The 262,666-nt window shown below is 41.4% G+C and overlaps 1 protein-coding gene and 1 pseudogene across 2 annotated transcripts; one reads left to right on the top strand and one right to left on the bottom strand.

The window, feature by feature from the left end:
- Positions 1–54,590: 54,590 nt before the first annotated feature.
- Positions 54,591–215,698, top strand: LOC104564663 (3',5'-cyclic-AMP phosphodiesterase 4D-like). 2 transcript variants are annotated; one of them, XM_088529873.1, is made up of 15 exons: positions 54,591–54,655; positions 73,999–74,190; positions 93,113–93,149; positions 95,878–95,951; positions 97,535–97,584; positions 163,938–164,050; positions 204,735–204,828; positions 207,607–207,779; positions 208,765–208,863; positions 208,952–209,116; positions 210,886–210,985; positions 213,171–213,325; positions 213,793–213,915; positions 214,417–214,599; positions 215,245–215,698. In XM_088529873.1, exons 1-15 carry the CDS (start codon positions 54,591–54,593, stop codon positions 215,653–215,655), a joined length of 2,034 nt encoding a protein of 677 aa, XP_088385999.1. In that variant the 3' UTR covers positions 215,656–215,698. The 2 variants fall into 2 exon arrangements, with proteins under 2 accessions (XP_088385999.1, XP_010209602.2); XM_010211300.2 differs by lacking the exons at positions 54,591–54,655; positions 73,999–74,190; positions 93,113–93,149; ... (1 more) ...; positions 97,535–97,584; positions 163,938–164,050 and adding an exon at positions 197,380–197,471.
- Positions 75,639–76,874, bottom strand: LOC148593690 (uncharacterized; annotated as a pseudogene).
- Positions 215,699–262,666: the final 46,968 nt, after the last annotated feature.

Below are 262,666 nucleotides of genomic sequence, written 5' to 3'. Positions count from 1 at the left end.
CCCAAATTTGGCTCAGGAAATCTTCAAACATGAAAACATTTATTCAAACTATATGGCATATTTTTTTGAATGTCCAATGTATTTGCAATGAAAGGAATATCAGTTCAAACCATTATTTTCAAACCAAAATGGTTAGAATTCATTTAATTCTTACACTGCCAAACACTATTCAATGAATTCTAATTTTACGATAAAAAATATTTTAGAATATTATGACATCATTAATCAATAACACACTATTTAACCTTTTAATTTAAAATCTCTATAAAAAAGAAAAATAATAAAGCAAGAGTCAGTGATGGAAACATGTCTTTTTCCTATATAGCTAGACTTCCTTCAGCAATGCAATAATTAGCCAGTTTGCTTTCATTTTAATCTCACTTTCTCACACAGAACATTGCTGATAATGACCTTCCTGTTTGTTGGGCTCTATGAAAAATGCTTGGTGGAGAAGAAGATGAAAATCTGTCACAGAAACTGCTAGACTGAGCTCTTGTTGTTATGTTTTTCAGAAAGGGCTAGAGGAATGCAAAAACGGAAGCTAAAATATGAGATTGGTGGGCAATGCTGAGCATATTGAGTAAGAGCAGCTATCACTCAGTTTGAAGCTGTATGTTGTGTTTATTGTCTGATGAGAGAGCTGTTGTGCAAACTGTGTGAACTCTGGATGTGTTTTAGACATATTATTTTGGAATGGAAAACAAAAAACAACTGCATTGCATGATTTTATACAGTTGGCAAATCTAGTGGCTTTTTTTTTCTTTTACAGCTAGCACTTGCTTTTCTATTTTTTGTTAGTGTTAAGAATCTGCCCCTTTCAGTACCATTTCATTGAATAGTCAAGAAATTCCTAGTTTTCTTATTAACATGCATGTCTCAGCAGTACCAAAAAAACACATTATTTAAATGAATGAATGTTAGCATATTGCTCAAGTAGATGCTTTAATGTGATAGATTTGTTTCAGAACTTTCTAGACTTAACACTGTGGTGATGAGAATCAGATTATCTGACTCTCCAGCATGAATTACTGCATTTCACAAAAGTCTTGGCTAAAAGATAACTTTTTTTTTCCAGTAAATGCAAACATTTACATAGGTAAAACTTCTATTGACTAATGATTCTTTTAAGGAAATAGTAGAGAGGCATTAAGTTACTTAAATATTCTTAAAGAAATTCCAAAAGGAAGTTAATGTGTTCTTCTAGTAGTTTGTATGCATGTGCCTGATTGCATATATTCAGGAGTTTGGCCAGAATATGTTTGTATTTCCAGGCCAGAGATTTGGCCAAAGCCAGTGTTCGTGCTTTCAAAACTGATAAGGAGCTGAGTATTACACTTACGTTTGTCCCTACAAAAAACAGATGAGATTTTCTACCTGATACAATAGTCAATTGTGTGTCTACAACACAACTCAACAAGACAAACAAGACAGACAAGACAACTCAACAAGAAAAAGGTCCATGTATGATAGGTTCCTACTTTTGTTTGTTTTTGTTTTCAGTAATTTTAGTAATCTTGCAACTCATTTGGTAAATATCTTTCATAACATTATTCTCAAAGTATGGTTATATAATTTTACTGAAATCAGTGGTAAGAAATAAAGATTTCAATATGCCTCTCCACCAGGATCTTAAATTGTGTTGATAAATTTTAAGATATATGGATTGTGTAAGCATACAGAACAATTTATATTTTCCTTAAATTCTTATTAATTTTCAATAAGAGTAAAATCAGTGGCTATTAAAAACGCTTACTGGATTTTAACTAGGAAATGTCTTGAAAAAAGTAAATAATAATAAGCAGCCAAAAGCAACAGCTGTTGGTAGATAGATAAGCACAGCAACTGCATCATTATTACTTATGTTATTTAGTAACGGAAACGTACACTTAAATAGCTTTATGACTGGGACAAATCAACAAAAGCCAGGAAATTTGAAGCAGATGCTTACATTCTGGGGCACATTCACTATTTGATAAGCGTGAATATCACCCATTAGCATTGCAGGGGTTGAATACATGCAAAACGGAAGATTGGGAGGTATACCCATTTGTGTTTAACATATGCTCCTCTGAGTTTGCAGAGCCATATGCACTTGGCATCTTAAGTAGGAATATTAAGACAATGTGTTTTTTACTTTCACTTTTAATGTTTCAGGAAAATTAGTAATTTTAGGCTCAGATGCCTAGACATGAATGTTTTATGGTACTAACTAATATCTACTACTAATAGTACTGTTCTACCAATCTTACTTCAGTAGTTGCCTCTGCTATTTTACAGCTCTATTTTCAGAGAATGATAATGATGCCATACAACCACTTTCAGCCTTACTTGCTCATTCTGTCATAATTTCCTCTATTGATAGAGTAACTACATTAAGTTACTTTCTCCTTTAGCATTCTAAAATATGCCTTTTAAAAAACTTTATTTTAGATTTCAGAAATTTGTGTCTAATTCTTGTTTGGGATTCTTCTTTGCAATGTGCTTCATATTGCTTTGACCACCTAAAATAACCCTAAATAAAAGTCAGTCTTCTTTGTAGCTCATTACAGCCAAAATTTTCCAAAGAAAATGACAAGTTAAAAAACAAAACAAAACAAACAAAACCCAAACCAACCAACCAAGCAAGCAAACAAACAAAAAAAAAAGGGGGGGGGGAATTTCCCCTATTTTCAAATTTTTCAAGGGTAATTTTCAATTCTATCATTTTAAATTATTAAATATTATGATTACTTGCAATTACAACATCTTCTGATATGTCTGCTCCCTTTTACTAGTATATTTTGCAATCTCAGATGGATAAACTACTGCATTTTTTTTATTTTAGTGATACAGTATTCTCAAGAAACAAAAGAGTAGCTATGTGTGTTTTACTGAATCACTAATATTTACAATTCAGAGTTTGTCCAGGATTTACAACTTTATGTAACATGTAATAAATATAGTCCTCAAAATCTACTCAGATGCATCTTGCATTTGCATCTGCTCAAATGCTATAATGATTAAGCCCTATAATGATTTCTAAATGGAATATAGCACAATGATTTGGTGCTCATTTCATACTGTATTTTTTAATTCCTAATTTTCTCTTTTCACCTAAGCATCTTTTAGATACATGGACCTGATTCTTATTAGCAGTGGTTCCTAAAATGTTGCATAGAGCAGTTCATTAATGTATTTTCATGGGCTGAATAAGCAATTTTATAACTGTGTTGTATGCCCATAGGATATTGCAGAAACAGATAATTTGAGAAGATCAGGTTTGTGATTGTGTTGCCAAGAGCAACATCTGAGTATGCTGAAAAAGTTTCAAACACAGGAGCAACATGTCCTCCATGAAATGGAGATTGGCTGCCTTTCCTTCCAGTATGTGTCGTTCCTCCTGTAAAGAGAGTCTATTTTGAGGTTTAAACTGTTTTGTGTGTGGGATTCAGACTCCAGGGAACTCTTAATGATAAATAGGAAAGGTTGGGTTCCCATAATGAAGATTCAAGTCTCATTTAGGAGTGAAAAAAAGTTATATCATCAAAGGTGGCACATGCTCAGTAATTATTGCTGTTTTAAATGCTTATCTGAAATATGGATTGTTGCCAATACATATGTAATTTTTTAAAGAGTGAAATAGCTTTTTAACTGAACTTAACATTACAGGAAAATTAGTTTGGTAGTTTCAAGGTTATTAGTTTGAAGTTCATTTGACATTTTTCTTTCAGTCTTAGATTCAGAATAATCTAAAAATAGCATAAAATATAGCCCTCAAAAATTAATTAACTCATCGCTTTTAAATATTGAACATTTTAATTCAGTTTTGACTTGCTTGATATTTCCCTTGGGAATTAAAAACTGAGATGAAAATTAGACTACATTGGTTTCAAAAGAAACAAAAAGCATCCGGGATGTCTCTTGCTTGTGGGAGGAGGTGGGGGGAGTTGCTGACATGGCAAACAGCAGATTCTCAAAATAGAAGAACTTGAGAATTGAGCTAACCATGAATTTTAATAGGCAGAAATGCAGAGTTCTTGGGCAGAATAACCATAGTCTTCATAATTTTTTCAAACCATAGGGTTTGAGAGTAACCCTACTGAAAAGGCCCTAGGGATTTTGGTCGATACCAGGTTGAATAGGAGCCAATAGGGCACTCTAATCATGAACAAGTCAAACTGCATGCTGAGCTATATTTAGGGTGACTGTGCCTAACAGATCAATGGAAGTAGTTGTTTTCCTTACTTGCCACAACTAAAACACTGGGTTTGGCTTTGGAATCCCTAGTTAAATAGGGATTTGGAGTAGCCAGCAGAGATCCAGTGGAGGGCTACCAAGATGAGATAAGGTTGAAGGAGATGGGCTTGTTTAGTCTAGTAAAGATAAGACTAAGGAGCAATCTAATAATCACCTATAGCTGCTAACATATCTAAGCTCTTCTCCATAGCGGAAAATGATGTACAAAGCCACAAATTGTGGCCTTGGTGTATGTGTGTGTTTTTGTTTGATAAAATTTTCATTTTTTCCACTAGGATGGTAGCGCTATTCTTGAATATGTTGCCTGAGGCAGTTATATCATCTTCATCTGTGGAAGTTTACTAAGCTAAACAAACCTCACAGCTCAACTGTACTATGCTGGTAATAGTCCTAATTTCAGGGGAAGATTGGGCTAGGTGACCTCCAGAGGTCCCTTCCAACCAATATTTTTGCACTTCTGTGATTCATCGCTGGAATAGCTGTGTGCTTTACAACAGTGGTTATTAACCTCCACAATAATACTTGATTGAGAAGGGACTACCATTATACTCATTTTGAAATTAGGTATTAAAAATGTAAGGTAAAGTTTCACTCTTAGTTTTATGTACTTAGTTGAATGCCCCAAAGATAAAAAATCATTATATTTTCAGAAGCAACTTCCTTTCATTTCATCTAAGCTTATAAACACAGTACAGCAAAGCAAGCTCAAATAGAATGTGTATGAGGAAATATAATGCTTTTTTTTTTTCTATGGCTTTCTTCAGTTCTGCATTCAGCTTCCTTAATCATAAGATTACCCTTTCTTTTTCTATAATCTCCTATCTACAAACTGAGATTTTCAGATTTTTTCCAATCTGTGTTTTCCTTCTGTGTGTTTTTTTTTTTATTATTTTTTTTAATGTCCAAAGGAGAAAACTATCCAATGGTCACCAATGTCTGGGTCATGGTAAACTGCAGTGAGCCAGGCAGCTGGCTTCTGTTTTTGCAGTAACATTTTCTGACTGATGTCAGATAGGCTGGATAATCCAGTGCATGTCCAAAGTATTGACAATACTGAAAGTATGTTAGGTGTGAAGTTTCTTCCAGAATAGTCATTGAATGTACACTCTAGACATAGAAAATGTGTCTAAATTTCAGATAGGCAGATGTTTGGACAAAAACAGAATGCTATTTTATGAAAATGACACTTTGTTCAGTTATGCCTGTTATAGCAGATGTTTTTCAAGATAATTCTTGAAGCAAATCCGTCAGAAGAGTATATGGTTAAAATACTTCAGATATTAAAAGAAAAACAAACAAACAAACCAAAAAACTAGGCTTGTCATTAGAAAAAGATAAGGAAAAAGATACCAAAATACAAGAAGAGCCATCTACCTGAACCTAGCAAAGCCTTTTACTATAAAGTAAATGTAATTATAAAATGATAGAAAATGACATATTCAGCTAAGGTCTGTTCAAAAAGGTTAAGAAGTCTTGCAGCTTTCTTAACAGCATAATAATCATGAAATCAATGTACTATACAGATGCATTTCCTGATTTCAGCCATGATTGACTGATGATTCAGCTTCATCTGTTGCAACCAACTGTCAATTTACAGAAATATCATTGAAGCAATTTCCAAAATATCTTTATTCATTCAGCTAAATATTGACTGTTGTCCAGAATTGTGATGTTGATAAAAATGATTTAGTATATTGGCAACTAATGTTGCAAATCAGCATAATGGTCAAAGATTTTATTCAAATACAATAGACACCGTGCAATGCAATAGACAACCACAACTTAACTGCTACATAATTTAACAATATCTAAGAACAAAAGTGCTTACACTTTGCAGATAGGACAGAAAAATTCTGTTGTGAAACAGAAGTTGAAGATCACTACTGGACATTTTCAGATTTCTGTTTTTCCTTTTATATGTGTTTCAAAAAACATTAGTCATTTTGTTCTGTGATTTTATTTGAGACATCTTTCTGTATGAATTTAAGGATTTCCTTTACTACTTAATGCAGACCTAAAAGTCTATTAAAAATGACCAAAATGTTGGACTTCGCACTTGCTTTAAAAGACACGTAAAATAATCCAGGCAAATCTAGAGGATTAGCTCAGATTTTCTTCCAGGTTTTCACTGAAGACTGTCTGTTTTATGAGAATTTTTTTTTTTTTTTTTAGCAGAAAACATTGGGAATATAGAACATACTGAATCTCTCACCAAAATATCTTTATGTTAATGAAGCAGATTTTCCTCTCTTTTGGAGAAAGAAAAAAAAGTAAATATATATATATATAATTGACTAGAAGCCACCCCCTCTCCTTGTCCCAGACAGTTTAGCCTAGAGAGTCTGATTTCCTATATCATCTCTGTGCTGCTTTTACCATTACTCCCTTCTTCCTTGTTCAGTACTGCTACCTGTTTCATTTTCTGCAGTTTTCTGATAGATTTCTTTCCTTTTCTTCTGAAAGTTCTAATTATCTCTGTGGAGCCTTTTTCTCCTCAATTCCCTTATTTTTCCCTACAGCTTTTGAAAGCTAAAAAGTTCACCTAGATCTACCTGCTTCTTGGGTTGTTGTGTTGGTATTCACTGAGGCCTCAACTTTGTGTAAATGATCATTGCTGTTGTTATGAAGAGAACTCTAAACACACAGGCTCTATTTATCTAGTTCAATTGATATATTCTATATAATTCACTTGTGAATTACTGAATAACAAATATGTTTAGTGCAAAGTCATATTTTGCCATTCCAATGAATAAAAGGCAGCACAATGCAAGACATTAACATCTATTTTTATAATCTGAAATACAACGCTAAAAAACACACTGTTTAGTTCTTCTAAAATAGCTTCCTTACAAAGGTTATTCAGTAGATCATCTATATTTGTCTGTTCAAGAAAGATAGACTACCCACCCCTTCCACATGTATTCTTATTCATGCTCTCTCATATTTTCTTTTGGAAAGAAAAGAGAAAAAAAATCCAGGTGGATATTTCTCCTACTTCTACTCTCCATTTTTTGGGGGCGGAAATGTGGTTCATATGAAACTGTGGTTCATAGGTTCATGTGAATCTCACTCTTGGATACCCATTTGGATCTGACTATACTCAACTTATGTCTTGCAATCTCATGACATGGCAAACAGCGGTAGGTACTGGAGGTTTTGTTCTTGTTCCTATTTATGGTTGTCATAAGATCTATGCTGAAAAATTGTTGAAAATATGAAGAGCAGCACAAAGATATTTTCCTTCAATTCTGTCATGTGACAAAAATATTTTCACTGACTCCATTTCAGAACCTCTTTAGGGCAGCTGACTTTTGTTCAAAAATTATCTTTCCTTCCTCAATTTATGCTCATTTTTAATAGCAGACCCACTGGAAGGGTACTGTTTTTAATGGACAGCAGCCATTTCTACACTGCTTGACATTTCTCTCTGGAAAAATTTAGTGGTGAGCAGTGAGGTCCTTTTTAGTTATGGTAAGTGAAATTCTCAGTCATTTATTTGAAATGTATTTAAAGAGTCAGGCCTCTTTGGTCAAATAAGTTGAATCCTCAGTGGAGCTTTGAGGTAGCATTTAGTCATCCTTTGCTGCCGAGAAGGGGATGCCATATATACAGAGACATGTAGTGAGCAAGGTCAAATAAAATGCTGCTCTTTAGAAGACACAGAGCCAAACTGTGTGCCATGAGATAACTATTGGAAATATTAATTTTGGCTTTTAATGCACCCAGGATTCTACTCTTTCTAAAGAATAGGCACTATGCTTTTTTAATGCATAGAGGCAGTTAAGTGGGGACTGATTGCTAAGCTACTGAATTCCTTTCTAAATTCTGACTCATGCTAAGGACATATGTCAGTGGCTGGTATGTGGATTGTGTATTGGAGGTGGACCCACCAAAAGTATCCTTCTTCACACTTTAGAGTACCGAAGAAGTGTTTGTATGTGAAGTTCAAGTGGTCCCTTGTCGCAGTCGTGGCGGCCAAAAACACAAACAACTGGGGTAGATGCAACGCAAACTACGCTTTATTGTTTTTTAGGTACATTATTTATACCGAGCTCTCCTCGTCGTGGCTGCTGCTTATTGGTGAGGACTACAAAGGACAGTAGCTAGTAACAGATTTATGATTGGATGATTCTTAGCTTGGCCAGTTTCTGCTCCGTGGCCAAACCTCCTTAAACTTGTTAATAACTGTCTGCTGTCTCCGTGTGAACTCCCTATCTCATAGATACACTCTAATCTTTTCAAGGTTAACATTCTCTGCTAAGGGAGCCAGGGATTTCACAGACCAGCTGCAATCCCTGACAATTCCCCCTTTTTGTATTTGTGCTACAAAAATGGCACTAACGGTTTACTGCAGGGCCCTTTGCAGTAGACCGATCAAACAAGGTACCATTAATAACACAATTACAATAATTACCAAAATCAGCAAACCTGTTTTCACTAGAGATGGTAACCACCCAGACAAACCCCAGTTGCCAAACAACTTATTTAACTACTTCCATCCATCATCCACTTTCAACTTGCGTACTCCGTCAGTTAGAGCAACTGTAGTCTTTACCCTCGCCCTGAGTCTGGATCTCTGGTCTCATTGATCCATTGTCAGCATATTAGGCAGCAGTTGAAGCCCTTGTATTCGGCTCGTGCAGATACCCGCCACCAATCGGCTTCTCTGTTGGAACTCCCACCAGACACGTAGAAAAGGGATTTCGAGGATCGCTGGTAGCCAGGCATATGGTGCTTTGATTGATTGATGGTGTTGGCTAAGGTTACCCAGATGTTGCTGCCAGTTGTTCAGGGAGGGGCTGGATGCCAATCTCCTCCTCTATAACCTCTACCTCTGAGGATGAGGAGGGCAGCGACTGCAACGCAGGTCGCACACACCGTGCTGGAACCCATCGCGGTCCACTTTCTGTGGAGACACAAGCATATCCCCTTCCCCAGGTTATGAGTTCATGTGGCCCAGACCATTGGCCAGTAACCAGATCACGAACTTGCACCGGTACCCGCTGTGGTACCTTTTCTGTTGTAGTCAAAGAGGAAAAATGCGAAAAAAATGGGTGATAGAGTAGAGTTGTTAGGGAAGGAAAGAAAGTTAAGCACATATACAGCTTTATCTAGTCTTGCCTGTGGGGACTCCCCCTGCATTCCCCCTTTCTGTTTTTGCACGAGGCGCTTCAGAGTGCCATGTAAACGTTCAACAATGGCTTGGCCTGTAGGGGAATGGGGAATCCCAGTCATGTGGTGAACACCCCATTGATTTAGAAAACTCTGCACCTGCTGGCTCAGAATGGTTTATAGGTAATACAGTAAAAGCAATTTTTTCCCTATCCTCAGGTGCTAATGGAATGGTAAAGAAACAGTCCTTCATGTCTATTACCACAATATCCCAGTCCATAGGGATCATTGAGGGTGCAGGAAGGCCGGGCTGTAAAGCTCCCATGGTGGCCATGGCAGCATTTACCTGTCGTAGATCATGTAAAAGTCGCCATTTGCCAGATTTCTTCTTAATTACAAATACAGGGGTATTCCAAGGACTGTGAGAGGGTTCAATGTGCCCAGTCACAAGCTATTCTGACATCAATTCTTGCAGGGCTTGCAACTTTTCCTCTGCTAGGGGCCACTGATCCACCCACACAGGCCTGTCAGTTAACCAGGTTAAAGCAAGTGTGGGTCGACGAACACCCTGCAACATAGTGGCCCCTGTCAAAAATCCGTTGTAATCCTAACCCCCCATTGTCCTAAACAATCTCTTCCCCACAAGTTCAGGGGTGCAGAGGTTATGTATGGTTTGATCGTTGCTATTTGCCCTTCAGGATTGGTGATCAGCACAGGTACAAGAGACATGCCCTCTTGAGTGGATCCCCCCAGCCCTACTACACCCATCCCAGTGTTCACAATGGGCCAAGACGACGGCCAGGAATGTTGAGAGATAATAGTTACATCAGCCCCAGTGTCCAACAAACCCGTAATCTTCAACGCTGATGGTGAATAGCCTTTGTTGGAGACGGTACACGTCATTTGTGGCCTCTGCGCTGATACAGTTTGTGCTGCCTTTCGGTTTCAATTGCCTCGTCGTTACCTCGAGCGAGCACGGGCGCCACCACCCGGGAACCCGGGCCAAATGAGCACAGACACCAATATGGTGGATGCAGCAAATGGCGTTTATTGCAGGTACATCCGAACTTATATAGGGTGCCTGTGTGCGGAAGCGCGCTCCGTCCGCATAGCACGAGATCTTCCGACCGCCGTACCCTACATCTCCCCCTCCCCTAGACATCCTATGTCAACGTAAACGTCCCATGTTAACCCAAACATCCCATGTTAACCTAAACATCACTACTTTGAACGAACTGCCACAAAACCTGCAACAATAGGATAACACACAAGTGCGGTGGCCTTTTCTCATCGCGTCTACGAGGGTTTCGCTCCTCCGGCTTCCTCGTCTCCTCCAGATGGGCGTACGGGTTGCGAGGACATCCCCCAATTCGGTCCTGTAAGAGAAGACTTGCAGCCGCTATTAGTCTTAAGGTCCGTCCTCACCCATCTTGCCGGCACCCATTTGATTATTCCCTGCCGTCGCACAGCTGCATAACCCCTTCCCTGGGTTACCAGGTCCCAGCCGGGTTCCCAAACCCCCTGTTCCGGGAATCTGACCAGAACTGGAGGTCCATCCTCCACAGCTGCGACCGCCCAATGTTTATCTATTGACGTCTTGTTCTCGTCACCCCGGACAAAGTGGTTTAGCGAGTATAACGCTCGCATTAAAATTTCTGGTTGCTTCACCACGGGGATTCCTTGGGGATGTCCTTCCCCCTCCCCAAGAACCCTAATCTTCTCTTTGAGTGTTTGGTTCGCTCTCTCAACTATAGCCTGCCCCTGACTGTTGTATGGGATTCCATGTACCAGCTTGATGGTGTGTGGAACACCTAGCCAGGCAATGACAGTCCCACTGTGCGTATCCACCGTGACGGCCAGCCATAGTTGCGGCTTCAAGAGAGGGCAGAGGGTCTCCCCAAAGGCTTGACCGCTGGCAGTACGGGCAAGCTGCCACCACGTCTCTAGCCGCCGCTAGTGGGATCCCGCAATGCTTTGCTAACGCTTTGGCTCCTATATGTAGGTACTCGTGCACCTCTCGGGCACGTGCAGCAGTCCAAACCCCTTTTGCAGCCTCATCAGCTTTCTGATTGCCTTCTTGGTAGTATCCCGCTAGGGAGTCATGGCTTCTTACATGCACAATGGAGGCCGTGGCCGTTCTATACTGTAACGCTTCCTCCAGCATGACTGCTATTGGGGTTCCTGTCCATCCGGGGGTAACTATGTTCACACGCTGTCCCGGCCAGATTCTCAAAGCATGAGCGACTGCAGTAGCTTCCAGATATTGTACAGTACTGCCCGGTACGGTAATCCTGACCCTTTCCCAGGTAATATCACGCCATACTACAACAGCTGAGTCAGTCGTGGAGGAGGCATCGGTGAAGACCGTAAGGCCCTCCCTCGGCTCGCTCAACACTCGTGGGGTGCACCGTAGTGCAACGAGTGGCAGGTGCCGGTATAGTTCCAAGGCGGGGCCGTATTTCACCTCCCCAGGGTACCCTTCTATGGCCACAAGCAGACTGCTCTGCTCTTGCATCGCTTCATCCCATAATTCCTTTTTAATTGGCACCCACACCGCAGTCGGTTCAACGCCAAAATGTCTGATGCATGCGGCCCTGCCTTTAATGATTAGCTTAGCCATCGCCGTTAAATAGGACATGTAGGCTGTTGTCAGTTGTTTGGACAAGATCCACCATAGGGCATGTGGTCTCTCGGGGTTCCCTTGTCCTAACAGCCCCACGGCTCCCCTTCTTGTTACATTTAGGTATAGCTCAACAGGGCGCACCGGGTCCCACCTGCAAAGGTGGCTTTCAGAGGCTAGGCTTTCGATCTTTTTTAGGGCCTCGATAGCTGCGGGCGTCAGTTCCCGCTTCTCCCATGGGTGCTGGCCCTTCAGCAGTTCGAACAACGGTGTCATGAGGTCGGTAGGTATGCCAACCAAGGCGCGCAACCACTGAATCGCCCCAACCAACTTCTGAACATCATGCAAGGTTCTCACCTCCAGGTCAAGTTTGATCGGCTGTGGACGGACGGTTTCAGGAAGGATTTGTGTCCCTAAGTAAGACACCGAACTACCTCTCTGCGTCTTTGCCTCCTGAATATACAGCCCTTCCTGCTGTAGATGATCAACCACCTCCTTTTCCAGTTTGTCAGTAGCCTGCTGCATGGCTGTAGCCAGCAGCAAATCGTCCATGTAATGGATGATCACCGCCCCGGGGTGGCGGTCACGAACAGGTTGCAATGCTTGAGCCACTAACCTCTGGCAAATAGTTGGGGAGTTTTTCATCCCCTGAGGGAGCACCTTCCACTGATATCTCTGCGCTGGCTCTCTCAGGTTCGCAGCTGGGACTGTAAAGGCAAATTTCTCACAGTCCTGAGGGGCCAGTGGGATCGAGAAGAAACAGTCTTTGATGTCCATTACCACGACCGGCCATCCTCGAGGGATCGCCGCGGGTAGTGGAAGCCCCGGCTGAAGAGCCCCCATGTCCTTCATTCTCTTATTTACCTCTCTTAAGTCGTGTAGCAATCTAAACTTACTTTTATCCTTCTTTAGAATGACAAAGATAGGCGTATTCCATGGGCTCAGGCTCGGCTCTAAATGTCCTTGATCCAATTCGCGTTGTATAATGGCCCGTGCGGCTGCCAGCTTCTCTTGAGTTAAAGGCCACTGCTCTACCCACACCGGCTCCTCTGTTTTCCATTTCAAGGGAATGGCCTTGTTAGGGCTCAGCAGGTAAGCAGTGGCCCCTACGCTAAATTTGTCAGGCGAATGCCGAGTTGAGCCAATACGTCACGCCCGATTAGGGATTCCTGTATTGTCACTATGAATGGGCGGACAATCGCTTGCATGGGGGGCCTTCCCGGGTCCTCTAATTCACACGCCAGAGGCACAGCACTGCATCGCGCGTCCGTTGTTCCCCCCACCCCATCTAGCAAGCCCGCTGGGGATGCCGGCCAGGTGGCCGGCCAGTTGCTTTCTGGTATGCACGTTACATCTGCCCCTGTATCCTTGGGGTCACCAGCGGGGGGCCGTGAAGGCGCACCTTAACACGGGGTCTCTGCTGGCAGCCTAGGACCAGGGCCACCTGGCTTCGTTCTCCTCTTGTTGTCCTTATCCTCCCTCCCCAGGGTGCCCCGTCGGATACGCCCTGGGGCTCTGCTTCCACCCTCCTTGGGGGGGGGCGCGCACTCGCGGAGAAGGGCGGCCCCCCCCTTGCCCCTCCCCGCCCGGAGTTTCCCTGCGACCTCCGGCAGTCTCGGGCCCGATGCCCTTGATCCCCACAGGCCCAACACGGTCCGGGAGGAGAGCCTGCCAGCGAGCATTCCATTGGACACTGCGCCCTGATATGGCCTGTCCGACCACATCTGATCCAGCAGTGCCTGTGTCATGTTTTATCCCATGGTCTTCTATGCTCTTTGCCAGCTGCTGGATAACCTTGGTCTCTAGGGGTACCCATTCCATGCCACCCCCTGGGGCCACCCGCACCGGCAGGACCTGTGGCATTTGGAATTTAAGCCCGCCCAGCGCGCATTCGGTAGCCACAAGCTTCCAATTCGTGAGCGGCAGCTCATCTGGTGTAGTCGAACTCTTACGTTGCAACTCTTGCAAACCTTTCCGCTGTATGCCTACCTCCCTCTCGATCCTAGAGAGGAGTTGGAAGAGTTCTGCCATCGTGCCTCCAAGTCCTTCCTTATTCTGAGCTATCTTTTCCTCCCTTCCTCTTTTCTCCACCCTGGAGACAGCCCCCTCCTCCGGCCTCCACCCCAAACGCTGAAACTTGACCGTCAGCTCCCCCACGGAGTCCCCCCCCCCCGGAGGAGGAGTCGTCTGACCCTTCCCCCGCCTCCTCTTTCAACATCGACAAAGGCGCTGGCCGTCTCCCGGCGGCGCCATCAACCCTCTGGGGGGCCCTCCGAGGCGGTTCATCCTCTTCTGGAGGGTATTGAGGTCGCAGGAGCATCCCTGGAACCCAATCTCTGGGGTCGTCCACTACTATCGGTATCGGTGGGGCTGTCGGGACTAGACGTTCCCCTTGATTTACGTGGCTGCCACCTCCCGGATCGTCCTCAGCAGGGGACTGGTCTAACCGCCGCCCCGCGGCCTGCAGTTCCTCCCAAGGGTACGCAGGGGGCCTCCCCTCCCCATCCCTGGCTGCCGGATAGACTTGTGGCGCTTCTTCCGCCCCCCCCATTCTCGGCTCCCCGGCCCCGGACTCCCTTCCACCGGCCTCTTCCCCTTCCTTGACCACGTTTCTCGGAGCCCCCGCAGTATCGGTCACGCCCTCTGCCTCCCACGCTGTTTCCCAGGACTCGCTCTCTTCCCGAGTTCTTTGTAAAAGTTGCCTGATAGTTCCCGAAGTCTTCAATTCTTTTGCCGATTTACTACTCATACTGTACTCCGCTAGTGCAGTAGTACAGTCTGCCCAATGCTGGGGAAACACAACATCCCCGGCATTGTGAATCGCCCCCTCTTTCAGGAGCCGCTCGATGCAGCACTTAACTGCGCTAGGTTTCACAGAAACATCCCATTCCCGAGCACACGCTAACACGACCTTCACAGTCGCCTCCATGGAGTCCTCGCCGCTTCCCGGCCGCCCCGTCTTTCAGGAGCCGCCCACCGAATCCCGTCGGGGTCACCACTTGCTGCCTTTCGGTTTCAATTGCCTCGTCGTTACCTCGAGCGAGCACGGGCGCCACCACCCGGGAACCCGGGCCAAATGAGCACAGACACCAATATGGTGGATGCAGCAAATGGCGTTTATTGCAGGTACATCCGAACTTATATAGGGTGCCTGTGTGCGGAAGCGCGCTCCGTCCGCATAGCACGAGATCTTCCGACCGCCGTACCCTACAAGTTTGCGACCAGAAAGCTTGAGGCGGACCTGTAGAACCAAAGCCTCCTTCTCGTCGTTCCTTAAGTTCTGTGTGAGGAACACAACTCAAAAAAGGCACAAGTTGAGCAACGCGGGTACCTTTGGGAATGGTTACTGGGGGATAGGGAGTAGACATCATAGCACAAATTTGCCCAGTATAATCCGAATCAATAACACCTACATGAACAATTAATCCACTTAAAATACTGCTAGACCATCCAATTAATAATGCACTGAGTCCTTGACCTATAGGCCCCTTTGCATCCAGGGGCACTTTAACAATATCCGTAGTTGACAGAGTTACTGTGTCGGCGGTGGATACATCCATGCCTGCTGATCCACGGGTTTTCCCTGTGAGATGGTCGCAGAGGGATAAGCCATCGGAGGTGCTCTCATGCATGGAATCGCTGTATGAGGTACTTGTGTCCCCGCGCGCCTCCTCGCGCTTGCTTCCTCGTTTCCCGTCAAAGAATAGCCATTAATATGGAATTTAGATCGACATTGTCTGGCAAAATGCCCTATCCTTCCACATCAATTACAAGTATTGTCCACAGGCCTGGCAAAATGCCCTGCCGCTTTGCCTTTTCGCTTAGCAGCTGCACTCTGAAACGGGCAAGCAACCTTGATATGCCCCTCCTGACCGCACCCAAAGCACTTGGGATTGGGACGAAGAGCTGCAGCTAGAACAGTCATTTTATGTGTTATTGTTCCCACACTTGAGCAAGCTGTTACCATATCAGGAATAGCTGGGTTCCCTGGCATTGCTTCAATTATTTTCTGACAATCTTCGTTAGCATTATCTTTAGCTAGCTGAGTGCACAGTCTCTAATCTGAGCAAGATGGGTTATATCATACGGGGCTAAAAGATCCGTATTAATAATTCGGATCAGCCGCATTACCTCTGAAGAGTTAATACCATATTTTGATGTACATGTCTGCAGGTCTTGCACTACTTTCCAGGCAATCGTGCTATGTTCATCCCTTCTTCCCGAGTTGGGGGCCGCCTTAAACACAGGAAAAGCTTCCAAACCACAGCCGACAACTTGAGTGGAGGCCTCTGAGGGGTAACCGATCTTATCTAACAAATCCCATTGCCCCATTTCGGCTGCCTTTTTTCTAACTTGATCCCAGAATTTGCCAGGCTGCCGCGGCAACACAGTCACCGTGACGGGGGGGAGAGTCCAGGGTTCAGCTGCTAATCTCAAGGTCCGACATTGAGAACTCCCTATAGTCTCTTTCACAGAAGGACGAACAGCAGAAACCGCCTCCTCCTCCTCCTCATCCAAGGAGTCATGGGGGAGGGGGGGTGGGAAACGTTTTTTACTGCGGATTTCTTCATCATTTTCTTTCTCCCCCTCTTCAGGAGGAGCAGAGGGAAGCACAGGTTTAATTAAAGCCTTCCACTCGGCCAACTGTTGCGCAGGTGTCTTATAGAGGGGGGGCAAAAACTCACTGGGAGACTTCCCCCGTCGCCGCATCTTAAACAGCTCATCAGGCGAGGGGTACTTACGACTCAAGTTGGTTTCATGTTTCAACGACCCAGAGGCGCCCGTGGAGCACTGCAAAGCGTCCATTTGCTCCGTAACAGACTCTATAGGAGAAGGATGCTTCTCCTGGTCCTCTCTGTCTTCCCCCAATAGAGGGGTACTTTCCGGCATCACAGGAATGCTCTCCTGGTTGTGCTCCGCTGCCCAATCCTCCAAAGTGTCCTGCAGCAGTCGCCAAGTAGTAGGTAAACCCTCTACCTCTTTAGAGCCTCTAGAAAGGGCATCCCACAGCTTATCACCGACCTTCTGCCAAGCGCTCACACTAAATGCAACAGCTGAAGTGGCTTCAAACCCCTGTCCTTGGCACCAGAGCAACAGGCGGCGTAACTCATAGTCAGTAACTTTAATACCTCTCTGAGCAAGTAAGGTCTTCCATGTAGATAAAACTAGGGCTTCCTGCTTTGTCAGGTTTTGCCCCATATCTGTGTATTTCCGCTCTCTGCAGCGCACCTTCGAGAGGTGACAGTCCCGCTTGCACCTTCAAGAGGTGACAGTCCCACTCGCACCTTCAAGAGGTGTCAATCCCGCTCGTACCTTCAAGAGGTGTCAATCCCGTTCCCAGCGGCTCACCTTCACAAGGAGTCAAATCACAGGTCCGGACCACGCAGCTTCCCTGCTGCTCTCAAGTTCCGCCGGGCTCCACCACCACCGCCAGTCGCCAGGCGGTCCACTTCTTATTATCACGTCGGGGTCACCAGTTGTCGCAGTCGTGGCGGCCAAAAACACAAACAACTGGGGTAGATGCAACGCAAACTACGCTTTATTGTTTTTTAGGTACATTATTTATACCGAGCTCTCCTCGTCGTGGCTGCTGCTTATTGGTGAGGACTACAAAGGACAGTAGCTAGTAACAGATTTATGATTGGATGATTCTTAGCTTGGCCAGTTTCTGCTCCGTGGCCAAACCTCCTTAAACTTGTTAATAACTGTCTGCTGTCTCCGTGTGAACTCCCTATCTCATAGATACACTCTAATCTTTTCAAGGTTAACATTCTCTGCTAAGGGAGCCAGGGATTTCACAGACCAGCTGCAATCCCTGACAGTCCCTATTTAAAAATAGTCATATGCCAACCCCAGTTAAGACTGTTGATTTGGGAATACGGGGCTGAGTCAGTTCAGCTCAGTAAAGGTGGGTTTACCTCTGTTTTGAATCTGTACATTTGTCACAGTTCCTGCCTTGTGACCACATAGTTTTGAGATTGAATGCTGGGTTAAGCATTTTCAACTGTGTGCAGCACATGTTCTTAAAAATATCTGGGCTTCTAGCTCCCTTTAAAAGTGTCCCATTTTCTGAAGGATTTAAGCCCTTAAGAGTCCCAGGACAGGACTTCCTCTAGGTTAAGAAAACTATCTCTAAGCAGGTTGTATACACATGTATGATGCCAAAATATTGTATTTGTACCTTTTCTAGGCAGTATATATATATGTATTTAAGTGAAAGACTGGTTATTCAGATTGGTACATTTTTGACTCTGTCTCTTGCTCTGACATTTATACTTTAATCTCTAGTCAAGAATTTCACACTTTATCTTACATTTAGCTCCTCCATGTGGTTTGTTTCCAACACAGGCACATTCATTTTATTTTCTGAAGAAGTTGCATGAATTTAGCAGCAATGATTGGAGTATCAAGCTTTCTCCAACTTTAAATTTGTCAGCAATAATTTCCACAAAAGAGATCTGAGAGGTCAAAAATAGTTAATAACTATTAGAACAATCATTTCTTAAATTAATATCAAGTGGGATGATTTTATAATCTTTAATTTAGCACTGAGAAAAATTACAATACCATAAAATTATTGTGAGAACAAAATTCAGGTGCATTTTTTTTTAATTTTGCACTTTTTATCTTGCTTTTGAGCGGAATGCTCAAGTTTCTGTATTCATCAATAAGGGGGTTTCTCCACAGTTTGGCTGAAGAGCAGGACAAAGGGAGGGGAGACTGAGTGGAGCCATGAGGGAGTGGGACAAAAAGAGCCATCTGCAAGGAGGCGGGGGCCTTTACAAAGGAGGGAAATAGGGCAATTCCCCCACATTCTTCAGCAAGGGGGACAAAGGAGTTGGTGAGCTCAGGTGAGAACAGATGGCAGGAGGCCGGAGTTCGGTGTAGGCAGGCCGGGAAGGCTGTAACTTCTGAGTACCTTGGCCAAGGGGGAAAAGGAGAGGGCGTCCCTCGGTCGGGAAATTAGGATAAAAGGGGGGCTGCGTCCCCCAGCAATTTGAGAGGCCCCATAGGGATATGCCTGTTGGACTCTCCCTTTATTCGAATAAAGTTTTAGGACTCCTCTGTCTCCTTTTGGACATTCAGTTCTTGACAGCGAGATTTTCCGCACACTCTTATATGCAAAACTAGACTTATCTAGCTATTTTATTCTCAAAACACTGCCTTCTTAATAACTTCATGTTACATCATTTTTTCTTCGAGTGCTTTTAGAGATACTTTGTTTTCAGTTTTTCTGAGCAAGGACAAAAATCAGGAAGAGCTTGCCACTTTTCTGAACAAATTGAAGGAAAACATTAGAGTTATTTGCTCCTTCACTTCCTTGAATTTCTGTAAACACTGCAATTTGTCATGATGCTGTGATGACACTGTATGTCATTATATAGTGGCAATAAGTGTCTTTGATATCAAGGTACAAATTTAGTTTGCAGTAATCCTGTAGTAAGAAAGAGGCTTATTTCTATGACCTCATTGTGGTTGGCTGCATTAGCAGGTTTAGTACAATAGTGAAGGAAGGGCAGGAGAAGAAAAAATAGTTAATAATAATCGCGATTGGTTCTGTTTTATTATGCATCGGTTTGTTGTACAAGATCCTGTTTAGGAACAGAATGAGAAAGGTATACCTGGCAGTATTATGTTATTTGGTATGTAATTACAAAGATGAAGGCTGTCACTTGTTTTGTTTCCCACAAGAGAAGTATTGATTTTGGCAGTGTTCATATCCAATATTATTATTCACTTATGTTTAGAGTGATCTATTAATCTCTGAAAACTTTAATGATACCATGACTGTGAGGATGAGTAATAGCTTATGATATTCAGAAAGCTGTTTAGTAACCTCTATTGTTGGAGTTAGCAAAATTCTGTTTCTGTGGAAATTATAGGCTGTATTGCTATAATTGAATTATAATGGATATTCTTTAAACGAACAATTTAAACGAACATTATAATTCAATTATATATTGTGACTTTTTATATTTGACAATTATATGTTGTGATTGAAGAATAATGTGACTTTTATTCTGGAAACAGTAATTTCCCCTGTGAATCCCATATATGCAAGGCTCACTTCACGGTGTGAAGAGTTTTACTGTCAGTTGATCCTGTAGTGTATTTTTCAGTGTAACATAGATCATGATAGCTGAGCAAAAGAGCAAAATAAACATGGTAAGACTATATTTATATTTTTATGAACAATGTAGTTTCTCATAGTACCCTTTACCTTGAAAGAGTGCATTTCATAAGATGAGCAGTTGGTCCTTGTAATCAATCCCTGGAAATTTATCTTCCTAATTCTCCAGCCTTTGGCAGTAGAGCCTTCAGTATTCCCAAATTTTCATTTTCAACCTTTTTCTGTGTAAATACTCAATGCTTTCTCCCTCATTCTTGTTCTGGGTAAGAATGTCTGCCTTAGATTTATTTGAATGTTGATCGGAATTTGAGCAAGAAGTTTCTTCTGGGAAATCCAAGCCACATTCAGAGCTGGCTGAGGAAGTTCTCATGAGCTTGCTGGGGTTGACTCAGGGGCAGAACTGAATTGGATGTTGTTGTCCACGTTCACCCACTAAAATGATGTTTCAATGGATTGAAACAATTGTGTGTGATCCTTGAGGCCTGAATTAAAAACAAAAGAAATCAAGCAACAAAAAGAGGAGACAGAATCAGACAATAACAGCTCTTTAGAACTGAGAATGACCCTAGTAGCTAGCAGTAAAGTGAGTTTACTTGTCAAAGTCATTGACTGTAATTCAGTAGGAGAAATGATGTTGTCTTTGAGGAAAGCTGCCAAGGGGCCTGAAAATTATCTACCAGCCTGTGGCTTATTTTCTTAGAGTGGCTGATCTCTCACAGATGATTAAGCTCTTTCAGAAAAGCTTCTTAATGACATAAATTGAAGGAAGGAAGACACTTGGAATAGAGTTAAGATTTTAACAATGCCGCAATTGAGGGATTTGAGGACATGTTTTCAATATCAGTTTCACTCCCTGGTTGCTACCTCCGACAGGACGGGGGGGTTGGTGTGAGGATTTGGGCTGTGGTCTCTGCCTGATGCCAGCCTAAACAGATTGTTCAAATATAATCCACAGAAAAAATACTGTCAACAGATTGTTAGAGTTTCAAGGCCTTGGTTGGACAAGCAGTGAAAAACTGAAGCAGGAGCATCAGCTATTTCTGGTCTGCCTTACTTGTGCTTGTACTTGTACACGTGCTCTTTAACGGCTGCTGTAGTTACACAAGATTTGCCATAGCAGGCCTCTCTTGAATAATGAGATTAGAGCTCTGAATATAGGAAACATTCATGCAAAGGGCAAGTCTCATGCAGCAGGAAATCCAAGTTATTCCTTCTAGTCTGTGCTCTGAGCCAGCCGCCTCTCTGCCAAAGCATACCATAGGAAAAGGACATTCCCTTACAGTTACAAGTGCTTCACGAGTAGTGCAGGGCACCTCCAGCACAGTTGCCCTGCTTCCTCTCTGAGAAACACAGTTTTTGGTCAATTTTAGCATTAACTTTGCCAATGGCCTTTCTGTGGGATCCTTTTGGAGTCTATATCCCTCGTCCATCTCCAAGAAATAAGATGAGATTTTGCTTTTTGAAGTCCTACAGGTATCTCTTGTAATGGATTATGGTGTGTTAGACATTAGTAATATATTGCAGCTGTGGTTCTTTATAATTTTTCTATAGGATTACTATATATAAAAGTATGGAAATGTCATGTTAATTGTGATTCCCATAGTTTCACTGAGCTCATAAAGACTTGGTGGATGTATTTTAGGAAAATAATAAATGTTTCTGTGAGGTTATGAAGTTTATGACATATAACATGTAAGTGACTACAGCAGTTTTTGAAACTGAACTTTTGAAAAAAAAAATCTGAATCTTTTCATACCCATAGCCTGAGGAAAAAGTGGATTAATATTTACATTAGTGTACTTACAAAAGTAATTATTAGAAGTTAACCTAAGTACTTATAAATGTGATACTGATACATCATACTATGTCTGAATTAATTTTTAAGCTTGAGGGGCTTCAGCTAATTTGCAAAACTAGAAAATCATGTTTTTAGGTATTTTTCTGCTCAGTGTGTAAAAATCACAAGAAAAATATGCAGGTTCTGTTTTTTAATTAACTGTAACCAGTATTTTTTGTACTGCTTTCTGCAATGGAAACATAGTTTTTTTTTTTCCAAATTCCTTGCTTTTATCGCTAATGCATGCAATATAGATTTTCAAGTATAAGATTCTCTATATAAGATGATCAATATACTGTCTATATATATATATTCAAAATATTAGATAGATGCAATTCGAATTCTCTCAGTATTTTCTTTTGCAAAAGCTGGGTGGTTTATACACAGGGAGCTATTTTTATCACAGTAAAATAATAAAAATTAATAAACATTCAAATACAGAGTATATAAGTTAAAACTGAATCACATAATTCAGTTAACAGTCTCAAGATCACAAAACATTCTATCATAGATTTTTTAAATATCTAAAAATATATATTTTTAATGTTTTAAAGCATCCAATCAAATTTATTTTATGACCTATCTATATTGGAGATATAAAAAAAGTTTCAAAAAACATTTTAATGATCTAATTTTTTTTGAAGGTTAAGCAGTGTAAATATAGCATGTTGTCTATTTTTTCAGTCAGACAAACTCAAAACATACTTAAAAGCTGTTAATAAAATGTAATAAAAAATCTAAGCTTTTCAAGAGCCATGACTAAATTATGCTTTACCATAGAGAAAGTATGAATTTTTCAAGACCTTCAAAGAATTATCATGAGATAGTGAATTGAAGATTAGTTTATAAAAACTGGAGCATAATTGTATTATTGAATGTCAGCCACTTGTGGTGTTATTATTTAATATAACCATCAGATTTGACTGAAAAGATTATTAAAAATCCTTAATATATGTACTGCTGTGTCACTGCCATAGCTCCATTCACACTGTAGGTTATATTTTAGAAATCTACTACAAAATTTTACAGTGCGCAGTCCCTATATAATTTAATAACCCAGTTCCCTATGTAATATAGCAACCCAGTTTATGTCAACTGTCAGTCCTGCTCACGTCACTGAACTATCTGATGTCAAGGAGCTTTGATTTCTAAACCTAAATACCTGATAGTAATGTCCACGCTTTCCATGATGAACATTGCATAGCAAACCCTGATGTTCTACTTCATAATCTTAATTTAAATTTAAATTTAACTTGACCTGTTAAATTTTGGGCAAACCATAGAATTTCAGTGGTGAGATCCCCAGAACACAGTGTAATGTCTCTTTTGGGAGGAGATGCTGTTATATAGTGGTGTGTTCTGGCCGAATAGTGGTTCACGTTTCCCTTTGATGATGAGCAAGTGCAGGGACATGCACTCTATGTCGGTGGTGGGAAAACCAGGCAAACATAACTTTCCTCAGGCACTCAGGAGAAGTATAGCTTGAGACAATGACACTTTTTCTGCGAAAATGCAGTCAGTCAAAGGTCCTCTTCCTCTTCACTTCCCATGAAATACACTATAGCTTAAAGCCTCAACAATTGTACTGAGCAGCAGCAGCAAACAACAGGAAAGCAGACAAAGAAAATATAGAGGATTCAGGTATGATTCATGGTATCCTGGAAATGCAACTATTCACAGCACTAGATGTAGCACTTAGGCAAGGATCAGGTATTTTACAGATAAAAAACACAGGGGACCAAAAAAACATTTCATGATTTCAGAATATTTTTACAAGGTGGAGAAAGAGGACGATTGCTTATTTTTTTTGATCTTGAGTCTCTCAACTGAAGCACACCTCATTTCCTGAGATACAGACAAGAATCCTTTTCCTGCTCAGGAAAATGCCAGCAGATGTGATTGTAACAAGTGGGTCCTTACTATGACACAGTTACAAGTTGGAGCCTGCCCAGGCTTATGCAATACCATGAAGAGTGGATGTAGAGAAAAGCCATCTTCATGATGTGTAAATCCTATTACACCTGATGAAATAGAGCTGAAACACCTATCAACATTTTGTACATGTAGCCAAGATATAGGAATACGAACATGTTATACGATACTCTAGGCTGATAGAGGCTAAATGCCCTCACCTCCCCCTGACTTAATGACAGGTCCCCAGGGCCACTTTGAAGACTCTCCACAGGCTGCAGGATCTACCTTGATGATCCAGCCAGTCATTAAAGTTTTTTTCATAATGAAGGATTTGTGAATACATGAGTGAGAGCCTGCTAAGTAAAAACCATTTGTGTTTTTGCATATGACAATTCCTTAGCTCCAAAGAAACAGTGTATTACAGAGATATGATGTTGACAATAGTATGCATAAAATTTAATAATTGAGGAAATAATAAATTAGCTAATTAATGCTGCGTCAGTACTGCGTCTTCTTTTGATTAGCTCTAAGGGACACTTCTGAGACTCAGGCATCACAGAGCTTATTTCTTCGTATGGAAAATAGAGAAGGCATCCATGTAGTTTTATGTGCGCAGCTTTTGTTGCTCCCGCCGCATTCTGTTTTTCCTCCTTGGCTGCCATCTGGTGTGTTTTCCTGGCCTGGAGGAGGGTCATGTGGCCAGAGCCGCTGCCAGCGGCAGGTCTGCAGGCAGCGGCACGTGGGCTCCCGTGCAAGTGGGCGTGTTCCCCGTGCTCGCTCCTGGTCATGCGCAGCAGCAGGGATTGCAAGGGGAAACAGCAATTTCTAGGAACTCCTGCTCTGAGGTGTCTCAATGGTGTCTAAGCTTTTTCAGGGAGCAGAGTGTGATATTCTAACTTCTTGGTGCTTTAAGCCTTGTAATGCAATGGAAATAGAAACCAGACTAATGTTACTATTCTATATTTTGTTTATTAGGGATTAGAGTCCCTAATGTTAGGTATGCTGGGACTGGTTTGGTTCTTTCTGACTTGTCAGTAAGAATTGTCTGGGATATAAAATGTTCGAATGCTCAAGTGTGGGCTCTTTCTAGCCGGCGGGAGTCACGCAGTTGATTCATATTTATTACAGAAGTTCTATAATTCAGAGTAGTCCTTATCACTATTAAAACAATGTTTTGAGTCTCTCAGATTTCCCTCAGACAAATCTGCATGCCAAAATGTCATCACGTCCAAATCAGTCATTAATGTTAATTTGAAATCTTAGGAGAAGTGGAAATGTAGCAAGATGTCTTGCTGCTCAGGTCGAGTAGCTGCAGGGAGGTAAGTAAATCACACACCACTCCTAGGCCCTGCTAGAGACTAGCCTCAGAAACATTAACCTCAGAAAGTCACTAACTCAGAAACCTCACTAACCTCAAAAAGTCCTGTCCCTGCTGTCCCACTGATCCCAAGCAGCAGGAAAAAAGCTTTAGCTTTTATTTTGCTATTCGTAGCTGAAACAGTCCCAGTATGAAGCTGGTGTTCCAGATTAAGCTGGGAGTAGATGCTTCAGGACTTCGGGATACAGAAAAAGATTACACCAGACAAAAACATCAGGAAAAATTCAATTTGATTTGCAAATTTTAGATGTCAATGGATATTTATGTTGACATCAAGGCTATCTATTTGACTTGTGTTTCCCTGATGTATAACAAATGCTAGAAGGACTATAAATAGATCTAGCATCCAATCTGATACTCAATACACCAGGAACAAGCTGATGCTAGTTCGGCACATACCATGTCAAAATGTTGCAACTGATTTCTAAATATTGCATTAAACAAAACTGGTTTACCTATGGTTGCTTACCTTATGCCACTATAGAATATTATGTCCATTGTGGATCTGAATAGATCATTTTATTGCAATTTGAGAAACTTTAAAAAGTGGATTTTTTTTTTGAAGATCATATAGATATGTCAACTATAGCTAGTAAATACAATTTGTACCTGAGGACCAGGAACCACTAATACCTGCAGTTCATTTAGTGTTTCAGCTATCTCTATCAAAGCAGTATGTGAGTGTTAAAAGAAAACATTCTGCAGTATGCCAAAAGGTAATATAAGGCTCCAATGTTCCTTTCTTTAGGAAGCAAAAAAGAAATAAGGTAATGAGGAGAAAAATAGGAGAGACCCACGTAGAAGGGTCTGGCACACACACTGGTTTGGCGTCCTTTACAATAGGGACTTTGTCGTAGCTCATCACCAGGCTGGTCCCATTCTTGGTCTCTGGCAGCAGCAAATGTTTGAGAAAGGAGTAAGGAACTTGATGGCTATATATAATCTTCCCCGAGGAAAAATTTGCTCCTGATCCTCAGTGATTCCCCAAAGAATAAATATTACAGAACTTTCCTTCTTGTGTGTATTGCTTTCTCTGATAAAATTACATTCTTTATTTATTCATATTAAGTTTTTAATTTTTTGATGTAAAATTTTTGTCTTCAGCAATATCTTTTGACACTCACTTCCACATGCTAACTCTATGTTATGAAGTTAGTAAAATAGCCTTAAATAAACTGTTCCTAGGAAGACTGTTAGATATGTGTTGAAACCACCAAGGTACCAGGGTACAGCACCTACAGCTCACTGGGCAGCTGTTAAAAGAGGCAGTAAAAGGGCTCCCTTAGGCTGGCAGACTGCAGTTCACATTCATACTGAGATTAACAAAAGGGCCAGGGAAATAAAATATATATATGTAATGAGGGCATTCCTTTTCAATGAAAAATTATTTTAAAGTCCAATGATCAGGCTTTGATGACAGCACTCTATCTTCTGTGGTATTATGCCCATGTCCCATTGTAGATTAGAAGCAAGAGTTTATTTGATCATTTTTGCATGGTTTTCACTGTAACTTACTTAGGCAGCCTTTCTTTTTATTTAGTGCATATGTATACGTGCATGTGTAAATATGGATGTAAGTGCACAGGTGAAATAAGCGGTTTACTAATGATAAAAAAAAGCTTTTAAAGAATTATTAACAAAAATGAAAAGTCTTCAGGAACTGTGACAAAAAATGATGGTGTTGTAGAAACGTTGGCCAAGGGAAACAGCAGTACTATGGAGAAGCAGAAGTAAAAAGTCTTAAAGCAGAGGCATCGGTGCTTAGTGCTTCTGTTATACATATGCACTGTATGTTAGCAGATCTTCATTAAGAATGTTTTAGCCCCTTCTTGCTCCATGAAGATAAACTGCAACTTTTCTGCTTGTTTATATTGCAGTCAGCTTGATTATATTATAATACTGTGAACCTAAACTATGTATCAGAGTTTAAAAGCTCTTTGCGTTTATTGTATTGGTTAAATTGTAAGAGTTTCCGAAAACCAGAAAAGCTAGGGTCTTTCTTAAAATGCAGGTTGATATTTTCATATAATAGCCGTACTCGAGAAGCTTTAAGGAAAAATACCTTAAGGAAGACTTTATTTGGTGGGCCTGGAAATAACCTTTCAGAAGCTGGTAGGGCTGGGTAATGCAGCACGGACAGTCACACCCTGGAAACATTTATCCAGAATTCTACTTCATTTCATGCCAAGGCCCACCCCGCGAGACGGAATGAACAACACTTCAATGTGAAGCAGGTTCGATTCGCTTTACTATTGTTTGCAATGTAGCTTTATACAATTCCAACATCCGTACACGCTAAGCGCTAAGCAACAGCACTCCCATTGGTTGGACTATAGTGTCTTAGCAAGAGGGGCACACGTCTCTGCAAAAAGGCTGGCCAACCTGGTTAGGAGGGCTTTAAACTAGGCAAGAAGGGGGAAGGGGAGTGGCACACTGACATGGCAAGCAGTACCGCACAGCCCAGGTCAGATGGCGTCCAGTGGGAGTATGGTAGTGGGGAAGTGAGGATAGGAAATGATCCCGGAGTGTCCTCTTTCACCCCTCCTGGGAAACCTGTGGCCTCTGTTGCTTCCCTGAAATGCCTGTATACCAATGCGCGAAGCATGGGGAATAAGCAGGATGAACTGGAGATCTGTGTGCGGTCCCAGCGTCATGATCTCATCGGAATCACAGAGACGTGGTGGGATAGCTCGCACGACTGGAGCGCTGCCATGGAAGGCTATGTGCTCTTTAGGAAGGACAGGCTGGGAAGGCGAGGTGGTGGAGTTGCTCTTTATGTGAGAGAGCAACTGGAATGCATGGAACTCAACCTGGGAGTCGAGGATGAGCGAGTTGAGAGCTTGTGGGTAAGGATTAGAGGGCAGGCTAATGTGGGAGACACTGTGGTGGGTGTCTGCTACAGGCCACCTGACCAAGACGAGGAGGTTGATGAGGCCTTCTATAGGCAGCTGGATGTTGCCTCACGGTCACAGGCCCTGGTTCTCATGGGGGACTTCAACTACCCCGACATCAACTGGGAGGACAACACAGCCAGGCATAAGCAGTCCTGGAGGTTCCTGCAGAGCGTCGACGATAACTTTTTGACGCAGGTTGTGGAGGAGCCGACGAGGAGAGGTGGGCTACTGGACCTCGTGCTATCAAATAGGGAGGGCCTAGTAGGAGATGTGAAGGTGGGGGGTACCCTCGGCTGCAGTGACCATGAGTTGGTGGAGTTCAGGATTCAACGAGGAGGAGGCAGGGCTGTAAGTAGCCTTGCGACGATGGACTTCAGGAGGGCCAACTTTAGCCTCTTCAGAGACCTCCTCGGTAGAATCCCATGGGCTAGTGCTCTAGAAGGAAGGGGGGCCCAAGAGAGCTGGTTAGTTTTCAAGCGGCACTTCCTCCACGTCCAGCAACAGTGCATCCCTGTGTGTAGGAAGGGAGGCAGAGGGGGCAGGCGACCTGCGTGGATGAGCCGGGAGCTTGTGGCAATGCTCAAGCGGAAGGCAGCGGTATACAGAATGTGGAAAAAAGGACAGGTCCCCTGGGAGAAATACAGGAACGTAGTCAGGGAGTGCAGAGATGCAACAAGGAAAGCTAAGGCACGTCTGGAAGGCAAGCTGGCAAGGGACGTTAAAAATAACAAAAAAATTTTCTTCAAATACATTAACAGCAAAAGGAAGATCAGGGAAAACGTGGGTCCGCTGGAGGACGGGATGGGCACCTTGGTTACAAATAACACAGAAAAAGCAGAGTTGCTCAATGCCTTCTTTGCTTCGGTGTTTACCAAGGGCAGCCCTTTAGAGCCCCAGGCCCTAGAGACAAGAGAAGAAGCTGGTGGAGAGGAAGACTTGCCCTGGGTAGAGGAAGATTGGGTCAGAGAGCACCTAAGGAACCTCGATACCCACAAATCCATGGGCCCTGATGGGATGCACCCCAGAGTGCTGCGGGAGCTGGCAGATGCCATAGCTAAGCCGCTCTCCATCATCTTTGAAAGATCCTGGAGAACGGGGGAGGTGCCGGAAGACTGGAAGAAGGCCAATGTCACGCCAGTCTTCAAAAAAGGCAAGAAGGAGGACCCAGGCAACTACAGGCCAGTCAGCCTCACCTCCGTCCCCGGAAAAGTGATGGAACGGCTCATACTGGCCGTTGTCTCCAGGCACATGGAGGACAAGAAGGTGCTCAAGAGTAGTCAGCATGGATTCACCAAGGGGAAATCTTGCCTGACTAACCTGATACCCTTCTATGATGAAATGACCGGCTGGATAGACGAGGGGAGAGCGGTGGATGTCGTCTATCTCGACTTCACCAAGGCTTTTGACACCGTCCCTCACAACATCCTCCTGGGCAAGCTCCGGAAGTGTGGGATAGATGAGTGGACAGTGAGATGGATTAGGAACTGGCTGGATGGCAGGGCCCAGAGAGTGGTGATCAGCGGTGCAGAGTCTAGTTGGAGGCCTGTGGCTAGTGGGGTCCCCCAGGGGTCAGTCCTTGGTCCAGTCCTGTTCAATTTATTCATCAATGACCTGGATGAAGGCACAGAGTGCTCCCTCAGCAAGTTTGCTGATGACACGAAACTGGGAGGAGTAGCCGATACCCCAGAGGGCTGTGCTGCCATCCAGAGGGACCTGGACAGACTGGACAACTGGGCGGTGAAAAACCTCATGCAATTCAACAAGGCCAAGTGCAAGGTCCTGCACCTGGGGAGGAATAACCCCAGACACCAGTACAGGCTGGGGACTGACCTTCTGGAGAGCAGCTCTGCGGAGAAAGACCTGGGTGTCATGGTGGATGATAAGTTGACCATGAGGCAGCAGTGTGCCCTCGTGGCCAAGAAGGCCAATGGAATCCTGGGCTGCATTAAGAAGAGCATCTCCAGCAGGTCGAGGGAGGTGATCCTGCCCCTCTACTCAGCCCTGGTGAGGCTGCATCTGGAATATTGTGTCCAGTTCTGGGCTCCACAGTACAAGAGGGATGTGGAGCTGCTGGAGAGAGTCCAGCGCAGGGCTACGAGGATGATCAGGGGCCTGGACCATCTGCCCTATGAGGAGAGGCTGAGGGAGCTGGGCCTGTTCAGCCTGGAGAAGAGAAGGCTGAGAGGGGATCTAATCAGTGTATATAAATACCTCAAGGGAGGGAGTGCAGAGGACGGGGATGGTCTCTTTTCAGTGGTGGCCACTGATAGGACTAGAGGAAATGGCCGGAAACTGAAACATCAAAAATTCCATAGGAACTTAAGGAAAAATTTCTTAACAGTGAGGGTGACAGAGCACTGGAACAGGCTGCCCAGAGAGGTTGTAGAGTCTCCTTCTCTGGAGATCTTCAAAACCCGCTTGGATGCAGTCCTGTGCCACGTGCTCTAGGTGTCCCTGCGTATGCAGGGGGGTTGGACTAGATGATCTCTAGAGGTTCCTTCCAACCCTAAGCATTCTATGATTCTATGATTCTATGATTCTATGTCCATGCATAGCTAGCTTGCAGCTGACTGGTGTCCTTCTCGATGCTCTGTTGCTGGGCCTCCCGGACGCTTATCTGGCTATGGCTGGCTTAATTCATTAAAAGTTGCTAACAGGCGTTATCTTCTCCTCTGGGTGACCTTGGTTCCCATCACTTCAGTTCCTTGGTTCCCATCACTTCAGCTCCTCATATTCTTGCAAAATCGCCAAGGCCCCAACAATTTCAGTAAGGGTTTTGTCCCAGCACGGACGGTGTAAGTGAGGTCTGGACTGGTCCTCCTGACGTGCAGAACTCCACCTGTTTTGAAGTATTTGTTTCTTTTAGAGATGGAAGTGGGAGTTATGGTGTGTTAGTATTAAGACAGGCAACAGACTGCTATGGCACACAAAACTCACCCGCTCTTCTGCCCCGCTCTTCTCTCTGCACATGCGTTTCCCCGATATAGAACAGGTCACCTTTAAGATGTGTAGAGAGACGCAGACAGTCCTGGAAAAGGTATGTGCTGTTTTTTCCACTGAGAAAGACATTTGCCAAGTTTATATTCTCTTCACTCTTTCAAAGGAGCAGCTGATTTTCAGCCAAGAAAAGATTTCATAGTTTGACCCATTCATTTGGAATTAATTTGTTGTCTTTAATTATAGTTTATAATAGCTAATGTAAGTTTAAACTAAGGAGGATTAAAAAAACAGTCACAGAAAATCAGTTATAACAGTGCTGAACTATCTGATGTTGTTGCAGTTCGCCAGCTTCTTAATTTTCAGGAGAAATAAATGGATGTTATTAGCATCTTATTTTCAATAGAATCTCAGAAAATACTTCTAAACATTTCTGTTTTTGGTACGGTATATTATTTTAATCCTGGAATATTTAATTCATTGTTAAATGTCATATGTTCTGTTACTATAAAAGGATATAAGTAAAACTGCTTTCAAGCACAGACTGCTTGAATAGGATATGTGTCTGGTCATGTCAACTCTCTGGTTTTACACACACACAGTCATTCACTTTGAACTGCTGCTTTTGGCATTTATGGTAATAAAGTAGTTTGCGTTAAAAATGTAAAGCATTATTAGGCATCTGCATCTGAAGTCATACATTTATCCTAATTTTGCTGCAAGATTTTTATTTTTGCATTAACACTAGATAGCTTAAGAAAGTATAAAGATACTGTTGGAAAGACATTTTCTCACTTTGCATACTCAAAAGGTTTTGTTGAAAGGGATTTTTTTGTTGTTACACATCTTCATACTTATTATTTTATGCACAGCCTAAGTAATTGTCTCTCATTAAATTTATCATCCATTCTTTAATTGAGGTAATTCCAGAATTTTTGACATGTTTATAGAATTTATTTCTGGCTACTAAATTGACTGCTTTAGTTACCTTTTTTTCTGTTTGTTGTGTCTCTAAGTATACATAATAGCATTGCAATTTTATTTAGTTAGTAGAGTAACATTTTGTTCATAGCACTTCCATGGAAAAATGTTTATTTTCATACTTGGCAGAAAAATACAGAAAATACTGAAGTTATTTTGTGTATTTCTAATAATCTAATGGTTTTCCTAGGCCAGATTAAATATAGTCTGATAATCTTTTTCATCTTCAAAAGTTTGGCTGTACAGGAACATCTTGCTACTTGTGGACTAAGATCTGCAAATTAAGAAATAAATAATTGCAGAAGATTAGGAGCAGGAGCTATAGATTTAATATTTGCAACTTTAGCATCCATCTTTGCTTTGGCCATATTATAGAAGAGTATAGGGCAAAGAGAGTGGAAAGGAGAGATGAAAGAGCAGAAAAGGGGAGAAGAGCTTGCAGATGAAAGGTGTTTATATTCCAGTGATTTATAACCACTGTCTAAGCAATCATTACAAAAGCTTCTGCATCTTACTGCTAGAGGTGTTTGTATCTGAGCAGGCATGGCTGAGTTCCAGTGGAGCTGGAAGAGTCATGCACAGTGCTCCTCCTATTTGTTATCCTTGAAAAAATCCTCAATTATAATGATCTATATAAATGTTAGAAATCTTAGTCTGTCCTCCATATTCTGGTTCAAAATAGTTTGACTCTTGATCTCTTTTTGGAGAATAGAATGGGGAGAGAATAAATTGTCCTACATGCTTCTCTACCGGTAAAAATTGATTCCTAACATAGTGCAAATACAAATGCTCAGTTAAGGAAATAAAAGCTAAATCTTAGTTCAGTTATGATAGTCTTGAACTTCATTGTGAAGGTTATTGTTGCACCTTGCGAAAGAACGGACTCAGTCTGGGATGCAGAGTGAGACAACTTTATTCTCAAACCAACTTCTTTTATACCCTTTTAACACAAGTGTTGCAAAGATTACAACCAATCAGCATCTTGCCAGCCGTGCAGTTGTGGTTATCTTCTTCTCCTTGCTTTGTTCCTCATCTGCTGACAAGACATTCCACATGCGGCTGTAGTCCTCCTCCTTTTCCTGCTTTGTTCTTTGCTGATAAGACATTAGTCCTTACGGGTCAGCCCATCAACCGTGCACTACTAAGGCATTCTTGTGATTAACTATCTACTAACAAGGCATCTATTATCTACTGACAAGGTACTATGCCTCCACAGGTTATTAGTAACATTTTTCTTTTACACTGTACTTCTTGTACAGTTTAAGCCCAGTAATAATTCTGTCAGTTGTCAAGTAAATTATGCAGGTAGATTGTCTTGGTCCCATCATATCAACCCGCACCTGTGTTTCAGGTATCAACTTGTCCCTTAGGAATGGGAGTTAAATGCCTAAGGGTGTTGCAGGATCTGTGGGACTTTGATGCTAAAGGCTTTTCCATACCTGTCTCTCTCCATAAGAGCCTCTCTCTTTGTGGATCCCTGCTGTGAAGCTTGCATCTCAGTTCTTTTCTTAACCCCTTTTTGCAGGGCTGAAATCATTTCCTAGGTGTCAAGAACCTTTTTGTTCTGTAATGCCTTTATTTGTTAAAACAAGATTTGCGGCTTTTTGGGAACAGCCTATAGGGTCCCTGGAGCTGGTTCTTTGCCCCACAGTGTATGCATTCCCCTCCTCTGAATATAAATTACTCCATTAGAATTGATTGCATAATAACTAACCATAATTTGTGTAATGGCAAGACATAGGTTATGGGCACACCAATTGCCAGTAACAGACAATGTCTTGATAGAGATTTGGATTGGAATCATATAATACCTTTATTACAGTTTTCAAGCCAAAATTTTGTGCAAGATCTTTTGCTTTTTCATAAGGAGCATGACAGGCCATACAGGTAGTGCCATGTGGAAATTTCCTCTTACAGTCCTCAGACAGAGCATTCATAACATTTTTACATAGTTATTTATCAGCTCTGTCTCTCTCACAGTCTCTTGAATAGCATAAGCATTTATTTTTATTTCATCTCTTTTCAAGGGAACATTACTGTGGTGAATTTAGTATCAAGACAAATGATCTTGCTGACAGATCTTGTTACATTTGACAGATGTTGTTACATTTTCAGAATGTAAAAAAAATCTTGTTAGTTTCTCCTTCAATTGATTTTAATCAAAAATATGGCAAAAATATAAAGGCTTTCTAAGATTTTTTTTTTAATCAAAGAAATATCATATAATTAATGCCACCAGGCATTTAATTTACAAACTTAGCTGCTCTTTAGTCCAAGGTCACCAATATGACCAGCAGGTGTTGACATTCCCTGGAATACCAACTCACAGGGGCAGAAAACGGGATTCATCTCCTACTCATGCCCCATCAGTCTGCATGCATCAAAGCAGCAAGTGAAGAGCCTGTTGAGATCCTTCCATCTCTGAACCATTGCAAAGTGATCTAATTAACAAAACGTTATTAAAATTTAGATCATGTGAACATATTACCACCAAAACATGCATTTAGATCCTTCTGAGGTGATTTGCAGCATTAGTTTTTGCTGGTGATGAAATCAAGGGTGTTGAATGAAAAACACTTTTCATTCTCAGTTCAGATTCAAAAACTTCTGCCTACTTTTTCCTTTTCCAAAAGGGAAAAATTCTGGAGGCCTAGTTAAATTGAGTAATAGCTGTCCCAGATGAGGATCCCTTAATTTTTTTTTTATTATTATTTTTATTTTTTTTATAAAAGTGATGTAACAGCTCATAAGTTGAATGGAATTTTTCATTGAGATTTCAGTTAGTGATATGAGGTGATAAGAAAAAAAAGAATAAACTAGAATGGAGAGTTTGGAGATGTCTGAGGAAGAAGTAACAAATGAAAGGATAGAATACACTGAATGGATTTCTATAGTTACTCTGTACTTCACTGGACGTATAGGGTAGTATATACAGCAATATAGTGTGAAAAATGTGACTTTGTAAATAGTGAGATAAAAGTTGAATGTGCTTTGAATAAATATATTAGAATTTTTAATATGCCACATAAAAGTGAGGGCAAGAGGCTCTTTTTTCAAGTGTTTTTCAATGAGGCTGCAAATTCATTGGGAAACGTTGATCACTTACCCGTTAAAGAATAGATGAAAAGAATGAGCTTTGAATAGAATAATTTCTATTAATGGTTACTTTTTCTTAAAATAGTGTTGCCTCTTGTAGTTTAAGATATTTTAAAATAGACCTCCTAAAAGGCAGAATTTTCTGCCTTTTGCTTTTGTATCTCTTTGAATACCTCCACAGAGCATAGAGAGAAAATCAGGTGGTGTAATGATGTTTGAACCTAGCAACTGTAAAGAAAAAATGGGTGAACCATCCAAGCATAAACCTACTATAGTACAAAAAGAGAACCCCCCAAACTGCACCTTTAGTTCTAATATAAAAACTAGATTGAATTTGGTTATTTTTTTTTTCTCACAACCTCCCTGGACTCTTCAAGAATATCATTTTGCAGATAAACCCCAAATTCATTATCAGAAACAAATTTGTTGTCCCAGCAACAGCCAGTATCAGAACTGGTCATATCAAACACAAAGTCAGTCAGTGTATCTGAAAAGTCCCTTAAATAAATAACTTTCACAATAGAATTATCAAAATCCATAGATTCTATATCTGTTCATCAACAGTGTAATGCACTTCATCCCGTGCACTGGATGTTGTCATGGAGATTACATCTGTGAAAATAAGCAACTTCTGTAATCTGGAATGATCTTTCTGAAGGGGCAGAGGAAGGTTAGAAAGAGCAGCAGCCTTGTTGCTTCTGATCCCTTAGTCTGATGCACAAAGGGCAGCTAACAATATCTTCAACAGAGAAGTCTAGGTATTAAAAGTCATTGTTTTACTGGACACTAAAATTAATATAATCAGAGGGATTTTTTTTCAATGTTCCCTTTATTTCTCCATCTTACCACTGGCCACCTTCTGTTTTATGGAGGCTCTTTCTCATTTCAATGGACTTGCCATTTGTTCCCTTACTAACAGGTCTAATCAATAACAGAATTATATTAAATTTAGAACATTTGGTTCTAATTTATGTAGTCTGTTGTCTATTAATTTTAATCAGATCTAGATGAAAAGATTCTGTATCTAAACTTTGTCTCCTTTTTCTAAAGCTGTCAACTTATCTTTCAAGAAATGTTATCTTAAATACTACTTCTCTAGAAATGCCTTGCCTTGTTTGTGAACTTGTAAACTTACCACACTTAAACTGGTTTTGTGGCAGTACAAATATATCTAAATTATTGAAAAAGTGATTTCAGACCCTAGAAGATTAGTCTCAGATCTTGTTCTTTATAAAAAGCTAAATGTACTAGGAGGATTTCAAAATTAAAGAACTTACTTAAAGAAATGACATCTTGATTGCCCCTGCAGCCACTCTCTGAAATGCTTCCCTCTCTTTAAAGTCGGAGGTTAGTTCACTTAAAAGGTTGTTGTGCTATTAAAACACAATTCAAACCTGCATAAGGACTTTCCCTCCCCCTTTTCCCTTTTTTAATGCATTTTTTTTCTGGCATATCCATCTATCTACCTATCTATCTATAATCTACTAGAGAAAGTTTCTTTTTAATGACTGTTTGTGACATACTTTTTTGTACGTCTCCTGGGGGGTCCTATTTTCCATTTTTCTATAAACTACCATCTTCCATGTTCATTTTAGCAGAGAAATTGTTAGCAAACATACAGTCATTGCACATTGTCATGCTGATTATTTGTCTGCTCAGTAATTACAGTATAAAATACAATAATTAATGAGCATTCTTGGATATTGAGGTTCTATATATTCATCAATTTTGGCCTAAATCACCAATAAAAAAAAAGGAATATTTTGCTATATTATGTTATGAAAGTCATTCTTTTATGTCATTAACTAGGAATTTGAGGAATGGAAGTTATTTGTATAAGAAAGTATCTTGCCAAAAGAAAGTTTTATCTTCAAAGCAAAATAATCTTTCTCCAATCTCTTCACTCTATTAGATGTTAGGAGCAGGCAGGCCTTCGAAGTCAAGAGCTGCTGGCCCACATTTCAGAAATACTTGGGCAGCCCTAGCAGCGCTGTGAAGGAGCAGAGCTGAAGGTGCTTTGAGTGTTCCTTAGAGCACAGCGTCCTTCTTGTGCGCTCAGCCTGCAGCTGTGTGACACGTGAGACCCATCTGTGGCAAGCTGGGATGTTGCAGATCTTACTGCTCTCTGAACTGTGTATTCAGGAGGTTTTTATATTTAAATATATATATATATTGCAACAGGAAGCTATGAATCCTTCTCAAGTTGCAAAACTGAAGACTGTAATCATAGTTTTAGAAGCTGTAGGCTTTTACATGTATTTCAGAGTAGTCCTTACTTTTATTGTGTAAGAATCACATTTTTCTGTTTCTAGGTTACTCTCTCTAGGCAGATGAAGGAAGATTCTTCAGCCTTTATTTTCCTTGTGCATTTTTCTGGGAGAGGATATTGGCAGAATAAATGCTTGTTATACTTGCTTTTTGGATGAATCCTTATAAAGCAAAGATCTCTGCCCAGAGCTTTCTCTAAAACGTTCTCTTATTGAACCATCTGGCTGTGGTAGTACAGCAAGAAATCAGTAGAGAGCTTGAGTAAGGAGACTATGATGCTAGAGGAAAAAACAGTGCAGATCCAAACTTACAACCCAGTATTTGGAGGACATGTTTTGAACATATAAGATTGGAATAACTAAGCTTCAAATGTTCATAGAATTACTAACTCCAGTAACTGTTAAATATAATTTAAAATAAACATTTAAGAAATATTAATTATAATTTTTCAGTGGCTGATTACATAATATGCATTGAAAACTTTTCAGATAAAATGTCTAAGTAGCTTTAGCTTTGTTTGCAAGAGTGGCATCCTAACTGAGAAATGTTCTATATTCCAAGACCTTTTTTTTGTTCAGTTGTAAAAGGCAAAAGTGAATCATATATTTTGATTCTTACCCAAATTAATTGAGCACCATGGAGAGAAACAAGAGGGAAAAATATCTTAGCTAGTTCTTCCCTTTTAAAAAGTTATATTATCTGGCCTTTGACCAGCTAGGCATAAACATGACTTTGCAGGACTGAGTTTATATACAAATATAGAAGTAGCTTAAACAGCAAAAATAAATTTCCATATTTTAAAAATTTACATTCCTCAAGCAGAGATGTTGTTCTTGGTGTGATTTGTGAATCTGCCAGTGTATTTTGGATGCTAGTATAAGTTAGTTAATAGTTAACATGCTTCTGAGCACAGAAAATGATAAACACATTTTGATACACATTTCTAAAACTGCACATTATAAATCTCCACTGGCACAATCGTTATTTACATGGAGTCAACTGACAAACACAATTTGATACATATATACTTTAATTTGACACTGGTTTATATATCCGTGATGAGATTCAGCACAGACTTAAAATATTTTAAATTAATTTAGTCCTTGAATAACTGTTCCTTGATTGCTTGAACATTCTGAAGTTTGAGGCACCTCCGGAATAGATTCCAGATATGGCATTGACATATTCTCCCAAAGGTTTCACAACGTTTGGGAGAAACCTGATGCAAGAGTAAACAAGCAGACAACTTTGACAACTGTGTTTGGAGAGGAAATAGTGGCAATGTAGACAATGTTCCTTTAGATCTACTGAAGTTAGTGTCAAAATTTCCATGCCCTCAGAGGCGCTAGGAGATCAAGTGTTTACAAAACAGACACCTAACTTATAATTGTCTACTATTGTTAATACATAGTACTAATCTGACCATGCTAGGCATGTTTTCAGAAGTAATTTAAAAGAGGGGATTTGACAGGTTATTTTCCCATGCACAGAGGCGCTGCATGAAAAACAAAGGAAGTTTGAGAAAGAGGCAAAAAATTGGTTACTGAAGAAGTCTTTATTAACAGATTGAAGTTGACTTTGACAAAGTAGTAGATGTGGTAGATATACAAGTGTCTAAAATGAAAGAGAATAGGCTTATACTTTATATAAGAAAGGGAGGGAGATAGCCCTGAATAGGAATAAGTTTGAGTTCTATCCACATGACAGAAAAAAAAAAAAAAAGATAATGCTCATTTAAAGCTCAGTTTTGACATTTTGCTTGCAAGGGAACATCAGAAAGTAGTTTGAAAAGCAAGACTAGGTAATATGAGATAGAACTTTAATACAGAAAGCAACAGACAGTGTCTTCTCAGCATAAAGCTGTTATCTAAAACTATTTATGGGTAAAAAGAAAATGTCAGAAACAGGATTAAGGAATTAGCTGTGAAGATGCAGGGCAAAACTGAGAGAAGAAAAAGAATATGATTTCAGTCAGACAGAAGAACTGAAACAGGAGAGGATGCTGAGTGTGGAAGTCAGAATTTTTAGAAGAGAACAGATTCTGGCCTCAAAATCTGTCAGAGTTCCAGCAGAATGAAAATAATTGATAAAAGAACAAACTAACTACTGAAAAATTGTGAGGTTCTGACCAACCCTCAATATAGCTATTTAGAAGACAAAACTCATAGCTGATATTTTTAAGTAGTGACCTCTTGTTTAGAACAATGTGTGAATCTAATCTTTCTAAAAATATCATTATTGGAAAAAGCATGTTCTTCTGAAGGAAAATTTCTTTGGGGGAAAGAATTATTCTCAATGAATTGCTTGATTTGTAAGAGTGATGAGAAAAAAATCATATTTTTTTTTCAAGTAAGTGACAATTTAACATTTAGTTTTTATTCATTTTGAGGAATTAAAACTTAAAAAAATTATCAAGTTAAATGATACTTACTCCCCTATGTTCCTTTAGAAGTACTCTGTGGAAATGAGTGAATTGAGTCCAGTCCCTTTAACAACTGAATGGAACTCTCACTTCATTGAGAGTTATCTTTAAGTATAGCAGTAATGGACTTGCAGACATATGGATCATAGAAAGGAAATGCACAGGTAAGACTTCCTATTGCAATAGACAAAGTGTGGTGAAGGTTTCCTGTAGGGGGGACGTTGTACAGGGGGGTGCCTTTGACCGTCCTTAACCCGGAATGTAAAGGCTGACGTGCAGAATCACTGAATTTCGGTAAACAACTTTTAAGGAAGTACCTCCTGTACTTGAGGAAGTTCCTAGGGCTGAGATACTGTTTTTAAATCTTGCGGTTAGGCGCTTGGATACGGCTTAGCAACCTATGATATGTTAGCACGTTAATGCTTGTAACCAATTACTGATGCTCTGCCGAGATGTTGCTATGCTAATTGCTATATATTGTGATACGTAATGCGAAATGAACGAAGTCAGTTCCAGCTTCTATGAAGTTGATGTCTGGCATTCCTGACCCGCTCCAAGCTGCAACAAGTGGCGCCCGAACAGGGACCGGTACAGGGACTTGGCACAATGGTGCGGGATTCCGGAAGACGACGTACGGGTGCGGCCGAGTGATCCGACCAAGAAGGTGGACCGGAGCGGGTAAGCCGGCCGTGATTGTGCACACGGAAAAGATGGCGTTGGGGGACAAGAAGCCAGGGCCCGGGACGGAAAGACGGCGTCAGGGGAGGGCTAGAAGCAGAAACCCCAGTGTACGTATGCATGGAGCGAGAAGCTGCCGTACAACTGCTGCTGGACTTATTAGCAAAAAGGGAGGCAGCAGTGAGCATGAAGAAGCTGTATGAGCTGTATAAATGGGCTAGAGACAAGGGACACTTGCAAAGCCCCAAGCTGAAGCGAGGGGGTTCTGAGCCCCACCATCGCCCAAAGGACATCACAGGGCCACCACCGGATCGTGAGCCTCCCGAAGCTGCGAGCAGTGTACCTGTAAAGGCCTTTGCAAGCACTTCAGGACCGGGACCGCCACGCCACCGAAAACCGCTGGTGTCTGGAGATCCATTGCCAACCCCCCCGCCCGCGTCCTCATCTGTGCCTGTGGCGCCTGCACCGTCTGTGCCCCCACTCCCGGACTGCCCCATCGTGCCTGAAGAACGGCCCGGCTGGGTCCAGGACTTGTTAGATTGCCTTGAAAAAGGGAGAAGGGGGGCCAGGAAAGAGAAGGCGAATGAGATCAAGGAAACTTATGTTGCTGGGGACTTGACAACAGCCAGGGGGGAGGTGCAGGGGGATTTGATCTGTCTTGTAAAGTGGGGGTTGAAGAATTGTAATGCTTTAAGTGAGGACAGAAACCGTTATTAGGGCTATCATTTCTATTTGCTATGTTCATCTCTATTATGTGTTGTATCCTTTGTATATTGATGCTGACACGAGGTATGGTTGAAAGGTGGAAATTTGTATGATCCGTAGAGTCATAAAATTATTGTACGAAATAGAATCCAGACCTTGAGAAAGAAGATGTTTGCCTGCCCAGGCTGAGCGATAAGGAGCACGGAGGCGGCTGCTCAGCCAGGCTCACAGCTGACCTCCTCCGAAAGCAGTTGAAGGTGGCTGCTCGACCAGGCTTGTAGCCAACTTAACTGCAAACATCCCCTAAACTAATTTGAAGGTCAAAACACCCGAGAGGGAGGAAGATGAGAAAGGCAGGACCCTCAGACTGACGGCTGGGACAATTTACTGGGATGCGCACCTGCGCAGGCAGGAGGGAAGGTTATGTGACTGAAGGCGGAGTTTGTCCGCCCCCCTAGTCTGCCTGCTGGCACGTACTGGCCCTACGTGGCAGGATGCACCGGGCATAAACAGACAGTGCAGAGAGAAAAGGGGCGGGTGAGACTCCTAACACGGAGGCCCACGTTGTCTCTGCGGGGACGCCCGCTGAGTTAGGAGCCTGTGAGCAACCCTCTAATCTGCCAACTCATGAGAATGTTCAGTCTCAGTGTCCTGCCCACAAGTATTACCTCACGAGTAATTAGGCATACTTTGCTTCTTTAACATGCTTTCACCTGAATAGCCGTAGCCACTTTGTTCTGTGTGATTATTGCCGAATCCCAAACCCATTCGCAACCTAATTGGCAACGAGGATGGGACTTGGCAATTGAGACAGTGGAACTCACTAGTGGAGTGCGCAGCTACATGAGGTCGTGCCACTGGACAGAAATTGTGTTTGTGCTGTTTGTGTGCGTGGTCTTTAGATCTTTATTGTGTAATATATATATCAGCAGAGAGGGCTGAATAAGCACAACAGGAAAGTGCAGAATTCGAAAGCGGGAAAGCCAGGAATAACTCAGACTATGGCGTCCCCCCCCCCAACCAGTGGAGGACTGGGAGCCGTACTCTGACTTGTATCCTTGGAAAGAGACTAGGGAAATACTTCAGCATGGGAAACAAGAATGAAGCGACGGCCAAGCTCCAGTGCAACTGGCACGGAAGGACCTGCAACAGTCCTTACAAATTGTAAAAGCCTCAGTTGTTACTGGAGCGGAGGCCTCCTTAATATATGGAAATCCCAAGCAATTTCTGGGGAGGAAACCAAATTGAAGCTATGCAAACACAAATAGAAATGGAAATCGAGAACCTTTCAAAATGATTGGGACATCTTAATAATCGATTTAAAAGATTGTTTTTTCACCATACTATTGCATCCTGAGGACCATGACATAGTGGAACGTATGAACCAAACGCTGAAATGCCAGCTACAAAAAAACAACAAGGAGGAGAATTGGGAATTATGCCTGCAGAAAAATTGGCAAGAGCCAATATGTTTTAAACTTTTTGAGATTACCCCAGGATAGCCTAGTCCCTCTGATGGTCAAATACAGGGCTGGGCTAAAGGGAGCCCTGACAGAAGTAGTCGGGTCCGTGTAAGATGATGCTGAGAGACTGGGACATGGGAAAATGGACGAGACCTTTGGACTTGATAACCTGGGGAAAAGGGTATGCTTGTGTCATTACAGATGCTGGAACCAGATGGGTGCCAGAAAAAATGGGTGAGACCTTGGCTGGAAGCAAACTTGCATGCATCAGACGTAGCAGGCAAGCAGCCGGTACTCTAGCTGTGGAAAGTGTGAGCCTGCAGAAGAACAACATGGGAGGAAGAAGTGTTACTGTTATTATTAGCTGTATATTGTGGCTTTTAGGAGGTAATGTTGCTTTTAACGCTATTATAGAAGCTGATGCTACTTTTAACACTAATGGATATGTTATGCTTCTTAGGCGTATTGTTAATTATACCCAAATTAAGAGTTGTTGGCTTTGTGGGACAGCAGATCAATTTGATGCAGTGGTGTTAGGTATTCCTCTAAGCAACTGGACAGACCTGAATCCATATAGTCTACTCAGTACATCATATCAGTGTAAAAAAGGGGGAATAGTAGGAGCATATCTAAGTAACGGAGGCTTCCCGATAGAAGATGGATACAATGAGCCGGACTAAGACCAAGGCAAAAAGATCGTGGGAAAGTCACCACCAGAAGTAGAAAAGGAAGAACCTGTGAACAAGCTTATCAGTGCAGGATAGAGGACTGTGTGTGGGCCAATCATGTCAAAATATATGGGTAACATTAGCCAGAGAGCTAAATACTACACAATTTTGTGCTAGCTTGGCGACACCCAGCACACCTTTTGTGACCTGTCTGGTAGGGGTCCCACTTGATGACAGTGAAGCTGCGGTTTTTGCGGCTCGCTATGATGACAATTGTAAGAACGCAAGTAGCAACTGGTGTGACTATAAGAACATGTCTGTCGTGATGTCGCAGTTCGAGTGGTGGGTTAACGGCCAGCTGGATATGGATAACTCGCCACAGGAGTTAGAGTTGCTAGATTCTCTTAATGCTACTGCTTGCGCTTTCTTGGATACCAGCGCCGAGGCAGTGCCACTGCCTTGGCCAATGCGTTTATCTAATAATACCACCCCCGTAGATCCGATTGGCAACAGTTTAAGTTGGGAAAACTGGTGTGCTGAGTCAGTCCCTGAGGTTAAAGGTAATGCCCTGCCTCGTAAACTTCCTCCCGGATATTTTCTTATATGTGGAAATCGAGCCTGGGCTGGCATTCCAGCCGAGCCTATGGGAGGACCTTGCACAATCGGTCGCCTTAGTATGATATGGCCATGGGCCACATGGGCCTCCTGGGAGCCGGAAAATAGCAGTTAGGCAACGAAGAAGTACAAAGGTTACTGTAAGTAGTGATTGCATTGATGATGTTGATTTATGGAGTGATTGGGAGGTGATAGTGATGTCTTTCTTCGGTCCTGGGGTGTCAGCCGCCCGAGCTCACAGGAATATTGAACGTCTTGCATGCTGGGCAGTTAAGCAGGCAAACGCAACCAGTATTGTGCTTAGTGAGTTGTCAGATGATTTAACCCAGGTACAACACGCTCTACTGCAAAACCATGCCACTATTGATTTCCTGCTTCTTGCTCACGGACACGGGTGTCAGGACTTCGATGGAATGTGCTGCTTGGACCTGCAAGATCACTCAGCAGCTATACATCGACAACTCCACGACTTGATCAAACATACGGAGAAAGTAACAAAAGATATTGGGTTTTTCAGACTTGATGGGTTAACTGACTTGTTTGGAATCGGGGGATGGATAAAATCGCTGGTGAAATCGCTATTAATGTTGTTACTATGGGGACTGTTGCTTGTAGTTGGTTTAATGATCGCTTGGATCTGTTTGCGTGCCTTAATATCATGTTTGTTAACTGCCTTTTCATGTAATCCGAATCTGACACCTCAAGGTTGGCTTGCTTCTCGGGGACATTTGATCTAAAGAAAAAGGGGGAGATGTAGGGGGGACATTGTACAGGGGGGTGCCTTTGACCATCCTTAACCTGGACTGAAAAGGCTGACGTGCAGAATCACTGAATTTCGGTAAACAACTTTTAAGGAAGTACCTCCTGTACTTGAGGAAGTTCCTAGGGCTGAGATACTGTTTTTAAATCTTGCGGTTAGGCGCTTGGATACGGCTTAGCAACCTATGATATGTTAGCACGTTAATGCTTGTAACCAATTACTGATGCTCTGCCGAGATGTTGCTATGCTAATTGCTATATATTGTGATACGTAATGCGAAATGAATGAAGTCAGTTCCAGCTTCTATGAAGTTGCTGTCTGGCATTCCTGACCCGCTCCAAGCTGCAACAATTTCCTTTAGTATATATGATGTTGTGAGGTTGATGAAGAAAGCCCTTTTATTAAAAGAGAGAGAGGGAGAAAGAGTTGGTGCCTTTCCTCTTTTTTAAACAAAGATTTTTTCTTCTGCATTTAACACAGCAGCAAATGGCTACAAGGAAGTTAGCTGGATCAGATTCAGTGGTTAAAAATAGAGATAGCTTGGCTAATCAACTAACAAATGACATCAGCAACAGAGAAAAGACTGATTTGCTATAATAGGGGTCTATCATGATATGTGAAAAGGAAGTCACTAGTTAAGTAAAACTTTCTTCTAGTTTCAGAATTGCTGTTCTACCTGAAATACCCTTCTATGTAAACCTGTATAATATACCGAGCTATGACACATTCTCAGGAATTTGATCATGTATACGGTATCTGTTTTCCTCACAGAGCGGGGAAAAGGAAAGAAGCACATCACTAACCATGTTCAATGTGGCACCTCATTGGCAGTGCTGAAATGCTTCCTGAAACCTTGCTAGTATTAGCTGCTGTGAATAGATGAGACTCACCTTGCTTTTCTTTTACAGTTTTGGCGCACACATTGTAGCACAGATTCTCTGCTGTCTCATAGGAGAGCCCAGCTTGCAGCTTCTGCTTTCTGGACATACAGATAAGACCTGGAGGAAAAGAAAGATTTCAAGGATGAAAAAGGAAATAATGAGGTTTACTGCAAACTCACGTGTGTGCAGTGGGAGTGCTGGTGGACCAGGTGAGAAAAGCCCCCAGGCTGGGCTCTCCTTACTCTTCACGCAGCTTGGTCTCAGTGTGCCACCTCGCAAGAAGAGGTTATGTGCAAGAATGTTTAGGGAACATGAGGACAAGGACACTGGATGCCATGGGGAAGGTCAAGCTAAGTGTCGAAGTACAGAAAATAGGCTTCACTTACTGTGCTCTGCAGGCAACAACTGTGGTTTTTTGAGTTTTGTTTTTGAATTTAATCTATTGCATTTTCAGAAGGATAGTGCTGTGTTCCAGAGGACCCTATGTCTGTTTTAAATACTGTGAAGGTTGCACAAAATACTCCAATATTTATATAATAGGTGGGAGCATAAGATGTGATAGGGTTACCCATATGTGAGCGTTGGCACGGAGGAAGGTGAGGATTCTTCTTTTCTTCCAAGCCTTCCCCTGAGAAAGATGAACACAGTAGTAGTCAATTCTATTTTGTTCTTCATTACTCCTGGACAAGTAAAAATTCTCATCAGAGTATTTGCTTCTCATACTGTTGCTTAGCGTATTGTAGAAAAGTATTTCCCACAATTTAGTAACAATCTAACTTCTTTATAGATACAGAAATGTTCCCAATAAACCCTCCTTTCATTTTTCTCCTTGTGACTTTCCAAACAGAAACTTTTTAGGGGGTTTATTTCTAGTAGTCGAGGGATTGGACTTAATTTGTTTTATTAGGGAAGTGTATTTTAATTTGCTGTAAATGACTAGACTGTTTATTACTGTCAAAAATGATGTTATTTATGAACATTATATACGCTGCTCTCTACCACAGGCATACAAATGTAAACATGTTTGTGAGTGAGGTATATTGCAGTTACATCCATAATAACCAAAAGTCTCTGGCTATAGTCACCTCTGTTATGGTATTTTACAGTCAGGGAAGCAGTCAGTTTTTTTAGATTTCTTCTGCAAAATGTTTTTCTTGATTCCAGATAATCGGTATATTAGTTATGCACTGAGGAGGTGATATCTTGACATTGTTTCAGCTCTCACTTGTGCCAAGTATGATGTGATGTCAAGCACAAAAATATTTTTTCAAATTTGCATTTTTGCAAATTTTGCAATCCCATCTTCATTTGGTTCAACTGCTAGAAGTGAAAGAGGGAAGAGGAAAAACAGCCATGCTACAGGCTGTTCACAGCCTTTGGACTTGTAACGTAGGATTTATCAAGTATTGCTTTAAATACCCTAAATCTAGGTTTCTGGTGTAAAATAGGCAGACATCCCCTAAAGTCTACAGAGATAGGCAACTATGATTCTTTTTGTTTTAACCATAGTTAATCCAATATCTGTGAATGTTAAGATTTTAGTGAAGAACACAGGGAAATTCACTGCCTGTTTCATAAAGCACCGTGCTGTTACACAGATGTAAATATCCCAGCTAAAATCTGTTTTCTGTTAGTAAAAGTTTTTTTTTTTTTTTTACTGTTTCCAAAAAGAACAAAAACGTTACTGAAACACATTCATTTTAGAGTATCAGTGGCTGGAGAATACAGCTCTGCTTTTAATGGTAGATTTTTCTTCAACTAAAGATAAGATACAAAAATGTGTTTTAATACGTAAGATTTTGTAACCTATTTGAAATTTAACTGTGTGTGCAATTTTCCAGGTTGTATATATACTTTTTTTTATCTGCAGTCTTCTTGAAATGGTGATATTCCAAATTATCTCACGGATGTCTCTTTATTCTCCCACTTTTGTGTTTGAGTGGTATTCAGAAGAACTTCTGAACCGTAATGAGTGAGTATATATGCTACAAGCTTTGCCCAAAGTATTACTTGAGCATTATTCTGAAAATAGGAAGCCTCACACTTAACAGTAACTTTCTGTGGGATGCATCTTTATTATGAAGTCTTTGTGAATGGAATAAAGTTCTCATTCACTTTTCCTTCAGGCCACTGTTTCACTAAGAAAGGCAAGAAAAATGTTAGCCTTTACTATTTTTAGCCTAAAATACTGACTCTCTGCACTCGAAAAGCATTGCTTAACTCTGTACTGACTTTTTATTTTTATACAGTATTTAGCTAAGACATTTTAGTCCAAGTCTCTGCAGAGCAAATAGATGCTAATGAGCTATGAACCCATGGAAAACATTGGATATGATGGAAACATCAATAGATTTTCCCTCTAAAAGCATAATTGCAGCTGTAATTATTGCCGAATGTCAATTCAGAGCCGAGAACAAGAAGAAAGCGTGTTTCATGTGGACAGAGACATGTTTAAATATCCTGTTTTTTCATGGCTTATTAAAAACAGAAAAAAAAAAGTCTGACACACTAGGCAGCCTTCACTCAGCTGAAGTCTAAAAGTCTCCCATTTGTCCAGTATCTAATTTTAGGCTTCTCACTGTTTTCCAGTGATTTAAATAAAGGTAGTAGGTACCTTTTGTCCCAGCCTTGGCCCTAGACCAACAGTCTGTCAGCTCGAGCTCACAATTATTTTCCTAAAATGTAATGTTTGTCAGGAAAAACTATTCACTTTTTCCTAAAAATATTTCCTGTACATACCTGGCTATATCACTGATCCTCCAAATTTGAGAAAAAAAGGTAGGAATCTATCCTCTCCCCCCACATATTTTTCCCTGATCTTTAGCAAATGAAGCTTTACATGGGTGCTAGATGTATTGTGATAAAGAGCAGAGAGGATTGTCCAGCCCTGGAGTTGTGCAAAACCTGACTGAACACAGTCCCAGACAACCTGATGTAGATTACCCTGCTTGAGCAGGGAGTTGGACCAGATAATCTCCAGAGGTCCCTGCCAGCCCCAGCTATTCTGTGGTTCAGTGAAAGCTCTATTTTTGCAACCAAGGCTATTTGGACTGATATTGGTCAGTTAGTATTGATCTTCCCAATTTCAGATTCTGTCTGGCCAGAATAAAGGCAGAGGGACACATTTTGACTCCAGCATATATCTAAGAAAAGGGTTTTGCTCTGTTAGGGAGTGAGGGGCTGTAACACCTCGCTCTGAGATGCGTTCTGCGTATGGCTCAGTCCAGCTCAGGAAGTAGCACCTGGCAGTGTCTACGAGTCCCACGGCCGAGTGTCCTTGGGTCAAGTACCATGGCTGAGCAGTGTGTCCTCTCGTAACGCTCTCTTTGCAGTGCTACCTTTCAGGACTTTTGCACACTTGAGTCTGTGTAAAGCATCTATAGAATATGTAGTAACTTTATTTACACCTAACCACTGAGCAAATAAAGCATATTTATTCATAATTCACATAGTTTGTTGAGTTGGAATGAGTACAGGAAGAAAATAGATTCATGAATTAGACTATATTTCTTCTGTGCCCTTTGGTTTGCCTTTTTCTATTTTTAAGAATTGTGAGAGTTATAACAATAATGATTATTATTTAGTCATTTTACTTATGGAGTTATATATGCACCTTGTTCTTCTTTGATAAAGCAGTTTTAGCTGAAAGGGAGTTTGCTTTTATGTAGAAATGAAAGGCAGAGTTTAATTCTGCATTCCTTCAACACCCTACAAAAGTGTATCTTTGAAATCAATTGTAACTGATCTTCTGAAGCGACAGAAATTATGGCAAGAGTTACTTTCAGTAACTCTCAGACTAATGCTTGCTATAGATGTCTCTTCTAAACCAACTGTTGCATTACTAGTTCTCAAACACAAAATGAGAACATCTTGATAATCCTTCAGTCATGTACTGCGCTTCAGGATATAAGAGGATGAACTAAACATATACTCTCACGGGGATGGGATACATCTGTTTGATAACCATTCTTAACACTAAAAAATGCTAGTTCTTTCACTCCACCCTAATTTCTTTGTTTCATTACAAATATTATCCTAGTTACTATGTTACATCTAGATCTACAAAAATAAAAGGCTGCTAATCATTCATTAATTTAAGTTAAAAAGTGTAAACCCCAGATGGACTCTTATACCTGGATTTAAACCCCCACGCAAGATCTTCCTAATATCTACTGCTTTTGTAGAAGAATGACTGGGAGGATCCATATGCCTTGGGACCCCACTGTCTTCTATAAATTCTGTTTAGATTCAAACCTTTCTTTCAGAGATCTGAAATTCACAGATATCTTGTTTAATCAACCTCACAGGCAGTAGCATTACTCCCAAAGAATGATTAAATACACCTGCTTTACATTAGCATTCCTGTTCTTGTGGGGTGTAGTTAGGCAGAACTAACTCTGCGAGTTGCAGCTGCACAAAGCTGGATGTGGATACGGAGCTTAGCTTTGAGAGGTGGTTTCCCTTGTGTGGAGTAGGTGCCCCAAGAGAAAGGATGGTTGGGTTCAGATCTCAGTGCACACTTCTATATTGAAAACTGCACTTCGTATAAGCATGTAAGATGGCAAACATATATGAACAAAAAGAAAGGAAGGGTACAAAGTGTTCAGAAAACCAGGGTATCAAAGCAATGCTGGGGATAGTCCTGAGCAAATTAACCCAGTTTCAGGTTTTTAAAGAAGCTATGGTAATCCTATTAGAAGTAAATTTATGATGAAGCTGAGTTTGCATTTCAAGAAATAGAGGTGTGTAATATACCTTACATTTGCTAATGTGCATTCCAAACAACATACTTAAGAGCTTGTTCATCCTTTGCATGCTAAGACTTGATTTTATGCTTCCAGGTTTCTATATTTTCCTTGATACATTGGCAGTGTCCCTCATGCTCCTAAATTAAAACATATTTGCTGGAAAGTCCTGACTTTTTTACTCCAGTAAACACAAAAAATGGTATCAGCTATTGCGGGTGTAGCTCACAATCTTAAACTCAATTCTTGTCAAATTAGAGGCTTTTCTCTTTTCTTTAAAGGAAGACTGTGACTCTATTTCTTCAACTTGTATATAACAATAACAATAATAATAACCTGGCACGTGCTGTGTGGTTTTATTCCTTTGATGTCCCAATGCTATTTGAAGCAGTATGACAGGCATTATCCCAGTTTTACAAATGAGGAAGCCAAAGCTCAGCATGTTTAAGCAAATTTTCTAAACTCTCAATACTAAGGTGTTCGCAAGTGTGGAACAGAACAAGCAGTCCTGCACCTTGTACCCTAAGCTATGCTTTTCCATTTCATGGTATTTTTGTGCAATGTAACAGTGGTTTGCATTCAATTCTTACTAGTTTGAGGCTAACTAACTAAGATGGAAGCACCCTTAAAGTGGGTTGAATTTTGCACACTTTTGTTATGGGTGTTTTAATTACTTCCATATCCTTTCTTCCTTACAGAGCTTGACTATGCAGTCAAAATATCAGCTTTTTGACACAAGCAGATAAAATATATTGTTTTTCTTGTTGCTTTTATTATCAGAGTAGCAGTACTGAAGTGCTCCATCTCTTAGTAGACTCTTTATCTCATAATCTTTTTTCTTATTTTCATTATGCAATCAACACTTACCTTAGTTGTGGTGGCCTAACAAGTGCTTAGTTCAACAGTCTTTTGTTCTTTTCTTTGTCACTCCTACTCAACACAAAGGACTGCAAAAAAGGAAAAGAAATGCAGTGCTCTTAAGTTACAGAATAAAGTATACAAATCAGAAGTTACAAAAGGCTATTACATTTGTCTCAAATAAGTGCTTGCTTTCACATGCAAAAAGTAAATGCACCTCTGTAAAACACTGTACATCTGCACAATAATAAATTATTGTATTTCTCTTTTTTATACTACTTTATGTATTTATCTGTATATAAATTACATTTTGGTGTTTTGGGCTTAGGACCCAGAGCATACAATAGCTCTTAATCATAAAAAGTCATTTTGGGAAAAATAATGCCTCCAATGAACATAAATACATTTTCCATCTCTTTATATTAAAGGCTCAGCTCTTATTATTCAGTTGGACTCGATAGTGCAATTTCTTATGTCTTTGAGAAGTTTCATTTGCTATTCCTCGTACATATGGTACACATCCCTCCCCCACCCGTTCCCAGGACTTGGGTCCTAAAACAAATCATCTATCATCTCGCATCAGCAGAGTACACAGGTCTGCTCCTGTCTTTATTCAAATCAATGAAAAAAATGGCCATTGTATTAATGGTAACAGAACAGGTTTTATATATGAATTAAAAGCTCCTGCTAATTGGTCAACATGCTCAAAAAGTTTTCTTAGAAGCATATCTAGAAAAGGTTGATCTTTCTCATACCAAGTTTTGAATACCTGGGTTATGTGCAAAAATCTATTTCCATTAACAGAGCTGAGAAGACACAGACACTTTGCAGTTGTCCTTACTTCCACAAGGCTTGGAAGGTACGAATCCAGATTGGAAAGAAAAACAATAAAGGATTTTTTTGGTAACTTATTTTGCCACATGTTACTGCATGTTATTCCTTAGTTTCTCAAACTCTACTTTTTTCCCTTTTTTGTTTTGTTTTTGTTTGTTTTTTAGCTTGATTAATTTTTGAATCTCACATAAAATTAACGTTCCTTGGAGGATTTTGACCTCTCCCTTCTATTGATACCTTCTTTGCTGCAGGAAATGTATGCTTCAGATTGGCATCTGTGAGGCAGGCTCTGATTTGACTGCTTGGGATATGTATGGTTGCAGTATAGCAGTCCTCTTGTAGTGAATTAATATACATTTCCTAATAGATTCCACTTGGCCTGAGATTTATTTCTAAGGAGCTGATGAAGGAGACCAAAAAGGAAAGTTTAATTAGTAACTGCCTTCACTGATTATCTGTACCTTTATCAGATATTTTGGGGAATCTTTGTCCTGAAAAATAGCATTTTAACTGCAAGCACCTTACATAGAGACAGCATCTTGAGTGATATAGCTTGGAGAACAAAGCCTTCTGAGCTATGATGTAGTGTGACACAGCAGATGAATATAATATCCTTGAATATTTCATTCCAGAGTGGAATGTAAGACCATACTGTGAGAGCATATAGTCAAAAGCTCTATTTATTAGTTTGTTTCATATACCAGTATGGGAATAATTTTGATTTACCAACTTAGAAAAAGCTTAAAAAAATTAGCTCTTCTGTAATAGTCCAGCATTTCTGCTTCTTACCTATTTTTTCTTCAGGGCCTATCCCTTTTCTTTCAGAAGTCAAGAAGATTTCACAAAAGCTGCCAGATTTATGTCCGCTACTATAGACATGTGACCTGTACAGAGACAGACCCAACTGTTATTAAAGGTCTCATGACTGTATGGCCCTTCAAGCTAAATTTATTGCAGACGTTTTTTCCACTGTTAGAGACAGACTTTCATGATTCCAAAGGACACTTCTCTGTTAACCACCAGATGCTAATTCAAAGATACAGCCCAGCAAATATGAAGAACAGAATGTTTAGCATTAAATGTTATTAATGTTCTTTCTGCTTTTTTGAAACAGTTTATATGCAGATAGCTGGCAAAAGCCTTGAGGGCAGTTAGCTCTTTCCTGTCAAAATATAATGTAGTCCGTAATGCGTTTTGTGGTACTGTTATAAAATTAAGTGCAAAGGTTCAATAGAGTTTTACAAACTGTCAGCCAGAAATGGATGAATTTCAATTTTGAGTGAACTTTTTGAATTATTCTTATTTGATGAATGTTTTGATACTTTATGCATAAACTATTTGCCATATTTTTTCTATTTACCAAGTCTCTACACATTATCTAAGTACAATTTTTTGTGTTTTCTTTCATTATTAACCAAGCTGCACTGCCAGTAATAGGCTACAACAGTTGTAAACGCTGTACAAAGGAATAGCTATTCTGCATGTAACCACTTGTTGAGCAATAACTCTCTCAGTTTCAAAACAATTCCAACACAGTTCAGAGCAAATTCAAAATATATAATGTAAACTGCATGTTTATAATCCGGTTCTGTGAGTTTCCTTTCTTCTCCTTCTAACAGTGAAATTGCCAGATGAGCTTACATTAATATTTCCTAAAATGAATTAATTCTCAAAGTTTTTGTGATAAATTTTTGGCTGGAGATTACAAATGCAAGTTTTGCTGTTTGTACTGCAGAAGCTATCATCAGAGTCATTGTTACAACAGGATAAGGTCTCCTTTTGCAGTATAGTAGAGAAGACGTCATATTAGAGGTCTTTTACCAAGGTATTTTGTCCTTCACTGATTTATAACAATAGCTGTCTATATGTGTGTTTGACTTGAACAGACAAAAAGGAGTTTTGTTTTTATTTAACTTCCCCATGGAGTTTTAAATTTCTTTCAGATAGGGAATACTTTCTGTTTTTTGAAGTTAAACAATAGTACTTATTCACAGTATCTAATAAAGGCAGTGGTTAGGAGAAAGGGAAGAATTATATTTCTAGGTAAGATTTTAGTTTCCTTGGAATAAAAATCTTTGTTCCTTTCTTTACTCTACAGAGATTCATTTATCTAGCAAGTCTCTAAAGGGAAATTCCCTGCCTGACTATGCCTTACATTCATCTTTTCCTTTCATTTACTGTCCATCGGTAGTGTTCTTTTTTTCAGTGTAATTAACCTTTAAACCTTATAATAGTTATAATACTGCAAGAGAGATAGAGACACTTTTTAGCTGCCTTGGGTCCCATGTGACCTGCAGGGAGAATAGATTCAAAATGGACTACTTCCTCCCAGGGCAATACAAGACAAAAGAGAAAAGCATTGTCATTGCCGAACAGCACAGTGCTAGAGTAACTTCAGTGTGAAAAAAGGAGGAGTTGCAGCATGTTAGATTTCTTCCTTCAGAGCCTGCATTATCACAGGAGAAGGATTTCGGAGGATTTTAAAAACACAGTTTGAAATGGAATACTTGGAGAATGAGCTTTATAAAGCCAACTGATGTCTGAGGACTTTTTCAGAATGAGCATTGTTATGAAACCAAGATCCCGATCTACCAGCTCCTTAAGGACTGCCGATGCAATGTGGTAACGTGCTTGTTTTTTTTTTTTCTTTTGAGCTTCCCATCCCACACAGACATGTCTCAAGAAAGTGACAGGATTTAATTGTGGTTCCATAGGTTCTGCATGCTTATTGAAGATGTTCAGCTGCTAAGTTTCACAGTTAATAGTAAGAAACAAAATTATTTACCTCTTTTTCTTGTGCAACACTCTGTATCTAATATTTTTATAATGAGACCCATTTCGTAAGATTTTCACATTTTGGTTACTCCCTGAACTTTGGAATAGTTTCTGATTTTTTCAGTAGATTTGTTTCAACAATAAACTTAAAATATAAAACTTTCCATTTTGGAGGCTGAAGGGTAAAATGAAGTTAACGTTTACATGCGCTATTTTAGGATACGTGCAAGTAGTTTTGCTGCATAAACAAACTGACTAGCAGAGGTGAGTGTCCTGGAAGGGGAGAGATTTTACAGTGGCAGATGAGAGACTGTGCAGTGTTGTGCTTCATGCCTTTCCTTCCAGGCAGGGCTCAGAGGAGTAGAAGCAGATTGTATTAGCAGTCTGCCTGCATGATTTTCTTGTTAATTTTCCAATTAGCAATTGTGAAAATTCTGTCTTTGGATTAATTCTTTTTCTTGTGAGAACTTTTTGCATCATATAGCTTCATAGGCACAGAAAGGACAATTTTGTATTAGGATGATTAGATTCCCACTTTTTTTTTTAATCTCTCAATATTTTTCTTACAACCGCCATCATTCTTATATCCACACAGTAGACTAATGGTTCAGGATTATATTTAGCTGGGAAACCTGAGTCACTGCCATAAAAACTATATTTTAAAATATAATCTTCATTTAGAATTAAATGGGTGATGCCTGAGTGCAAGACAGAGTAGTAACAAAATATATTTCTTTGTGACCAAATATATCTAGCTAATATAATTGAACTTTAGCCTATTAAAAGGCTAATGTTTTAAACAGTCTTGATTCTGAAATAAATCATTTCATTCCAGGTTATTTCACTACTACTATTAAAGCAGTTACAATTTTTTTCCAAATTATCTTTTGCTAAAGCCATCTTGTAGTAGAAAATTAAATCAGTACCCTACTCAGACTGCTGTGTAAGTAATCACAGCTGTTCTCATATGCCGCTGAGGATGAATTTTGCTGAAATAGCAGTAAGATTTTATTATTATTATTATTATTATTAAAATTCAACAAAATAATACAAAATTAGTAAACTTTATATTGAAAAAAGTGATATTTTATTGATATTGCACTGTCTAAGGTAGTAAAACAATAATGTCTTGAAATGTTGCATAATAAACAGAGTATCTCCAAGTCAGTGAGTTCATACATATAAGCCCTAATTACTATATACAAATATGCAAAAAAATCAGTAACTTTCTGATTAATTTTTCTGTCCTTCAAAGATATATATATATAGAGAGAGAGAGAGAACTCATTCTTGAAGAAAATATATATATATATATGTTCTCTCAAGCAGATAAATCCTCTGTGCTGAGATGTGCAGACTGATATGGCTGCTGGGGAGCTCAGCAAAAAAATAAAGTATTTGTGAAGGACTCAGCAGGTACACTGACTTCAATGAGACATACACTTTTTCTATAGGACAGAGGACAGTATATAAATGCAACTGGGAGTCCCATTAACAGCATGCACACTGCCAGGCTGTTGATGAAATCAGGCTTTTATATCTCTGGACAGGATGAATCTCTTCCTCTCCAGTCATCTGTGAGAGATGGGAGTCTGTTGCCACCATGTCCCTTGCTACCTGCCCCTTGCTGTCACAGCTTATGACACACTCTTGAACAAAACGGATTTGGGAACTCTCATAGTTTTTGGTGACATGTTTAGTAGCTGAAGGGGTAGAAGCAAGCTGCATAGTGTCTAGACATATGGGGACTTGAATTACCAAATACCATATGCAGAACTGGGGAGTTTCTGAATGCTGAACAAAGACTGCAAGCTAGAGATGACCTTTACTAGATGAAGTCTTGGTGGAATTCATAGCTGACTTCAATTAGCCACATAGCCTTCATAAGCAGTATGGGCCTGAAATAAAGGCCAGGGAAATTTGAGGTGGTATATATTCTGCCAGTGTCAGTCTAATGAGGAAACCTGTATAGTCAGTGTTATTTTCCACAATGTAGTATGTTAAACACTGATATTTTTGCCAAATGAAATAGGGACACAAATGTTATTTTCTCTGCTAACTGTGGCATTTGAATTAATCAGGTGTCAGGCTTTTTCTAACAATGTAAGAAATGTCCTACTAGGCCTGACTAGTGGACTACCTAGCTTCGTATTCTGTCTTCATTAGTGGCAACAGGAGAATGGAGAAAAACTGTCCAATTTCTGTAGTCCCTTCTTATCATATTGCCCAGCACCCACAAATGTTATATTAAGGATATGAATGAGTTCTTCCTAGTCTGTGCCCTTTAAAGTCCATTTATTTACCCGCTGTCTATTTGTCTCATCTGTTTTTAGAATTCGCTGACACTGTCTTCCTTCACAACTTTATGATAGCCTTACTTGCTTCACAAACATGACCTTCTTTACTGAACTTTGAACTTGTTCCCTACCAGTTTCAACAAGTGACCTTTAGTTCTGTCATTGCAGGATTTGGTGAAACACTTTGTATTCATTTTATCCACCAACTTCATGATTTTGTAAACCTCAGTAATAACCTTCTCAGCCTTGTTCTGCTGAGCCATCTTAGACTTTCCTACTAAAGCAGCTGCTCTATCCCTTGGCCATTTTAGCTTCCCTTCTCTGTATCACCTGTGTGTCCTTGAACTTTACAGAGATCAAATTGCATCCATTATTCAAGAAATGGGCACATCAAGGTTTTATATAGGAGCAAAATTACGCCTGCTTTTTTCTTGATACTACCCTGACTGATACTAACCAACATATTGCTAGCTTTTTTTGGCTGTCACTGCAGATTGAGTCAGTGATTTCAGAGAATTCTTTTGCTGAGTTTTCGTGCCAATAAAATCTTTTGGCATGGTCACAAGTCTGCATTTTTTTTTTCATAGCAGAAGTATCAGACTTGCCAACACAAAATTCAAGTATTTTAACATGAATGTGAAAAGAGACGCTATCTACAAACAATAAACATTTTTAAACAAACAATAATATTGCAAAACATGCCAAATAAAACTTCAAATTGTAAAGTTTGTCTCCAGCAAATAAAGGGCACTTCCTCAGAGACATGCTCTTTCAAGCAACATTAATCTGTCCAGTAAAACATAGAGTATTCTTTCCTCACTGCTTGCAAGTACATGTAGTTCTCTGCCACTCTGTTTAGTGTACAAACAATCCCTTCTCAATTTGCCTGAAGATCCAAACTCATCTTTACAGCCCTGTTCGTTCTCATACCTTCTCCCATTGTGGATATGTGCATAGAATTGGGTCATGGACAAAGCTCCACTACAATTTAGCTGGGCCATTAGGTCAGTGTGATTGAAACACTTTAATTTCTATCCTCAGCATCAAATGAGGAGTGTTGTGGCTGGCTTTATGGGCAGCTGACTTGACAGCCCAGCTCCTACCACCAGAAGTTCATTTACAGCTGGATCAACTGATGGTAGGAGGTAGCCCAAATGCCCACTTCTGAAGTAATACTGAACAGCTGAGGGAAGTACCCTCCCTTTTATTCATTCCCATTCCATCATGACTATTCAATTTGTTGCACTTTTTTAGAAGATTATTGGCACCTTCCCTCTAACATGGTTTTCTGGGAAGCACAATTGCAGTGTAAGACATAACAAATGGGCTTCACCTCACCTACATAGATGTTGCAGAGACTTGCAAGTTGATGCTAGCATTTTCCCCTTTGGACCTGAAGGGACGATGCTGTACAGAGGCTAATTAGACCTCCTCCGCACTGATGAGGCTCCACTGCTTTCTGAACCCAAAAGTTCATCTCCGCATGGTGCTGTACTGCATCTCAGCTGCTGCCACCACCCACCCCCATGGACATTAAGGCAGATTCCAAAAAGTACTTTTAGGAGATTCTCTCCTAGAGGTATAGATGTAGAAAAAACAGTCAATTACTGCCATAGCTTCTTGGCAGCAGTGCTGAAGCATCCCATTCATAAGACCAAATAATCTTCATTCCTAGAACTCTATATTCATAATTGCTTTTATTGCCCTGAGAAATTTCTGTATTTAATGATTCGAAGCTTGCGTGCAGTAGTCATTTGTCATGTGATGTTTCCTTGATTTAACCAACTGCTATTTTCCTTTTATCATACATTTTCACATTTGCTTTATTATATGGGGTCCGTCTCCATAGCTGGAAGCTAGTTTTACTTCCTACCCAGTTTTCTTTTGCATTTCTTTTATCCTCATTTGCACTTTAATCTTACTTTCTATCTGAGTTTGAAATGACCCTCCTAATTAGCATGCGTTATGAAAACCAGTTTTTTTGATGCTGCAGCAAAACAATTATTTTGAAAAATTTCTCTTCATTACATAAAAAAAAAAGTCTTGGTTTCCTTTTTTTTTTTCTTTTGTCTTTCAAAACCTCTAGCTATAAAATAGGTATTTATATGCCTAAAACTGAGCAATCACATAATTGTGTTATTGCAGCTTTCATCCTTCCTTGCTGAACCTCTTCCACACTGTCATCTTTATTACTGTATCACAAATCTAGTTATGTTGTAAATGCTTTGTTTGTGAGCTATGTCTTCCAGTTTCTTTAAAAAGCATCAACAACACTCTGAGATGCTATAAAATAATAAATACTGTGTGACAAAAGAGTAGTAAAGCCTACCAGTGGTGCTAGTCAAAGGATCAAGAAAAAGATCTAAATTATTGGAGCTGGTTATCTAATAGAAAATAAGTTATTTGGTGCTCTTTCTAACAGAGAATCTTATGGAATATCCATAATAAAAATTTTACTTAAAATAGTTTTATTAACATATAAAAATAGGTACTTATAACGATGGTTATAAAGACATTGCATTACACATTGAGAAACTATCTTTAACTATTATTTTAATAATATCTTAATCCTTTTTGTTTATGGCATATTTAGGCATATGATGCCTGCAGGCTTGAACAAGTGTACATTTGTGGATGTATAATACAACTTGGAGGTTTTTTTGTTTTTATCCCTGTATTTTTTCAGTTGTGCTAAAAATTTGCGATCTAATGCTCACAAGTTGTGTTTCTCCATTTTTGGAGTGAGAAGCCAAATCAAGTGTTATACTGACTATACTGCTTGTAATGTGTATGACCAAGGGAAGGCCTTTACATTGCCTTTGTTTTAGCAGATTGTAGCCCTATGGATATCACCTCAGAGCAACTATTCTATAGTGTGACTGAACTAAATGATATGTCTAAATAATATTTTATTTTTTCTCATTTTATCATGTATTTTGGTTAAGACTTTTTCATTTATAAAATGAACTGTACTAGTCTCAGAGTGAGGGATAACGCTACCTTCTGGGAGCAGCCCAGTACCTAGGGCTGAACAGACAGGTAGATTTCTCCCATCCTCCCATTGCCAGGGCCAAAATTGTTCTGTCCTCGAGCTCCGACAGCCCCCTTGCTAGATATAAAATGTACCCACAACGTGAGAGATATACTGCTTGAGAGAGACAAATTTTCACCCATATTTCTATAGGCAGTAGAGAAAATGTGTGCATCTAAAGGGTTATGCAGAAGGTCTGAAGGGCTCCAAGCTGTCCTCTGAATCATTTCTCCAATGACTGTCTAGGGACCCTCACTTCCAAATTTAGACATGCATCAAAATATATGCTTCCCCACATGATTTCTAAACAAACCATTTTGTTTAGAAGTTTTTCCAAGTGGTATTAGCAACTTTCTAGAGAACAAAAAGATCATATTTTTTGTTTTGTTTATTTACCTATTTTTCTTGAGTTATGCGTATATTTACTTCTCATCTGTTTTGTATAAAGACCTTTTGTATCTGTTTTGTATAAGACCTCTATCTGTTGGGGTTACAGTATACATCGGAAGAACGAAACACAGAGGAAAGATGTCTAATAGACTGAAAAGCCGTCTCACAAACCCTGGATGAATCTTGTACAATTCCTGTGTGCAGATTTTCATCAGTTTTAGTCTGTTATGTCTGAATCATTAAAAAAAAATGTTAGTAGATTTAGCCTGTTTTATGCTGAGTTAAATATGAATATTTAAAAGGTGGAAGGGTTACCCTTGCGATAAGTGTGTAAGGCAACCGTTTAACCTTGGCAGGTTCAATATGGTAAAATTGAGTATGTTAATTTATGGCAAGTAAAAATGTCAATCCATGAAGGAACAGCAGTACATGATCTTCTCAGGATGTCTACCTGCAGGCAGCTACTGCTCAGACATCTGTGAGCATTGGAGGCCATCTTAGTTGTTGTTGCTGTTTTTCTTGGGCACATTTTTGGGTATTGCTAGAAACACACACAAAATTGACCCGAGGTCAGTAAGAGAAAGGAACTGGTAACATAAAGTCTTTTGGGCTGGAAATGGAAGGAAGGCCCTAAAGGGATCCCTTGTGTCTGCTGAAGAACCAAGCCCATTTTCCACCTACTTCCATTGTAACCCAAATTTCCTTATAAGCATGATCAGTGATGCTGAAAAGCAATTAAAAATACACAAAGGGCTGCTCCACTTGAGCAGGCTTCATAGCATGCAGCTGGCAAGCAGTTTCTAGCTGGTCATTTGGCTCAAAGAGCCATTCAGTGCGAGGCTGGTAATGCTTCCAAATGAGCTTCAGATTTTCATCATGTTTCCCTCAATTTTATATTATATATATTATAATATATATTATATTTATATTATATATATTATATATTATATACTCTTAAAATAGTCCTGAATTCTGAAGTTGAACTATCCTACAATTATACAATAATTGAATTTCCCCCTTCTCTTGTTATCTCTTGCCATTCATTAAACCACCTGGCTGTCAAGCAACTCATTCAGTGTGTGCTGATATTTCAAAGGGCCTCTGTGCAAGTGTCGCTTGGCTCGTGTTTGCTGGGGAACAAACCTGCTGCCAGTTTGAGTGGCAGAAATGCCGTGCAGTAAATTATGCAAAAGACTGCAGCGGCACACGGTTGCACTTGGGTTTCTTTCCCTTGCTGCCTCATATTTTGGCTTTTGCTCCTTTCTTCTCTAATCCCTTTGGGAAACCTTTTGTAAGGTTTTGCAGAGATTCTGAAAAAATCAAGCTAGAGTGGATTATGTTCTTCCTACAAAATAAGGCTAAAAAGAATTTTGTATGTGTCAGAAGTGATTATAATTTGTTGCTTTTGAAGCTGGAAAGCAGTGAGGTTTATTTAGCTCCTTTTCTGTGTCTTTTCTATAATACAAACCTCAATGTGAATAATGAATTGAGATAGCAGACGGCTGCCTTTTGGGTGGCAAGGAAACACATCCTGCCTTAGTGCTTTGGCTGCCTTTTGGTTTGTCTTGCGTAGTGATCATTTGGGCTGTCCCCTAATTATTTGGGATTAGAAATATATTTTTACATCACCTTTCAAAGCTTTAAGTTATTTCTGTATGCTTTAGCGAGTAGACTTTTAAAATTTAAAATTTAGAATTCCCCTCTCAGTAGCACATGACACAAAAAGAAACTGTATTATAAATACACCAAAAAAAAAAATTTCAAGATTATTTTTCATTGCTCAGTGTATTTTTGCTAGCTGCTCACTGAAAGTCAGTGCCCATACAGCTTGCTAGGTTACTGCTTTTTCCTCCTCCTTCTTTGCTTACCTGGTAATTTAATACTGTGATCTGTCTTAAGGTGGTCAAAGTTCCCAAATTGCTGATAAAACAAACGAGGTGAAATTGTAGATGTAGGGCCTGAGTATAGTAAGGATAATTTGCCTTATGCACACACCTGCACAACTAAATTTCTTTAAGTACAAGCAAAAAAGAGAAAATTTTAACAGTTCCGCTCCAAAATTTGAGCCCAGTCCCACTTGCAGTTTACCAGGAAAGCCGTGTGATACTGACCATTTGTGTAGATCCAGATATCAAGGAAGTCTGACAAGAATCAAGGAGACATACAGACAGGCATCAAAAGCAACCAACAACAACAAAATATTTGAGTGGAAATAGCATAAGGAAGATTTAAAAAGCTACAATTTTTTTTAGGCAAGGTAAGAGTGAATCAAAACCAGTGGGAACCCCTGGTTGAAAACTTTTTGATGATCAGTATTAGGCACTGCATCTGTATAATTAATTACTTTTTAAAACTGCAACCTACTCTGTGTTAGTTATGAAGATAATGGGTCATATATTTTTCATAGAATCATAGAATGCTTAAGGTTGGAAGGGACCTCTAGAGATCATCTAGTCCAACCCCCCTGCACACGCAGGGTCACCTAGAGCATGTGGCACAGGACTGCATCCAAGCGGGTTTTGAAGATCTCCAGAGAAGGAGACTCCACAACCTCTCTGGGCAGCCTGTTCCTCTGTCACCCTCACCGTTAAGAATTTTTTCCTTAAGTTCCTGTGGAACTTTTGATGTTTCAGTTTGTGGGCATTACCTCTAGTTCTGTCAGTGGCCACCACTGAAGAGAGACCAGCACCATCCTCCTCACTGCCTCCCTCCCTTGAGGTACTTATATACACTGATTAGATCCCCTCTCAGCCTTCTCTTCTCCAGGCTGAACAGGCCCAGCTCCCTCAGCCTCTCCTCATAGGGCAGATGTTCCAGGCCCCTGATCATCCTTGTGGCCCTGCGCTGGACTCTCTCCAGCAGCTCCACATCCCTCTTATACTGTGGAGCCCAGAACTGGACACAATATTCCAGATGTGGCCTCACCACGGCTGAGTAGAGGGGCAGGATCACCTCCCTCGACCTGCTGGAGATGCTCTTCTTAATGCAGCCCAGGATCCCATTGGCCTTCTTGGCCACGAGGGCACACTGCTGCCTCATGGTCAACTTATCATCCACCATGACGCCCAGGTCTTTCTCTGCAGAGCTGCTCTCCAGAAGGTCGGTCCCCAGCCTGTACTGGTGTCTGGGGTTATTCCTCCCCAGGTGCAGGACCTTGCACTTGGCCTTGTTGAATTTCATGAGGTTTTTCACCGCCCAGTTGTCCAGTCTGTCCAGGTCCCTCTGGATGGCAGCGCAGCCCTCTGGGGTATCAGCTACTCCTCCCAGTTTGGTACCATCAGCAAACTTGCTGAAGTAATAATAATAATAGGCAATAATAATAATAGGTAATAATAACTTTTTTTTTTTTTAATCTGTATCTGGCCAGGACACTGTTTTCAGATTTTCCCTGCTACAAAGCACAGGGTACATGTATCCATATCTTCTATGACCTCCCGGAGTATTTATTCTCACTATGATTATATTTGAAGATTTTTTAGATGGTCCTGTTTTTCAGGAAGCTTCTAATCAATTACATGGCAGTGTTGGTACCAGAGGATTTTATATTTCTCTTCTGGATTCTGTTTGCTTTCAGCAGTACTACGGGATATTGATTTAAATATTACCCATCTGAGAAGCTGCTGCTTTGCCTCCATACCTGCTTCATCAAACCACTAACCGAGAAGGAACACACAAGCAATCTGATAATGAGATAGAGCTGAATTCGCTGAAAGAGGAGGCTGAGTTCTATCAGTGAACTGGATTTTCCTTCCCTGGCAGCAGTTTGTTTCTCAAGCGTGATGTAATGTTCATTTTTATATGTGATTTTTTTTTCTGAAAGATATTACAATGCAGCTAATATCTTACAGGCGCAGCATTTTAGTTAGGATTAGCCAATATGCTTGATAGATGGTTTGCTTTTTTAATATATTGCAAGATAAATATTTTGAAATGCTCTGAGATCTGATTCAGGTATATTTAAAATAAGGGAAAATTAATGCCAACATGAGTTTCAGCAAATGCTTACTATACTCTTGCACTCAATACAAGCTTGTTTTATATCCCAGTGTTCAAAATACTGCTCAGGAAGTATCAGTTCAGACAAGATGTGGGGATAGTTGAATCCACACTCACTCTTAGAAAGGAAAAAGAAATGTTCTAGAATTTCTTGAAGAAATTAGGTCAAGTGATTTATTAAAAGAGTTTGAAGCCACTTTATTATATACAATCCAGCACTCATAATATGAAGGATATTACATAATGATTTAAGTAATATAAAGAAAATTATATAATAATGTGAGTGAATGGTGACTCAGAGGATGTAAACTAAATAATGACAGCAGTAAAGTGGAGAACCACGAATACCACCCCTAGCACTCCTAGAAGTCTACTCAGGACTAGGTGACTAAAGCCATAAGAGTCCAGCTCAGGGCCAGCAGGATGAGGGTTTGCTTTTGAGCTCCACCAGATTTGCTATATATTCTTTCTCATGTTTGGATTGAGTGATTCTGGTTTTTAGCTTTCTTTATATCAGTTTCCACAATAATAGTTCTCCTTAAAAACTTTCTGCAGACTTCCTCATTCAGATTTTGATATGCCAGAGATTTCCCTGGAAGCCTTTGGGAAAACAATTAAAAATGTTGGTGGCCATAATTTACTAGCTGAAAATGGGGGTACAAGCAAATTGTATTATTAGGTCAGAAAAATCATACAAAGTGACTTAAAACTAGTAGAAACATGGTCAGATGATGACATCTCTTGGAATTTATGTTGTATTTTTTCTCCCCCATTTTTAGTTTGTATTTTTATTATGCTGCAATAAGGTAAGTATTTAAATTGCAAAGAAATATCAAAGCAAGTCAGATATAATCCATGTAACAGTATCTGGAATCTGACATTCATTTCTGTACATCGTGTTACTAGGAAGATGTTAACGTCCAAGAGGTAACTTCAGAGATGAAAATATCATCAGAAAAGAATGGGAAATGAATGAAAAGAATCATGAAAAGAATTCTAGTATGGCTTGGCACAGGAAGCAAATTGATTTAATAGGTGCAACAAAGGCTTTAAAGGCTTGATATACCAAAGATTTGTGGACTCTTGAGGTATAACTAGGAATAGTGAGATGACATTATGAAAAGTATGCCTTGAATTTAGTATGAGGAGACTTTTCAATGCAAAATCTCTAAATAGTCATCATAGTCATCTATAGCCATCTAGAGAGTCATCTCTCTAATAGACATCATAGGACACTACTTGTTGGCAAACTTTATACAGAGCATGAAAAAGTTTCTGTAGAGATTGTAGGCTGCATTTTCTAAGCCTCTTGCTAGAAAATCATGAGACAAAAACTTAAACATATAGTTGGAGCTCCTTTTCTGACATGTTTGAATAGACTAATTCTTATAAATCTTTTTGCTTCATTGATTTTTTCCCTACTCACAATGTCTTACTCTGTTTTCTCTGCCTCTTATATTAGATTTAGACCCTATTACATTCCAAGTGTTTACCGAAACATTTATGCCAAAAGCAAAAGCCAAGTTTTGTTGCTAAAAGAGAGAAATTTCATGAAATGACACATTTTCTTCTTTTGCTTGCAGTCTTGGTACTGGAAAATCTATCCATACCACTTCTAAAAAATGGACTTAATCGTAGGGCTTGCCTGCTGAATTGCTTGACTGGAAACCCAAAGCCACAAGTAGATAGTTGTCTTGAGTTCTCCCATATAGAGTGGCAGGACAAAATTCAGATTTAGATCATACATTTATTTTAATATCATTTGGTTACAACTCACTGAGCATTAATGCAAGCAACAAAGGTGGAAGTATTTTGTTAACTTTGCTACAGAGAAAATGAGTATATCATTTAGGTTGCATATAAAATATTTTTCTTTGAATGTAGAGAGATTATATGTTATTTGTTCCAAATGTCAGTGAAGATATTTCTCTGTCATTTTTGTTGCTCATTTCCCTCAGATCTTTCCTTTTTACTAAGCATGTGGGAGGAGACAAAAATCAAAAAGAAAGCCAGATGTGGTCACTCCTGTGTCACTGGGTAGGCACTGACAGAAAGGAAACATTTTGAAAGGTCATGGCCACAGAATTCACATAAGAAATAAATTTTGGGCCTGCCATTGAATTATATAAATCCACTGATTTATTTTTTAAGACTTTTTTGCTGATACTGCACGTTAACCTATTTAATATCTAAAGGCTAGTGAGAGCCTATGGTAGGGGCTGATTGCTGAGAACTTGTTTCTGATGAAGAAAAATGTAAATTTGGATCTTTATTATTAGAGTGGTTATTGAGTAACTATTTCTGGCAACAAAGGAGACATCCAAGTCACCTGCTAAACATAATGTTCAGTTTATTAATAAGACATCAAGAGTCCCAAGAGAGTTCATAAAGACATAATCAAAGAACTTGTCCAGTCTTATTTGATATATTTAAAGTATTAAAGTATGTCTGATTTTAATCACAAAAATATATATATATTAATTATGTGGTGTATTAGCAAGTCTTTGGACAGATTTATAGTTGAATGCACTGAATTCAGTGAATGTAGTTAGGGTTTAAATATAGACAGAAATTAACTACCTAAAATATGTCAATAAAAAGTCAGTTTTTGTTAGTAGAAAGACTCTATTTCATGGGAAAGAAGAGCCCTTTGGTTTATTCATTTATTCCTTCCTCTCTGACTGAGATTTTAAAATCAATAATGTAATAAAATCAGTAACAAAAAGCTTTCTAATGACATGGTGTCTCGGGAGTTGTTAGACATTTTTGAAGGACTGCGTCACAGTAGCTGGCATGATAATTGAAATATGAAAATAATCTATAACTAGTGCAGAATATAGACAACAAATCTAAGAGCAAAGCTGTAAACCATCCTGCTTTGATTTGAGACACACAGATGTGCAGCATGCACAAGCATCAGGTGTGAGAGCACCATACCCAGTGTGAGAGGTCTTTCCTAGGTGGCTTTATGATGAACTACTTGGGAATGGGAATGCGGTGGCCTTTCCGTACCTCTGAATGCCGTGGGGGCAGTCAGGTGGCACTGCTTGCTGCTGTTCTCCGTCCCAGGACACCAAGCAAGCAATCAGGACATATTCTGCTGTGTCTGCCCATAGTGTAAGCAGGGTGAGCCTTGGCCACAAACAGTCTAAGGAATAAATTAAATTATTATTTATGCAGTTCTGGTGCTCATCTGACTGTTCAGTTTCTCCAGTAGCCACAGACCACCTCCTACACAGTAGATGCCTACTTATGGGCTCCTGGAGAACATGCTATAAATAGTTTACCCTTTTGGGGGGTAAATAAAATCTTATTACTTTCTTGTTTGTTGTTTTTTTTTTTCTTGCTGTAAATGAGGGCTTGTCCAAAGGAAGTTAATACAGAATGACACTTCCATGATAACTGAATTACAGCAGCCATGCAATATGTACCCATTCTATCTGACAGTGAGATTGTGCTTCTAGGTTAAAAAAACAGGACAAGGCATCTGGAGAATAGGGAAAATGATTTGTGCAGAAAGGTAGCTGAAGAGATTTACTGCCACTAGGACAAGATTCCTGTGACAGGAGACAAAATTGCCTTCTCTAGATCTTGCTTGGCATTCTATAAAGTATAAAGATGGTTTTAAAATATGAGGTATCCCTAGAGGATCAATTAGTCTGGCTCATACCTGTCTTTGTCCAAGATCAGAGAGATTGAGGGCGGGGAGAGATTAGTAAGGGAGCCTAATATCAGGAGTGCAATCTGTGTTTTATAAAGCCTGGTAAATTCATGAATTCATTTTTGAATGGGCTTAATTCTTTTCCTTTTTTACTATTGCTAAATTCTCTACAGATATATGCTAAAACTACACTAAAAAGAGGGTTAAGTTGCTAAGTCCTCAGTAATAAAAATGACCAGTAATAAATAAATAACCAAAAATAAAAATGACCAATAAAAATGAATTAAGATTTTCTATGCAGCCTTAATTATGAGCTCCTGTGCACATTCATTGCCATTAAGGAACTGTATGTGATATTTTGTACATATTTTGATCTACTTTCTTCTTTTTAGCAACGTGGCAGAAATTACAAGATAATTACTTAATGACTTAAAAGGGAAGTCCACAGAGGTTTTCTTTCCTTGTTAAAAGAAGTTATGTGGTGTTACCAATGCAATAGTGCTTCTATTTTTTTGGCACCTTTTCCGGGTTTTAGGTGGCCCGTCCACCTCGTCAAATCCGGTTAATAGGACGCGTCATATGGGACGAGATGTTAACTCCCACTGTCCCTATCCACTACCCAGCGGAGAACGGTGCAAGGACCAGAGCCAACAGTTCCAAGAGATCAAAGAATGATTTGATCCCCTGGAAGGTGGGTCTGGTCGTTGCAAGCAGACCAGATGTTATTGGTCGGGGAAAGAGGTTAATAACTTTAGTAGGGAGCCGGGGCGGAAAGGTGTTAATTAGGGGAGAATGCCAATTATATATGCCAATTCTCACCCCCCGCGCAGGCAGATGATTACATCTGCCTGGCCCGGCTCGCGAAAATATGTATTATATCCACAGAGGATAGGAGGGCCCTTTGAGAAAAGACCCTCGCTATCCTCTTCAAGCGGCTAGGGGAGAGCCCAAGGTCGACCAAGAGTTTCTCATTGCCATTATAGGATTCAGGAGAACACCTCTGAAGTTCCAGCAGTCCTTTGAACATAGACAGTTCTGTGGGGCTTTCTGTGCCAAGCACGCCCATCAGAAATAGTAACTTAGCTTTGCATTTGTTGTGCAAAGTGCCTGAAGGTAGGGAAAATTCTCTCTCTAAATGCTCAAATTCTGCCTGGGAATGGGTGTCAAAACAGGTCTTGTGCCTTCAGTAACAACTTCTATACTACTTTGTCCTTTCAGAGAAGTACTCTCCACCAAAAGTGTAAGGAGGTAGAGGAACACAGTAGGGAGAGGATAGCATAAAGATTCACTATTTTCAGTTTGTGACTGAACTTAGATTTTATATTCACAGCATATTCCCTGCTACAGCTTAAAATTTAAAAAGATTGGGAAGATAAATAAGATGCATCTGCAACTGATTTTCTGCAATCTCTGCCCAGGAAAAGTGAAGAATCTGTCCCATTCAGTATCTTAAGGTTTCTCAGGGTATATACAAAGAACAAACAACTTGGATAAAAGTGTTCACTTCTTCATTTTGAATCTCTAATCACACTTGTTGCAGTGCGATCAGCAGCTCAAGTTCTTGCAGAGGAACCTTGTGATTCAAGCCAAGCAGGATAACAACACATTTTTCATTTAGTTTTGTAGTCTTTTGTGTCTGCGAGTGGTGTTAGCAAATGTCCTAGTAACTAGGAGCTAAATAAAACACTTCACTGCTGTAGCATCTTGCAAGCTTTTTATATAAACTTATGTATTTGGCAAACCTGTGCATATTCACACTTTCTCCTTTGCCTGTAGCACTGAACATTTTTTTTTTCTTTTTTTCATATTTACATCAAAAACATTTTGGTTGAACAGTATGAGCCAAATCCTAGCTGATACACCTGGATCCATTTCATTACTTTTGACGCCCATCTAGTGGACATTATATAGTATAACAGGATAAAATTCCTGTCAAAACAGCTATGTAGAAATCTGCATACTTGTAAGGTAGCAGTACAAGTCACAGGGTCTCACACAACTGACAAATCTAAATTTGTATCCAATAAGCTTTTAAATTTTAAGCTTTTAAAAAAGAAAATGTTTGTGAATATGACAGTGAAATCATTCATTGAAACATGTCCTCAGCGGGAAAAATAAAAGTGATAACAGAATAAAAAAGAAAAAGCCAAATCTTAAAACAAACATTTGTGTTCCTTTAATGCAATAAAAGACTTTTTATTTAGTTGACTGAAAAAGTCCAATGTTAAGCAAATCTCTGTAAAAGAATATTCGTTACTAAGCATAATTTGAAGTTATTCACTGCTAGTGAGTAATATTAGTCACTAACAGTAGCTGTAAAGGATGTTTTACTTTAATATTAATACTATCTAGCCCTTTTCAATATTTTTATGAGTGTGTTAGTCCATAATCCCAGCAATCACCCGCACACTCAACCTGGTGGGGAAAAGGGCAAGCTTTATTGGCCGGCCGGCGACAGATCTCTTACACTACCTGAGATCCGCACTCGCCTGGGGAGAAGTTGGTGTTTTTGTAGACAGCTGCAACTCCCTCATACGTTATTTTATGGTTACCAGTTCTTCATGGCTGGTATCTTATCTCGTTGTTGCAGGATGACCCGGCATAAGTAGCAAGCCGTGTTTACAGAAGCAGATGGCGTGATTAGGTGCAGCTTGCAACAAGAGCAGGAGGTGGTGTCCTGTTAGTTCTAGTTCTCGGTGTTTTCTGCCTGTGCTAAACTAATTCCACGTAGTCTGAACAGCAAGCTATTTTCACAGAAGCAAATGGTAAGATTAGGCACCTAGTCACAGCAACCTTATTAACCCCTTACATGGCCTCACTTTGCACAGGGTCCTACAAGTGTATCACAAAATATAGTTTTAGATTGAAAACAATCCTGAAAAAGTTAAAGTTTATATCACCATCCAATGGATAGAGAAACTGAAATGCAGAGGGGCCTTGAGCTGTCTGCTATCACGCAGCAGACTAGTGGCAGAGTGCTCATTAGTGAGCGGACTGCTCAAGTTTGTGTATTCACCAATAAGGGGATTCCCCCACAGTTTGGCTGAAGAGCAGGACAAAGGGAGGGGGGAGACTGGGCGGAGCCATGAGCGAGTGGGACAAAAGAGCATCTGCCAAGAGGTGGGGGCCTTTACAAAGGAGGGAAATAGGGGAATTCCCCCACATTCTTCAGCAAGGTGGACAAAGGAGTTGGGTGACCTTAGGTGAGAACAGATGGCAGGAGGCAGGAGTTTGGTATAGGCGGGCCGGGAAGGCTGTAACTTCTGAGTACCTTGGCCAATGGGGAAAAGGAGAGGGCGTCCCTCGGGTCGGGAAATTAGGATAAAAAGGGAGCTGTGTCCTCCAGCAATTTGAGAGACCCCACAGGGCTATGCCCGTTGGACTCTCCCTTTATTCAAATAAAGTTTTAGGACTCCTCTGTCTCCTTTTTGGACATTCAGTTCTTGACAGTGAGTTTTTCCGCACATTAGCACAGATAAAATTTAGTTAATTTGAGACAGATAATGTCTTGTAGGAGGAGGATATTTGAGGGCACAGAAATATTCAGGCAGAATTGAAAACAAATTTGGGAAGAAGTGTATGTATTGGTGTTTATTGAAGTGAGCAGATCTGAAAGCATCTCTTCAAGTTGATTAGTTGATTTTTTTTCTATTTTTTGGGGGGAAAATATTTTGCTTTCCTGAAGTCACACTGTTTTTGAAAGATGAGTAAAAGCAAGAAACAAGTTAATCCAGGCAGCAGCATGTACCTCTATGATATATGTGCTGAAGTCTAATCACAGCTGATGTGTTGTTCCGGATAGGCTTGGGATTTGGCAATAATCACACCAGAATGAGGTGACTACATCAAGCATTTATTCAGGTGAAAGCACATAAAAGAAGCAAAGTATGGATAACTACTCACGAGGTGATACCTGCTGATCTGGACCTGAACATCCTCTCGAGCTGGCAGATCAGAGAGAGAGAGTTGCTGACCGGCTCCCGCGGAGACAGCATAGGCCTCAGAGTGAGGAGTTTCTCCTTCCCCCCACTCTCTCCTCACTGTCCTCTCTATGCCCGGTGCATCCTGGCACGTAGGGTCAGTACGACCCAGGAGGCAGCCCGGGGGGTGGACAAACTCCGCCTCTAGTTGCACAACTCTCCCCCTCAGGTGCGCAGGTGCGCACACCAGTTGGGGGTCCCAGCCCTCAATTCGAGGGTCCTGCCTTCCTCCTCTTCTTCCTCATTTCTGGGTGTTTGGCCTCCAAAGCTAGTTTGGAGGACGTCTGCGGTTAAGTTGGCTACAAGCCCGGCCGAGCGGCCGGCTTCAACAGGTTTCCGGGGGGGCTGCCTGTGAACCAGGCTGAGCAGCTGCCTCCGTGCTCCTTATCATTCAGCCTAGGCAGGCAAACATCTTCTTTCTGAAGGTCTGGCCTCTGCTTCTCACAGGAGATTGTTATGACTCTACAGATCACAGAAATTTCCCTCTCCAATACATTTGTACAGAACACATTCTCTTCAACTGTCATTAGACATAATTAGAAGCCAGTGGGTGTCCTTTATGTGGACAGTCTTTTCAAAATGAGTACTGTACCTGAATTTGTTGCAAAAATATGTTATGATATTAACATGTATCCATATTTAAAAGATCGTATGATGAATCCTCTGTTTGTCCCTCATTACTAAAAGCTTTAGCACTATTGAAGTTCCTGCATGAGTACTGCAAAGGAGCTAAACTAATTATAAACCGAGGTCTCATGCACATCTTTTCTACTATCTGACTATAAAACTGAAATTGTCATTTGCTTTTGGAGACATGACCAACCAAGGAAGGAACAACTATCTTTCATTTCTGTCTGAATAAGATGTGTTCCATCCTATCAGAAGCAGACATAATCTTGCTGATACACACTCATGTGACCTCTGAGACTATGTACTGTAACTCATTAAGTCTAGAAACTGAGCCACACGCTCCAAAAGGACTCCATATGGTACATACGGCAGCTATCAGGCTGCTAAGCAACACAGGTTGCCATGAGCACATCATATGAGCATTGCTTGCCCTGCACCAGCTTCTCACTGATTACAGAGTCCCCTTCAAGGTCTTTGTTCTGTTCTTCAAAGACCTTTATAGAACTATCAGGGATTATGGGAAGACCTTCCCCTTCTCTCTCTCTCTTTCGCTCTCCCACCTCAGCCTCTCATGACAGCATGCTCCCTAGGAATGGTACAGTTGTTTACCTCGCTATCAAATGCAATAGCTAGAAGAGCTACAGAAGTTACTCTGCTGGCAGTAACTGCAGAAGTCATTTCTTTGTTCTTGTTGTACAATAGCACTATCTCTAATGCATACAGATGTGCACAAACACACATATACACATTGATCGTACTCCAGCATTTGATTCCTAATCATTGAGAAAATACATGTTCTCAAAATGTTTGAGTACTAATGAAGTATTAGTGATGGATAACTACTCAATAACAAAAGAGTGGGAGGCAGGGTAATGAGGGTACCAGACCAAGAGAGATGGGGCCTGAGGAAGAAGACAACAAAGCATCACGTTTCTTCATGTTTAGGGCTCATAGCTTGCAAGTTCATATATTCCATATTTCAAATACTGGCTGCTTCCTTTCTCGAGTTACTTTTCCTGCAGACTTGTTCTTTTTCCTTGTTATTGCCTCAGCAGTGGAATTGACTGGCTTTAGCAGAAGCAATTGCCTAGTATTAAATTTGTCAGAATAGTGTTCATTACTTCATTACAGAATTCATATGTCAATAGCATAAACCTTTTCATCCTTTTCTTTTTTTTTTTTTTTTTTTTTTTTTTTTTTTGCAGTTTCGATGTAGACAATGGCACATCATCGGGACGAAGTCCCTTGGATCCCATGACAAGCCCTGGATCAGGGCTAATTCTTCAGGCAAACTTTGTCCATAGTCAACGTAGGGAGTCTTTCCTTTACCGGTCAGACAGTGACTATGACCTTTCTCCAAAGTCCATGTCCAGGAACTCCTCCATTGCCAGTGACATGTAAGTACTTTAAAGTCGTAGCCCGTGTTTTATCCTCTGCAAAATATCCTTAATCTTTGGGCTAACATTTTTCCAACAACAAGAAATTTCTTTTGGAATAAAAGATAATAATCACTCATGCCACTCAAGTCACAGAAAATTGTTGTTTGTTAATTTGTTTAATCCAGCTCGTATCTGTTTCTGCAGTTTTCTGAAAGTAACAACATTGTGAGGGTGTACTTGATGTGTTTATGCACTGTATTAGCTTTGACAGAATAATCAAGACAATATCAAGCAACCTACCAAAGTTGCTTGTACTACAGACAGCTTCATTATCTTTACTCTTAACTCTTTTCATTACAACCTATACAAACTCAATTTCTGCTTCTTAATATTCTTAAGATTCCATTCCTTTGCACTAGGAATTTCTACAAAGTTTTTACAGTTAGTTTATTATAAATCCTATGTAAGTAGTTGCAGATTGAAGCATTTAGAAATTTATTCATTTTCCCCAGTTTAAGCAGAGCAATTGTTTTCAGCTTAACCACATGTTAAATTAAACTATATATTGCTCACTTCTGAGAAAAAGTATGTTTTTCCCTAAAATATATATTGTTTGATAATGAAGCAATTTAAATAGGAGGTAGAAAAGTCTGTAAGATACCCTCACTTCAATTTATGTTGTAATAACAATTGCGGACAGCACATATTTGCACCTTTCAGGTGTTTTTGAGACTCTCAGAGTAAGATCTAACTGCTGGCAGAAATGAGAAAATTCAAAAGAGGCCAAAATTATTTCAAACAGCTTTTCAACTAAGCAGCAAAATTTTAACAAAAGGTTTTTTGAAAGCTTTTCTATTCTCTCACTGCCGTTGACTATTCTTCTGTGATGTGTATATTTTCTGCTAGTGGATCACACTTCGCAAGTATGTTCAGACTCTAAGTTGCATGATTAGTGGCAGTCGAATGCAGATTTCTGTTTATTTGTAAGACTAAAACATGTTAAATTGTTGGGTCCGGTTTTCGAATCGACGGAGAGAGAGGCAAACACCATCGATATATTGTGCTTTTTAATGATAGGAGAAAGATAATAAGTATTACCAGCTAGCTGGGGTCCGGGCTTTCCCACGCAGGGGTCACACCACGGACCCCGACCACTTTGGTCGTCCCTCTTTTATACCGTTCTTACCCCAAAAATGTTCCCCCTCCCATTTTCCTGTTCTGCTTTCATGTCAATGTTATCCATATTTTATTGCTGACTACACATCTGGATAAGCAACCCCTCCATGCAGATCATCCTGACTTGCCATATATCAGGAGTCCTTGCAGATAGGTAACCCCTCCATGCAGAGCCACCTGTCTTGCCAATTATCAAGAGTCCTTGCACTTTGAGACTAAGTATTGACTAGTTTATTAGTATACTCTACATTATTTAATCCCTACATTCCCCCCTTTTTCTTTTGTTCATATCAGAGAATCCTTTCTCGATTCTTCCGAGTTTGTCGCATAAGCATTATATGCATAGAATTAACTCGATTTGCAGCTTTTTCCATAACCCCCATTACACATTTCCATATTATACAGATACACAGTAACAGCAATAACAGAATTACAAATATGCGCAATCCTTCTTTTATCAGTCCTGATATCCACCCAGGTAACCCTCCAAACAATGACTCTAGCCATCCGTCCATCAGTCCTTCTTCCCATGTTATCTTCTGAGTGTGTTCCTTGAGCCAGCGCAATTGTTGCTGAATCGATTGGCTATGATCAGACAGGTTAAAACAACATAGTCCTTCAAACTCTTCACATCCATGCCCATGCGCGAGGAGCAAGAAGTCTATAGCCGCCCTATCCTGTAGTAGTGCATGTCGCAGGCTGTTCTGATCGAGCAGGAGTTGTTCCAATACTTCGGTTGTTACATTTGCTTGTTTCTCACTCCAACAGGCTAACTTCGAAAGTTCCCTTAATGCATTTCCTGCTGCAGCTCCTGGTACAAAGGTAGCTAAGGCCACCTGCGCGGCTACTGATATTAACTGTACGTTATCATCACATTCCGGTGTTAAACCAAGGGAACGCTTTTGCCCTCTTTGTTCCTGCTTTAGAGTTAGCAATTTAGCTCAGGATGGGGCTATCATTGCTAACTGTCCTAAATAGCACGGCCCACCATAAGTTCTCTTGGGTATTCCCTGCCATGCTCTATCTCCACAAATCAGAAATACTCCGTCTGGTAAGGCTTTGGCGGTGTCATTGTTCCATAAAAAGGATGCACTATCAGCCGATTCTGCCTTTATAGCTCCTCCATAAGCTCCTAATGGCTCCCCTCCCCCTTCATACACATCGTCTTCGTTCCACCTAGCAGGTCCCTTGGAGTAGTTTTGTCCACAAAATATCCCAACAGGGTACCAGTCAAATATTGGGTCCGGGGATACATCTGTCCAACCTGTAACTTCCCACCCTTCCAATTCAAGAACTTCTTTACCTATCTGAGTCGTTTGCGTCAGGAGTCTTTCCGCTCGCTTTTCTCCGAAAAATTTATCTCCAAACAAAAAACAAGTTTGGGTCCAGTTATCAGAGCTATTTCCAATCGCTTGTGCTCCCATCAAATTGAGCTCTTGAGGGTCCCAGGGCAATGAGGTGTTTAATCCCTTAATTAACCTTACAGCACATTCCGAGGCATTTACTACCCCTGAACAATTTCCCATAGTTACCTTTTTAAAACTGTCTTCATCAAATCCCGGCTTCCCAAACAAACAGGTTCTGAATGGGTTATTAGCGGTGGTGAGGGACAGGCAGAATTCCTGATTCCCCGTCTTATTTGCCCAAGTTACTCACATATTACTTCTCTTATATCACATTATTTCAAATGGTGTAAAGTCTAGTACATATGGAGTTATCCGGGCCCGGTAAAGGGCAAAAGGTAGCATTGTTACCCAGTTCTCTCCAGTCTCTTTTACTAGCTTAGCAAGGGTTTCCTTTAAAGTTCTGTTCTTCCTTTCCACCTGACCCGAGCTTTGAGGATTATATGCGCAATGCAATTTCCAGTTTGTTCCCAGCGCTCGGGCTAATTCCTGTGTAATCCTTGCCACAAAAGCTGGTCCATTATCAGACCCAATACTCACCAGTATCCCATATCTGGGGATTATTTCTTCCAAAAGTATTTTCGCTACCACCTGGGCTGTTTCTTGCTTAGTGGGGAAGGCCTCCACCCACCCCGAAAAGGTGTCTACTAATACCAATAGATATCTATACCCATATTTACCTGGTTTTATTTCCGTAAAATCTACTTCCCAATGCCTTCCAGGTTCACCACCCCTTTCCCTTATACCTTCATGCACCTTTCTGACCCTTGATGGCTTCATTTCCTGACACGCTTGACACCCTTCTATTATCCCTCTTAATATTTTCCTCTGATCTTGGAATCTCAACCCGAACTTTTCTATTAACAGTCCCATTTTTCTTTCCCCCAAGTGTGTGGTACTATGTAACTGCTGCGCCATCCTTTGACCCATCCGCTTGGGAATTAACATTCTTCCTCCTGTATCGTAATGTCCTTCTCCTGCACTTTGTTCTTCTGCAACTTTTTGGATCCATTCCCTCTCCTCCGGGGTGTATTCATCCTCCCCAATTTCCACATCTTCTCTTAAAGTGTTGTGGGTCAGCGCTAGTATCTTTTGTATTTGTCCTTCTAACGCAGCTTGCCGGGCTGCACTATCTGCAGCTGCATTCCCTCTGCTTATTGCATCAGTTTTCTTCTGATGTCCTAAGGTATGCACAATTGCCACTGCTTTAGGTTTCTGTAAAGCTGACAGCAAGTGCAAAACCTCTTCTTTGTTTCGGATCTCTTTTCCTGCAGAGGTGAGAAATCCCCTTTGTCTGTATATTGCTCCATGTATATGCACTGTCCCATATGTGTAGCGACTATCTGTATAAATCGTCACTCGCTCTCCTTCTGCCATTTCTAGTGCCTTAGCCAAGGCTATCAGTTCCGCTCTCTGAGCCGAAGTGCCGTCTGGTAAATGCTGGCTCCAAACTATTTCTCCCTTCTGATTTACCACTGCAGCTCCCGCCCTTCTTTTTCCTTGCTCGACCAAGCTACTTCCATCTGTAAACCACACTTTTCCTCCTTGCATCGGCTCATCCTTCAGATCTTCCCGCACTGTCGTAGTTTCAGCTAACACCTCCTGACAATTATGCATAGGTGTTTCATACTCTGGGTTAGGTAGGACAGTGGCTGGATTCAAAGTCATTGGGGACGTATACATAATTCTTTCTGGGTTTAAAAGCAAGGCTTGATAATGAGTGAGCCTAGCATTTGTTATCCATCTTTCAGGCGGCTGTTTGAGTAATGCCTCTACGTAATGAGGAGCCGTTACATACAGCTTTTGCCCAAACGTGAGTTTATCTGCGTCCTTAACCATTAACGCCACGGCTGCAATAATTCTAAGACACGAGGGCCACCCTGCGGCAACTGGATCTAATTTTTTTGATAAGTACGCCACTATCCTTTTCCAAGGGCCTTGTTTCTGCATTAGCACTCCCTTAGCAACTCCCGCATTTTCGCTCACATATAAGTGAAAATCCTTGGCTGGGTCCAGGAGTGCAAGTGCAGGGGCCTCTAGCAGGGTTAATCTCAGTTCCTCAAAAGATTTTCTCATAGCTTCTGTCCACTGCCAATCCGGCTTCTCTCGACTCGCCTCATACAGAGGTTTCGCTTTTTCTGCGAACCCAGGTATCCACAAACGGCAGTATCCCACCGTCCCCAGAAATCCTCAAACCTCTCTTGGAGATTTGGGTTCCTGAATCCGAAGAACAGTCTCTTTCATGGCATCAGTTAGCCATCTCCTACCATCTCGTATCTTATATCCCAGATATGTTACTTCCGGATTACATAGCTGAGCTTTCTTAGCACTTACTCAGTAGCCTAATTTATTTAATTCTTGCAACAACTTCCTCGTACCTTCCTCGCACTCCTCTTTCGTTCTTGCCGCTAGCAGCAGATCGTCCACGTACTGAAGCAATTTCACACTAGGATTCTGTCTCCTGAATTCACTCAGATCTTCCTGCAGTATTTCATTAAATAAAGTCAGTGAATTTTTGAACCCTTGTGGTAATCGGGTCCAAGTTAACTGACCCTTGTATCCGCTCTCGGGATCTTCCCATTCAAAAGCAAACATTTCCTGGCTCTGTTCCGTCAGGGGATGGTAAAAAATGCATCCTTTAAGTCTAAAACTGTATACCATCCCATATCTGGTGGCATTGTACTTAACAGAGTATATGGATTCGGGACCGTAGGATGCACATCCTCCACTCTTTTATTAACTTCTCTCAGATCTTGAACTGGCCTGAAATCTCCTCCGGGCTTCCTTACTGGCAGCAGAGGAGTATTCCATGGAGATTTGCATTTACGCAGAATGCCAGCTTCCAGTAACCTTCTAATATGCTTTGCTATTCCTTGTCGAGCTTCAGGGGTCATTGGGTACTGTCTAGCCCTAATCGGGTGAGCTCCTGGTTTCAATTCCACGACCAGAGGAATTTTCCCTTTAACTTTTCCTACTCCCGAATTCTCTGCCCATACTTCTGGGATTTCCCTCATCCATTTTTGAGTTTCTGGTCCAATTTCTTCCTTCCTCTCTTCATACAGTCTATATTCGTCCTCTAATCTAACAGTCAGGACCTGTATTGGTCGTCCTTCCCGGTCATTGATTTTTATTCCATCATCCTCAAAATATATCCTTACCCCTAATTTAGTTAAGGGATCCTGGCCCATTAAGGGTACCGGACTCTCCGGTATATACAAGAAAGAGTGCGTGATCTGTCTATTAGCTACATCTACTTTCCTTTCTGATGTCCACCGATATACCTTACTCCCATTTACCCCTCGTACTCGAGCTTTCTTTGTCGATAGCTTCCCCGCTGCTTCATTTACCACTGAATATTCAGCCCCTGTATCTACCAGAAATTTTACACGTTTCCCTTCCATTTCTAATTCTACCCAAGACTCGGGGAAGGGTTCCGAGTCCCGGCCCCTTCAGTCGCTATCTTCTTTTGCTACCAGTACGCTAGGTGACCCCCTTTCTTTTTTTTCTGGACACTCATTTTTCCAATATCCTTTCAGTACTCTAGATGGCCCCCTTTCTCCTTTTTCTGGACACTCATTTTTCCAATGTCCTTTCTTTTTGCAAATTGCACATTGATCCCTTCCTAACCGTGCCCCAACTCCTCTGGGGGGTGGTGGTCCCCTTCTTTGCCTCCTCGACTTTTCTCCTGCTTCAAAAAATATCCTAGCCATTTCCCTTTGATTTCTCCGATTTTCTTTTGCCTGGTATTCCCGATCTTCCCTTCTTACTCTTTCCTGTTTTTCTTCTGGAGTCTCCCTGTTGTTATACACCTTTTCTGCTGCTTTTAAAAGATCCTGTAAAGTTTGGTCCCCCAATCCATCAATCTTTTGCAATTTCTTTCTTATATCCGGGGCAGCTTGATTTACAAATGCCAAGATGACAGCTGCCCGATTCTCCTCCTTCATAGGATCTAAAGGAGTGAATTGTCTAAACACCTCTAATATTCTCTCTAAGAAAGCGGCAGGGCTTTCCTCAGCTTCCTGCCTAACAGCATTTACTTTTGCTAAGTTAGTAGGTTTACGCGCCGCCGCCCGCAACCCAGCCATCAGCGTTTGCCGGTATGTTCGAAGACGCTCCCTACCTTCAGGTTGTGCAAAATCCCACGGTGGTCTTACCAATGGGAATCCTTCATCGATAAGGTTCTGCTGACCGGTGGGTCTCCCGTCCTCTCCCGGCACCAACTTTCGTGCCTCGGTCAGGATCCTCTCACGTTCTTCGGTCGTAAACAACACTTTTAAAAGCTGCTGACAGTCATCCCAGGTAGGGTTATGTGTAAACAGGATGGATTCTAATAAATCAATCAACGCTCCTGGCTTCTCGGAAAAAGAGGGGTTTTGAGTTTTCCAATTATACAAGTCACTAGAAGAGAATGGCCAGTATTGATATGTACGCTGTCCCTGAGGCCCTGTTGTTCCAATTGCTCTAACTGGGAAGGCTTGAGAGGTGCTTGACACACCTCCCTCGTCTCCCCTTTGGTGAGATCGAGTCCCAAACGCTGGGCCCCTGTCTTCCCCTCCCTCCCTCCCTCCTTTGATCACTACTACTCACCTCCCTTCGTGCCTCAGGCGGAGGTGCCTAAGGGGAGGGGATTATGCCCACTTTCTTCATCCAATATTTCTGGATATAAAGTCGAATCTGATAATACCGCCTTTTTCCCTTCCTTTTTCATTAGGTAAATATCAACCTTTTCATCCTTTCCATTCCCCTCCACAAAAGGTTTCAACCATGGGGGTGGATGCAAAACCAAATCCTCCCAGGTGATTATATATGGAAATTGATCTGGGTGTCCTTCCGACCCAGGTCTCATTATTACCTCTTTTACTTTCCTTACCAATTCTAAATATAAACTTCCCTCTCTTGGCCAGCCTATGTCAAAACTTGGCCACTCACTTTTACAAATTATCTCCCATCGGTTTTTATACACTTCTACAGATAACTCATGTGCCCGATGTTTCACATATCCAAAATGATTTAACATAAATGACAAGGGGGTGGATTTCCCTTGTCCCATTGTATCAGGCTCGTCACTTAAAACCAAAATTAATACAACTGCCAGTAAACCAGTAAGGGCGATTATTAACAGAATTCGCCCTTCACAAACCGGTCTCCCTTCGTCAAGGAGAAATGGTATACCCAAACAACCTAACCAACCACCCTTCCTTTTCCTGGGAGTCTGAGGGACGTCTCCCTCAGACTCCAGCCGACTATCCTTCGGTGCGTCCACCTGGATTTCTGTCAGCTCACCCCCTGAGGCCTCCCTTGACTTATTATCTTTCTCTATTTCTTCTTTCTTTCTCATATTCGAATCCCGGATGAGCCCCCAAATGTTGGGTCCAGTTTTCGAATTGACGGAGAAAGAGGCAAACACCATTGATATATTGTGCTTTTTAATGATAGGAGAAAGATAATAAGTATTACCAGCTAGCTGGGGTCCGGGCTTTCCCACGCAGGGGTCACACCACGGACCCCGACCGCTTTGGTCGTCCCTCTTTTATACTGTTCTTACCCCAAAAATGTTCCCCCTCCCGTTTTCCTGTTCTGCTTTCATGTCAATGTTATCTATATTTTATTGCTGACTACACATCTGGATAAGCAACCCCTCCATGCAGATCATCCTGACTTGCCATATATCAGGAGTCCTTGCAGATAGGTAACCCCTCCATTGCAGAGCCACCTGTCTTGCCAATTATCAAGAGTCCTTGCACTTTGAGACTAAGTATTGACTAGCTTATTAGTACACTCTACATTAACTATTTAATCCCTACAAAATATTCTAGCTTCTAGTCACTTACAAGTAGTATAAAAGTGAAGAATAACTAAATATTTTCTTTGATTATTCTGTTCCAAATTACATTGCCAAGTATGGTTTATGGTTCAACTATTAAAATAAATGAGCAGGATTGTGAAAGTCCCCTAGTGACCAAGAAAGCCAAATGCATTAAAAAAACAAGAATAATATATTTTTTTTGTAAGAAAAATGTAACATCCTCTTTTTAAAAAGTCAGTAGCTAGGTCAAAAAATATATATTTTTTCATAGCAGTGAGTGAAAAGTCAGCTGCTATTTAACTTGCAGTCATTGTAACATTCATATTTTCATTTTATTCATTATTTTCAGAAGTGTTGATTATGCCATCCGTTAATAGTTTTTTTTCATATTTAAATGTCAAGATAAGCAAAATCTATGCCTTTGCAGAGATTTTGTGTAAGGTTCAAACATCAGTTAAACCCTGTTAAGTACTTTAATAAGCTTTGTGTCCAGTGTGAACAGTTTTGGTTGAGAAAAGATAAGTGATGAGCAGAATGCTCAAGTTTCTGTATTCATCAATAAGGAGGTTTCTCCACAGTTTGGCTGAAGAGCAGGACAAAGGGAGGGGAGACTGAGTGGAGCCATGAGGGAGTGGGACAAAAAGAGCCATCTGCAAGGAGATGGGGGCCTTTACAAAGGAGGGAAATAGGGCAATTCCCCCACATTCTTCAGCAAGGGGGACAAAGGAGTTGGTGAGCTCAGGTGAGAACAGATGGCAGGAGGCCAGAGTTCAGTGTAGGCGAGCCGGGAAGGCTGTAACTTCTGAGTACCTTGGCCAAGGGGGAAAAGGAGAGGGCTTCCCTCGGTCGGGAAATTAGGATAAAAGGGGGGCTGCGTCCCCCAGCAATTTGAGAGACCCCACAGGGCATAGCCCGTTGGACTCTCCCTTTATTCGAATAAAGTTTTAGGACTCCTCTGTCTCCTTTTTCGTTCAGTTCTTGACAGCGAGATTTTCCACACAGTGAGAAACACACCAATCCATCTCACCTCGTAGTATAGAAAAAATGCATTTCACTTTTAAATGAGGACCCTTAGTCTTCCTGTGACATTTAACCTCTCTTTTAGAAGGTCAGAAGTCAGGCTTTTAGTGTGACATCCATGTCAGGATACCATTCCGGAAGACTTTCACATTCTGAGGGGCAACCCAGGTCCCTGCTCTGCTCACATCAGTCATTTCAATTAAAAATTCGATTAGTTCTCCATCCTTGATCTCATAACACACTTCTGCATTTCCTAGAATTCTGGTTAGTATTTCAGCACATGGCAGTAAATTGGATAAACAATTTAATTACTGAAACACGGAGCACAGTTTATTCTTTGGCACTTTATCTACTCTTCCTTTCAAAATCTTAAACCCATCTATGTATTAAATTAGTTGGGCTTCACGCCTGGATAGATTTCCATAGTTTCCTGTCATATATGAGCTGCTGGACTAAGAAGGTAGCTAATCTGTTTAAGCCACTGTTTAAAATGGACCACAACACGAAATATAAAGAGCAAGTTGTTTCAACTACAAAATATTAATCACGTATCAGTAAACCTAACTCTAATAAGCTTGACTATATAAACAGAAACAAAGTAAAGAGACACAAAGCATTGAAAGACAGGAAAACTTGAAAAAAAATAGTGAAGAACAAGTAAAGAAAAAAATATCACAGAGCTCTTTATATAGTAGACCTCAGGGAGAAACTGAATGTGCTCATGGAAAACAAACAAACAAACAAACAAACAAAACCAACTAATTACTATATCAAATATAATCTTACTCTGGGTCAGGACTTTCCAAAAGGTGCTGAAGGCTGGAAGAGTAGTCAGGGAAAGCATCACATGCACGTTTAGATCACTTTCAAATTGTCACCTTTCCCTTCTGCATGTATATACATGCTTTATTCAAGAATTGCATGTTCTGTAGGAGTAAAGTATACTATAAAACCTACATATCATTCAGGTAACGTAGATGAATTATTTCTGGAATACCCTGATTTTCCAATACTTTAATTCTCAACCTCAATATGTAACTTTATAAAGCAAATTATAAAGCAAAAGGCATACATCTTGTACTACTTGTACTTGGAAGGATCCAAATCTATTGTTTTTAAAGTAACATAAAGATTTCTGATATTTTCAGTACTCCTTAATATAAATAGGGTGCTTATTGTAATATATTCAATTTCAGTAGCAGCAAAGGAAACAGTTCAAAATTATTCAAATTTGAAGTGTCATAGTAAAAGAGAACGAATAGATGGGAGTACTAAAGTATTAAATTCATTATTCTATCATTATTTACTATTCATGTTTGTAGCAAAGAAATGGAACTCCTGTCTCTACTGCAAAAAAAAAAAGAACTTAGAATCAAACTATAAGATAATAATCAAGAGATGAATAGTCACATACAATCCCCAGAAGAAGATAGGGAGTCCATATGCTCCAAGTAGGAGGCTAGTGAAATATCAAGGAGCAACTGAATTTTCATTCAGTGAGTTGAGATAAAACTAATGGAAACCAGTGTAGAGAAGGGGGAGGAGAAGAGGTTTTAAAATCATAGACACTAAAAACATCTTACTGTGAGGAGCTAGAGCACCTGAGGAAAACAATAAAAAACTGCAAGGCAGATAAGAAGAGAGAAAGCTTGTGGGATAGATGAGAGTGCACCTATGGCACTGGAAAAGAGGGAAAAAAAAGGTAGCTCTAGAATAGGAAAGGAAAAACAATTCAAAAGAATGGAGTCAGTGACATATTATTTTTTCCCAATTAGCTCTTGAAAAAAATAGAGAGAAATTCTAGAGAGAGAAAGATCAAGATGTGAGAAGAATTTTTTTTTTTTTTAAAAAAAAAGAAAAGCCATACAAGATTGTAAACGGGAGGGAGAGGCAGGTGGTTTCCATGGGAAGATACAAGGTCTAGGGCATAGTGGTGATATAGTGCTGGGCTGGGGCATTACCAGCACAGACGTGAGGATGTGAAGGTCAGAAGTGAAAAGATGAACCAGCCAATATTACAGGGCAGGGCTTGTGCTGAGAGAGAGGAAAACAAGTTTAAAGGGAGGAGAATAAAGACAGTATAGTTTTTTTTTAAAAAAAAAAAGCCTGCAACAACACAGAGAAAAGAGAGAAGCAAGCTGAAAGATGAGAGAAATCATCAATTGATAAATCAATCAGATTAAAAAAAGGTCTTTAATTATATTAATTATTATCAGCTAAATCGTTGATACTCTCATGAACTCCAGAAAGAAGCCAATAAACAGTCTGCTGGCTGGGCAAAGCCTATGTTTTAACTACCACTTTTAAAAGGAGAAAGGGACATATTCTCCAGGGAGATTTTGGTATAGAAGAGTGCCTGAGCTCAACCATGTCCTCTCCTGAGTGTATCTGGGAGTTATTTTCAACAAATCATGACAGTAAGCATTCCTGAAACCTATCTTTTTCCCACTTCAATAAAGTCACAGAATATTTTTGGGGGGCAACATTCACTAAAAAGATTAAAGATCAGCTTTAAAGATTACATTTTAATATATCTGTCTGTAAACCTTGACTAGGTAAGGGGGGAAACCTTGACTAGGTAGGCTGCAAAAATGGCCTTAAATAAAAGGAAATTCCAGGATGAGGCATTCCCTTATTTGTCAGTGACTGACAGTTCTGGTCCTGACCTGAAACTGCAAATGGATTGAAATATCCATTTAACTGGCATGTGGAGTAACACGCAGAGGAGGGAAATTTTAAGGTGAACTCATGCATACTTTTTTTCCAGCTCTGCATTGTTTGTTCTGTTAAAAAAAAAAAAACTTATTTTATTCAATCTGGATTGGATTCCTAAAGGGAAAAGTACTTTAAAATACTGACATTCAAAGATGGCAAATTTGGACAGATAAAAAGCTTCATCTGAGCCTTTAATACACTAATAAAATGAGGATTCATCTTTTAATCCAGAACGGGAAGCCAAATTACTAGTGATACAGCCCATTCTTTTCTGAGCCAGGAAGGCCTGGATGTATTCATAAATTACTCTGAGCATGCATCTGAAATTAGGGGAAAAAAAAATGTTTCTCTGAGAGGTGATCTGCAAAAACTTATAAACAATATTCTAGGAGACAAAACACATAGTTATTGAACAAATTAATCATATTGCAATTTAACAAATTAGAAGTAATTGTCTTTCATTTGAAATCAACTGCTGTTTAAACTTTTCTTCACAGAATTTGTGATAAATTTGTGATTTGTGAGCTGAAAAGAGCCAGTTAAACTGCAAAGTCAAGCCTTCTTTTTTTAAAAAAAATCTTTTAAGATGAATTTTCTATTTAATTTGTTTTTTGATGAAAATGTGTAATAAAGTTTGCTTGAGTCATTATTTATTCATTGCAAAAGAAGTATTTATATGGGTTTAGGAAAGATAGGACAATATTTTGCTGCTTTAGGTTTGGGTTTTGTTTTTACAATGTTTTAAAGTGAATAAGTCGTCATGTTTCAGGTTAAATTAAACTGAATAATTTAATTAGTAAATCCCAGTTATAAACAAAAAAAAAATTTGAAAAAGACTACTGTGTCCTTTCCACTTGCTTGGGACATTTTACAAATGTGGTCGAAACCAAAGAACGGAATAATAATCATTTTGCTTAAATTTAAATAAGTTTGAGCAAACTTAATTTGTTAACCACTGACTCAGCTATTTTGTAAGCAAAAAGAGAACATTTGCTCATTGAGAAGACTTTTTCTGACCAGCAGTTTATTTCAGGAGACCTACAGGTGCTCTAAGATGTGCTGGCACAGGGTTGTTTATCAGGGCTTTTTTGCTGAAATGCAGTTGCACGCCTGTTGCACCTTGTGAAGAAACGGACTCAGTCTGGGGTGCAGAGTGAGACAACTTTATTTCCAAACCAACTTCTTTTATGCTTTCTTAACCCAAGTGTTGCAAAGTTTACAACCAATCAGCATCTTGCCACCTGCGTGGTTGTCCTGGCTTTGTTTCTTTTCTTCTGACAAGACACTCCTCACACCGGGCAGGGGGAAGTGTTTTGCAGCCCTCCTCCTTTTTCGGTTCTGTCCCCCATCTGCTGAGAAGACTGACATCCTTGCGGTTAACTATCTGCTAGCAAGGTACTATTGTCTTTGAACGAGCCTCCACACACGCCTGTAAGACAAGGGGCTCCACCCCACTCCATGAGGTGGAGAGGAGACCAGGAACTCTGGAAAGAGGGAGCTGAAAATGCTCAGACTGCGTTCCAGCTCAGCACTCACCTGCATGCACAGGCTAAGTGGATTTCACAACCCAAAAGAGCATTAATCCTGGTTTCATTCCTTGGAGCACAAACGACTTTGTGAGGATGCTAATTTTGTATTCACCCTGGAGTTCCTTCTCTAGAAACGGAGAGGCTGAAAATCTTATGTGTTTTGCTTGTTTGCCTTCATGTTTCTTCTTATATTCAGACATGTAGGGACCTTTAAATTCATCTGGGGACCCTCTGCCCTAAATTGTGCACTCGAGACAGCCTTTCTGCGGCTGGCAGGCAGCAAGCTCCCCTTGGGGAGGAAGTCACCTTGTGCCCATGCTGGCCTCAACAGCTCTGCTCTGTTTTCTTTCAGTTGAGAGATCTTTCAGCCTTTGGCAGAAGGAGATTCACATGTAAAGTTATGTGTTCCTGTTCTTCTGAAACAACACACTTCTCAACGCTTGAATATATGGAGTAGGGACAAGCAAGCAACCGACTGCTGCTTAAAAGCAGTTCAAGCTAGTGTGTTTTATTTTCATTTGCAACAAGCTAAGAGCTTACAGGTGTCAGTTACTGCAATTAAATCTGATTAATGGTAACTCATTAAGCTGCACTAACTTGATTACTTCCAGTCATGTGCACATGCAAAGATTAATTTCCTCTAACCTGAGCAGAAAACAAACCTGTCCCGTAGTCACTTTTACCTGCTGGTTTTGAAGCCTTGCCTAGGGCTAGCTGGTGATTTCTGTTGTATGAACAGTCCAACCACAGCACTGCTGAATTGGCCTGGACTCTTCTGACTGAGTCCAGCTGTTTTCTGGATCACATCCCAGCACTACACCATTCTGGCTTAATCCAGTCCCCGCCTTTAACTCATGAACCAAACCCTGCGCTGCAGAAATTTATTTTCCCTGCTCTTACCCCAGTGAGCTCCAGGCAGTCCTCCTCCTGATTTTAGGAAGAAAACCCCATACACTAGTGAAGCACATGGCAAGTCCATGCTCTGCCTCTCCTTAGGCATGAATACTTCTCTGTCAGACTTAATACCAGACAGTTTCTCAGAGCTGTCCACAGCACTTCTCTCACCCAGATGGCTGATACATTATGGTAGGGGTGAAGCACAGAAACTCAACTGCTGTTTGGGACAATATGACACAGTTAATTTATTGAGTTGTCCTATGGTCTTGTGCATCAAGCTGGCATCCTTCTGCAGATGGCCCAGCAGAACAGTAAATAGATGGTTTCCTTAGGCACATTACCCATATCAGAGTTCAGATTGCAGCCTCATGACAATGTTACGCTTCCTGAGCAATACAACTTTAGCTCTTCCAAAGACAGTGATACTCGCATGGGAGATGGAAAAGGTCTGATAGCATACGGTAGAAAATAGTAATACTACCGACTTTTTGACTTAGTCAACTGACACCAAGGCCTGTGTCTCATCTCATGAGGACTAGAAAACTGTTTTCAGATTATAATAAATCAAGATGACATAATGTGGGGTATTGAGGAGCAGGGTCTCTGTGACGGTGAGCCACAGACCTTTATTTAGGGTTAAACACAACTTACAGAGCTTCCGATCCCAGAGCAGCCCCTGCCCTGCCCGGCAGCACTCGGAGCCCAGCAACCCAAGCAGCCAATCAGGCAGGGGATCATGCACCGACCACACGCGAGGCCATCCAATGAGCTGCCTGGTCACGCGCTGGCCCGTGGCTGCAGCTCCTGCCTCTCCTGCTCAGCCCCCCATCTGCCGAGGAGACTCTGCCAGTCACTGGCCCCAGGCTGACCCCAACAACATAACTTAAGCACTATTCATGCACAAAAAACTTAACCTGAAGCACCGTGATTCCTGAAGCAACAAAGTAAAAATTATGAACCAACCCAAGCACTCCTGGATTCTCCAAATAGAGATGATGGAAAAACGCAAGCTGCATGGAGCAGCCAGCTGCCTCTCCTCCTGCTTTCTGCTCTTAGACAGGTTCTCTTGGCTAGCATTATTACATGATGTTTCCATTACTAAATTATCATGCAATTTGGAATCAGATTTCACTGCTGCTAAAATTCGAATCTGAGCAATGCACATATTTTCAGCACGTCTAATCCATATGTTTCTTGCATGATTATTTGGCTTCTCTTATAAAACGGGCCAGGAAAAAAAAAAAGCAACAAGTAGCAATTAGGGCAAACAATGGTCTTGCATGAGTGTGTACCAAGCAAAACATAAATGTCTCATCCAAGTTGCATTCATAACATGCTATTGGATAGTCTTTCTGAATCTGCCCTATGTACTGAAAAGGGCAGATGTCGTGTTTAATCCAAATTCAGAAGTTTACACTGAAAAAGCTTTCTGATTCAATCAGAAAGCTACTTTCTTGTACTATTCTTTCACATTTTCACATTTTCACATTTTCTGCATTTTTGTGTGTGGATAGCATGCTTTTATTATATTTGATATGTTCCAATACAAAAAAAAAAGGAGTAAGTTCTTGTCACGATGTGACAGTAGCCTTAGCTCTTTGCTACAGAGCACAGTGCAGAGCTGCCAGACAGCCCCATCCCCTCGGGCTTTTCAAAGTCTGTTGGCAGCTTTATTCTTTTAAACAGGCTATGTCCCGAGTTTGTAACTGGGGAATCCAATGCAGAGTATGCCAGCTGGCTTTAAAGACTGCCTGGCATTCTGAGCCAAATCTTGCCCTAGGGAGATAAGTGAATTTTTCGTTCAAATGGAGTGTGTAAACCAGCATGACCATGCTTCAAAATAGTACAGATGGTCAAGGTTCTTTACACTACTATCATAATATTTTATATAGATGTATAGATGTATGAAGCTGTCTAAAACTAAAACATGTCGATTTGAAAATCTCAGTAAGTACTGTCATCACCTTCCTAGCTATGTGGTACAATTTCTGAAGGCTCTCAGAAAGATTGTCTTCAAATACTATTCCCACAGTGACTCCTTAGGATTTTATGGCACAGTGATATCAGTGCTAAAGATTGAGTATGTCGATCAGTAACTGTATAACTTTGCCTTTATGACACTTGTTATTTCAATTTTTATCCTGAGAGAGGTAGTTTTACAGTAATAACCCTTATTTCAGCTTACAGAAACTTTGTCAGGGAGAACTGGGCATTGTGAGGAAGCACTTTTCCATTGCCTTGTTTTCTGAGGAGCATGACAAAAAATAAAAATTTTATTCTGACCCTATCTTGTGTCAAGTAGATCTAAATATGTTTTGTACATATGGCCCCTCTAATTAAACTGCTTTCATTATCCCATTTTTGCTTTGCATCTACGGGATGAGTCCTCAAAATCACTCTCCTAGTGTTCTTCATACTGTGTGTATAGAAAGTAGTAATTTGAGTTTACTACAACCTTCTGTGGGCCTGTGTCCTCCAGCAATTTGAGAGACCCCACAGGGCTATGCCCGGTGGACTCTCCCTTTATTCGAATAAAGTTTTAGGACTTCTCTGTCTCCTTTTCGGACATTCAGTTCTTGACAGCGAGATTTTCCGCACATAACCAATTGGATTTTGTTTCATTAGACAATTAAAACCTCTAAGTTCCTCCTGTGGTGACATGATTTTCTAGTTTGGCGAGGCAATCAGCCTTACCCTCTTTCTGCTCAGTCTGGGATTGTGTTTATACCTGAAGCAACGACTCTTCCATCTGTTCCTGCAAAGACCTTGTTTGAAGTGTGGGTCTCTTCCACAGGGTCTGTAAAAATCAGTTTTTCTATTTCAACTAAAGAGAGATGGCCGTAAAAACAGCTGTGGAGATATTATGTGTCAGGATCATTTTTAATATTCAGGAGTTTTGTTTCATCCTTATGCACTTTTTGATTCTATTTACTTTTTTATAAGTTACTCTAACATCTGCAAAAATACTGTATGTAAATTATAGGAATGATTTTGTAGATGGTCAAATCAATTGATTTGGCAGTCCAATTTCTCAGAAAGCTTTCTTGTGATTAGATTTTTATCAATTTGAAAATCTTTTGTTAAACAGTCATACTTTATGCTTAAAACTTTGAAGAATATGAAAATCGCTCAAAAACAATGGTAATTTCTGATTCATTATTTCAGCTGTGAAAGCTCATCATGGTAAAAATATAAGAGAATGAAGTCATAGTAGATTTTGGTTTGGGGAATTCTCATTTTTATCATTTGCTCATTGTTTTATTTTGATTATTGTCAGTGAGAAGTGAAAACTCAAAGTTTTTCTTGCTCCCATGGTCTCCTGCAAGTCTCTAAGAAAGATCTCCTTTCATATGCTCAGTGCTGTTTATGTTATTCATAAACTCAGTAGTAGCAGCTCAGTCTATTTATATTTACAGATTATATTTTTTGAAAACTGTTTGAAGTGACAGCTTGTCAAACTCTGCGTATCTGTTATGGACATTCCCCATATGGGCACATTATTGGCAGTCACTGTTTCATGAACATTTCAGGGGAGAATGCATAGCTATGTGTTCTTCAGTCTCCCTTCCTTTCTCCCAGGGTTGTTCAGCATTCATTCAGCACGAGCTGTGACTACACGTGCTCCTTTGTGTGTAATTTTCATATTTTAGTCATGAGGTGAGTGGAAATGATATAGGCCAATTTATTGTTATGAGTTTTTGAGTGCAGCAGAGTTGAAGCTCTTCTTCCTCCCTTCTCAACTGAGCATGTCACCCAAGCAGCTGGATCCAACGTCACCCAGGTGCTGTGGGTGACGTTGCCACAGCAACGGCACACACTGGGTGCCCCATAATTACACGTGTGAGTCAGATTTAAAGTTTTACTAGGTTTTTATTAGTCTGTGATGCAGGGTCCAGTCATATATGCAGTTACCAGCCTGTCCTGTGCTCGCAGATGATCTCTTAGCAGCCCTGACATCTCAATATGAGCTGCGCCAGGCCCTGACAGTGAAAATAATTCTGGATCCTTCCAACCTTTAAGGCAAACCTGGTTATTTCTTATGCTAAAGGTGTTCCAGTTAATTCTGGATAAGCTAAAAAGAAAAGGAGGGAGGGAGCCTTGGGGATGAAATCTCCACAGGTCTGTCCTGTTGGTCCATCTCTCCAGCAGGCACTGTAGAAACAGTCTTGTTCATCAGTCATCCCAGGGACTCATTGGGCCATTGCACAGCTAGGACCTCACGCTTTACTTTTCAACAAAAAAATCTTTAAAGCAGCTGTAGTGAATAACTGTTGAAGGGAAAACTGGACTTAGCTACAGTGAATCATAAAACCTAATTTTACTTCTAATTCAAGCAGCAGCAGTGATAAAAGTTTTCAGTCATATCTAACTTGCAACATTCCTCCTTTTTTCAGACATGGAGATGATTTGATTGTGACACCATTTGCTCAGGTAGGCACAATTTTGCCATATTTCTCTCATGATCTCAAATCAATTGTTTTCCACTGTTGTTAATACACATGCATGCTATAAACAGGACAAAAAAGTCTATACAAAAGTCTTTCCACTCTGTTACCTATACCTTTACTGTCATTATTGCCCCCTGATTATCTGAAAAAAAATGCAAAAGCAGCAGCATCTTGAGACTAGTCTCCTTTCAAATACAGTAGCAGGCATAGTGCTACTATGTACTGATGAAACCAAATCCGTGTTTTCTATTGCTCTATTGCTCTTTATAATCATGGATTCTCCTTCTGGACATCTTTTACCTCTTCGATTCAAGATAATTTTAATAATAAATATGTTTTATAGACAGTGCTTAAGCTCCTTCACAACCCCAAATCTATTAATTTGATTTTTCCATTCAGCTTCTGGGTTTTATAAAATACCAACTGAAATGCAGTTGAGAGATTAGGGAAATGCCTAACTAGGGGAAGTGACATCTGATTATGGTCTTAGGAAAAATTAGCCCTTCTCTAAAAATGATTAGGATAAGCAAAATCCCATCTCCTTTTGTAGCCTGTTCACCAACTACAACTCCAGATAAGCATCGGGCCCATTCCTCAGAGTTACCTTAGCAGAAGACCTCCAAAATCGGACCCCATATGTACATCATATAAACCACCCTTTTAATGTCTTCTTAGTAAGAGCAGCATTTCCTCCTGTAGGTTCATTTTTATTTTGCAAACAAGCTAAGGCTCAGTTTTAACCAATTTGGGACTTCCCAGTGATACTAGCTCATGGCATGTAGAACATTCTTTTTCTTTCAAAACTCTTTATTTTCTTCAGTCACGCAGGAGTCTTGTTCCATTTGACTGTGAGCCACCTAGTGGCAGTAATTCAATTTTTAGCATTTCAATTACTGTTCAGTATATCACCATATCACCATGGTAGCCCAGTTATATTCTATATTACTAGAGGCAGCGTGGGATGCTGTATCTCCCATACAGCATCTGTCCCCAAACAGACAAGATGGCTTGCTATTTTTCTCAGAAATAGGATTCAGTAAACTAAGTAAAAATCTGTCACAAAGATATTATGACAGAGCACTGGAACAGTTTGCCCAGAGAGGTTGTGGAGTCTCCTTCTCTGGAGATCTTCAAAACCCGCTTGGACACAGTCCTGTGCCACGTGCTCTAGGTGACCCTGCGTGTGCAGGGGGGTTGGACTAGATGACCTCTAGAGGTCCCTTCCAACCTTAAGCATTCTATGATTCTATGATTATTAGTTGCACTTCCCTATATTATAATATAAACCAGATGATGTAATTCTTAGAATTTTACTTTTCAAATTAATATAGTTTGAATGATTTGAAATTTAAGAACCAAACATAGTTTTTTAACATCAAAAAGGGTTTTAATACACTTATAACTGCTCTCATATAACTTGATATTCATCATCTAGTTATAATATTTGTTAGTGTCACAGTATTCTGGGAATGCAAATTTGATAGCATATGTAATTACTTTTATTCAATGCTGAATGTAAAATACATGAGTTTGCTTTCTTGTCCTCATCTTTGTAAAGAAAAACATAATGAAATGAATATTCCCTAATTAAGCAATGCAGTCTATTATTTTAACCCATCTGGGAATTACCGACAATAATTTGGACACTGCTAATCCTGATTATATCCTGAATATTTTCTATCTGTTATAAGTTTTTTTCAAGTCTTCATTTGTCTCCAGGCTCCTAATCCCCTCACATATAAATGTGAGGGACTATGGAGAAAGGATTGCATCCTCCTTGTCTCAGACCTCAGGAGCCCCAAATCCCATTCCCAGCTTTGCTAGTCTGTAAATTCCTTGTGTGAGTTCACTAGGGAACCAGACCAGTCCAAGATGAGGAACAACCATAAATAACTACCGCGAGGACACAACAGTTTTGCTGCGTCTTCTCATCTCCAGTCAAGTTCTAAATAATTAATGGTTCCCTCTGTAACCCAGCTGAACTGCTGCTCTCCAGTCACATAGATGTATCATATTATCCTTACATGATACAAAATTTGATGCATTTATCCAGACTCCCTTATAACAAGAAGATGCTCCTGTAGCTGCTGTCTTGAGTAGAAGGAGGCCCAGGTAGGAAGCACTTGGCTGGTATCACCTTTGTAATGGGCAGAGCTTGCAAGAGTCCTCAAGCACTTCCCATCAGCTCAGGTGTGATACTTTCCTCTTCCTCTGGCCTACTGTCCAAACTGCCTGAAGGACTACAACCCTTTAGGGGAGCCACTTTTATTTTCCTTGCCAGGCCAGACAGCCTCATTTCAGTTGTCTTTTGAGGTTTGTGTGGGCTGGACTGCAAATGGAAAATTGTCTGATAGTTTCTTCTGTGTAAAGCAATGGGCCCGAATGGGCTATTATCTTCCAAACATGAATGATTTTTGTGGTCATTTTAGACAGCCAAGTAGTATTCTGTGAAAAACTTTCCTCCTCTTCAAGTAAGGCTCTTTAAACAAAGAAGTTGTTTATGAGGAAAAAGAAAAAGAATGGATTGCCCCTGTATTACAGACATGCTCTTGTTAAATAATTGTCAAAGGCCACAGACCTTAAACCAATCCTGGAAACCTTTTATAGCTGTCCTGCAATGTTCTTTCCTTCTCCTGCTAGCTCAGTGGAGTGGGGAAAAATCAGTCTTACCTATGCAGAGATTCAGCCTATGACCGTTCTGTCTTTTCCAGGTGCTGGCCAGCCTGCGTACTGTACGGAATAACTTTGCTGCATTAACCAATTTACAGGATCGAGCACCCAGCAAGTGAGTGTCAATTTTCTGAGTTTTTTTGCAGTGGTACTTTCTAAATTTTAAAACTAAGAATTATGAGATTAGATGTTGCAAATGTCAGTCTACGTCACTAAACTTGCATAAATCATGTGTTAACTAGATTTTATTAATCCTTTGAAACCATTATACTTGATAGCTGAGACAACAACCCCATTACCTACTAATGGCTCCTGTATCTCTTTTTGTGCTTAAACTTGAAGTGTTTTTTGTGGATCTTCTATGATTTTCAATAAACTAGTCATGCATCAAAGGTCATTCAAAGACAATCATTCAGGCAAAGAGGCTGAGTCCTATAAATGAACTTGAGTGGACATCTACACTCATTGTGAGCTATCCCCATAATGTGAACCTAAAACTGACTAATTCATCCAAGATATGTGGCAGCCTACGTATCCATAGCAGTGCATCATTATAGATAAGACATAATAAATATGATCTTTCTCCAGTCATGTTACAGCATCATAATATCATTTATTAACATAATACTTTTTTTCCATACAAGATAGAATGGTAAGTCTTTAAGGTTTAAGAAAACTTTTACAGAGATTTGCCAAGGAATTGTAGTAAACTCTACATTGAGTATAAGTTTCTTGTAATCACAGTTTTATAGGAGAAGCATCATTGCCTATATAGCATATCTTATATACTTATTATCTTATTCTATATTATATTAAAATAATTAACTATAAATTTTAAGAATTCAAATTAAGGTAGTGCAAAGGTATGTTTATTTTTTTGTCTATGTCATAAAACCACAGAAATATGTACTGCCAAAGATCATTCTGTCCTCTTGAAAGGGATTAGTTAGGCTCTTTAAGCACTAGTTAATGTTAATTAAACTGGTGGCTTTTGTAATGGAATAATTTACCTCACCCAAAATGTGCATCCCTAAAAATTAAAAGTAGTTAGTATTCATGGAGGCTTCATCTCGCAGCAGTTTGTCACTGAAGAGTTAAGCACGTGCGATAGCTGCCTACCCCTATATATGCAGTGACGCAGAAAGATGTTTCCAGCCCCCTTGGATGGCATATACAGACCTCATATATCCCTGCCTGCAGCCTCCACACATCCATCCCTATGTCACTTTGTCAGTCCAGCAAATTCCAGCTTTCTTAAATGAGTAAAACTGTATGCTGAGATTATTGCAAAATATATATTCAAATAATAAAAAGAAAAATAAATTATAATTTATAATGGACAGGTTAGAATAATGATAAATATGGATATGAATCAAACTTCAAGCTAGATACAACTACTAGGTATGATTAAGGTTTTTAATAAACTTGTAAATTCTTAATATATTCCCCTGCTGGAGTTCTCAATCTGCAGAGAGATTTGAGGATCAGCTGTAAATTTCCTTCTCTACCAGAAATAAATATCTGATTTATAAAGAAGTATTTGTTCTAGATCAAATATTTGAACTCGGTTTCTTGTCTGTGACAGTGTGTTCCAGCCCCAAATAACTTCCCAAGGAAAAGCGTTTTCTTTTAGATTGTTCAAGGATTCAGTAATCTACAAGATTATGATGCTTATATCTTTTTTCTTTTCCTTATCAGACGCTCGCCAATGTGTAACCAACCATCTATTAACAAAGCAACTATAACAGGTAAGAGAGATCAGCATGATCACAAATTCGTCTGTGAAAGCATCATGGGTTTCTAAACAATATTTATGAAAACTTTAGCCTCAATGAAGATTGAATTTTGAAATAGTAATCTAATATTCTTTTCATATCTTTATATCTATTTCATTAAAGAGAATTTGAGTGGTGTAATTGTAAAAAGTCTTGGAGACATATCATCTTAGTCTTTTGTTTTCTATCGTATTATCGCGTTATTAATCCAAGTTTATTCCCCCCCCTTTTTTTTGACATAATAGTCCTTGTCTTCCATTTTCTTCATATATCAGTGTGTGTATGGTGTCATAATTATCTTCATTAGCAACTTTCTGCAATGAAATATGCTAGAAAGAACTGATATGAAGATTGATCTTTTATTTGGGAGGTGGATATCTATAGCTATGCAGCGGCAAAGTCTTGGCATTACAAAACTTTAGGTAATCAAGTGACATTTTTCAAAGCTAACTTTTGTGATTCTGTTTCTGTTTCTCTAATATTTAGGAGGTTAAAAGAAAAAATACTTGTAAAAGACACTACTATTTCTAAAGAAATATTAGCTTGAAGTCAGGACTGGGATCATAGAATCACAGAATGGTTGAGGTTGGAAGGGACCTCTAGAGATCTAGTGCAACTCCCCCTGCTCAAGCAGGGACACCTAGAGCACGTGGGATCCTAAATTACATGATTACTTTTAAAAATTTTACTCTGTAACACTTTTGGTTAGTATTGGTATTAGTATGGAATTAATACATGGCAACTTAGACATCTTTATGGGAACACATCTTATTTTAGATCATATTTGTTAATACATGTTAATCAATGTGTTCTTGCATGGTGTAATTATCCAGGAAATTGCATTCTCAATGGCATGCTGGTAGAGTAAAAAAGCATTTGCTTTGTCTTGTAGTGAACATGGGGAGACACTTAGTAAGCAGATAATTTATCATTTAACCAGAAATCTTATAATTTCCAAATTTTCAATGTGATTTCTTCTCCAGGTGGAATTTGGTTTGATTTTTATTGATTGTCTTCAAACTCTTGTCTTTTAGTCATATGATAGAATTGTAACTCAAGCAGCAAACAATAATTTAGCTTTTTTGAAGGGAGCTGTGACTTTGTCATGTTCAATAATTACTTTATTAGGCTTCAGTGTGAAGCCTTAGTTTTTTTCATCTATCCTTATAAGTGTTAACCTCTAAAAGATCTATCCTTTATTCTCCAAGGAATGTAATCTGAGCATTTGTGTTTAGGGTTCATCAGGGAGCAGAAGGTTAAATCTTACTAATCCACTCTATTCACTGAAAAGTGACTTCAGTTAAGAATGTTTTGCAATCATCCTTAATGTTTTGGTAATTAAATAAATTGCAAAGGGAGGTGAGAAGGAAGGAGAGAGGATAAATGCATAGATCTCTCATGTCCTGCTTCTGGTATAATCCTTTGGTAGCGTATTCGTTGAAGAGGTAATTCTGGGCGTTAGTTTCAAACTACCACCCATGAGACATTCCAGTTATTAATAAATGTTACACTGATTTTTAATTGTGAGCTTTACTTGTCTCATTCTGAAGTCTGATAACGGAGGCAGAGTTTTTTGAAAAATATGTCTCTTCCCTGTGGCTCCAAGGAACTAATTTCAGAAGGTCTATAATGTAGTGAAATCCTTGATAATCAAAGAAAATGTGATATTGAGAGCATGGGAGCATGCAGCAAGCCCAAGCCACGTGCACTGCCACACTTGTTTGCCTGAGGTCTGCTGCTTTTCTCCAGAAGTTGTTGCTCAAGCAGCAGGACCCAAGACACTGCTGGAAGTTATTGTCACTCTTTTCAAATTCCCCCTTGATCTGAAGGTTTCCATTCAGTTAATCTCTGGAGTACACTGTACGTGGAAGTTTAGAAGTCTTCACTGGAAGTTTAGAAGGAAGGAAGATAGTGCAGCCACTGGTGCAACTAATCTAAAAATCTTTCTATGCCAAGATGTAGAGAGCATTGTTCAAACCTGGTTAATGGAAAAAGGACATAGCCAGGCAGAGCTGATACGGAGGGCTTAAGTAAGACAAAAGACAGAGTTTCCTTGAGATAAAGAAGTTGATGCAGCTGCACAAAACAAAGGCAAACAGGAACCGGTTTGATACCGGAAGAATGAAGAAGCTGCTTGCTTCTCTACTGTAATCTGGGCTGGCCAGACAGAAGTTATCTTTCGAATAAACAATCAAATACCGTTAGCAACCAATCATGAGCTCAAGTTTTGTAATATGCATGAGGCTAATTAAGAAATGTATAAGAAGCAAGCTAAAACGACTAATAAACGAGTCTTGTCGATGACCATCTGGTGTCGCAGTCTCCCTTTCTCCTACACCAAGAAATATAAAGGAAGCAAGAGCAGAAGGCAAAGAAGAGTAAGGGTAATTTAATCTAATTTAATCTGATTTATCAGAGATGCTACTGGAACTGCTATGCCCAAGCTATGCATTGAATTGGGTGAGCTGGAGCCTACGTGAGTTGGATATAAGTGGCTAAAAGACTTCAGGAATACAGAAGAAATATTAAGCATGAAAATGGCTGCAATTCACTTTAGTTGCTGAATGAAGATTGTAGCTGGATACTATTTTGCCTGAACGAGTTCACCTGTTCTTAGTCATAGCCTATTTTCGGTATTTCCATAGCAAAAAATTTCATGGTGTAAGCACAGAAGTATGCATAAGTGCTTACTTGAGGCATATTCAATCCTAGTAAAGCATGCTGCAGTAAGGCTAAGAGGAACAATATATTGGAAATGCTTTTCATGCTCTTAGAATGATTTAAAACCCTTTTGGATGCTATCATGCTTTTTGATTTCTTCCCAGGGATACTTGAAGTACAGGCTATGCAGTCTTTCCTGCTGAAAAATCCTCCTGCACATGCTGCTCTCACAGATTAAGTCACTGAATATCTAGAGTAACACACCAGACAGGTGAGCCCCTCACATCAGTCGGATGGCACAGCTAGAAGTCTCAGCGAGAACTGGTCACGAGTGCAATAAAATAGGTGATTGGAAGGTATAGCATCACTGCACAGTGTCGATATCAAAACATAAATAGACACCTAAGAAGGGAGGGTTTAAGTTACTAAGTTTCTTGGAAGAAGTGTCTTTAGGAAGAATCTAATTGAGGAAAGAGAAGATTACAGAAAGCAAAAGGAAATTTTAGCAAGAAGCAATAATGGCAGAAGATAGGGAAAAAAAATGAAAAGGGATTTGGTAAAGAAAAGTAAATAAAATTGCAAGAGCAAAGTTTTCCCATTTAGATGAAAAAGTGTTTTTTGACTATTATAAGAAATGACCCTGAGGAATAAGTGTGGGAGAAAATGCAAGAAGTAGGAGACTGAGAATAGTGGGATTGAAAGGTGCAGTGGTATGTGAATAAAATGTTCAGTCTGGTCAAAGCAGAGCAACCATGCAATAAAATATTTCTGCAAGACTGGACTCAGAGAAGATGGTGGCCTTAAGATTTGCAGTCATTTTACAAAGTAAATATGTTAATGGCAGAAATATGGCCTGTTCTTTTCAACATATCCACATGAATCCCTTTCAGAAACTGCACTGAAAAAAAACAATGCATGTCTGTGGCACACCTGATCTTCAGGCTGTCAGGTGTGCTGCAGCATGCTGAGTGTCCCTTTCCAGACAAAGTAGGGGGCAGGAGGTGGGAGCTTTTCATGTAACAACAGATTTCTTGGATGGCACTTTTCTTACCAGTTTTAGACATATAGAAGGTAGGTATCTCTAACTTGTCAAGACTAGAGTCCCTTTATAGTCAGTGCAAATGAGCACCTGCAAATTGACTTATTTTAGATGTCTCCTTTAAAGGCAGCTGAGCTACTCCCTAAAAGTGCCCTATTAGAGAACCATCTTGTTAATAGAAATAGTTTTGAAGTGGACTTAATTATAGGTCCTTTATGTTACAAAGTGTCAAAGGGCCTCTAAGTAAAGACGTGTATATATAACAAATAAACCATTTAATTTAATAAAAAAATAAATCATAATTGCAAAAGTTCATTTTTTGAAGTTGTTTACACTTTAAAATTTTCCACTAAAAACTACCCCAAACCTATTTCATCACATAGAGCAGAATATATGAAAATATTCAATAACAAGTCATAAAATATTTCTGCATTTCATTTATTAATAGGTAGGAAGAACATGGCTTAGTGTTGTGATATGGGATCTACAAGTCTTTGGCTACTGTTTTTATTTTATTATATTGGGACTATAACCAATCATTATTTATTAATTAAATGCAGTTAATTAATTAATTAGTAATCTCCTGGCTTTCAGTACAATACATTTAACAAACAACACTAAGTAAGCAAAACATCCTTATTGACACAGATTAGACTTCTTAAATACAAGCAGCTGGATGAGAAGCAAAAGCAAAGGTTACAGAGGAAAAGCAGAGGTTGTATCATATTATATTGAGAATAATATATTATTTTGAGAAACAATCAAATAAGGAGTAACTGTATTTCCGAGAGTTGCATCTCTGCAAATTCAGATCCATAGGGCATGCAAACTATCCCTTTGCCATGAATAGCATCCTATAGGTAAAGGATAAGGAAGATTACTATTCAAAGCACTAAGTAGCAACGAACCAACAAACAAACAAAGAAAAATCCTGATAATATAGAAATCTAAGGGCCTTTGTCACCCAAACATAATTAGACATAATTATGTCCATTAAAATTTAAATATAGAAATTTCTGAATCAATGTAGTTCAATTTCATTGAAAACATGAATCTAATCACATGCAAAATGTATGTCTCCAAAAAAAAAAAGTGTAATAGTTTTCATTTCTGTGCCTTAGAGTTATATTATTGCTGAATATGGGGAAGCATTCCTGGTCATGATATGCTGTAAGCTGGTCCAAGTCTAGTAGGTAAAGTCTTAAGTATCCTGCTGGCCTGTCTGGACTGTACAGTGTATCACTGCATGGAGATCTCCAATATAATCTTAATGTTTATTATCTTTTCTTGTGTCTGTAATTATATCAGAGCACAGCAGTAGGATAAATGTGAGAACACAGGAGAGGATAGAAAAGAACAAAAGATGCCTTACAGAAGTTCTTGCAATACTGAGGTAATTGCTGCTAGCTTGAGAACAGATATATGGAACTGAGGGGATGCTAAAGCCCTCAAGAACAGAGGTCTAAAAATAAACAATATTTCAGATCTTTTTTTAAAAAATAATCTTGTATTGCAGCATCAGGGTCATATTTTAAAATGTTGAAGACCTTAGATTTCATACCCAGGCTTAGGCAGATATATAAAACATGCCCTATATAATTGCAGTATATATGCCACTTCTCTAGGTTTAGTCAGCAGGACTATAGGTATAATGAGCACTTCCCACTCTGACTTCATTTGCCCATTGAATATATTTTTATCTTATTACAGAGAAGCATTCCTACAGTAAACTGTACTGACAAACTTTTGACGAAGGCAAGATAAAATGTTCTGAAATTCTCACTCAAGGTAATTGAGTAAAAGGTACTTTTCTGAAGTGCTAAAAAAAGCTGACAGCCTGTTTTTAAAGAGAAGGGGGATGTTTTTGGTAAAATTACTTTTGCTCTTAGTGTAGTTTGGTAAAATATATGTAAATATTTTCTTGTTTGTACTTTTTTTATACCCATACATCTGGGGATACTTTAACAGACTATAACCCACCTCAGCAAGTTATTTGAATTTCATGGTGAATACCAAGAGACTTATATTTTCAAATGTAAATATGCTTTGTAGCATTTTCGCATCCTTTAGTCTCAGTAAATTGCATTTAATTTTTGAGAAATTAGCAGAAGTCTTTTAGCAGACTGCAGCAACCATAACAGTAAACCTTGACAGTGGCTGAATTTGACTTAGAAGTGCTTTATATGCAGGAAAGCCACAGGCACACAAATGCCAGTCCTCCTCAACTTACTTTCTCAGGGAATATTTTCAAAACTCATGTTTAGGACCAGAATTCTTACTGAGAGTCAGTTAAATGTGTCCTTTTTACTTCTGCAGAGGCTTTTGAAATTGACCTTTAATTGAAGATAGCTAGACTCATTGTAATAGATTTCTCAAATAGATAACATAAAAATAACGTACAGTGTTGCTTGGTGTGGATTTTATGCTATGTGAAGAATAGTGGAGCAAGAGAGCATAATTGACAATTTGAAAGAAATACTGTGTGGCAAGTTATATACTTTGTGTATGTTTTTCAGAGAATACCCAGAGCACATACACATGCCAGTGCTCTGTGGCACTGTCAGTCAGATAAATAACAAGTAAATGTCATTTTCACTTCTTCCCAACTCAGCTCCTGCCTTTAAAAACAAAAGGTCTCTTATGAACTCACCTCCTAGGCTAATATTTTACTATTTGATATTAAATCAAAGTACTTGACATGAATGGTATAGTATAATTCAGAGTTTACTTATTTATCCTACTTTCTTGCCTTGATACTCATTTAGCTACCATGTGTGCAGCCACTCTTTGTGTGCCTAAAATACTTTGGAATTTAGCAATCCTCTTTAAAGAAGTAATTTCCTTCCTCAGAAAATAAATTCTGGTGTTATTGGCCTTTGTATTACACAGGCCAAGGTGCAGCAGGTAGTTTTCTTGAGCTGTAACTTTCTGTCATTGCTTTTACTTCTGATGACCTTTTAGTATCATGTCACTAAGTTTTGAAGCTCAGTAGATAACTTGGAACAACAGAAGAGAATATTGAGGAAACTAAACTGCAAGAAAGGCACATGTTTTTTTTAGAAGAAAAAGTATATTTATACGTGACAGAAACTGAATTTGGAGTGGAATTCAGTCATATGTCTCCTGCTCAGAGTAAACAATTTCTGCCGGGAACAAGCAGTGAATTGGAGAGACAGGAGTCCCCTTGTTGCCCCAGCTTGCACTGTCAGCCCATTTCGTAGGATGAACTAGAGGCTTCTTTCCCTGCATATGCAGTTTGTGGACCCTTGATGATTTCCCTATTTCCTGTTAAAAACTAGCTCTTTTTCTCACAGCTTGTGTAGCACAGTATTATCATGAAAAACTACTTGCTTGAAATGGGTCATTTAAAAAGAAAACTAATAAATTGTGTTTTCCTTTTAGAATGAATAGTATTCACGTCTCTAGTTTAGGCTTTCCTTGATCTCAGGGAGTTGTCATTGGCAAGCTATATCTGTGAGGGCTTATCGAATGCTTTCTCCACCTTGATTTGAAGACCTTTAATTCATGCTGCATTTTTTTTTCCAACTGAATAAGAGAATCAAAATGCAATTTTTGAATGTGATTTTTATCTACTGCTGGCTTAAGTTCTCTATGTTTGTTAAACAGTAATTAACTTTCCTGAAGCAGAATAGCAGGATAAAGTTTGACGTGGTTTTGGACAACATAAGCTATTTATTAGCTCACATTCAGGAATGTTAATAAAAATGTAGTACAAGACAGAATGGTCCCTACCCTTGACTACTTTTTTTTTTTGAAAAATTAAACTTTGTCAATAGTGAAAGTTTCAGGAAGTGAACAGTTATCAGGATCACCTAGGATATTTTTAAATGATGACTTACCTTGCCTGCATCAGTGGTCAAACGGCAGTTTTCATTATGTTATTTCAAAATGCTTATTAACACATGCTCTGAACATATGCATTTTCCAGAGTGATCTATCCAAAATCAAAAATTAGAAAATAAATGTAGTTGTTTTGAAGTGCGTAGAATACTACATCATTTGGCTGTAGTATAATGATCTGGTCTTGGTGGTAATGTGTGGTTAAGCTATCTCAGTGCATAGAGACTAGAAGGCTCAAAACTGACCTCTGCCTGTAAGCTTTATCCAGGACTTCAGGTTACTTTTCTGTAAGGCTGCATTGTAGTACAGCTTTGGTTTTGAAATACACTTAGCACATTTTGTAGTTAGAATACGGGCATGCTGAAACAAAAAGATGTACTCAAGGTCAAAATGAAAACATGAGAGATGCTCATCTAGATTATCTCCACACTGATAATTTCATACGTAACCCAACACATATGTAGCTTCTTACTTTTAAAGTCAAATTGGTGTATTTTTTTTGCAGCTTCAGGAAAAATGTCTATATCATCGTTTCACCAAAATATTTCACCAAACATTTCACCAAAATTTTACTGGAAAGATAGACAGGATAGTAAGGTTAGTGTGCTTCCTCTTCTCTTTTCAGCCCAGTTGTGACACTTACTGTCACTTTTGAGAAATATGCATGACTCCAGGTTGCATTTACTGCATTGATAATGTTCTGCACTAGCAGAACAAGTGAAACACTGGAAAGTGGCTTGGTTTGTAGGACTGAGGTAATAAGAATCTGCAAGAAAAAAAACAGAATCTTGTCAATGTCCTTTTTTTATTCCTATTCTGAATGCAGCCCATTGGTGGACGTATGTAGAAAATAAAACTCAGTAGAGGTGGGTTTGGGGTTTTGGTATGACCATCTGATGTAGCCCAAGTGCATCTTTTTTTTTTTTTTTTTTCCACATTTCATCAAACTTCTAACATCTGTGATCAGTGACATGATCTTCTCTCCAGCTGAAAAGGTGGATTTCAAAACGCTTTTCCATTAATAGGTTACTCGGAAAAATGCTTTATAGAAACGTATTCACTTTCCTGTGTATGCATTTAAGTATAAAGGCCTACACCAAGACCACCCACTGAAGTGCCCAAGGTCTAGTTTGATTATATGAAAGCTCCTGGTTACCCAGCCTGAGCAAGGCAGTGAATCCAAGCACCCAGCTCTGGATGTTGCATTAAAGAGGGAATAATTCCAGCTCTGGCTGTAGGAAAATCAGCTTGTGTTTACTGCGCTTTCCTGGGAATTGGGGCGAATGGATTCAAATCCTGGGGACAGGAAGTGCCTAGAGCTCCAGCTTCCATGTTCAGGACAGGTTCTAACACCTTCATGCAAAAAGACCATCACCACCAGCCTGTTCTCCTGTGTGAGGTGAATAACCTCAGAAGACCTTGTGGTGGTGGCATCAGGTGTGCATGAAAGTTAATCACATATTCAGATATGCCCATGTGTTTCATGTTTCCAACTAACTGGCTCTGTATATTAAACCTTCTGTATAGCCTCTGGCTTTCTGTGTGCTCCCTGGAGGAAGGCAGCTTTCTGAGGCAATCTCGATGGTCTTTGATGCCTGGGCAGGACTTTGGGAATCACCCCAAGACACTACTTCGGTGTCACTATTTGTAAAGCAGGTGCCAGTAGTGGAGAGCCCAGCACAGCCTCAAATCCCATGGGGAATTTCCGTGCGGAAACCTGCTGGGTAACCATAACAACAAGCAGTTTACTGGGCTTGTTCCTGGGACTTCAGGAGCAATGACAGGAGGCAATGAAACTCCTGTAGTTCTTACTGGGAAGCTTTCACTTTAAATATTAAAAAGTCCAGGGTATTTTTTAAAATTTTCTTATCAGCATAGTTCTCCTCAGGCAAGTTTCTAGAGCTCTTTGACTTCTGGCTTCTGTTAATATATTGAATTTTTTTTTCCATCCTAGTCTTTAATCTGTTCACAGTTAAGAAAGTTCAGCTCCAGATCATATAGGGACTTTTAGACTTTTTTTTTTTTTAAACAGGAATATTTAGATTTTATCCCCATAAATAATACGATGTTCTTAATTACTGAAGCACTTTTGGCCATATACATGAAGTTTTAGTTGATAATTAAGTAATAAAAATGATTCCCAAATATTTTGATTAAAATACTAATAGTAAATTGCAGATCTAATTCATGATTCTTTCCCCATGCAGTGTTTTAAATTAATTTCTGCAACTGGCATTTATTTTTGAAAGCATAAATTAGATCTGAAGTTGAACTAATTCTAAGCCAAATGAAAAATAAAGATGACAGACAATAAATTAAGGTACCTAGTCTCCCATGCCATAGGATAATAATTTGGGTTTCTTCATAACGAGGAATAATGTAGCATTACATCTGAGTCAGTGAATTTTGCCACTATATAACTCATTTATTACTATGCTAAAGAAACAGGAAATAATTCAGAAATAAATTATACAAGTGACTACTGTATTAATAGATATTTTTAAATGCCACTTATTTTCCGTAAGCTATATGCTAGTGCTTAATGACATACTGTAGTGACCATAGACTAATTAGGCTTTAATTGAAGGAATGCAAAGACGACAGGAAGGAAAAAAAAAAGTCAGTGCTAAAGAAATGAAGGAGAAATTCAGAAAACGGTTTGACATAACCTGATTATACAAGCTAACTAAATGTTAATAATGGTATGCAGAAAGGTCTGACAGATGAAAAGAGGCAGCTGACAGAAAAAGAAACCAGTAGTTATTTTAAGAGAGTCTTTGATGCTGCTCCTATTATTATAGCTTTCAAATCCCACTTCTTAAGGGGAAAAAGTAAAATCAGAGTTTGGGGCAGGTTTTTTTTCTTCTTTATTTACATTTGGCAAATAGAAGCAGCAGCAGTGATCAGACTGTTCTGAGCTCTGGCAAATGTAATGCCCTAAATCTGTCTTTTGTATTCTGTCCTTTCTGCTAAGCTAGAAGGATAGGTATGAGGGCTATTAGCTGCAGAAATATTTTTCTTCTATTCTTCTCAACATTTTTTGGCATATCAGATAAAAAGGCTGTTTGAGCCTTGTCATACACCACTCAAACCTCAACCCTGAAAATGGATATCTGCCAGACCAAAGTAAGAGGACAGAGAAGGACTGTGTAGTCCCAAAGCAGTTACTGTCCTACAGGTCAAGGCTGTTTTCAGAGAAAGAGTAAGCAGCTGACATACGTACTTACTACTTACAAGCCTGTCATGCAGCAAAATAATAGTGAGATGGCAAAAATGCTTATTTTTCATGTACTTCTGCTACTTGGAACGATATCTAAACATGTTATTTATGAGACACAGACATTCACTGTGTGATATTGTGAAACAAAAATGTGATTGCTTTGCTCTAACTAATTCTCACCATGAAGTCTATGAGACCTTGCTCTGCTGAGTAAAACCTGCAATACCAATGAGTCTATTACACCATTTCTCTCTGATCTAGCACAGTTCTCCTTGCAAATGCATACTCCCTTGAATTCTGTGCTTCACCTCTTTCCCAATTTCTTTGAGGTAATTTTTTCTTTAGGCAGTGTGATACGAAGCTGAGATAAGCCCCAGTGGGAGAAGATACAAAGAGAATCCTTGTAGCCTCATTCCTCACTGCAAAGAAAAGAAAAAAGCCACATTGTTGCTTGTAAATATAATTATTTTTATATATATAAATGCTATTGTCAACACATACCCACTGGAACACAAAGCTGATGCTCAAAAGAGTAACTGTTGTTTCAACAACATATGTACTTATATACAGTATGTGTTTGTGGTATGACCTGGTATGTTGAAATACTTATCAGTTCTAACTTGAAATCTCTTTTCTCCGAAGATGTTCTTAGTCTTGCCTATAAAATACAGGCTATAAAGATAGCACAGATTTTCCAAGAACCTCTTTGAAGATTGGTTTCTACTTCATATGTTAGGCAGGTTTTCTGATAGACATTGATTCTTGAAAATTATTTCAAGAATTTGATGGTTCTGTGAGAGTTCAGTACTATAAGCCTTTCTCCCAACTATGGATTGACCTTGCAGAACTTGATTATAAAATATCTACAGGTGTCCATCTGCAAAATAATAGAAGCTTGAGATCAATATTTTGCAGAATAAAATTTCAAACAATAAAATCACAATATAATGAAAGATTTCACACTGGACTATACTTCATCAAATAAAAAACAATAAATTTGTCAGCCAAAAAATTGAAATAAGACATAAAATGCCCTTCTTTCTTTCAAGATGTTAAGAAGTGCTTTCCAGAGAGAATATTTCAAGATGTTGTTTTTTTCTGCAATGTTCTAGAATAAATTTCTCAAATTTAAAAAGTGGGATGAAGTCAATCCATGTCATGCAAATGGACATTAATCCCATTTTAAAGAAAAGTTTTGAGATTTTGTCCAAAACAGTGCTTCCAAAATTAGATTAGTGTAATTTATTTTGGAATAATTAAAGGAAGGGAACAGCCGTAACAGTTGAAACCTTATTTAATCAGGTCTATCAGCTAAACTCTCTAATGCACACTACATAGTAGGTGTAATGGACTGAAAGAAGCATATACTACATCTGTCTAAATCTTTATACTCCTCAGGAACCTTTTTTTTCTGAAAATCTACAGACTTCCTGTCTACATTTCCTGTAGAAGAAGTGGTAGCAACAGTGGGAACATTTTTCTTTTGAAGTTGGGACCTCAGGCAAAGGTGGTCATTTGACTTTCTTGATATTCTCCAAAGTTCTTGTTGCTCTGCCCTTTGTAGTATCATGCATAGACTTACTCTACTTCATTGTAAACTGCTCAGTTGAGTGATACATCAAAATTCAACTCAAGTGGATTAAAAATAAATTATTATTCCTTTTGTTTCTCATGTCTAACCATTTTAAGCATTGTTTCGGAAAACTTAAGGCATGTGTTTAAGTCCTGTATATTTACATAGGACTTAAGCTATAGTTCAGTATGTATTTTTGAAAAACAGGGTCAGTTTATATAAATGAACCCTATCAGTCATTTATTTCCCCTCACTGATCCCTGCAATAAGCTATCAAGTTGTAATTATTGCCTTAAATAGTTGTAAATATTCCTTAAATCAGTTGCTGCCATTCCAACCTTGACAAGTATACAGCACTTAGTACTGCAGAGCTGAAGTTTCCCCCAAAATTCATGTGCCAGAGAGGCGGCCCAGTGTAACCGATCATAGACAAACATTTCCATATGATGTTGAGGCCTGCTGGAAGCATAGGCAGCACTAGGAATATTTTAAAGGAATCTAATACCATTAAAAATATTCAAAAATTAAGAGATCTGATGATAGCTAAATTTATAAAATAAAGGACTGTGCATAAGTATATGGGCCCATGAACAGAGCTTGCCTTTCCATTATCAAATGCATGTTTAGCGAGTTTTTGCCTCTTGTCATGATTTAATCCATGCAGAATGACAACTTAAATTGCTGAAAAATGAGACTATCTATTGAACTATGGTATAGGGTTCACACAGCAGAATTAGTTTTATTTGAATCCTAAACAGGTAAATGGAAATTGCATTTCAGAGTCTTTTAACAGTATTTACAAAGGAACCAAAAATCCCATAAAATATCCTGCAGATGTGCTTCCTTTCCATCAGTTAACTGAATAACATTTAAAATGCAATAGCAAATATTCAGCTTTTATGCCTCCAAAACTTCTTTTTACTTTCTTTTAAACTCTTTGTCCCAGGTTGATTCTTTCTGAAACAACAGTGATTCATCTTAAATATTTAGCTGGCCTTTTCTCATGTAGGCAAGAAAGTCTTGCATATCAAAGTGGAGGGATCACTATGTAGATATAACATTCACACATGAAACCTGGATGCTTCACTTCTCTGAGAAAAGAGAAAAACAAAAATAATAAAAATAAAAGTGACTGCTCTCCTGCCCTCAGTCAAGCCTAAAGCAGATTGTAGCTGAGAAGAAAAGGAGAAAAATAAGATTTAACTGTAGAGACTCAGCAGTGTATGAAGAGAAGGAAGCTTATTAATAACTGAAATGCGCAAACAGCAAGGCTGTGGCCTAAAGAGCTTTTCCCTCCCACCTTTCACAGCAGTTAGCGGAGGTAAATATTTTCATCTTCCTTTTGGTGAGAAAATGTCGAAATATCCATGCTTGCTAAAAATGAACTTACTGAAGATTAGCTAGTTTCCATTACCCAGATTTCAGAATGTAATAAATACAACCAGTTAATTTATTTCGAGCAGTAAGTTGCTGTAGCCTTGTAGCTTAGCTTCCATTCTAGAAACCATGCTTTAAAGGTAGTTTTGAAAGTCTTCAGTCTTCACATTGGGAAAAAGGGCAGGAGACAGAGCAATGGTTTGGACAGGACAAAAACGACTCGAGGGTGATGCTCCCCGATGTTGTGTTGACTAGTCTGTGTGTATGTCACAGAGGAAGGTTGGGGTGAGTTAGCTTAAAATCCCAGGCAGGGCAAAGCTCCACGTGGAGCCAACTGCCCCGGCACATCCCAGGATGCGGTGCTGCCCAGAGGAGTCCGAGGCACCGGACCTCAGCCACCTCAAGCTCTGCTGCAGCATCACAGCCTCTCTGTGACTTCCTCTCTCACGCTCCCACCACAGACATGTCCCCTAGTGCCAGGGAGATGATGCTCTGGTGACCAGCCATTGAAAAAGGTATTGAAAAATGTGGGGAGTGATGGAATGGCCGTGTGTGCCATGCGGCCGTGCTGGATAGCCTGAGGAAGGCAAGGAATCTGGAAAAAAGAAAAGTCTCAAAAAGCCTCTTAGGCATATTGCAGATTTAAATGCATCCATCTTTTACATTTGCTTAGCAAATTTCATAGGGCTGAGATGGCCTGTGTTAATGCAAAGGATTTTGTTAAAAAAAAAAAAGATTGTTTTCTCTTTCTTCCTTTCAACTTATTGTTCTCCTTCAACTTATTCCTTGAAAACAAAGAAAATAATTGTTCTGCTCTGTCTTCTCATTATGTCTGTTTTTCTTTCATTCAGTATTTTATGTCTCCTCTCTTATGACCTGACTTTTTTCTCTTATTTAAATCTCTCAGTGTTTTTCTCCAGATGTGATCCTGCAATGTGTGGTCATATCTTTATGATCTATTATCTTTATTATCTTTATTTTCCTTCACATCCTCTTTACAAAACAACAGCAGCAGCAGCCACAAAAAAAAAAAAAAAAAAAAAAAAAAAGAAAAGAAAAGGTCTCAGGCTTAGATTAGAATATTTCTAGACCTACAAGAAAAACCTTGTCAAAATAGACTGCATACAGAATATTTATAAAAGCAGAACTGGATCCAAGAAGAACTGGCTTTTATTTAGAATGCTGGATTCAATTATGCTTTTTTTTTTTTTTTTAATCTAAGTAATGAGAGCTCTCTGAAAATTAACATTTTATCACTCCAGGCTTTTTAATTATTCTTAATACTTTCATAGCAATTGTTTATCAAGAAATAGGTTTTTATTTCTGTTGGGTATAAAATTACCTTCTCTTCATATTCCCTTCTTTTTTTGTACAGTGTATGCCAGTGCTATAGTTTCACCATTCTTGAATACAAAATGTGAGTAAAAAAAACAAGGACGCTTTGTTTTAGGGAAAAATGAATTTATTAACAGTCACATATTCTCTATGACAAAGCTTAGTATTCCCGTATTTCAACAGGATTTCCATTTTATTGCCTGCCTTACTGCTCACCTTATTACCTGGCGGTGCTTCGCCAGGCATATTTGGAAGCCAGCATCAATATTTCAGCACAGGGGGATGGCTTCCTTAGCGTGTTCCATGCAATGCTGTATCCCCTATCTGTAAGTTACCAATCTGGAGTGGTAAACTCTGGGCTGGAGCCTATGCTCTCCCAGCTTCATGGCTATTTGTTCCAGATGGGCTTGGGATTCGGCAATAATCACGCCAGAACGAGGGGACTACATTGAGCATTTATTCAGGTGAAAGCACATAAAAGAAGCAAAGTATGAATAATTTTGTCCGAATGGAGTCCTGTAACATCCGGACCTGGGCATGCATAGACATGACGTGGTCACTTAGTCATGCAGCACATGCCCCCTGCCGCCTCACACCTGTGGCCATGCATAAGCAGAAGCATAGCCATCGCAGCAAGGTTGCGTGCCGAACTGAGTCCACATCTACCAACAATGATGGCAAAGCTGTCGTTGTAGCATTGCAGGATTTTGCTAGCCAGCGTCCCAGTCTGCGTAGCGTGGTCAATGCTTGCGTGGCAGCAATCCCTGGAGCCAGTGCCTTCGAGCAATGACGTTCTTGCATCTCTCTCTCTTTTTTTTTTTTTTTTTTTTTGAGTCTGATATGTAAAATGGCAAGTCGCCCTACAGTGCAGGGTGGCGTAAGCAGTCCAGCGGGCCTACACGCGAGTTAGCAGAGTTAGCATAAACAATTTTCAGGCAAGTTCTGTGTACTTAGTCACAAGTTAATTACGCTAGCTGTCACTCATGCTAGCAGCAGGCCGCTTGGCCTACATTCGCCTCCTAGATGGCCCTCAGAAAGAGAGGTGGCCATCACTCACATCAAGGTCTGGCATGGCATGTGTCCCCACCGCTCAACGCCTAATGGGTTGCAGCCAATAGCGGAGCTCGAGGTTCTTCTTGGTGGCAAACGCAGAGGCCAACCCAGTCTTGCCCTTGACTATGGTAGGAGGCGCTCAGACTTCAGCTGGTCATCAAGGCAGTGTCTCATTTGCCTCATGCAGTAACAAGCCGCTATTATGGCGACACACACACAGATTCGCATTAAACATGGGGAACACACACAAAATCACAGCCTCTAATAACAACTACATTGTGAGCACACGTATTTAAGTCATTAAACACAGTCTGATTATAACTTTCATTACTTAGCACGTATTTACAAGTTGTTCTAGAACACACGCATCCTTTCCCTACATAAGCTAATACAGTTTTATTATTACTCTGTGGATTAATCCCAAAATGGCATATGCCCTCTTTGGTATCAAAGGAAACATTGCTCGCCATCATCTTCAGGGGTGGGGTCGGGTAGAGCACAGATAAACCTTCTCAATGGTGACATTCGCCAGGGTCAGTACGTAGGTGATGACTGCACGGAGGTCCTGGTCATGGGTGAAGTTCACAGGTCTCCATCACGCTTGAAGCTGTTGCTCTTTCTCGTGTGTCCCACACAATTTTTTTTTCAGATCTCAGTAGGGAGGACTCCGTTGTCTCTGTCTCTCAATATACCTGCAACGACACTCTGCACCCACATCTGGGCCTGGGTGCAACTAAGAACAAGGGACACATTATTTTTTTTCAATTCCCAGTGCTTGCAGCACACCTAATGATCTCTACATGGAGTCGCTGGCCCTTCTGTGCCCCTCATACTGGAGCTTGGCTGTCGCTTCATTCTTGTATTCTATACTGAAGTTATGTCCCTAGTCTCTCTGCAAGGATACAAGTCAGAGTACGGCTCTCAATCCTCCTCCTCCCCCCAGAACATCTGGTCCACTCGCAGGGGAAGGCGGTGGGGGAGAAGTGGGGTGGGGGGGCGGGTTTGCCTTAATTTTCGAGAAATCCTCCCCCAGGATCCCATTCAAGTATTCCTCTATGGTTTAATACCAACCCTTCCCTAGCAGGGAAGAGACTAGAGTTCGCTCCAGATTCATATGCTACAGTCGAGGTGGCTATCGCATGATTCACACGGGGTATCCCTCTCATCAGGGTATGCGGGGTCCACTCTTTGGCCAACCCTCAATCGTCGCGCACTCTGATTGACTGGATCATCTGGACCTTCCCTGCTCGCAGCACCCCAGCAGCTTCAAGAGTCTGGTGTATGGCTTGATGGCAGTCAGTCACAAGTTTTTCCTTGACAGGCTGGTCACCCAAACCCCAAACAGGGATTACTTCCCCCTTGCACTTTTCTGGGTTCCCATGCACTACTGTGACCTCCGCTCCCGTGTCCACCAAGGCACGAACTGTTTGTCTATTTTGTTCCGAACAATAAATGGCACGTGTAACGAACGGTCGATCGTCTCAGTGAGCGATGTTACATTGGAATGCTTTGGATACTGGAGCTTGGCCACCCCCCTATTCATGTTTTGGGCATCCAAGCCCCTCCTGAGGGGGAAAAAATGGTTCCAGCTCTTCCTTCGGTCCGAATCGTAACACCGTCCGCTCTACATCCTCCCACGGGTGCAACACCTGTGATCTATCAGCCTTGGACATTATTCCTGAGCGCTGCTTCGCCGCCTGGACCGCACGGACATTATATCGGCGTGCTAGTTGGCGTAATAATTCTGTTGGTTTCGCATCAATTTCGTGTCTGTCAATGCCCTTATGTAAAAGAGGACGGAAGAGCCGAGCTCATTCCGACCCTGCGTTCCCACTCAGCCCTCTTTTCTCACTGCTGCCTTCTCCATCCACCTCTAACGTCAATCCTGGAAGGTCCCCTATCTGTTGCAACTTTTCAATTACGTTCTCAATAGGGTTTCCTTGTTCTGACATCAGAACTGGAATTAGATAGGGATGCCATGCTCCTGGGCATCCCTCCAACAACTTATTTCGCATCACGGGTAACAATGGCTGTTGTAGATAGAGCTCTGGACTTCCCAATTCTATAGCAATCTTCATGGCCTCTGCCTTAAGCATCTGGCATGCTTGTCTTATTGTTACCCAGGAGGAGCTGGATGGGGGCCAATCGCTGTCATTAGTGTGGCAGTAAGCGAGACCCTCGGCTACCACAGCAATAAGACTCTTGCCGCTTCCGTCCACTCTTCGCAGGGCGGACCGTACATACATGTCATTAGTTAACCCCAAAAACCTCAAGGCATCGACATTGTCATTTATCACTGAATCGGCCCCTTCCTCCATTACTCTTACCATCCAGAACTGTGGTTTTCCCCGGGTTGTTGTTTATATTTCGCTAGCAGATTCTTAATATCTTCGGGGGTAAAATCGGTTAGTTCATCCTGTCTCACCACTTGTCCTGGCCCTGGCAGCACACCTCTCCTTTGTGTTATCGGGGTGGCTCACCTTTTTGGTTTGTCCTACCATGCGCCCTTCTCCTCTGGTGTGGGGCCTTCCTCGTCTGATTCCCAAATATTCCCATCCCAAGTTTCCGGGTCCCAGTCAGGGTCAGTGATAATAGTCTGCACACGGCTCCCCTTCTGCCCCTGTTTTCTCCCTCTCCTGTTCTTTACCACTCGTATCGCGTACTGTGTCACCAATTTAGCACATTTCTCCTCCAGGAGCTCCCTCTGATCATTCATCTCCAGCAGAGCCTGCCTCTGCACCACCTGGGTGACTCAGACTACCTGTAACTGCTCTTGGAGGAGCTGATTCTTCTCCTGTTCCTCCTTTAGCTGCCCTGCTAGAATCTTACATGCACACAGCAGAGCACCTCCCATCCGACCGGCATGTTCCAGTCGGACCGAGTTGTTAGTACGGTCAGTCGCCCCAAACTGACCCCAATACTGTAACACTGCCATGGGGTCCTTCTGCGTCCATGGTCCTGGAGATACCCGGGTGCAGGTCTCCCATCGGTCCCATAGAGCATTCCACGGTTCTGGCCCCCATTCAGGGCATTCCCTCGGAGGTGCAGCCTCCCTACAGTCGCCAGTGCTGCCTGCAGCTCTCCCGAAAAAGAACCACCGCATCTTGCACACACAATAAAGACCACAAACACAAACAGCACAAACACGATTTCTATCAAGTGGCACGACCTCACCTAGCTATGCACCCTACTAGTGAGTTCCACTATTTCGATAGCCAATAAAGACCACAGACACAAACAGCATGAACACAATTTCTATCCAGTGGCAGGACCTCACGTAGCTGTGCACTCCACTAGTGAGCTCCACTGTTTAATTGCCGAATCCAATCGTCATCTCCAATTATGTTCCGGATGGGCTCGGGATTCAGCAATAATCACACCAGAATGAGGTGACTATGTCAAGCATTTATTCAGGTGAAAGCACATAAAAGAAGCAAAGTATGGATAACTACTCACGAGGTGATACCTGCCGGTGGGATACTGGTCCCGAACATCCTCTCGAGCTGGTAGACCAGAGAGAGAGAGTTGCCGACCGCCTCCTGCGGAGACAGCGTAGGCCTCAGAGTGAGGAGTTTCTCCTTCCCCCCGCCCACTCTCTCTCCACTGTCCTCTCTATGCCCGGTGCATCCTGGCACATAGGGTCAGTACGACCCAGGAGGCAGCCCGGGGGGTGGACAAACTCCGCCTCTAGTTGCGCAACTCTCCCCCTCAGGTGCGCAGGCGCGCATACCAGTCGGGGGTCCCAGCCCTCAATTCGAGGGTCCTGCCTTCCTCCTCTTCTTCCTCATTTCCGGGTGTTTGACCTCCAAAGCTAGTTTGGAGGATGTCTGCGGTTAAGCTGGCTACAAGCCCGGCCGAGCGGCCGGCTTCAACAGGTTTCCAGGGGGGCTGCCTGTGAACCGAGCAGCTGCATCCGTGCTCCTTATCATTCAGCCTAGGCAGGCAAACATCTTTTCTCTCAAGGTCTGGCCTCTACTTCCCATGGGAGATTTTTATGACTCTACAGATCACAGAAATTTTCATCTCCAATACACTATTCGAGCAATGGTACCTTATCTATATCTGCACATGCTGTGAGCACATCCCTGGTGCAGTGTCAACATAGCTTCACACAAAACACATCCCACGTGTGCTATTAAACCACTAGACTGCCGGGAGTGGCTCCCCACATAGGTTGTGCCTTGTGTTGCTGGAGTGTGGATGTTACCAGATGGCATTTAGGTTCATTAAAAAAGGCTTTCGTCTATAGAATTGGAATAGTAAACTAATACATTAGCTGTGCAGAAAGGATGGGGCCACATTTTTACTGAGTTGTTTAACATACAAATTCATTCAGCAGATGAAAAGGTTCAGGAGGTGTTGCTCCTAAATTCATTCTCTCTATATAGTCTGTTCTTTTAGCTGAGGCTGGAAACAAGAATTGTTCTTTAAAGAGAGAAAAAAAGCACTTAACGCGCTTTGCTGTAAAGGCTCCTCTCCAGAATAAATTATTTCAGCCTGTGCTGTTATTCATAATGCCCTGCCACTATTATCCATCTGGCCACATTTTAACACTGTAATTTCCACTTCCTGTCACTTTTTTTTTACAGACAGAAACTGTAATGCACAGAGATGGCTTTAGTATTACTAATGTAATTAGTAACTCATGTAGTTGAGAATGAGTGTCAGGCTCTGCAGTGGAGATGTTCACGTAAGAGACTCTAGACCATCATGGCTGTTAACTGGAATGGAATTTCTAGACTACTTTTAAAGCAAAATACACAAAACGGAGATTTTAATCATGTATTTGCTCGATAGTTGGGTCTATTGAAAATACCCAGCTAGAAAATCTATATTTGAGGAAATACATACCCTAGGGTTACTTATTAAATGACATACTATCCTGGAAAAATATAAACAACTGGCCTCTCACTTCAAATTACTTGACTTTTACTTTTCAGTATATTATTTCCTTCCAGTACTATATGTATAATAATATTGTATATATAGATATTTGCCATTCATAATAATGGTTCTAATGTTTGTATTATGCTCAGAAAGGCATTACAAAGTCTAAATGTAATTTTTAGCAGGCTTAGCTCAGTTTTATGTTCTCTTTATATGGTCTCAGAAAACCTTTATAAACATCATGATCATTGCAATTTTATTGACTCATGGGAGTGCAGTGACAAAGCACTGTGCATGGTGTAGAAATTGCTTTTTGGTAAGCTTTACTGACATCTTCTTAACTGGGCTCTGCATCCAAGGCAAATACAGTTCTTACCACACTTGAATGAGGTAAAACACAATCAGAGATTATTTTTTTATAAATGCAGATTTGGAGGGCTCCTCAACTTGAAATCTCACAGTAAATTTTGGATTTCCCTCAATATGCATAGAGGAAAATATTCTCTTCCTGGTGCCACAGAGCTCGAGCTCATCATGGGCTACAACTGCAGACTACAACTAGATTTCAAATCAGTTCTACTGGATCTCTAAACCATTATATTCTTGAGCAGAATGCTCAAGTTTCTGTATTCATCAATAAGGGGGTTTCTCCACAGTTTGGCTGAAGAGCAGGACAAAGGGAGGGGAGACTGAGTAGAGCCATGAGCCGAGAAGGACAAAAAGAGCCATCTACAAAGAGATGGGGGCCTTTACAAAGGGGAATTCCCCCACATTCTTCAGCAAGGGGGACAAAGGAGTTGGGTGACCTTAGGTGAGAACAGATGGCGGGAGGCCGGAGTTCGGTGTAGGCGGGCCGGGAAGGCTGTAACTTCTGAGTACCTTGGCCAATGGGGAAAAGGAGAGGGCGTCCCTCGGTCGGGAAATTGGGATAAAAGGGGGGCTGCATCCCCCAGCAATTTGAGAGACCCCACAGGGATATGCCTGGTGGACTCTCCCTTTATTCAAAGTTTTAGGACTCCTCTGTATCCTTTTGGACATTCAGTTCTTGACAGCGAGATTTTCCGCACAATTGGGGGCTCGTCCGGGATCCTTCCACCTTCCGGGAATGGCAGACAGCGATTGGAGTCAACGCCGTGCCTCACCATAGCTTTTGGTGATCGACTCCCTTCGATGGCAGCCTGCACTGGACGACTGATTGGGTTCCCGAGACTGTCCGGAGACAGGCGAGAAGCGGATCAGGGGGATCTGCAGGTAGGATCGGGAGGGGGCCCTCAAGGGGTCTGACGGAAAGGACCTCCGGGTAGCGCTAAGTCCAACAGAAAGGACCCTTGAAATCTCACTGGTGAGTACTGTGGGACAGTGGGGAACAAAAGGGGTGACAACCCCGACATGGACATCCAGGGAGGGCAGCAAAGGGAAGGCAAAAGAGGGTGCTGGGAAAAGGAATGATGACCTCAACTTATCCCCATATAGTCCCTTGGGGAGACTTTTGGAGGTTTGGGATAACTTGTGCATTCCCCCAGAAATAACCAAGGAACTAATAATAAAATATTGTTGTTTTGTTTGGCCAGAATATAAGTTACCAGGGGGATTTAGGTGGCCCCCTGTAGGGTCAGATGACGATCCGAGTCTTTGTCAGGTTTTGTGCCAGTATCTCAGTGATACTGAGAAGGGTCTCATCGAGGAAGAATGTGCATCAATATGGTCAAGGGCAGCATCTAGAGGAATCTATGTAACAAGAGGTGGGGGGGGGGGGGGGGGCGCGCACAGCGGGGGGGAAAAAAAGGGAAGCAGGAATCTGAAGAAAGGGAAAAAAAATATAGGGAGGTGTGGGATGTCCTCCAGTACCTTCCCCCACCTTATCACCAAAATTCATCAGGAGCCACAGCTCTTGTCCCCTCTGCACCTCCTGCTCCTAGTGGCAGTGAAGAGGAGGAACAGGACATTTTATCCCATTCAAAAACAAGAAAAGGAACCCAGTACGAGGTGCCAAAAACTTCTAAAGTTCCAACAAAAATTCAGCAAATGCCTCTGCGACAGGTTCCACTGGGAGGTCAGGATGGGGGATTTGGATTTGTAATCGTGCCACTGACCACCCAAGATATAAGGGGATTAAAGAAAAAGCTACCTCCTTATTTAGATGATCCCATAGGAGTAGGGGAAAAGATAGATGAATATCTAGGAAATGCAGATTACACTTGGAAGGATTGGGATTTTCTTTTAGGAATCTTATTTGGATTCCAGGAAAAGAAAATGATCTTGCAAAAAGCTCGTCAATTATGGGAGGACGAACACCCGCAGGCAGGCCAAAATGCGATAGATGCACCCACTGTGGATGATATGATTCCAATGGGAGACCCCCATTGGGATCCAAATGATCAAGTCAGTTTGGCCCGTCTTCGAGATTATCGAGCATACATAATCAGAGCCATTAAAATGACAGTCCCCAGAACTAATAATTGTCAAAGGCTATGACCTTGGAACAGGGAAAAGATGAGAGCCCCTCTCATTGGCTAGAAAGAATTAGAGATGCTTTGAGGAAACAGGGAGGACTGGACCCTGAGGGACCAGCCTTTGACACATTACTGAAAGTACAGTTTGTCACTAAATCTTGGCCTGATATAAGAAGGAGTGCCGAGGCCCACCCCACAAGACAGAGTGAACAACACTTCAATATGAAGCAGGTTCAACTCACTCTGCTGTTGTCTGCGACAGAGCTTTATACCAGTACACGTGGACATGCGCTAAGAAGCAGCATTCTCATTGGTTGGGCTATAAGCTTGCAGCTGATTGGTGCTCTTCTCGGCGCTTGGTTGCTAGGTCTCCTGGGCATCTGTCTGGCCAGTCAGTCCCCCTGAAACTGCTCACGAACATGGTCTTCTCCTCTGGGTGACCTTTGAATCCCATTACCTTAATTCCTTATATTCTTACAAAAGTAAGAAGGCCCCAACATTTCCCCCTCTTTTTTCAAAAAGAAAGTTAGCAATATCATGCATCAAACATTGACAAAAACAAAGCAACAAACACAAGTATAACCACCTGTTACCATCATTTCAAGGGTTAAGCCAATTTAAAACATAACATACTTTACTGGTTAATTCATAGGGACCCCTCTCCCCCTCTTTTTTCAAAGCAAACAAAAATTAAGTTTCAATGACGATGCTCGAGCAGATTGATGGAAAAAATGAATGAGAAGTTGATGCCTGCTGTTCCACCAAACAAGGAATACCTGCTGCTGACACAGCACTATCTATGACTGCATTACCTTCTGTTAAAGGGCCAGGGAGTGCAGTATGACTACAGATATGTGACACCCAAAAGGCATGCTTCCTTTGTTGGATGATGTTCCAAAGCTGAACAAACAAGGCTTGGAGACTATGGTTGTTTACATGCCCTATAATTGCTCTATGAATTCGTTGAACAATGCCTACCACATACAGGGAATCGATAACTATATTCATGGGTCGATCATGAAAAGTTAGAAATGCCCAAACTATGGCTTTTAGTTCTAGGACTTGCACGGATGCGGTTTCCCTCCAAATTTGAGTTTTCCAAAGATCTGACTCCCGGAAAGCATACCCATATTTTCCAGTTTTGCTACTAGCATCCGTGAACACAGTAATTGCATTTGACAATGGTCTTGAGCTCTGGATTTCTCGCTCTTCCAGCTCCAAAGAGGTGTGGAAGAGAGGATGCTTAGGATAGTGATTGTCCACTCTAATTCCCTGAATGGGTAAGGCAAATTCTACGCTTTTCAAGCACCATTCTTCGACTAGCTCCAGAGCTTTTAGAGGCAGGATAATACTGTCAGGCTCTCTGCCGGCAATTGTTCATACACATTGCCGGTCTTTCAAAATTCCCATCCCAATTGCTTCATGCCTCTGAGTTAAGGTGCACCGCAGGTGACTTGGGAGAAAAACCCATTCGAGTACAAACAGGATCCCCTTCTCGTCTATCTGGGCGATGATTATCGCCACCTCCCTTTCCCGGTTGTAGACCACCAGGGATATTGGTAATCCTTCCTGGAATCTGTAGGCAGTTGTTTCGGCTATCTTTTCCTCAATCCGTTCTAGGGCTGTGGCAGCCTTTGGAGTTAAGCTCTGCTTTTCCGCAGGCTCTTTAGCTCCCCTGAGCAGTTGAAACAACGGCTCCATTTCCGCATTCGTAATACTGCAAAAATTCCTGATCCATTGGATGTCTCCCACTAATTTTTGCACACAGTTAACAGTGTCAATTTTTGTCTGCAATTTAAGCTTCTGGGGTCTAATTCTAGCCTCTGTGATAACCATACCCAGATAATTCCAAGGAGCTTGCCTTTGAACTTTTTCAGGGGCAATGACCAGGCCAAATTCCTTTAAACAGTTAATTAACTCCTCTTCCTGCTTGGCTGGTAAAACTTCGGGGCTTGCTATTAGGATATCATCCATATAGTGGTACATAATCAAATCTGAGTGATTTTCCCTCCATGGTTTCAGGGCCAAATTCACAAACCATTAACAGATGGTTGGCGAATTTTTCATTCCCTGGGGAAGAACTACCCACTGGTATCACTCTGATGGGCCTTCCCTGTTGATTGTAGGAACCGTAAAGGCAAATTTTTCACTGTCCTCTGGGTCGAGGGGTATTGTAAAGAAACAATCTTTTAGATCAATTACTAGCAAATTCCATGCCTGTGGGAGCATAACAGGTGAGGGCAACCCTGGTTGTAGAATAGCCAGTAGGTGTTTACAAGATTGGTTCGCGTTTTGAATTGCCAATTCTTTAGCCAATATCGCTTTCATCTCTGGAGGCACATTAGGTGCCATATCCAGGGCATCCTTTAGCCGGTCAACAAAGCCGAAAAAAAAAAAAAAAAAACCACTCGTTTGGCTTTTGTACTATTTTGGTATATGGTAATTGAGGTGTTCCTATCTGTGGCAGGGCAAAAAAGGTTGCTAAAGCTGCATTTTTCGTCTGTTGTAATATTCTAGGATGAAGCGCTGCTTGGGCCTCGGGTGCCCGATAACGCCCATTTCCCATCAGTTGGTCGAGAGTGGCGATCCTTAATGGATCATCCATACTACAATTTAAATTTTCCAATTGCTTTTCTTCCAACCTTTCTTGCCACTTTGCTAGCCAGAGCATATAAGTAGTGGAGGAAAGCAGAAGTTCCATTATAGTCCTGCTGTCCGCAGGAACCATATTAGAATATTTAAACAAAGCAGAGATTTGGTTTCTAACTAGCTTATTATCATCTCCATATTGCATCACTGTTTTTTGTAAACCTTGCACCAATTTCCAATCTAAAGGTTCCCACTTGGGGCCCTGGGCTCCCACTACTACGGGGGCTGCTAGGGGAGTTAATAGAAATGCTCGGTTACAGGGGGAATTTGTATCAACCCCTTATACCGCGCTCCCGCATTAAAAGTTGGATCAACAGGTGGCATCACATCCTTACACTTTCCCCCATCATCACTTCCACCTGCAGTGGCTCAGAGCCACAACAACAATCCCTCTTCAGCTGGATCGCTTCCTCCAGCTGCTTCCCTTTTCTTTTGAATCTCCCATAACTCCTCAACCTCCCTGCCCAAAAGGCAGCCCTCCAGGCCAAACTTTGCCTGCAGATAGTTTTTTGCTTTATTAAGTGTCATATTTCCTTCTTTGACCATCTGCAGTACCCACTCTTTTTTCTGTTTCAAAACCTCTTCACTCGCCTTAAAGCTAGAAGTACCTTTTCACGCCTCACACTGCCCCAATTGTTTATCCACATTCTCCAACCCCTCTACTATAGCCCTATGGGCAGCCTTATAGGCTGCCTTCACATCTCTTGCCCTGGACCCGCTGTCTAATCGCCGCATCTGTTCCAATAACTCCGTCATCTTCTCCGCTTGCTCCCGAAGTTCTCGTCGCATTCCTTGGACAATGGCATCATCGTCATCCAATCCATCCGGGATCGGTGCTTTAATAGGATCCATGTCCATCTCAGGCGCTGTGGGGAGTGGTTGTTCCGGGGGTGGTCGCTCCTCCCCCTCCCACGGTGGAAGATACTCATCCACTCCCCCCCATACTTCACGTTCAGCTAGTTACTGGACACGCCTGCCGAGATGAAGCCCCTTTTTCCTTATCGTCCATTTCCTCGCATAGACTCGGCTCAGTAATTTCAGTCCACTCGGAACTTCCTGAACCATTCTCCTCCCCTTTTCCTCCGCAGAGTGCTTCCCACAAAGCAGCAGCGACTTGAGCCTCCCCGTGCAACTGTTCAAGCATTAGCCACACAGGACGATACATTTTCACAAGTCACCAAGCTTCCTCTGAACCTATTTGCACACCATTCCACAATTCTTTTCCCACTTGCTCCCAGGACTCGAGCTTATATACCTGAGAAGTTTCCTCTATGAGTCTTTTCTGCTTACAAAACAGCAGTAAGTCAATTAAATCGGCTTTTGAGATCTCAGTCTCAGTCTTTTGAGCGAGCTTTAATAAACATTCTACAGTAGCACGCTCCATTGCTGATGCAGCAATTTCCATTCTAGTTGCTGATACAGCAATTCCCATCCTGCTCACCAGGAGCTCACCAGGTCAGTCCTGACTCACTAGGTCAGCCGTGGCCACGATCCGCCTTTCTTCGGGCGCCCAGCTACTTCTCCGCTGGCTGCAGGATCCCTCGCGTTCTCAGCTCCACTTTACCCACGATCACATCAGGGTCACCAGATGCCAAGGCCTACCCCACAAGACAGAGTGAACAACACTTCAATATGAAGCAGGTTCAACTCACTCTGCTGTTGTCTGCGACAGAGCTTTATACCAGTACACGTGGACATGCGCTAAGAAGCAGCATTCTCATTGGTTGGGCTATAAGCTTGCAGCTGATTGGTGCTCTTCTCGGCGCTTGGTTGCTAGGTCTCCTGGGCATCTGTCTGGCCAGTCAGTCCCCCTGAAACTGCTCACGAACATGGTCTTCTCCTCTGGGTGACCTTTGAATCCCATTACCTTAATTCCTTATATTCTTACAAAAGTACTAAGGCCCCAACAAGGCCCCAACAAAGGAGGATGCAGAAGGATGAAGAGTGGCAGGATAGACCATTAGAGGAATTGGTAAAGAGAGCACAACAGGTGTATGTGAGAAGGGATGAGGAAAAGGCAAAGACAAAGGCAATGATTATGGCTCAGTATATAAGACAATCACAAGGATCTGTGGGACCTCCTGAGGGACCCCCAAGAGCCAGAGGAAGGGGTCGATCTCAAGGGCGTAATCAAAGGCAGAGCAGGGGGATGGTCTCTTCAACAGAAGATATCCAACTAAAACAAAAATTGGGGAGAAATCAGTGTGCATTGTGTAAAGAGGAAGGACATTGGAGAAGGGAATGCCCACAGAGGCTAAGAGATCCTCAGGAAGAGGAAATTCACCGACTAATGGAAATGGATTGTTAGGGGTGTCAGGGGCTCCCATTATACCAGGGATCCACCACACGGGAGCCCTTGATAACATGTAGGGTGGGTCCGGACCGAGAGGAAGTGTGTTTCTTGATAGATACAGGAGCCTCTTGATCCACCTTGAATTTTATGCCAAAAGGAGGGCGATTGTCAAAAGGCTCCTTGGTTATCCAAGGGGTAAGTGGGAAAGACGAACGAGTGCATATTATCCAGCCACTGGTAGTGGATGTGGGAAATAAATTTGAGATGCATGATTTTCTCTTTGTCCCAAATTGCAATTGCAATCTGCTGGGAAGGGATTTGATGGCTAAATTGGGAATGCAAATCAGTATTGTAAGAGATGATAAAGAAGCTAGCACTCCTGTAACTTTGTGCAAAATGTCTGACAAAGCTTATGCTGAAGTGAACCCAGAAGTGTGGGCAGTTCCAGGAAAATATGGAAAACTAGACATGGAACCTCTCCAAATTACTTTAAAGCAACCAGGGCAGATAGTCTCTAAAAAGCAGTATCCTATTTCACGAGAGGGAAGGAAAGGGTTACAACCTACTATTGAGTCCCTGCTGGAAGCAGGACTTTTGGAGCCATGTATGTCTCCATACAATACTCCCATCCTGCCAGTCAAGAAGCCAGATGGAACCTATAGAATGGTACAGGACTTAAGAGCAATAAATGAAATTATCAAACCAAGACATCCCACAGTTCCAGATCCATACACTATTCTAAACCAGATCCCCTCTTCACCTCAGTACTATTCAGTACTTGATTTGAAAGATGCATTTTGGGGATGTCCTCTCACAGAGGATAGTAAGCAATATTTTGCCTTTGAATGGGAACAAGAGGAGGGAGGAAAAACAATAAAACAACAATTGACATGGACAGTTCTCCCGCAAGGATACACTGAGGCACCGGTCTTGTTTGGACAAGCCTTGCAGAAAATACTGAAGGAATTTACCCTACCTCCTGGAGTTAGGTTATTGCAGTATGTGGATGACTTGCTCCTATCAGGGGAAGAAGAGGGAGTAATGGAGGAAGCCACTGTGAAATTACTTAATTTCTTGGCCCAAAAAGGGCTTAGGGTGTCCAAAAAGAAGGCACAAATGGTGGAAAGAAGGGTCAAATATTTGGGGCATATTTTGACCAGAGGTTTACGATGCCTTGACCCAGAAAGAATTCAGGGAATTTTAGAAGTACCATTACCCAGGACTAAGAGAGAGCTATGGCAGTTCCTAGGGCTAGTAGGATACTGCAGAGCCTGGGTTGAAGACTTTTCTGCATTAGCTAGACCACTGTATGACTTTTTAACCCAAAACAGCCCCAATGTTGTGGTATGGACACAAGAAGGAGAACAGAGCTTTAGAAAATTAAAAGATAAATTGAGCAAGGCTCCGGCCTTAGCTCTTCCGGATGCAGAGAAAGAATTTGAATTATATGTGGATGTCAAACAGGGCCACGCCAAGGGAATTTTAGTGCAAGAATACGGAGGCATGCCAAGACCAGTAGCTTATTTTTCTAAAATATTAGACCCAGTAGCTAAGGGGTGGCTTTATTGTCTGCAGAATTGTGCAGCTACGGCCCTAATGGTAACTGAGGCCCGAAAGCTGACCACAGGAGGATCCCTTGTTGTCAAGGTCCCACACCAGGTCAAGGCATTACTAACTGAAAGGGCTTCCAAACGGATGACCAGTGCCCGGTTATTGCAGTATGAAACCTGTTTAATGGAGCAGGAAGATTTAAAATTAAGAAGTGGGGGAGGGTTTAACCCAGCTTCTTGTCTAACTGGTCCTGAGGGAGAAGAATCAAAGGAAATCCATGACTGTATTCAAGTACTAGATCTCCAAATTCGACCTAGGGAAGATTTGAGAGATATTCCTTGGCCAGATGGGGACAATGTGTTTATTGATGGATCTTCAAGAGTAATAGAAGGGAAACGGGCTACAGGATATGTTATCATTAAGGGGAGGGAGCTGCTAGAAGGAGGAAAGCTGCCGTCTGCCTGGTCAGCCCAAACCGCAGAACTGTATTCTCTAATAAGAGCCTGTGAATTATATCAAGGCAAGGTAGTGAATATCTTTACAGATTCTAAATATGCATATGGGGTGGCACATATGTTTGGAAAACTGTGGGAAGAAAGGGGTTTATTAACTTGCCGAGGAAAGGCATTGGTGCATAAGGATCTGATTGCTCGCCTGCTGGAGGTGGTGAACCTCCCCAAAAAGGTCTCACTAATTCATATCAGGGGACATCAGACAGGACACTCAGAGCAGGAGGTAGGCAATCGATTGGCTGATGAGGAAGCTCAAAAAGCAGCACTCCTACCAGAAGTATCTAAGATCCTCCCTCTCCTACTGGTAGTCCAGCCATTACCAGAAAAGATGTCTTTTCCACCAGAAGAATTAGAAATAATTAAAAATAGTGGAGCAAAAGAAAAAGGACATGACTGGTTTACAAAGGAGGGCAAACAATGGGTGCCCAAAGCCCTAGCCCTACAAATACTGAAAGAGCTTCACGAAGGAAGCCTTTGGGGCTCTAGAGGGTTGGCGGAAGCCTTCCTTAAAACCTATGCTGCCCTTGGTCTTTTTGTTCTGGCAAAACGGGCCATTGAGGGCTGTCTGATTTGTGCTAAGGCCAACGGCCGAGCTGCAAGAGAAATTGCAAGGGGAGGATGACCCTGGGCTGTATGCCCATTCCAGCGATGCCAAGTAGACTTTACTGAGATGCCCCGTGTAGGGAGACTTAAGTATCTTCTGGTAATAGTGTGTCAGTTGACAGGATGGACCGAGGCATTTCCAACTGCCTCAGCAACAACTGGATCTGTAATTAAGGTGTTCTTAGAACAAACAATTCCAAGATATGGGTTGGTAGAGGCAATAGATTCAGACAGAGGCACTCATTTTACAGGAAAGGTCCTTCAAGGTGTCATGACTGCCCTAGGGATTCAATGGGACTTGCATACCCCTTGGCATCCTCAGAGTTCTGGTAGAGTGGAAAGGATGAATGGGAACATTAAAAAGCATCTTTTAAAATTGGTGTTAGAAACTAAGATGCCGTGGACACGACTTCTACCATTAGCTTTAGCAAGAATAAGAGCAAAACCAAGGGGAGACATTCAGCTGTCCCCCTTTGAAATAATGTTTGGGATTCCCTATCCTGCTAACACCCAACCTGGCAGGGAGGTGGAGATAAGTGATATATATTTAAAGCAATATGTGGCCAGAATACATTCTCTTCTGAAGTCTCTCCGACAGGAAGCCCAGCTCGCACAGACCCTCCCCTTGGATTTTGCAGTCCATGATATCCAACCAGGGGATTGGGTCTTGGTCAAAGAATGGAAAGAAGCACCACTGCTGGCAAAGTGGTGTGGACCTTATCAGGTATTACTAACCACAGAAACATCAATCAAGACAGCTGAGCATGGATGGACTCATCATACCAGAGTTAAGATTTCCAAGACTCCAGAATTCTGGACTTCTCAGTTGAAGGAAGAGGATGGAAAGCCCCGGCTAACTCTCCGTAGATCTGTACCGCTGGCTGGGAGTGGGTCCAGAAAATAAACTCTGGGTTGCTGGGTCTGTGGGAGTCCAGGAGGATATGAAGACTACTCATGGGTACTAGACCTACTGAACGCAGGTTGTTAGTTAATAACCTAGTTTGTAAAAACAAATATTGTCCAAAGGAAAAAAAAAAAAAAAAAAAAAGAGGAGGGATTGAGCGGAATGCTCAAGTTTCTGTATTCATCAATAAGGGGGTTTCTCCACAGTTTGGCTGAAGAGCAGGACAAAGGGAGGGGAGACTGAGTAGAGCCATGAGCCAAGTGGGACAAAAAGAGCCATCTGCAACGAGATGGGGGCCTTTACAAAGGGGAATTCCCCCACATTCTTCAGCAAGGGGGACGAAGGAGTTGGTGAGCTCAGGTGAGAACAGATGGCGGGAGGCCGGAGTTCGGTGTAGGCGGGCCGGGAAGGCTGTAACTTCTGAGTACCTTGGCCAATGGGGAAAAGGAGAGGGCGTCCCTCGGTCGGGAAATTGGGATAAAAGGGGGGCTGCGTCCCCCAGCAATTTGAGAGACCCCACAGGGCTATGCCCGTTGGACTCTCCCTCTATTCGAATAAAGTTTTAGGACTCCTCTGTCTCCTTTTGGACATTCAGTTCTTGACAGCGAGATTTTCCGCACATTCTATATAAACAGAATCCAGGGAAATTTGCTTTCTAAGATACTATGGCTGGCCGAGGGTTATGCATGAGGTCTAACCATTTTTGTAGGAGATATTTTCACGAGTAGGAAGCTCAGTTCTGTTTTGCTCGTGTCTCAGTTACTCTTCTCGGCTTCCTGGCCCACTATCGGATTAAAACCACGGTCTTGGGAACAGTGTTGGGAACCTTTTTTGGGCCTGGTGCAGATGTGGCTTCCCTAATTTCTCCCTGTTGCTTCCCCTGCCCTGCCTTTTCCCGCAGCTCCTGAGGTGGGTGGCATGGTCGCAGCCCTGCTAGGACTCGCCACGTGCTGTTGTAATGGCTGTTTTCACTGAAAAATCTGATAGCTGGTCTCTGTGTGTCGAAATATATACAAAATAAAAGCAATTTAGTTATGACATTAGGGAGCGCTCTGTAAATTGAGGCTGGCTTCTACCAGCATCATTTTTGACACTTTTTTTCCAGTTATTTTTCAGCCAAGACTGTGGCTTAATCTTTTCCCTGCTGCCAGGATATGTTACAGCACATCTGACCTTCTGAGGAATAATCATCTTTTCTGCATAATGCAGATGTGGGAACAGGCTCTGTTTAATTTTTTCCCTTACATTTTCTTCTCTTTGCTCGAAAGGCAGCTGTCACCACCACCAGGGATGGCGCGTGATTAGCAGATTTAAAAAAAAATGTAGCGATCACTAGAGATTTCCAGTCTGCTGTCCCTTAGATCAACCTATTTGACTCCTGTTGGCTTCTGGGGAAATAACTCACTTCTTGCAGCTGAGAAAAGGGGCACTCGAGGTGCCTGCGCAGCAAGAGGGGACCCCATGTTGCATCCGCATCGGGTTTCCATTCCCTTCTCTGTGCATAGCTCCTCTGCCATTCATTTGAAGAAATGTTTTTCAAGACAAAAACAGCACCAAGATTTGCTCCTCGGGGCTTGTGCTCCTTTAGCTCTTCTATGAGCCCATCCTGGTGCTGCTTCCCACTCTGTGGGCCAAGGTCTGACATGGAGCAAACAGTTGTAATTCTCTTCCAAAGTAATGGAGTTAACACTGTTTTCACTGGGATTGATCTCGATTTGGCTCTTAATGGTTCATCTTGGGGTGTCTGGGAGTATTATTGTAAGATATCCATAGTGATAGATATGCATAGGGGCGCAAATGCTTTGCCAGTGCATGGGGAAAAAAAATCATCCAAGGATGGAGGTGTGTACGTACAAATGCTGCCTTAAATACTCCATATGCATTTCCTGCAGGAGGGGGCTGTGCTTTAATGAGAAGGACTCCAAAGCCAGCAATAATTTCCAGCATACCCTTTGCTGGGCTTTACACACATGCTGCATGTGTGCTGAGCCCGTACCACATGCACGTGTGCATGCACAGGTGTGTGCACACCGGGACATGCACTAGCAGGGCCACGGTCCCCTCGGGCTGTCCCTTCAGCTGTCCCTGCGGGCAGCGCCACGACAAGGCTGCCCGGACGGGACGCCGTCTGGCCCGGAATCCAGCTTAGCGGCGCCCGCGGCCCCTGCGGGCTGCGGCTGCTGTCACAGGCGGCACGATAAGAATCCCATTGACGTCAGCAGCGCGCGGCGGGGAAGCGCGCAACCCACGCCGTAACGCGGCGGGGCTGGGGGGGGAGGAGGGGGAGCGGGGTGGGGGCGTATCGGCCACGCCCCCTCCTCTGGCCACGCCCTCTGCGCACCGTTTCCCGCGCGCGCTGCCGTGCGGCCGGGCCGCGCTTGGTCTTTCCGCGGATCCGCGCCCGCGGCTGCTCCGGTTTTGGCGGCAAATGCGCGGTGCTACCGAGCTGGCAGCGCCTCCATACAGCATAAAGAGAGAAATAATTCTGTACTGAGGGTATCTGAGTCTTTTCTCGGTCATGAATAAAGTCATCGGACTGATGTCTGTGTGAAACATGCATCAAATCGGAACCAGACGGCTTTGCACATCTGCAAGCAAATCTTGGCGTAGTCCTGCTCGACTTCATCAAATTTATACTTGGTCCTTTTGTTTAGGACTTTATCCCTTTTTAGGAATTTGTATTTCACATTTTTAATTCTGCTAAGCAATTGTATGCATTCTATATGCGTAAAGACAGGCATAAAATGAAACAGAGCCAGTGGGATGGCAAGTTTTCGGCTGAGACTGTGTTAAAATATGGTAGATTGCAGCACAGGGGAGTTTGTGCACCGCCTCGCTCAAGGTTTGGGGTAGGAGAGAGGCTACCTGTGCCACGAGCAGAACTCGCGCCCCACGAGGACACGCTGGATCCCTTACAGATCCCTTAACCACGGCACCTCAGGAGAGACAAACTTGCATTTACAGTATTAACAAGGATGATCAAAGCCCCTCATGCCCCCCAAGTGTCTGGAGCCTGTGGTCGATGTGTCGCAGTGGCCTCCGAGGTGACCATGTTAGGGAGGTGAAGCAGCATCCAGTTTCTGACTGGGCAGTGGACATATCCCAAGAGGATCTGGGAAATGTCACAGAAAAAAAACAGCCTCTGCCCATCTCACTGTGGAAATTTGTAACTGGATTATAAGTGAACGCTGCTTCAGATGGCTAAGTTTCCATAGTCTCATGGATGTGGGAATTTCTGTCTCATGTATTCTTGAACGATAGTGCTTACACATTTGAAACTCATTAAATCTTTTATCCATGAAAAGAAACACTTTTTTATTAATTTCTCAGAGGCCAGTGGTTGCCGAGAAATCAGAATTGCCCTGTTTGGTAAGGACCTATGTCCTAGTGTAAAACACTTGGGGCTTGCTTAGCTCCTGTTTCATTTTCCTAGTTATCTTTAGAGCTTTCTTCACCCTAACCCTATGCACCGTATTTTTGATACTCTATTGTACCTATTTGCTCAGAAATCCTTACAACCTCTTGGTATCAAGGTGCACGCACACATACATATATAAGGATCTAATACACAATGCTAGTCTGTGTTTCCCACAAAGTGCTTTACCTAAAATGCCTTAATTACAAATCTCCTGTGCATAAATATTTTGCTCCTTGTAATAACTCAGCTGAGGGCAAGGCAAGAAGTACTACCAGTATTCTTTTATTTGGTACATGACCTAATTTCATCTACTGTCTAAAATCCTTAGACTGCATCAGGACTATTGCAATCTACATTAACTGTTACAGTTCTGTTGTAATTCAGGTGTCCTTGAGACAAGTCTGAGTTGTCTCTGCTTTGGTCCATAATATTTAATATGCACTGTTTGTGCATTATTAAATTAGATAGCAAAACATTAATTCATTATTTGCTTTTATCTTTCACATTTCTGGTATATTTGCTTAAAATATCAGGCTACAATATAGGCATAATTATTTTTATGAATGTCATAAGGGTATATGAGCTTCCGGGACTGGGAGTGGTTGGATTTGCATCACTCCATGCAATCAAATGTCATCCAGTGATAAGGCAGCAGATTAAATGTACATTGTTAATGCATAAGGTAATAAGTATGGTGCAGCTTAATCAATTTAAGCAGGAAATATATACTGTAATAAAGGTGTGACCCACAGCAGCAGTGGCCGGACTGTATTTTCCAGGACTTAGTCAACTAACATTGATCAGGGATACAAAAAAACTGAAGTCCTTTCCTGTGGCCTCTTGGGTCCGCTTATGGCAGCCCGAACTGCTGCATGGGCTGCATGTAGCATTCATGATATTTTCATGCTATTTAAAAAGGCATTTAAAAAAGGTAATTGGTAGTCAGCTTTGACAAATGCAGAGCACACACATAATTTCTATACATTGTGTCCTCTACTAATTCTGTCCTGTTCTGATTCTTAAATCTAGAACATGGTTAACATTTAATAAAGTGGCCTAGGACATTTATTTTAAAACCTAGATGTTTAATATTTATCCTCTGTGTAGGGTACGGCGGTCGGAAGATCTCGTGCTATGCGGAAAGAATAGGGGAGATGGGCACGTGCAGGGGAGATGGGCACGTGCCCGTATAAGGCGATGTTAACGCTATTGGCTACGGAGCGCGCTTCCGCACACAGGTACCCTATAAAAGTTCGGATGTACCTGCAATAAACGCCATTTGCTGCATCCACCATATTGGTGTCTGTGCTCATTTGGCCCGGGTTCCCGGGTGGTGGCGCCCGTGCTCGCTCGAGGTAACGACGAGGCAATTGAAACCGAAAGGCAGCAAGTGGTGACCCCGACGGGATTCGGCGGGCGGCTCCTGAAAGACGGGGCGGCCGGGAAGCGGCGAGGACTCCATGGAGGCGACTGTGAAGGTCGTGTTAGCGTGTGCTCGGGAATGGGATGTTTCTGTGAAACCTAGCGCAGTTAAGTGCTGCATCGAGCGGCTCCTGAAAGAGGGGGCGATTCACAATGCCGGGGATGTTGTGTTTCCCCAGCATTGGGCAGACTGTACTACTGCACTAGCGGAGTACAGTATGAGTAGTAAATCGGCAAAAGAATTGAAGACTTGGGGAACTATCAGGCAACTTTTACAAAGAACTCGGGAAGAGAGCGAGTCCTGGGAAACAGCGCGGGTGGCAGTGGGCGTGACCGATACTGCGGGGGCTCCGAGAAACGTGGTCAGGGATGGCGAGGGGAGGCCCCCTGCGTACCCTTGGGAGGAACTGCAGGCCGCGGAGCGGCGGTTAGACCAGTCCCCTGCTGAGGACGATCCGGGAGGTGGCGGCCACGTAAATCAAGGGGAACGTCTAGTCCCGACAGCCCCACCGATGCCGATAGTAGTGGACGACCCCAGAGATTGGGTTCCAGGGATGCTCCTGCGACCTCAATACCCTCCAGAAGAGAATGAACCGCCTCGGAGGGCACCCCAGAGGGTTCATGGCGCCGCCGGGAGACGGCCAGCGCCTTTGTCGATGTTGAAAGAGGAGGCGGGGGAGGGGTCAGACGACTCCTCCTCCGGGGGGGGGGGACTCCGTGGGGGAGCTGACGGCCAAAAGGCATCGGGCCCGAGACTGCCGGAGGTCGCAGGGAAACTCCGGGCTGGGAGGGGCGAGGGGGGGCCGCCCTTCTCCGCGAGTGCGCGCCCCCCCCCAAGGAGGGTGGAAGCAGAGCCCCAGGGCGTATCCGACGGGGCACCCTGGGGAGGGAGGACAAGGACAACAAGAGGAGAACGAAGCCAGGTGGCCCTGGTCCTAGGCTGCCAGCAGAGACCCCGTGTTAAGGTGCGCCTTCACGGCCCCCCGCTGGTGACCCCAAGGATATTAGAGCTCAGAATGTTAATTGATACAGGGGCAGATGTAACGTGCATACCAGAAAGCAACTGGCCGGCCACCTGGCCGGCATCCCCAGCGGGCTTGCTAGATGGGGTGGGGGGAACAACGGACGCGCGATGCAGTGCTGTGCCTCTGGCGTGTGAATTAGAGGACCCGGGAAGGCCCCCCATGCAAGCGATTGTCCGCCCATTCATAGTGACAATACAGGAATCCCTAATCGGGCGTGACGTATTGGCTCAACTCGGCATTCGCCTGACAAATTTAGCGTAGGGGCCACTGCTTACCTGCTGAGCCCTAACAAGGCCATTCCCTTGAAATGGAAAACAGAGGAGCCGGTGTGGGTGGAGCAGTGGCCTTTAACTCAAGAGAAGCTGGCAGCCGCACGGGCCATTATACAACGCGAATTGGATCAAGGACATTTAGAGCCGAGCCTGAGCCCATGGAATACGCCTATCTTTGTCATTCTAAAGAAGGATAAAAGTAAGTTTAGATTGCTACACAACTTAAGAGAGGTAAATAAGAGAATGAAGGACATGGGGGCTCTTCAGCCGGGGCTTCCACTACCCGCGGCGATCCCTCGAGGATGGCCGGTCGTGGTAATGGACATCAAAGACTGTTTCTTCTCGATCCCACTGGCCCCTCAGGACTGTGAGAAATTTGCCTTTACAGTCCCAGCTGCGAACCTGAGAGAGCCAGCGCAGAGATATCAGTGGAAGGTGCTCCCTCAGGGGATGAAAAACTCCCCAACTATTTGCCAGAGGTTAGTGGCTCAAGCATTGCAACCTGTTCGTGACCGCCACCCCGGGGCGGTGATCATCCATTACATGGACGATTTGCTGCTGGCTACAGCCATGCAGCAGGCTACTGACAAACTGGAAAAGGAGGTGGTTGATCATCTACAGCAGGAAGGGCTGTATATTCAGGAGGCAAAGACGCAGAGAGGTAGTTCGGTGTCTTACTTAGGGACACAAATCCTTCCTGAAACCGTCCGTCCACAGCCGATCAAACTTGACCTGGAGGTGAGAACCTTGCATGATGTTCAGAAGTTGGTAGGGGCGATTCAGTGGTTGCGCGCCTTGGTTGGCATACCTACCGACCTCATGACACCGTTGTTCGAACTGCTGAAGGGCCAGCACCCATGGGAGAAGCGGGAACTGACGCCCGCAGCTATCGAGGCCCTAAAAAAGATCGAAAGCCTAGCCTCTGAAAGCCACCTTTGCAGGTGGGACCCGGCGCGCCCTGTTGAGCTATACCTAAATGTAACAAGAAGGGGAGCTGTGGGGCTGTTAGGACAAGGGAATCCCGCCCTATGGTGGATCTTGTCCAAACAACTGACAACAGCCTACATGTCCTATTTAACGGCGATGGCTAAGCTAATCATTAAAGGCAGGGCCGCATGCATCAGACATTTTGGCGTTGAACCGACTGCGGTGTGGGTGCCAGTTAAAAAGGAATTATGGGATGAAGCGATGCAAGAGCAGAGCAGTCTGCTCGTGGCCATAGAAGGGTACCCTGGGGAGGTGAAATACGGCCCCGCCTTGGAACTATACCGGCACCTGCCACTCGTTGCACTACGGTGCACCCCACGAGTGTTGAGCGAGCCGAGGGAGGGCCTTACGGTCTTCACCGATGCCTCCTCCACGACTGACTCAGCTGTTGTAGTATGGCGTGATATTACCTGGGAAAGGGTCAGGATTACCGTACCGGGCAGTACTGTACAATATCTGGAAGCTACCGCGGTCGCTCATGCTTTGAGAATCTGGCCGGGACAGCATGTGAACATAGTTACTGACTCAATGTTTGTTTATAAGCTACTGCTTAACATGGCCGCCCCCGGATGGACAGGAACCCCAATAGCCATCATGCTGGAGGAAGCGTTACAGTATAGAACGGCCACGGCCTCCACACACCATCAAGACAGACAACGGCTCTTGCTTCACGGCTCAGTCCACACAGGACTGGGCCGAGAAGTGGGGGATCCGTCTGGTACATGGAATCCCATATAACAGTCAGGGGCAGGCTATTGTTGAGAGAGCGAACCAAACACTCAAAGAGAAGATTAGAGTTCTTGGGGAGGGGGAAGGACATCCCCAAGGAATCTCCGTGGTGAAGCAACCAGAAATTTTAATGCGAGCGTTATACTCGCTAAACCACTTTGTCCGGGGTGACGAGAACAAGACGTCAATAGATTAACATTGGGCGGTCGCGGCTATGGAGGACGGACCTCCAGTTCTGGTCAGATTCCCGGAACAGGGGGTTTGGGAACCCGGCTGGGACCTGGTAACCCAGGGAAGGGGTTATGCAGCTGTGCGACAGCAGGGAATAATTAAATGGGTGCCGGCAAGATGGGTGAGGCCGGACCTTAAGACTAATAGCGGCTGCAAGTCTTCTCTTACAGGACCGAATTGTGGGACGTCCTCGCAACCCGTACGCCCGTCTGGAGGAGACGAGGAAGCCGGAGGAGCGAAACTCTCGTAGACGCGATGAGAAAAGGCCACCGCACTTGTGTGTTATCCTGTTATTGTTCAATTGGGATTGGTTATGGAGGTTTGGATTAATAGCTATAATAGTGTTAGTAGGCATCTTTTGCGGCATGCCCGTTTTGTCGTGCCTAATTCGTTCAAAGTAGTGATGTTTAGTTTAACATAGGAGGTTTGGGTTAACATGGGACGTTTACGTTGACATAGGATGTCTAGGGGAGGGGGAGATGTAGGGTACGGCGGTCGGAAGATCTCGTGCTATGCGGAAAGAATAGGGGAGATGGGCACGTGCAGGGGAGATGGGCACGTGCCCGTATAAGGCGATGTTAACGCTATTGGCTACGGAGCGCGCTTCCGCACACAGGTACCCTATAAAAGTTCGGATGTACCTGCAATAAACGCCATTTGCTGCATCCACCATATTGGTGTCTGTGCTCATTTGGCCCGGGTTCCCGGGTGGTGGCGCCCGTGCTCGCTCGAGGTAACGACGAGGCAATTGAAACCGAAAGGCAGCACCTCTGTTACACAGGTAGAAATATGAAGGCACTAAGAGTGGCAACGAGGTCAGATGATAGACTTTCTGTGGGAACATATCAAAATATGAAAGATGTTGTCATCTGTTTTTTTTTCATCTGATTTAAGTTCGCAAAGTGGAGACTGACAAATATTAATAGAACTCAGGTTTGAATTAGTATTTCAGTGTTAAAAGCATTTGCGAGTTGTAGATTGTGACATACTTTTAAAATAGTTTTTTTTTCTTTTTTCTCTGTGTTTCTAAAGATAAGGAGTCTATAGTCTGCTCTTCTTGAGTGTTTTCAATTCTAGTTTAACCCTGAGAAAGAATGAAAGAGAAACCTCATTTACAGGGTTGTGTGCATATACCTGAGCATACCCAGACTTCAGCGTTTGGAAGGAAAGCGTCAACATTTCCTTATCATTTGACTGTCATCCCTGCAGTGCCACGAAGGAGCTGCAGTCCCAGAACTGACCAGTGGTAACAGACTGATGGTCTAGGTTGCAAAGACCTTTCCGTTTATAATGTTGCCTTTAGCAGAGGGCTAGAACTGAGCAGCTTCAGAAGAAAGAAATGAGGAAGAAATGGGTTTTAAGGAAAGAAGACATTGGCAATGAGAGACAAGGGACCAGAGATAGCAGCAACCTCATTTTGGTCAAGGTTTTGGAGGCATCACAGGAGTGGAGAATTTAGGGACATGATTTCAAAGAGAATAATGAGGTGACTTTACTAACATTTACACAGGATCCACTTTTGGGTGGTGGAGGAATACGCTGAGTTAAGACATCTCAATATGAGTGATAAGCAGTATTCACTTTATTGCCCGAGACAGCGCACATTTATACAGTTACAGTTTGAGCATGCCAACGTGTCAGTCGGTGATTGGTTGCTAACGGTATTTGATTGTTTATTAGAAAGATAACTTCAGTCTGGCCAGCCCAGATTACGGTCGATAAGCAAGCAGCTTCTTCATTCTTCCTGCCTTATACCCTCAAAGTTGTTTACGAAACTAGCCAAGGACAGAGTGTCCTTGCCTTACCAGCACGTCCTCAGCACTTCTCTCCTGAGGCCTAATCTCCCAGAAGCCCCTGCTTGCTCAGTTGCAGGCCTGAACCAAAGTCAGTGGATCCATACTCATGTCCACGCTCTCGTAGCCAATTCCCAACAATCCACCACATGGGAAAGCAGAATAGAGGAAATGAAACTGTCGGTTGAAAAGTGTAGTGACCCGATCAGAGAAGGGAAACATCTCAGTGTTGAATGACAGACAAGAAGTAGGGGAGGAGGCAGACTGCGAAGCAGTTAAAGTCCAAAACAAGTTGCTTATTTTTGGCACAATAGAAAAGAAGAAGCCAGAAGAGGGATGACATGAATAATGTGAACATACAGAGAGTAGACTAGTTACAGAGCTCAGATCTATATCCAGATTTTCCTAGAGTTTTACATCTATTGTGTTGATCTGGACACCTATCATAAATATAGAAGAACCCCCTCTGAAATACTTCCAGTTATAGCTTTTCTGCCTTCTTACTCTGCGTAATAGTTTCCCATCCGTGTTCCCCTTCTCTCTTGAGAGTTTAGCCAGATTTCCAATCATCTGTCCGCTTTTTTCTGTGTCAATGGAAGTCATCGCTTTGGTCATGTCAGCTAGCATCTCCTGTTGCCAGTTCCCACAGCAATCCAGGGTGTGCTGGATATCTTCCTTTCACACTCTTAAATCCTTTCTGTGTAGCGGCTCATAAGCACTTTTTTTTTTTTCTAATTTAATAGTGCTCTTGTTACTTATACTGCAATTCTTCTATTGAAAACAGCTTTCCTACTGAGAGAGGGAAGGAAACATAGGGAGGTTACATACTTGTAGATGTTCTATGAACAGGAGGTTAACACATCTTTATTACAAGACCTGTGTAATTTCCAGATTTGCCTCTGCAAGACTGAACTATTAGGCTCTAGAAATCAATGCTAACAACATTAGAAGCAGGAGCAATTGCTTTAAAGCCTGAAGTGAGCTACGGTTAATCAATATAAACAATAATATCTGGGATCTTTTCAGCAGGATCTCAAGGAAAATGAGAAAGCCTTTGCTCTGTCATTAGCCAGTTGTACAATTAAAGTTCCCTTGGTGACTTCCTCTAAAGATTATTCTGATGAATGAGAATCGAGCTGTGCTATCATTAAATCTTGCTAACCCTTACTTCAAGAAAACTGAAACAATAAAAATAGCAGGTTCAATTTTTACTTGTGACTTTTGGGAGTAGTAGAATACTAAAATATCTGGTAAATTCCTCTTTTTTACATAGTAGCTGATAAATGAAGCAATAGCAAAATCTGGTTTGAAACATAACAGGCAGATTTTGTAAGTATTCTCAGTAAGAAAATTGAATTCCTCAGGAAACATACAACAATGAAAAATTGTTGGGCATCCACTGAGTTGTTGCTTTTTAAAGGTCATATTTCCGTTTAATTTGATAACAAAATAATAAAACATTCTTTTTTTTCCTAGGTGCTCTATCTGAACATTAAAAAATGCAACTAAGAGAAAACATAAAATCAATAATGACTCTCTGTTCCATTAACATGTCCACAGGACTACGTTAACTGTAAGAAATATGTCCCTTTCTGTCAGTGAGTTCCAGTAGACAAAGCAGAAAAAAGGAAAAATATTTGAAAACATTACCACTTACAGAGTAATAGCTTTTAAAATTTAGTAAGCATCCTGCCCTGGGTACTGCTTTTGTTTGTTCTGCTTTGTTTTAATTGTATGGGGAAAACATAGTCCTTCGTTGCAGACTTTTGAGAGGGACAAATGTGCTACACTCCACTGCCTGTATATTGTTTTCTTGGAGCCTGATGTCAGACTGCTAGATGACATCATTACAAGACAGTAATTTGAATTATATTGCTAATGTTTTACATGTGTTAGTGCTGAAAAGGAGCCTGGCATCCTCTTTGAAGTCTGCTGACATTACATATCCTCTCCCTATTCTTCCGATTTTCTTATCAGATAATGTTGGCTGACGTTATTCTTTACCTCACTAGTGTCGTGACAGTTGTAGTTGTGGCATTTTTCATTTTAATTGCATTGCAAAATGCACTGGTTTGTTAGGAATCTTTTACAAAAAGAAGAAAAAGGCATCGTGGAATCAGAAAAGGGTCTTTGTGCTTTGCTGTAGTTTCCCCCTCCCTGACTATAATGTGCTTAACAAATAAACAAACAGAAATAGCCTTTAGTGAAAGCCTTTATTTGCACAGTGTGGCTGTAAAGAACAAACTTGAAGTATAGTGTGCATTTCTTTTGTGAGAATTATATTTTTATTCAAAGGGGAAGTAAGATAATGGAAGTTAAACTCCTATTAAAATGAGATTTATAATTGAAGCAAAAGGAGATGCTAAATTTTAAATTACAGATGCACTATGATATCTCAGGAATGTTTTGGTGTTTGTATAAGGGAGGCTTACATACGAAGCTAGCAAGACATGACAGGGCAAATTCAGAATTGGTGTGTGCAAGTGCATAGGGATAAACCACTTTCTGGTATCAGATGTTTAAATGATAGCGTGGGGCAAGGTCATGGTTCTTCCCCAGCATCACACACGGATTGGCTCTTCATTGCAGTTCATTGCTGTGAGTTTTGAATTAGTGAGAGGTTCAGAAGATTTGTTAGAGAACTTTGACCAAGTGTTGCCACTATGTATTTATAGGGATAAAAATTCCTAATCTGGACAGACTGTGAAGTGCTGCTGAGTGGATATTTGTAAGGTAGAATAGCACTGTGAAATTCTTTGCAGTTTATATCTGAGCAGTAAAAACGTGATCTGTATAAAAAGAAGGAAGAAAATAGAGAAACCTAATTTTACTGCTAAATTTTGGTAAAAATTACAGCTGTCATTTCAGTTTAAGAAGTTACTGATAAAAACATTAGTTGATTTGATCATGTAAAAGAGTAAATGGAAATAGTCTGACTTATTTAAATCGATGAATATACCAAAACTGCTCTCAGTGAATTAAAGTAGGAGAGAAGCCATGAGTGAATTTGGGAGCCTGGGAAGATGAACCTCAGCCTTGTTTCAGGACATCACCAATATGAGGAGCTAAGCCAGGGCGTACAGCATTGCTGCAGCAATCTGGGGAGGCATGATGTTAAATACAGCAGTTTTCTGCGGCCACATGACAGGCTCTTTCTTGTGGCACCAATGATCTGTAAGCTTCCAAAAACATTTAAAATTTGAATTAGCCATTTAGTAGAATGTGCTTTAGCTACGCCATGTTAGGTCTGAATCATTTAGAAGTTTTTATTAGGATAATAAAACTTTCTAAATTGAGATTTTTGATTTAGGACCAGTTTTAGTTGATAGGGGCTGCACTTACAGTGGATTAACTGGATACATTCCTTGGTTCCAAGAGATCCAGCATGCCTGATTATTTTATGTATTACAAAAATATAATTTTATATTTAAATATAAAAAGAGATGGTATCATGTGTGTTAGGCCTATTTTTTTTCTGAAATGCTCAATATGTTTCTCAAAAAATGACAATTTAAGAAGAAAAATATTACAAAATTGAGTTACTTTGCTACCTATTTTTTTCCACTTAAAATTCTTCCATGGAACACCAGAGAACAAACTTCCTTTAGGAATGCTTTCTTTTTATCATCTACCTTCTAAGTCTCATTTCGCTGCATAACCCAACATCTGAGGGTTTTTTTTTTGTGTTGGTTGTTCCGATTATAAGCTTATAATCTTGATGTCCTTGTTTTTCCTGTAATACACTTTATTTTCTACCAGAGCTAATCGCACAGTCCCCTTTAACATTATCTGTGTGGCACTGGTGTGTTTCATTTCTTTGCCCAAACTTCGCTTTTTTCAGGCCTGACACAGGCCCAATGGATGATGACTCTGTTGTAAGCCACTAATTGTATTTATATTACCAGGTTTTGGCATTTGCTAGCACAGAGGCAACCCAACAAGTATATCATATTCCTTCTGAATGCTATAGAGCTTGCACCACTTCTCACATATTCTTCCCTCGGGCGTTCTCTCTTCTACTTAACTGTTTTGCTAACAGCTAAGTTATTCTTGTGATAAGCAAACCCATCTTAATTCTTTAATTTGTTTCTCTAACTAAGCTCCTGTATCCTTATTTATTGCAGGAGATATAAATGGAACACTTGCTCCTTTCCCAAGCATAACATTTTGCTCTTTTGGGTATATTAAAGACTGTCATTCAAATATCACAGCCCTTGATGATGCAGTGTTATGGAACACTTGAGTTAGATTTGTCTTTTATTTACTCCAAGAGCATGTCATCACTACAATATTAACTTGAGCTGCAAGTTGACTTGTACCCCAAACTGATTCTTGTATTATGAAGTAAAATAGAAGACTTTGAAAGTAAAAATTTAATAATTTTTGAGGCAGTGTGATTCTTAGGTGGAACATTGGATTGAACTTCAGAGACCTGGTTTCTAGTCACAGATATGGGACAAACAAGGTATGTGGTATAGACCTGTGAAACTCATTTTGTTCCTCTGTGCTTCTTGCTCTTGCAATCTGTTAGAAGATGTTTCATGTCATGGACTGTCCCTTAATATGATGTACAGTAAGTAGCGCTACAGGTTTCAAGTTCAGTTGGAGCCTTGTGAATTCTTATAATACAGCTAACACCAACCAGTAATCAAATATCCATAGAAATATACAGGAAATGTACTACAGTAAAAAGGTAGAGTTTTTTTGTTTGTTTGTTTGTTAATATAAGGTAATGATCATTTCTCATTGCCACACTTTTTTACACTATAGCATAACAGAATGTCATTATTAAAGTTCCTATGATGCTTATAGATCTATCCATAAGTCCTCTGAACAGATGAATGCTGATCAATTCTACATGTTGCTTGCTTCTAAAGGTGGAATATTTTTTCCACTTGATTTTTATCTGTAAGGATTTATGGCATTTGGAACTGGGTTCTTTTGATGTGGCACTACTCCACATATGAATGATGGTGAGCTGGAAGGCATGGTGAGAATGCTTGCAAGGAATAATTGGCTTCTGCATTGTGGAACAGCTCAAATATTGTGAGTATCACAGTATGTAATTTGGATGTGCATATTGCCTGTAGTTCAAAGCATTTCACTAGCCCACAGCGGCAAGCTGAGCTTCCTGTTGACTGGCTCTTTATATGTTTATTAAACAAGCTACATGAAGCACTTGAGAAATTGTCGGGGATTGTGGCTGGTCTGCCGGTGGGCTCGGAGGCTGGCGGCCCCGGAGGCGGCCATGACCTCTGCGGGGCGGAGCGCATGCCCGGAGCCCTGCGCAGACCGCCCCCTCTCTCGGGGCGGGTACATAAGATGGCGGCAGGCAGCCAGTGGCGGTGGCCCGTCTGGATGGCAGCGGCAGAACAGCCTGCAGCACCGGCCGGGCCTCCCCCCACGGGGGGCCGGCGGCCGGGGCCGGGGCCGGCCAGGGCAGCAACCATCTGTTGCATGACCGAGGCAGAGCTGGTGGACGTGGCAGGAGAAGACCTGCAGCACAGCCAGCATGGAGGAGCGCAGCAACTGCGACAAGAAATCGATAGTCATTTTCAGCTACAGTCTTATGTTTCTTTGGAATGGGTGGAAATTAATCTGAGTCATTTTTCTTTCCGTTTGCTTTTCTAAAGATTGTCATCTTCTGCCAATCAATCCCGTGATTTCTTTTAATGTAAAAACCTGTTTGCTAGCACATGGAAGTTAATGGCAAGAGTAATTGCACTGTATGTGTTGTTAAAGTTTGTTAAATTCTGATATGAAGTGCAATTTATTAAGCTTCAGCAATGTTCTTTAACACAGATTTTGGCCAATTCAGCTTTGTATAAGGTTCTGTGGTCAGTTGAATCTATTTTGTCTTCATGTCATTGTACAGTTTTTATGGTGTTCTCCCACTCTGGATGTATACTTACTCTTTCAGACTATGCTGAGGTATTTTTCTCCTTCAGTGATGGGAAGGAAGGAATGGGAGAGCGAGTTTATTTTTCCTAATTTTGAAGGAGGAATTAAAAGACTTTTTTCAACTCTTTACCTGTCCACAGACAAAGAAGCAGTCTGAGCACGGCTAGTTTTGCAACACAAGGGTTAGCCAGTTTCAATTTACTAAAGCTATTCTAGAATTCTAGAGCAAGCGAGAGTTTGGTATTAGCAAATGTTCCCCCAGTGTCGTATTTTTTTCACTGAAAATGCAGGGCTCTACTTTGGTATGAACCTTTCTGTTTTGTGAGTCAGAAAATTGCATGATTAATGCTAGTATGGAAGTAGTCAAAATATGTATTCCTGTATTCTAACAAAACTGTTTTGCTAGCAAATGGTGGTTGTTCTGAGAGTGCATTTCCACATGTCTTGGTCACGGTGCCAGCATTGAGATGTCTGTACACCATCCCAAGTCACTCATTCCTACCCTGGAGTCACCTCCCTTACCTGTGCCAGCACTTTTGTTTGTGAAGCCATGTAATAAACTGATGAGAACTTAGCCAGGTTAAAAGGAACTCTTTTTGGTAGTTATTTTTACCAAGATCTATTCCCTGGTCTACTTCACCCTGTGTCCTCACAAAGAAGGGTACGAATGGGTGAGCAAGGACAGAACTACCTATGTCAAACTAGTTGCAGAAATGCCATGGGTACTTCCCAATGACAATCCCAAAACATGACCTAAGCATATGGGCTATATGTGTTGCAACATGCTGGAGGTACTCCTTCCTCAGCAGAGATGAAATCACTGCATGGATTTGCACAAGGCAAAGGGATAAAATCTGGGGAGATCTTTAGAATACCTTTCGGGTTTGATATTCAAAAGATTTTATTTATTTATTTATTTTGGTATTCAAAAGTGCAGTTCCATTTAAACTGGGACAAGTTGTTGTAGCTGCGAAAAGAAGTGGTGTTTGTGGTGTTCATATCTTCCCTCTTCACATGTTTTTACATATTCTTTGCAGCCATGTGTTGAACTGTGTTGAACTGCTTTGGGGAACCGAAAACTACTAATATTGTTTTCTTGAATTACTTCTAATCTGTTCTAGTTTTCAATACAGTTCATTGCGTCATATGCAAATACCTGCATGAGACTCTGGAAAGAGAGTCAAGAGGGAGGGGCCACCTTTTATTTTTGTGGCAGTTAATCCAGTTTTGAAGCTACATGCATGAAGCTACAGCATCAAATTTGGCTTTAGCACATGCCCAGCTCTGGCTGGTCAGTTCCCAGTAGCTCTGCACATATGTTTGCCCTAATCCCGATCCAAAACTCCAAATTACTTGCATTGTCCCACTCGATCTGCAGCCTCCACTGAGGGGTCTCTTCCACTAAGCTTCGTTAAAGCAGCTCTAATGCAACATGCAGAAGTGGCAGCTGCTTCCATGCAAAAATGGGGACTGGAGTTCTCCTTCCATTTGTTCCCCCGAGATCACCGCTCACAGAAATTGGGAAAGTCTGGGATTTAATCCATCCTTTGCCTGAGGTTCTTTATCCACTTGCAGTTTGTTTGGAAATACGTAAACAAGTTTTGGCTCAAGGTCTTCTCCTAAATAAGCCAAAAAGTTACTCACACACTTAACCCATCTTTCAGACCTCATGAAACTTGCCTTTGTTCCTGGGTAGCTTTAGTCTCCAGCCATTAGAGATCAAAGGACATATGGGATACCTGAGGAGAAATAGCCACTATATGCACTGTGTAAGAGAAGAGAAGCTCTATATATTTGGTTTTGTAAATAAGACCAACTGTGCAATTGCACCCTTTCTGTTTCAGAGGGCTGTCTTTATAAAATTCAAATATCTTAAAAACATAAATTAAAAACTTTTCTATCTAAAAATTTTTCTATCTTTATTCTCAGGCTATTGCAAATGGTCCATAATCAGTTTCCTTTTTGTCTTAACGAAGAGTTTGACTACCGAATAGACTAGACTACACAACCATAAAATGCTCCTTTCCTATTCCTATTTGTACTGAGGAATCAAAACACATTACTGTGGAATATCGGTTTCTGAGGAAGTGTTTTTTTTCTGTATTGTTATAAGAAGGAAACAGAGAAGCATATATATATATATATATATATATATCTTTAGCAGCTACAGTAACCCCATGGGAATAACAGAACATAGTTCTAAACTATATCAGAAAAGAACATTCTTCAAAGTTTAACGACTTTTACTCAGCATCCAGAAAATCACACAGACACAGTGGGTAGTTCAGTCTCTTTTTTTTTTAAGAGTATTGTTTCATTCTTGTTTTCTGTATTAGATGCTTAAGATTTTCACCAACATGAGGCCAGAAGAGAAGAAAAAAAAAAGAGAATTTAATTCCTCCTAACAACCACTAGTACTCTGCTTTCTGTTTGTGATATCTATTATATTTTGATAATGGAACATTTTAAGGTTCATGTTATTATGAGGCAACATAATTTGCAAGCTATTTGAAGCATTATTTTTTGCCTCGCACATTTTAGTACCTTATCCTGTCTAATCTAGCAAGAACTTGTCTTGTTTGTTTAATTTTATGTATTTATTTAGCTACTTACTCATTAGTTTGAATTTAGTTATCTTTATGTATTTTAGTATATTTGAGCAAAATTTGTGTCACATCCCCAGCTGCAATAATTTAGTGTGGCCCTGTTAAAATCACTGGTACCTATCTATTGGCTGTTGTAGCCCTTCTTTTTTATATATTTTGAATTACAAAGACATTTGTGAACCCATTACTGTGGTTTAAAGGACAAAGTGTTAAAATTATACCCTGAGTATAAAATCTTCTTACCTTAAAATTTAAAAAAGTCTTCTTTATGCTGGACCAAATGGAATTTTAAACAGAATTCTGTTCTGCACTTAAGGTTAAAACAGGTTACAAAACTATTAAGATAAAGATGTGATTTAGTGCATTACCTTACTTATGTCAGAAAGGTTAAGAGAGCTTACCTAATAATCAAGGTTTAATTTAGTATTTCTTATAGCAGAAGGTTTAGCTACTTTATTTGTGATAGCTCGCTGCTGATTTGATTGTATTTACTAAGTAAACAATCAATTTTGAATGTCAAAAGTCTGAAACATCCGAAAAAGGTGTGGTGTGCAGTTGTCCTGATAGCAGAAGAGGCTCTGCATACTATTGTGCACTGAGAAGTTTTCCAAAACTAGTCCTTAAAATAGTCATGTTTCAGGACCTTTTAAAAAATAAAGTGCTAGTTTCAGCTTAAAACTAAAATAGGGTGTATGATAGAAGGTAAAAAGAGGTCATCTGAGGTGAAAACAAATTGCCATGCATGGACTTTATTTTTCAAATGCTAAAAAAATAAAGTGCAACAAACATTGTCATTCTGCCCCCTCTATTCATCACTGCTGATACTACTGCTGACAGCTCTATTGAGTGATTCTTCAGTAAAATTTTAATCTGTTGCAATCAGTGGGACTTTTGCCCAAGAATTCACTTGAGCCAGAGCTTTAACTCCCATACTTTTCCTGTTGAGGATTTTTTATGATCTAGTAACCATTTTTTCTGTTTATAACTTTCTTTTTTTCATTTTTCTTTTATTTTTTTTCCCTTTCAGAGAATTCATTGTCTCAATTTGGAACCCTGACAAGTTCTGTGTCTCTTCTTGTTTTATAGCTATTCTTATTCTTCAGTCAGCTCATATGCACTTCATCGAATTACATTATCTTTAACAATTACATTAAAAAGAATGAAACAAAATGTTCATTGTAAATTATATTTGGTATTTCTTAATCTCTCCACTGGGAGGTTTGCATTTATCAACTTCTGGAAGCTTGGTATGTGTGCTGCTGCAAAAAGCACTTCTATAAAGGATTTTTAGCATGAAATCTTTGTCAAACAGGTAACCGGTAGAGACTAAGAATGTGACATTATAGGATTCACTTATTTTCCTTGGACTTTCCTTACTTTGATGAATGCTGGTCTCCCTTTCTTTCATCTGCGTGAGCTCACTTGGCATTTTGAAGTGCCATGAGTCTGGGTTGCTTTCACTGGAGGTTTCTTATATTTGCCTCTTGCTGGTATAATGTTGCTCATCTCTCCTTTTATGTTGCTTATCTTTGCATCTCATATTAAAATGTCTGCAAGTTCAAGCAGTCACTGATTTTAAACTCTTGCTTTACTTTTCCACATCATTCGACCTTGCAACTCTCACAAAACAATTTGGAGCTGTGCATTTTTGTCCAGATTTAAAAGACGACTGAAGTGTAAATGAGAGACAAGTAATATTGATAAAAACTTGATCTTGATTTGAAAATCAAGATTGCATTTTTAATGAAAATATTTGAAAATATCTGCTCATCCCTGCCAAAGTTTCAAAGATTTGTGTTTTCCTTATGTGGGCTGATTTCATCAGTATCATGTAAAAGAGTTCTGCTCCATGCAGATTTTAATGTTTTAACTTCTGCAGGAAAAAATGAAGTGTTGTCTGCAAGAATTTAAAAAGTTTTATTTTGAGCTTAAAATGTAGTTACAAGATTTGTTGAAGTACACACATAAATTTTGTTTTGTTTTTGTCTAAAACCATGATTCATTTTTTCCTCCTTTAAAAAAAAAAAGTTTTAGATTACCTCCATAGTTCAATTTTGTATTTAATCCTTTGTATTTTTTTTCCGTTTCTGCTTTGAATTTTAGTTATTCAAACCTCTTTGTCTCTTTACCTCTTCAAACCTCTTTACCTCTTTGCAGTATATTTTTGATCCACTCTATAAAAGGTGATATGCACTAACTTTGCATTCTTTTGTGCTGTGCCTTTGGGATTGCAGTAAGGACTGCCAAGGACAGGAGCAACATCCTACCAACAACCTCTCATTAACTGCTGTGAGAGGCATGGTAGGGCCACTGCCTCCTCTGTCCTCTTTTCAGATATTTTTCAAAGTACAAATACTTTTTAGTCAACTTATAACTTACTCCTTTTTTTTTTTTTTTTGGTCAGATGATAAGATTGTTTAGGAGCTCCATTTACTCATACATTAAGTTCTATTTTATGTAAGGCATTTGGGCTTGTTTGAAATATTTCATACAATGGCTATACCATCTGTTCTTTACCACTGGTTCTTGGTTTCTCCAAATCAACATCACAAAAATGGCTTAACAGACAATTTTGTACAGAAAGTACATCCAGCTTCTGCATTTTCCTGTATCTGTTACTTGAAATAATTGACTTGTACCATAACTGCACTAAATGCAACAGAACATAGCAAAAATACCTTATCCTCATAATAAAAATTACTTTCCTCATGGAAATAAATTGACTATACAGTACCATTGCTAGGTCCCATATTTTCTCTTGTTTGCCTTTACAATATTTCTCAGTTTACAAATAACATGACTGTTCTTTCTCCTAACCACTTTCCTTGAAAACTCTGCGAGAACTCTGTGAAGACTGGCACCTTCCTGTGTGCATGTCACCACCACTGTCAGTGTTATCACAGAGGTAGGCACGTCCGTCTTGGATGCTGAAACTGGGCTTTTTTTGGCAAACCCCCCGTTTTTTGGAAAAAAAAAAGATTCAGAATTCTTATGATGACTTCTAAACAGATGCAAAAAAACATTAATTCATAATTCAAAAAACATAAACAACAATAATAAAAAAAAAGTTACAAAGCCTGATTTGCAATGGATTTCTTTCTTACAGTTAGATTTCCTCCTATCTAACAGTCACAATTTCCAAGGGAAGCTTTTTCTACCAATTCATAGCTCTTCTTGTCTTTGCAAATTCTATACAGTCTAAATGTAAACTGAGTATACTCTACATCTCTGCACTTGGTAGAAACAATAAAGATTTTGTGCAGAATCTGATATGTTTGAGATCTCTGCACCTCTCTCAGGTTTGGTTCAAGTTGACCTAAAGGTTCAAATGGAGGCACATACCCATGGGCTAACTAAAAGCAAGAGTATTTTGTAAATATATTCCATTCATTTGTACCAATGCAATATTGTGTGTGCCTTTGTAGTCAAAAGTATGATGGGTTCTCATAAAGATTTATTTCCTGATTTAAATATATATATATAAAACTATATGTATATATATAGTTAGATCATAAAGATAGTTTGTAAAATAAAAAAGTATTTTGTTTTAAACGTAGTTCTAGTAACAGAATAAAAGGTGTTCATTCTTTATTTATAGACTCAGATATAACCAAATATTGTTCTATCAGTATAGATGCTCTATGCAAGAGAGAAATATTTTTGAATAATTCTTGAATAAATAGCTGTACAACAGAGTGTATATTAGATTTATCAGGTTTAAAGAAAAACTTTTTAGTAAAAAAGATACCAAGCATTCATTGCTTCAGCTTGTGAGACAGAATTACTTTTGTGTTTTAACAGTTGAATAAACAAAGCAACAAATGTAATTGTTCTTAAACTGAACTGAGTGTAAAATATTCTTAGGGGAACTGCACATCTTTCTTTCTTTTCTTGTTCAGCTTTAGAGAAATATCTCTATTTAAAGCCATAGGCAAATATCCTCTTTCACATTCTGCTTTCTGGTCACAGCGGTTACTAGAAGCTCCTAAAAGCTACTGCCCGAACTTACCTAGTGGTGAAGTAATTGCAGTGCACGCTTCCTAATATGCTCCAAAGTCAGCTAATTTGGCTCGGATCAACAGTTAAACTGCTTGAGCTGTCTTAGCTCTTTTACTTGAAACATATTAGCTCTGTGGTGACGTAACCCAAGATGGAAGAGGATGTTTGTCCATGGTCCATGCTTGTGCAGCAGATAATTTGATACAACGCATAAAACTATCACTAGCATGGAGAAAAATAATTATATATACTTATATAATATACAAAAATGCTAGTGAATTAGAACTAATGAACAGATATTTAAAAAGCATTTTAAAAAAATAGAAGTGTAAGCATAGGTTTGCGAGAACATCTTTAGCGGTGACTGCCTGTGCTTGCTCTTGAGTGGTAGCTGCCGTGCCACCTTGTTTTTGAGGCATTTTCCAGTTTTATGCATTTCTTGTGTTCCTAGGCAAGTGCTAGAGAAACTGAGCTGTAGTTAAACTGTCCATGACCAGGGCATCCTGGCATAACACACTTCCCCCAACATGGAAAGTTGCTAGATAGATTCCAGAAAAAAAGCAGCTGGTGTTCGCATAACGCTATTAGGACCCTACACAGTGACATTTACTTTATCAAACTATACACACACATGTAATTAATTTGAAATTACCTAAAATGCTGTGAAGAAACAACAGTGATTTTGAAACCTCAGAGTAGCTGGTGATTACGCAAGCTTTGCCAAGCAGAATAAAACAATTTTACCAGAAACTTTGATCATGTTAGGTCTCAAAGGAAGTGTAGAGTCATGTTTGGTCAGCACACGAAACTGTGCTTTCAGGAACATGCAGCAGTAGAAGATGGTCCTTATTCGGTCATTGCTGTCCTTTCCTCTAAATGAACACAAGCTATAGTAGTTAGTAGGCTGCTAAACGATGTTTTTTAAAAAATTATTATATTTAGGTTAAAATATAAATACAGTGTTTGTAGACATGGCTGGACACCCCTAAAAATTACTTCATGGCTAAGCTGTTCTTGCTGTTTCAGGTAGGTACCGTGTTGTATCTAACTTTTTGTTATCACTTGTACACTCTACTAATCTCTAACTGCCATGCCACTACTCTTGAGTCTCACTCTTGAACAAAATGAATGTAGTCTAAATACATATAATTTAGATACAGTTGATTAAATAACTCTTATACCCTAGAGTGGAAGGTACTGCATTAAAGCTCATTTTAGATTCATTGCTATCAGTATTTTTTATTAAAAAAATGCAATTTTTCTCTCTTTCAAAGCTGCCTTTCAAGTTGCTTTCAAAATCAAGATAGTTGCATGTAACTTCTATCAAGGACCTGCTGTAAACTACAACAGACCAGACTATCTTGACCGGGGCAATGAACAGTCATCCCATTTGATTGAAAATGATTCTTTTATGACTTTCAACAAGAAATACTCTTTAATAAAGTCACTTCTTCCATAGTAAATGATAGCAAATGTTGTTAGGTAAATGTACAAAATCAAAACATGTCATATAACTTGCTAATAGGGAAAATATCTGTAATTACTTGCAAAATATGTATCTGTTTAGGGAAGTTATTAGTAGAAGGTGGAACAGAATCAAACACGTAGGTTACACCTCAATTAGAAGAAAAGTACAATTAGAAGAAAATATGAAGAAAACTGTCTTCATATATACATCTTGTGTCGCAGTCGTGGCGGCCAAAAACACAAACAACTGGGGTAGATGCAATGCAAACTACACTTTATTGTTTTCCAAGTACATTATTTATACCGAGCTCTCCTCGTTGTGGCTGCTGCTTATTGGTGAGGACTACAAAGGACAGTAGCTAGTAACAGATTTATGATTGGATGATTCTTAGCTTGGCCAGTTTCTGCTCCGTGGCCAAAACCTCCTTAAACTTGTTAGTAACTGTCTGCTGTCTCCGTGTGAGCTCCCTATCTCATAGATACACTCTAATCTTTTCAAGGTTAACGTTCTCTGCTAAGGGAGCCAGGGATTTCACAGACCAGCTGCAATCCCTGACAGAATTTCAGAAATTTATTGGTTTTGGTAATAGCCCTGTGGACTGCAGTTGTCTGCTTGGTTTTGTATTCTGTGAGGGACAGGGCAGTTCTTGGGTAGCAGATTGGGATGATGCTATAGGTTTGAATTACAGATTTGTGTACAGAGAGAAAAGTGGTTATCCATAGCGAGAAATGTAGTTACTTATGTTTCTTTAGATATGTTCTAGTGTCTTTCCTTTGAAATTCATGGAATGAGTAGATGAGAAACTCTTGAAGAGACTTGGAAATTGGAACAGCTCTAGCTCACCTGGTAGAGATGTTCTTTTAAAAGATGATTAACAAACCTCATCTTTCAAAGGAAAAGCGGGAAAAATGTTATAATGTTGAAATTGGCTTTTTGCACATATGAATGTCATAGCATTAAGAACAATATTTTTAAATGATGAATTGAATCACAAGATACAGATCTTTATTCCACAGTGCTTTTTTCATGCTCTTAGGAAATCAAATGTTCTTAGAAAGAAGTTCTAAATTCTTTACTGTGCCAAGTTTCATTTTGCAGCACTGATGACGAATCATTAGTGAGCTTGTTAAGGCTCCTACATTCTTGGGGCAAATTTGCACATTACCCTCAGTTACTATGAAACCCACAGCAACTGGCTGTGGTGACATCCAGATTGTTGGAACAGCCCTGCTGCCAAATCTAGCTGATTGTCTGAAGAGCGTCAGAATTCTTATTGCTATTTTTCACCTGAAAATAATGATTTTTTAAAAAAATTCACTTTTATTAAGTGTACCCTGGAAAAAAATCCCAGTTTCATTAGTGAATGTTACTGGAATATTACTGGAATGTTAATGATTATCAAGGTAGGATCTCAAACAATCAAGTTGTGGTATGGATCTCGGTACCTCCCGTTGGAGCTGCTCCACTTTGTATCAATAAATAAAACATTGAACCACAGAGATACCAAGCATTCTGCAGGGCAAGGAAGTGAAAAGCTTCCTTTTTGTTATTGATTCATATCAGAAGAACTTCAGCAAAAGAAATCAAGAGACTCACTTCAAAATAGTAAACTCCTTGCATTTGAGGTATTTGTATAGGATACTGGAGAACTGTAAAAGATTTTGAACCATTTGAATTCCAGGACAGTTGCATAATAATCAGACTATTAGCTATTTTAGGGTAAGATTTTATTTTATTGCATTTCAGAAAAAAAAAAAACAAGAATTTGGTGTCATTCTTCTGTAGAACAAGATTATATATATACACACACACACACTTTTTTTTTGAAATCTTAAAAAAAAATCTGTCAGGGAAAAACATTTCTCATCATTTCTGATTTGGACCTATATCCATGGGAGGAGAAAAGAACCACTTGGACAATCTCGCACAGAAAATAAGGCACAGAGCAAGGTAGATTAAAAATTACTGTAATGTATCTATTTTTTTTTCTTTCCTTACTACCATTTTTGATCTCTGATGATCTCTCTAAAATTCAGGGGATAGATCATCAGTTAATGTAAAACTGTGACACCACTTATATCGATGCTGAACATTTGACGCAGGGTGTTTTCCAAAAAGGAAATGTAAGGAAAAAAAAAACTCCTGTGAGTTTCAGGGAAATGTACTGTTAATGAATATTGTGAAAGAGCTGAAATGTGCTGTAAGGGAAAGACTGACACAGTGTTTGTCAAGTTTTAAACTTGACGCATGGAGGAGCAGGTTGAGCTGTTCTGTGGTTTTGCCTTATGACGTTTGTCAGTCACACATACCTGTCATCCAAAACAAACCCTTTTCCAGGCTGGCCTTTCACAGCTCCAAAAGTGGTGACTGGTACTTACAGTGTCATCTCGTGGATTAGGAGCCTCTGGGATAATTTCCTGAGGCAATATGACACAGAAATGTCATAGAAATAATGATTGACTCATTGTCCAGTAGAAAGAAACTCTGTGGCTAACATAATGCATTCAGTTTAAAGTGCATATTTCTTATCTATGACATAAATATCATAAAAGTTATGCACATCTGGTTTGTGTAAGAGTGTTTGTGTTTCTCGGCAAAAGAAAATCATCAAAGTAATGGAAGTGTTTTTCTCTAAAAAACAACACAAAAAGGAAGTGAAATTGTGCATAAAAAATATGGGAAGACACCCACAGAGCTGATCTATTTGCACAGTTTACTGTATAAATAAGATTTAATCCTGAATGGAGCTCTTGGGCACTAGTATAAAAATATTTTAATATGTTAATAAACAATGACTCTTAAAAAAAAAAGGAGAGAAGATAGACATATCTATGATAACAGTAAATAAACCAGCTTTGATGTTCTGTTGAAATTATTTTGTTAAAACTATGTTTATCCATCTCTAATCTTACAATCTGTAGACAAAAAGATTATTAATTTCTCAAAACGATTATTAATTTCTTCAGTGGAGACAGAGAGAAGCTTGGAGTTTTACAGGACCAGGAGATGCGATGATGTATGGTGTGCAGACTTTATAGAGTAAGGGACTGCTCCACCACACACTCGTTGGGAATAATCCATCAGGAGCATCCTCTTTTCATTCAGGCAGGAATTCCCAGGCCTTCCCATTCTTCTATTATCTTTAGTGGGGTATGAGGGTCCCCTGCTACAGAGTAGGCCACCAGTCCAAAGGCTGAATCAGGCAATCACTTGACCTGAGAGGGAAGCTTTAAAAACTAAATAAATATTGAAATTAAAAGAGATGGTTACGGGTTACCTGTGTTCTTCATTTAGAGAAAAATGTAGCATCTTAACCCATTTGCCCCATGTAAATACTTACTATGATACCTATTGGTTCATAGGAATCTATTTCAATCTAAATTGCTGCCAGGAGCATACTGGTTGTTTTTAGAGTGTTTTCTTCAGAAAATGGGTGTGTATTGCTAGCTGCCACCTATTATCTTTTGATACCATTGACCACTGTCAGAGAAATCTGATTGCAAAGTAGTAATTTATTTAATTCCTCTAAGTTATGTGAAAAAGAACAACTTATATAGAGGACTTTATTAACACTGTCATTTAAGAAAAAAAGAAAAAAAACTAAACAGAAAAGAGCTAATATGAATGCCTCAACTCTTAGAAAGTTTTCACTCAGCTTTCACCTTTTATCAGACACCAGAAATCCTCTGTTGGGGTTTCTTTTGCCAAATCCAGTTATGGCTTCTTCTACACTTTGGACATTTATAATTTTTAAGATCATGAAAACTCAGACTGCACCATTAGTGTAGTTAAAGAAAAAATCAAGCAGGACACACACTTAGGAAAACAAACTTTATTGTGGTGCTTAGAGCTCTCTCTCTCTCCCTCTCTCCCTCTTTTAATCTTGTTGTGATTCCTGAACATGTATTTATAAAGTTTTGAGCACTTTTCTAAGAAAAATACAGACCCTGCATGTCTTTCCCAGGTGGTACTCCCAGGTTGCAAATTTCAGTTTGGTCTAAACAAGTTCTAGATGGCAGTAAAAGGATTTTGTGAAGAAACACACTTACTGGGTTTTAGAGCTCGGTCTCTCAGAGGAAACGAGCGATAATCTGCTTAAAGGTGAATTGTATGGTAGTTTCTAAGGGATTTATGATTTGTCCCTCACAACATCCTCCTGGGCAAGCTCCGGAAGTGTGGGATAGATGAGTGCACAGTGGGGTGGATTAGGAACTGGCTGGATGGCAGAGCTCAGAGTGTGGTGATCAGTGCTGCAGAGTCTAGTTGGAGGCCTGTAGCTAGCGGGGTCCCCCAGGGGTCAGTCCTTGGTCCAGTCCTGTTCAATTTATTCATCAATGACCTGGATGAAGGCACAGAGTGCTCCCTCAGTAAGTTTGCTGATGATACCAAACTGGGAGGACTAGCCGATACCCCAGAGGGCTGCGCTGCCATCCAGAGGGACCTGGACAGACTGGACAACTGGGCGGTGAAAAACCTCATGCAATTCAACAAGGCCAAGTGCAAGGTTCTGCACCTGGGGAGGAATAACCCTAGACACCAGTACAGACTGGGGACTGACCTTCTGGAGAGCAGCTCTGCGGAGAAAGACCTGGGTGTCATGGTGGGCGACAAGTTGACCATGAGGCAGCAGTGTGCCCTCGTGGCAAAGAAGGCCAATGGGATCCTGGGGTGCATTAAGAGCGTCTCCAGCAGGTCGAGGGAGGTGATAGTGCCCCCCTACTCAGCCCTGGTGAGGCCGCATCTGGAGTATTGTGTCCAGTTCTGGGCCCCACAGTACAAGAGGGATGTGGAGCTGCTGGAGAGAGTCCAGCACAGGGCTATGAGGATGATCAGGGGCCTGGAACATTTGCCCTACGAGGAGAGGCTGAGGGAGCTGGGCCTGTTCAGCCTGGAGAAGAGAAGGCTGAGAGGGGACCTGATCAGTGTCTACAAGTACCTCAAGGGAGGCAGTGAGGAGGATGGTGCTGGCCTCTTTTCACTGTTAGCCACCGCCAGAACTAGAGGTAATGGCCACAAACTGAAACACCAAAAGTTCCACAGGAACTTAAGGAAAAAAAATCTTCACAGTGAGGGTGACAGAGCACTGGAACAGGCTGCCCAGAGAGGTTGTAGAGTCTCCTTCTCTGGAGATCTTCAAAACCCGCTTGGATGCAGTCCTGTGCCACGTGTTCTAGGTGACCCTGCATGTGCAGGGGGGTTGGACTAGATGACCTCTAGAGGTCCCTTCCAACCTTAAGCATTCTGTGGTTCTATGCTTCTCTACTGCTTTGACAAAAATTTGAGTTATTCCTTTATGTTCTGATTTGATGTTCTAGGTAAAATAGGAAGACGAAATTCTTAGCAAAGCTTTTTAACAGTAAAGTTTTATACGTGCAAATTTAGTGACTTGCAGTTCTTGTTTTCATCCTAATTCCAAGAATAACATATAACAGTTGAGCTCTTCAGCAAAATCCTGATAGGGGCAATGTTAATAAATATCCCTTAATCCCTTCTACTGGGATCAGACAATGTGGTAGAACAGCAAACATGACAGTGTGACTGAAACATCCACTTTTTGCCAAAATGGCATTTATTTTCTTTCTGAACTGCTAAATTAATTTAGTTCTGTTTTGAAAAATTCACTTCCCTCAGTGTGTTGAATCAGAAGCAGTATCCTACTCGAAATCAAACTGTTTCACAGCTGTAAAAGGAACTGATCTCCAGGATACATTTTTTTTCTCAAAATCTAACTTGTTCATTAATATAATAAAGCAATAAAGGTGCATTCAAAGTGCATCAGACAAACTTTCCTTTATTTTTGCATTTTAAGCAAGGTTGGTTGAAGTGTTTACTTCTTTGCCTCTGAGTGACACCAGTCCTTCTGGCAGCTTCTTACAGACAGTGGTAAGGAAACTATTAATCCTTAGCCAAAAGCAGTAGGAGAGGAAGAGAGCACTAGATAGAGATGTGTGGAAACAAAAGTTCTTTCAGCCTGTGGGATTTTTGATTAGTGTGAAGAGTTGATATAGATGTTCACAAACATTTTGATGTACTCTGTCATTAAAAGTAGTAAGTTACTTAAATATGCTGCATGTATTTAATGCTTGTTTTCCTACCTGGCTTTAAAGAAAGATGCTTCTTAATAGTCTGCTGTACTACTCTGGCATTTCAAGACTGTTTCTTTGGATTAATTAATATAGAAATACTAACATTATTAAGGCCAAACATTAGAACAAGTCATAACAGTTAATGACTTCGTTCCAAACCTTTTCCAGGGAGTGAACCAAATCTTTGACAGAGAGAAAATAGTAGAGGAAGCCCCCACAAGTAACAACCCCAACCCCATGCAATGGAACTGAACTACATAGTGAGGACCAGATTATATAGTTCTCCTATAGTTGCAGGAGTCAAAAGTGTCGTTAAACTAAACTACTTAAAACAAACCTGTTTTAAGAGCACAGTATCTTCTTACTGGACATCTTCAGCCTTCCTGTTACCTGGTTTTGCAAGAATGTGAGCATATGTTGCTCATACTTTTGCCCCTGAAATATGCAGTCCTAGGGTTTAAGGAGATTGCTATATAGCATATGTGGATTTCTCTTGAGACCAGTAGAAAAATATTAAGTATGGGTAGAAAAATACCCTTTTCCACCTATGAAAATAGTAGCATAGTTCCTTCAGGTCCTCATTTAATATATGTTTTGCCTTTGGATTTGTTTATATGGTCCTTTTTTATAATATAAGTGTAAATATTTTGACAAGTTGTCCACAAATGGACTTTATCATTTTGTGCCTATTGTTTCCTGGAGGTTACTACATTTTTCTGGTCAAGGAGATAAGGCAGTTTCCATATCCTAAGGCTAATATCCTAAGAACATAAAGCAATAGGTTGGGTGTGATCTACAGATCTCCAGGTTCAAAAGAAGACCAGTCCTGCTCATTAGGGCATGGTCTGTGTGTACAAGGCTACTAAATAGTATGCTTGATTTTTCTTCTCTAGAATGGAAATTTGGAGAGATTCCTGTCATGGAAGCAACCAAGTGTTCAAACTGGAACTATCAAAAAAAAGCTTCTGAGAAACCTGCAGTAGCTGAGTTCCTTTCCCAGATGCACATTCCAAAGTCTGATCAAGAGGGTTTTGTTTTACTTGTGATTGTGGAGGGTGTTCATCAGCTTTCTAGATTGCTAAACCAAATAATCTTTTCATATTTACATTTTAACTGTAGTATGACATCTGAACACTCCACAAAGAAAGCCTTTTGAGTCACAACGCTGACAATTTTCTCTCTGAAACATAAATGGAAAATTATTTCTTTTTCTGTTGCGATGTGAGTGACTAAGAAAAGGGATGCTATTTCTTTCTATGCTGAATCAGTTTTAATATGGCCATGTTTAATAGAAGATGGCAACATTGACTAAAATATCAAAAGTCACTTCAATATATAGGCCATCATTTAAGGCTGTAAGTACTAACAGACAGATTTACTGAAAAAAAACCATATTTTGAACCACAGAGTATTTTTTGAAATGCTGTGGTAGTGAGAGAGACAGAAACTCTTGGTCCAGTGATTCTGTTGCTTCAGACTTGAAGGTTACACCAGGCAGAAGAGCAAGAAAATGGTCAGGAAATGCAGGAAAGAGATCCAGGTCTGCATCTTGCAGTAGACCTTCAGCTCATCTTCATTTTGACTAACCTGGATGTTCCCAGAGCTTCTTGCAGCTGCCTACATCCAGAAAGACAGTACACACACTGAGCATATCTGGAGCACTTCACAGTTTGCCTGAGACCTTTTCTTGTCTCGAAGATGCTCCCATTTTAAAGGCAGCAAGGTAGTCAAAGCCCTTGGCTGTGTGCTTGGTAGGTCAACTTCTTTCCAGCTTCTCGGCATCCCTCAGACAACCTCAGATGATCAGACAACAGTGACGAATCTGGCACGTACCTCTTAAATTGTGTTAAAATGGCTTAGAGCACTGAAAAGGCTAGCATAAGTACACTTGATCTATAGTAGGAAAGTATAGTATTGCTTTTCGTTCTCTGGAATACTATGACAACATTTAAAAAAATCATGACAAATCATTAAATAAAATGTATGCTATCCCTATTGTCATATAGCAATTTTTCTCTTTAAACAGAATTAGTTTCTAAAGGTGTGAATGAGAGATACAGCCTTCGCTAGTGTGGTATTAGCAGCAGTGCTAAGATCCACTCTTTCATACACATGATCACTAGAACATCCTTTTTAATAAAGAAAAAATGTACAATGCCAAGTGGTTATGGCTAAACTTTGTTCTTTTTGTTAGCCTTTGATTTGTTTTTCCTATGTACCATACTGATACCTAGACATGGTGGGTTTGTTTATATTAATCTGTGAACTGGAAAGAGAACATTTGCTGTCACTTCATTTTTTTTTTTTTTTAAAAAAAGCACATTTGATGTAGTATGCAAATTTTCAAAGTAACCAGTGTTTCTCTCAGAAACTGTATTTCTTTCCCTCTTATTAAGGCTTAATGAGTTACAAAAAGAATCTTTGAAATCAAAAAAAAAAAAAACACAACCACACACACAAAAATCTCTAATTTACAGAAATGAATCTCTTTGGGGACTCCACTCTTGCAATCTCTTCTTGATCATTCTGCAGATACAAAGGGGCCACAGCAGCCCGCATTACCCTTGCTGAATGACTGTGACATGGAGCTAGCCCTCTTTCGCTTGTGTAATTCTGACAAAAAGCTTGCTCCTGTGCCTATGCCAAAAACCAATGGGTTTATGACTATAAAGGCTAGGAATAATTACATGGTGATGCCCAGAGGTAACCCAGAGGTCAGAAACACTTTTGTGAGGCTGTCAAATCTGGGTGGCTGCTGATTATTTTTTCTATTTTTAGCTCAGCAGTGACAGTGTGTTATACTTAAAAGCTGTTAACCTAGACAACATTTTCCACAACATTTTATAACAACAAAAGCATGGAACAGATTTAGAGCTTCAGTACTGCTTGGAGAAGCTTTCCTGAGGCTACTCAGCAGCCAGGCGGGTGCTTTTGTGATGGGCGCCTTGTCACTATGTAGAATCTGCTGATGCCTTAGAATAAGGATATTTAAATGGGTATTTTTAATACATAGATAACAAACCGAGCATTTCATTAGTTTAACTCAAATTGGCATCCTTTGCTGTGTTTTCATTGTTTTCGTGCTTCTCAGAAAAAAAAAAAAAAAACACTCTTACAGTCATCAGTATCTCAAGGGGTGATGCTTAGTCGTGAAGCAAAACGCAAATTTCCCAATATCTGATTTTCAAGAAGTGCTGCAGGCTGGCCAGACAACAAGCCAATGTTAAGCATGCTCATTTTACCTCACTTCTTTATGTGTTTTATCCTCAATGAAATCATTGTATAAGGTCATCAGATAACTATGCATATGTTAAACTCATCTCTGACTCGTCAGAAATATTTAACATAGCACACTTACAAACATGCCATGAACAGAGTTTCTTACATTTCTAGCATGGATCTGGATGAAATTTGCACTTTGAGGTCAGCATACAAAGTGTTCTCTTTCAAGAACCAGTCGCAGTTAGAGCTATTTAAAAATAATTTAGGAGGGCAGTGAGGTAAGCTGTGATGATTCTGTTGTGTTGCAGAATGTCACAGATTCCCTTCTGATGGATGCAGAGTCTGCGAAATCCTGACTTTGTTTGCCAGGGGAATTTGGGGGTAGGGAGGGAGTTGGGTAGCATTTATAGTAAGTATGACCTGTCTGTGTTTATGATTCAGTGGGGAGGTTGTTGTTAAGTATCTGCTAACCTTGCAGTGACAGATTAACCATGATGCCATGATGCAGGCAAATGCTGTCTTTTTTTTTTTTTTTCCTGTGAATAGCTCTGCCAATTAATCTCAATCCAAACTCCTTGTTCCCGTCATGCCTTTTTTTTTTTTTTTCAAAAATGAGTGGAGACTGTTCAAACTTCTGTCATGTTTTTGAAATATCCATGAGTTTGCACAAAGTCCAGCGGCTCCGAGGGAAGCCGAAGCAGCCGAAGCACTGGAGCACGTGCTTGGTAGTGTGAAATAGATGAAGCTAGTGTGAACCCTGAGTGTCAAACTGCAACGCGCTGAACTATTTAGCCGCCCTCCTTCCTCCTTGCGGTTCAGTTCTGCGAGTTTCAAGCCCACAGGCTGCTCTGAAAACCGACCTGCAGCAAAGTCGCACGGGCGGCCACTTCCCGTCCCGATGTCCCCGCTCCCACTGCTCCTCTCCCCGAGCCACCACGGGACGCGCTGCGCACACCGCCCCGGGGGCGGCGCTGCGGGCGGGGACCGCGCGGAGCGCGGCGATTCGGGCGCAAAGTTTGTTGCGGCCTGCGAGGGGCTGCGCCGCGCCCCGCGCGGAGCCCGGCACCGCATTATGCGGGAGCAGCGCCCATGTGCGCGCACGGGGCAGCTGCGGGCGGGCGGCGGGATGGAGCCGCTGGCGCTGCCCACTAGCCCCGGGCTGCGGGCTCAGCGCGCCTTTCCGTGTCTCTTGGCAGAGGAGGCCTACCAGAAGCTGGCCAGCGAGACCCTGGAGGAGCTCGACTGGTGCCTCGACCAACTGGAGACCCTGCAGACCCGCCACTCCGTCAGCGAGATGGCCTCCAACAAGGTAGGAGCCTCCGGGGAGCGGGCACGAGGCGGCGGAACCGGTCGTTGCGCGGGGAGCCGCGGCGTTTCCGCGCGTCTCGCTCTCGGATGGCGCGGAGCCGCCGCTCTGGTCCCGGGCATCCTTCCTCACTGCGCGCCGGCGGCGGGAGGCGGTTAGTGAAGGCGCTTATGCAACGCGTGGAGCTGCCCTGGCTCGGGCGGGGTGAAGAGCAGGTGGTCGCGGCCCTGCTTGGTTCGGCTCCCTTCCCTCCCGCGGGCCGGTAGCGCTGCGGGCCCAGCCCGGTCCGCCCGGTGCCCCCGGTCCACTCGCGCTCCCTGCCTTGCAGCGGTCCCTGCACCGCCCGCGGGGAGCTCGGCTCGGTAGCGCTTTAGCGTGCGCTTCTGCTGGTGCTGTGAACAGGTACCCCGGCCTCTGGGGAGCTGCGTGCCTAACGGGAGATAAGAGGGAAGTTTTAATTAGAGCAACTAAAGGGACTTTTTTTTTTTCCTTCACTTCATAGAATCATAGAATCATAGAATGCTTAGGGTTGGAAGGGACCTCTAGAGATCATCTAGTCCAACCCCCCTGTATACGCAGGGACACCTAGAGCACGTGGCACAGGACTGCATCCAAGCGGGTTTTGAAGATCTCCAGAGAAGGAGACTCCACAACCTCTCTGGGCAGCCTGTTCCAGTGCTCTGTCACCCTCACTGTTAAGAAATTTTTCCTTAAGTTCCTATGGAATTTTTGATGTTTCAGTTTCCGGCCATTTCCTCTAGTCCTATCAGTGGTCACCACTGAAAAGAGACCATCCCCGTCCTCTGCACTCCCTCCCTTGAGGTATTTATATACACTGATTAGATCCCCTCTCAGCCTTCTCTTCTCCAGGCTGAACAGGCCCAGCTCCCTCAGCCTCTCCTCATAGGGCAGATGGTCCAGGCCCCTGATCATCCTTGTAGCCCTGCGCTGGACTCTCTCCAGCAGCTCCACATCCCTCTTGTACTGTGGAGCCCAGAACTGGACACAGTACTCCAGATGTGGCCTCACCAGGGCTGAGTAGAGGGGCAGGATCACCTCCCTCGACCTGCTAGAGATGCTCTTCTTAATGCAGCCCAGGATTCCATTGGCCTTCTTTGCCACGAGGGCACACTGCTGCCTCATGGTCAACTTATCATCCACCATGACACCCAGGTCTTTCTCCGCAGAGCTGCTCTCCAGAAGGTCAGTCCCCAGCCTGTACTGGTGTCTGGGGTTATCCCTCCCCAGGTGCTGGACCTTGCACTTGGCCTTGTTGAATTTCATGAGGTTTTTCACCACCCAGTTGTCCAGTCTGTCCAGGTCCCTCTGGATGGCAGCGCAGCCCTCTGGGGTATCGGCTACTCCTCCCAGTTTTGTGTCATCAGCAAACTTGCTGAGGGAGCACTCTGTGCCTTCATCCAGGTCATTGATGAATAAATTGAACAGGACTGGACCAAGGACTGACCCCTGGGGGACCCCACTAGCCACAGGCCTCCAACTAGACTCTGCAGCACTGATCACCACCCTCTGGGCCCTGCCATCCAGCCAGTTCCTAATCCATCTCACTGTCCACTCATCTATCCCACACTTCCGGAGCTTGCCCAGGAGGATGTTATGAGGGACGGTGTCAAAAGCCTTGGTGAAGTCGAGATAGACGACATCCACCGCTCTCCCCTCGTCTATCCAGCCGGTCATTTCATCATAGAAGGCTATCAGGTTAGTCAGGCAAGATTTCCCCTTGGTGAATCCATGCTGACTACTCTTGAGCACCTTCTTGTCCTCCATGTGCCTGGAGACAACGGCCAGTATGAGCCGTTCCATCACTTTTCCGGGGACGGAGGTGAGGCTGACGGAGGTGAGGCTTCACTTGTACCTAGGAAAGCTGATGCTAAGTGTTTTAGCGTCTTTTTACCACTTTAGTTGTAACTGGGATATTTTAAGGCAAAAATTGTGGGGTTTGACTCAATTTATGCCACTTTTTTTTTGCTCTCATGTTTTGACCACCATTACCAAATATCTGCTGTTCCTCATTACTGCTTAAGCCCATGTTCAACTCAGCCCGCATGTAAGATACTAAGTTGTTTGAGAGCTTGCACTCTTGCGCAATTTAGTTTCATAATATAAGTAGCTTTTTGTCTTTGCCATGCCTTGTGCATCTCTTATCATTACAGACTTAGCAGCAATTAAATCTCCGTTCTAAGAGTTATCTACTTGGAATTGCCCAAGTCACAAAACTAAGTTTTTAGTTTTTATCACTAATTGAAAGATGTAATTGCTCAGAACATATTATTTGTATATGATATATGACATATATGTACGTATATGGCATGTGATATATATGTGCTATGACATATGTGTGTGTATATGTGCTATATGTGCTGTCAAGAGTTTGGGAGTCCGTTTCAGCACTTTCCGAATCCAGTAATAAAATTTCTCTTGTTTTCAAAGAAAGTAAGATCAGGAAAACACTTATGGCCTGATCTTTTCCTGCAAACACATGCAAACATCTATCAGTTTCCTCATATAGTGTCTTCATAGCCATTATTTCACAAGAAGCTGGACATCCTTCAAGTATTTATTTATTACATCCCTAAAACAGATAGAATATATGGTATATTTTATGAACAATGAAGGCAAGTAATTTTAGAGTAAGGTATAATTAATTACAAATCAATATTTTTACTTTGTTAAGTTCAGCTTTTTATTAAGAGAAGATCGATTTTTTTTATAAAACATGACAACTGCTTTGCATCTATAAATAAATACCAAGATACTGCATCCTATACTGTTACATTTGTATTTGTTTGAACTAGGTAAAGGATAGTTTACCATACATTCATAGAATCATAGAATCATTATGGTTGGAAAAGAACTTTGAGATCATCAAGTCCAACTGTAAGCCCGTCAACACCATACTGGTTAAACCAATAGGTTAATGGGTAAGCATTCTTAACATGTTTATTGAAATTGAAAAGAAAATATGATTCAGAAGGAATCACAGAAGGTTTTCTTGTGTCAAAAATAAGATAACGAAGAGAAGGGATACATGTTAGTTATACAGTAAGAATAGTTGTCATAGTTAATGTGAAGGAATTTTATATTGCAGTAATATGTCGCCTCAATCCGCTTGATCTATCAAGTATGAATGTATCTACTTTAGTACTTCTTACTGTTTTCTACTGCAGTATTCAGGAGCACTGTTGGTATTACTGACTTGGGAAGGAATAGATACTGTTCATTTTTGCAGGTTTTTTTTTCCTCCCCTCCTTGTTTGTATAGGAACCTCTGTGACACCTTTCAGTGCTGGTTTTTGTTTTTAATAGAAGTAAAAAGTAAATAAACCAGTTTCCATTAACCACCCTGAAAATAAATAAATAAATAAAACAGTGAGCCCAGAATGCAGAAAGATTTTACTTTTAGATGTGCAACAAGTTGCTCTAAGCAATGGTTTTATTCCAAATTTTTAAAACATATCTGGAGTCTGTCTATTTTACCATGACTGCAAGCTCTCTGTGATGTTTCTGTAAGGTATGTAGTTAAGTGATGTTATTTGGGTTTATAGAGAAACTGCAGTAGAGAAACTTTGCTAAAGACTAAGAAAATAGACTTAAGTACAGCAGGAATATTCAAGAGTACGCAGTTCTCTATCCCAAGAGTAAGTCTTGCAAAATCAAATGTGAAAATCGGGAAATGGAACATTGTCAGTTTGCATCATGATTTCTCTCACTGTTTCCCTCTTTCTGAATTTCTTTAATAACCCTCCTCCCAGTGCTCCATTAGCAGTAGCTGGTGACATGCACACATCACATGTCTGGATGACTGAAAGTAGGATGATACAGATATGGGAAAAGATCCTTCTTCTGTTCTCCCTGCTTGAGGTTGCTTGAAGACAGCAGACAAGCTGTGCTTGCCACAACCCCAGCATGGCGTGCGTGTCAGTGCAGTCCCAGAAGCGTGCTCTGGAGCTGCTCTTTAGAAAACCAGACAGGATACATGGCTGGCAAAGTTGCATCCAGATCCAGATGTTTTTGTCGAGATGATGCCTCAGTTCCCAGGCATCCCTGAAGTGGCAGGTTACTGAGTGCCTGGAGGTGCCACATGTGAATGTGGTCATGAATAGATTTCTGAAGCATAGATAGTAAATAAACCACATTTCAAAAGATCATCATATTTAAAAGTACTGTTATAACTGTCACAGTACTTGGTGTTTTCCTAACTTACTGGCTCCTGGAATCAGGTGGTAACTAGGGAATCACAGCTTCTCTTAAAAAATTAAGGAAGCTTCCAATCCTCATATTTTTGCAAGAAGAAAAATTTAAATCTTGAAAGACCCGGAAATTAGAAACCAGATAGGAATCTTAAATTTAAAAACTGGTCTTTTAAAAAAATGGTCTTTTAAAAAAATTTAGCAACCTATTTCTAATTTTATAGGTCGTATATTGTCAATATAGGCTATAGTCAGTGTACGCTGATTCTGGGCAGGAGTTATTACTGTGACAGATAATAAATAAATAAACCATGCCAATAATAAAGATGTAGCAACCACTTTCTGCTGGACTGCAGTAATTGTAGATTAGTCAAATACAGAGGAACTCTATAATGAAACGGATATGCAAACAGATATTTTCACTTCTGTAATTACGATTTTGCAAACATGTCTAATGTATCGCTTTGTGTGTCTGGGTACCTGAATTTAGACATGGAAAAGTTTCAATTCATGTTGCATCTGTTTTAGGTTTACTGCAGTTTACTTTTTTGAAGGATTTGCTAATAGCTGGCAATAAACTGCAACGTGGAAAAAACTCATTGAGATTTGATGTTAGGGTCATAATGGAAATTTCTTTTATACTGAAAACTTCTGTGAATGTCTCTTTGCTAGAGGAAGCTTTTTAGGTATTGATGCTAAGAAGATTTAAGTTTAATTCAGTTTGACCATGCTAACTATGAAGCTGCTTTTTTTTTTCCCATAATGACTATTTTGTAGTTGTCTACCTTGTATGCCAGTATTTGAAAATGATCGAAGATGAAAGCTGAAGTCTATTTACAGGCAGTTTTTAGTACTAGTTATTATTGGAAAAAAAAAATCTATGTTTTGAATGGTATGAAGATACCCAGAACATCACATTTATTTGAGTAGCATGGTCTTGGAAAATTAGTCAATAGTGTAACAATCAGTACAAATGTCAGTGTGATCATGGTTCATGTTTATGGTCCTGTACTTGTCACCCATGACTTACTTATGTTCAGACAATAGTCTCACTATCTGTTACAAGAAACCAGGGAGCTTTGCACTGGCAATTAATAAGATTTTATTAAAAAAAAAAATATTTTCCTAGCTGTAAACATTTAGTGTAAATTAATAGGACAGTGGAAGGAAAAAAAAAATTAAATCTGCTCAGTTGGTTTATTTTTTTTATGTTGTCTCCTGAAGCACCCTGCCAGTGTGAGCTGTTGCATAATCACATTCTCCTGTTACTAAAAAGTATTTTTCCTCTCTTCCTCTACAGTGCCTGTGTTGCATTTCACAGAGCCAACAGAGAGAACTGACTAACATAATATCCATGGGGAAAAAAAAAATAAAAAAAGCTAAAGTAATTACTTAGCTTAAAAGCTAGGTGTTTTTAATAATGGACTATGTATAAATCCCCAGAGACGCTTTGAACAGGAGTTTTGTTTTAGCACCGCTGTGTCTGCTCATGGCACGGGTGAGCCCGACTGCGGCCAGAGTGCTCACGTGCGTTCCCGGGCACCAGCTCCTGCCGGGAAAGGACCTTATTTTGGGGCTGTCCTGTCATTCCTTATGTCTCGAGGTGCAGAGGCGGGGACAGGCTCTGGCTCCTGGCTTGGTCCATTCATCTTTTCTCTTTGTTTTAGTCTGTGGAAGAAACTTAAGTGGTATTGTGGTCAGTAACTCTGTAAGTGCTTAGACAGAATTAATCTAAAACTAATGAAAATGGCTAATGTCACTTGCTCAATCATGGGTGGGAAGTTTTTAGTGTTGTCTTTTTTTAATTGTTGCTGCCAACTTTGGTCATGCAATTTATCACATAGGTAGAAGCTTCTTCTCAGAATTTGCATTTTATGTATAGGAGCATATTTTTTTGTAATACTTTTTATAAACATGAAAGCTCAGGCAGAGAAAAGTAGTATCCCCTCTATCATAGTCACAGATTAGTGACCTGCTTCCAGTTATAGGGAAGGATAATGTTGTCATATCCACTTAAGAGGATTTGAACATCAGTCATTCTCTTGAACATCATTCCAAAACAGTGGAAAAGGAATTTGTTGTTAGCATGAGTAAAGTGCTGCAAAGCAGACAGGTCCCCTGCTTTGCTTCTCAGATATAAAGAGTGCAGATAGCCAGAGCAGAAATCCATGGGGTTTATTGTGTGACAGTGCCCTTATTATAATGTTTGGCAGTACCATCACACTTAGCCAGCTGACATGATAGTTTAATTGGCTCTTGATGTTCCCAGATCTTTCTAGGAAAATCCAAGGATTTGGTTAGCTCTTTAGAGCGCTGTTTCTGACAAGGGTACAATTAGGCAAGAGGCAGCTGTTCTCAAGCAAAAGTTTGAGTGCAGCATCAGGGAAAATTTTATCCATTAAGGATTTGAATTTGTATGGTAATGGAGTAAAAAGAGACCTGAAGGTATTAGAGTAGTGAATGGGGGAACTTAAATGATCGCATACTTACGCAGGACCCCAATTTTGTTTTATTCCATAACAAGAGAAAAATGTGAGAGGGCTGAAACTGACTTCATTGCTTCTGGCTACCTCTTTTATGTGGCACAGTGACACTGTCCAGCTAGAGTGCCCGTGTGTCATGGTTTGCAGTCAGGACTCAGCTATGCTGCTCGCTGCATACACATTCATAAATAAGCTGTTTTTCAGCCAGAAAGATCACTCATTAGTGTATTTCAGAGCATCAGAAGGCAATCTACTCTAATCAACACTAGCCTTTTGCAAAATGTTAATGAAGCAGCAGTTGCATTAATAAGTACTAGCCTAGGCTGGTTTTCAAACTCCTCCATCATTCTCCCTCTCTAATTTATCATGTCTTAATGGTAGCTTTTGCCTGCCTGCATCCATAAGCACTATACTTTCTCCACTGACATTGCCTATCTTCCAAAGTTTTGTCTTCTTGAAGATAACTAGAAGCATATTTTTCAAAAAGCCATGTAAATCAAAGCAAAACCAGAGTTCATTGTATTCTGGAAATGACCTTACAGGAGCTTTATGATGTTACCTGCAGCCCTGTAATCATTTTGCTGTATCAATAACATTTTCCAGATACATAAGTCCAGGGGTGTGGTTTGATGGGCATGTGACTTAAGTATATTAGTTGCCATGATTGAAAAGACCTGTTCAGGTAAGGGTTAACATATTCAAACCAGACTATCAGATCTTGTTTTAGCCTAAGTTGACTGTACAGACTTAATTTGATAAGGAAAGCAACACTGTACCAGATTGTACTGAAAGAGTTACTTTAACTGTAGGGAGTGAAAATGAAGGTGTCACATATCCTTATTTATTTTTTCTCATTGTATCAGTGGATATGATGCTTCAGGTCAAGGCATCAGTTTACATTTTATAAATTACGTTTTTTAATAGATTTACAAATTGTAAATGGATGCCTTAACCTGGTTCTTAAATGCAGAAGCTTCATTCTGTTCAGCATAAACTTCAGTATGTTCAAAACACATAGATTCTGCAGAATAGATAATACATTCTCTGTGCTTAAAATTTGTCAAAACTTATTGGGGCTTTCATAGGTAATGACAAATATTAAGTACTCAAACCAATACTTTTTTAGAAGTTTCTAGCATTAAAAAAAAAAAAAAGTTTTGCTTTCCAGTGGACTTTTCTAAATGATTTAAGAGTGTACAAACTCTTTGAAAGCTTTGCCAGTGCTGGCTTTGCAGATGATTGATGATTACATGAATTACAAGACATTCTTCTTCAAATTTTCATAGCAGCTTCTTACAAGGAGGGAAAACAGGCAGCTTTCTTAACATGTGGTTCCCCAAGACTCTTGCTTCTTAGCTTTAGTTCACCCAGGTTCAATATATGCTGTCACTGAACACTGTGATTAAAAGGACTTTTTTTTTTTCTTGTACAGTATGTCCAAAGCTTTGCATGCCTTAATATTGGACCCACTTAATATTACATTTCATAATTTGATTATTAGTTGCTTTTTCCTCTTTTTTGAGCATCAGTAGAACAAATAGGTATGCTTTCCAGCTGTGGCTCTTTCTGAGTGTTACTGGGAAGATTTCAGAGGCGTTACTTTAGGAGAACTCTTACAGCTCTTCCTTGTGAAGATGTTGCAGTTGGGAGATGCATGGTCCATGACATATGCTTGGAATTTCTAGGAGAGCCTTTAGTATCCCCTGCTTACAGAACTTCATTTTCAAACTGAACCACTGAATTCCAGATACAAGAAGATAAAGTGCATGAGAAAATTCCTTCAGAAGTGAAACTTAGCGCTTGGGCATTAAACCCTTAAATAATGTCTCTTCTTCGCTAGTTATGATGTGCAGCTGTACATCTGATCTTCCTGGTTTACAGTGTCAGCCTTGTGAAAGATAGATTGGTTAGAGAAATGTTAAGACAATAACAACTAAAACCATGTAGTTGGTATAAAGTGGGGCTGTAGAAAAATAATTTTATAACAATGTTGTGGTAATTTTTTAAATCCAGGTATATAAGTTTGAGTTGATGCCTGTTTTATATTTTATAGATGGATATAAGTAAAAATATACTGATGTACATTGGGATTTTTGTTTTTCCTTTCCAGTTATTATTAGAGCTTTGAAAAATTCTTGGTCATAGAAGACTAAAACTTCCTGGCAGACCTCAATGTGGAGGATGAGAAGGATAGGTGTTAATCTTAGATCTTGCTTAGACTGTCATTTCCATAGTAATGTCTAAGTATGACTGCTGCTTGAAGGAGGAGTCATCTGGTTTGTGCTTTTCTTTCTTTTTTGGTTCCTGCCACAATCTGGGGGCTGTTGTGAAAGCATAAGCTCTACACAAATCTCTCTCCTCTCCAGTCTTGCTTTTCATCCCACTTCTTGCTCAGGGCTAGGCTTTTACCCTGCTGATGCCTGTGGCTCTGCTGAACAACAGCAGAGTTGCAGTGACCCGATCTTATCTGCGGAGTGCCTTTTTCACAGCATTCGTGGTGGCAGCATCGGAAGTGATAAGATCCATTTTGACTTGCACCTTATGAATGCCAGAGGGCTTCAAGGAGCCTGTCTGCAAACTCAGACAGCTTGCCTTTGCGTTACAGATTTTGGTTTGGAAAGGTTTCATAAATAAAAACTAGGGGTTATGTATTGCTACTATTACTTTACTATGAGATAATTGTTTGAAGAGTAAGTTTCATGGTAAGCAAGGTGAATGCTTGTTCCCGGTCAGCAAAAATATGTGCTATGTTCACAGAACGTACAATGTTTTGGGTGTTCGTTTGCATTAACCAGGGCATGCTGAGAAGACAGTCATAAAATTCAGCACCATGTTTGGTTTTTAAAAGCTATGAATATGCTTTTTTTTTCTATGTAGTATTAAATTAAACAGCTGTTAATATAATAGACGTATCAATCCCCATGAAGTGAGTGTGACTCTAATGTCCACTGAAATTATCAAGTATCACTTCCTAGGCTTTTTTGGCTTTTTTTTTTTTTAATGGATTTTGCCTTTGACAAGGAATAGGCTCAGTAATCAGCTCTACAGGGATATGTAGATAAGGGCTGCCTGCTGTGCCCTTTCAGTTCTGTGTTCTGGTTTGCAACTTGGCTGAAAGTACAGTATTTGGCATTACAAGATAGCACTAGAGTGTTGACTTCCATTTCCTGGCGTGTACAAACACAGTTTGTTTGAATTGATGTAGTGCGTGTTGAAGCTAATAAAAATCTTTAAAATGATTTTTTACTGATACAACTGAACCCACAGCCATTTTTCTTTAGCATCTTTATTGCTTAGATTATCTAAGAATTGGGATAATACACTGTTAAGCAGGTTAATCTACCTTTACGTTTCTCATTTTGCATATCAGGATTTGTTATAGTTAGTGTTCAGAAAAAAAAAGTAAGTAATAATCAGTTGTTATTGATTAAATCAGAGGTCTTGGAGTTTCAAATTAAAATTAGATTTCCTGGCTATGCTTTAGAAGTTCATAGCTGGCCTAAATCATCAATGCTAAAGCATAATAATTAATTGCCAACATACTTTTAACAATTCTTGTATATAAAATATTCACTTGTTATAGACCATGAATAAAGGCAGTGTTTACCAAAGGTGATAATCTTATAGCATTGCAGTAGCTAAAGGAATTGCTGAATTTAAGCTGCATATCAGCATTTCTAAAGGCGATATTGATTTAGCTGTAAAATTCTGTCCATGTAAATGTTGATTTATGGGCATTCTGTCATATCAGATCAAGATAGCTCATGAGCAGCCCACAATAATATTCTTGAGAGTTATATATATTGATGTGGTGTGTACACCCTTTAAATCTACTTATATATACCATGCTATTTTTTATAATATAAAAAATAGAATAAAAATCATTTCTACATTTGAATAATCCTTTATTCCTATTAAGCAAAGATGGAGGATTACTTGTTGGAACCAGGCGCAGGACAACTGCACAGGCCTTTACGGGAGCCGAGCCGGATTACAAGACACGATCCCAATATGAGTTTAGATCTTGCTCCGTTTATTAGCGGAAGTGCACATATATTTATACCTACAAGCATCTGAGGGATATCCAGGTTAGCTACGATTGGTTGCTAGGGAGGTTGCTATGTCCCGGCCGCATAGGCTCTTTCCCAGCTCTGCAAAGTTGTTTACCCAAAACGGCTAACTACTCTTTCCCACATAGCTCCCCATTCCCAGCCGGCCAAGGACAACTCACTAACACTCCCCAGTACATTATCAGCAAGGCGCAGGTGGTGCAGATTCTCAGCACAGTGCAGATTCCCAGCACAGTGCAGATTCTCAGCACAGCATTTCTCTACAATTCCCCCTTTTTTCTTTTGCACTAATCAAGCCTTGCTGGTAAGTGAGAATACCTTATGTCTAATACATGCAAAAGCACAGCCAAAAACTACAAGGCATAAGCAATAGAACAACTAGTAACATTAGCCGCGATTTACTAATACATGCACCCATCCCCAAGTCCGTGTTGGCCTGCAAGGTCTTTCCAGTCAAAGAGTCCGACGTCCTGCTGAGCAGCGTCTGTTGTCTATTGATCTGCTGATGGGCAGTTCAAGGACTCTCGATCATTTCATCGCCGAGGTTTTACCAACCGCCTGGAGCCGTAAGGTGTCCTCGATCTCCAAGCCATTCCTCTATAAGTCCTCCTTTTTTCTTTTGCATTAACCAGGCGTTATGAGTAAGGGAGGATAGCATTCGCCTTAAGCATGCAAAGGCACAGCTGACTAAGCCTAGGATTAAAAGCATAATAATCAAAAGCATCAAACTTGTTTTAAGCAAGGATTTCAGCCACCCACCAATACCCAATAAATTAGTTAACCCATCCAGTCCAAAGAAGCCCACATCTTTTTGTATCTTCTGGGCGTGTTCCATCAGCTGTTGGATTTGCTGGTGGATTGCCTTAGAGTGGTCTTGCAGATCCATACAGCACATTCCTTCAAAGTCTTCACATCCGTGCCCATGGGCTAGCAGCAGGAAGTCGACGGCTGCTCTGTTTTGTAGCACCGCATGTTGCACCTGTGATAAATCTCGCGCAAGATTAGAGAGGACATGACTGGTGACATTTGCTTGTTTAACCACCCAGCAAGATAGGGTGTCTAAGACTTTGTGAGCTCGCGCCGCTGCCGCCCCCGGTACAAAGAAGGATGTCAAAATTACTTCCCACTTGGACCAGAGTCGGACGTTGTCGTTACAGTCCTCTGTCTGGGTTATGCTACGTGCCATTCGTCGAGTTCTTCTTTTGACCCTGGTGCTGTTAGGATGGACCCAGGGGAAAGCCATACTTACTTGGCCTACTGTACATGGACCCCCTATGGGCTTTGATGGAATTCCGGACCAAGCCCGGTTGCCGCATATGAGAAAATATCCTGCAGGCAACGTCCGAGGGGTTACAGGGCTGGATCCCGGATGTGAGGAATTGTGGGACATCTTACCACACCATTTATTCCAACGACTCCCGTTGCCGATTGGGTACAACCAGGTGGGCACCTGAGAGCTACTGCGACAATTATTACTATAACCCGAAGCGCAACCCTTATGCGATGCATTAATATAAAGGCAAACAGAAGCATTAAGAGAATCTATTAACTCTATCTCCTGTGGTTCAGGCCCTGCAGGCAGGTTGTGGCTCCAAAGATCGAAACGGTTGATTCCCGTTGCCAAGTTCTCGAGTACTGTCAATCTTTTCAAAGTTTGGGGATTCCCCAAGACGGCATTGCCTTTACTGCATTCCAGAAATACTTCCACGTGGTCTCGTTCACAGGTACCCCAACTAGACATATTACAAAGGAGGTACTAGGGGTGGCCAGACTAGCACAGAAACGCGTGGTATTTAGCTCTCGAGCTAAGGTCACCCAGATGTTCTGTCGAGGATCAAACAACCGTGGATGGTACCCTGGAGCCCCTTATGTCCCAGAGCCCAGTACCCAGAACATCAGCAACGCTGCTGCCCACCACTGTCCTGCATGTCCCTTCCGACAGGACGCTCCCTCGTATCCGTGGGTCCTTTCGCAGGGCGAGTCCATCTGCTGGGAACCCATAGTGGACCTGTGGGTGTAGAAACACACATATGCCCTCGACCATTGAATACAACTTCTGCTGGACCCTCCCATAACCCGGTCCGAGGGTGCCGGTAGTGCACGCTCATAGATGATTCTTGTATCTTTTGACTACGGACCCGCTGCGCGTGCACCCACATGGGGGGTTCCGTGTCATCTCCAAACACACAAAGATGGTTTAATACAAACAGTGTATAGGACAACCGTTCTTTTGGGTCTGTCATTTCCTTAAATTTCATCAGGTAATCTTTTAAGGTGCGATTAGCCCGTTCTACCATGGCTTGGCCAGTGGGTGAGTTTGGAATTCCCTTGACATGCTTAATACCCCATTTCTCGCAAAACTGACGAACACTGTCACTGGCATATGCCGGACCATTGTCTGTCTTAATCACTTCTGGGACTCCTAATACTGCAAAGCAAGCGGTTAGATGTTTTTTCACATGAAGGGCTCTTTCCCCAGGCTGAGCGGTTGCCCATATTACATGCGAGTAAGTATCAATAGACACATGCACATACTTAAGTCGAGCAAACTCCGGAACATGTGTTACATCCATTTGCCATATCTCTAATGCCTTCAGGCCCCTGGGATTCACACCAATGCCCAGACCTGGCCCATGATGACTACATTGGGGACAGGCCTGCACAATTCCGCGGGCATCGGACATAGTTATACCATACATCCGGATCAGGCCTTTGGCATTAGTGTGGAACTGTTCATGAGCAATACGGGCGATTTCAAAACAACTCAGTGGCCCATGCTCACGCACCAAGCTCACTAACCGGTCAGCCCGATCGTTACCCTCCCCCAAACCTAGTGTCCATTGATGACTCCGGACGTGGATGATACAGAATGCTGTCGAACGCCACCTCACCGCTCTTTTGATTTGTAGAAACAGCTGGAACAATCGCTGGTTAGAAGTTTCTTTCAAAAGAGCATCCTCAATTCGCTGTACTACTCCGAGGACGTACAGGGAGTCCGATACAATATTCAACGGGGTGTCCCTCCAGTGCATCAGCGCCCACGCGACAGCTGCCAATTCTAAAGTCTGCAACGAGTCACCTTCTACCGCTTGTAGGGTGTGGGCTTTCCATAGGTCTTTCTCCTTCCAGGTGATGGCTGCCCTTCTGGAAGATTTTCCTGCATCTGTGAACACCGTGAGGCCATCACGCAGAGGTCTTTCTACACACTTTGGTCTTTCTACCCACGAATAGCTGGTAAGGAAGTGGCCAAGCTTTCCTGCAGGCCTTTCCGAAGTCACCTCCCCAGGGAACTCCAGGAGCGCTAGCTGCAGCGCAGTGGAGTGCCACAGGGCCCACTCCAAATCTGCCGCCTGCAGGGGAAGGTGGATCGCCGCCGGCTCACCCCCCCGAGATTGCCAGCACCCGAATTCTCCCACGGCGGATCATGTGAGCCACCGCTTCCAACCGAGGGGTCACACTCTTGCACGGTTGAACTGAGGAGAAAATCCATTCTAAAACTGCAAGGTAGTCTTCTCCCCCTTTTTTCTTTTGCCACTGCATGACTACCGCCGTAAGGGAATTCTCCCGTGAAAGAATGAGAAGGCGCAAAGGCAATTCTGGAAGATACCGCGGGCATAAGCGCGTAGCTACTAACTCCCCTAATCGTTCGACACAGGCTTGCTGCGCTGGCGTGAGCGAAATCGGCTTCCCAGCGTCTGTACCTTTGAGCAAAGGACGTAGTGGCTCAAGGTCCTCATTAGAAATACCCAGCAATGAACGTACCCATTGTAGATCTCCCATTAGGGTCTGCACATCAGTTAATGTACGTAAATTCACATGTAAGGTAACCTTTTGAGGAGCGACTGTGGATTCTGTAATAACCCAGCCAAGGTATTTCCATGGGCTGGTATGCTGTACCTTTTCCGGAGCGATGACCAGACCGGAGCTGCTGAGTGTGTTGGCAATTGCTTCCTCATCCTCTGTCGTGAATCGAGTCTTTCGGGCAAACAGGATGTCGTCCATATAGTGGTAGATGATGGTATCAGGCCATCGTTGTCAGAGAGGCTGTAAGGTAGCAGTGACAAACATCTGACACATGTTTCGCATACCTTGAGGCAGGACGACCCACTGGAAACGCTGTGCCAGTTCTGCATGGTTCACCGAAGGTAGCGTGAAGGTGAGCCTCGAGGAATCCTCCGGATGTAAGGGAATGGTATAGAAACAGTCTTTTAAATCCACAATCAATAGATCCCACCCCTGAGGTAACATGACAGGGGATGGAATCCCCGGCTGTAGCGCACCCATAGGTTCCAGTATCCGTAATGACACAAGCATACCCTTTCCCCCAGGTTATCAAGTCCAAGGCTCCCATCCATTTTCCCATGTTCCAGGCTCTCAGCATCACCTTACACGGACCCGTTTTTACTTCTGTCAGGGCCCCCTTTAGCCCAGCCCTATGCTTGACCATTCGAGGGACCAGGCTACCCTGGTGCAACCTCAAAAATTTAAAACGTATACTGCTCTTGCCAATTTTTCATTTTTCGCAGCTGGCATTTCAGCGTTTGGTTCATATGTTCCACTATGTCATGGTCCTCAGGATGCAATGGTATGGTGAAAAAACAATCTTTTAAATCAATTAGTAAGTATTCCCCTAAGCTCTGTCCAAGGATATAAGTCAGAGTACGGCTCCCAGTCCTCCATCGGTGGGGGGAGGTGGGGGGGAACGTCGTAGTCTGAGTTATTCCTGGCTTTCCCGTTTTCAAATTCTGGACTTTCTTGTTGTGCTTATTTAGCCCTCTCTGCTGATATATATTACACAATAAAGATCTAAAGACCACAGACACAAAACAGCACAAACACAATTTCTGTCCAGTGGCACGACCTCACATAGCTGTGCACTCCACTAGTGAGTTCCACTGGTTATCGGCAGGACACTGAGACTGAACATTCTCTCGATTTGGCAGATTAGAGGGTTGCTGACAGGCTCCTAACTCGGCGGGCGTCCCCGCAGAGACAACGTGGGTCTCAGTGTTAGGAGTCTCACCCCCCCTCTCTCTGCACTGTCTGTTTATGCCCGGTGCATCCTGCCACGTAGGGCCAGTAGGTGCCAGCAGGCAGACCGGGGAGGGGACAAACTCCGCCTTCAGTCACATAACCTTCCCTCCTGGGTGCGCAGGTGCGCATACCAGTAAGTGGTCCCAGCCGTCAGTCTGAGGGTCCTGCCTTTCTCATCTCCCTCCCTCTCGGGTGTTTGACCTTCAAATTAATTTAGAGGATGTTTGCAGTTAAGTTGGCTACAAGCCCGGTCGAGCAGCCACCTTCAACTGCTTTTCTGAGGAGGTCGGCTGTGAGCCTGGCTAAGCAGCCGCCTCCGCGCTCCTTATCTCTCAGCCTGGGCAGGCAAGCATCTTCTTTCTTAAGATCTTGGATTCTATTTCGCACAACAGTTTTATGACTCTACGGATCATACAAATTTCCAGCTTTCAACCATACCTCGTGTCAGCATCAATATACAAAGGACACAACACATAATAGAGATGAACATAGCAAATAGAAACAATAGCCCTAATAACGGTTTCCGTCCTCACTTAAAGCATTACAGTTCTACAACCCCCACTTTTAAAAGATGAATCAAATTCCTCTGCACCTCCCTCCTGGCTTTCATCAAGCCTTCAGCAACATAAGTCTCCTTGATCTCATTCGCACTTTATTCGCCCCTTCTTTTTTTTTTTTTTTTTTGAGGTTATCTAACAAGTCCTGGACCCAGCCAGGCCGTTCTTCAGGCACGATGGGGGGGGGTCCGGAAGCGGGGGCACAGACGGTGTAGGTGCCGCAGGTGCAGGCACCGGGGCAGGCACGGGCGGGGGGTTGGCGATGGATCTCCAAACACCAGCCGTTGTCGGTGGCGTGGCGGTCCCGGCCCTGAAGTGCTCACAAAGGCGGACATGACTCCGGCAGCCACTTTGCTTTTGGCTTTCACATCGGATTTGAATACTAGGTGGGCCTCGGCTTTGAACCCATTCTCTCTGCACCAGATCAGAAGCTTGCAGAGGGTCTGTTCTTCAGTAGCTTGCTCCAGGGATTGCACGAGCCTATTCACCAAATTTCCGTAGGACTTCTGCAATCCCTGCTTCACCATCGTAAATGATGGGGCCTTTCGTTCTGACGGCACTAAAAACAGCGCCTGCTTCCGTGAAGCATTATACATGGGCATCGAGTAGGTTAGCTGAGTCGCGGGGTCACCATAGAGATCCCGTCCCATAAGCATCTGCCCAGTCACACCACACAACGGATCTCCCGAGATGTTACGTGCGTTCACCACCTCTTGGATTTGTTTCTCCCACTCCTGTTCCCATAACAGATATTGCGCGGGAGTGAGGAGGACCTTCGCTATCATTACTTCTTGCCACGTACAACCCAAGTCCTTAGCCGTTTTACTACCCCCAATGGTGGCATCGCAGAGAGAGTCCCCTATCTCCTGCCACTCAGTGGCACTATACATAAGTTCCAGAGTCTGCAGATGTCCCGTCTCTTGTGCCCATCGTAACAACTCATAGAGTTTCTTTGTACTCACAGCCGCCTCTCGCTTGGCGAGAATATACAATAGCAGCTGTGTTGCCGCCCCCCAGTCCATGGTTAAGGCGGTCTTCGCGGAGGGGCCCCGACGGCTCAACCGCCCCCGCCCCTAGACCCTGTGCCCAGCACTGTCCCGGCGGTGTGGGTACCTCACACCGGACGCCGCTTCCCAGCTCCTCAATCCTCCGTCACGCTGTGGTGACCCTGGATTTTCCGCGATCCTCCGTCAAGCCGCGGTGACCCCGGATCTTCCGCCCGCGGATCTTCCCCCGTCAGCCGTGGCTATCCAGGATCTCCGACCTGCCACAGCACCTTCCCGCCGCCAGGTCCCGACGACCCTGCCATTGGGTCCCTGTTCGGGCGCCAGATGTTGGAACCAGGCGCAGGACAACTGCACAGGCCTTTACGGGAGCCGAGCCGGATTACAAGACACGATCCCAATATGAGTTTAGATCTTGCTCCGTTTATTAGCGGAAGTGCACATATATTTATACCTACAAGCATCTGAGGGATATCCAGGTTAGCTACGATTGGTTGCTAGGGAGGTTGCTATGTCCCGGCCGCATAGGCTCTTTCCCAGCTCTGCAAAGTTGTTTACCCAAAACGGCTAACTACTCTTTCCCACATAGCTCCCCATTCCCAGCCGGCCAAGGACAACTCACTAACACTCCCCAGTACATTATCAGCAAGGCGCAGGTGGTGCAGATTCTCAGCACAGTGCAGATTCCCAGCACAGTGCAGATTCTCAGCACAGCATTTCTCTACAATTACTTTTTTTTTTTTTTTTTTTTTTAAAGGTGGATTTAACTTAAAATCCAGCTCTACAAAGTTAAGTAAAAATGCATACATTTTTTTTCTCCTGAATATTGTGTGACTTTAAGAGGTAATCTTGGTGCATTTTTTTGTTTTAATTCCTTGTCATAAGTTGTGGTTTTGAGCTGCCCTTGACAGGTCTCGAGTGTAGCTGTGTCTGGAGGTTCTGAGCTGGTGTGGTGAGAACCAGCTCTAGTCTGGAAGGTGCATGTACCATTCCAAGTTAACTGGAAATAAACTTTCTCTCAATAATCTACGTGAGCTAGGATGGGACAAAATATTCACAGGATAAGTTGCCGGTGTTAGATCTATGTCTATGCAGGAACCAGACACCCAGTTGCATCTCCTGGCCCTCAGTCGTCATTCCTGATGCTTCCTATGAGCACGGTATCCAAGAACGTGCTCTCCTGAGACGCTGTGATCTTTTATACGCTGTTTGCTTTGTATATTGTGATTGAGTGATGCAGAAACTCCAGTAGCTAGAGATGAAAGTTGGTAACAAGCTATTTCTCAACTGTTAGTTGCTGCCCGTCTGAGACTCAGCTGTGACAGTCGGACTGTTCTTCTGTTTTGCTCCAATGCAAGGTTAAGCGGGGTTGCCGAAACCAAACTAACCTGTCTGACTTTGCATGGGATGGAGGAGCCGTGTGTTCTCAGTCAGACATGGATGCGTCATCTCCTTACCAGCCTCACATTAACACCTCCCTAGCGTGGCCTAATCTGAACCCTGCAGAACATAGGCCAAGTATGCAAACATGCCTGGCTGATAAATTGTGTATCCAGTGACAGGTAAGAATGATTGTTCTTGATGATCATAACAGAGTAGAGTTTCACTGTGCTCTGTAAACAAAAACAAGAAGTCCAGGGCCAAAAACATCCTTCGGTTCCAAGTGCAAGATAAGAGACAAGTTACTGATATCAGTAGACAAGGGAGTAAGGAAATAATTCCATGAAAATACCATGAACTTCCTCATGCAAATGCTGAGACTTTTGTTAAGAGTGGTTTAAATAATATGGATAATAAGTAAGCAATTTGGGAAATTATAGAGCTACCTTTGACCTGGTTTTATATCTTGTCTTCATGTCTCTCTCATGTACACCAGTAAAACCAACCTCATGTACACCTGCCTGCAGAACTGGAAACCAGCAGTTTTGTTTTTGTTTTTGTTTTTGTTTTGGTTTGGTTTTTTTGCTTGTTTTCTTAATTTTTTGCTAGGAGCATTTGGATGATGCACTCACTTAGAGAAAAAGAAGTGCTACATTTTTGTGTGTTTCCATGTATGCGTGAGACAAGAACATAGTAGATGAGATGGAATATTTGCTCTGGTCTGGACAAATAGATATTCATATTTTTTGTGAATCTGCTTTGATTTACAGCATGTAGTCTCAAATGAGTGGTCAGAAGCACATGGTGGAATGAAAATTTGTTGATTAATAACTCACTGATTTTTTTTTTCTCTGAAAGAAGAATGACACTATCAAATGCCCTTTAGTTAGCAGAATGAAAGTCATGGTTTAGTAAGAACTGGAGCCTGAACTAACAAAACTATGTGAAAGAATGTAGAGTGCGCCTTCAGTCTTCATGTCTATTCTGGATGATTTATAGGAGCTTGTTGAGGCGTGTATATATGAAAAAAAGGTACTGAATTTGTCTTAGTAGCGTTATGTTGCCACCTGCAATTCTCTGCTTTTGTCTGTGCTGTCATTGATTTTTCAGTCTTGTGGTCCTTGACTTGCTGTCAATTTCTTTAACCTAATTGATAGTAATTATGTGGATGGCAAATAAGTTTGTTTCATATTTGATTTTCATATATTAAAAGTGGAAAAAATGTCATGTTTGTGGTTTAGATTTTTGCTTCTTAAGGTTAATATGTATGTTAAATATTAATACATATGGCTGACATTTATGTTTCTAACTGAAAAAGGTGGTGAAGAGACTTACTTCTGTTAGCCTGAAATGACTATCCCTCCAAGATTTCTGATGAATTGTTATAATACATGCTTGACTGGGCCTACAGTAGAAACATTTCATTAAAATATCAGGTTGCAGGAGAAGTAAGATGAATGTAGCCGTACCAACAAAGCTGTATTTTGTCTTTTGTGTTTTTGTCAAACTAGTCTTCTGAGTAAAAAAGGCAAGGCCTGTAAAAGCTTGGGTTTTGCTGGTACCACTGTATCAGTTTTAAGGCGGCTGTGTCATCCCAGCTCTGAGTCAGTAATCCCTCTTCTTTGCATGCTTACTAGACATACCTCTCTGTAAAAAATGTGCACTGTGGCTGCAAGCCTTTCTGGCTGTGAAAATGTTGCAGTTTGAAAGCCGTAGTGGTAGTGGCGGCGGGGGGGAAAGGAGATATCAAAACAGTATCGGATTCACAAACAGTCTGTGGACTGTAGGTCCGATCGCCTTCCTAGGAGCGAATCGAGTTCCCAAATAGTGTGATCAACTATAAGCTCGACCCTGGCAGTATCGGATGCACAAACAGCCCGTGGACCGTAGGTCCGATCGCCTTCCGAGGAGCGAATCGAGTTCCCAAATAGCGTAATCACCTATAAGCTCGACTCTGGCAGTATCGGATTCATGAACAGTCTGTCAACTGTAGGTCCGATCGCCTCCCCCCAAACAAGTAGTCGAGTTCACAAACAGTATGATTTATTCAAATGCAACATTTACAAAGCAGGTTTCAGATGTCAGTACAGGAACTTCTCTACTGGAGCGTGGGGTTTTAGCTAGCTCTGATGTACAAATGTGCAATCATCACTCACCCCAGAAGATGGGAGAGGGCTCTCAGTCTCGAGTCTCCTCAGGCGGCGTCCTGACGCAAGGGGAGGAAAGGGGGATCAGCGCATCAGCTGATCCAGAATTTATGATGGATTCTTCCCTCTCACTTTTTAGTCTCCTCAGGCAGCGTCCCAGCGCGAGGGGAGGGAAGGGAGATCAGCCTGTCGACTGACCCAGGAGTTACGATGGATTCTTCCCCCCTCACTCCTTAGTCTCCTCAGGCAGCGTCCCGACCTGAGGGGAGGGAAGGGGACTCATCCTGTCAACTGACCCAAGAGTTATGAGGGATTCTTCCCTCCAGACTTTTCATCCTTAGTTCACCTTTTACACTTTTCTTTACATTCAGGTGGAGCTTGAGTGACTGGAGTCATACTTAATATTGTTATTGATTGGTGAAAAAGTTTCTCGCTTTCATTTAAAGGTACAGTCAACCGAAAATCTAGAGCGCATGTTCAGTGAGGAGTGGTCGTACCTCGGAGGCAGGTAACTTTTGGGATGGAGGTGTGGTTTTCACATTATAATGAGCAAAGTTCAAGCAAAGTTCATCCAAAAGGAGTGATTTGCCACCCTTGCTGGCTCAGCACCGGACATGTTATCGTCTATCTCCCATTAGACATCCACTGTGCGGCTTATCAGCAGCCCAGCACAGGGAGTGCAACAGAGTTTGGCCGCGGTGTCTTCACCCCGCTCCATCCTCCGTTACTCCCTTTCGCAGCTGCGAGGAGGGCAGATTGCGTTGCCCAGGGAACCGTGGAGGAGCTGAGTCCTTGCATACCAACCATCCTGGAAGTGGCAGCTGTGTAGCACCCCAAGCAGGCCTCTGTAATGCCAAAACTTCTGTTAGGCCCTAGTTTTCCTCTCAGTTCCTGCTTTCAAACAATCCTTCCACAAACACCTTTTCCACACTGGCTACTGTGTTTGGGTGGATATTTGCAGGGTAGGTCTTTGCCTACAGCATATACATGTGTGTATGTATGTATACGTTATTCAGATAGAGGACAAAACTGCAAAAGTTCTCCTTTCTGGTTATTCGTAGGTTGTTTGCGAATAACAGCCTGAAATTTCTGGAATGATCAAAAAAGCTCTATTACAACAACCCGGGAACTTTTAATACTTCTAATATATCTTGCGGTATCTGTCTAGCCATACCTGGGCTGCTCCAGTTCTTCATGAGCCCTGGGCTTGTGCTCCATTAGGACGTCTTCTCTGGGAGAAGATAAATTTGTTACTCCTTTGTTACAAAAAGGATGAAATTCTGAATATTTGTTTCAGAACATGGACAGTATTTGTGTTTGTTACTAGCAGCAAACTGGAATATTTTACTTCCGTTTCTCATTTTTAATGTCTGACGACATGTCTGCCAGTGTTAACTAAGCAAGTGTTAACTAGATAAGAACTAGAAAAAGGAGAGAAACTGTCAGATGAGTTTAACGTCAAATTTGTCTATTCAATAAGAAGGGAGCTGATATTTTAGAGGAAAAAAAACCTTCTTTTTTACTTCAAGGTACTTAAATGACAAAATATGTATTTTCAGAGGAGTGTTCTGTTATTAGGAAAAGCTGTACATCCTGCCACCTTTACAATTTCTCAAGTGTGAACACTTTATGGATTTAGCACAGGTTGTCTTGGGAAAGGCTTAAACTTTGCTATAAGTGAAATTATTCTTATTCCATAATAAGAATATTCTTATGAGGCGTTACAGCTTGTAAATCTTACCCATGCAAATAAGACATTCAAAAAGCATCTGCAGTTAATGTAGCTAGGATAATCTGTGCAAGTTCTAGGAAATCTTGTGCTGCAGGGCATGGATGGGTGGCTGGAGCTAAGAGCAAGTATAACTCAGTGATGCTGTATTTTTATTTTTATTAACAACAGCATTCCTTTAACATTGGTATTGCATCGTTTTATGTGCGCTATGGAAGTTTTATATCTTTGCAGAACCTCTAAAATGTTTGCTTTCATTGACTTGATTATTTTTGGATTGCAAATCTCTGTACAGCTGCCCTGAAATGGGGATAGCCATTTGACACATATGCATATAGTAGACTACACAGGTCTTTCACGTCAGATTATTTTTTCTTCTTTGTGTTTTTCTACTTTTCTCTTTCTTTCTTTCTTTCTTTCTTTCTTTCTTTCTTTCTTTCTTTCTTTCTTTCTTTCTTTCTTTCTTTCTTTCTTTCTTTCTTTCTTTCTTTCTTTCTTTCTTTCTTTCTTTCTTTCTTTCTTTCTTTCTTTCTTTCTTTTATAAAGCTTAAAGGATCTGCAAAGTACAGGACCTTATGGATTAAGAGCATAGGAGCAGCACCAAGACTGGGCTCAAGACAAGATTTTCCAGTTTTATCTATCGGTTATGCTGAAAAGTGTCCTTCACTGGCATTGCCTTTAGGAATGCAGGAGTGGTTTTGATACACTGTTTGTATAATGGCCTACTTCAAGGCATAAAAAAAATTAGCTACTCGATGTAAAAAGTATAGTATTAGCCAAATGATGCAGTTGTATCCGAGGCTGAAACTTCCACCTAGCTGTGTGCTGGTGCACGCCTGGAGGAGGAGGGACATTGGGTTGCTTCTGCCTGCAACTTGAAAGGAAGGATGAATGCGATAGCAGCACTGAGAAGACCTGAAGACGTGAATGGATCTGCGTAATTGAAGGAACTGAGGAGAAAGACCAGAAACACTGGTGGTTTAGTGGTCCAGACCTCATGGCCTCACCCGCCCTTCCTGGCCCTCCCCAGGGCCTCCCTCCCATTCAGTCCAGCCCAGATCATCAGGAGCAGCCACCCTGGCAATAACCTTCCCCAGGGCAGTCTCTGAGATACACAGAACAAAAACATGTGGCTAAAATGATTTGCTGTGCTATCCTGGGAAGGGATTTTAGATGGAAGTTTTATCTCTTTCTTTTGTCCCATGCATCACTTGTGGGTTTTTTTTTTTTTTTTTTTTGATTTTAGGAAGTGTTGTAACTATTTCACTCTTCTGTACAGATCATCACACACACAATACATAAAATACAAGCATTAAGGGAAGAGCAATAAAGAAATTTCCTCTTCTGTGTGTCACAGGTCTTTCTTCCAAGAAAAGGACTCCTAAAAGGAGTATATATCCATCACATATTTTTAGGTTTTATGTGAATAGTGTGGTGTTCATGGTTTCTTCTCCTGCTGATTGAAAGACCAAAAAGTGGGTCTTTTGATGGGTTGCAAAATGGAAACTGTTTGGTTCTGAGATTTGATCATGGGGAAGCACATGTTGGGGCAGTCCTAGCAGTGAACTGTGTGATCCTCTGACTGCAGTGGGCTGGGGGGTTTTCAAGGTGTATGCAAAAGGCACCAAGGTAGTTGCGTATGCAATGAGTTTCAAACTTTGGTTATCGGAAGTGGAGAGGATGAGTGGGAAGAGAAGACCCCAACTTAATCTATGTGTAGATGGGCCTTTATATTTTCTTTCCCAGCCTGGGAAGTTGGCATTACTGGTTTGCAACATTTGTTCCTAAATGTAGCTTAGTAGCACTATCTGCTGGTAAAGATGAGGTGTAATCTTTTGTGAAGAAAGAAAGAGGAGAATTTAACAAAAATTTTTGCCAGCACCATCTTTTGAGGGATACTTTAATTATATCCTTAATGAAAGACTACAGTTTGTTTGTAATAGCATGCACTTTTTATCAGGAGTTATGATACAAACAGTGGATTTAAATGAAGTTAAATGGCAAAAGTTTTATTCCCCATTCTTGTATACTACAGAGGGATTCATTCAGTTCTCTGCCTGAAGGTAGAGAACTTCCAGTTTATCAGCACTCTTAATTCTTCTATTGCTACCTATAATAACTGTGCATTTCAAAAGCTTAGAGTTTTAATTTTGATTTCTTATCACTTACCAAAGCTGTGAAGCATGCCTACTTTCTTCTCCATTTCAAGTTTTTATAACTATTTTAACAATAGCTAGCAGTTCCTTTACAGTAGTAATTGCAAACAGAAATATGTTTTTTATGCTCCTAATAACCTGAGCTGTGTGTTTTGCTATTACTGATAATCACAGAGTGCACCCTCAGCAAGTTTGCAGATGACATCAAATTGGGAGGAGTGGCCGACACTCCCGAGGGCTGTGCTGCCATTCAGAGGGACCTAGACGGGATGGAGAGTTGGGCGGCAGAGAGGAACCTCATGAGGTTCAACAAGGACAAGTGCAGGGTCCTGCACCTGGGGAGGAACAACCCCAGGCACCAGTACAGATGATTAGGGGTTGACCTGCTGGAAAGCAGCTCTGTGGAGAGGGATTTGGGAGTCCTGGTTGACAACAGGTTAACCATGAGGCAGCAATGTGCCCTCGTGGCCAAGAAGGCCAATGGGATCCTGGCCTGCATCAGGAGGAACGTTGCCAGCAGGTCAAGGGAAGAGATCCTGCCCCTCTGCTCAGCTCTGGTGAGGCCGCACCTGGAGTACTGGGTGCAGTTCTGGGCTCCCCAGTACAAGAAGGACATTGAGCTTCTAGAGAGGGTCCAGCGGAGAGCCACAAAGATGATTAAGGGACTGGAGCATTTGTCATATGAGGAAAGACTAAGCGAGCTGGGCCTGTTTAATCTGGAGAAAAGAAGGCTCAGAGGAGATTTGATCAACATATTCAAGTACCTGAGGGGTGATTGTAGGGAGGATGGGGCCAGGCTCTTCTCCGTGGTGGCAGGTGACAGGATGAGGGGTAACGGGTGTAAGTTGAAACACAAGAATTTCCACCTCCATGTGAGGAAGAACTTCTTTCCTGTGAGGGTGCCAGAGCCCTGGAACAGGCTGCCCAGAGAGGCTGTGGAGTCTCCTTCTCTGGAGATCTTCCAAACCCGCCTGGATGCCCCCCTGTGCCCTGTGCTCTAGGTGACCCTGCTGGAGCAGAGGGGATTGGACTAGATGGTCTCTAGAGGTCCCTCCCAACCTCAACCATTCTGTGATTCCGTGATAATTAATTTCATTGGCTTTTCCCGTCACTTTTCCACACAAATTATAGTTTTTATAAAATATGAGCATAATGGTCAAGCAAACAACTTACTATTGGATATACTCAAGAAATTTATAATTTTGAAAGGGTCAGAGGAAGGGTTCTCTTGTGGTATTATTTTGTTGCTTCATCTTAGGATGTTTTGAAAGAGATTTTTTTTTTTTTAAGATTGTTTCCTGCAGAGTTATTTGTTATTGGGAAATAGTGTAAAGAGAAGGATGATATTGAAATATCTTGCATGCATGAAAGGGATTTCTACATGTCATATAAAGGTTAAAAAAAAATCAGTTTGCTGCAAGCTCTCTGAGCTCATGCCATGTGCAAACTGATCATACATTTGACTTGTGTGCCTGATCATACATGTTGACTTGTAACATCTTTTATAGATAAAACCTGTAAGCAAAACAGGTTGGTGCCTGTTGAGAAATGTGTTGATACAATGAAGGAAATCTTAGTGGAGTAGGTATTTCAACTAATATTGCTACAATTTAGACACCATTAAAAAAATTCTTGCCTTAAACTAGGATGTTTGGCGAGTATCCAGAACAGAGTAGTTTCATAACTTTTCTCATTAGGACACAAATATATCATATGCTTGCATGATTATGTTGTGGATTCATGAAACATATACATAAAAGCAACATACATACTGTGCTTTTATGATATGATAGGTATCTAAGTAGAACTGTCTTTATTTTAGGGCAGAACTTTTAAGGCCTTTTATTTGCATCAGATATGGTTATGCAGTTGATTCCGCAAGTTGCAGAGTAGGATAGAGGTAACTACAAGGGCTGTTCATCGCCATCTGTCAGGTGTTGTCACCCCCTCAAAGCTGCTGTCCGAACTGCGGATGTATTCACAACCCAGGTCACTCGTGGGGGATCTAAATTGGCTTGTAACAGTAGCTTTCCTGTGACTTGCATTGTTTTGACAGTGCTGTATTAGGGAAACAGTAAATATATAGCAGAATATTGTAAACTGAAAAATACTTATTGACATTCAGATTTCATTTACTGAAAGACTTCAGTAGAATCTGTTTTATACTTTACCCTATCATTATATAGAACAATTTCCACAAGATAAACATAGGTGAATTTTGTGACTTGAAAATCGATGCTGGTAAACAAAATATGAGTTGAAATATGATGTCGTTTTTGTTGCTTGTTCAATTTCTCTGGAGTTATTATGGAAAATACCAGACACCTTATAAGACCGTGATTTAGTATGGGTGAGAATTACAGGTCCACACTCGTGACGTTTCCTGTGGGAAAAAGTGTACCGCTACAAACAAAAGTATCTTGTAGCTAATGCTTATATTATCACTAGAGGGCAGTAAATACAAACACTGAATTATGTATCTTACCAAAAAGCTGCTTTTCTTTTTTAATGGATAAAGGAGCCTTTATTCATTTCAGCTGCTAAGTTTTGCTACTTATTCCCCCCTCCTAATAATTCAGAAGATTTTTTTTTCTTTCATTTCAGTCTATTCAGCAACTTTAAATACTTTTATTTGATTCACGAGAAATATATATCACGTCTCCAAATAAAATGACCTTAAAATAGCTCAGGCTAGTCCATTGTTTTTAATTAATGTACTTTGGCAAACCAGGAGGCTGCAAGAAGCCCTTTTTTACAGCAGCATGATTATGCTACAGGTATGAACCTTAAAGCTGAGGCTTCTTCCTGAGGGTTAGGGATTTGTCCCAGTTGCAGCCATCCCTAGTTCGTGTGCTGCAGTTCCTGGAACAACTCCCAGGGTTTGTAACATCTCTCAAGGTTTTTCATTAGCCTCTATAAATCTTCTCTCCTTCCAATAAGAGAGGCTTAGGTGGAACTCAGAAGTTGGGTGATGCTGGCTGATTCAGCATAGTTTCCTTGTCCCTAGCTGTCCTGCTACGTTTTCTTCCAGACCAGTCCTGCGTGTTTGGTGGCTCAGCCAAGTCCATCCTTATGCCCTTGCTTCTGGGTGAAAGGATTGTTCCTTGCTGCTCTTGTCTCCCTGTGCCAAGCAGACTTTCAATTTTGTAAGGAGGCTTTTTGCTGGGGCTCCTGCCAGTGTAAACTCTAGATGAATTTGGCTAAATCTATGAGGATGGTCATGTTTGTGACCAGCAGGAAAAGAATTTGCCATAGATGATTATTGCTATTCTTTGGTGCTTGAAGCTCAGTATAAAGGTGGTTTCTGATATTTTCAGACAGGATTCTCATTTGGTTCAGGAGATGCAGACTATATGTTCCCATATATAACACACAGGACTTTGAAAACTAAAATCTGTGAAGCATTTAGCTGTTTTCTGGCATCCTTGTACTCAGGATTGATACTCAGGCTTCTCTTTGGAGGCTCATAGTACAGCTTGGTAGTCAGTCTAGGGGACTGCAGTTGAGAATTCAAAAGCACTGTTCTGCCTTCAAAGCTAACCACATTTCTGCTGGAGTTTCCGTATTACCATCCACTGACCTGTGGAAGGAAAGACCAAGATCATAAATTATGTCTCCTGTGGGATAGTTCCAAAGTACTGCAACTGAATCAACAAACTGGCTTTTGAGCCTTCTTCACATCCTTTTCCTCAAGCCTGACTCATTGCCATCTCGCTTTCCTGTTGACTGAGCCTTCTGGAGCCTTTACTTACTAGCACGAGCCAGACGGCAACAGCAATACCTCACTTAAAGGCTCAGAATTTTTCTTGGGCCTCTGAAGGAGCGATAATTCTCTTCATTGTGCCTGTCAGTAATGTTTTGCCATATATCTGAGGACCTGCACTGACTATGTGGAAAAGGGGTCTTTCTTTGAAAGTTGGATTCACAGGACCCGAGCCGTAGGATCTTTTGATTCTGTCCGTGTGCTCAACAGTGGGTGTGTAGGCATCTGCAGGGGCTTGTGGTAAATCATGTGCATCAGTGATGGATAAAAGTATTAGATCCTCACTTACATTGGTGAATTATCCATAATTTGTCCGTTTACAAAATACACATACACAGGCTTCCTTTTTCTTGGGGGGCAATATCGCTATGGGGTGTCCTGTTGTGTTTCTTTCCCCTGTGACCCTGTAAATCCTTCCAGAGTTCCTGCTTTCTAGGGTATAGCCCACTGTGGGCTGTGCTTCTTGTCACTGGGTCTGTAACTGTGTAGTAAAGTATTTTGAATGACAGTTTATGAGTGGTGTCAACAAACAAAACAAATGGCTCTCTGTGATTGTTTTACCCTTATAATTTTTTTTTCCAATTTTTTTATTCGCTAAAAAATTCCATAGTATTGACTCACTTCCAGATCATCAGTGAACAAAACTGAGTACTGTAACATAGTGTCAGGTCCAATAGAACCTGACCTAAAACTGTTCCATGTGATGAAGACTTCCTGTTGATGATTGTTAGAAATCAGTCAGTAATCAGGTTCTTAACCTATTTATGCATCCAACTTGCAGAGTAATATACACCACACAGTACTAAATCAAATGCCTTACAACAATCCAAGAATATTACATCTTCAAAGAATTAAACTGTATTGACTGGCATTAATTACATTCCAAACTCTTACTTCTTTATCAAGAAAATGCTTAAAAATATATAATTCAGTTTTTCTATAACTTTACCCAGGACTGGTGTTTTGTGAAGTGGCCTGGAGTTACCAAGCCATCCTGATTGTAAACTGTGGTTGGCACAGTGTTAATGTTTTTGCACTCTGTTGGAATCTATCTTTTTTTTTTATCTTTTTTTTTTTCTTTTTTCTTTTTTTTTTTTTTCCAAAACTTGCTAAAACTGAACATCACTGTTCCTGGGATTTCTACCACCTCTTTTATGACCCTTGTGGAGAAAGGTACCCAGGCTTGTTGATTAAATAATGTCTAATGTGGCAGCTATTTGTTGTATACATGTCTACCCACCACAACCTCCTCCAATTTTTTGCTAATTAGAATTATTTGAATTCTACTTCTGAAGCTAATTATTTGCTTTTTCCAATTTGGAAATTGAGGATGAAAATCAGCAAAAACAATTACCATATGCAGATGTGAATGTTCCAGGTATAAATTTGAAGTAGTCAGTCATGTTTTTCCATGTAGCCACAGTCAGGGGGCATGTCTGCAGAATCAATGAAGTCATGCTGGTGAATCAAAGCAATTGGTAGTTTTATGAAATTTAGATTAGGAGTCTCAGGAAAAAAAAACTCATACAAATTAGGAATAAACTGCCAACATTAGTGTCATTTCCTACTATCAATATAGTTATTTTGCTACTAAAATATATTAAAAATATAAAGTATATTGGAACATATAGGTACATGGAAGAAAAATAATCCTGATAATATATGCTATAAGAATTTTTCCGATTTGGTGAAATATGCATGTAGTTTTCCTACGGATTTGTAAACATCTTAGAAAAAGATAGAAATAACCAAAAAGTCTACATGAACCATAAAATCTCAATAGAAGAAATAAAACTGTCTAGCTAATAGTTTTATAAATAACATCCTTCAACAAATTCAATAAACTAAAATTCAGTAATTTTAATGTGTGGGTCTTTGTCTCATACATTGGTGGGGAATAAAAAGATCAAAGATTTTTTTTTATACATTCTAAGAACCTAATATAATTTTTATAATGGCTTTTTAAAATATTCACAGAATCCCAGAATGGTTGAGGTTGGGAGGGACCTCTAGAGACCATCTAGTCCAACCCCCTGCTCCAGCAGGGACACCTAGAGCACAGGGCACAGGGTGTCATCCAGGCGGGTTTGGTCTCTCCAGAGAAGGAGACTCCACAGCCTCTCTGGGCAGCCTGTGCCAGGGCTCTGTCACCCTCACAGGAAAGAAGTTCTTCCTCACATGGAGGTGGAACTTCCTGTGTTTCAACTTACACCTGTTACTCCTCGTCCTGTCACCGGCCACCACGGAGAAGAGTTTGGGAGAATAGTTCCCTATTTAATACAAGTTTTGGGTTTTTTAGGACAGTTTTAGTAAGATATAACTAGGAACTAGCCTTTGAAGTGCCAAGAAAAGTGATGAATAAACCTTAGCTTTGCAACACCCACTGTTACTGCCAACTTCAACCAAGCTGTCATACAGACATACGTGCCTAACTTGTTAAGTAGCCCAAAGTAAATGGCTGTTATTATATGATCTTCTAAGTCATGATATGAATAGCTTAAGGCTAAGGAATGGGGGCTGCTCCCAAGAGCATCCCTGAAGAGGTTTTTTTGTTTGTTTGTTTGCTCGTTTGTTTTTTTTTATCATTTTCTTCCCTTTCTCCATCCCAGGTAGGCTACAGTACTTTTATACATTTGTGCAGCAATGGAAATCTTAATGGAGCCTCTCTATCTGGGAATTCTTGGATGGGGAAGAATCTAATTCCCCATCCCCAAGGCTGCCTGGTCCCAGCTTATGCATCTTGCCCCGTGCAAAGGAGGTGGTGTGTGGTGGGGACACCGCAGCTCCCTGCCACTGCCCCCTTGCCTCCCAAATTACTGTGATTTTTGGGATGAGTGGAAGGTAATCTTGCAGTGTATTTAATGTGAAAAATCAACAAAAATATTTTCAATTCTTAGAGCTGATACTGGGTAGGTGGCAGCAGTGTTCTCTTGCTCGTGATCTGGAAACAATGCAACATAGATGCGAAGTCTTGTATTTAGCATTACAAAGCAGAGCTGGAACGAGCAGGAGAAATATTTTCCAGAAATACTTTTTAGAGAATTTTAATATAATCCTGAGTGTCTAATAGCCTAGATCTGTTTTAAAAATTAGTTATCTTATAGCCATGTTCCTATTTAGATCCATATGATGTGTTCATTCACATGTTCTTTGTTTTATGTATTTTAAGAAAAGCAATGTTTTCCATATGAAAATGCATTATATATGTGCTAGATGGTTTCTTGACTGTATCCAGTTGTCACATTGCTGTACATTTCTCTTCTGGAAGGAAGAAGCTTTTTTAATCTTATATTTCCCCCTATTGATTTTTCCAGGTTTGGTTCTTCTTCAAGCACATAGTATTGCTGACATTGCTGTGTAGCATCACCCAGAGAAGTTGAAACCACTCAACCAAAAGCTCCCTTATGACTGTTGTTGGTCAGCATCTTCCAATGAATCAGCAGTGTGGCCTTGGGCTGAACACTGCACCTCATTCAGCTTGTCCTTAGGCACTTCCTCATTGTATTAGGAAACTCTCCCTTCTTTTGATACAAGAAAGACTTGGAAATTTGCTGCAGCAATGCGTATGCCTTATATAAAAAGTGGTGCAAAATAATGTTGTCCTCCTCCTAAGTTTTGGTCTCTGAAAGGCAGATGGTGGGATATTTTATTTAATGCTCTGAGTCAGCTCACTGACACACTTCACTTTTACTTTCAATTAATCCTTTTATCTGTATTTTTTTTCCTGTGAGATGTAGTTGTAATTGATTATATTACTCTGCCAAGGCATAAAGAGCAAAAGTTGAATAAATGCAGTGAGAATCTGAAGATTCTTATGTCTTTGTTCTGGCTTCTCCATGGAAACTTCAGACTTGCTGGGAGTTACTAGACTCCACACATGAACTGCTTTATCTTAATAATTGCTTTTATCTACTAAAATAAAAAGCAGTAGAGACTAGCAGATTGGGCTAATGGGCTGAGCAGATCAGTTTTTAATACAAGTGGCAGAAAAATCCAAAAACATTTTCATTGTTAGCATTACATCTTAATTGCTCAGAAATCGCAATAGTTTTGTTTCTCTCTTTTTTTTTTCTTTTTCTTTTTTTTGGGGGGCGGGCAGGGGGGAAGTATAAAATTAATATATTTCCTTTGCATATGAGAAGTTAAAAACATTAGGCAAGCTGCATGAATGTACAGAATAGTCATTTTTCCCTGTTGTGCATCCGTTGAAAAGACGCAGCAGATCCTACTGAAACCGAAAGAGGTTAAACTAATTCCTTTTGAATGGAGTGAATGCTGCAGGCAGGGGTGCCATTATTAAATGGCATTTGCCATAAGAAAGAAGAAATGCCCTGTTCCAGGACGGCCATCCTTGGTGACCAATTGGCAGTGTCTGTGCACCCTGTCACTAGCCCCTGCATTTCTCTTTTCAGGTGACATACTATTGGCTGCTAGTTAGGCTCTATGGGAGGGATTACTGACACTGTGGCTTCCCCTTCAGGTCCTTATTTGGTAGCTGTTGACAGAACAAGACTTTCCAGCAGCTGAGCATCTTGCCATACATTATTCATTAAGTCCTGGTGTTCAGGAAATATGCATATCCCTAGCTCTTCAGATATTTCTTCAACTCATGCAGTCTGTCTCTTCAGCTTAGCCTCTGAAGGTCTGGAGTTTTACAAATGGCATTTATACAATCGGAAGAGCACACAATTGGATTTCATTGCAGAATGTCTTGTGTGCACCTAATTGCTGAGACACTGAAGATCAGCAAAAAAAAATTAAGAGGGAAATAGAAGTGATCTAGTATTTGCAGTATCCTATAGTGAAGAACTCAATAGTTTAGATTGGTAGTATCAAAAAATCAAAAATGCCTGAGGCAAACTATTTACTCTCAGTTTCTTGGTGCTACATAAAGGTAGGATTTTGTTTTACCTTTTAAGAATGTTGATATGCAGTGCATGATTGCATGGTTACTGGAGAGCATGTGTATTTTTGGGCAATATGACTATGAGTAATACGACTGTAAAGACAAAAATCAGAAAAGCAAGCCTTTGTTCAGCAGTGCAAATGAGCCGCACAGTATGCAAGCTTCCTTATAACCTGTGCTGGGACTTATAGCATAGATGTAGTGCATAGTTAGAAGTCATAGAAGCCAAAAGAAGTCAGTGGAGTTTAGGGATTTTTTTTTTCCTAAAAAAAGATTACGCTACAAGGCTATATTTCTGCACATTAAAGGATTTAAAACAAATAAACAAACAAACAAACAAAAAAAAAAACCCTGCAATACCACAGAATAGGAGTGCATGATTAAAAAGACAAGGCTGAGGATAATGGGTACATGTATGACTCATACTGGTTTTCATAGTCGAAGAAATGTGCAATTATTACCAGTACACTCCAGCAGCATTTTCTCATAACCTCACTGTGTGTGAGAGTGTTTGTGAGACAGCTTATTGATTAAAACACTGGGAGCCTTAAAAATGTCCTCTTTTAGTATTGATCTAAATTGTTATGTAGAGCAGCTTAGAACTAGCTTGAAACTGTAGTAATGATAGTAATTAGAATTAAATGAGCTTTTGCCTCTTTCATGGTAAAGTTTTGCACAATGATTAATAAGCTAGCATACAGAACTACTCAAACACACTGAATACAGAATCGCGTTTGGGCTTTGTCTTATCTCTACTTACATGAATGATGTTGCCTTTATAATTTGGTTTATGAAGTGATAATAAAATCATCCTATGCTTGACACAGAAAGCTTATCCTGTGTCAAAGGAAATTCTCATTTCCCCTGAACTGAATAATGCAAGAGCTGAATTAGATTATTAATAAAAATACAAGCATTGTATTTGCACAACTGAATTTCTTATGCCCCTTTGTATTAATATTTACTGTCATCATTGCCACCTTTTCTTTTTTTTTTTTAGTTAAGCAGAAATGTAAGACTCTCATTAGGTCATTGTGACCATTCTCGGCAAATGCCGAATGGTTACAGTATATTCTCAAGGATATTGTTCAGTCACCCCTGAAGAGACTGGATTCCATTATGCCAGTTAGATGGATTTCCTCCTCTTTTACAAAAAATAAGATAAATTCAGCCAGAAGTAGAGCATTTTATTATAATTTGCTTGGAAGTATTTCCTGGAATGCCATGCAGCTACTGTGTAGCTCTTACTTGATGCATCACAAATATTCGATCACGGATCTTCAACAAAATTTCATGATTACTATAAAATGGAGATATATTTTTGTCAACTGAATTTCAGCAGAGAGCATGATAGCTGCAGCTGATTATATATGATAAAATATCCTCAGTACAGACAGTGTCTTATACTGTGTATAGGCAATTATTTTAGTTAAAGAGCTATTTAAATAGTTTTAGCACATGGCCTTTTAAGTTCACAATCTACATGTTTTAGGAAAAAATGTGAAGATGGGCAAAGATGATCTGCTTTTTCTAGCAATTGGAATTTTAAAATGTAGGGTATTCCTGAAATTCGGAGAAAGAACGGAGTGCTTTATTCTCAGAGATGGCTACAAGTATTTACATGCCTGACTAAATAGATATTTTGCATAACAATTTCTGTATGTTCCAAGCTATCCTTTATTTTTTGTTAAATTATATTTGAGAGACTGAATGTCATGATGGCATATTTCTCTCTGGCTTTCATTGAGCATCTTTCTTTAAAACATAGCTACCACTTACCGCAATGTCAAGTTTAGGGATATATACTTCACTGTAGAAATCTGAGCATGACCTTGGTATTTATTAAACACTTGGCATTCAAACTGAAACCTTTATCAGGAATGCTACTGAAATCGAAGATATTTTTATGTAGCTAGGCACTAAGAGCAGAATACTTCCTTAATCATAAGGCTGGCCTACATAAAGTTCATTGACTCATTTTTATAGAATATAAGACTTTTCAAATCCTTTTTGAGTTTTAAAAACTTTTTTTTTAAATAACAACAAATGATTCAGAAGCATCATGTGTTTACTATGTGCATTAGGCTTAATATTTCAGCTGTTATGTGCATGCCACATGTATGTATTTTATCTGTGCAAGTTTTTAGATTTTTTTTTTCTAGAAGAGAGGTAGCCAGAAAGGTCAAAACTTCAACCTGCTTCCTTGTGGGGTTGGGGACCAGTGCAAAGAGCATGCACAGGAGGGCTCCAGCTCCTCGGCACGTTACGGACCCCCATGCAGGGCCTTGGACTGTAGCTGACTCCCAGAGTGGAAGACACGCAGGATGGGCCTGCTGGGGCATGGACCATATCCTTCCCTTCGCTTCACCTTTGGTGCTGCTTCCAATGGTTGCAGTGGAAGCAGCTGCTTCCACAGTCCTTAAGCTGCAGCAGATCCATCCCTTCAGGAGCAGAAGGCCTGGGTGGATGAGGGGCATCCCCCCAGACATCTCCACCACAGGTGGTTCAGCACAGCTCCTCTCCCTCTCCAAGGAACCACAAGCTGCACCTTCACTTAAGGCTTCTGCTACTGAGTCAAGAATTTTATGCAAAAAATGTGAAAAGTTCTAAAGTGTAATCAGTAAACACCATGTATGCTAAGCACATGGTCAACACCTTTCCATGGCCATGAATTTATTCTGTAAGTGGATCTTCTCCATGTTTTTAGACTGAAAGTTCCTTGCTGCCATTGATGTAAACTCTCCCCAAATTATATCAGTGCACTAGAATACCATCTGGGAACAACATTATTGCAGAAAACTGTCCACATTTTTTTCCAAAAAGCCTTTGCTAGCATCAAAAAAAAGGTATTTTTCCCCACAGAAATATTTAATAATAATAAACCTAGGTCGACAGCAGTAACATATAAGCAGAGATAGGCACACATTGGGCTTCATCACAAAAGGACCTGAACTAGCTCACTTCTCAGTTTGTAACCTTTTCTTTGGAGATGACTGCTCTTTAGGAAATTATCTTAGTCTCCGCGAGATACGCGCATTTATTGTTGTGTATCATCAGAGTTGTAACTCTGTCAGACTTTATAGATTCTTAAACTGAGGTAACACATGCAATTTTGTCACTTTGTGAAATTTTTAGTGTTGTGCCTGTGATATTTTTTCTATGATGAGAGTAAAAGAAAAACATTAAAATAAATTAGAAACAAGTAAAATAAAAAATCTGCTGAAGGAATTACTTTTAATTTTTTTCAGTCAATGCTTTACTAAACTCTGTTGCTGTGACATCAATATTCAGCAGCAAAGAACTGCATAAGTGACTTATTGGACAGTTTATAGCCTATCGATTCCCAGGGAAATTTCATATACAGTAATCAGTGGCTAGGATGTACCAAAGAGGAATAGATGTATCATTTTTCCAGACTAACAATGCCTATAATGTAAAGTTGGAAAATCTTTCTTTCTGAAGGATTCAGTATATCCATGGTTCAGCTGCAAATATCTACTTCTTGTTCCATGTGCTAAGTTGCCCATGATGTAATATGCAATATATGCATATTAGTAACAACAGTTTTGGTACATTATAATTTCTTTTCTTCAACTAGGAAAGTATGCAGCATTTACTTTTTTCAGTTCATCAAATATAATATTATCTTAACATCCGGTATTAGTGACAGGAGTTTTTCATGTTTTACTTGGCTTGTTTTGAAAAAAGTGCCAGACATTATTTTCTGCAATGATGGACAGTGGGAATATGGACAGTCTAGCCAAGTTTCAAGCACTTCAATGAGACATTTCTGGATGATTGGACAATGTTGACTCATAGGAGTAACAGAAACTTCTCTGATTTGCTCTGAGGGAGCCATGTGAGAGCTAGGTAGGATTCATTCTAAAATAACGATACAGGAGTGTCTAAATTTGTGGAAAGTTAATGCTCTGAAGCAACATTCAGCCTGTGGAAGGGTGCACTTGGGACAAAATGAAATTTTGAGAACGCAGTGCAGTCAGCAAGATTTTTGTACGTGGGGAAAACTCTTTTCCAAAAGACAGGATGTTAAACATCAGAGTATTAAGTAAAATATAGATGTACTAAACTGGGTTTTAATCAGTAAAAATATACGAACATCTCTATTACTGCTAGTTCTTTTTGTTTTATGTTCTCAAACAGATTTTTGTGCTATGTTTTTCCTAGGTTTTGTCATACTTAATGAAAAAAATAAAATCAAAGCAGCCTTCTAAACTCCTGCTTAGTCCAGATGTCAATTAAAGCTGTGCTGGTGTTGCGTCAGCAACTTGGGAAAGGGTTTGAGGACGTTGTGCTTTGCACTTCTTGAGAGCCCAGGGCTCCTCTCACCGAGTTTGCTGTTAGCAGGAGGGCTTTGCAGAAGCCATGGGACTTGTTTTATTGCATGCACATTTTCAATAGCAAGGAAGCACACTGATTGCACAGAGTGTAATCCCCAGGTTTCATGCCGAGTGTTTTGGTGACTTATGGGCATGAGAGGAGGTGGAAAAGCCTGACTTTGCATCAGACCAGCTAGGAGCACAGGACTGGAGGCTGCCAGACCCTTTTACTCCCATATTAGTCCTCTGTATTTGTGGATGTGCCTGCAGTAACTGCCTACAGAATCACAGAATGGTTAAGGTTGGAAGGGACCTCTAGAAATCATCTAGTGCAACTCCCCTGCTCCAGCAGGGTCACCTAGAGCACATGGCACAGGGTGGCGTCCAGGCGGCTTTGGAAGATCGCCAAAAAAGGAGCCTCCACAACCTCTCTGGGCAGCCTGTTCCAGTGCTAGTTGGAAATTCTTAAAGAACATCTATGCCACAGGTTACTAAGTGATTCTGAGCGCTTGGTAACAAACCTCAAAATCAAAAGCCAAAATGATATTCCCTACAGGAAGGCAGCAGAAGTGACTGAGGTCATCATGATGTATTTAATCTCTGCATTTATATGACATTAGTTCAGTGTAACTCAGAAATGGACCTCACACTAAGGCGCAGAGGAGGCAAAAAATACTGCAGTGGTTCCTACCAGTCTGACCAGGTTGAAAAAAATTCCTTCAAGCTGCCAGCCGTTATTAAGGACGCTTAGCACTGAATGTGCAAACAGGACACCAGTCAAGCACTGGAGAAAAAGCAATGGCTTTGGCAGCATCAGCAAGCCCTGTTTTCCCTAACTAGAATTAGCTTTCAGTATTGTCAAGTAAGGAAAACCCTGTTCCTCTTCTCCCCTAATTAAGTTTATGAATCATAAAAGGAAAAAAAAATCCTTTGTAATTCTAATATTGGATAAGTACAAAAATAGTGATTATATAGTATTTATTACTATATAATTTATTACTTATATATACACACTTTATAATTTATTACTAATATATATATATTTATATAGTATTTATTACACAATGGAAACAAACATCAAACTATTCTCCTTTCAAACCTGAAAAACTTTTAAAGTAATTGGAGATTTCCTAAACAGCATGTACCTTTAAATTGGTAAATAGATGGCCTTTTTTTCAAAATGGGGAAAGCAACCAGTAATGTAGCTGCAAAAACGGCGTTGCCAAGCTAAGAGTGTTGATCAAGAAAAAGTGGATGTAAGGACCTATTTTTTCTGACATTTTATTAAGATTCCTATAGGTGGTATTTAATTGAAATATAGTTTCTGAATGCAGTCTGGGAACAAGTAATTCTGTGAGTTCTTCAGTTTTTACCTTAAAATCTCTTGTCTTAATTCTTTCATTAAAAAAAAAAACATGCAACCATGTCTTAAGTGTGTGTTAACAGTTTAAAGAAAATTTAAAAAAATTAAAAATGCTCTAGGGATTTTGGGATCAGTAAACTTCATTTGTTTTCTAATATTTAACATTGATGACAAACATCTGAACTCATTGTAAAGGTGTATACTGGTTCCATGCGTATTATTTTGCCCTATACTTTGTAGTATTTGCAACTGCAGCTGCAGTATGGGTCTAATTTTCAGAAATCTGTTAAGCACTTAGTAGCACACTGCTGCATGTGAGATCAAAGTTGAGCCTTTGGCTTGTGACAGAAGTAGAGTTCAGTCTTTGTAGCAGGAAGTTCCTGGGCTGATGGCATGTCAAGATGGCAGCAAAAGTGCAGTGGCTAATGGCTAGGATGTTATATTACAGGTAATTTTTATATAGCACACTGTGTGAGACAAAGTAATTGGTGACTTACAAAGACACTATGAAGAAAATAGCACCTTCCACGATGCAAGGCCTCTTTGAAGAAGGGGCTTTGGTGATTGGAAAGTAGGTGGTTAATGTTTTGTCTAGTGCTTTATCTGTAATAGGCAAATAAATTACCAGTTTTCAGCATAGAGGAATGTTTACAGGAATATGTTCTAAAGATAGCTTAATGTAACAAATAGTTATAACTGGGTGAACAAGGTGGAAGGTGATTCTGAAAATGGCACAAATTATTTGGTTTTGTTAAAATAAAAGATGACTGAGAAAGCAAACAACAAAATGAAAGGGTAGCACAGCGGTAGGCAACATTCAGTAGTGACAGATGGAGGAAAATATACATTGGAAAGAGTTCTTTGAATTGCTAATAAATATTGCTGAGTTCTATTTAGTGATATTATCAAAGCAGAGATATACTAAATGAAAATGCAAATAACACAGCTCAAGCTGTATTGCACAGTTAACCTGCAGAACACCATGCCACAAGATATCATGCAATCCTTTACTCAGAAGGAATCAAGAAAGAATTAATTATGATTAGGGAATCAATTACATATTTAATGGAATATTAATATCTACTTGGATGAAATAAACTGTGAATGTGAATTGCTAACTTACAGGGAATAGGAAGGAATTTCTATAGACAAATGTTTTCCACTCTGATATTATATAGATACAGACAACTTTCTGAGATGGGATGAGCAAATCATTGGGCTGATCTAGTATAAAAATTCTAACTAAAAGGCAACAGTTACCCATTTCTATTCATACTATTCATTCATGTAGAAAAAGGACAAGGTATTGTGATTTTTTTAACGCAGTGCCGTGAAACATATTTGAGTAGATTGATGATGTACAGGAATATAAACTTGAAAGGTTACAAAGTACCAGGCAAAAATGCATAAGCAGATTAATTTACAAACATGATAAGAAATCTCTAGTAGAAAAGCATGAAACAACGGTTTTCTCTGTGACACTATTTTTTCATGCCAAATATATCTTGATCTCTAACTTCTGCTTCTGTTTTGTTTTGTTTTTCTTTCCAGTTTAAAAGAATGCTGAACCGTGAGCTAACCCACCTATCTGAAATGAGTAGGTCAGGCAATCAAGTCTCAGAATATATATCGAACACATTCTTAGGTAAGTTAGTTGCCTGGAGTTCATTTTTTGCCTTTTGTTTTTTTTTTTCTCTGTCTGCTGTGATACATTTTAGGAGCAAGTACCTTTCCATATTATTTTCTGCTTCCAGAAAATGTACATTTTCTATTTCATTTTTCAGTATTTGAGCAGAAAGATCATGGTAGATGCATTTCTCCACAGCTCATTTAATTTTTTTTATCTGGTTTCCCTGTGTGTGTAGTTACAGATAGATGTATATTCATGTACAATTAATTAATTTCAACTAATATATTACTACCACATTAAGAAGTGAATATATAATGAATATAATGTATTTCATATACTAAAAATCATTCTTCCATTCTGTTTTCCATATGGGCAGAAGGAAAGTTACACTAAAGAGGTTTCACTTTATGTACGAAAGTACATAAATATAAGTAACCTCATTAAGTCTCACAGCATGCAGTTGTGATGCTTTGGCATTCATAGCCTGCACAGAAGAAAGTGGGCAAACATGGCTAAATCAGCATCTGAACAGATTGCTGCTGAGCGGGAGAATATGTACAGCTAAAGTGTTTACATGGTGGGGTGCAAGCATTAAAAAAGCCTGACACGATATTACAAAGATTATGCTTCCTCCTCCATGGCTTTGGAAAAGGCAGTGTATTTTTGTGATAAAATTGTTTAAAAGGGATGAAATCTTATCCCATCTGTGTGGATTTGAACATGAAGATATACTTAATATAGCAATTAATAGAAAAATTAAGGGAAACACCATAGGTTCACAAAGACTGCATATAAGGGAAGCACAGCTGGACATGCCTGAATTAGGATAACAGATACTTCCAGTCAATCATATATTTTAGGATACATCTTGTTTTATTTGTGTGTGGTACCATAGTTGGGGCTTTTATGTGTGTGTTTTTTTTTTAAGGAAGCAGAGTTTTTTAAGCATATTGTATCCTACTTATCACTGTATATTTTAAAAGACTGAATGTGTCTGCTGAGTTCATCCATAAATTGAGTAATGCCCCCCGAGAACAGCAGCACAGCAGGATTTCCTGCAGCAGGCAAGGGATGAGCCTCCGCTATGGGGAACAGAACCCTGGAAGGCTCCACGTGAGGTTGCCTGAGACAATGACCCACTTAGACTCGCTGAAAAGCTGGAAGTATCAGTCAGTCTCTGCAAGTCTTCACTGGAAAATGCAAGACTCATTTTGACAGGTCTAGGGAAATGCATCTGTCAGCCTTGAGCTGAAGGAGCTCTGAGAATGGAATCCCTTGGAGTGCACAGAGTCTGGCTGCATGCAAATAAAAACCTTGGATACATAAAAATGAAGATACAGGAGGATACAAGGGGGAAAACACCATTTAGGACTGTATTCCCAGGTAGAGCTCTGTGATATGTATGAAGTTATTAATAATGACAATTCTATAACAAGAAATTAAAGACAGCAAAAATATTCCCTGTGTAAAGAATTAAGGCTTCTACATTGAATATGATACTACAGCAACTTTTTATTTCTCAAATTAATTAACCTGTTTTCTTACAGCCATAAAATATATTAGAGCCTGCCAATGAGAATAAAATGACCTGATGCAAAAACCTTATGCCAGAACGGCGAATTATATTTTCTGGATGTAAGGCTGGACCAAGGATATTTTGTTTAATGTGCTCACAGTTAGGAAAACATTGGCAATCCCACAGAATTCCATCAGAGATCTAAAGCTGTTCAGACAGACACTTCCTTTCACTCGAGTTGCTCTGACAACTCTGTGTATGAACCTCCCTTCGATGGGCCTAAAATTTGTGCATATGACCCAAAGCATAAAACATCAAAGCAGGAGCATGAGTCAGTGCGTTTCATCTGCTGTCAGTTTGCACCAGTCTGGAGCTCTCGTGCTCCTTCTCCCCCTTTTTGTGGCTCTCCGTATGAGGAGAGTGGTGGGGGCAGCCAGGGAGCTCTGTGTCGCAGGCTAAAGCTTGGTGGCATTTCCAGAGTCTCTTCTTCGCTGTGATTTGCTTGGAATTCTCAGAGGTCTCCAGTAATTACAGACTGTTCAAGGGTAATTAAAAAAGAGGAAAAAAAAAGAGAAAAAGAAGAAAAAGTGAGGAAGCAAACACAAGAATGTAGATTTTAGGAATAAACTTGCTGCTCGCATTTGGTTTCAACTTCTTTTTTGAAAATGTCCAATACAGAAAGGAAAAAAATGGACATATCAGATACTTATGACCCCCCCCCTTCTTTTTATTTTTTGGTGTGTGTGCTAAGGCGTTGAGGCTACTATGTTAGAAATATCTGTATCTTTTCAAGATTTCTTGACAACTGGGAAAGATGCAGTCGCATTTCAGTAGAGAGGAGATAATTTGGACATAGTCAATAAAGCTGACAGTTAAAAAGCTATATGAATAAAATCAGCAAAAAATAATGCAAACTCCTAGCTTCTTGGCAGAAAGTGTTTTCTTGCATATAACTATTTTTTTTTCTTCTGAGGAAGGTTGCTGAGAACCTTATCTCTTCAGTCCTCCAAAAAAATTTCCATGAAGCATTGCAAAAGATGGGCACTCGGTAATCTTAATATTACTGAAGTCTTTAACACAGTTCTATTTTACTCAGAAATGGTCTAAGTTTATGTTGCTTCACATTTTTCTAATGCTGTTGACATGAAATACCTACTGCAAAATCTCCACACTTATAAATAAAATATATTTTTTTTCTAAGGAACTGCAATGTCCATAGTATGAAACTGTACAGTAAAGTGGACATAATTTCTCTGTTTTTCTTAATTCTTTTGAAGACAAACAACATGAAGTTGAAATCCCTTCTCCAACACAGAAAGAGAAAGAGAAAAAGAAGAGGCCAATGTCACAGATCAGTGGAGTCAAAAAACTAATGCACAGCTCCAGTTTAACTAATTCCAGTATTCCCAGGTTTGGAGTTAAAACAGATCAAGAAGATGTTCTTGCCAAGGTAAAGAATATTTAAATTTTTGAATGTAAATCATTGAATCAAGATAAAAGATTGTTGAATGGACTTAAGAGTATTATTCCATCCTATATTTATAACCATTGATTTCAGGCTGTTATGCCAAAGGCTGATCTCATTAAAATAATATGAAACCGGTGCAGTGGAAAAATAACTTAAGTCAGAATCAGGTCGTGAGGGTTAATTCAGTACTAAGAGGATTCCAACAAGAATATTTACTTTCTGGGCATGGAATGCAAATGTGAATTTGTATTTGTTAATAAAGCTGCTTATCAATAAATACAATCTAAAGAATGAAGACTCTTATATTGTCAGAAGGATGAAAATATATAGTAGCTCTATCGCTTTGAAATACACCAATGTATGTAGCATTAGAGATATCCTTGCAGGTCCTGTCTTCAGCTTTATCATTTAATGCACATCGGTTGCATTTTAATTTTTAGTGAAATTTCCCATGATGATTGCATCAGCAGTTAACTATTTGACAATAACATAAAAATGGCATAAAGAGATTAATCCAATTTTAGGTTTTTGCATTTTGAAATACACCTTTTATTTGAACATCCTGCTTTTGGGAACAGGTGAGATGGCAGGAGAAGTGCAGCATCTCTGGAGGTGTCCTCCCAGGTGAATTCTGCCATTACTGGGCAGGTAGATAACAAAGTGAGTCAGTTCAATGTATTCAAGATCCTATAGCATTTTTCCCCCTGGAGCAATCCACTTAAAAGAGAGACTCCTCCCTACCTACTGAGTTAAATTCTGGCAAGTTGATAGCTGCACATTCAAATGTTATAAGGTTAGTAGCTGCCGCCTCCATCTTTTCAGCGAGTTTAGCATATTATTTTCACAGTAGCTAAGCCATATTGCGAGCTTTGAATCTTTGTGGGTCTACCATTTGAAACCATTTCAATCAAAAACCTTTGGAATATGTGCATTAGATTTCAAAGTGTCTTTCTGGATTCTGTTCTAGGAACTAGAAGATGTAAACAAATGGGGCCTTCAGGTTTTCCGAGTAGCAGAATTATCTGGAAACAGACCTTTGACAGTTATCATGCACACCATTTTTCAGGCAAGTAGGCACAGATATGCGGCTTTTTGCTTATCTTGGAGATCATTCTGTGTTTTATAATCTTACATGTTTCTCGTTCTTTTTCCAGGAACGGGATTTGTTAAAAACTTTTAAAATTCCAGTAGACACTTTAATAACTTACTTGATGACCCTAGAAGATCATTACCATGCAGACGTGGCATATCACAATAACATACATGCTGCAGATGTTGTTCAGTCAACCCACGTCCTGCTATCAACCCCAGCACTGGAGGTAAACAACACAGAAATGGGAAAGGAGCAAACATGAGAGAAGGGGAAATACTAAGATGTTTCTAAACTGAATGTTAAAGATTTTATGTCTGTGGGTTTTTGTTTTTTTTAAAAAGAGATCCTGACATTTGTTTCATGAATTAATTCTTTTAAAGATACTTTATGAGGATCAAAGTTTATTTACATGTAACTATTGTGGAGGAAATTTTTTTAAGCATGATTTTACGCTTTGAGATTTCTGCTGTCACAATCTTTTCATTGTAGCACAATGTGTAACTTGTTTCCACTATCTCATTAAGAACTACATCCTGTTCAGTCATTGTTTCACATATAGAACTGTCACTAACCACAGTCAGTGGAAATACTTAGGAAAGATGATCATAAAATACAATAAATGTAATCCCCTTCAATAGGGAATTCTGCCATTTATTTATTTATTTATTTGTTTGTTTATTTGTTTATTTTGCTTGTACTTATTCATTCTGAACCTGAAAGGGTTCACCTACGTTTTTTTTTTTCTTTTCTTTTTTTCTTTTTTTCTCAGGTAGATATTATCCTGTACTAATTTTTTACTGAATTGCTTAAAGTGATTCTTTGAAGTCGAAGAAATATATTTATTTCCCTTCTTTAAGCATGATTCGATCCTTATTATAGCAAACTGACATATCCCAGTACAGTGGGAGAAAAAGGCAGATAAAGCAAGTAGCTGAAATTTCAGTAGCTCAGAAGAATTTGCCCCCATTTTGAAGCAAGGCTGCATTTTGATTTTTTTTTTTTGTTAACGACCGATCTTTCTTATTACTAAATGTTTCTGCCTTACCTTCTTATTAAAGTGAGCATTATAACCAGATCTTAAGACTGTTGGCATGTCCTGATCCTCAGAGACTCAAGAATTCTTTTAGGAAAAAATGTCTTTATCTCAAAAAGGAATATGTGGTCTGCATAAATCACTAATGGCCTCACCAGACAACTGAAGTGATTGCCAGTAGCATTATTTGGTGGTGGTGGTGGGTTTTTTTTTTTATTATTATGGTGGCTTTGTTCTTAGCAAAATAGCATTAAAATACTAATTGCCTGGATGCCACTGCTGACCCATGTACTTACAAGCTGTTCTTGATCAGTTATGAAAGCAATTATGTAACTTGGTTTCTAGTGACAGCAGCAGATTGGACTCAGTGTCACATCAGGTCCCTTCCAGTCCTCTAGCCCTATCTTCTTAATGATCTCATACAGAAGAAAAATCAGTAGATTTTAAGTTACATATTTTATAGCGTGTCACGTTTTCTTCAATGTCATTTAGGAACTGTACTTCTTTCAAATGCTATGTGTTTATTACACAGCATAGGCAGGTATGTTATAACATAATACCATGATATGTAAGAATCAAGCTGAAATTTTAACTTTAATTTGCCCCGTAGTTGAGAGACCTAAATCTGTACTTAATGATCTAATAAAAGTGAATGTATTTGCAGGCTGAAGCTGAAAAAAAACTTCAGTTGCTACTGAATTTAGTGATATTGTTAATGTTCAACAATTCTGAAGTAAGGATAGTTTTACTTTGATGGCTAAGCCTGAAATATTTACCAGACATCTATGTAATGGATGTTTTTACAGAAGGTTATTATCACCTATATATAAAAATTTCCTCTTAAAATTCCAACACCTCAAATGTGCTTTGCTTGTTCAGCTCTAGTTTCAAAGTGCAGTCCCTTTATTGAAAATACTTTTTCGATGATTAGGTATGTTCATTTCTGTTTCATGGTTTTCTAGGCAGTGTTCACTGATTTGGAGATTCTTGCAGCAATTTTTGCCAGTGCAATACATGATGTAGATCATCCAGGGGTTTCAAACCAATTTCTTATCAACACAAGTAAGTGTGACCTTCTGTGGTTTTCTCATAGCTTTGCTGCAAGATCTGCACATTCAACTCATTCTTATTTGTACCTTTTCTCAGGAAACAGCTGCTTATATTATTTTGCATTATTTGTAACCTTAGTAATAGTCTACATAGTATCCTCTCACAAGACTTACTAGGGCCTTACTAGGGTTGAACTCACTATCATACAGGCACTATTTCAATGTATTGCATGTGATCTCTTTCCTGGAACTTTGTAAGGTTTGCATTAAATTAATAAATAAAATTGTAAGAAAAAAAATGGAGGAAGATTATACAAAATATCAAAAAAGAAAGATAATAGCTATTATGTTTATACTAGAATCATATTAGAAAATAGGTTACTTTTTAGAAAGCAAATGACTTTCTAAAGATCCCTTTAGAAAGGGATTTTATCCTTTTCCAGTTTTTAGGTGCACAAAGAAGCTGAGAGGACAAAGATGGAGATAAAACCCACCACATTTAAATGTATTTAGCTGTCTAATGCCCACCAATTTCAATGAAAGTTTAAAATTCAGTGTACACCTGGCTTTTACAAAAGTTACACAGGGAATCTCTCAAGCCCCAGATTTTCCTAGCCTCTGGAACATTTTTTTGCTTCCATCTAGTTCTGTGTTTTTCATTGATCCCTACAGTGTACTAACTTTTTGCTAAGAAGTATAATATATTTTTTAACAGTAGTTGACATAGTTGCTTAAAACATTTACATATTTGCCACATTTCAGCTTATTCTTTGTAATTTTCATAATATGATATTTCCAAAAATTATTTCCTTATTTCAGGCTTTAAAGCCTGTTTACACAGTTATCTAAAAATCAGACCCCTCTTAAATAATATTAAAGAGCAAACAAATACAGATTGTGTTAGCTAAACAAAATGCTTATTTGATTATTGTGTCTGTCCTTCCTGACAAATACTCTTGAGGCTTCTAAAATGTTCTGGAGATTGACAAGGAGAAACTTTCTTCTATTTCCACCTCCATTCAGAACTGAGAACAAAAAAATAAAAAGTAAGCAAGCTTCATAAATATTCTGTGGAAGATGAAGACAATAACAAATTCACATTCTTTTTCCTTTATGCTATTATGGCTTTGCTGCCGTCAGGGTGAGGAAAGTAGAGGAAGGATTTCCTGATTCACAAGATTGACATGTTCAGGAGAGGGGGGAGACAGCAGGAGATTGCATGAGACTCATGAAATCTGAAGAGGGGAGCTTTTATTGGCACCCCATTGAGCCAGTGGGATTCTAAAACAAAGCTGCTGTAAAAGAAGATAATGAGGACTAACAGTAGAATAGACTTATATGTGGCTACATTTAGGATAGAACAACTGTGGTAGAAATGAATGTCAATACATGACAAGTGTGATTGCATGTGAAATATCTTTCTTTGATGACAGATTCATTTGCAAACCTTGTCTTAAAACACAAACAAGCTGATTATGTGAATGCAATCTGGATATGTACCTGTGTATAATCTAAATATATACCAAGAAAAAAATCTTAACTGCATTTATTTTGAAATCTGGCTGTTCAGTGTGCCTCAGTAGACAAATGCAGATCTTGCTTTTGCCTTAGTAGGGGCATTGTTAAGAAGGTTTGTTAGTTCTACTTATTTATTCCCACAGCCATAGAGTATGGCTGAGTTAAGAACACTTCTGTGAGAAAAGGCAACATTATGGCAGCAGTTCTTGATTGCACTCAACTCAAGTATGAGACAAAAGGCAAGGCCACTACTGACATTTTCAAGCCACATGACTTTCCAGGAAAAAGATCAAGAGTATAACTGTTGCTGTCCTATCAACCTCCTCTCAAAACAACCTGTTGTCATAGACTAATGACCCCTAGGGCCTAATTTGTACACACATGAAAAAGAGTTCTGAAAATACCATCCTTGTACTGTTTCCTAACTTGCTACTTCAGGCCTGTGTACACACTTCAGCTGCAAAGCTTGCTTTTTTGTTTTCCTCAAAACACTTTGCCTCAATTTGTTAAGATGTTCAGCCATTAATATTCTAACTTGTGCTCTGATGTGAACTACAGATATTCTGTTTCTAAAAGCTCATCTTTAAATCTGTTATGAACATAATGAATCTGAAAAATCATAAGGGATTTAATGGAAGCGCAGACTTTGGTAACATTCTGCCTTGTGACTGTTACTGCAGATTCTGAACTCGCCTTGATGTACAATGACTCATCAGTCCTGGAGAATCACCACATAGCTGTGGGCTTCAAGCTGCTGCAGGAAGAGAATTGTGATATTTTCCAGAATTTGACCAAAAAACAGAGGCAATCATTGAGGAAAATGGTCATTGACATTGTAAGTTCAACTTCAGATTTGCACTTGCATCGTGCTATCAATTTGGTTATTATTATTATAATTATTATTGAGTATTATTAGCACAGTAAAGTGTTACGATAAATTGTTCAAACATGACTAACAGTTTCTTTTCAATTTAAATACCAGCTATATATTTTTGAAAGGTATACAATCTTGCTTCAAGCAGTTTTGATACCAAAATGTCTATGTCTGCCTTTGCAACATCACAGTTAAGAATTTGCTACTGAATTGGTGATGAACTTTGACTGATCAAATCTTTATGAATGATGCCCTAGTTATTTTGTTATATTTTTAAAATATAACTACTGACATACAAGGCTCAAACTTTACCGGTATATTCTGATATAGCAGTTACGTTTTCCCCCAGAACTGGTTCTTTTTGTGTTTAAAGATTTTTAATAAAGCAGTAAAAATAAAGTTTTCTTAATTTGTTTCTTTATTTGAAGGTACTTGCAACAGACATGTCTAAACATATGAATCTATTGGCTGATTTAAAAACTATGGTTGAAACCAAAAAAGTGACAAGTTCTGGTGTCCTACTTCTTGATAACTATTCAGACAGGATTCAGGTAAGAAAGCTCATCTGAAAATGATCACTTGCGTGTATTTACATCATTAATAACATTTGGGTTAGACCAGCTGTCCACTCATACTTCATGACTCTTTCTCTTCTATCCTCTTCTTCATATGTGTTTCTCACATATGCCATATTCTGTTAGGTATTGATTGAGTGACTCTGAGAGAGTAATGAGGTGATAAAGCACTTTTTTCTGGATGTAGCTTGGCTTTGACTTACCCTTCAAACTTACCTGCCTGTTTGGTCTTTCCCTCAAATATTTTCTAATTCTTACATAGACAGAAGCTGCAGAAGCGAGATAATTCATGGCTATTAATGCAAGTGCGAAAACCACCCCTACACATAAATTTTTGCTGTTTAGAATAAATCTTGCACTACATGTATTTTCAAATCTGTTTCACAGCTATCTAATGTGTAAGTGGAAAGAGAGTTTTTTTTTGTCTAGTGTAATAACACACCAGGTGCTCAGTAGATATGTTTGCATCTATTTTAGGTTCTTCAGAATATGGTGCACTGTGCAGATCTAAGCAATCCAACCAAGCCACTCCATCTCTACCGCCAGTGGACAGACAGAATAATGGAGGAATTCTTCCGTCAAGGAGATAGAGAGAGAGAGAGAGGAATGGAGATAAGTCCCATGTGTGATAAGCACAATGCATCAGTAGAAAAATCACAGGTAATTGATTTGAATAGTGGTCACATAACATACTATGGCATTTTAATAGAAAAGGATGGCCATTTTATTTTGATGAATTTCTGAATGTAGATTTCTGTTTTTTGGGTTTTTTTTTTTCCCTAGTTAATTCAGTGTCTGAGTAGAGGGTGTGGGGCATTTTCTTACTATGAAGCATAGCAATGCATAGCAGTGTGTTTGCTGAAGGGGTTCCATCCCTGTAGTTATCTGCAATGAAGCGTATGTTTCAGAAAAGAACATTATATATCTGCTTATTAGTATTTCCTTCAAAAGCAGAACTAAATATAAAACAGCTGTTTGGCTCAGTAGATACAGTGGAGTTGTTTGGAATGAACAGTTCATTTGAAGACAAATCCTTTCCAAGTCCTTATCCAGTATCCTGAATCAGACTTTTGAGATGCTAAAAGAATCCGTTTTCTACATAGAACAGCATGGGTTCCTTTCAGCCACATTCAGGATAGTGTCTCCAATGTCTCATGACAATTCCAAGGCACTGTTCTCTCTCCCTTTTTGACTCTCTGTTCAGAAAAACTTTTGTACAGAAAAAAAATAAATGCAACTTGTATGAATAGTTGTTTATTTGCCAATGAATAAAATCTCATGCTAATTTTGCATTATTTGAAACAGGTGGGGTTTATAGACTACATTGTTCATCCTCTGTGGGAGACATGGGCAGATCTTGTTCACCCAGATGCCCAGGATATCCTAGATACATTGGAGGACAATCGAGAATGGTACCAGAGCACAATCCCTCAAAGTCCCTCTCCTGCACCTGATGACCAGGAAGAGGGTAGGCAGGGCCAAACTGAAAAATTCCAGTTTGAACTAACCCTAGAGGAAGATGGTGAGTCAGACACCGAAAAGGACAGTGGGAGTCAAGTAGAAGAAGACACCAGCTTCAGTGACTCCAAGACTCTTTGCACCCAGGATTCAGAATCCACCGAAATTCCTCTTGATGAGCAAGTAGGGGAAGAAGTGGAAGAGGAGGAGAACCCGACAGAACCCTGTGTAGTAGAAGACCGTTTTCCTGATACGTAACGATGAAGATGCAGTCTCTTTCTCTCTTGCCCTCTCCCATTCTCTTTCTCTGTCATTTTTTTAAAACCTTTTCTGGTTTCCAAAGTGTATGTCATGTGCTATAACCATGATCACAACTCGCTGTCATCTGCCAGGACGTTTGTCAATCAAAACTGATCTTGATGACTCAGTTTGGCACTCAGGAATATTGTAACCAGGATTTTCACCTCCATGACATCAGAAAGCAGGAGGAAGAACATCCATAAACTACTTTTTAACAAGTTCTCCATTTGGCAGATTTGGTTAAATAAAGCAAATGTTTTCAGAGGAGTACCACCTGCCAACTGAAGGCTGGTGTGCTTTTATGGCTTTTGATTTCATTTTATTTCAAAAGCAAAGCATTGAAAAATATTAATCATCAGAGGAAACAGAAAATAAACTGAGGTTCCTACTGGAAAACAAGTGCACATAAGTGATGGGACACAACATGAATCTGTTACCAATAGGAAGATGAGCTGTGGAAATTGCATAATTTTCTAATTTCAAGTCTTCCTGATATATGACTGAAAAAAGTGTGACCCAGTGGGTTGCACTAACCTCTGCATTTTGTATAATATGTACAAGAGATCTTTTGTAGAGCTTACTTTTATTATTAAATGTACTGAGGTATTATATTTAAAGAAAAACACTTTCAGACTTCATCTGTCACTGTTTTTGTTTTTTTTTTTTTCCAAAGAGTAACTTGCAAGTTTTCAGTACAAATCTGTGCTACACTGGATAATACTTCTGGGTTTTTTCTTTCTTTCTTTCAGTTTTGCACCTTAGAATTTCATGGTAATATTGAGCTGTAAAATTCTAGTATTTTATATATTAGTGACTTCCATGAATATCCTGTATGTTACATAAAACACTTTTAGTATGATGGCATCTATTCTTTAGATTTTATTACACTTTTTTTTCCAGACATATCGGAAGAACTTAGTTGTGTTCTTTTCCTCATAATGATTTGATCTTGGCAGTTTCGTCTTTCTTACTTCCAAAGCTAAGCTTTACATATGTGGTCCAATTGAAAACAACTGGATCATTAAGATTAGGATTGGCAGGACTAAAGCCAGTAGGAAAAAAAAAAGTGATGAATTGTGGTTCGTTTGTTTTTTTTTGATATAAAAACAGCTCTTCTGTTTATATGATTATGATTAATAATAATATAATCTGTTTATGATTAATAAAATTAGTCCCTCTCAAACATCATTTTCAGGATATTTTTTGATGGGAGCTATAGATTGCTGACTCAGAACAGACTGATACAATCTATGGAATATTTGTTTGGCAAAAAAGCATCAGTGTAGTATTTCCAGTTTTGTCTCCCTTACTAACTTTTTATCTGTGTCAAGTGTCTGGTTAAACCATTGGCTACTCTGAGATAATAATGATTTGCATTGTTTTATTGTTGCCCGCATTGTTTTATTGTTGCCCGAAGGGCAGTCTTTTCCTCATGTTTTCTTTTTTTTTATGTTTTTCTTTTAAAATATATTTTATTTTCCCTGTTTTTAAGTAAATGAGCAATTCTTCATGAGTGTCATAGTTTACTCCACGTTGTTTCAGTTCCAGATGTTTGCATCCTTTACCCAACTTGTGCTGAGGAAATCCTACTTTTAAGTTTGATTGGTACTAAAGTTTTTGTAACTTGGAAAGTTAAAGGGAGTTAGGAGTTCATATTTGTCATTTTGCACTCCTGTTGACAGGTCACAAGAAATTAGAAGGAATTTTATCTATCTATCTGCTCTGTTTGACCCTTCATTAAAATTGCAGTTTTGTGTGTAGATAAATAATTGCCTAGAGAAGTCAATAGACTCCCACTTTGTAACATTCTGGTAAAATGGCAAGTTAAAGATGATCTCTTAACAAAACAAAACAGAAACAACCACTATTTCACCTGCTTATATTCATATTTTTAGTAAATTCGTGGATATGAATAGGTGTCTGTTTTAGTGTTTGAGATCTATGATGAAAAACCTATTTAAAACCTCTTGGCTAATAATTCAGCTTTTAAATGCCTTTCGCATTCTTCTATATACAGCACATAGATGCCTCTACCTTTAGCCCTCACAGGGCCTTAGCACAGAAGATACTGAAGGAGGAAAGAGAATGAAGAGAACTCTTTTTTTTATTATTATTTGACTTTTTGTTTTGTTTTGTTTTTACCTTTTCTCCCTGAACTTGAACCCATCTAAAAAATCCTTTCAGTCCCCAAGAGTGCCTGGAAATTTAATAATGGAAAAGCAATATAAATTCCAAAATAATCAATAGGGACCTGAAAAGGTTTTGTATCTGCACTAATTGATCGTGAATAAAGAGAATAACATCATATTGTGAGATATACACCCATACATATGGCCAATCAAATAATAGAAAATTATATCATTTCTTAAAGCCAGGGATATAATGCACTGTACAATCTTTTTTTTTCCTCTTTTGCCAAAGTGTGTTTTTGCATTGCACACTGCTTTAAACCAATACAAGTGGCTTTATGTGTTCTAAGTATTTTTCCCATAAGAAAATGCAATGAGTTGGGTATTGAGTGGGGAAAATAGAAAATTCACGTTGCTTACAACAGTACACTTTAGCTTGCAAGTTATTGTACCTAATAATGCTGTATTTAAACTTTAAATTGTTTTGTGTCATTGTTTAAAAAACTATAATGGAAGAATATAGGAGAACAAATAGCATTCAGAAGTTTAACAAACTTGAATGGTATGGATTTTACAGAAAGCTTTGACAATTCTTTTAAAATGCATTATTTATTTTATTTGTGCCATGTATTTTTCTCACCAAATGACCTTACCTGTAATACAGTCTTGTTTGTCTCTGTTTACAACCATGTATTTATTGTAATGTACATACTGTAATGTTAATTGTAAATTATCAGTTCTTATTATAACATCATCCCTGTCAGGGTGGTGTTGCTATATTTGGAAACTCTTGGTGAGAGAATTATTATTGTGTATACATATTCCTTGTACATTTTTTCTCCTGTAATATATTCTATGTCATCTTAGAGCTTGTTTATGGAAGATTCAAGAAAAGTATAAAATACATAAAGATATATCAATAAAAAAGCTGCAGGTCTTTGGTCCCAGGGCTGTGCCTTAACTTTAAACAATATTTTCTTCCATTTTGCTGCATTTGAAAGTAAGGTAGCTGTGGGGCTAGGGCTGGGCATTCCTGCCATATTTTTAGTTGCTGATTGATGGGACAGTACAAGCCAGTGTGTGTATATATATATATATATATTGCAATGAACTTTCATCCATGACCCCACTGGAAGTTCCAGCTTTTCCAGACTTCTGGCAATATAATTGTATTGCCTTTCCGTCTTTCTTTTTTTGCAGACTATCATCAGGGATTATTGCAGCTGTTCCTTACTACTGAAAAAAAAATGATGTGTTTCAGTAGAGTTTTACTGAAACAGTGTTGGAAACTGTGCTATATAGCCAGCATCTCTAATAAGCATTTGATTCTAATGCATATTAGCAAATGAAATAATTGAAATTAAAACGGTTGAATTTATGTGTTCTTTTACAATTATCCTTAATATTCCTTCTTTATTTAGTAGCATCAGTGATCACTGAATAAGCAGAATCCATAAAGAAGGACAAAAGACAACCATAATATTGGAAAAGCTTTCCAACACTAATATTAGTGTTATAAGCAGCCAAAGCTTTTATTTTGTATAGATGTCTCTAAGGCTTTGTACAGGTGTGTAGAGCATAATGCACTAGGTCTATAGGAGAAAGGTAAACCTTTAGATCTTTTAATAACACTAGTATTAGTTTTGCAAGTTGGACCTGAGCATCTTTTGCGGTGTGAATATCACATTGCTCTCGAGCACGCTGAACTCCCCATAGCAGTGAATTTGCCAGTACGAGAGCAGTACCTCTTCCCCATCCTAGCGATGCCCAGCCCTTGTAGCATGAGACTCTTCAGTGAAAGGAGAGATTCTTTTTCAAGGAAAAACAGAGCCTCCTTTTTGACACAAACTGTAGATTTTAGCAGCCCTGGCCCAAAGGAATTTGATTGCTTTTGTTTTAAACAGTATAAAAGGGACACTATAACGACAGAAAACCTGAACAATTTTTTTTATTGTTTTAATTTGATTTTTCCTTTGGGTATGTCTTGAGAGTGGCAACTTGTGTGAATATTGCACATGATGATTCTTTCACTGGTTTCTTTTAGCCTCTCTTACATCCTATGGGATAGTACTGTACATCAATACCTTCATATGAAATTTTTATATGCAATGGAAATAAAAGCATGTGTTGAGTCTGCCTAGTTACTGTACCTCATTTTCCTTTGCAAGGTAAAATGTTTATACACACATGCCATAGTTGTGACCTCTTAAGAGAATTCATAATGCCAGGATATTTAGATTACTGTATTTTTGTCACCCTGTAGTGTTTTGGACAGATAATAATAAGTGTGGGGTTAAATCAGAAAAGTCAATCAAGTGAAATATTTTCATTAAAAAAAAATCTAATCCAGAAAGTTGCTACACAGGTGCGTAGAAAAGCCACTGCTCTCAAGTTCAGGGAAATTTTGCAATTGACTTCTGTGGCAGCAGAAGAGAAAATAAAATCTCAGTTGTACAAGAACTAGGAGACAATAGATTGCTTAGAAGAGCAATACACTGGGATGCCACGAAAAAAAAAATAAGATTAGCATTGTTAAATATTCACCAGACAATCTGTGCTCTGAATGGATGTTAAGAAGTTGGTCTGTAAAATATAGCCTCCTCTTGATCCAAGTGTTGGAGGTCTGATTATTTGCTTAAGTAAACATATAGTTGGATTGAATAAAAAAAAAAGTTTTTTTTTTTTTCAGGCTTTTAGATCCTTCTTTGGATCTGGAGATCAATTTACTAGTAAGGACTACCAACCCTTAAGACTCCTCTTTAAGCAGACATGGTGGCAGAAGACAGTGGTGAGTCTCTGAAGGGGAGAACAGCGCTCTGAGCACCAGGGCTGAAGAACCAGGTGGCACCTCCTATTTCACACACTCTCATCCTCATGCTTTCCTAGCAGCCTTAATTGGGAGATATTTTGCTTAAGGGGAAGAAAGACCCTCAAATTCCCATTAGTGCTATTAAAAGCTTTTCAGTAAGGAGCTTGGGTGTCACAGCCGGATGCATGGTGAGCCTGGAAGGATGGGCCCCCTGCTTCTTACGTCTCCTGGCAGTGCCTTCTCTGACTGGTTGGGAGTAATAACACCTCATAGTAGACACATATCAGAGCAATCCCCACCTGGAGCCCCTGTTTCACTGCTGCCAGTTGCTGCTCGAGCTGAATGTATTTTTGAGCTAATGACTCCACTATTTCCCAGTAAAGCAAATAATAGTCTGAATAGTCTGCAGCTTCTCTTGCTCACATCTTCGCAGCACTAATAAAAAAAGGGACAGTTCCTAGCTTGCATAGTGTTTACTGGGGTGACCAGCCCAGTTTCGCCACCAGCTGTGAATAATTTTGCAGAAAAATGTTGCAGGGAAAAAAAAAAAAAAAAAGACAAAGTTCCAAGATGTTGCAAAAGCCTTTAGGTCAGTTTAGTATAGCCGGCAGGGTATACTAAGGCAGAGGCAGTCCCAGGCAGCGGAGCCAAATAACTGGAAGCTGATGTGAGACAAATTAAAGTGGAAACACAGAGCAGCAGCAGCAGCTGATTTCATTTGCTCTTTGGGCTTGCAGATACCCTGCTGGTGACAAGGATCTGGTGAAATGTCACTGTTAGAACTGAGCAAAGTGATGCTGGAAGCCACACAAACCAGTTTTAACCTCACAAGCTCTACCTTTAAAAGGATTTAAGGAAGTATATTATAAATTCGTGTTCTCTTTGGCCAGCAATGGGCTGATTCTTTGCCCAAAAGGTGGGGTGTTAGTCCGTAACCTCAATAATCACCCGCACACTCAACCTGGGGGGTTGAAAAGCAAGCTTTTAGTAGCCGGACGGCAGCGGACCTCTTACAGTTTGCCTGAGATCTGCGCTGTCTTGGGAAAAAGTTTGTATTTTTATAGACAGCTGCAACTCCTTCATACGTTATTTGCAGTTACCAGTTCTTCACGGCTGATATCTTATCTCATGGTTGCAGCAAGAGCAGGATGACTCAGCATAAGTAGCAAGCTATGTTCACAGAAGCAAATAGCGAAATTAGGTACCTAGTCACCTCAACCTTAGTAACTTCTTATATGGACCCTCTTTGCACAGGGTCCTACATTTCCCCACTGGCTGTTGTCCCCTACCTCAAACCATTGAGGTAATACTCTTCTCCTGGGAGTGGGTTATAGTACGTCCTCGTGACCATTATATTTGCCTCTGAAATTGTACTAATGATATGAGTGCAGATGCATTTTAAGATGCAAGGGATAATGATCACGAAGATAAGAATTAATATTATGGGACCATCTATTGCGGACATTAGGGTGGTAAGCCATGGGGACCAGTTATACCACGACTGGAACAGATTCTGTTCTTCTGTCCCGTGGTAATATTGTTTTTTTTTTTTTTTAATTCTGCACACCATGGCTAATGTTTCCCTAATGACTCCTGACTGGTTTGCATAAAAGCAGCACGTTTCTCCAAGAGCTACACATAGGCCTCCTTGCTTCATAAAGAGAAGGTCTAGTCCCCTTCTATTTTGGAGGACTATTTCAGCTAAAGAGTCCACTTGATTTTCCAATCTTCCCACTGTCTCTTCCATATAGCCCATATCTTGGGCTACACGTGAGCTTAAGTCCTGCAATCCCTGTTTATGAGTGATTAACGGAGAAGGCTCGACCGTGGTGGAGTCAGCTATTCCTGCCCCAACCAGTAATGGAATTAAGACAGGGGCAGCTCTTTTCTCTCTCCCATGATGATGTTCCATGTAGCTCAGGTGGGCTCTTGCGTTATCCCCGCCCTACAAGTACACTTGGGGTAGAATATATACTAATACACAGAAATCAGGCCCTGCGCCCAAGGATTCAAGTTGCTGGGAGTTTACAAGTTGCTGGGAGTTTACATAGTCAGTCAGCCCGCTCACACAGGCCCACCATGCCCCTGTCGGGGCCTCATAATACCTGGTTCTCGTAACATTAACTCTTAATGTTCGGTTACGATTTTTCTGGTACAAAGACGGTATCTCTCTCCCTGCAGCGATCAAGCATAGCCCTGCTCCCTGCACATCCCCAAGGGTCAATCTGGGGTGATCCCATGTACGCTTGTCTGAGTGCTTCCTGGGAGTAGGTGCTCCTTCAGTAGCTACGCCTATATAGTAAGGGGGTCTCGGATCTAGGCATAGCCAGCAATCTTTCTCACAAGTAGGGGAATGCATCTGTATTGTTATGGAGACCCCTGGGTCAGGCCCGTGGACATACAGCCGTAGTCCCCACGTCCTGCCCGTATCCCAGGTTGTTCCGTATCGGCCCCAATACTGGGGTTTAAAAAGGATAGGTTTACAGGTTCCGGGTATACTGCATTCACCCTTCGGACCCCGCTCTATTCTTATGAAAGGGTCGTGATGCCCCCAGGAGGATTCTGTTTCACAACCCCATTGGGCACAGTGAAAATGGCCATCCCCTTGACACCCAGGATTTCCTATAGCAGGACATACGTAGTATTGTACCTCCTGTAGTAATTCCTTCCCCACAATGGGGACCACATCCCTGAGCCGCTGCTGCCTGTGACCCCCTGTTTGGTACCCTGTTCCTCCTGTTGCCGAGTCTCGTCATATAGGTATCCCTATTTTGCATAAATCAATTGTTATTTCAGGGGCGTCACTAGTGCTTATTGACTGGATTGTGCTTCCCATTTCCAGTATCCCTAATTTCCCATTTCTTGTTAATGGGGCAATAAGGACTGTGCTCATATCTTAACCCCAAAGTTTGCATACACACTGTTAAAATTAACCAGGCTCCCCATATCTGTCTACTCATTTTCTCCATATTGTGACCCTTAGTGGGTTACTAGGGTCCTTGGAAATTGTCCACTTATCTGAATCTGGATTCGGTTGAGGAGGAGTTGGTTTCACGTGGGAGTGATGAATCCACGCAGTTTTTCTGGCGACCTTTACTGCTGTTGGAGTGTGAAGTATCACTTGGTGTGGCCCTGTCCACCGAGGTTCCAATGATGCTGTTCGGAACCTTTTGATGTACACCAAGTCCCCTGGTTGGTATGGATGAGCTGGTTCTTGTATAGGCTTCTGGCTCTCGTTGTGGTCTCGCAAGCCTCGGTGTATCTGCTCTCGTACCTTTTGTAATGCCTGGAGGAACACTGGAGAGCTGTTAGTAATGCTCACGGTTTTGGGGAACAAAGGCGGGGGTCTCCCACAGAGTATTTCATAGGGGGATAGTCCTATCTTATATGGGGTGCACTGTGCTCGTAAAAGCGCCATTGGGAGTAAATCGACCCAGTTAGTCCCTGTATCAATATTCCATTTAGTAAGTGTTTCCTTTAAGGTACAGAGTTCATTCTTTCTACCTTTCCTGAGCTCTGGGGGTGGTAGATACACCTCATTTTCCAGGTGATTTCCAAGGCTTTTGCTACTAATTGTGTAGTAAACCAAACCGAGGAATTATTTCTTGCAGGAGCTTTTTCGCAGTTATAGCAGCGGTTTCTGATTTTGTTGGGTAAGCCTCCACCCATCCCCAGTATGTGTCCACAAATACCAGTAGATACGTATATCCCAACTTTCCAGGTTTTATCTCGGTAAAGTCTAGTTCCCAGTAAACCCCCGGTGCGTCCCCCACTTCTTTAGTCCCCTGGTTTGGTGAGGATATTTTGGGGTTCACTTGAGCACATGTAGCACATCGGGCAGAGATCCTCTCCAACTTCTGACGTAGACCTGGCGTCCAGAGGTGAGGTCCTACCAACTCAAGTGCCTTTTTAGGGGAGAGGTGCATGCTGGAGTGCCAGTCTCGTAGCCAGGTTTCTGCCATCTGTTCGGGTAAACACAGCATTCCTCCTGGCAACTACCACCATCCTGAATCTCCCTCTTCCCCTTGATGGTCCTTTATATAAATCTTTCTCAGCTTCAGTATATTCAGGGGGTGTTTCAGGCCACTGGGTCTGAGGCATTAATGTTAATATTTGTATTGGCCCCCACTGGCTGTTGAGCCACCTGTTTTGCTTGTCTACTGGCTAGAGCGTTGCCCTGTATCTGGGGACTATTTCCCTTTTGGTGTGCTGGTCAATGGATAATGCCTACTGCTCGGGGGGCCCGCACAGCTTCCAGTAGGACTGAGATCTCTATTTTTTTTATGTCTTTTCCTTCTGATGTTAATAGTCCCCTTTCTTTGTATATCTGCCCATGCACATGGGCAGTGGCAAAGGCATACCAGCTATCGGTATAGATGTTTACCACCTTTCCTTTTGCCCACCGTAGCGCTCGTGTCAGAGCAATGAGTTCAGCTCTTTGTGCCGAACTACCACGCGGCAACGATTGGGCCCATATTACTAGGCCTTCTTGTGTTACCACTGTGGCCCCTGCATACCGGACTCCGTCTTTTACGTAACTGCTGCTATCCGTCCGGTGGCACCCTGTACCCTAGTTGTTTCTTGGGACAGGGGGCCTAATGGTTCTTTAAGTACTGAGTGTGACACTCCGGTGCCAATAATGAATGACACAGGTTGCCCCCAAACCTTCAAAGTTACCCTGGGCTCTTGGGGGCTGTCAGAGCCCCGGCCCCGTCAGTTGTTTTCTTTTTTTCATAAATAAAATTTCTTGTGAGTTTGGTGGCGCATTTTGGTAAGAACACTCATTTTTCCAATGTCCTTTCTTTTTACAAATCGCGCACTGATCTCGGTCGAAAATGGATCGTCTTGGGGGGTTCCCCATATTATCCCCTCTTTCCCTTCCTTGAGGAAACTTCCTATCTAGGACGATGGGGTGGAGTGATTTGTAAAGCTGCCACTGTTGCTATCGTTGCCTTGGTGATTTTTTTTTTTTTTGCCAAGGCATCCTCGGGTGTATCCTGACTATCAAATACTTTCTGCAATTTCTACTAGCTCGGTTCTAGTTTTTCCTGCAAATCCATCTTGTTTTTGTTTCTTTTTTCTGGGGTTGACTGAGACACAAAGGCCAGATTAATACCTTTTGGTTTGCAGGGTCCTCTGGATCAATAGGGGTATAAATTTCATATGCCTCTAGCAGGCATTCCAAGAATGCAGTTGGGGATTCAGAGGATCCCTGTTTAACTTCTGCTACTTTTGACAATTTCGTAGGTTTTCTGCCTGGTAGGTTTTTTTGAAGCCCTTGTATCAGAAACCGCTGATACAACTCAGTGGACCTTCACCCGTCCACTGTATGGCAATCCCACTCCGGCCGTTGGAGGGGCACACGTTCATCTTGAACGTTTCTACGACCGTGTTTGGTCAGGTCTTCTATACCTGGTATCGATTCTCTAGCTCCTCTTAATATTCTCTCCCTCTTTTACAATGTAAATAGAGCATGGAGGACCTGCTGACAATCATCCCATGAGGGTTGATAACTATGCATTACAAATTTAAGAAGGGATATCATGCTCCCACAATCTTTTGAGAAGGGAGGGTTTTGTTGCTTCCAGTTATACAGGTCCGTGGTGGAGAAGGGTGCGCTCCCACTTCCTCCAGGAACCTGCCTTAGCGGTAAAACTGATACCATGGAGCTGGTGGAGTCAGGAGAGATGGCTTCACCAGTTCCCACTGGGCCATAAGTAAGTTTGACCCCTTCTGGTGTGGGTGGGGATAAAGGGTCGTCCTGGGCAGGACCATCGTGTTGATCCGGCACCACAGGAGGGCTTTATGCTTCTTGGGGGCTATAGGGTGGTAAAATCGGATTTTCAGGTAGCTCCTGGAGGACAGGGAATTTTGACACGGATGGCGCAGATGGAATGGGGGGCTTCTCTCCCCCCATTCTCATTGCTAGTACTTTGTGCCCGTTTCCACATTTTACCATAAACATTTGTAGCCAAATGGGGGGTTCTTTTAGGATATCATTCCACGCAACAATATAAATATGATAAAAGAATGATAAAAAGTACTCTTCGGACTACGTTGGGGTCAAAAGACCCCTCAGGAGGCCAACCCACTCCAAAAGTTGGCCATTCACTTGTACAAAAGATTTTCAATTTATCTGCCTTAATATTAAACCCATCATTTAGGAGGGTCCATCTCCTAAAATTTTGAAAATTTGACAAAAAACAATCAAGGGGTCCTTTGGGAACAGAACTCAATTGTCCCATTCCGTCTGGATCAAAGCGATTTAGAACACAACACAAATGACACAAATAACAATTAGCATGACAACCGACAGAAATAACAATGACCATGATACTACTGCGGAACGTTCCAACCTATTCCAACCTTTTACCCAGGGCAACACAGTGGCGTCCCACGCGTGCCGGTGGCGGGGACTTATTGTCTCGTCAGACCTCCCACAGTCCACCACACCAGAAATCGGGGCGCCCCTTAACCTCCTGAATGGTACGATACCTTACCTCGAGGTTTTTCAAGATCCAGGGACCTGGAACGTCATCAGGTAGCGCTCCCCCTGGAAGCGTTCCCCTGCCGAAGTCGGGCGGCCCTTCCCAACCAGGGAGGGCTTGGAGATTACTGAGATCCCGGACGACCCCCCAGAATGTTAGTCCGTAATCTCATTAATCACCCGCACACTCAACCAGGTGGGTTGAAAAGCAAGCTTTTAGTAGCCGGACGGCAGCGGACCTCTTACAGTTTGCCTGAGATCCGCGCCGTCTTGGGAAAAAGTTTGTGTTTTTATAGACAGCTGCAACTCCGTCATACGTTATTTGCAGTTACCAGTTCTTCACGGCTGATATCTCATGGTTGCAGCAAGAGCAGGGTGGCTCAGCATAAGTAGCAAGCTATGTTCACAGAAGCAGATAGCGAAATTAGGTACCTAGTCACCTCAACCTTAGTAACTTCTTATACGGCTCCTCTTTGCACAGGGTCCTACAGGGGTAGAGGGTGAGGAAACAGAAGTGGTAAGGTTTCTTGCAGTGATTACAGCGATATATTTATTTCAAACCAGAGAGCAGTAGGGTCATTTATTGCAAAAAAAAAGCAATGCATTTTCTTTTCAGGCAAAAGGCTCTAGGATTGTTTGTTTGGTTGGTTTTCCCTAACAACAACCCCTGGCTTGAGCTGAGACTCCCCCCCCCCCCCCCCCCCCCCCCCCGCCTCCTCCTGTGCTTGCAGGAGGGCAGGGCCGACACAGCGTTTGGTGGCACAGGAGGTCATGCGGCAGAGCATTCCTTAGTGCCACTCTGTGCACTTCTTTCCAGGAGTGGGCGGCTGAGCGGCCGGGCCAGCACCCGCAGAGCTGCCTGGCAAGCGCAGCAGTTCAGCGTCCCCTCCGCATTACTGTCACTGCTTTTCCCAGCCAGCCCACAGGCGTGTGCCACTGCTGCACCCATCCCTGCTCTCCTTATGAACACAGGCTGTTCACCGGTGGGGAGCAGGCCTGGAAAGGGCAAGTGTGGAGGCCAAAAGGCTGAGCTGGCGCCGGCAGCCCCAGCTGCATACAATGCTGACCATGGGGGACATGTTGAAGGCCCATGAGAATGCCCATCTCTAGGGAGCAGGCACCAGGCCTCACTGCACTGCTCTGCCATGCTCATGGTCTGACCGAAGCTCGAGCATATATTTGTGTGTGGTATTTTCACATGCGTCTCCCTTCGCATCAGATACCTCTGCATTTGGGAGGCCTCCTCAGCTGCTGGAGCTTGTGTTTCCAATGATGCTATTCCCGCATCCCTCAAGGATGCAGTGAAATCTTTTATTCATGAGCTGCGAAGCCTCCCATGCTCAGCACTTAGGAATTCCTGACAACCAATAACTTGACGACAGCCCAGCCCCATCTGTGGATCTCTTGCTCTGTGGGTGACACAGCAGTGGTGACACAGCGGCGGCGTCACTCCAGGGGGGATATTGTGCTCTTGGCACCACACAGCAGTCTCCTTGGCCAGTGGGAGAGGAAAACTGTGCAGCTTGCCCAGAAACATGTCAGGACGTTGTGCTGGGATGCGTTATGCCTTGGGTGACATTGTCCCGCAGAGCACGGCCCAAAGAGCCTACTTAGGGCTGTGGAGTGCATACAGGCAATAGCAAGAGCATGTATCTAACAGGGCTTGCGGAGCCTCTTCCGTGCACCCCTTTCCTCTCACCCCCAACACCTAGGGATGGATGTTTTAGCTGAAGTCCCCATCTGAGCCTGCCCCACAACGAGTAGACAGATTTGAGTGTCTCTATGTAGATGCAGCAAGACTAGTATAGAGTGGGTGCTGGGGTTTGTTTGTATGTTTTGGTTTTGACAGTGTGACTTTTGGGGAAGAGAAATCTCTAAACCTCTAACTTCCCTGAAGGATAGTCATGCGAGACAGCCATCCTCAGGTGCAATTAGCTGACAAGATCACATTGCAGCTACCACAAATGGACCTTCCAAGATTGTCTTGAATTCAAGTATGAAACCCCGACTGAGACGCGAGTGAGGAAAAGAAAGGGAGACATTTATTAAAATAAAACAGAACTGAGGTTATTACAGAGGTTATTACAATCTGTTCCAGGGTCTTGGCACTTCTTTATAGAGATGTCCCGAGGGGGCCAGAGGAGTCAGCCTGCAAGGGCAGTCCCAGTTCCCTCTTCCATGGTCAGTAACTAGTAGTACCGACCACAGTGAATATTCAAGCAGATTATCTGTTAGACTGTGCCAGATGGAGCGGTTAGAAGCATGACTGATAACAAGTAGTCCTGCTTTTTTTACTTTCCAGGTTGGCAAGACCACTCTCTGATTCATTCTTTATCAGAAATATCAAGTGGCATTGACCGTTTTTGCTCCAAAAATTCCCTGCACAAGCCCTACCTTTATAAATATATTAATACCAGCCTTCTCAAGCTGCCCAGAGAGATGATAGGGATACCTGGGATGCCTTTTCTTTTTTTTTTTTTTTTTTCCTTTTAAAGCATTTTATTACAACTCCCTTTCAGTTGTCAGCCCCTCTGTCTGACTCAGGTGGCTTTAAACCCTGGGGCTTTCTGCTCGCTTCGTTTTGCCAGCCCCTGCCCTCTGCCAGCCAGGCAACTGCAGCAGAGTCCCAGTGCTGTTTGCCCATGGGATGGCAGCAAGTTCATCTCCTCCCATAAAGTTCATCTGCTCCAGATGGGCTGTTTGCATAAGCTGTTGAGGAGGAGGTGGGGGTGGTTATGAAGCATGTTTCTCTAGCAGGTTGCCTGGCTTGCTTTTCTCCTGAGAGATCAGTGCGTGGTGAGCAGTTAAAACAAAAACTGAACAAGATGGTGACATTGCACAGGGACACATGCTCGCTGTAGCTTTGTGAGCAGGTGGAGATTTGGGGCTGCCTGCAGACACCAGTCTCCTGCAGCTCTCCTTGTTGCCATGACCCTTATCTGGCAGCAAGCAGCTCTTTTTTTTTTTTTTTTTTTTTTTTTTTCTGGGGAGAAAATGTTAAGGTTTGCTGCCCTTTAGTGCTGGTACCCAGGCTGTGCTGGATCCAGGAGAAATGAAGACAGATGATTTTCATGGAGATGAAATACCAGTGCTTCCCTGTCCTGCTCCCTCAGTGACAGAGCAATATCCCAGTGGATAGCAGTCCCAGCAGGCAGGACTCCCAGAGCTTTTTGGGAATAGGTCTTGCACCCATGGATGGTCTCTGCGAAAGGCGCTACAGGACGCACAGCGAGCACAGAGTGCACAGCGTCCAGCCCTGTGGAAAACCCGATCACTGACTGCTGGGCTCTTGCATGACAAGGTGCTGGTGGATAGGAAATGCTATTTGGAACACGCCTTAATATTTATACATTGAATTTAGGATGTAGCAGCACATTACTGTGAAAAGTAAAAAGATCAACAGGGGAAAATCCTTTATAAAAGCCTTGACTTCTAGAGCCCCATATTGCATTTAGGCGTCACTGCAGGGCTGGGGTATTCACAGGTTAATGGATCACTGATAGCCCACTCCATCTCTGAGAAATTCAGATTTCCTCCAGTGGGTAGGGTTTTGTGCCTGATTCGAAAAGGGGAAAGGAAGCAGGGAGACTGAACCATGGGTCATGGAAATGGAGTGAATTACCCTGAGCACATTAGCAGGATGCTGGAATGGCAGCACAAGAGCAGGTATGAATCACTCCTTTATTCTTCATGCCGTTTCAGCTGAGCTGCTCCAGTGTTCAGCTTCATCAATAATTAATACAGCGCAGAAGCTGGGCTTGTCGGCATTGTTTTCTGCAATGGTGACAGTGGAAAGTGTGTGGGTTTTATTTTCGTTTTGTATTTTTTTTTTTAGAGCCACCCAGCTGCTGTTATTCCAAAGCTCTTGAAAGGATGGTTAGGTTTGTAAAAGAAGTAAACAAAATCACTGCTTCTTGCTGTAGATAATAATGATGATAAGTTTAAAAAGCTGAATGCAGCATCCAAGGTGAAGTGAAGGTTCCCAAAGAGGAGGTGCCAAACACGCAATAGGAAAAACAACCTTGAAGTTTGCAGCAAGGCTCATACAGCAGAATTACTGTGCCTGCTAGAGAGGGATGAGCACAGGGCCTCCTGGATCAGCCAGACTTTGAGGATCCCTTCATTAACAGCCATTAAATACCCTGAGGTTTGATTATGAAATGCTTTATAGCCAGACAAACATCTGTGCAGCCTCTCAGAGCACTGGGACTTCCAGAATATGCCTCTCGTGCGAGCTCTGCGGCTTCCCCTGGGGTGGGATGGGGATGGGGAGGGGTGGCTGATATGAAAGGGTGATGCAGGGAAGGATGTTATCCTGGTGGGACAATTATCACCCTAGGAGCATGCGCGGGCAGGAGGCGATGCTGGGCTGGTCGGCGGGCGGGTGGAGGGCCCAGCTGTGCAGGGAAAGCACTGTGCACAGCGAGCACTGAGGGGACTGGGCCAGAGCTCGCCCGCAGAGCGCAGGAGGCACCTCCTGGCACTGTGAGCCTGGAGCGTGTAGGATGAAAGGGCTTTGGGGAGAGGTCTACGGGACAACTCAGAGACTAAATCAGGCCTATTGCACAGGCAGAGCAAAGATGAACAGCTTAACCTTGGGCACAGCATATGGAGTCCTATTTTAGATCATCTGAAACTTATTTTATCATCTCATCTAACCAAAAATAAAGTAGCTGCTTCCCCCAATACAGGGGCATGTTACAGTCTACTTACCTATAGAAACTGTCTATGTGTATTTCAAGGAGGTAGGTTGGTGTCTGACATCAGTTAACAAGTCTTAATGAAGTTTGTTGTACACAACTATGAGTTAAAATTTTCCAAAAAGCTTTTACAGTAAAGAAATCACCATTGCTTAGTGACCTTTTGAAACTTGTGGCTTTGGAAACTTTATTATGCGCTTCAGTAAAAGAGTTACAAAATAATCTATGCTTGGTGTGTATGGAGGGGAAATATTTCCTTGCTTGTTGGGAAGGGGAAGTTTTGCCTGAGTGTGTGGATGAAGATGTTTTTCAGGTGCTGTATTGGAGATGAAAATTTCTGTGATTTGTAGAGTCATAACAATCTCCTATGGGAAGCAGAGGCCAGACCTTGAGAAAAAAGGATGTTTGCCTGCCTGGGCTGAGCGATAAGGAGCATGGATGCAGCTGCTCAGCCCAGTCCACAGGCAGCCCCCCCCGGAAACCTGTTGAAGGCGTCCGCTTGGCTGGGCTTGTAGCCAGCTTAACCACAGACGTCCTCCAAACTAGTTTTGGAGGCCAAACACCCAGAAATGAGGAAGAAGAGGAGGAAGGCAGGACCCTCGACTTGAGGGCTGGGACCCCCGACTGGTGTGCGCGCCTGGGCACCCGGGGCAGGGTGGGGGGGGGTAGAGTTGCGCAACTAGAGGCGGAGTTTGTCCACCCCCCACCCCGCCCCAGCCTGCCTCCTGGGTTGTACTGACCCTATGTGCCAGGATGCACAGGGCATAGAGAGGACAGTGCGGAGAGAGCGGCAGGGGAGAAGAAACTCCTCAATCTGAGGCCTACACTGCCTCCACGGGAGCCGGTCAGCAACTCTCTCTGATCTGCCAGTTCGAGAGGATGCTCAGGTCCAGATTGGCAGGTATCACCTCGTGAGTAGTTATCCATACTTGTCTTCTTTTATGTGCTTTCACCAGAATAAATGCTTGATGTAGTCACCTCGTTCTGGCTGATTATTGCCGAATCCCGAGTCCATCCGGAACAGGTGCGCTAGTTTGCGCTTATCAGAAAGGGGCTGACCACTAGCAGGTCACTAGCAGGTCACTAGCACCCAGGCTAATTCAAGCTGCTAGAGCACCAGCACATATCTGGCCAGGCTGTCTATAACAAGTACCTTCCGTGCAACCGTGTCGATAAGAAGAAATATATGAATGTATATTGACAGCTTCAATGCAAAGTCTTCTAGCTGTTCTATTAACAGTTTCAACTAAGGTGAGAGATGATGCCTTGACTGGCTGAACTCATTCCTCCAGCAAAGAGGCAAGAGCTGGAATGAGGCACTCAGTCTTGGTCCACCGTATCCATTCCTCCATCTATAAGCAGCAAAACACATAGTGTTGGGGCCTTAGTAAGAATATATAGGAAAGCAGAGTTTGTGGAGAACTGGACCGACGCCTAGCAACCGAACACCTGGAGGAGAACCAATCAGCTGGGAGCCTGTAGCCAATGAGTGCTGCTCCTCAGCGCATGCCCACCTGCATGGGTATAAAGCCCTGCTACAGACAACAGCAGGGTGGAGTTGACTTTACTTCCCATAGAGGTGTTGTTCACTCCGGCTTGTGGAGAAGGCTTCGGCACTCGCCACAAGTTAAACCACCTTCATATTAAAGTGCTGCTCACTCTGATTTGTGGAGTGAGCCTCAACATTCGAGTGACCCTCGACATCTGGTGACCCCGACGTGATCGTGCGAGAACGCAAGAGATCTTGCTGGAGAAAAGCGGATTGTGACCACGACCTGGTGAGTCAGAATGGGAATTGGCGCATCTAGAGTGAAAGTTGCTGCAACAGCAATGGAACATGATACTGTTGAACGCTTCGTAAGGCTTGCTCAAAAAACTAAGATTGAGGTCTCGAAAACTGAGCTAACTGATTTATTACTATTTTGTAAGAAGAGAAAAATCATAGAAGAAGCTTCCCAAGCATATAAATTTGAATCATGGGAGCGAGTAGGAAGAGAACTATGGGACGGTGTACAATTAGGCTCGGAGGAAGCGTGGCGCCTCACAAAGACATTTCGTCTAATATGGCCTATGTTTGAGCGGTTAGTTGCTATTGCGTTTTGGGAAGCGCTCCATGGAGAAGAAAAGGAAAACGGGTCTGAAAGTTCTGAATGTACTAACAATACTGAGCCAATTCAGTGTAAGAAAATAGATAATAAGAGAAAGGTAACCTCACCTAAACAGGCATGTCCGGTAACTTTGGCGGAACGAGAAGTATGGGAGGGAGTGGATGAGTATCTCCCCCTGTGGGAGGGGGAGGAGCGACCACCCCCCACAGCACCCGAATGGGAGAAGCGACCACCTCCCACAGCGCCCGAATGGGAGGGGGAAAAGCGACCAACCCCCACAGCGCCCGAAATGGAAGTGGACCCAGTTAAAGTACCGATCCCAGATGGATCGGACGATGATAATGCCGTGGTTCAAAAAATGCGACAAGAACTTCGGGGACAGGCAGAGAAAATGACAGAATTATTAGAACAAATGCGGCGACTAGACGGTGGGTCCAAGGCCAGAGATGTGAAGGCAGCCTATAAGGCTGCCCATAGGGCTATAGTCGAAGGGTTGGAAAATGTAGACAAACAATTAGAGCAGTGGGAGGCATGAAAAGATGCTCCTAAGATTCAAAAGAAAGCAGCTGGAGGAAGTGACCCAGCTGAAGAAGGATTGTTGCTGGAGCTCCCAGCCACTTCCACTGCAGGTGGAAGTAATGATGAGGAAATGCCACCTGTTAATCCAACATTTAATGCGGGAGCACGGTATAAAGGGCTCATAGAGAATGCTCAGTTACAAGGAGAATTTGTATTTACACCACTAGCAGCTCCTGTAGTAACGGGAGCCCAGGGCCCCAGGTGGGAACCTCTCGATTGGAAATTTGTTCAAGGCATACAAAAAACAGTAATGCAGTATGGGCATGACAATAAGTTGGTGAGAAATCAGGTCTCTGCTCTGTTTAAATATTCCCATATGGTACCTGCGGATAGCAGAGCGATAATGGAGCTCCTGCTTTCCTCTACCGCCTATATGCTTTGGTTAGCAAAATGGCAGGAAAGATTAGAGGAAAAACAGTTGGAGAATCTAAATCGCAGTATGGATGATCCATTAAGGGTTGCCACCCTTGATCAACTGATGGGCAATGGGCGTTACCGGGCAACCGAGGCCCAGGCAGCGCTCCACCTCAGGATACTACAGCAATCAAAAAATGCAGCGCTAGCCACTTTTCTTGCACTACCACAAATAGGAACGCCACAGTTGCCATACACCAAAATAACACAAAAGCCGAATGAGTCTTTTTTCAACTTTGTTGATCGACTGAAGGAAGCCTTGGATATGGCACCTAATGTGCCTGCGGAAATGAAAGCAGTATTGGCAAAGGATCTAGCAGTTCAGAACGCAAACCAAACTTGCAAGCAACTGTTAGCTACTTTGCCACCAGGAGCTTCAATTGTCCAAATGATAGAGACCTGTGCCCGAGCGCCAATGATGGAGGAAGAACAAAAAGCAAAAATACATGGTGCGGCTTTGGCCGCAGCAATTAAAGGAGAAAGAATGTCTAGAAAGGAAGACAAGAGATTTCATGGGACATGTTTCCTATGTGGTCAATTAGGACACATGAGGAGGAAGTGTCCCAACAGATTCAGGATGGAGGATATGGGCCCGAGAGGATTTAATGGGACCTGTACAAGATGTCAAAGGTTCGGGCATAAGGCAGCGGAGTGCCGATCACGGTTCCGCAAGAACGGCACGCCAATACAGGGAAACGGGAGCCGCCGCGTTGTGAGGGACGCGGCGAACAAGTATCCCCAGACAATGGCTGCCTCCACGAACTCTCCGCCGCAACCCGAGGAAGTGCAGGAGTCGACCTCTATGTGGCAAAATCCACAGTGATTAGAGATTCTGACGTGCATATTTTAGAATCAACATGCACTGGTCCTTTGGGGAAGGGCCTATCCGCTCTGATAGTTGGCCGTTCATCAGCCTCAAAGATGGGTATTTTTGTGTTACCAGGGTGCATTGATGCTGATTATTCCGGCAATATTGGCATAATGGTGAAAATATTTAATCCTCCCATCACTATTCCGGCATTGAGCAGGATAGCTCAACTGATACCTTTTTGAGCTGCAATTCCCAATCCTGGAAAGGCCCGACGGGGAAATAAGGGCTTTGGATCTTCCGGACCCCCTCAGGTTGCTTTTTGCGAAAAGATAACTGCTCAGCGGCCGACAAAAATTGTGAGCATGGAAGGACCAGACGGCACTCGTCTTACCAATGTGGCCATGATGCTTGATACCGGTTCTGACATTACTATCATCCCTAAATTCGCATGGCCACCACAATGGGATCTGCAGGAGATTGACACCCCTGTGACAGGGATCGGGGGGCAATCTCCTACGCAGGTTAGTCAATATTTCGTGACTGTTATAGATGACGAAGGAAACAGGGCCAAGGTAAAACCGTATGTGATGTGTACCTCACTGTGGTTGCTGGGCAGGGATGTTTTAGCCCAGTGGGGTGTCACTTTGCAGTCACATTTTCCCTAGCGGCCATTGGGGGCAGCTTCCGCCCTACTTTAAAGCTAAAATGGATTACAAAGGACCCTGTATGGGTGGACCAATGGCCGCTACCGGAGGAAAAGCTGCATCATCTAAGGGAATTAGTTAAAGAACAGTTAGATCAGGGTCATATTAAGCCGTCAACAAGTCCCTGGAACACTCCTATTTTCACCATCAGGAAAAAATCTGGAAAGTGGAGGTTGTTACAGGATCTCAGAGCCGTTAATGCATGCATGGAAAACATGGGAGCTCTACAACCAGGGTTGCCCTCACCTGTTATGCTCCCACAGGCATGGAGTTTGCTGGTAATCGATCTAAAAGATTGCTTCTTTAATATACCGCTTGACCCAGAAGACAGTGAAAAATTTGCATTTACGGTGCCTACAATTAACAGGGAAGGCCCATCGGAGCGATACCAATGGGTAGTTCTTCCCCAAGGAATGAAAAATTCACCAACCATCTGTCAATGGTTTGTGAGTTTGGCCCTAAAACCCTGGAGGGAAAAGCACCCCGACTTGATCACATACCACTATATGGATGACATTTTAATAGCAAGCCCTGAAGTTTTGCCAGCTGAGCAGGAAGAGGAGCTAATTAACTGTCTAAAGGAATTTGGCCTGGTCATTGCCCCTGAAAAGATTCAAAGGCAAGCTCCTTGGAATTATCTGGGTATGGTCATCACAGAAGCCAGAATTAGACCCCAGAAGCTTAAATTGCAGACGAAAATTGACACTGTTAACTGTGTACAAAAATTGGTAGGAGACATCCAATGGATTAGGAATTTTTGCGGCATTACAAATGTGGAAATGGAGCCATTGCTTCAACTGCTTAGGGGAGCTAAAGAGCCTGCAGAAAAGCGGAGCTTAACCCCAAAGGCTGTCGCAGCCTTAGAACGAATCGAGGAAAAGATAGCAGAAACAGCGGCCTACAGGTTCCAGGAAAGATTACCAATATCCCTGGTGGTCTATAATCGGGAAAGGGAGGTGGCGATAATTATCGCCCAGATAGATGAAAAAGGAATCCTGTTTGTACTGGAATGGGTTTTTCTCCCAAGCCACTTGCGACGTACCCTAACTCAAAGGCATGAAGCAATTGGAATGGGAATTTTGAAAGCCCGGCAACGCGTACGAACAATTGCCGGCAGAGAGCCTGATAGTATTATCCTGCCTCTAAAGACTCTGGAGTTAGTTGAAGAATGGTGTTTAAAAAGTGCAGAATTTGCTCTAGCTATTCAGGGCATTAAAGTGGACAATCATTATCCCAAGCATCCTCTCTTCCACACCTCTTTGGAGCTGGAAGAACGAGAAATCCAGAGTTTAAGACCATTATCAAACGCGATTACTGTATTCACAGATGCTAGCAGCAAAACCGGGAAATATGGGTACGCTTTCCGGGAGTCAGATCGTTGGAAAACTCAGATTCGACGGGAAACTGCATCCGTGCAGGTTCTAGAATTAAAAGCGGTAATTTGGGCATTTCTAACTTTTCATGATCGGCCCATGAATATAGTTATTGACTCCCTATATGTAGTAGGCATCGTTCAAAGAATTCATAGGGCAATTATAGGACACGTAAATAACCATAATCTTCAAGCTTTGTTCGTTCAGCTATGGAACATCATTCAACAAAGAAAGCATGCCTTTTGGGTATCGCATATTCGTAGTCATACTGCATTACCGGGCCCTTTAACAGAAGGTAATGCAGTCATAGACAGTGCCGTGTCAGCAGCGGGTATTTCTTGTTCGGCGGAACAACAGGCATCAACGTCTCATTCATTCTTTCATCAATCTGCTCGAGCGTTACAATGTGAATTTAAAATTTCCCGAGCGGCAGCTCGTGCTATCATTGCTGCCTGTCCGGATTGCGCAAGACTGACCCCTTTACAGGAAATGGGTACCAATCCAAGAGGACTACAACCGAGGCAGATATGGCAAACAGATGTTACGGAATTCACTCCCTTTGGCCGACTAAAATATCTACATGTTACGGTGGATACCTGCTCAAAGGCTCTCTGGGCGACCCCAGCCACTTCTACAAACGCTAAGTCAGCCTGCAAACACTGGGCTCAGGTAATTGCTGTTTTAGGGAAACCGGACATCATAAAAACAGATAATGCACCGGCGTATAAGAGCAACATCTGTAAAAACTTTTTTCAGCAATGGGGAATAACCCATCAGATGGGTATCCCGTATAATTCGGGTGGTCAGGCCATCATTGAGCGACACCATCGAAATTTAAAACAATTATTGTCTGCTTTGAAAAAAGAGGGGGAGATGGGTCCCTATGAGTTAACAAGTAAAGCATGCTACGTTTTGAATTGGCTCAACCCTAGAAATGATGACAACGTACCCATTTTCACTCATTTTTCAAAAAATTCAGCTGACCTTTCGGGAAAGAAAGTACAGGTGGAAGTCTTTTGTCCACAGAAACAGATCTGGGAAGGTCCAGTTGAGCTAGTTACATGGGGACGAGGATATGCGTGCATACTTGGAAGAGACGGAGCGACCTGGGTACCAGCCAAGTGGGTACGACCGTGGTTGCGAAAGGACAGAAACAATTAATGGACCATGAATTATAGAAATTGTTACACTTATGCGTAACCAGAATGGTTATATTTATGCTTGCAACTATGTTACTTTGTTTTTGTTCGTAATAATTTGATGCATGATATTGCCAATTTTTGTTTTTTGTAAAAAGAGGGGAAATGCTGAGGATTACAGCTATGTTAATTTGTTTTTTGTAAATGTTGCAATGTTTATTGCTAATTTTTCTTTTTTGGAAAAAAGAGGGGGAGATGTTGGGGCCTTAGTAAGAATATATAGGAAAGCAGAGTTTGTGGAGAACTGGACCGACGCCTAGCAACCGAACACCTGGAGGAGAACCAATCAGCTGGGAGCCTGTAGCCAATGAGTGCTGCTCCTCAGCGCATGCCCACCTGCATGGGTATAAAGCCCTGCTACAGACAACAGCAGGGTGGAGTTGACTTTACTTCCCAGAGAGGTGTTGTTCACTCCGGCTTGTGGAGAAGGCTTCGGCACTCGCCACAAGTTAAACCACCTTCATATTAAAGTCCTGCTCACTCTGATTTGTGGAGTGAGCCTCAACATTCGAGTGACCCTCGACAACATAGCCTTAGGCATAAGAGGCAACATGCAAGAAAATTGAGCAGATTAGTATACAGAAATATGCACACATGTGCTGTGCTGTTTCTGTTTTATATATTAGAACACAGCACAGACCTGCCTTAAAATGGCCTATGAGCACAGATATATGAGCAAATCATGCAACATCATGAACTCTGGCTTAATTTCAAATGTGTTTCATACCCTTTATATTGTGGCGGTCAGGAAAGTCTCAAGGATCAAGCAGGTGAGCGGAATGCTCAAGTTTATGTATTCATCAATAAGGGGATTTCCCCACAGTCTGGCTGAAGAGCAGGACAAAGGGAGGGGAGAGACTGAGCGGAGCCACGAGTGAGTGGGACAAAAGAGCATCTGCCAAGAGGTGGGGGCCTTTACAAAGGAGGGAAATAAGGGAATTCCCCCACATTCTTCAGCAAGGAGGACAAAGGAGTTGGTGAGCTCAGGTGAGAACAGATGGCGGGAGGCCGGAGTTCAGTGTAGGTGGGCCGGGAAGGCTGTAACTTCTGAGTACCTTGGCCAGTGGGGAAAAGGAGAGGGCGTCCCTCGGTCGGGAAATTAGGATAAAAGGGGGGCTGCGTCCTCCAGCAATTTGAGAGACCCCACAGGGCTATGCCCTGTGGACTTTCCCTTTATTCGAATAAAGTTTTAGGATTCCTCTCTCTCCTTTTTGGACATTCAGTTCTTGACAGCGAGATTTTCTGCACACAGGTGATGGCATTTTAATGATTAAAATAGACTTTGAATATAACACTTGGTTGAGATGGATGGAGGAAGTTGATGCTCCTAGGACTTGTGTTCTCCCTTCCAGCTGCAGGAGGGGGTGAGGAAGTCACAGAGGCTATCTGTGCACACTGAAGTACTAAAATACTGCCTCTCTGTAGCTTAAATAAGGCAATAGATTGGACAATAGAGCAAACTGACAAAACAGAACAGAATTGCAAAGCTCTGTCAGTGTTTATTTCTATTTTTATGCTAATGACAAATATTTTAGCAGTAATTTTAACATAGTCGTTTTAGAAACTACTGAGTGAATCAAAAGACTAAAGTTGGTTAATTCTGTGCTCATTTGCAGTGGCTAATTAACTTTTAGTTAATTAGGATGTCAGTGGAGATCTGTGCAATCCTGGAGCTTTGCTGTGGCAGATGCAGTGAAGACTCTGCCATGCCACTCTACCCTCCTCTGCTCATGGGGTTACTGCCAGCACAACTGCTCAGATCCTTTTCCTGACAGGAACTGAGGAAGGGATTAAGTATCACCTCCCCTTACAGTAGCTGGGCTGTAACAAAATCTCTTCCCCTAAGCAGTTCCCGGCACCTAGGAGACCGGAAGGGGTTGGAAGAGATTGCAGAGCAGGAGAGTTATTGCAGCCTGAATCTGCCGCTCCTCCAAATCAAATTCTGTCACAGCTCTGAAGAAATAACCCATGTGTCAACTGTATTTTAAATGCAATTCATCACTCTCATGGCATTTCATTATCACTTTCCACTTATTTATTACCACCTTTGCTCTGAGTAACCCCACACTCTCCCTGTCCCCACATCCCTATGTTCAGGGGTCCTTTTCTTTTAGGCCAGATGATTCAGATGCTTTTTTTTCCCCTGATGACACAAGGTTTCTTTCTTTGTAGTTTGTGTGTCATCACCTTGACAATCTGCCACCTTCCAGTGCCTTGGTTAAGTGCTGTCACGGGCATCTTTCTGCTGTTCCTAATCCAGGGCAACTGACTGCTTCCAAATTCTATTGTCTAGGATAGATATGTGTGTTTATATATATGTACATAAAATAGGAAAACAAACAAACAAACAAAAAAATGCCTGCTAGCACTCAGTCTTCCGGAAACGTTCTGGCTCTGGCATTCCTTCCCTGTAGAAGTCATTCAGCAACAAGTATTTTCAACCATGATCAGGGTTGGAATCAACTCTTTCTTACTGCGAAGGATATATTCTCTTTCCTTTAGAAAGGATTTAGCATTTAGCGTTAGAAAGAAACTCTTGCAGCATTTATCCAGAACAATTTTGGCCCCGTTCAGCCACCAGTATGAGCTGCCTCACTCCACATCCTAGGAAGTGCATGATTCCCTCTGGTGAACCTTGCTGTGGTAGATTAAGCATTTGGATCCTTGACCTGCCTGCTCTGCCCCTCCGGGAGGCGATGCCTCCCCCATGGCAGAGGAGACATCTGAAGGGAACATTTGCCCATGACTCAACCATTGCAGAGCAAGGCCCCCATCATCCATTACACAGAGGACAGCAGTGAGCCTAGCAGAAATGGAGCATGCTCATCACATACTCCTGCCCACCCAGACCGGGCTGACCATGTTCACACTGACACTCTTCGCATTTTGGTCCAGGGTGAGGTAGGATGATTTCCCTTGTGCATGCATTTCCTATTCGTCACTGGCTGTGGTCCATTAGTGCAAGAACGATATCTAAGCACCTAGCTGCTTTACTTCCTGGAAGATTACACTGGAAACAGGATGATGTGGAATTAAAAAGCTGAGCTGGTTGTGGCAGATTGATAGCTTTTAGCACAGAAGAAAGATGAAAACAAACAAACAAACAAAAAAGGGCAATACAGACCAAACTGCCCAGGTATAACCATGGGATGGTACAGAGAGGCCAAGCAATATCAAAGCTTATCAAACCTGATTCCCATTGTGGAAGAGGCTGGTTGTCCTCTTAAAAACAGATGAAAATTGGATTTAAGCCCCTATTTTTAGCTGTATCTCTTAGGTGAGGTTGAAAGCATCTTCAGCCTGCATTAGAGGCTTTGCATGTGCATGGACGAGGGACAGAGCACAGCAGTGCCTGGGGCAGGCTGAGTTTACCACTAGCAGGAGATGCTTTTTAAATCCAAGGTTATAAGGCTTCTGACCATGACCCAGAGGCCTGCATGACTCCAGCTCTGTGCACACTCAAAGTATCTGGAGAGAAAGCAGCATCCACTATGGGTCTGATGGGATATAAGGGAAGAGGGAGATGTTCCTGTTAGCACTGATGCTTACCATAGGTGTTGTGAATGGGGGGGCACTGTGTCTGGTCCCACCACCACCATTTTTGGCTGTTCTAAGAGCAAGTTTGTCTCCCTCCAAGTGCTCTGTGGGAAGGCAAGGCTCACAGGCAGTCAGAGGCAGTTGCACCTCCTGGCTTGGCAAAACAGCTCATAAGCTTCATCTGAGCAAGTGCTGTCATATGGACACCAACATAAATCAAAGATGCGACCAAAGAGAGGGAAACTTGGCTGCACATGAGTTACTGCACAGGTCACTGCAAACAGGAGAGCCAGGACATTGTTTGGCCTGTAAGTAGGGTGGTAGCTTGGATCATAGCCTCTGCCTATACGGCAAGGGTGGAGGCCCTAGGAGGCATTGGTGAAATGAGAGAGAAGAAGCTGCAAGGCTTTACTGTAGAAACAGGCTTTGTCATGCTCCTGCAGACAGCTCACAGCTTTGCCCTATCTTATGAAGGGCTCTCCCAACCAAAGGAATTTCCTCTGCAGCCTTGGTTCCCTCTGGAGCATGGGAAAACATGTGCTAGTAGCCAAAGTATGGCTGGGTGCCTTAGTGCTGGTCCTGGAAGTCATCCCAGTATTTAATTACAGACAGTAATGAAAATGGCATGCTCATCTCTGCTGTTGAAATGAGCGGGGAGCTGCTGCAATGGCAGAGATGGTGCTGCCAGGTCTCCGGGACATGACTCGTGCTGCAGCAAAACACCTGACATGGAGCACGACGCTCTCTGGGAAACCCCATCTGTGTTTGAAAGGAATCCTTCTCTTTCATGGGAGAAAAAGGAGTCACACATCCTATTTTCCTTTAGGGAAGTACAAAAGCAACAAGAGAAGGGGGCTCTCTGCAGTAGACCATGCCAGTAAGTTTGCTGACCTAGATCAGAACCGTGTGTTAGGAGGCAAGCTGAGCAGCGGGGCCGTGGAGCAGCTGTGGGGCGTCCAGCCAGCGAGCTGCGGCTATGTGGCTACAGGTGTGATTCCCAGGGTGCTGGGCGCTGGGACATCTGCCCTCCTGTGCCATAGGGCACACATGTGCTAGGGACCCATCACAGCACGAACTCACCCCACGCAGCACCGTGTGGGCAGGAGCGCTCCTCCTTCAGTACCAAATACCTTGCGGGAAGCACAGAGATCCGTAAGGGAGGGAGACAGGTCTCGAATGAAGCAATGGGCAGCCCACGCTGGCAGCCAGACCAAGGTGGAGCTGCTTCAGCCTTCACCATTCCCCATCGCAGCTGAAGGACACGGAATCTGAATGGCAAACACGCTACCTAAACCAGAGATATGCAGGAGCACATGCATACGGCTTGTGAATCACCTGCCTCTGCTGCCTCCGACAAGTCCCCTGACCCGCTGGTGACAGGCAAATGCCAACTCATGTGAAGACACTACTAATACCTCCCTCCTTCTTTCTTACCCACAGCTTCTGTGTAGGTGTATCTTGATGAAGAAAGGAGGTGTGAAGGGAGGCTTGTGAAATTGCATTATTTTACAGGGCTGAGAAGCAGAGTAGTAGTAGCTCTGAGCTCCTGCACATCCATGATCTGCAGGTACTTACACCACTTTCACAGCTTTGAGCAAACACAAGCAAGGAGATCTTTTGCCCTGACATGTTTACTTTCCTCACCCAGCAAAAGCTCTAGTTCTCCAACTGGGTCAGCACCATGTCAGCCTCTTCACCAGTGCTTACTAGGGCCCTTGTAAACCACTGTGTGCTTCACTTCAAATTAAAGCTTTGATTATTCGATTAATATCAGAGATGGGTGTGATTCTTCCTGAAAAAAATCCACTATTTGGACCTCTATGCTGTCCAATACAAAGCTTCAGTGAGGCTTAAGTAGGACCAATGCTGGTCTTCCTGCACAGAATAGGTATAGGGTAACAGTCATATAACAGTAATTTCATCTAATTATTTTATAACTAGAATCATAAATGTGTTGTGGTTCAGTGCCTTAGAAATTTGGGCTCATAATGAAAACAGCGGGAACTGAAGAGTCAATACTGTAATGTTCTCAGGGTCTCTATTGAATCTTGTCTGACACAACCAGTGTCATGTTGCGTTAAGACATGGTAGTGCTGATCCTAACCTGACCCAATCAATTTAAAATAAAATTTTGCCATGCAAACCCTAGGGGGCATTTATGAAAACATTTATATATCTAAAGACTGTTTTGCTTCCTTCTGAAGCTGTGCCAGCATCATTAGAACAAGGGCAGTTTAAAATACCTGCCATGTGAAATTGGTTAAATCTTGCTTTGGGAAGCCGATGACAGCAAAGTCATTCATGAAATTCTTCCTCCGAGTACTGAAGACATACATTCTAATATGTCACCATACACAAATAAGCTGAAAACCGAATGAGTGTTTCACAGAACTATGAAATTGCACGTTTGCAGACATGTGAGTCTTTTTTTTTTCCTGATCTCTGTAGCTTTTAATAGCTCCTACACCAGGAAAACATGCCAGACTTTCTAGTTCAGCAAGCAGAAGTGGGAGGCTGGTCATATTGCAGAGAGCTCTGACTTGTGCTTCAAAGTTGTCAGAAAATAAAATAGCTCTAAGATGCGGTAAGGTACACTCGCTGTGTTAAAACAAGCTGCACTGCTCCAAGATTCTGCAGCACTTTTGCACTGCTTGAGAATAGTAACGTCAGGGAAGATGATTCAGAGATTTCAGTATTTCTTCAAGGCTTTGTCTTATGTCTTCCAAGAGCTTTTTTTTTTTGGAGGGTTTTGTGGAAAGACAGGTGACATAAACGCCTGTTTTGAAGGTGGGCTCTAGTTCATGTGTCATATACAGCATAGACAGAGTGTGAGTCCATGGGTGAAAGCTGATGATGTAATCCAGAGGGGGAGAAACTTGTCAGTCCCAGCAAGTGAAATACTTCAGATATGGAAAGTGGAGGCAGGTGTTTGCAGTTTGGACCCCCAACTCATTCAGCTGAGAACAGCTACAATGCCCCACTGTCTGCTCATTGACTGACTTACACACAGGCTTCAGGGCTTGCGGAATCACTCGATCATATACTCTGACCTATTCATGTCTTGGAATTACATGTAGTTACGCAAAGCTGTGTTTGACTAAAACATATCTTCTAGAATGATGTTCAAGTAGCTAGATGACTTTATACTGCAGTGTCAAAGAGCTTTATCTTTTGGAGAAACTGTCTCTTCTGAACCAACTTTTTTCTCTAGAGGCTTTTTTTTTTTCTGTAAGAGCTCAACAGACAAGCTTCCCATCTATATTATGATTCATTCTCTTAGCAGCCATAGCATTCAAAGGTGGAATTTGCTTGTATGCAGAAGTCCAGTCTGAGTTGACAAGACAGGAAAACTTTGTCTGAAGTGTGTCTCACCAAGGGTGCAAAGACGTTACCTAAAGACTAGGAAAGCCCGCGTGAAGTCTCTAAATTGCACAAATAGCCATGGTGCCATGGTGAATAAGGAATCAGTCCTTACAGCTGTCATCATGCTGCTTAGCAGTGTGTGATTAGACCAGGATTTGTTATTTGTGTAACATGTGGCATGGCCACAAAGCTCATCAGGCACTGGCAAACAACAGCACTTAGGGTGGCCAACCTGATATCCCCAAGAACCTTCCTTATCTGCTTTGAAAAGTCACAAAATCCACACAAAAAGGGTGCACGGGAAAGAGGTGAACAGTCCTTTACTGACAATACTGTTCTGCTAGACTCAGAGGAAAAATGAGTACGCTCTCCTATAACCGACAGATCATTTAATGCATTCTATGTGTTGAAAGGGACCTGTGAGGACCTTACAGTAAGTAATAGCCAGGTGACAATGTGGATTCCTGAGAAGTCTCATGGGAGGCTAGGAAGGGCATTAAGAAGCTTAGTAAGTAATATTTTTGTGCAACTATCTTGGGAAAGGAACTGGATGCTGAAAATACTTACAATACCAGACAATATCAGACAATATCAGACCATCAATACAGACAATATCAGACCATCGTTTTATGAAATTATGATGCATGGTTGTCTGGACAGCTGCAGACCTGATATCATTCTTTTGGGACAGCAGGCACAGCTGAAGATTGAAAAGAGATACAGGAGCAAGAACTACAGGAATTACTTGCAGTAATTCCAGACTATTACTCAAGCTCTCCTTGATTTCCAAACTCATCAAAACAGAGTTTAACCACACCAAACCCACCCTCAACACTCTTTCTCTCTCTCTTTTTGGCAGCACTCTTTCCTCAGAGCTGAGCTTTTGATCCTCTTGCCTCTCTTGTGTACACATCTGTTTGCCTAAATCTTCAGCAAAGATACCTGAGGCATGCCCAGAGATCTTAATTTTTATGATTATGAAGGCAAGATCAATCATCTTCAGCATTTAAGTGGATAAGGATTTTGCAGTTAACCCTTATGTCATTACTGGCTAGAGTAAAAGGCTAGACCTGAAATACACTGAATCTTGACAGTGTTTGAGAGCTAGATTCAAATATTGCAATGAGATCATACCTAATTTTTATTCTATTTTGTAAAATGATGCTAAACTTTTGCTCCTTGATTCTAAAAAAGAACAATGGTTTCCAGTGGTTTGACTGAAGATCCTAAAGCAGGTAACATATAGACTGGCCAAGCATGCTCTGATCTTCATTCTACATACAACAACGCTAAAATGCCCTTGTTGGAAATAAAATACTGTGAAACGTTAAGCTTGCAATATGTAATTCTGGAGTTTCACTGAGTGGCTCTTGCTTAACTTGGGCACAAAAGGTGAATCAGACTTAGTACAGTTAGTATGAGATCATCAGTGTGCTATGCTGTGTTAGATAATTACTGTTGTCTTGTGTCGAACACCTCTTTATACACATTGCTGCTTTTCTCTTGTTCTTGGGTAGATTCTGATCTTTTCGCAGTCGAAAGATGGCCTTTATTAACATGTAATAACAGTAAACTTTAAGGTGTATTGCTCTGTTGTTCAAAACTATTTAAGAAAAAGTAACTGAACTAAAAAGTCATATAGAAATATACACAAAAAAAAGAAGGAAACTCTTGAAATTTAACAAATGTTTGATTAGATTATGGCTAGCTGAAGGTTTTCTTTTCCACTGCCTCCAAATACAAGGCTTTTGATGAGCCAGAGCATGGCCAAGTGAAGTCTGGCTCTCGAGACAGCCTTTCACTTTGCTGAAAGATGAAAAGTTTACACACTATGGACTTGCTCCCGAAGAAGTCATTGCTGTAACTGTTATAGATAACTCAACTATTTTCACTGAAGAGCTGCTTCTGTATTAAACATCGAAATAGTGGAACACTATTTTTATTAATGAGCACGATAAGGCTATAATAAAGGTAAAAACCTTAATCTCCAAAGTCCTAAAATAAGAAAAATGAGGCTTTAGTAGGGATACTAGAGCATTAAAGATAATGCAGAATATTCAACAGATTGCAAGTAGATACTTGAAATGATTTTGATTTGGAGAGTTATAGCCTAGTTGTCATGAGACAATGTTCACTTACAGCTTCATGAGAAACCACTATCTATTTGATGTGCATTTTGGAGGAACCCATCTGGACATCAAGAACTGGAAGGCTCCATCACAGCAATCAGAATTATCTGGTGGCAAGTCCAAGACCATTTTTTTTCTCTGCACATCAGTATGTGTGGTCTAGCATTAAAGAAGGAATCTGGGAGAGACAACATGTGTCCAAGGAAAGGATTTTCCACTAAAGTGATAGGAAACGCCTGTCTAATCCTACAAGGCCCCTCTTCATCTCTATCCTTGAAGTTTTTCTTGAGCTGATTTCTGCCTGAACATTTTACATAACTTTATATGTGACTTTGCACAGCTTTATGTGTTTTCTCCAGCCACTATAACCACTAGCTGAGGTCTTCAAGCATTTCCCAGGGTTGGCATGTGAACCTTAACAGATTAAGTTCTGGTTTCATATGTAGTTAGCATCTCCAGCAGTCTTTCACAGCCCTCATCTTGATACTGCTGGACCCTAAAGCAGAGCTGTGTGCAAAGCCATTCCTGGACCATAACAGTTTATAGACAAATATTAAGGTAGGCTTAACCCACCCTTGTAGGTAGTAGGGGCATTGACAATCCATTTCATGAAAATATTGATATTATCTGTGGCGATTCTGCTGTTATAAGAGCTGTAGAGCCAATCATAAACCATGAGGTTTCCAAGGCCTTTTGTCAGATGCAGCTGTGGGAGAGTGTGGTGGGTGAGCTGAAGTTATGCAATGTGCAGTCTATGCCCTCCCTTCCTGGCTTGCAAAAGCTCTGCTTCGCTTCCTAGATGTACAATATGGCAGCTTCTTCTCTAGCTCAAACAGGAACAACTGCATAGAACCCTGGTATAAGAAATGAGAAGCTTTCATGGTGTCAAGCATTTCCCACATTCTCTATTTCAGCTTTTCTTATTCTTTGCACTCTTCACTCAGTATCTGTCAACTTTCACATCCTGCTCTGTACCTGATATTTTCTAATTCTCAGATGCCACTTCTTTTCACAGGCACTTTGTAAATAGCTCTGTTCACTGCCACATTTCTCAATAAGGTCTAAGATTGCAGCTTCTTCCACACCACCCCTTATATCTGCAAATGCCTTTCCACTTCTCACAGCCAGGATCTCCTGCACTTTCAAGCTGCAGGGCTGGCTGGGTCCGGTCCTTGGACTTGTACAAGCTGGGGAGGCCAAACGCGCTTTGCTCCTCTGAAGCCAGCGTCAGTTTATGAATGTTTGACAGCAAGTGTAAACTCTTCATGTCAGTACTGTGGCTTTCTGCCTAGGGCACTTATCCTTGCTGCACGCATTGTAATCACAATCAGGGACTGTAGACAGACAAGCATGTCACTATGTGAGTCAAATCTATCCATTCTTGTTGTGCCAGAGATCTTCTGGCCTTATCTGAAAACACTATGCCTGGTAGCCATCAGTATAACATAACATACTCTGTAACGTCTTTGTAGCTATTTTATTTCATGTCAAGGCTTTTTATCCTTTTCTCTTTGCCAGTCCCCCCTTTTAGATGCCATACCCCATTCTGTTGTGAATTCCTGCTACTAGCATGTGCTGGTGAATGGGGCTGGTTGGAAATGTGTGGAGCTTTCCCATATTTGAGGAAGGTGAGCTGAGCAGATCCTGAACTCGCCTGTGGACTTGAGCACTGAAGCTTTCCTCTGCCAGCCAGCCTTGACTGTCTGATGACACATGAAGGAGGCATCTTTTATGTGCTGAGGAAGCCTCTCCAGCACTTTGGTAGATCACTCGCCAACATGCATCTTCGTGCTGTCCAATAATAACACACCAGAAACCCATGCGGCCCCAGGCTGCATAAAATTAATGAGGTGTAGCTTCTTCCCCATCATAATATGTAATGGAATTATGAAATTGCTTTTGCTCATTTATTTAATGGCAGTAAACTTTATAAATCAAAGCCTAATCAAGTGTGTTGCCTATTTGTTTCATTCATGAACTTCCCTGTGACCTCATGGCTCTTGCAGTCACTGCTGCAGCTGGATGGACACATTAGCAGCGAATGTAGCCCCTTCTTGGCCTTTTCAGTTGCAGTTAGTGTAACCTTAGAAATTTAGAGCTGGCAGAGATTCCAGGGGAAATATAACGAGCATTACATTAGAAGCAGAGATGTGCTTTCCCAGGCCTTTCTAATCATGTCAGCTTGAAACAGCGTGGTTGGTAATAAGTAGCATGCAACTGTTTAATGTGGCTGCTTTCCCTTCTCATGTTGCTTTCTGAGGGAGACACAGTCCTCCCCTTGGATAACTCCCAGCTCCAGCACATTCGATCACTGAACAGTGACTCCTGTCCAGAGGTCTGCTGCTTCCTCTGCCCTTTTCTGCTAGTGCAGCGGCACAGGAGCTTTGATGCGATGTGAGATGTCAGGAGGGATTTGTGAGTCTGGGGAGGGATTCTAGCTAACGAGTCTTTACAATTCACCTTTCTCTCCCCTTCAGAGAGCAAACCTTGACCTGCACTAGGATGAATTGATGGCTGAGATAAAGCAGCAGCTGTAAGAGGGTAACAGTGGCCATGACTAAGTGTTTTTCTCCCTTAGACAACCACAGCAGCACCCCCCGTATGTTAGCATCTAGCCCTAGAAAAGCCTTTGCATTGTGGATTTATGTCTGATATGAATATGAGGTTGCTCAGTCTTCCCACCATTACTGGGCTTTGTTTTTCCTGTTTTTAATGCTCCCTGCTCTTCTGGGTGTGACACTCACTTCTTCTGCTATTTACATTTAAGATGGACTATTTCTCCTAATTACTTGCTGCAGAAAAATTAAAGCAAGATCAGGGCACCCCAGCCTAGGCAGGGCCAGGCATCCATAGGGTTGTCTGACGCTGTGGGCTTGGCCAGGTTGTCTCACTTGAGGAGAAAATGACCCCCTGAGAGTTTAAAGTCACATCTTTACATGAGAAGTGATGGGGAGCACTGGGAGGGAGGACCCCAAAGTCTTAGTAGACTTTGCTGCTAAGGGTCTTTACCCTCTTCATCTTCAGGTTGGATGCGGGGGGATCAGTTGCTCAGGATATTTTAGATACCATCAAATGCAACTGCAAATGGAGAACACGAGGAGACCCACAGGAGCACTGCCCAGGAGGAACCATTATCCCAACAGGAAGACGGTCATCCTGTGCCCTGTGAGACCAAATACCCCGTGCTCATGATAATTCAGGGGGCAGGAAAGGCTGGCTCCCCACGGCCATGAAGCTGATGTTGAAAGGTGCTGGGAGAGACAAAGCCTTTTCTCCCAGACAGAAAACGGGCAGACTTTTCCCAATATCAAGGAGGAAAGGGCCTGGAAGGAAGAGAAACTTTTCCCATGCTTGTATGGGCATGGGAGAAGGCGCCGGCTAAAAAGGCCGTGAGGAGGATATTTGCGTGTGATTCATCAGGAGATGACATGGAGGTAAAAGCCTTGTTGCCACATCGTGGCCAAGACAGGCCACTCATTTCTGGCTGGAAATAACAGCTCGTCTTCTTCTTCTAACCCCCCTTTTCCCCCAGAAATAAAAGCCATATACAGGCATATTAAGGGAATTTCAAGGAAATGCTCAAGGAAAGGCTCCGTCAAGCTCAGGGGGGTGGCCACAGCAGGTGCAGAGTGGCTAGTGGCGGCACCAAGCTGGCTCTGTCGCTCCCTCTGCTGCTCGTAGCCTGCAGCTTCTGCTGGCATCCAAGGATGTTTTAATCCTCGGCCTCACACATCCAAAGCAAAAAAACACTGATAGAGAGGTGAAAATGCATTTTCTTCAAATCTAACGATCTAAATTTGGAGCTGCAGCCACTCCTGGGATAAAATAACGCTTGTTTCCACAGGGTGATCCCAAACAGACCCTCTCTAGCACAGAGTATTGGGGTAAGGAAGGCAGCCAAAGGGACATGCGCAAGCACTGGCAGACACAAGGTCACAGGCACCGAATGGGCCCTGCATCAGAGCAGCCCTTGGCCTCGTGCTCCCTCCTGCACGCGGGGCTGCACAGTGGCTCATGGGGAAATGCAGGTTGGGGAGCCCCTCAGTGCCATGTGGTTCGTCCTGGCCGGCAGGCTGGGCGCTCGGTGCGGAGAGCAAAGAGAGGGCAGAGCGGGTGTCATCATGTCACAGGCAGCTCAGTCCATCAACCAGACTGAACTTGTGCTTGTAGGAGTGGGTTAACAAGGAAGCTCCCATGCCAGGGAAGCCAGAATGACAAGCCTGGTCCCAAGGCAAAATGCTCTGAAGAAAAAAATGCTGGATGCAGATTCTTCACAGCACAAAAATGTTCAGATTACCTATTTGCCAAACTGGCTTTTGTAAAGGATTATTTTGACTTGTTTAGTCCACACTTTTATGTAAAAAAAATAAAATTGCCATTTTTAATCAAAGTATTTTGCACACATCTGTTGAGCCAAATCAGGAGTCCCCTGCAGCCCATGTGAACATCTCAAAGTGAAGTTCAGTGCGGGAGCCCCTCATGGCTGCATGGGCCTCCATGGCAGCGCTGTGGCAAGATCCCCATCCTGGGCACTCATCCCCCAGCCTTTCCTGATTCCCATCACCAGGCTGCTCTGCCAGGTCTTCTGTTTCCTTCCCAGTCTTCACCTGACTACAGATTGTTTATGTTTTCCCCTTTCTCACATACTCTCCAGAAGAGCACTCTCTCCTACCTCTGGCTCATCAGCTCCCCATAGTAATAGGTGCCACTTCCCACTCTGCCTCTCTGCCGGAGTCAGGTGGGTGGCAAGAAATCTGGGGAGGTGAGTGAATGCTCTGGTGATCACAGTGATCTTCATAGCAAATGCTCAAGTAAGGAAAGAGCAGCCCCTTTTGGAAAGTGGCTCCCCCAGTGTGCAGTGAGAAGGCAAGCAGCTCTCCTTTGGTCTGCAGCGGCATCACAAAAGTTGCTTCTGATCAGGATTCCTCTGGACTTATTTCTTTTAGGCAATTTTATAAAAAGGGGTTGATTTCCTCACCACAATGTGCCGGTGCCTTGGTTGCTGCTGCAGCAAGGTGCATTTGCAGCACACACACATTAGAGGGTTATCTAATGCAGTTATAACCATGCAGGAGGAAGGCAACTGCTTTGCCTTCGCAAGTGATGGGAGACTGGGAGGGAGGTGTGCAGAGATTTTTATCCAGAAATACCCGCATGTGCTATCACATAGAACAAAAACTGGTTCTTGTGAGAGCAGAGGTGTCACTGAGATAAAAGGTGTCTCTGACATCTAATTTTTATTTCAGCCCAAAGAAAAGGACAGAGGCAGAAGAGAGGGAAGAAGATTGTTTTTCAGATGAAGCCTTCAAGCACAGACATCACAGTGCAGTTCAATGCCATGCTGAAATAACATGGCTAATTTTGGGACTGGCCCCACTCTAACCACAGTAGCAACGGTCAGCACTGAGTGACTTTTCCTGTGAACCCCCTTCCTCCCAGCAGAGGTGATCTCTGTACCCAGTAATGCTTTGCCTTGCATTTAAGCCCCATAGCAAACTTTACCAACTATACATGTAAGGGCTTTGATTTGCCAGAAGCCTGGGACCTCTAAAATGGAAGGATTGGATCAGTCCTAATTTACTGATTTTTCTATGCCAAGATTTTGTGCATCTGTCACAGACCTATTCTTCTTCCGTTCCCTTGCCCCTGGCTTTCCCCCAGACCTCCCTACTTTTAGCATTATAAGATGAAGCCCTTAGCTGAGCTGTGTGAGCCCACACTTTCTGTGATGGAACAATACCTGCTTGGGAAGTGCAAGCAAACACAGCATTCAGAAACCTCACGGCTGGAGCCTAAAGGATAGATCAAGGCAAATAGGTAATCAACAAAGAGCGGCTGCTCTTTCTTGAGATCATAGTTTCCATTGCTCATGCTTTGATGCAGCTTTGCTGAGCTTGATGAGGTATCTGTGGTCATCAAAAACATCCAGGCCCAGCTGCCTTTTTCTGCTGTGACTTGACTCTTGTAGTCATGCACACATGCAGTATGTGGCTCATTATTCACCTGTAGCGTTTGTCCATACCTTTCCTGGCACAGTGAATAGCGCTTTTGGTTAATTGATATGTACTTCATTTTCAAAAACAACAATCACTTCCCAGAATCCCAGCATGAAAAAGGTCACAATTTCTCTTTTGAATATAAGCAATCAAAGGGAAGAAAACCACCCATTTGTCTAGCTGTGAGGTATCTGACAAGGTGACAGAAATGAACTTGCGATGTTGGGTCAGTGAGTTCAGTGCAGAGTTAGGTTCTGCTGCCAGTGAGTCTCCAAAATGTACTTCTGAGATTGTTCCATTTTGTTTTAGAAGCAGCTAGCAGGCACCTTCAGCTCTGTGCTAGCTATTTCTGCATTATGGGGCCTTGGCGGTGGGGTGCTACCTGTCGTGATGATAGCTCTTTAAAGGAGACACTAAAATAATCCAGGGGAGCAACAACCACTAGGCTTTAGTTAGCTGATTTTATTCACCAGCACAAGATCTTTGTGATAACAATATCCACCATCAACTGGCACAATTGCTATAGTGTTGCCGTTCACTGTCTCCGGCCGCGCGGTCTCCGGTCTCAGCTCTCGGCAACGTAACGTGTTCACCCGGAGGTCGGGCTCTCCGGGGCCATCCTACCCCTCTAGGGGACAAACCACGTAACACCAATATGGTTGGAGTGCCGTTTATTGCTTGCTGCTCACTACAGTTATACTCCTTGCGAATGCGGAAGCTTGCTCTGCCACCAATTAGCAACAATGTTACCTTATATGGCTATGTACTGATTCTTCAGAGTAAGACAGCTGACTCGCCTTAACCTCTGCTGACCCTTTGCTTTCCGTAACATCCCGAGATCTTCCGAGCGCCAGGCCCTAAGCCTAAGTCAGGCCAAGTCAGCTTATGTCAAGCACGAAGCCATATTGCTATATCTATATATCCGTCCACACTATAGGGATCTGCTTTTCAATTAGGAAATAGCAACTAGCAATTAGTGCAACTAAATGGAGCACACTGCTTGCCCCAGTAAAATGCTATAGCATTTCTTCACCCTGAGTGTACTGGGGCCTCTCAGCCTTGTAAGGAATTGACAATTGTTTGCGTATTTCTTCTCCTTGAATATGCAGGGACTCTCAGTCTTGCAAGGAGTTACCTCAGCCCAGCGACCCAGGTAAGAGGAGGGGAGAGATACTCACTCATTCCTGATCCCTGCTCAACTTGTCAGTGCTAGACTGTTTTTTATACCATTATGGAAGGAGTATGTGATTGCTTTGGTCATCCCTATGAGGTGCTCCTTTCGGAGCCTTCAGACGAGTTCCATAAGATTATCTGCTCTTTGTACCATGAGCAAGATGGGTTTTGGTCCCTTATTGAGTGTTTTGCAAGTGTATCAGTTCTGTAGTCTGATGGGCATTGTTTGCAAATTTTAGTGGAGACAGTCCTGCCTCCACAAGACTTCCCACTTCCCCATCTTGTTGTTGGGGAGAGTACCCAAAGTTTCTCCATCACTTTTCTGACATGTTGGCAGAGTTCATGCAATTCGGAAGTTTTGGTTGTTAACTCTTTACTCACCCATCTCTACTTTTAGCAAAGACTGATAATGCAACAGAGAGTGTTTAGCAGATTATCAAGTGCCCTTCTGTCTTTCTAGTTGCCTTTCTAGTTGGCGTTCTGTAATAAGGAAACCATGATCTGCTAACACAATTGGGAAGCTCTCAACCATTGTATTTTGGGAAAGTGATCGGTGGAAAAGTTGGGGTCATGTTCAGAAAGGGAATTGGGCACCCAACTTGCAGGGGGACCCTGAGAAGAGGGTGCAAAGCAGCCAGAAGCAGGGGAGGCCCAGAAAGGAAGGCTATGTCTGAAATCCTGCATGTTCCCTGAGTCTTAGTACCATCCTGCAAGCTTGACACGGCTGCCTGAAGAACTGATAAAGTGAGGTGAAGACTATTAAAAAACTCATTTTTCTTTGAAAACGTGCATGGGGGTAGGAGAACGCTTGTGCATTTGCCCTCCTCTTTGGTGCTACATTGCCCAGTTGGGAGGGTTGAATCTGCAGCTCTGGGGAGGGCTGTGGTTGGCTGGAGCAGGGCCAGGGCAGCCTGTCCTGTGCCACAAAGTGGAGGTGGGCGGGGTTGCTGCAGGGGTGAAGGAAGAGAGCTGAACAAGCATCTCCAGCCTTGTGGGCGGTCTATGTTCCCTGAGAGGGGACAGGAGGTGGTGCAGATGTTTGTATAGTTTGTATGTTTGAGGTGCATGGACACCAAGCACCTCAGCTGTGTGCTGCTTTAGTTGTAAAGTGACATGTGAGTGTTTTTCTGTTTTGCCAGGTGGCATGTGGATGGTTATGCATCTGCATCCAAAGAAGGTTCCAGAGAGCTCCTCTGTCTCTTCTTAATTACTAAGCAGATAAAACAAACTGTAATTTGAAATGGGCTTTATTTTCTGCACATGTTTTGATGTTGCTCCCCAGTGGCAATAAAAGAGATGGCCTGAAGGAAAATTCCATCTTGGACACTCACCAGCTGCTGCTGAGCTAATCGCCCCCTTCCTCTTCCCAGGGCAATCCTGGTGCAGAGTGTACAGAGCTCTCTCTGTTGGGAGAGGTGTTGCAATGCAGAGCGATGAGAGTGCCCGTGCAGCGCTTTGTGTAGCACTGGGGTCAGAGGCTGCCTCTCTTTCTTATTAAAGCTAGCAGTAAGGGAGCAGACATGCTGTAGACAGCTTTCCTCCTGGAATACATCTTCAAAAAAAGAGAAGCAGGGCAGGATTTTAAAAACTGGCTGTCTAAAGCTACTTTCCCCAAACCTTGTTTAAGCATTAAAGCCTCAAGAGTCTGACTAAAGACAGACATCCTGTGTGGCACCTCCAAATGAGTCTAAAGCTATTTTAAAGGTTTATTTTTTAACCGCAAGTACTGGTTTAAAATGAGTGCATACACACTTCCTGGGGCTTCAGAAAACCCAGTAGCCAGCAGAGACCCAAAACAGGATTCCTTCAGTTTGATCGCACCGGAGCAAGGGTAAAGGAGAAGGGTAAGACCATGTCACAACAACTGATAAATTCATGAATATAGTCTCTTGAATATTTATTGTAATTGCAAAAGGAAAAAATCTCCGACAAAAAAAAAAAAAAAAAAATCCACTTTGTATACAGAAGTCACATACAAACAGAATGTCCAATGGAATACATAGTCTCTACTTCCACATAGAATTAAAACTCTGCATGTGGATAAAACTTGCACTTCACATTCAGACAAGAGCTCCCATGGATATACGCAGAAGATTCACAACATTTGTCACCCAGCGGCTTTTTAAACTAACATATTTTTTAGAACCACAGTCACTATATTGCAGTAATAGCTGGGGGAAGAGGGATGGGTTGAGGCTCACCCCCTCACCCCCTCACAAATGTATTCTAAGCATGTATTTCATCTTTCCTTCAAGAAATATTCAGCAAGTAGGTTAGTTTGAGGGAGCCAGAGCAGCTACATATTTTCAAGAGAAGCATTTGTTGTTTATTTATGTAATCACATGTCTATGAGGAATAATAAAAATACCAGGTAAAATTATCTGCCAGCCCTTGAACAGTCAGGTCACTTAGCAGTAAAAAAATCTAGGTAATGCATCCTGAGTCCTGTGGCAGTCTGTATATCTATATTTAAGTTGTACCTCATATTATGACTGTTACTTTGCCTGCTGCTCAGATGAAAAGACATTCAGAATTGAGTACATTGAGTACATTCAGAATTGAGTACAAAAATCTATCATCAGATCAATCTCAAAATCTAATCATGTACCTTTTATCATGGTGCTAATGAAAACAATTGGTCATGGAAATTGTTCAGCTAAAACAGTTACTCCCCTTGGCCTTCAGTGGCCTGTCTCCATTTAGAAAATTCCCAGAGCACATGGCTTGTTCCTTTGAAATCAGAGATGCAGCAGGAATTAACAGAATTAGCTCCTTCTCTACAGAGTCCCTAGGCACAGCTGGGAACCACTGGCAGTTCAGAGATTGAGGATTTAAAGTAACTAATGTGCTTAAGGGTTGAGCTGAATAGAAATAGGCTTACTCACATGCTTACCAAGTTGTTAGAAATATGGAAGGCTAATAGGAAAGGAAAAATAAATGCTGGGTTGTCTCCTTTTCATTTCACAGTTGGATTCTGGGCTGCATTTTGTTCCCATTTGTACTGCAACTTTACTGCTAATGATGGAGTTACTCCACAGTGAGAGCTGGGTAGCAGGTGAGTGAAGAGCTGGGTCAGTATTTTTAGGAATACATCTTCTGCCTTTAGGATCTAAAGAGGGCTAAGAAACTTAATGGACAGAGGAGATGATAGATTGATTAAGGTCTCCATCCACTGTGCTGGACCATTTTGACTGTGACCTGCAAACTGTTCCCAAGAATGTGAACTTGAGGCATCCACTGAACTTTGCCAAGTCATCCAAAAGAGTACTGGATACTCGTATTTAATATTTCAGGTAAGTATTATGTATTAACTCTATCAGATTAAGGAAAATATGTTCACATGATATTATGCATTACAGGCAGACAGAGCATATAACTAATTCTTTCAGGAATAAATTACTCCCTGTAAGTGCTGAGTGCCAAGAGGGATCCTTCAATGCTTCTGTAGAACATGCTTTAAAAATCTATGCAGATAGGATAAAAGGCTAATCTTCTGAATGAAAGCATTGCCCCACTACTGTCCATATAACATTATCATTTTTGATAAGGACACTCACGATTCTAAAAGTAAAATTGACATGCACTTGCAGTAAATATACAGATATCTTTTACCATTGTCTTACATATGAAAAATAGTTTAAATGATTTAAGAATAGAGTATTCTTATGCTACCCTGGTAAAGCCTTTACTATATAAGTTTTACTGCAAGACACATACAGCTACTAGAAAACTTTTCAGCCACACAGGCATCATCAACAGCTTATCACACATACATGACACTTCTCCCTTTCGCACAAGTTTATATACACTAAAAGTCATTAAATATTGCACTTATTGGCCCACGATCCCTCAGTTTTGAGGTATTCAAAAATAGAAAACATATCTATTTTTATAACACAGTTTCATGCAACATTTAAGACATTTCAGTTCCACAAACACTAGTATATAAAGTTACGCATTCTGACAGTCTGACTGAAGCACGACATATCTGACATTATTGACAAAATATTAAATGAGAATTACAACACAGACAGATTTCATTTAATACCAGTTGCAAGTACATGTCAGAATTACTCAAGGAAATTTATCGCCAAAAGTAGCAAACAATCCCTAACTTTTATTTCTGCATGTTATGCATGATCCTGAAGCTATGGGATTTATGCTTCTCTCCCTTCCCACCCCTTCCCCCAAATCAAATGCCAGGTACCTTGGGCTATAAATGACATGCCATTTATGCCTGCTGGAACTATGGATGATAATAATCCTACAGTCTGCAAATTTAACCCAGCTGATCTCTGGTGCTAATGAGACTTTCTGGTTAAATTCTGCTCTGGTAGTTAGGGAAGGCTTCACTGAGCATGAACAAATAGCAGTGCGAACTGAATGAGTGTCAAAGACGTACTGCTCTATATGCATACTATACATGTGCAGTTGTAGATGCTGCTTAGGTTAGCATCCATGTATAAACAAAGATTAAATAAAAAAGAAGAAAAATATTTTAAAATAACCATTTAATAAAGAAAACTGACCCACAAAAAAAATGGATTTGGAAACTGAGTTGCCTCTTGAATTGAGACCTTACAGATGAAGAGCCTTGGAGAATTTGGAGTCAAACCATACCGAAGAGACCATGTACAGCTTAAATGGTGCAAATCAAGAAAATCCACACCCTCTGCTGGCACAAGTGAAGGCGTGTTGCTTTAACCCCCATGAGGATTTTCATCTTTGCGGTTTTACATCACAAAATCTGAACGAGTCCTGCTGAAGAGGAACTTGGCTTGTATGCTGTATGTGTGCATGTGAAATGGGACAAGGGGGAATCTGTCCTAATAGCAGAACAGTTATTTATTTAGTCGATGCCCTTAAAAATGACAGTTATAGACTTGTCTCTCACAAGTGAATGCAATAAAAAGTAGTTTCGGAGGAGATTGACTTTTGAAGTTTTGGGGTCTCTTTTGAATTGCAAGTACAGCATCATTTGTCTGCTATTGAAGAAGCAAAGCTGTCCTCCAGATATAGGATTTGTACCATCATTTTTTCCCCTAAAAAAAGATAATTGAACTCAAAGCATTCTCAAAGTCAGGATCAAACTCCAGCAGACTTTGCGTACCATAAAATAGCACTTCATTCCTAAAATAAAGAAGGTGCGGGTAGTACGGCTGGATATACAGAGCTGAGGAGACTGGGAAGAAAACCTAATTTTTCAGGCTGATGCTTTGGAAAGGCCACATAGATGTAGTTGCTCAGGTAGTTTCTCTATGCATACATTAAGGATAAGCACAAAGGAACAAACGGTCCCAGGTAACAGTCACATACACAGCGGTTCAGAGAGTATATTTTGACAGAAGATCAGGCTAGCTCGTAGGTATTTCAAACACCACCAAACAGGTCAAAGTAAATCAAACCACAATAAAGAACCGAGGGAGAAACATGTTACTTGGGCTGTAAGGAGCAACCACTTGTGCAGATGAGCTCCCGTCGGAACAGCCAACATGCACGTGCAGGCTCCACTCTGCAGGCTTGCGGCTGATGGGGCAGCTCTGCTGGCGCCAGCGCTCCTGGCACTTCGCGGGAATTTCTTCTGCGCCAAGCGTCTCATGCAGCAAGCAGGACACTGTCAGAGCATGACAAGGCTGGTATATTAGCCATGCACCATAGTAGCCTGCCACTAATAGCGTTTATTAGCCTAGATCGTAACTCAGAAAATGGGTTGTGCAGTATTAGTTCAGCTGGCACTATGGAGCTCAGGACCCTCTGCCAGGAGGTGCCTAGTCCCTCAGAAATTTGCTGTGCTCTATGTCTCACCTGCTGTCCCAGACCAAACCTCAGCTGAAGTGGCTACCTGTGGCTGCCTCCCGTGATATTCAGCCCTATATCTGCGCTGAAAGGGACAACAAATGGATGCAAAGCCAAAGCATACTGGGTTTTATAATGGGAGTGCTGGGTTTTATCATGGGAGAAAATAGTTTTGAATGTATTATAGTCAATTTAATGATCCAGCCTGCTTGTATCACTACAATAAGTCTTTTGCTAGCCTGAATCTTGCTCTTGACAGAGCTGTGCTACAACTGTGTTTAGATCAGGGATCCTACCAAATCCTGCTTCTGTCTTCTTCAGTGACTAGCTTAGAGGCAGTGGCTATGAGATATGTGTGACTGCATGGTTAAATCTTGAGCTTGATCAGGTTGGGATGGGATTACTGAAAGGGTTCAATATCAGGCTAACCCTGTTTTCAATCAAGAAAATTGCTGTTCTATCACAGAAGTCAGCAGAAACAGAATTAGGCCAAGACATAATTCAAATTATTTAAAGTACAATTGAAAATCCCAGTCCTGCTGTTTTCCCAGAACTCACACTAAAGTTTTAGAGTGTTTGGGGAAGTGACAATAAATTGCTTCCAAAAAGACTGGGGTTCTGGGGTTTCCCTACAATAGCCAGTTCCAGCTGAGAACTGAGTACTAAGATCATGATTCTTCTTGTCTAAATCTGACCAAAATCTATAGCAAAAATCCTGGGACTGCTGTGAAGCACATGACTGCAAAATCCAACTTTTCAACCTATTCAAGCCTGTCTTCCTTTCATTTTTTGGTGTTGCAGACATTTTTTTGTGTTGAGAAATGTCAACCTAGTCTAAAGCCAGTCTAATAGAAATAACAACACAGTTAATGCTTTCTTAATTATACCCTTTAGTTAAAAAATGTCACCGTGACTCAAATAATGCAGTATACCACAGGGCAAAGATGTAAGAATCTGCTGCTAATTATTAGTGAGCACTTTTTAGCATTGTGACATATGAATATTTTTAACAGTTGTCTTCATAACCTTTTCCTGATTTTATTCAGTTTAACTCCATAAATGTTGACAACTATTTATTACTCCTAAAACTTTAAAATATCTTGTGAATTTCTGATTGTCTTGTCAAAAAACAGATATCCTCAGCAAAGTAAAAATGAGGTCAAATTCCAACTCACTGATATCAGCAGCATCTCTATGATGGGTCTGAGCTGAAATATGGGCCTTTGTAGTGTAGCAATGGTGCTCAGTGACTGAATGGAAGATGAAATTCCTAAAAGCTTAAAAATGCAGATTTGCAGGAACATGACAAGAAAGTTTTTGGCTATTAGTATAATATGAGGGCTTTGTCAGAGATGATAGCAGAACTTTATGCAGGTAGACTTGAAAAGAGCTAGTCAGCCCTCCTCAACTGAGGCAGGTCTCGGCAGTTCTCTCAGATGAAGGATTCAGAAATTAAGTCCAGTTTCAGAAAGATATTAGGCATGCAGTTCCCAAGGAAATGTAAATATAGTACAGGATGAAATACCTACTATCTCTGAGGATCTGGAATGAACACCCTTACTTAGCTGGGAACTTGCAGGGGTATTCTTTGCTGTAAATCTGGAGGCTTTGGGTCCAGAAAGGCTGGAGGTTTGTCCTTCCTACCCTCTGCAATTTTGAAGC

Source organism: Tinamus guttatus, unplaced genomic scaffold, assembly GCF_059628265.1.
Source record: "Tinamus guttatus ecotype Peru unplaced genomic scaffold, ASM5962826v1 Tinamus_guttatus_pri_ptg000353l, whole genome shotgun sequence".
NCBI classification, from domain to species: domain Eukaryota; kingdom Metazoa; phylum Chordata; class Aves; order Tinamiformes; family Tinamidae; genus Tinamus; species Tinamus guttatus.
This window is presented reverse-complemented; position numbering and strand designations above follow the sequence as displayed.

Bases quoted from the DNA above. Each gene is read 5' to 3' on its own strand.
- LOC104564663 (XM_088529873.1), top strand. From the start codon at position 54,591: ATGAGCATTGTTATGAAACCAAGATCCCGATCTACCAGCTCCTTAAGG. The intron at 210,986-213,170 runs GTAAGTGTGACC...CTGTTACTGCAG, and splicing joins CCAATTTCTTATCAACACAA to ATTCTGAACTCGCCTTGATG. The intron at 213,326-213,792 runs GTAAGTTCAACT...CTTTATTTGAAG, and splicing joins GGAAAATGGTCATTGACATT to GTACTTGCAACAGACATGTC.